The sequence below is a fragment of the Phodopus roborovskii genome, unplaced genomic scaffold (genome assembly GCF_943737965.1).
Source record: "Phodopus roborovskii unplaced genomic scaffold, PHOROB, whole genome shotgun sequence".
NCBI lineage: Eukaryota > Metazoa > Chordata > Mammalia > Rodentia > Cricetidae > Phodopus > Phodopus roborovskii.
This window is the reverse complement of record NW_026126651.1, coordinates 9,666,477-9,954,834: the sequence shown is the minus strand read 5'-3', so window position 1 is coordinate 9,954,834 and position 288,358 is coordinate 9,666,477. Positions and strand designations below refer to the sequence as shown.

At 42.6% G+C, this 288,358-nt stretch overlaps 1 protein-coding gene across 2 annotated transcripts; it reads right to left on the bottom strand.

The window, feature by feature from the left end:
- Positions 1 to 45,426: 45,426 nt before the first annotated feature.
- Gabrb3 (gamma-aminobutyric acid type A receptor subunit beta3) lies at positions 45,427 to 261,644 on the bottom strand. Of its 2 annotated transcripts, none has more exons than XM_051174324.1 (9): positions 261,494 to 261,644; positions 260,568 to 260,659; positions 260,298 to 260,365; positions 97,318 to 97,538; positions 79,352 to 79,434; positions 76,013 to 76,150; positions 58,647 to 58,799; positions 54,802 to 55,046; positions 45,427 to 46,078 (listed from the first exon to the last, which is right to left on the bottom strand). In XM_051174324.1, the coding sequence occupies exons 1-9, from the start codon at positions 261,571 to 261,573 to the stop codon at positions 45,737 to 45,739; spliced, it is 1,422 nt and encodes a 473-aa protein (XP_051030281.1). In that variant the 5' UTR covers positions 261,574 to 261,644; the 3' UTR covers positions 45,427 to 45,736. The 2 variants fall into 2 exon arrangements, with proteins under 2 accessions (XP_051030281.1, XP_051030280.1); XM_051174323.1 differs by lacking the exon at positions 261,494 to 261,644 and adding an exon at positions 260,778 to 260,975.
- Positions 261,645 to 288,358: the final 26,714 nt, after the last annotated feature.

Genomic DNA, 288,358 nt, shown 5'->3' with positions numbered 1-288,358 from the left:
CTAAACCTCTGAACTGTAAGCCAGCCCCAGCTGAATGTTTTCCTTTATAAGGATTGCAGTGGGAGTGGTGTCTCTTCACAGTGGAAATCCTAATGAAGACAACTACAACACTGAACTTGACCTGTAGAAAACGTCTCCAAACAGAGTTTTTAAATCAAATAGAATGTGTTCAGTTCACTATACATTACATGCATGCATGCCCGTGATATATATCCTGATGTGCAAGTCATAAGGCTTTGGGTTTATGAGAGGTCATCTACTTTAGCACAAAATAAACATAATTGCTAAATTCCTACTTCTCCTTGTTTAATATGCTAATAAAATAAATCCATCTGCATTGCAGAATTTCATGATTTACATGGGAATGTATCAAAAAGAGTGATGTGTCTTCTCTTTTAGGGCCTTGCTTTTGCCTTTGTAAAATACAGCATTAATATATATATATATTAATGCTGTATGTTCGAGAGATGAGAAAGACACACATCCTTTCACTTCCTGCCAACTCAGAAGTGAAACTTAGAGAGAAGGGAAGGACAGTTACTAAAAATCTCCGAAACATGGACAAGAGCTAAATGTGTCGAAGAACCCAGGAATGGGAAATCCCATGGCTCATGGTGAGCCTGACCATCACTCCTTGTGCTGGAGTTCCTAGCATAAACTCAGCAGAGCCCCAGATGTAGAAGTGTACATGGTAGAGTGAACACATAAGATACAAGAAAAATCCAGTTTGGGACAGAGTGGAAATGAAGGGATGTTTAAGGAATCACAGTATTTCCCTTCTTGTTCTCTGTTCCCTCAGCCATCCAGTGTAGGCAGTAGCTACTTGTCAGAACTGAGGTGCTACTGTAGGTTCCCCAAAGCCAGATATGCTTGCAATTAATCTGGCCCTTCACAGAAATGGGGAATGAACTCTGGTGTCAGAGATCTGCTCTCATCAGGGCCCTGGGCAATGCCATAGTGATGAGTTATAACCAGTTAAAAGAAACCCTGAAAGTCGGGCAGGATCTTGGTCAGGCAGATGATGGTGGTTTTGGAGGAGGTATTTCTGGTTGGCTCCAAGTTCTATCATTTAGGCTGCTGCCTCCCTAAGGTTGTGGAACTGAGGGCTGTCAACACTTTCCATGGTACTAGAGCTAGAGATGAGATGGTGTTTGAAAATAGAATTTAAACAGTGTATTTTCTTATTTTGGATATGTACTTGATGTTGCGCTATACAAATTTAACTTTTAGGAATGTTTAAGTAAGAGCTGAAACGATGGCTCAGTGATTAAGAGCACACATTTTTGCACAAGACCCAGAATTGGTTCCACATAGTAGCTCACAGCTGTCTATAACCCACTTGCAGACAGGATATCTGAGCCTCTCTTCTGTCCTCAGGTCCCAGGCACACACATCACTCATACACACACACTCTCTCTCTCTCTCTCTCTCTCTCTCTCTCTCTCTCTCTCTCTCTCTCTCTCTCACACACACACACACACACACACACAAAATCCTCCTATACAAAAAGTAAACATAAATTAATCTTTAAAAGGCAATGTTTAGGTAAAATAAAAGTACTGTTTTTGCCTCTCTTCAAACATTTAGAAACCCTTTGAAGCTAGTCACATTGCCCATCACTGACTTTTTTATGATAGTCATTTTTCTCAGGTTTTTTTCCATCATCACTTTTTTGTATCTCCACTATCACTGTTGAGTCATTTATCTCAGTCTTAACCAAATTCTAGAGATATTTTATTACAGAACATTCTTTGGAGGCACATTTATAGTTTATCCTTTCTCTGTAAAAATCTCCTTCAACTGATCATGAATCTTCACTTTATCATACAGGAGATTAACCTGGATTTGTAAATGAAAATATGTATTCTTCTAGTGCTTCATAACCATTATATAGATCTATGAGATAGTTTTATATTGTTTCAGATCCATGATAGAAACAGATGCATCTATGACATAGTCATATTAATAATTCAGATCTATGATGTAAGAAGATAGATTTGTGAACTAGTCATATATTCCCTCATATTTCCTGTTTTCAGATGAAGTTTTACAATGTTTGGCTAAAAAAAGAAAAGCAGCAAGTTTTACAGATGGAGGAAAATGTGGCTTCAAAGATTACAGCTTTAAAACAGAAGGGAAGAAAAGTGGGTGTGGGAGGGTGCCAGAGAGAAAGGTGGTCATCAAACAACCAGGCAAGGGTAGCCATTACCAGAGGCCCCATAGACTGCCCAGTTCTCCTAACTAACATCCACATTCAGGGAATCTGGGTCAGTTGTATGCTGGTTTCCCAGATATCAGACTGTAGTCCATGAGCTCACAAGTCAGGAGTTTCTATGGTCCTGACCCCTTTGCTCATCACTCCTCCCTCTCTGAAACTGGATTCCAGGAGTTCAGCTGTGGATGTCTGCTTCTGCTTCCATCAGCTACTGGATGAAGGCTCTAGGATGGCATAATGTAGTCATCTGTCTCAATATCAGGGAATTAAGGCAGCCTCTCCACTATTGCTTAGATTGTTAGTTGGGTTCATCCTTGTAGATCTCTGGACATTTTACTAGTGCCAGATTTCTCTTAAAACCTATAAGGGTTCCCTCTGTTATGGTATCTTTTTTCTTGCTCTCCTCTATTCTTTCTCTGACTCAATAGTCTTGCTGCCTCATGCCCTCCTATCCTCTCTACTTCCTCCTAGCTCTCTCCCCCCTCCCTCATGCTTCCAAATTGCTTGGGAGATCTTGTCCCTTTCCCCTTCTCCAAGGGACCATGTATGTCTCTCTTAGGGTCCTCCTTGTATCCTAGCTTTTCTGGAGTTGTAATCTTTGCTCTATGTCTAAAATCCATTATCCATTCTTCAATCGAGGGGCATTAGGTTGCTTCCAGGTACTTGCTATTACAAATTATGCTGCTATGAACTTAGTTGCCCAGTGAGGAACCGCCATATTGATTTCCAAAGTGGCTGTACGAGTTTGCCCTCCCACCAGCAGTGGAGGAGTGTGCCCCTTTCTCCACATCCTCTCCAGCATAAACTGTCATAGGTGTTTTTTATTTTAGCCATTCTGACAGAAGATGGTATATTAGAGTGGTTTTGATTTGCATTTCCAGGATGGCTAAGTATGTTCACCATTTTCTTAAATGTCTTTCAGCCATTTTAGTTCCTCTATTGAGAATTCTCTATTTAGTTCTTTATCCCACCTTTTAATTGGATTATTTGGTGTTTTGGTAACTAGCTTCTTTAGCTCATCTTATATTTTGAAAATCAGCCCTCTGTCAGATGTGGGGTTGGTGAATATCTTTTCCCATTGTGTGGGCAGCTGTTTTTGTCTTGTTGACTGTGTACTTTGCCTTACAGAAGCTTTTCAGTTTCTGGAGGTCCCATTTATTATTTATTGATCTCAGTGTCTGTGCTACTGGTGTTATGGTAAGGAAGTGGTCTCCTGTACCAATTCACTCAAGGGTACCTCCCACTTTCTCTTCTAAGAGGTTCAGTGTGGCTGGATTTATGTTGGGGTTTTTGATTCATTTGGACTTAAGCTTTGTGCATGGTGATAGATATGGATCTATCTGCAGTCTTCTATAAGTCAGCATCCAGTTATTCCAGCACCATTTGTTGTAGATGCTTTCTTTTTCCATTGCATAATTTTAGCTGCTTTGTCAAAAATCAGGTATTCATAGGTGTGTGGGTTAATATCAGGGTTTTCAGTTCAATTCCATTGGTTTTCCTGTCTATTTTTGCACCAACACCAAGCTGTTTTCAGGACTATAGCTCTATAATAGAGTTTGAGGTCAGTGATAGTGATGCCTCTGGAAGTTTCTTTATTGTACAGGGTTGTTTAGGCTATCCTGGATCTTTTGTCCTTCCATATAAAGTTGAGTGTTATTCTTTCAAGGTCTGTGAAGAATCATTCAGGTATTTTTATGGGGATTGCACTGAATCTGTAGATTGCTTTTGGCAAGATTGCCATTTTTACTGTGTTGATCCTACCTATCCAAGAGCATGGGAGATCTTTTCATTTTCTGGTATCTTCTTTATTTTCTTTCTTTAATAAAGACTCAAAGTTCTTATTATATAGGTATTTTACTTGTTTGGTTAGCATTACCCCAAGATGATGATGTTTCTCTGATTTCTTTCTTAGCCTCTTTATTGTCTGTATATAGCAGGGCTACTGATTTTTTAAAGTTAATCTTTTATTCTGCCACTTTGCTGAAGGTGTTTATCAGCTGTAGGAGTTCCCTGGTAGAGTTTTTTCAGGTGTCTTATGTAAACTGTTATATGCAAATAGTGACAGTTTGGCTTCTTCCTTTCTAATTTGTATCCCCCTGATCTCCCTTTGTTTTATTATTGCTCCAACTAGAACTTGAAGTACAATATTGAAGAGATATGAAGAGAGTAGACAGTCTTTTCTTATTCCTGATTTTAGAGGAATCACATTAAGTTTCTCTCCATTTAATTTGATGTTGGGTGTTGGTTTACTGTATATTGCTTTTATTATGTTTAGGTATGTTCCTGTTATCCCTGATCATGGAAGGGTGTTGGATTTTTTTTTTTTTTTTTTTTTTGTCAAAGGCTTTTTCAGCATCTAGTGTTTTTTTCTTTTTCGGTTTGTTTATGGTGGATTACATTGTTGGCTTTTTGTATATTGCCTGATCCTTGCATCCTTGGGATGAAGCCTATTTGGCCATGGTGGATGATTTCTCTGATGTATTCTTGCATTTGATTTGCCAGTAGTTTATTGAATGTTCATGTGGGATATTGGATAAGCAGAAGGGTCATTGCCAAACTCTTTTTACGAGGATACAATTACCTTAGTACCCAAGCCACATAAAGACACAGCTAAGAAAATGAACATATAACATCTTGAAGTAAAGTATAATTTGCATATCTGGATACATTTCCAGTCAAGGATCGAAGAGTAACTGATCTCAGACATTGATTTTTCTCTTTAGACTTTTATTCATTTACTTTTGAAAGAAAGCTGGTAACTTCCTTTCAGAATATTTCTATCCATGTCACTCATTGCCATTGGGCCAACACCCATGTTGGGACCCCTCACAATGCCATTCTAATCCTTGACTTGCCATGAATATGATGTTTCTGCGTAAAGGCCAGTCTTTTCAACCAGGCAGCTTCCCTGAGGCCTGCACATCCCCAACCTCAAGAGATGCTATGTAGTCTGGTCCAGAATGCCAGGCTTGTGCTAAACTACTTTGTTAATCTATGCTTTGTTTGTTTGAATCCCTGTCTCTTCCTGAGGTTACAATTTTATCTTCCATCACTTCAATTAATTATTAATAAAATCCAATACATGCTTAAACTACGAATTAAATGAATGAACTGAGCAGTGAAAAATCTACTTATAAATCAGTCAATTGGTTGCCAGGCAACAAATAAATAAAAAAATATATGATTGGGTAAATGATTTGTGCTTGTAACGCAGAGCTTGGGGTGACCTCCAGTTCTCACTTCTCATCCTTTGCACTGACTGGAAATGGGTAAGTTATAATTCCTCCTGCCACCGCAGTGGTGGGGGAAGTTGACAACTACAGGCATGATGGATATTTTCCTGAAAATGCACATCAGTCAGCACTACTTCGCTATAAAGGCATGCCAACACGGGCTCTCTGTGAAAGATTAGGTTCCCTGAGCTCAGTTTTGGAAGCTAAAGGAACAAACGGCTTAACTCAGGTTCATGCAAGGGAAACACAATGGCTACATCAATCATGGTGTATGTGGGGAACAATGGCGACAATGGGTGAGGGGTAAATGACTGCTGTACCTCACTCCAGAACACATGGGTGAGAGGACACAGACTTCTTTTATAATAACCATCTCCTAAGAAGGGGTTCAACATCAACTGCCTGCAAAAGTGCTCCCTACACTTCAGAGAATTCTCTGGTAGGCCTTTAAGGTTTCCAACATCCCCTAGTAGTGCTATCCCAGTGAGTGAGCACTTAACACAAAGCCTTGGGGACACAGTTAAACCATGTACAAAGAATATTAATATGTCTTATAGCATGATGGTATAGCCTTAAATAAATAGCAAAAAAAAAAAAAATTCAGTTGAAGTTTCGCAAGAGTTTGTGGTGTAGCCCTGTAAGGGGATTTGGTGGGAGAACTGGATGTTCAAGGCCAGCCTGGACCATTTAATCAAACTTTATCTGAAGTAAAAGTAGAGATGGCGATGGATGTAGCTCAGGGCCACAGCACTTGCCCTGCTAATGTGAAGCTGATGTATCAGTCCTCAGTGTCACAAACAAGTACATGATAAGAATAAGGTGTCATTTGTTTCTAGAATGGATGCAAGCCCGAGCCCTTGAAGACATATCCTTCCTATGCATTGCTTACTGGCGACTTCTCTTCACCTGTTTATCTGCTATAAGGGAGGTTTTCAGGGTGCTCTTGCAAGACAAATGCCTTGAAAGGTCCTAATCAATGGTTTGGTAGGCTTACACTATATGCAGACATTGTAGCTGAGAATAAAAATTAAGGAAGAGTGGTTCAAAAAGAAACTAATGATTTTCCAGCAACAACACAACTTCCTCCTCACATTACATTTTACAAAGAGGCAAAAAAATCTATTTGGAAATTAGGTTTGGAACAGAAAGGTTCAATAGAACTCTTTGGTGCTTAAGTTTCCTAAAGGAGATCTGTTGGCTCATGTACAATGTTACAAAACTGAATGTCACTGACAGATGTGTGTGTGTGTGTGTGTGTGTGTGTGTGTGTGTGTGTGTGTGTGTGTGTGCGTGCGTGTGTGTGTGTCCCATCTGGCATTGATAGGTTATCATGTTTGGTTGTAAGTATCCTTGCCTAGTGAGACCTCTCTGCAGTCATAAGGATATCACTTTTATTAGACTCTTAATTCTACATGTTATTCATGAAGCACATTGTTGTATTTATCCAAACTGGGATCTTTTTCCCTCTTTCATTTTCTTTTCAATGACCCACTGATCATTCAATCGTGTCTTGTTACCTCTTTGTAAAGTCTGTGTTTTGTCTGTAGATTTCTTTGTTGTTGCTCTTTAATTTTATTCCATTACGATAAGATAAAATGAAAGGATGTACTTCAATTGTCTGGAATTTAGTAAGATTTGTTTTATCTCCTAAAATTGTGTTCTCTTTTAGATGTTCCATGGGCTGCTGAGCAGAATCTGTATTGTGTGATGTTTGGTGTAGTATTCTGTAATCCACTTGCTTTGTTGCGTGGTTTAACTGTGATGTTTGCTCCTTGTTTGTCTAATCTGCATGACTTTTCACTTGGTTAGTATGATTTTGCTGTCACAACTATATGTTGAGAGCAGTCTGTGCCTTGCATCTACCTGGTAGTGCTTGTGTTATGAAAGTGTGTGTTCAGTACACACACACAATTGAATTCTAGTATCATCCTGATAGATTATTCCTTCAATCAATTTGAAGTGAGGTTTTCGTTTCTTCTGCCTGATTTTGGTTAGAACTTCATTTTGTTAAAGTGTTACATCACTACATCTGTTTTCTTTCTAGTTGTACTTGCTTAGAATGCCTTTTGTTTCATCTTTTGACCCAAAATTTGTGTTTCTTTTTGTCAGATAAATATTTTTGTTTCCCAAAGTCGGTGAGTCTTATTTCAACCTGATTTGCCAATGTTTGACTTTTGATTAACCCATTAATGTTCAGAGTAACTAGTAGAACTCATCTATTAATTTTTGTGGTCTTGGTACTTTTATAATCTTTATTTGCTTAATCAGTGTTTTAGTATGATTTATTCTTTCTTGTGGCCTCATGGATATGATAAAAATTTCTCACCAGAGTATAGGGTTCCTTAAAATATCTTCTATAGTTCTGGGTTAGTGCAAATTCCTTTAGTTTATGTTTGGTCTGGAAAGCTTTCCTTTCTTCTTCAGTTATTAAAATATGCTAACATAGTTTGGTGATTATTTTTCTTTTAGAGCTTGGAATACAAGGATACTTCTGGTTTTTTTAGAGTTTAGGTTGAGAAATCTTCTGAAATATTTGCCTTTATGTGTTATTTAGTACCTTTCTCTTATAGCTTTTGATGTGCTTTGCTTGGTTTTACTTATGAAATGACATGGAAAGCCTGTTTTCTGGCTTTGTCTTATTAGCCTTCGAAATACCTCCTGCACCTTGATGGCCATTATTCTTTCCCATAGTTTGGGGGGATTTTATGTTATCACCTTGTTAAATATACTTTTTTAACTTTAGCTTGAACTACTTTTCTGTGCTTGTGATTTGCAAATTTTGTCTTTAATAATGTTGCACAGATTTCTTGCATTCAGTTTATACTTTCTTATTAGTCCATCTTTGTCATTGCCGAGATGTTCAAACTCCTCTTCCTTGTTTACAAGCCTGATGCTATTATCTTCCTCTTGATCCATTTTATTTTAACATTCCATTAAACTTTTAGTTGACTTATTTTGGTTTTCATTTCCAAAATTTTAGTTAGACTTTTTCAGAACTTCTACCACTCTACTGAATTCATCTTCCATATTCTTTATGCCATTCATCTGTTTGTACTCTGTTTAATTTTGTCGCCTTTTATTTTTATGAACAGTCTTATCATCATTCTTTTGTATCCTTTGGAATTTCGTGTAATTTGCTCTCATTGGCATCCATTATTGAGAAATTAGGAAGTTTTGGAGACACCATGTTGCCCTGGTTTCTCCTGTTTTTATGTTTTTGCATTGGAGCTTGCCCAACTAGAATTAAGTAGTTGTTTGTATTTTTATTGTCCTTTAACTTTACTCCTTGTGTATGGGTATTTTGTTTGTGTTCATGTCTCTACCCCATGTGTGTTCATGATGCCTGTGGAATTCAGACAAACATATCAGATTTCCAAGGACTAGAATTACAGATGGTTATGAGCCCCCGTATGTACTCAGGGAATCAAACCCTTGCCTTCTTGGAAAGCAGCCAGCATTTTTAAACACTACACAATCTCTCCATTGCTTTGTATTTTTTAAAGATAACCAATATTCATTCAGTGGAAATATTTTCAGTGTTCCAGTGGGACTGGGTTGTCATCTCTTCAGTAGCTAAACCTTCAGACCACCTGCTCATGCAACAGGCTTGATATCCAGCTCTACACTGAGAATAGAATACTAGCTTGAGAAATGACCACAACAGATGGACAAGCCTGTTATAAAAAAAATATAGCAACAGTCAATTAAAAACAACTGCTCCATCAACTCAAATCATTTTGTTAGGGGATAAAGTAATAAGCACCACAGGACGCATTTACCTACTTGTTGCCAAGGCTCAAAGTTGAAAGGAAGCACAAAGTGTTGAACTAACAATTAGCATTAGAACAACAGAGAAACACGGGAGAAGGGAAAATAAAATGGGGGGGGGGAGCAAAAACATGAAGGGAGGAGGTAAGACAGCTTTAACCCAAGGCAAAATGAAGGAAGGTAATTCCAGTACCCATGGGGCTGAAGCAGAGAAACTCCAACAGCCAGCCAACCTATGTATATCCTTTTGGAAAGACAGCAAAAGGTAAAGGAGAGAGAAAGGGAAAACAAACCTGTTCCACTAAATTAAAATTAGATATTCAATAAAGGAAGTAAGTATAAATGAAAAGGAGCAGAAACAAGATGCTGATACACAGGTTGTCTGCAGTCTTCTGCATGGGTGTAAGTGCTGAACATGTCTACACAGTCACACACGTACTCACATGTGCCTTTGCTGAGCCTCTTTGCTCACATGGCTGTGTGTGCAAGGTTTGCCTCTTTGTAGCCGTGTCAAGTCTATGGCTCAGAGAAAATTTCCATCCTTTGGAAAACTGTGCAGTTCTAACTCAAAAAACGTTCTCTGCTAACTTTTAGGAGATTCTTCAAGCTCTCTCCACTCCAGTACAGTCCCATGCAACTTCTCTTCCCAAGAGTGACTCTCCAGAGAATGACCCTTGCCTCCACTGCTGCTTAGCTGACTTAGCTCGAACCTTGTTCTTAAATTATGCCTAATTCTACCCCTTGTTTGTTTGTTTTCCTGTCAGGCATCTAAATATATTCTTCTAATTAATCATGACAAGTGAAATTTAGTAGCAATGGTTGTTTAGTAGCAATAGTAACTGTGGTTGTTAAATTGTGATTCGGGGATTATATAAAATGCATGTTAGCTTTGTTATCAAATGTGGTGAGGTCACACTATAGTGACAAAAGGCTGAAGTAAGCATTACTAAGCTCTAGAATAGAAGATGAATATTTATTGGCTGCAGTATATAAAAATGGCATAGTAGTTACTTCCCAAACCCTTCTGTAACAAAGGGAATATGAGGATTTTCTTCTGACAGCCTATAGAGGAGCAAACATACTCCATGGTATATGCAGACAAACAGCACATTTCTTTCTTTTTTAATTCAACACAATGTCTTTATTGATTCTTTTGGAATTTGACATCATGCACCTTAATACCTCTTAGTCCCCAATATCCTCCCCTCACCTAGCAGAGCTTGCCCCACCCCCCAAAAAATTCAAAAATCAAACCAAACCAAGCAAACAAACCACAAACCAAAACAACAAACCCTCTCCAGTCCTCCATATTTCTCAACTCTGCAACAGTTCTTAATTTGTCCTGGTTGCACTGGGAGGGAGCCATGGTGTGTCTGTCACACAGTGCACCCGTTCATCCGATCAGCTTTACTAGCAAATGTTCATTGAAATGAGTCATTGGTCTGGCTCAAAGCCTCTGGGTCCACAGGTTTTGGCATAGACACCGTAAGGGGACTGACCCACCTGGTACCATTAGAAGCCATTAGGCCAATGGATATCTACCCCCAATCCTGGCCTTAAGGCCTCATCTAGCATCCACATGAGTGGAATTACATCAGATGGGTCAAAGTTGCTTTCTACATTTCTTAGCATGCTCAGTTTAAGACCATAATTTAATAAAGACTATAGGCACATTTAGTATGCATGTTTAACTCAAAGTGATAGGACATATGTTTTAAAGGTTAAAATAGTAGACATGGATATATCTATGTCATTTGCATCTCAATGCTTTAGCTAAAAACAAAGAAAAGGATACTAATGCTGCCTCATTTAGAAGCCAACAGTTTCTACTATGCAACAATTAACTGTTTTGTAAATAATTTGAGAATCCTAAAGCTCCTCCTCTAGAGGGCATATACTTACCAGGTAATGCTTCTTCCCAGTGTTTTCAAGAATATTGATGGAATGACTTTCTGACCAAGCAGCTAAGCAGCAAGTGTTTCATTTTCAGGTCTGTGACTAAGAAAATAAATGTGCCATGCACCATCAAACAACATGATTTTACTCATTCTTTCTGCCTCTAAAAATCATAACGTATTTTGAGAAGTTCAGATATTGCCACCATTCTTTATGGAGGGTATCAGGATGGTACACCTACATCTGCACCCTGGCAGTGTTAAAAGGAAGGACAGAATGTATCTCCATGGGTGTGAGTATTAACTTGCTTTCCCTTCTAGTGTACAAGAACTATTACAGAGAGAAGAGTCAAAGGCGCTCAAGCTGTTGGCTAGTCCCACGCTCCTCAGCTCAACCGGTAGCTGCCATCAATCACTCCGGATAGTCAGCCCACACTAAGTATTGAGTGAGATTTAGAGTTCAATGTGCAGCTGTGAGGAAGGAAGGGGAACTCCCTTCTCTGAAGAAGAGAAGCGCAGTGCTCCATTACAGCAGCAGAGAAGGCAACTAACACAAGGTGTTGTGGGGAGGGTACACAGTAATGCTCGCACCAAGGGATGTTTTCTCACAGGCATGAAGACAACAGCCAGGGTGTTGGGGCTTAGAAACAATGCTCTATATTGAAAGTCTTGAAGGAACCTTGAGAAGCCCAAATTCTCTAGGTTTTCTCACTTCCTGTCTGTCTCCTCTCATTCTTCCTCAAAGCAAACCATGTAAACTGAAACTGTCTTCCTCAAGGTGAGTCATAGAAACAAGATTTTTTTTTCTTTTTCAAAATCCAGATATGAGTTGAAAATACTATTCTAGCTTGCCATGCCTTTCTATGAAAAAGTTGTCAATAAAGTATTCTCTAGCATACCTTGTTATGCTCATTGTAAAACCCTTTCCCCAGAAAGAACCTGCCTAGAAGGATCTGAACACAAGGGCCTTACTTGTTCCTGTTTTCTCCATTTGCATTAGCTCATGACTGTTTGTTTCTGGTCATGTTTCTGTAGACTTGTCCCTACTTTGTCTACCTTAGACATAAAAAGAGATAGTTCCTGTGAGTCATTCACCCATATAGCTATTGGTCAGAATGCTAGAATAAGAGATAAAGAGTTGGCTAACAGGCAAAGGAAGGTCAGTTTGGGAACAGGAATCCATAAAGGGGTTCAGTAACTCTAAGTCCATCTTTGGAGCATGGACATGAGCTTTAAACATAAAGATAGAGAGTTGTGGCAGAGGACAAGAGGCATGCATTATCTGTCAGACCTGGTCGAGTTGTGACATGGTTCATCATTATCATTTTATTATAGTTCTAGAGGATGGTTTAAAGAAGTTCTTATTTCCCAGAGGACAAAGGACTTCCCACGGGATTATTGCTTCATAAAGTCTCAGTTATTCCTTAGTCAAAAGCATATGTGTTGCTTTTCTCCTTGCTGCAGCTGCAGCCTAGTCAAGAAGCCTAGTCAAGTTGCCAGTCATGGGGAAAGACATGATGACAGGTGATAGTGGGTGTGTGCAGTGGAACTCCTCAGCACAGAAGCAGGGAGTGGACATGAGAGTGAGGCTGGACTATAAGTAAGACCTTAAGGCCCATTCCTGATGACCTACTTCTTCTGATGATGCTCTACCTCTTAAAGTTTCCACAGCTTTCCCATAACATCTCTACCAGCTGGGGCCAAGTGTCCAAACACATGAACCTACAGGGCACAATTTACAGGCAAACCATAGCACAGGCTTATACCAACAGCAAGATGTGTGCCATCCTCTGGGGAGTGTCTGAAAATATTTTGAAAGCTGATGGTAAGGTGCCCAAGTTACTCTGTGCCTTCAGCCTTGAAGATGTCAGGCATCCCCACTTTTTTTTTTTAGATACTCTGTGCATGACTGTGTGGAGGTAAGAAGTCTGGCACAATAAAAAGAGATTAAGTATAAAACGAAAACAGAGAAAGCTTTTGGTTATATCGGCGGCTTACTTGAACAGAAGAGTTGGCGTTTTTTAGAAGAAGTGTCTCTTAAAGGTGTTCTTCCATCTTCCCTCCTCTATGGTAGAGCTGGAAAGAGGAATGTGACATTTACAGCCATAACAGCCACCATAAAAGATGAGACTGAGAGCCACACATAGGACAGAGTAGAGTTAGTATACCTGAAGGTGACCTATGTCCCCTTGTGCTTCTTCAAAGGAAAAAAGATGCAATGCGATAACCCATTATCTGATGCTTCATTTTCTACAGCTTCAGCCACTGGTGACCAGCTGACATTGGAAAATATTAAGTAAGATGTTTCCAAAATAAGAAGACGTTCCTGAGTTTTAAGTTGGATGCTGTTCTGAATGCTTTACAGCACAGTGTCTGGGAGGAAGGCAGGAAGGGATCTCAGTGACTTTTATCATACTGCCACTAATTATTTTTGTCAATAAATCCAATGCAATTATCTATTCACGTATTTAAGAAAAAAGTCCTAGTGTAGCCAAGATTCAACACTGAACAACAGCTAATGTCTTGGAACCATTCCCTTAAGAGACAACACAGAGCTATGGTAGAATTTCACATCTTATCAACCAGCTATTCTGGCCTTTCCCTCCATCCATTCTTAAATGTAATACGGACAAAAGAATTTTATAAAAAACTATTCCTTCTTTTGAGGTTATATGCGATTATAGTTCAATATAAGGCAAAATTCAAAGTTCTGTCCTTGGAGGCATTTGATCATGGAATCACACAGGTATGAAAGCATTTGTAGGGAGTGAAATGGGCCTGGGGCCTGGCAGAGGTATACTCATTCAGCCACAGCAGGTGAAAATGGAAGTCATTTCGAAAAAAACAAACAGACAAACAAACAAATACAAATATTTTTCTAATGGTGGGCATTACCACTGTAGCTCAGTTTAAAGATGTAAAACTAATTCTTCAAAATATTGTAGAGTGAAGGATAGTTTAGTTGGAGTCTGAGGGACAGAGAAGGTGAAATGTAGTCTATTTTATTGTGGAAAATCTACGTGCAGTCAGTCAGTCAGGGCTAGAACATTTGGCTAATTTTGTAATTTTGCTTTTAAATTTTCACGTGATATATTTTGACCCCATTCTTTCTTCTTCCCCCACCTACTTCCCACAAACTCCATGTTATTTTGAGAGAGAGAGAGAGAGAGAGAGAGAGAATGGTGAGGGAGAGAGGGAGAGAATAGAGAGCCTGGTCTACAGAGCAAATTCTAGGACAGGCACCAAAGCTGCACAGAGAAGGGGAAAAAAAATAACGGAAGGAAAAGGGGAGTGAAAAGAGAGAGATTGAGGGAAGAGATGGAAGAAAGTAGTAGGTAGGTAGAGGGGCTAAGAGAGAGGCAGGCTTTGCTTTCCTATAGTCTGTCTTATCCAGCACTGCCTAGAAAGAGCCTATAGGGAAGAAAGTGCATGCTTTAGCCAGAAAGAGGATCTACATCTCCTCCTTGTAGTGGATGCCTGGCTTGAACTAGCCATCTCCTGTGACTAGATTGGTGCATAGCCCAATTGTCATCAGAGAGGATTTATCCAGCAACTGATAGAAACAGATGCAGACCCACAGTCAAACATTAGGCAGAGTTCAGGGAACCCTGCAGAAGAAGGGGGAAAAGGATTGTAGATTAGGAAGCAAGGACAACACAAGACAACTTATAGAAACCACTAACCTGGACTCATTGGGGCCCACAGACATGAACTGATAGCCAGGGAGTCTGCATGGGACTGACCTAGGGCACTCTGAATATGTGTGGCACTTGTGAAGGTTGGTCCTCTTGTGGGAGTCCGAACAGTGTGAACAGAGGCCATATCTGACTCTTACTGGCTATTGGGAACCTACTTCTCATACTGGGTCACCTTGCCCAGGCTTGATTCATGGGGATGTCTTACTGCAAGGTGATATCCCTTGCTTTGTTGATATTCATGGGAAGCCTGCCCTTTTCTGAATAGAAACGGAGGAGGAGTGGATGGGAGGGCCAGGAAGAAGGGTCTGGGAGAAGAAACTGCAGCTGGCAGGTAAAATAAATAAATTTATTTATTTTTAAATGAGAAAAAAGGGAAACAAGAAAATACAGAAACCAAAACACTCTTTTTTTTAATTTTTTGTTTATTTATTTTTTATTTTACATGTCGATCCCAGTTCTCCCTCCCTCCCTCCCTTTTACTCTCTCTGCCCCCTCACATGCACCCTGAACACCCTCCCCTCCCATCCCCCCACCCCAATTCCACATGTAGGGCAATGCCATCCAGGTGGGGTCATGTAGATCTGACAGGTCATTTGAAGTAGGGACTAGGGCTTCTCTCCTATCTCATGTGGTTTTTTTGTTTGTTTGTTTGTTTATATGGTGGATCACATTGATAGCTTTTCGTATGTTGATCCATCCCTACCTCCCTGGGATAAAACCTCCCAACCAAATAAAGCCCATGGCCAGATACCCAAATGATCCACATCCATGCAACAAAGACATCTGTTCAACTATGTTCATAGCAGCATTATTTGTAATAGCTAGCAACCTAGATGCCCCTCAACTGAATAATGGATAAAGAAGATGTGGTACATTTACACAATGGAATACTACTCTGCGGTGGGGGGGGGGCAATGGAATCTTGAAATTCACAGGCAAATGGATGGAACTTGAAGAAACCATCCTGAGTGAGGCAACCCTCAGTAGCAACATGGTATGTACTAACTCATATATGGATTTTAAACCTAGAGCAAAGGATCACCAGCCTATAATTCACACTGCCAGAGGAACTAGGGTTAAGAGATTTATACAAGGTCCTTCACTGAAGGGAAAAGGAATAAGATCTCCTGGGCATATTGGGAGTTGGGGGGGGCAGTGAGTGGAGAGGGAACTAGGAGAACGAGGAGGGGAGGAGAGGAAAGTACTTGGGACTAGGAAGATTGAGTCAAGGGACGAAGAGACAAGAGCAAAAACAAAATAAACAAATAAACAAAAAGATACTACAATAGAGAGAGCCATTATAGGTTTGAAGAGAAAACTGACTCTAGAAAAATGTTCAGAGACCTAAAGGATGACCCCAACTAACAATCTGAGCAACAGTGGAGAGGCTACCTTAAATGCCCTTCCCTGATAATGAGATTGATAACTAACTTATCCACTATCATAGAGCTCTCATCTAGTAGCTATTGGAAACAGAAGCAGAGACCCACAGCTAAATGCTGAGCCAAACTCCTGGAATCCAAGTGCAGAGAGGGAGAAGTGATAAGAAAAGGGGTCAAGACCAGGCTGCAGAAACCCACAGAGACAGATGACCAGAACAAGAGGGAGCTCATGGACACCCAGACTGATAGATGGGAAACCAAAATTGTACTGACTCAGACCCCCTGAACATGGGCCTCAGTTAGAAGTCCTGGGTGGTCTAAGGGACCTCAGACAGTGGAACCAGGATGTATCCCTGGAGCACAAAAGGACTTTGGGGCACATTCCCCATGGAGGGATACTGCCTTAGCCTAGATACAGGAGGGAGGGCCTAGACCCTACTCCAGATGACTTGACAGATTTTGGGGACCCCTCCAGGAAGGCATCACCCTCCCTATGGGGTGGGAGTGGGGGATGGAATGGGAGGGGAGATCAGGATCAGGGGGCATGGAAGGGAGAGAGAAGGAACTGGAATGAATATATAAAATAAGAAAAAATTACACACATACATAACACACACACACACACACACACACACACATATATAAAATACACACACAGAGAGTTGTTGTGGTCGGTTACATTGTCTCTTCACAGCAATAGAAACCTTAACTGAGACGGTATCTCATTTTTATCTTGCTGTCATAGACCACCATGACCAAAGCCATTTGGGAAGGAAGTGCTTCATTTCATTTTACAACTCTCGGGTCACACTCTGTTTCTGAGGTAAGTAGAAGCAGAAACTCAAGGCAGAATCTGAAAGCAGGAACTGAAGCCAAGGCCATCGAGGAATGGTGCTTACTCACTTTCTTCTAGCTTGCTCCTTTTTCCTTCTTATTCATCCCAGGTGTGGCACTTCTCACATTGGGCTGGTTACTCCTACATCAACAATTAAACAAGACAACATCTCACAGAATTGCTTACAGGACATTTCTATGGAGACATTCAGTTAAGATTTTCTTTTTCTTAGATGACTAAAGCCTGTGTCAAGTGGAAAATAAATAATCATTCAGGGCAGATTTCTCTATGTCACCAACCCCCTATTTCCAGTACTGCTGCACTAATCCTAACTCCCATAAGGTTGGCTTCTTTTTGGCAAACTTATAGTCTAGCAGGAACTGTAAGTGATGGAGTGCTAAATGCTGTGGTTATCTCATTCTTCGGTAGTTGCATGGGGATTTGAAGTATGCATAATACATGCATTCATGAGTCTCCATTATCTTGCAAGATTTTAACATATATAGCATCTTCTCATGAACTAAGCCTAAGATCCTAAAAATTATTAGGGAGTCTCAGGGTTGTATGGTTCATGTCTGATGCCAGCAGAGGCCAGAAGAGGGCATTAGGTCCCCTATAACAGTTACAGATGATTATGAGCTAGCATATGGCTGCTGGAAACCAAATTGTGGTCCTGTGGAAGTGCAGCCAGTGCTCTTAACTGTTGAGCTGTGTCTCCAGCCCTAAGTCAGCTACTTTAATAGGATGATCTCCTTCATTTACAGGAAATGCCCTTGGACAGTTATCACTCTAGTCTCTTAACAGTTCTGGAAGGCAGTTCTAGCACTATGCTGACAACTAGAACAATGCAGCAGTGTCCCAGTGAGCTCTGTCTAATTGGAAAATATCATGAGTATACACTTCAGTCACCTAGGCAACAGAACACCACGGTTCATCAACTGTGTACTGTAGTACTCAAGGCTGTCCAGCAGCACAAGAGAAGTAATACTACATAAACTATATATGGCTAGTTAGTCAAAGATCAAAACCAACAAAATCTGAAATATGACCTCTACTTAGTACATGCCTCTTGTGGTGTGGAGAAGTGAGAAGTTTGTAAGATTAATCCTCCTAAGCTGGGTGCTCTGCAGTAGAAGTTTTAAAAAGCATAGAAAAAAGAAAGCAGGCATCTTTCCTAGTGTTAGTGAAGGCACAGTGAAACCACAGAATTGGGCCATTTGATGGGCAAAAAGAAAGGGTTATTTGTGGAAATTCAAAACTCTCATGTCTATCTCTTCAGGTGGCAGAGAGAATAGAAAATGGGCAATATTAAAAAGACAGATTGCAGAGGAAGGCAGCCTGTAAACTGGAATAGCCTGAGAGCTAGCATGGGGGCTTTGATATATGTTGTAGGTATGTATTAATAGGAAACTAGATGCCTCAGTGCCAGAGGTAGTCAGCTGGAGGGGCAAATATGGGAGGTAGTGGCTCTTCTTGACAAACAGAAACCCACTTTAATATTTTTTTCTGAGGAATTCTCATTTTAGCCTTTGTCTGCCCACCAGCAATTCTTCTGTTTACCCCCATCAGAGTCCAGCCTGCACTGAGCTTACCTAGATTGTCATTTATAACATTGTCAGTGGTGCTACGGTTCTTGGGGGCCAACTCCTACCAGGTGCAAAGTTTGAAAAGAACATTGTTATCATTGTTATTGGACTCAGGGTTCATAACCTGCCATGTCCTCAATAAGCCAATTAGAAAAGACAAATTAAAAAGCATAAGACAAAAATAAATAAATAAATAAATAAATAAATAAATAAATAAAGCATAAACCAGGGGAATTTGTTCAATGTAGCCACACTGGGAAAACGGACAATGAGGTGCAGTGAATCCTCCCTCTGCATCCTCCTCTCCTGAAGTGGAATGAATGTGCAAATGAAGGGTCCAGGATATGCACATCTAAGGAGTTCAGTCAAGGTGTGGTCCCACCCACCACTGATCCATCATTAACTGGACTCCAGTCACATCTTTCAAGGTGGCCTAATGAGTTGTTAGGACTGTGTGAAATATCTTTCCATGAGTTCCTCTTCTGACTAGCATCTTTTCCTTCTCACAGGATGAGATCCCTGAGGACATTTGCATTTCTTTGTAGACCACTGTTTCAGTGACCTGATAGGCAGATTGAGAGTCACCAGTGTCTCTTAAGAATGTCTTTGTTTCTGCTAGGCTGGTTACAACACCACTGGCTGGTTAAATGTATCACAGCATTTCTCTGGGATTAGTAAATAAATGGGTGGTTACAGAAACCTCCTCCAGTAATGTCCTGGGTAGAAGCTCTTTATTTTAAGCTTGTGTATAGTTTTGTAGTACCATGATCTTTTATGATGACAACATTATATCAGTTCATGTCCATTTTATGTTGACCAGCTACTTCTGAGCATGGGACCTTTCCTGGAATACAGTTGATATACCTAGTAGCACTCCACTGGAGAAAATTAACTTGTCTTTTCCTAGCAGGTATCAATTACTTATAGCTTCTTGGTTAGGGGTGGGACTTAGTGTCAACTTGTCCTTCTCTGTATTAGGGATTTTGTCTCTCTTAAATGAGTGCAGGTCTTGTGTGTGTTGTTGCAGCTTCTGTGAATTCAAATGTGCATCAATGTTATTGTGTCTAGAGGACGCTGTTTTATTGGAGCATTCCACAACCCCTAGCCTATAATCTTTCCACCTCCTCCTCTGCACAGATCCCTGAGCTTTGATACGAGGGGTTTGATAAATACATCCTATTAAGGACTGATGGCTCCAAGGTTTATCACTCTGCATATTTTCTAGTTGTGTATTTCTGTGTTAATTACCACCTAGTGATGTAAGAAACATCTCTGATGAGAAATGAGCAAAGCTCATAGCGACACATCCTTAGGAGTCATTTTATTGCTATGTTTCTTTAGAAGAAAAAGAGATCTGTGACCCATCTAGCCTCAAGTTCTTGGCCTCCCTAGGAGTATCAGGCATGGATTCCATCTCATGGAATAGGCCTCAAATCTAGCTTATAAAATAACTAGTTACTCCCAAGACCTTGTACCACTATTGCATAAATTCCCATCTTGTGACACCTCACGCCACAGCATCTCACTCTACAGAAAGAGTCATGCTTCATTAAAATATGTTTCTATACTTTATTTCACAGGGTGGATAATTTCATCAAGATCCTTGAAAAGAGTCATTTCCTTACTCTACACAAGAGGATTTGAGTTCCCATTATTTTTTTTGAATAATTACAGTTTTCATTTAAACCACTGGGAAAGAATTAGTAACTGAGTTAACATAGCATTAATTCATGTAATGCAACTAAATGATTGAAACTTTTGAAATACCACATAAGGTAAGATTAAAAATAAGGAGAAAAAAAACTCAAACTGTTATTTAAAAATTTATTCTTTTATTCCCAGTGAATCCATCAAGAGATGTTAGATAAGAGCTTCCTAACAGAATCATTCTTTAAAGAGAAAGGCAAAGGTGTCTTAAAGATTTATTTGATATAAAACCTGAATCTAGCCAATGCATGTAACTTGATGAGTTTAGACATATACACATACTCAAGGTACCATCACCATAATCATAGAAATAAGCATAAACTTCATAACATTTCCTTGTCCTCAATGTATTCTTTAAAAATATAAGCATTTTAAAATAAACATACACTGTCAATACAAAGAGGAGGTGGCTTCCCACGTTAATGATGAAACATGAAAAGCTTTTTTTTTTTTTTTTTTTTTTTTTTTTTGTGCAACAAAAGGGATGAGTCATTGGGCAAAGAAAGGATTTTAAGATTCTGGAGTCATGAATACAGGAAGAACACTGCAGTCAATAAAGAGGGGACAGGACTACACAAAAGTATGGAGAAATGGAAGGATGCTGTAGAGAAATGTAAGGAACAGCCCTTCTTCAAATTGGGTACCTGAGTAGGAGCAAAGCTCAATCTAGCAACTGTTTGGCATCACAGTTGACTCTGCAGCACCAAAAAAAAATTTGAATTAAAAGTATTATGAAAGTTCCATTACCAATAATTCTCTCAGAGCACCCGGAAGTAATCATGAATGGGTGTTAAATGTTTGTTTTTCTCAGCACTTGGTCATCAAACCAAGCACACGGTTGATAGGAGATGACATTGTTAACTGTGGTTCTTATTCGTTAACTGTTTTGCTATATATTTTGCTATGATAAGATGTAGAGTCAGGAGAACATTCCTCCACTGCTGTTGGGAGTGCAAACTTGTACGGCCATTTTGGAAATCAGTATGGCAGTTGCTAAGAAAACTGGAAATCAACCCTTCAAGACCCAGTGATACCACAAAGGACACTCAATAATACCATGAGGACAGTCATACATGAGGAGCATTATGTATAATAGCCAGAACCTGGAAACAACCTATATGCTCTTCAACTGAAGAATGGATAAATAAAATGTGGTACATTTACACAATGGAGTGTTACTCAGCTGTAGAAAATGATGACCTCATGAAATTTGCAGGCAAATGGATGGAAGTAGAAAAAAAAAAAAAAAAAAAAAACACGGATGCCAGCCCAGACTACTATACCCAGCAAAGCTTTCAATCACTATAGATGGAGAAAACAAGATATTCCATGACAAAACCAGATTTAAACAATACATATCCACTAATCCAGCACCTGCAGAAAGTACTGGAAGGAAAACTCCAACCCAAGAAAGTTAATAACACTCACAAAAACAAAACAGAGGCAATAGATAATTCCGCTTTACTGAAAGCCAAAAGATAAGAAGGGGGGAGATCCACACAGAATACCACTACCAACAACAAATCCAAAGCAAACAAGAATTAACAATCAATGGTCATTAATATCCCTCAATATCAGTGGTCTTAACTCACCGATAAAAAGACACGGGCTAACAGAATGGATACGAAGACAGAATCCATCTTTCTGCTCCGTACAAGAAACACACCTCAACTTCAAAGACAGATGTTACCTCAGGGTAAAGGGTTAGGAAAAGATTTTCCAATCAAATGGACCCAAGAAACAAGCTGGTATAGCAATCCTAATATCTAACAAATTGGACTTCAAACTAGAATTAATCAAAAGAAATGAAGACTGTCATTTCATATTCATCACAGTAAAAAAATCCATGAAGATGAAGTCTCAATTCTGAACATCTGTGCCCCAAATACAAAGGCATCCACATTCGTAAAAGAAATATTATTAAGAATCAAATCACACATAAAACCTCACACACTTATAGTGGGAGACTTCAACACCCCATTCTCACCACTAGACAGGACCACCAGTCAGAACAGTCAGCTAAGGAATGCAGAGAGTGGAAGAAATGATCTTCCCTAGGGAAGAAGAGCACACCACTAAGTTATCCAGTACCAAAAGGTCAGGCCTGAAAAGGAACACAAGTAACATTATACAGACCAAGCAGGTTGTACTTGTGTGTGGGGGGCATGAATTTGAAAGGAGCAAAGAAAAGTATAAGGATGGTTTTGAAGAGAGTAAAGGGAAGGGGGTATGGGGGGAGAGATACATAATTATAACTTCAAAAAGCCAAAGAAGTAAATGAACAAGTAGGAACAACAAAAAGTAACCATCTCATGCCAGCACTACATAGCAGAGCAGAGCTGTACGGGGCCACGGAGACATTATAGTGAAACTTGCTGCTGTTCTGGGACAGACTAAAGAATGGCAAACACAAGCAGGTTGGCCCACCACATTCTCTCAGAGCCTCAGGAACAGAAAGTCCAACAGAAAGTAACCAGCTCCTCAGTACCATGGACAGGGCTACAATTTGCCCTCTGGAGTAATCGGACAAGAAAGTATGGCAGGAAGTGGTGCTTGGTCACAGAAATCCTTGTCTCTGGATGACACATTTAATTAGTAGTTTAAATCTTAACAACCCCATTCCCATACATTATAATCTATGGTAAATGGTTTGTTTGTTTGCTTTAAAAAATCCAAGAGGTTGAACCCATGTTCCCCAACTGACTTATAATACATCCTATTTTATTTAATTGTTCATTTTTATTCCATTGTCTTGGTTTTTAATTTTAACTGTTCTTAGTATTTAAATTTTCACCACAATTGTTCAGTTGTGCTTTAATTTGTACCCCACTGAAAAATGCTTTTATATTCTTTATCTAAACCTTATACACAATATTTTTCACTGCTTTTTATACCTCTATCTTATATTATTGTTTTCCATATCATTTGATTTCCACTTCCATATTCCTGACACACTTTCATACTTCAATAGTTAAACCTTTATCCTGAGGAAAAAAATTGAACTATGTGTTTCCCATTTGGTGTTCTCGTGCTCTGGACTTTGTACCTGCTAAAGTGCAGGTTACACATTCTGCTGCTGTCAATCCATTATCCCTGTAGTCAGCCTTTCCTCAGAACATAAACCCAAGCAAAGACTACTCACCGACAAGAACAATGGGAAAGACTACAAGCAGGAGCAAGCACACATCCTAACAGATATACAAAATACAATAAACAAAAGCAATAGCCATGAGGCAGCATTCCACAGTGACACCCTCACCTACCCCAGCTTCTCAATATTAAAAAGAAAGTGCATGGAAAGGAGGCTCAAGCAGATAAGAGCCATGTACTAGGCTTGCAAAAGACCTATATATGGCTCCCAGCACCCAAATTGGGCAGCTCACAGCTGCTTATAATAACAGATCCGCGGGATCTAATGTCCTCTTCTACTTCAGATCTCTACGGGCATGGTGGCCTCATTAGGATTACTAAGGCTGTAATGGAACACCATGAGTGCAAGCAGCTTGAGAAGGAAAGAGTCAATTTCACAAATACACACTTCCAAGTAGTAGTCTATCCCCGAGGGAAGTCAGGGCAGGAACCTGGAGGCAGAAGCTGATATAGATGCCATTGAAGGGTACTGCTTGCTGGCTTGCTCCTCATTGCTTTCTTAGCCTGCTTTCTTATAACAGCCAGGACCATCAGCCCAAGGGTGGTACCACCCATAATGGGATAGGCCCTCTCACATCAAACACTAATTAAGAAAATGCCTCATAGGCTTGGCTACAGCCTGATTATATGGAGGCATTTTCTCAATTGAGGTTCCCTCTTCTGATGACTGTAGCTTGTGTCACGTTGACATAAAACTAGCCAGTATACACCTCCACTCATGTTCACATACCTCCACACAGAGACACATCATTTAAAATAATGGGATTGTTTCACTACCTCTAGAATGACTTCAGAAGTTACACTCACCCCAATTTGTTGAATAAGTTAGAGGATGGAGAATTCTTTGTTGTGTAGCATGTTATGAGAAGGCTGGAAAGTATTTTTTTTTTAATCTGAATTCTCTGTAAGACTGTTTGAAGGTATATGCTTATATTACATTAATGGAAGTTGAAACAAAAACACAAGAGTTCCAATGCCTTGTAGAAATGGCTGGTTAATACCTGGTGAAGCCAGAGGCGGGCTAGAAGAGATGGAGAGACAGCTCTCCCCAGCAGTGGTTCAGCTGGAGCCCACATGAAGGGTGCCTTTGTATTTTGACACCAAATCCAGGACACAATTAATGACTTGCTACTTACAAGAGGTAACATTTATAACCCCAGGATGATCATCACTAATCTTTCAAGCTTTCATCTTTCTTATAGGTACATTAATTTTCACCGAGCTTCATAATTACAAATCACATACAATCATTGCAAGCGTTCTGAACAAGACATTGGGAGGGTGCTGTCTTCAATAATAACTTGTGTTTCTCAGTCAAAATGGGTTGAGCTCATGCTATTTTCACAAACTACCTGACAATTTCAATGTCTTTAACATACAAATACAAAATACACATTTTTATCCCCAATGCTACACCAAGAAAGCAATAAAATGGGATGTCCCAAAAGAGGGTTTACTACCCTGATACAAAGTTTTATCTTTTGCTTTATGAGAGGATCAATGTAGGCACTGTTGCATAAAACAAAACAAAAACCTTTACCTTCTTTTCTTGCCATATACTAAGGAACATTTAACAGGTGATAATGGTGATGATGAACCTGCCATCAATGAACACAGCTGTAACTACAACAATCTATTAGTCCTCACTATGCCCCAGATTCTGGGATAGACACCTTAAATACATTTAATCACGACAACATGAGCTGAATGCCAGGAAGTCAAACTAGATGAAAGAACAGAGAAGCAAGTCCCTCAAATTCCTTACCTTCCCATCTCCGTGGTGAAAAATGAAGTCCTTACTAAGGTTTGTGATGTAGCATTTCCACAGGCTCAGAGTTTTGGTTGTGCCCACCATCATCATCCACTTGCTTATTGTTCTCTAATGTTTTATTTTAATATTTTGAGTAGCCAAAGAACAGTGATGAGGTAATCCTCAGAGCCAGAATGATTTAAATATAAAACAGATATCACGTTGATGTTAAAATAAAATCACCGCCATTTCAGCCTATGTCATGTTTATAGAAGGGCCCGATGAACTTACATAGTGATTATAAAGAACAATATGTTTGTATTAAAAATAAGAAGCACTAGTCAGATATACTAACACAAACCTGTGATCTCAGTAACAGAGAAGCTGAAGCAGGAAAACTGCCATGAGTTCAAGGCCACCGTGTGCTAGGCAGTGAATTATGAGGCCAACTGGTGCTGTATACAAGACTCCCAGTCAACCAAAAAAAAAAAAAAAAACTCTATTGGGGAAATTTTTAAAGAAGAAAACATCATCATTTTACATAATATATAAAAACAAAACCTAAAACCTGACCCAATTTAAACTGGTGTATGGAGTCTGTCCCTTTGCTCTGCCCTCTGCTTTGGCATACCAACAGAAGTGGGCTCTTGGGAAACAGGCCTGCCATTTCCCCCAGCAAGTGGGGCCAGGAACAGGCTTGAACCATTTCCAGGCCTGGTGCTAAGCACCAGAAGTGCTATGTCTTCTTCTGTCTCACCAACTACGGCGTTTCTCATCTTTACAGGTATATTTAGGATTAGTCACTCCTCAAATTGCTATGGTGAAGGTTTTAAATGTTGAGTGCCTGGGTAGGTGGGCACAGAACTGTTAGGGATAAAACAACTGATGCGAGGTCTCACCGATACCTAACCCTGTAGACACATTTAGTTTTCATCAGAGAATTTCGACTCTAGAAAGTCAGGCATTTGATGCCCAGTTTAAAAAAAAAAAAAGAGTCCCTGGTTGCTATTCGATTTTTCATTTTCTTTAATTCACTTTCCTCAGCAAATAACCCAGTGGAAGGAAGGCTATGATGCCTCCACTGTTACCTACTAAGCCATATTATTTTCCACCACACATACTTTTTACTGTACACACAACATCCTCTGCAATAAGGAAGCATCTCTAGGTTTTCTCGAACGAAACAGAGGCAAACGCAAAGGCCACATTAACCCAATGCAGAAGAGATCCATCTTGTCATTTCACCTACACAGATAGATTCACTACTTCACGCTGTCATCTTACTGACACTAGTGTGTCCCAGTGTGGCATCTCAGTGGATGTTGATAGCTGTCATATGAAAGAAATGAGGCTCACTGACTGACAAATAAGCTAGGGAAACAAAGCAACACAAAGTAATGAGCACCCTCTGGTGCATCCTCCGGTCCATGCTCAAGTCTCAGTGTTTGCAGCAGATCCTGCCCATAGCTGCTAAGAGCCCATGTTTCTGCTGACAGTGTCACTAGACCTTTGACCCATACTGTCTCTGTCTTTTCTCAGCAGTGTTCAGGACTAAGACAGTAAGAGGCTGAGACAATTATTCTATGAGGGAAATTATCTTACATGCACAGAAGGGGATGAACAGAGTTTAAAGATAAAGCTATCTGACAAGAAATGCAAGACATTGATTGAGTTTACAATGAGGAAGGCACCTCATGGGAGATGTAGAAAACAGCCTTAGCTTTTACTTGCAGTTCTGACCTGGTGTGGCAAATAATTTGGACTGTATATCCTATTCCTGGTCTTTTGTGGTATCATCTTTTAGATCTTCTCAACCACACCCCACCCAGCTTATGTAACATCCAAAGTCCTGTGCCAAAGGCAGGAAACCGATAAAGTCACAGCTTTGTATGATTATGAGTTGATGGGAGATGTCATTCTATAAATATATTTCTCATATTTGTTAATGAGTAAAGAATAAAGCACTGTTGGCCAATAGAAAAATAAGATAGGAGGAGCTAGGAGAGAAGGGGGATTCCAGAAGAGGTAGGTGGAGATTCAACATGTAGAACCAAGAGAGCAGAACTCTGGACCCTCTCTCCTGTAAGATAAGACCACATGGAAACTTAGATTAATAGAAATAGGTTAATATTTAAGACAGAGCTAGACAATAAGAAATGCTAGTAACAGGCCAACAGCTTTATATCTAATATATGTCTCTGTGTGTTATTTGGGATTGGTGCGGCTGTGGGACCAGGCTGGCAGGAAAACTACTCATAACAACTAGTCCTAGTTATTCCCAGGGTCAGAGTACAGCATAAGTTTTTACTCTAGATAGCTGTGTCACTCACTGAGAAACCTTGACCTCTCTTGTTAAACCTTCCTATGTCTATGTGTAATTCAGCACACGCACAGGACTGAGATCCCACAGATGTCACAAACTGGAAATCTCTTGGGACATGTCCTGACTTAGCAACATGCCTGTCCATGTCTAGAAACTCTCAAGGTCATTCACATGCTGAAAGAGGATGCTGCCATTATCTCCAAGAATTTATTCAAGCTGCAGTGAAGGGGGTCACTGAAGATATATACACCAGGTCATCCTGGGTAAGATCCTGTTTGAAAGCTCATCTGAGAGTATGTACAAAAGTATGTACAAAGTGTTCTGGGTGTGTGATAAACTCCAACTAATTCCACATGGTTGAAAAGGAAAGTAAGCTGCTGTCAGTTGATCATAAAATCCTTTTGTTATCAGTAGCCACGCATTCCTTTTTCATCATTATTCTTAGGATGGAGAGACATTAATTATCACAAATCTGACTGCTGGGCTGGAGGTGGAAGGTTGGTTGTGTATCCTTCTGTCTCTGGGAATCCTATGATTGTGTCCGGGAAAGCTAGAGCAAAAGAAAATGAGCTAACAGTGGGAATCGATCTAGATGTTCTATATTACAATATACCTTCTACAAGATTTGAGTACTATTGAGCAGTATAGATGTAGACAAAGAACAAAGAACCCAAGCTGAGTGGTGGCTGCACACACCTTTAATCCCATTACTCAGAAGGCAGAGGCAGGTGGATCTCTTCAAGTTTGAAGTCAGCCTGGTGAACAAAGTGAGTTACAGGACAGACAGGACTGTTACACAGAGAAACCTTGTCCTCTGTTGATGGGCATGGAGTTTGAAGAGAACTTGTCCAGTAGCCCTGATGCCATCTTCCTTTGAGAGGCCATATCTGTGCACACTTACATACACCGACCAGGAAAATCAAGCACAATATGGGGAAGCTGTGGGAGAAACAAAAACAAACAATAAAATCCCAACCACCCACAGATCTATCATTAACAGACCTGAAAGCTGTAAGCCTTTTCGGAGTTACAAAGTAATCTAGTACCACCCCCCCCACCCCTAGGAAATGTTATTTGAGCCAAGGAAGCCCACAGGAGCTACCAGGCTTAAATGTGGGATGGCTTAGGTCTCTCTTGATCAAGAACACCTGGGACCTGACCTTAGCGTTCCTAGTCATCTGATGGAGGTTTTGGTGGGAAGGAGGCACAGACGATTCTGATTCCCAAGACCGAGATAGCTGATGCCAAGCCAAAGAAAAGAGTGGAAACCTATGGTTTTAAATGATTGGATCTTAAACACAAACTTGGTTACCAAAGCAGTCAATACAAAGCAGGGTGTGCTTCCTAGGAAGCTGCTAAAAATAAAGATAGGAGGAAATTCTGGGCAAAGATACAGACTGTGCATGGTGGAGAGAGAGAGCACTGACTGGAACGTGGAGGAAGGAATGGTGCATTGTACAGGTTCCTGCAGGAAGGAGGACTTTGTTTGCAATTCCTGATTTCCAGCCAAAGGTTATAAGATATTTCAATCAGAAAATACAAGCATGGAGAGGAAATAAGCAGGGCTGTAACAAACAGGACAAGGAACTAAAGAAAATTGTTTATAGAATTGGCAAAAGAGAAGAAGATTAAAACCCAACAAATACTGTCACAAAAAAGTGGGGGCTGGAGAAATGGCTCAGCCATTAAGAACACTCGCTGCTCTCCCAAAGAAGCAGGGTTCGCTTCCCAGCACCCACATGACAGCTAACAACAGACTGTACCTCCAGCTTTAGGACATCCAATGCCCTCTCGGCGCCTATGAGCACTGTATGGAAATGGTATGCAGATATCCGTGCACACAAATCACTCATCTGCATTAAATATATGTTAAGAGATGGTAGTTATGAAAGCTCTTAAATGATCTGGAGTTGGAACATTTAATGATTCAGATAAAAATCTTACATCTTACTGGGAAGCCGCACAATAGGTTGCAGTTGACAGAACTGCACATGTGTCCTTATGGGAACAGAGGGACGCAAGGGAAGAGTATGAAAAGCCTGAGGGATTATAAGAGACCTGTCCTCTCAGTTAGCTTCCTGTTTCTGTGGCAAACATCAGGACCAAAAGCATCTAGGGATGGAAATCTTTATTTCACTTTCACGGATGACAGTGCATAATTAACTCAAGGCAAAACCAAAACCAAACTAGAGGCAAGAATTGAAGCAGAGACCACAGAGGAGGGCTGCTTATGGGCTCACCCTGGTCCATTGCCTGCCAGCCTGTCTTATACAGGCCAGGAGCACTGCCCTGCTGTGGCCTCACCCACAGGGGTGGACCCTCTCATACTAAACATTAGTCAAGAAAATGCCCACAGATCTATCTGTTCATGAGGGCACTTCCTCAAAGTTCCCTTTTCCTAGGTGACTCTAGTTTGTGTCAAGTTGACAAAAACTCTGCCCACTCGCTCTACCTGCTCTGCCTGCTTTGTCTGCTTGGATTGTTCCAGGTCTCTTATTCTGTGTGAGAGTCTATGAAGGGAGCCATTAGAACCTAATATGGACAGAATCTGCAAACTCTCTACCTATTCTGTACTGGCTTGTTTATTTCTCCTTCTGCAGTCTTCTCTAGGTTTAACTGGGTTCTTCATATAGTTCTATTTTATATTGGTTATGCTGGTTAAAAAAATATCACCAGAGGCTGGTGACACACACTGTGAATCCAGCTTTAAGCTGCATATAGGACTTAATGTGCAGCACTAAACCTCAGAGACATGCTCCAGTATCCTCGAACCCTACCCTCCACAGTGCATTTTTCAGCATTCCCATTATTATTATTATTATTTAGAAACAATAATTTTACATATCAATCCCTCCTGTCCCCTCTCCCTCCCATCCTTCCATGACACCTACCAATTCTCCAACCCACCCCTACCCACTCCCCAAAGATGGTGAGTCTTTTCATGGTTGGTCTGTCACATCATTTGGAGGAGGGCCTAAGCCCTCCTCCATGGGTGGTGGTCATCAAGGTCTGTCACATCATTTGGAGGAGAGCCTAAGCCCTCCTCCATGTATCTGGGCTGTGGGTTCCCAAAGTCCTACAGAATCAGCTGACCTGACCTAATGAAAGCATACGGACCCCAGACTTAAAGCCGGGGAACCAGCATTGAGCTAAACCAAACCCTCTGAATGTGGGTACCAGTTAGGAGGCCTGGGCAGTCTATGGGACTTCTAACAGTGGAACCAGTATTTATCCCTAGTGCACAAATGGACTTCTGAAGTACATTCTTAAAGCATTTATTTAAGCAGCTCTCTGTTCCAGAGACAGGAAAATGAAAGGCATCATCTCATCACCACTACTCCATCTATGATGTGATTTCTTTGTTTAGACAGATCAAAATTGCTACTCAAATGATTTTTTCATCCATTTGGAAGAATTTTAACACTTATCTCAGGGAAAACTGACAGTAGAAGATTCAATTTGTATCTGATTTTTTTTTTTAAAAAGAAGAGTTGCCATTTTGCCTTCTGTATTAAAAATTTGTCCTTTTCATTCCCTTATTTTCAAATATTTCCTTCTTTCCATTTTCTTGCTTGACTTCTGACAAAATACCCACCATAATTGTTATCCTTCTTCAGCAAAGTAACTCCACTGACCCAGGCCCACCCCACCCACTCCTCTCTTCTACTCCAACTCCCTTTCTCCATCCCACCTGGGCTCATCATCCCACCCCCATCCAACTACCACACCTCATTCCCACTCCTTCCGGGTTTATTTTCTGCACGTTTAATGTGGTAATATTCTTTGTGTTGGTTCCATAAATTACAATTGTCCTTGTCCTCTGGATTTCCTGATTCAGCTTCTGCTATCACATTGGGAAGCTTTTCACTGACTACTGCAAGCATCCACTTACTTCTCTTTAGGGATTCCAGTTTTATGCGTTTAGCATCTCTTGAAGTTGGTTTCACTGATGTTGCTTCTGGAGATTTCCTTTTCTGCTCTCTCACAGACCCTGATTGGGGATAGGGGGCATTCTCTTGCTCTTCTACTATTGTTTTGATGTTCTGAACTAGTCTATTGTTTCCCTAATACATCCGCACTTAACTGTTGTCTGTATTTTGTCTAGTCTCTCACAGTTGGCTGATTTCTACAAACATCTGCCTTTCCACACTTCTCACACCGTCTTTGAGACATGGGTCAAATTGCATAGGAGGGTGCAACTTGTCTCTACTCTTCTGTCTTCTATTTCTTGCACTGGTTTTGCACTCATTATTAGTCCTCATCTTTGTTTAAATTCTTTATCTATTCCCTCTTAGTGTCTACTTTTAACATTAAAATCTTTATTATATAATTGTAATTATTTAGTCTTTATTTGACAACTCAAAGTTCTAGTCTTGCCTATTGATTTCTATTTTGTGACTATATTTTTGATTACCCTCTCCTTAAATTGTGGCTTTTTAAATGCTCACCATAATTGGGTAGCTAGGTTTTATAGTTTTAGCAAACAAGCTTATGAAGTTGACTAGGAGTTGTTTTGTGTTTAATAGTGACAGGGTCTATTGGCCTCCCCCCCCCTCTAAGAACATTTTCTTAGGAAGACTCCGTGCCTTGCAGATCTCAGCTTTAATTAATTGTTACCAGACAGAATAACTTGATATAGTAATAGGTTGTGAATTAGAAAAGGAATTCTATAAACTGTGGTCAAATTACAGACTTCAGCGGTGAAACAGGAAGACTGAATGGAGCTAGAGCAAGGTCATTTTTCCCCTCCTACAATAAACCCTTGGATAGGAGACTCTGCTGTGAAGTTCAGTTGAACCTCAAGGCCATCCTTATGATCTCATTGTTAATTATTTTATTTTCTGATACGGAGGAGATGAGAAGGAGAAGAAGGTTACTGAACTAGTTCAGATGTAGCTCAGGTTGGATGCCCAAAAGAACAAGAGCCTATCTATTAGTTGTCAAGTTCTTCTGGCAAACTGCTCAAGTTGATGTCTAGGAAGTACTGAAGTATTTGAATTTTAACTTAAAATGTGGGAAGCTCAGGTTTATTTGGGCAGGACATGGTACTTTTACTTAGTTGTAAATGTAACTTAACAATCTATGAGAGGCTGAAGATGAAGTAGAGTTCCAATCTCTGTCCTTCAACAATCTATATTAATCTAATGATCATTTGCTTGTCATTTTTTTGTTTTATTTTTTATTTTTTTGCTGTCATGCTGGGGTCTCTGGGATGCATGCCCAGCCCCCACATCATGTTATACTATAACATAGTATCACAACTTTCTGTTCATAGAGGGAAGTCACTGAGCTTTTATTATAACTATTCGATACCAGAAAAAAGAACACCAATGAGGATAGAATTTCAACAATCCCCTTCCCATCCTTTTATGAAATTTAAATTTCTAATTAGCCTAGAGAATTTTTAAATGGGTGGGGAACTAAATGAATCAACTTCTAATGTTACTCAATTAAATCACTTCTAATTCAAAAAGTTAGAATATTTAATGAAGAAAACTGGATGTTTGTTCCTATGACCTTTCAGGATATTTGGGTATCCAGCATTTTAGATCAGGTAATCATGCTAATTGAAACCAAATAATATTTTCAAATGTCAAAACTCTCATCTACATTGTCAGTATTATAGTCACATAAGATTAAAGAAAGACTGTGTGCCAGCCACATCTCTGGCATGAAGCTATCTTTGGACAAAGTTGAAGAGCAAAGGCTTTGTCCTCTAGGGTGTGCTACAAACTCATGGTTGATCAACATATGTAGACAGGATGTTGGCCAACCTACATAGCTACTACTAACTTACCTGCTCAGACATGAAGAGTGTTAAGGTACAGCCAGAATTCCTTAAAAAAATATTGAAAGGCTTGTTAAGCCCTTCCCTAAGACACCCTGTTTAGTAGGTTCATTTGAGACCCCAGAGTTTGCATTAACAGGCTCCTGTTATGAAGTGAATAAAACACTGATTGTCCAGTAGCCAGGCGGGAAGTCTAGGCAGGGCTATCAGATGAGGAGATTCTGGGGAGAGGAAGGCAGAGAGAAGTCGCCTGGAGCAGGGGACGCCGCATAGCTACTGGGAAGATAGGATATGGCATGTAGAATTACATACATTAATAATTATGGGTTAATAGTTAAGAGAGCGCTAGCTAGTAAGAAGCCTGAGACATTGGCCAAAGAGTTTATAATAAATATAAGTCTTTGTGTGTTTATTTGGAGCTGAAGAGTGGAGGGATCAGGAGGAACAGAAAACTCTGTCAATACCTACTTGCAAAAGGATAATCCCACCTTCTGTAAGGAAGCCCAGTAGACTCACTGGTGCCCTGGAGCAAACTTTGGTACAATTGTGCATTCTTTTTTCCTCGGGACCTCAGGAAGAGGGGCATTGTTTACATTTTCCTTCGGGAAGGAGTTTTAGCAACACAGGTGCGTTATATGCAGCCGTATTGTACATGGCCCCGAATCAACCAAGACCTACAGGGCAAGGGAAAGTACACACATGCACCTTGACTCTGGGTGGCTTCTCAGATCAATGGCTGCTGCATAATCATGATGATGAAGGGTGCAAACTGAGTGACGTCTTAAGCATTCAAATAGTGTTTACTATGTTTACTCTCAGAACATGAATTTTCAGTAGCTTCCATTTAGATACTGGATATGAGGCCATAGACTCCCTCCCGAATGGAACACATAAGAACACAGACTGGAGGAAGTCCTTGTGTGTGCACACTGCTTTTAGGATGCTGCCATCTGTGCACCCATAATTGCCAGGCTTCTGATTACATAGGAGCAAATAAATAATTAGGGCATCAATCACCTTTTACTCGTGAGCAGCATCTAATATACTCCAGGTCTGTATTTTCCCAAGGTCTGCAACTCCTCTGCATGTTCGGCAAAGTGGCTGGCTACAGGTTTACTTGACAAGTGAAGCTAATAGTGCTCCTCTCCTGTAAATGCTCTAAGAATTTCAGAGAACAAAGAAGAAGGGCCCAGCAGAGCAGCTGCTTTGCAGAAGAGTATCAGATGATTATTTTCAAAATTGCTACTTGATCTTTTTTGTAAGCAATTCAAGAACTACATCTGAGCTGAGAGGTGCCTCCTTTACTATACAGGAGGTAATCACATCGGAAGCAGTGATTTAAGCCCAAACCAGGGCTCCTATTTGGCCTATAATATAATGAAGAAATGGAAGGCAATCCCAAAGCTTCCAGAAAAGCAGCCTCCATATGCACTCTTCTTACAAGGAATGGGAACCACCAGCACAAACGAGTATCCCGAGCAGCACACAGGGAGTCACTTTCTACATACTAGCTTCTTGCCTTCTGAAGCTGGGGCACAGATTAGTTGGTTCCAATCTCCCCTGTGGAGGAAAGGGCTGCTACATAATCTAGGACATCAATTTTTATTTAGTGTGGTGGGAGTCCTGCAAATGGACATTTGGCCCAGCTCTCCCTGAGAAAATCAGTGGTCAAAGCTTTGGGAAGGCATCCAGTTTGTTCTTTTCACAATATAGAACAGGAACAGACTCAAATACCCAACTGAAAGCATCATTGACGGTAACTGGGGATCACCAGCTGCAACAAGCCACTCTCTAGCTGTTTACACCTGCTCTCCATCTGGGCTTCAGGCCGTAAGTTTCCAGGATATATCCTCGTTGTTCCAGCCATCCCTGTATGCAGAAGAGCTTCCCAACAGTACCCCACCACCTCAGAAACTCATTGCCTCACAAAGGAGGCTCTCCCAAGCCAAATCCTCACCATTTGCTTGTGCTTAGGGACCATAGAGTTATGGGTAGAGAAGGCAACTGGTAAAGGGTGAGTGGTAACCACAGCACAATGTCATGGACCATTTCCAGATATTTCCTTTAAGTTCTTGTATTGTGCTTCTGGAGAAAACTCCATGCAAGACAGAGAGCGAAGCATGAGGGTCTGGTGCAGCTCTTTGAAACATGGATGTAGTGAAATTGCCATACAATAGATCCTCAGATCCAACAAACCAGGCAAAGAAACCCTCCTGGGTCATCAGGGCCAAGATCAGAAGGCCTCCTCCCATCCCAGAGAATGATTCATTAAGTGTGTCACAAGTATGGCTAAGGGAGCTTATTTCCAGCTGTAAGTCAAGGTTTCTGTAGCAACAGCCACTGTTCTTTTGTTCTTAAACCATTTCCCCTCTCCAGTGCTCTCTTCTTCCAATGTCCCTCATTATTCTCAGGTGTAACTGGGATGTTCCCATGCATACCTTCGTTTGGGAACCTTGGAGACTGCTGCTGGCTTCCACGCCAACTACAGTCTTGTAAGTAGAGCTGCAGTCAAGAATGTTGCTTTGCTCTCATAGTCATGTTTCCCTAAGACTCATGCCAAGACTGTGACCTCTCTGGGTGACAGGGATGAGGTTGGGGTTGCAAGGTGACTACGCAACAAGAGTAGTAGGCACATAGTGGCCTTGCAGTCTATCATTTCTCCACACACAAGTCAGCTTCTCCGGGAGCCAGGTAAGATAGTGATGTGGTTCAGGAGCCAGCCTCTTCCTCACTCAGGTTCTTCCAGAATGGAGCAGTCAAAGAGGCAGAAGCCAGCTTGAGCTAAAAACCATCCTGTCTATCTCACCTGAGAATCTCTGTAGTTAAAAGGCTCAGCTCCCATAGCCTAAGACAAAGCCAACCGACCTTCCTCCCCCTCAAAACTAGAAGGCATTTTATGAATTTAGATATAAATATGTGTGTGTTTTGTTTTGTTAATTTTTCTATTCATTTTACATACCAATCACAGTTCCCCCTCCCTCTCTTTGTTCTGTTCTCCCACCTCCCATCTACTCCTGTAAAAGCCTAAAAATAATGTTGGATTTTATCAGTTATGTAATCTCTGTCACACCATTGGCTTTGCCATGATACCATGAAATCAGCTGTAGAAATTATGTATCTGGGTATGACTCTGTTAACTTGAATGTCAAAGGCTGGACCTAGTAATTTAGCTCAGTGTTTATAATTTGGCAAAAACCCAAATACATAACCGAGACTGTCTTAGTTAGGATTTCTATTGCTGTGAAAACCATGGCCAAAACAACACATGAAGGAAAGAAGGTTTTTTTTTTGGGGGGGGGGGGGAGCTTTATGGTTGTAGTCTATCATGAAACAAAGTCGGGGCAGAAACTCAAGCAGAACAGAAACCTGGAGGCAGGAGTTGATGCAGAGGCCATTGGATAGTGCTGCTTGCTCAGTATGGCTTGGTCAGCTTGCTTTCTTATAGCACCCAGGACCGACAGCCCAGGAGTAGGATGTCCTAAAGGGAGCTGGCTTTCCTACACTAATTATCAGTTATCAATAGAGAAATTCCCCAAAAGATTTGCCCATAGGCCAATTTGACAGTTGCAATATGTCAATTGAGGTTCTATCTTCCAAAAGGCTTTAGACTCAGTCAAGTTGACGTAAAACAGCCGGCATAAAAAATAGTTCAGAATAAGCACTGTGCCTCATAGGATGGCTTTCCATTTTGTCCAAAAGCATATCCATAATGCTCCCAAACACACATAAATATTTTAGTATTTGACTCTCCTCAAATAAGTAAGTATATTAGAAAGATTGTAAAACTTGACATGAACTTAATTACTGACTTCAATCAGAAAGTTAAAGAAGTTGATGGTACTCCACTGACATACAATGTGAGTCAGAGAAAACTTATTCATGACATGTAAACAGCAGAGGTTATAGTTAGAAAGAAAACTGTTATCATCTGAGCATGATTAAAACTTTAAAAACTGACCACACAGGGTATCGGAGACTATGCGGAAGAACTGGGATTATTAAATACAAGTGTAACTGCACAATGGCAAAAACACTTTGGGGATCATTTGATAGTTTCACAAAGTTGAACACACACTACTATAATATCTACTCTCAGGTGTTTACTTGAGAACTATGAAAGCATAACTTTGTGCAAAGGCTGGTAGGCATATGGTTATGGTTGCTTCATAGATAAGATTCAAAAACAGAAAAATGAAAACTGTGAAGAGATGAATAAATATGATATAGACATAGATATATGCAGTGGAATTCTGTCTAACAATAAAATGCAGGGACTACTGATATAAATATCAGAATGAATTTCATATTGTTCTGAGAAGATGCCTATTTTTTATTCCATTTATGCAAGAATTTAGAGAAGTCACACAAATATGTTGTCTACCAGTAATTGAAAGTACATCAGCTATTGCTTAGATAATGGGGTGGGGAATGAATATGTCCACAATTTAGATGCTGCTGATGTTTCACATTTCAAGTTTCATTCAAGTCCATACTTTAAATACTTGCAATTTTTCATATTATTTATAATTCTAAAATGATACTCAGGAAATTAAATAGAAGCACTAACAGGTAAAGTAAATCTCTCAGCACACATTGCTGGTGGACAACCTCTGCCCCATCTAAAACGATAACAAAATCCTAGAACAATCTGTGAGTTCAAGGTCAGCCTGGTCTACAGAGCTAGTTCCAGGACAGGCAACTCTACACAAAGAGACCCTGTCTCGAAAAAATAAAACAAAACAAGCATCAAAAAACAAAACAAAATTAAAAACAAAACAAAACCAAAGCAAGTAACAATAAAACCGTAGAACAAACGAGAAGCATTTTACATCTGGAGCTGCTATCCTCTGAACAGGGTTTGCTGCTGCCCTGCCCAAGTTCCTATTGAGCTAGTTCCTCGGTGTGGATGGGCAGGAGCTGTTGGGAGTGGTTTCAGGTGTGGAGGGGCAGGAGTTGTTGGGACCCATTTTCCTTGTGGGAGTGGATTGTTTTTTGTTCCCAGGAGTGCAATAAAGCACTTCAGAGTCTGCCATCTTTGTCCTTTCTCCAGTGCCCATTTGCTCTTCCATTTTTTTTTTTTTTTTGCCATGAATTGATGAATCATATACTTCTCCCTGGGTGACACCACTGACTTTTACAAGCCTCCACCCATGAATCAAAATAAATCCCTAGGTAGTGAAGTACATCAAAAATCAAAATCAGTTACAGAAAATCAAGGGAAACAAGAATCAAACTTGTTATAATAAAAATCTGACTAGCAGTATTATAATCGAGAAGACAGATGGTGGTGGTGGCACACGTCTTTAATCCCAGCACTCCAGAGGCAGAGACAGGTGGATCTCTGAGTTTGAGGCCAGCCTGGTCTACTGAGCGAGTTCCACGACAGCCTCTAAAGCTACAGAGAAACCCTATCTTGAAAGACAAAACAAACAAAAAAGAGAAAACGAAATTTAAAAAAGGAAAGTTTCTTTAAAATAATACAAGAAAAATGTTCAGAGCAAGAGACACAGAGCTTTGAGAGTTTCCTAGTATCCAACATGGCAATTAAAGATTTACACTAAATACCGTCCCCATGAAACACTGGAAAGATGGTCTTTGGACTAGAAACAGTAGTATCAGGGATGGAATCAGGAATAAGATCACCTGATTAGAACAGAAGAAAGATTGAGACAAGAAATGACCAACATTAAGGATGTTTGAAAAGGGCACACAGATAGCTATTTTATAAGCATCCTGGTTTCTATGTTCTATATTCATATAGAAGAGTTTAGTCAAAGTTAACTACACACAAAGGAAAACCTCAAAGAAGCTATGGACTGCCAATCAAAAGCTCAGGGCTAGGTATGGGACACCTCCTCTCTATTTCTTGGTCAAGAGTGTCCTTTACCACTGTTCTTACTTGCCCACCAAAATTTAATGCTAAGTCCCTGTTTCTAGAGACACCACACACTTCGGTCACAGGACATGGAGAAATGTACTTGGCAATCACCAGGAAACTTCCTCTGTGGTAGCCAGCATTCATAGTGGGTTCCTGGAGGGAAAACTGAGCCCCATAAACACCAATAATGACTGGAGTGCATGGAGAGATACATCCATGAGCGCAGCGATGACATAAACGTTATGGAGTAACCACATTTTTTTTTATTAAATATTTTATTCAATATTCACACACAGAGAGAAGTTTGTGCACTGGATGATGGTTAGTGCAGAAACTCACTGGTTGAAGTTAGAACAACAAGTGTTAGTGGGAAGGTATCCCCTCTCCAAGGATCGGGGACCATTGAGAAAGAGAGGGTGGGTAGGTCACAGCAGCCAGAGGTTTTTGGAGGACCAGAATGATATGGGGTCTTCTGGACATGACAAATCTCTGCCCTCTGAAGTTCAGCAGCTCTGGTTCCTCAGAGCCTGTGTAAGGCAAAACTGGTCAGCATTCTAGCATGGATAGGGAGGAGCTCCTGTCTGAGGAGCTATTAACAGGTGATAGATTCTTGGAGAAGGAGAGGGAATTTTCTTTGATGATGAACATCTGCTAAGCAGATCAGTCTGAAGTAGGTGGCCACACACTCAAGAGTACCTGGGCAGCACAAGTTGTGTCTTTTTGTGAGTATCATTACTTAGCCAGAAAAAAGTGGTGCAGCAAAATAGGTTTGGAACTGGGTTGTATCAAATGACATCAACGAGACACAATAGAACAAATGTGTGTTCTCTCTAGAGCAGAAGAGAGACTCGTGATTGTCAGAGGCTAGGCGGAGTGGGGGGAATCTGGTGGGAAAAGGCTAGCCAAGCAGCCTAAGCTCGGGCACACAGCAGCACAGCAGGGGAATATGGTTCACAACAGCCTACCACACACTTTAGAAAACACCACAAGAAAGGAGCAGGGAAGCCCTAAGTAAAGAGGGAAAAATGAGGTTAATGCACTTTATACACATGGTAACACTCCATTGTATAAATTATCACATTTTAATTTGTAAGCAAAATGATGACAAATTAATTAAATATAGGAGGCAAAAGGTGAACACCTAAACCCAGTGCAACAAGAGGAAGGGATTTAACTTATTAGAGGTATTTTCTAATCACCCCGTGGTCAGGGCCATTAATCTCTTTCAAGAAGCACAGGGCCACTAGGCACACTCTGCTCTCCCATGTCAGTGTGCTGCGTATTTCGTTCTTTATCATGATTTTGTTTCTTAAAAACACGGGAGACTGCGTTTTCAGCATGTGTATTCCTTATGTTGCTGCTTGCTGCTTCTGAGTTGAACCTGCTCATCTAAAACCAAGAGGCATGGAGTGAGTCTCTCCAACACCAGAAACATCCCAGTCAATAACGGTTGCTGTTTTTTGTCCTCCTGGTACAAGCTTTTAAAACCTTAAAACCATGGAGGATTTAAAGAGCCAGTCCCCTGGGACGTGTATCCCCACTACAAGGAGCAGTGAGGAGCCCCGTGCTTTACAAAGTAAGGAATTCCAAGCAAGAATTATGAAGCAGCCACACGTGAATGGAGGCTGTCAGCAGTGGGTCGGTGAGTGAACAGTCTGGTTCAAGGCTCCCCAGGCACCTTTGCACCCTCTGGTAACCAAAACAGGTACTTCTGAGAAACAGTGATTGGTCTTTCAAACTCGTCGCCAGGACTGCCTCAATGACATAGGTAAGAAATGTTCCCACAGAGATGTTCTCACCACAGATAACAACATAGTTTAAGGCATGTCCAAGTCATGACTCTGGAGAAGACCTGAAATAAAACACTTGTTTACATATCTGGACAAGGGATGATAAAGGTCTTGTATCATTCCTGACGACATTCCAAGTTGCTATGCATGGATGCATACCATGCTCTGTCTCTAGCTAAGAGCATCATGAACACCTCAGGGGCCCCAGGAAGGAGACAGGACTCTCACTAACCTCTGTCTGCATGGCAGTGTCCATAATCTGAATTCATTCATTCATTCATTCACTCACTCGTTTGTTCATTCTATGATACTATCACACTTTCATGTTAGAAAAGCAAGGGAAAATGCCTTAAGGTGCTGAAAAATTCAAAGGGTGGCTATTCACAGGTGGGCACCTTGTTCCCCAGTTTTTGACATGAAAATGTGTGCTTCTTAAAACACTAATTTGAAGACTGGTTACTCTTTGTGTACAAATTTTAAGCTAAATTATGATTTTTTTTTTTTAAAGAAACAGTTCAACTGTTCTCTTAGGCAGTCAGTTTGGGGCTTTAAATTCCTTTTATTTTCACATAACCCAAGTGGACATGTGCAATTGAACAAGTTTGGATTAAAATAACCACACCATTCAACAACAGAGAGTTAAGGAAGAGGAAAACACAATCAGTCCTCACATTTGTCAGTTAGTCCTTTTTTAATAAATTGGAATTCATTCAACAAGTTTCGTATTGTATCTGTCACTCAATTTTGCTGTTTTTTTTTTTCACGTCAAATAATACCAAAAAAATTACATCAATGTGCTTAAGCAAAACCGGGTTTAAGTTTATCTTTACAATGAAATGAAATCGACGTGGATATCAATCAGGACAGCAACCGCCTATTCCTACTAGAACAATCCTGTACTTACCTTGAACACATCTACTGACTTGGGAAGTAGAAAAATGAGTCATGAATGACATGTTTGTGGGCCATCCCTAGGAGAGGTATGGTGCATGAGCCATTCTGGGAGGTCACTGTTACAAGGAGAGGGAGGGTAGTCATTCAAGAAAACATGGCACCTTTCAATGCAGTAGAAGAGGTAATCAGTCCAAGGCACACTCACCAGTGTCCTGGGAAATTCACTCCACCAGGGTAGTTCTTTGCCCCAAGAGTCAATGGTGTTCTGACATGAAAGCCAACAGTCTTTCCAAGAGTAACAAAATATCTTACCAGAGGATCAGTTGGCTTAGAGAAAATGGCCAGAAGTACGAACTCATTTTAGGTGGAGGGTTAAAATGTGGATTATAGTAGGTTTATGCTTTTAAGTAAGGAATTTCAAAATCGGACACATCTTTTCAGAATGTGTTCACCCGGGGCAAACACCTACAGCTTCAATGTGCCTGTCTTCTCTCAGATCATCTCATTGGTGATAGTGTCAACTCCGTGTTTCAAAGGAAGAGAATGTTTTTGGTGAGAACAACTGAAGATGTCCCCACATTGTCATCAAAACACACAATACTGCTGATGGACATGTCACTTAAAGCCTAATGGGGGTATTATGACATACTTTCTAGTTCATCTGAGATTCAGGGGCAGAGAGTGGGTTATGACATTGACATCACAACCCCTCGACAGTCCTAGGGTCGGTAAGCAGGAGTGACTTTTGTTTTAAAGATGATTCCACTCTGCTCGGTCTCTCTCTGTTGGGATTGATGGAGGAGGGCTCTTGAGTTGTCACAGACATATCTGAAAATGACTAATGAAGGGCTGTCACCAAGGCGTCAACACCGTGAGCCCACTGCGAAGCATTTCAGTTTAGATAGACAGTACTACTGAGAATTGATGGTTTATTGAGTTGATGAGAAATTAACGTTTCTATTCTTAAGAGTTCTGGGCATGGGTAACAGCCACCTCCTACCAGAGGTCCTGCTGGAACCACTCCATGCACTCACTCACTGGCTCAAACGGCTACTATAAGGTGATGAGAGGTTACTTTCCTAGAACAGAGATCAGATCCCACTCTTCTGCTAGAACAGCTAGAGTTCTCATCTCAACACACTCACAGCTTTAAAAAACAGAAAAGCCATAAAATAATTTCTTAGGAGAAAAGGACTTTTCTTCTGAAATGGAGTAAAGCAAAGATGTTCCCAAGGATTTTCAAACTGATTTTTTTTATAGAATGCATGTATGTATTTGCATATGTGTGTGTGTGTGTGTGTGTGTGTGTCTGCATGTAATTACAAATACTACTTAGAGTCTAGCTACTATGGTAACTTCATCGCAGTGCGTATAAAGTTGTGGGTCCCAGTCTTGGTGCCAAATGCATATAAAAAGCTCAAAAGCTATTATGACTATACCATGCAAATTTATATCCGGAGACTCCCAGGGGATCGCACTGCTCCTCTTTCGAGCCCCGTGGAGTCTCTGCCTCTGATATGTGGGTATCTCAACTATGCTTCAAAAAAGTTTGGAGTCATTTTTCTCCCAGAAAAAAAAGTCACAGTTCTTAGTATGATAAGTTATCAGTCCCTGACTCCTTCTGCCACATGGCTTGCAGTTGGGGACGGTCCCTCTTCTACACGTGGCACGCACACTTTGAATGACAGCACACACAGAGGGATACCTGAAGTATTGAAAGGGATAGGTCTTTGCAAACGTTGGTTTTTCTTTAGCATGTTACAATGATAAGGCCACTTAACAGGAATTTGTGTTTTGGAACTGTTTAACTTTTTGTCTCCTCCCACTGTTACCCATGAAAAACAAACTGTCCAGAGGAAAGCCAAAGGCCAAAATTCACAAGTTCATCTCCAGATAGAAAATGAAGCCAAAGAGCAGTCGTCGGAAGACCACTCGGTAGAGAAGAATGGAGGAGGCATAGGGAATAAAAGTCAGTAACTAACTGTCCCTAACGCGAGATTTTTTGGATTAAGTTCGTGTCTAATATTGGGGGTTTGAACAGTCAGATTTTCACGTAGTAAAGATTGCTATGGCCACCAAAGCAGAAAAAAAAAAAAAAAAAATAAAATCAAGGAGTGTCAAGTCCATGATGGCAGTGCACACCACACACACCCATTCTGGGAGGGTGGTGGTGTTGCCTGCGTGGTAAACAATGGTGCCAGACTGGAGGGTGACACACATGTGTGGGGCTCGGGGTTTATTAATTTAGCAGTCCCTTACTGCATGTTCTGCTTTTTGACCTGTCTTCCAAATGCTTCGCTGTGACACCTGTCCACACAACTGCAGTCGGTTTATGGATGCCTGTGATAGAAATAGTTTACAAAAAATATATCATCTTTGTTTTGTCTTTAGAAAGAGCTCATCTAAATAGTTAAGTTTAAGGTTGCGTCTATGAAACCGGTGCACCTTGTCTTATTTCTACGAGCTTTAAAAAGTCCAAATACTGATGAGGCTGTGTGGATCAGAAGGAACCAAAAGAGACTGTGTTTGTGTCGGGTTGCCCTCCTTGCCTCAGGAACGGTCACGGGTTGTTGCATGATCGCGGTGTGTAACTGGTTGTGTTCCTGCAGGATCCTGGTCAGTCTAGGAGGAGTTGGGTGTGCTTATGAGATATGTCAGTACAGAAATAAAGGCTGTGAGGGTGTTTCCTAAGTTTCCAAAAGTGAACAGTAGAAACATTGTAGATTCAATCTTAATTTCTAGATAACAGAAAGTAGTTACATCACAGAATGAAAAATATGACGTCGCATGCTGCCATGATAGCAAGCAGAAGAAACAAAAATCTTGGTAATATACATATGTATGCATATTATGCAAATATATTTATATTAACATACAATGTTATAAGAATGGTAACATAACTGCGAGGGGGAAAAAAATCACTCTAGATGGTTTTTACCTTAGAGTAACAAAGAACCTGAGACGTCTATGCTTCCAGTTAAATGGCGGACCTAGAAATCTGGACACGATGTAGAGCACATTTTCCGTAATTGAATCTCATTATTAGAATGTGCCACTGTGTTCCCACAAGACAGTTAAACTGGACCCACTTAATGTTAACAGAAACCCCCACCTGTATGGGGGGCGGTGGAGTACTTACAATGGGACACGGTTTACTCCCAGTGAGTTGTCAAGAGATGAACAGTTAGACATGAGCATGGGAGCTACCTACCAGGAAGAATCAGGTAAGGGTGCTGCCAGAGAGTCACCTCATGTGCTAACTCACTACAGAGAAGCGTGTCTGATGAAACCAGCCCATCACATAGAAGCCAACAAGCCTTGGCTGCAAACCGAAAGAGAGGAGATGAGGTGTACAACTACCACTGCGGGAGTTCCCAAAGATTAACTAAGAATTCCGTTCCGGTTTTTAAGAGAAAATATCTAACTTATGATAATAAATGACACACTTTGGGATGACTGTGTTTCACGCCCTCATTCTTGAGGCATAATATTTAGATACTTGTCCCTTTCAATTAAAAAAAAGAAAGAAAGAAAGAAAGCTATGACTTTCTTTAATATGCATCCTGTGTTAAATTGTCCATAGTTGCAAAATGTATGGTATGTATGCGTATTTGTTTTACATACACAGATGCTCACACCTGCGTATATAAACATATACGCATACATCCTCATATACCCATGTCTTTTATATATATGTTGAGAAAGTTCACATATATATACAATTGTGTGTGTGTGTGTGTGTGTGTGTGTGTGTGTGTGTGTACTGGTATAAAAACTTGACAGGCAGGGTAATATTTCACTCAGTGTTAAATGAAGTAGTCTTTGAAAAGTCAAGTACAGCCACTCAGTTAACATAGTACAGCCAGTAAACTAAATTGAAAAGAGAAAATGTGAATGGAAACACGATCCGGGACCATCTGTCTATGGCATTCACATCGGTTAGATCAGGGATTTTGATTTTGAGCTGTGAAGACCTCCTCCGTAGGTGGGTCTTCTTGTGCGGGATGCTTCTATCTCCCATGTACCGCCCATGCCCTTCCCTGGGCATGCTCTGTTTCCTATACTGGATTCCTGAGTTGTCAAAGGATATTGCTGAATTCCTGGTGTCACCAACGCTGCCTGCCACATCATTCATTTCATTGTGAACCTCCAGCGACGTTAATAGGATATTCCCATGAGCATCCACCTAATCGGGGAAAAAAAAAAAGAGTACACTCTCAGAAGCCGGCATGCCCATTAATTTACTCTTTATATGCAAGCCTAGGGTAGAGTGATGTTACAGAATCGCGCAACATAGCTTAAGAGAATGTGCTGTGCGCATCTGTCAACATCCTTGCTCGTTTTATAAGAAAATACCAGTTTATAGGAAAATAATACCATTTTGGAAGTTTAACTGCAGCTTAAAGACTGCATTTATTTCCTCTATTTGAAAGTCCTTACGGGGGGGTGGGGTGGGTATTAAAGATGAGAAAGGCAGCTTTACCCAACTGATATTATAGGCGAGAATCCTTACCGAAGAGAAGAAAACTGGCATGCGCAAAACCCCTTCCAGGCTTGACCTCTGTGCAAGTAACTGTTGATAGCTGCGCACTGAGTGGGAATGGTGGCACCCTCCCTCCGTTTCATGTCAGCCTGTGCCATCAAGTCTAGATTCGGCAATGCCAGAACAACTGTTATCACTCAACCTCTCTTCCCAGTCATTGACTCATCACACAACACGGCCACGGACGGAGGTGAGCACAGCACAGGAAATGCTCAGCTAGAGGGCCTCACGCACGTAGCTTTCAATGGAGTGCACTGTTGGGATTACTCCATTTTCTTAGGGTGCTCTGCCAATACCCTCTCACTGAGCATAACTTGACAACGTCTTAGGAATGGCAAGGGTCCTCGGGACATTTGGTACTAGCTGTGGCTTCGAGTAGACATAGGGGTGTTCTTAGGACGTTAGCTTGCTCTCTTTTGAGTGCCGGCATTGGACCCAGGTACAACATCTGTTAAGTTTGCTCTCTCTTTCCCTCAGCACGTGCCAGCCTGCCAGCCCCTTCTCTGATTACTGAAATCTCCAGATTACTGAGGAGGAGCACAGAGACAGTCCTGGAGACTGCTGGGGTCGATACAGGTGTGGGTCTCTGCCTAATTGTGGCCCTGGCAGAAGGCTTCTCCTGCAAGGATCACAATTCTTAAGTAGCAAATCTCTTTCCACAGCGATATCTAACTTTAAAATAATAAAGTTTTATTCTTTGCTAAATTCAACTTTAGACATTCCGTGACAGTGCCAGGGGGTCCATGTGTTGTTTTGTTTTTGCTTTGAGGTTACCATGGGGAACCCGTGGCTGGGAGTTCCTGGTGGAGTTCCTTCGGAGATCAGACTGGAGCTGTCATGGCCTGCTTCCCTGAGCATGCTACATCCTCCAGTCTCTGACCTTCATTTTCCCTAGGGAGCTGTGTCCTTTTCTCCTTTCTTTGTCCCTAACTAGCCTACCTTTTCTTTTAGTACTGGTGGATTTCGCTGCGGCCCACTGGTGGTTCTATAGAATGATTTATTGTGTCTTTACATTATTTATGGGAACTTGTGTCTTCCCAGCTTATAGAAGGCATCCCTTACTCTCAGTGAAGATGTTAAGCTAAATGAGAAGACAGTAAGTTGGGCAGCGAGTACTCCTGACTCCTACCCAGGAAGAGGTGGAGGGCCATGGCAAGGGCTGAGTAGGTTAAAGAGCTCAGAGTCACAGTAACCAAATGCAGAGTGGCCCAGGATCATGAAGGGCTGCAATAGCAGAGGCCACTTAGGCTCTTGCCACTGAGCTGATCACACCCCTGTTTGAGAATACCTCTCAAGGTAACTTAACTGTGCCCTAGCTCGATCATTTCCCATTTGCCAGAGCTTATGAGCAGGATACAAGGGGACTTTGTAGTTGAAGTTAAGGGCACAGCCCTCCAGATAGTTAGTCTTAAATTACTGGATGGACACACTATCGTTACATATTCTTTCCTAAGCACAGTAAAGAACTTTTCTAGCTAGAAGCAGAAAGACAAGTCTGAAGACCAACACTCAGCCTAGGGAGGACTCAACTGGCCTTTGGCGGGGGGGGGGGGGGGGGGCTGGAGGAACAGGTTCATTATGAGGGAATATAGGACAGCCCACAGGAGCAGAGACTGACCCCAGGTGACAGCAAGCAGTCCCATAACACAGTTATTCAGCCCCTGTTGATTGTGGGCTCTTATCTCAGCCACTTTGGTTTTAGCTTGTGAGGGATGCCCCACCTGAGCCCAACACTCCTGGTACTTTTGACCTAAAAGAGGTCTGATAAAATAATAATAATAATAATAATAATAATAATAATAATAATAATAATGAGTGCTGGTTAAATTTATGGCAATCTGCCATAGCAACCCTCAGTAATGCTGTAGGATGAGGGGAAATATGAGATGTGCATTTGACCACCATGTGAAATAACACAGAAGAAAAGAAAGAGAAATAAGGCCAAAGTATGGAACACCTCACAAGCAAAGATCCAAATTAATCCTTCTGTGTAAGGTAAACTAGCTGACTTAACTCAATTTCTCAAGATAATGGATCCACCCATGCTCTGCCTGTTGGTGGGTGGAGATCTTGTTGCCGTTTCTCTGCCATTATCATCTTTCCACTCTCTAATTAATCATAATAATAGAGAACACTTGGTGGTGAATGGGAAGGTAAACAAGAGCCTGGGCCAGTGAGGTTCTCTGTACGTCAAGCTAAGAAATTCCAACCCTGTGCTTTTAAAATACAGTGCAAAAAAGTAATGCTTAAACAGAAAGAAGAAAAATATTTCTGAAGCAGAGTACACACAGGTAGCTTCCAGAATACTGAGAGGCGACAAGTGAGTCTATAGCACAGGTTTCTATGACCAGTATCAGCCGGAAAAGAAATGCTAACAAGTGAACTTCCCCTTTCCTGCTCCTGGACAAATCCTGGAGTCTCCTTTTGGCCTCTGAGTGGCCAGTGTGCTTGTAGCAGCAGCAGCAGAAACAGCAGCAGCAGCAGCAGCAGCAGCAGCAGCCGCTTGGTTGTGTACCTTGGCAGTTCTGATTGGTGTTGGATTTGCTGTCTGTTTTTCAAAGCAGAGTCTCAGTCTAGCCTAGGCTAACCAAGAACTTGCTCCAGAGAACAGGGTGCCCTCACACTCATGGTAGCCCTCTTACCTTACCTAGTCTCCTACGTGCTTGAATTGCAGGTATGGGTTACTAAATTGCCTTTTTTTCTTTTCCCATAATTTTTTTTTTATCGATGTCTTGAGAGAGGGGGTCATTATTGGGTTAGGGAGAAAGCTGGTATCAGGAAAACTTCCAGGAATCCACAAAGATGACCCCAACTAAGACTCCTAGCAATAGCTGAGAGGGGGCCTAAACTGGCCTTCTCCTGTAACCGGATTGGTGACTACCTTAATTGTCATCACGGAGCCTTCACCCAGGCCTTGATGGAAGCAGACGCAGAGATCCACAGCCAAGCACTGGGACAAGCTCTGGAAATCCATCTGAAGAGATAGTGGTGGGATTATACATGAGCAAGGGGTGGGAATTCAAGATCCTGACACGGAAACTCAGGACATGAGCTCGTGGGAGCTAACAGACTGGATGGACAGCTAGGGAGTCGGCATGGAACCGCCCTAGGTCCTCTGCACCCGGGTGACATTTGTTTCTGATGCATGACCTGGCTCTTTTCTTGGAAGTTTTGATGGAGAATGAGGAAAGAGAGTAGCACCATCCAGACTTGATGACTCTAGGATGCACTGAGAGTTAATGGTGCTTATATCTTAGTTTTACAGAACTGGGGAAGTTGGGATCGGGTAGGACTTTGAATTGCCTCTCAGGGTGTTGTTTTCTTTTTCCCAGTCTCCCCTGAAATGTCAGCTAATAAAGTCTTTTCAATGAGAGCCGGGGAGACTGTTCCAACATTTTTTTCTTTTTCAGACTGAGTCATTAGTGGTTCCAGCAAGAAGCCACAGCTGAAGCCACAGATGGATTATGGAATGGCTAAAACGGAAGGGGACAGTGAAGGGCTGGGTCCCTCACTCCCACTGGCAGTATGACCTAGCAAAGATCAGCTGTGGGAGAAACCTGGCCGTATGCACTCACTCCACCTAAGCAGGGCCTCTTGAATTACCTGTGATGGGGCAGGGAGAAGCCCCCGAAGAGAGGGCTGAGCTAGTCTTTGCACACAGGATAGTTAAAAGCAAGTGCCCAGGTCAATGCCTGTCTTACTAGTGTTGCCTCTCTCTGGCATAGCCCAGAGTGCTTATGGCATAAAGAAAGGATTTGAGTGAGCCAGTGAAGGAAGAATGCTCCCAAGGCATGCTGACTTACAGGAGGGCTGAGAAGACACTCGCCCAGGTAGATCCTGCCATGTAGTTACTTCATGACTCCATTTGACTGCAGTGAAGGTGGCCATTGCTCTACCCAGAGCCTGACTTTAAGTCAGTAAGATAGTACCCACATTCACCAAGTGCTTATACTAATTCTTTTCCTATGTTCCACATTTTAAAAGATCTATGTGCATGATAAGCTGAACTCTTTAAAAACTATTTTGTTTCTGAAGTTGTGACAGAGAACATCCCAATGACCGAGGCACTGATTTCTTAAAGCACCAGTGTAGAACTTACTCTTTCCCATAGTAACAGGTCATTCATTACATTATTTAGCATTTCAGAAAGCTTAACAACTTCCCTGCAAGGTAGAAAAGAACTCAGAAAACATTAACAGCTATAGAAAAATATCCCTTATTCCCATGCTATTTTAAAAGAGGAAAATAAAGATAAAGGGCTCGTGAGCCACCCCGGTGCCTCACTGGAGACCTACACAAGGGGTCTGCATTATTTGGGGCCATTCATGAAAAATGTAAATACACACCTGCCTCCCACCAGGGTCGTGCATGGGCCAGGCTATGAACGATGAAGATGAAGGCAGGGATTCCTCCTGTCAAGCAGCCTACTAGCTGGGAACTTCCAACAATCGACCAATACATTTTACAAAAGACTTTTAAACACATTTCTAGTTATCAAGAGATATTATGGAAAAGTTCACTTTTTTTTTTTTAAATGGGAATCTAAGGGCTCCAGATGAACACTTGTGTGGTGGGGTGGTACAGCCTGGTAGGGGAGAAGATTCAAGTGATCTACCATTTCCCATGTGCAGAGAATGTGCCGGAAGCTGAGAGAACAGCAACGTCAACAGTGGCTTGGGACAGAGAGTGACTGAAGCAAGGTGCTAACACTGCCAGGGAAGAAATGAGAATGGTTCTGTGGAGAGGGACATCTGACCCGAGACTTGAAGAAGGGAAGACGCCAATCAAGAGGAGAGCTAACAGAATAAAGGAAAAGCAGAGGTGGCAACTCAGAAACCATACAGGGAGACTAAAGATAGAGGACGTCAGGCAGATGTTCTGGCGATAGAGGCAGAGCTGTGTGCCTGTGGCCACGCGTGTGTGTTTGGGAAGTGATCTAATGAGAAGTGATCATCTGTTTCTGTCGACTTCGATGAAGGAAGCCTAGTATGGGGGGGACCATGCTACCTTAGGAACTTTTTTAGTAGTTGGCAAATTAAAGAATAAAACTTGACCAATTGGCTTCTCTGAATGTTGAGAACGAGTCTGTGGCTATCTTGGAATTCTCCTGAGACAGGACTCAAGAATCCATCTAATTGTATGTGATTCTGCTTCAGAGAGGTTGAAGCCCTGCAATGAAACCACTATCACAAATAAAATTGCTGGATTTTTTTTTTGTCTGAAATGCTGAAAGGGTATTAAAAATTTAAAGATGTCAATTTTTAAATCAGTATTCCTAAAAGAGAAGGTGACCACTTCCTCTTCTCCCTATCGTCTAGAATGCAGGTCTCAAAATAGAAATAAATGCCTGTGGGAAGTCCAAGGCTGACGTTCCTTTTTCAGAATGTCAGGTGGCTTGCAGTGTTTAAATTGTCTCGTGAAGTCTTGTTATTTTGAAGGGTCCAGCTTACAGTGACTATAATTAGAGCCAATGATGTCAATGCAGGTTTTTCTTCCGCTCTGAACCTGGACAGGTGCAGCTCTCCAAAATTAAAAGCATCTCATGCAGAAAATATCACAGGAGAGCTTTTCTTTTCCAGACTATGTCACTAGACTGACATTCAGTCAATCTTTACTTAACTTCCAGATTCCAGTGAAGTAAAAATTTCTAGTTTTAAAAGAACAAGATTTGCCATTTGAGGGCGGCACAAGATCTTCCTTCTTAGTGAAGGTAAGATTGAGTCTATGAATCTGATTTCTTGACAAGAATTATAGCTCTGCCTAACACACAGGGGGCATAGGTTCAACTGATGGCAACCCCCCCACCCGACACAGGGGTGTTTTGTGTCATGACATTAAAACAGTGCTGACTGGTCAACTCCCCAGATGTCACAAGCTGTGCAGATGTAATGTGTACGTTATATCCGAAGACTTGCTCTAGGATGCAGAGACAAGTCTGGAACAACCAGGCAGTATGCAAAAGCTTATACTGCCTCAAGTGGAGAAACTAAAGGAATACAGAACCATTTGGAACATTTACAATACGGTGGCACCACTAAGTACATGAAACACCTACTATGGGTTTTACAGCAAGGCCAATAATAGCCCTTTAGCAATTGTTGGCAGCAATGGCCTGCAATGCTTCCAGGGTACTCTGCCCATGACCTAGCTATGGGGAAGGCTGTTTGATCTATGGGAAAGACAGGAAGAAGCAGGCTCCCTGCCATAAATGACAACTGCAACTGGCCACACTAGTAAGCCAGAGCCGAGTGTCACCACAGAAACTAAAAGGGGGCTATTTGGATGGACGGTCACACTGCTCCCCCTCATGCCGAGCCTTGTCCATCTTCTATGAAACCAGTGGCTCTTATATTTCACATATTCACCCTACATCCCTTTATCCAAACTTTTGGGAGAGTCTACTTCTTAAACTCTTAAGTGAGGGAGGAATGATTTTCAATGCTTAACTGGGAAAGCATCAAACAGATGTCTAAAATGAGAACACCTGATGTTTATATACTTACTGGCTTCCAAATCTAAGGATGGAATGCGAATCATGTATTTTGAAAACTATGATATATAGAGGCCTCATTGAAACTGCTCAGAGAAGAGAAACATGCTTTAGGGAAAAACTGAAAATGGACCCATGAGTCAATTTAGGATTTCCTCTGCCTATAATTGATAGTCTTTCTCTGTTCGGATAATTTTATTTGTGAATGTTACAGGATTGAGTCTTTTCTCTAAATTTTGTACTTCACACTCAGAAAGATGTTTTTGAACAATGATGGTTTGACAGTTTTAAACAACAGTCTCATTGGAGAAAAAGAAAGAAAGCTTCGATTGCTAAATACAGAAGGAAATGGGAAAGGACACCGCTCCTGTATGAATTTGTACATGTGCTTGGCCACAGAGACAACATGGTGTGATTAATTCTTGTTTCCTTGGAAACACCAAGGCCAAGACATATTGTGTATTCATAGTACAGCGTGATCTCCATAGAAACGTAACAGTCTGGAACAGAGTAGATTTTCAAGTAAGATGTTGAAGATAATTTTGTCTGTGGAAAACCTAGTTCTATTCAGAGACCAACTTCATTTATGCTTTACAGATGGGAAGGGGCCACTGTCACTCACTGTCAGGACTCCACCCATTCATGCATATTTGCCACCCCATGCAGGTAGCATTAGGGATCCATGGTGATACAAGTGACTGGGAAAATGAAAGGAACCCTCCAACGACTTGAAAAATACATAGATTTCAAAAGATGGATTAAACAGCACAACGAAAAGAAAGGAACGAAGGAGTAAGTGGTCTTTGACTTGGTAGAGATATATTCTTGAGGATGCGAGGAGATGTGAGATGTAAGAAGGGGACATTCATAAAAACCGAAGCTGTAACATTTCATTAGAATCTCACTTTAATAACAATGCTTCTGTGAGTGCATGCATCCAATGCCGAGTCCCTTTGTGATTGGCTGGTGAGCATTCCTGAACTGGGCTATGGGTCTCGGGTGGAGTGTGAAGCTGCGCTACCTCTGAACCAGAGCTAGCAGCTCTGCCGACCTCCTGAGCCTGTGTTGCCTGGGCCTCCATGCTTGATGTTCTCCTCATGTGACTATGAGTGACAGGAAGGATGGGCCAGTGAGGTGACTGCTTATTGCACTGCCCACCATGGGGGCAGGTTGAGTGAGTGACCTGGTAATCTTACAACCAAAGGAATTTGGAGCTCTTTTGGAAAATGACTTTCTCTGTGTCTGTCATGATGGGAGATGTCATTCTGTAAATATGTTTCTCATATTGGTTAATGAATAAAGCACTATTGGCCAATAGGAAAGGAAGATAGGAGGGACTAGGAGACAAGGAGGAGAGAGGAAGTAGGAAGGAGGAGTCAGCATGGAGAGACTGGAGAGAGCAGAACCCCAGCCCCTCTCTCCAGTAAGATGAGATCACGTGGAAACACTTAGATTAATAGAAATGGGTTAATAATTAAGACAGAGCTAGCCAATAAGTAACTAGTAACTTGCCAACAGAATTATATCAAATACAGAGTCTCAGTGTATTATTTGGGGCTGGTGCGGTAGTGGGTCCAGGCCGGCAGGAAAAACCTACTCATAAGAATGTCACACAAGAAGAGCCCCACATTCCAGAGTATTGAGAGAGCACTCCTGAGTCTAATCTGTTCCTTTTAAAGGAAGGGTAGGAAGGGAGGTTGGGCTGCTCCAGCACCTGATCCAATGCTGGTGGTTAGGTAGGAACCTTGGAGGTTTAACCTAGGGATGTTCCACCAGCATGGTAGGCATTGCTGCCTGCTCAGCTAGCTGCAGGTGAACTGGAAAGGTTAGGTACTGGCAGGGCTGGTGTGCCCAGGCCAGGCCATGGAGAGCCTACCCGGTTGCTTTCGCTCTTTGAACGGTCATTCTTGGCTTTCGCCGTCTTCTCTGCAAGCTTCTTCTGCCTTTGGGGACCTCTCCCGAAGAAAATGTAGTTGACGAAGGCATACTCCAGAAGGGCCAGGAACACAAAGACGAAGCAACCCATCAGGTACATGTCGATGGCTTTGACATAGGGGATTTTGGGCAGAGTCTCCCGAAGGTGAGTGTTGATCGTTGTCATGGTGAGCACGGTGGTGATCCCTAGGAAACAAACACAGTATTGGTACTCCCTCCTGGATTCCAGCCCTCCCACTGCAATGCCTTCTAACACCCTGGGCTGACGGTCGGTCACCAAAACAAGCTGTGTGTCTTGTTGGCAACACACCACACTTTGGATCAGCAAGCAGGCGTCTCCACTTGGGAAGCAAACCTGGGGAGGCCTCACCTAGCCACTCCTCAAACACAGTGACAGGTGTCTGGAGAGAGTCGAAGGCAAGATGTCCCTGCCATCCCAAAAGAATGCTTGCTCTCCCTTGAGTTTTTAGGACAAACACAGATAGCCCCAGAATGTAACAAAAGAACTGAGTGCCTGGTTATAATACATCAGGAAAAGGACGGTGGATCATGGCCACAGGGACCTGGCCACCAGGGAAGTTAAAGTGGCTACCTTTCTTATTCCAGGGCTTTCTGGAAACAGAGTCTGAGGAGTTTTTACTGAATAGGGGGAAATCCGGTTGAGTGAGTGAGGCTCAAAGAGGGAGCACTGATAGAGCAAAGCCCAGTGGGAAGATTCACTCTGAAACTATTTCCCTTAAGTGGAAATGAGTGTCCACAAGCTGGGTGCGGAAGATTAGCTCAGAGGGAGGTGTGAGGATTCTGCTCCTGTTGGAGTCTCTGGTTTCAACACTGAGAAAATCCCTCTGTAAGCACTCTCCTGAGTTCTTTACAGAGTTCTGTGCAGAGGATTTGTGTCTGAGTCCAGCAGTTGGTTGTAGTCCTTAAGACAAAATAAGCAGCATGTTTTGTAACTGTCCCAACCACAGTAGAAGACACGGTACCTTCTATACAGAGATGACAAATTAAGTGAGCTGAGGCCACAGTCATCACATGACATGCTGAGCAGACTAGGTCTTGTTGAAGACAGGGAAGTTGCTTCGAGTGGGTCACTAATCTCTGAGCAAGAACAAGCTTCAAACCTGCCTTGGGACCCATTATGTTGCAAAAGGAAGATAGATGCTTGAAGGCCCAACTTCAGGGCAGCCTTTTCCAATATTGCACCAACATCCCTGAGTGTGGGTTGAACTCTCGCTCTCCATTCTCAAGTAAGGATCTACTCCCCTGAGAAGATGCTCAAATGGGAGAGACTGACAGACACACAAACACATCCGCACACATGCACGCACACCCCCACACACATCAGTGGAGTGACTGAAGCAAAGAGGCAGCACGGGCAGGCATTGTGGATTTTCTGAGGTAGAGCCAGGACTGTAGGGAAGGGCTTCTGTTTATTTTATTGGTTGGCAGCCCCCTGGACACACATCTGCTTCCAGAAGCATGTATGTTCATCCTGTATTTCCCGGAGCTGGCCTGGGGCTCTAGAGCTCAGTGTTCCATAGTGGAAAAGCAGCAGAGAAACAAGGTAAGGCTTCTTTAGCACCCTCCCCTGACCCTGACCCTAAGAGACTGCTAACAACACAGAACCCCAAAGAACCAAGACACTATTTTTAATACATAATTGCAAACCCCAGTTGCTTGTGAGATGTTTAGAAATCTCAGATGCCAGAATATTTTAAGACTCCCTTTAACATTACATTCATGTGCACCTGGGGACTTTTAAAAATTTGAATGTGGCAATGGGATAATTACAGTTTACAAATAAATGTGAAAACACCACTCGAGAGCTACAAAATTAGATAGACTTTCTCGCCATTCTTCAAGAAATTTGCCATGTGTCACCACTACTGTGTGTCCCACTCCGAGAGGCAATCGCCAGCATCTACTACCCACGCAGCAATGAGGAGAAGGTGTCCCCTTGGTGGCCTATAATGGGGATCAGCATCATATGGGCTGTGCATATGAGCGGGAAAGATGACGGCAATTCAGGAAGTCAAATGGTACGGCAAAGTATTATAATAACTATCCTTTGAAAAATAAACAGGATCCCCTCCTCAAACCTCATAATCACCTCTGAGGGTAGTGTTGCCAACAACCTGCTAGGTTCTAACTTGGACAGCCGCCACTGGCCCTAGGATCACAGTTGTCTTTGGTCTTCTGTTTGAGTCCTGGTACCTGCCTCTTGAGCCTCCAATGCTGTTGTTACTTCACAGCCCCTCCAGAGGCAGAGCCTGTGGAGTACCACCCTAGTGCATTCCCTAAGACAGGGTCATCATGGTATCAGGAAAACATGGAGCAAGCTCCTTCACCATGAGAAAGTTGGATTGCTCTCATCCATTTCTGATGGACCTCATGTTTCCCATTATGGTGACATTTGACAAGTAAGCAGGTCTGCAGTGTGTAGTAGCAGGCAGAGCTCAGAGGGTCGCATCTGCTGTGTGTTTCATCCCTTGCAACACCAGTTCATTACACCTCTTTGGTTCTTTCTAATGCCTGCAACAACTGCTCAGCAGCAGGGGAATGGGCCCCTTTTCCCGGCTTTGAGCGGGGGTCCCAGGAATTTTTCATTTGTTTATATTTCCTCATAAAGAGAAAGCCTCCACCTGTATAAACTAACAACTGCAACCTTTGGATATGTCCCTACAAATTCAGTCTTAATTGTGCAGATGCAAAACACAAACAAACAACCCTTTCCCGTAAGTTAGCAATTCTAATTTAGACGTCCTAGACCTCAGGTACTCGAGTCTTTCCAGAGTGTTACTTCATACATGGGACAACTTCAGCAACTCTGCTATGAAAAAAGTCTATCCCAGAAGACACTGATGCAAGTTACATAGCTGTTCACAAGCACAAGCATTCACACATGCACACTGTCTTGGAAAACAAAATGGCAAAAGCTGGCAAAGAAGGCTGAGAAGGCGAGAGGGAGAGCCGGAACCCAGACTACACCTTTGTGTTAGGTGCTTTGCCAGCCAGCAAAGGTCATGCTAGTTCTTTCCCTGCAACATTTGAAAGCTCCGTTGTTAGACCTATCTCCATAAACTCTGTTGAACCCAGAGAAAGACTGGCCTTGAGCAGGGCTCATCACCTCATCCACTGATGTGTTTATGGGATAACTTTGTCCATGAAGTTTCATAATTGGTTGAGCAGAGACTAGTGCTCCTGAAAATATAAGCTTTCCTTTAAAAGGCAAATCCTGAAAATAAAGTCAGAACATATAAGACGTATTGTGTATTAATTAATAATCCCATTATTAAATAACGAATGGGCAGCAAACTTCACTGGGGTTCTTGGGAATTACTCACAATTAGTTGCTTATTTTAATGCTCATTATATCGTGTAATTTCAATTATGTGCTATAGTATTTGATGATTTTTTCCCCATGACTTGAAAGAGAAGAAAGCTCAAATTTATCAAATGTTTCTGTCTGTAGAATCATCTTGACCAGGCAGTATTAATCCTTACTTTAAAATGAAGTGTCAAAAACAGTTATATGATGCAAATATCCCCAAAAATTGTTTTTTCCTTTCATGGGCATGGAAATTCACATTTGGGTCTTATAATTAAATTAACACATCAAGGGACTCATGCGTAAAATTACTGTCTCAAGATAAAAAGTGACTATGTGGGTGAAGCTGGTGTCATGATGTGCAGAAATTGTAGTTGCACCCTGGCCTTTAAATTCCCTTAATACCATAATGATGCGATCACTTCACACTTTAGATAGGACTTAATAGAAGCACATACCAAGAGCAACTCGAGCAGCAGATGCATCATAATTGATCCAGAAGGACACCCACGAGAGGATTGTGATCAGTATTGAGGGCATATACGTCTGAAGAATGAAGTAACCAATGTTTCTCTTCAACCGAAAACTCAATGAAAGTCGAGGGTAGGCACCTACAGTAAACACACAAGGACACAGTGAAGAGCCACGACAGGCAGTCTGCTCCCACCTCCAAAGGTCGAGAGTATGCACCTGGAGACTCCATGAACTGGGAAGCCACCCACTACCATGCAGTTTGGAATGATATTTATAGAGGGTGTTCACAAGATAATGAATAATGAGGACATTGTTCTCAGGCCAAATGCTCAGCTGAGAGCTGCTTCCGAGGAGGCTTTATGATCGGAGGACAGAATAACAGCACACATGTTCTGTTCAGTTTTTTGCTGATGACTTTTTATCCTTGGAAGAGAAAGAAACTTTGGCACAAGACTTTAGTAGGCAAAACTGTTGTAACAAGATGTGTTGTCTACCCAGCCAGAGCATTGGGGCCACGGGCTCTGGATTACAGGATGGAGGAGAGTCCAATAACACATGGAGCTGGCGGGTGGGAAGCAAATGCAGTCCCAGAGAGAGAGGGCTATAATGCACACTAGGATGACCTGCAGGCCACAGCAACAGCAGGAAAGAGAACCTTAGCGAAGCACTTTCTAGCATGCAATTCCAGTAATCATCTGGGGATTTGTATCCTGGGCTCTAATCACTACTGCCACCCCGGGTGCAACAGCAGAGCCTTGGGACGCCACATTAGTATGGCATTTGTTCACCCTGTTTTGTAGCTTTTCTCAGAATAAGGCAAGTATATAACCTACACTTTCTCCACCAGTTGTTAACTGTTACAATTGTTGCAGCTCCCTGGCAAGAGTGAAAGTCCAAAGGGACTTTCTAACCATCTACTTCTTGACCCCTCCTCTGCCAAAGTCTCTTCCCAAAATAGTCTAACCAGAGCTTCTCAGACTTTCTCACATCACCTCTTCTCATCTGAGAAATGGTAGTCTGCTTTCAAGTATACAGGTATATAACCATTGTTTGCTTATCACAAGCCACTAAGAAATCCAGTTTAGAGGATATCTTTGATGTGTGTAGTTTTACCATTTATTGAAGGGGGAAACATGTTGGCACACCAGGGAGTTGAAGACACCTGTTTATTGTTACATAAAGGACTGAATTCTGGATGGATATTGATGTGGCAAGGCAAAGAGAATATTGGGGAAGGGTGAGGGAGGGTTCAGAGTTAAGCAATGTCTTCTCTTCAGTGTTCCAAATGACACGTCATATACATACATATAAAATATCAGAAGCATATTTAGGGCCATCTCAGAAAGTTAGGAATTCCATCCTAAGCTCAAGCAAACTCAAATGATTTTTATGAAACTCAAACAGCGATTTAAAAAAAAAAACCCAACATTCAAACATTCCAAAGCAATACCATCCAAAGATGTATCAGTTTGACACACCTGAGGAATAATGCTACAAAAACCTTTTGTTTTGCATAATTAAGCCATTACGCTTTGAAAACACTAGGACACTGACTATGGGTAATCAAAACACTGACGTTCCTAACATGCATAGTCGTGAATCTGAGCCAAAGTGGTCTAGGCAGCATTCAGTTGGCATTGTGTGGTTTGACAGGCATGCACAGTGCAAAGTCACATGTGTGCAGAACTAAGGCCACAGTGAATCTCTGCAATGCAATACGGCTGAGCACTGCAGACAAAACAAAACAAAAATGACGACAATAACAAATCCACCACAGATCCATTGCACAGCCAATATTGGCCACTGAGAACTTTTTTACTGTTGAAAGTCTCAGTTTTAAAGGCTGTGGCTTATAACCTAAGCTTCAGGGAACCTTGACTTGCCTATTACTGTTACTTCAAGGCCGGCAGGTTCCTACTTCCCACACCCTCCCTGTAAATGCCTTGCTTCATGCTCCTATATGATTGTCCCCGCATGCATGTCTCCTACAGCAGGATCACTCACTCACATGCTTACTGTTGTATGTGAAGAGAAGTCCCGACCTTTTAGGTCCTGACTGCCTACATTAGTGTCACCCACACTTCCAGCCTGAATTATATAAAAAGAAAACAAACCGTTTCCTAGACTCGGCTTTTAAGGACTAGCTGCATGACACTCCCTCTGTTGTTTCTGGTGTGTCTGTGTAGTTTGCTTTGAAAGACCTGATCAAATGCACATATCACATTGTCAACATTGCATCAACATTGTCACAGACGACACAAAAATATGTGTAAACACAATTCAAATTCTTCCCAATGTCTCACCAAATACATATACATGAACACTGGTTTATAAATAGAAGTTCCCGAATGTTACTGAGTTAGGTGATTTCCACTTCTGCAAAAGCTACAAACAGTATTTTTTTTAATTTAAATTTTTAAATTTAATTTGGTATTTTACATGTAAATCCCTGTTCCCTCTGCTTCCCTCCCTCCGTTTTACCCTCTCTGTCCCTTCACATGCACCATGACCACCATTCCCTCCCATCCCCCCATCCCAATTCCACATGTAGGGCAAAGCCATCCAGGTGGGGTCATGTAGATCTGTCAAGTCATTTGAAGTAGGGACTATGACTTCTCTCCTGTCTCTAGGTTAAGGCAGTATCCCTCCATGGGGGATGTGTTCTCAAGGTCCCTTTGTGCACCAGGGATACATCCTGGCTCCACTGTCTGAGGTCTCTTAGACTGCTCAGTCCTTCTGGCTGAGACCCATATTCAGGGGGGGGCTGAGTCAGTCCCATGCTGGATTCCCAGCTATCAGTCTGGGGGCCCGTTAGCTCCTCCTTGTTCATGTCAGCTGTCTCTATGTGTTTCTGCAACCTGGTCTTGTCCTCTCCATCTGCATCTGGATTCTAGTTCGACTCAGTGTTTAGTTATGGATATTTGCTTCTGTTTCCAACAGGTACTAGATGAGGGCTACATGATGGTGGATAAGGTAGTTGTTGATCTCACTATCCAGGAAGGGCATTTATGGTAGCCTTTCCACGGTTGCTCAAATTGTTAGTTGGCAGCAGTCTTGTAGGTCTCTAGACCTTTCTTTAGGTTCAATTTTCTCTTCAAACCAATAATGGCTGCTTCTTTTATATTATCTCTCTCCGTGTGTGTGTGTGTGTGTGTGTGTGTGTGTGTGTGTGTGTGTCTTCTGTCTTCTATTCCTAACTGGGCTCAATCTTCCTAGTCGCATGTGTTTTCCTCTCCTCCCCTTCTCTTTCTCCTACTTCTCTCTCCATTCACTGCCCCCCCACTTCCCCTGTGCTCTGGGGGACTTGTCCCTTCCCCCTTCTGTGAGGGACTTTATATGAATTTCTTAGAATACACCTTGTATCCTAGTTCCCCTGATGGTGTGAATTATAGGCTGGCGATCCTTTGCTCTAGGTCTAAAATCCATATATGAGCGAGTACCATAGCATGTTCCTCTTTTTGTGACTGGGTTACCTCATTCAGGATGGTTTCTTCAAGTGCCACCCACTTGCCTGCGAATTTCAAGGTTCCATTATATTTTTTTTTCCTGCAGAGTAGTATTCCACTGTGTAGATGTGCCTCATCTTCTTTATTCATTCTTCAGTTGAGGGGCATCTAGGTTGCTTCAAGGTTCTTGCTATTACAAATAATGCTGCTATTTTTAAGGATGACTTCAGGCAGAGCTATTGGGTTAGATTCTTTCACAGTACCTGGCTAGTGCATGGTTTTTTTTTTTTTTTGTTTTGTTTTGTTTTGTTTTTGTTTTTTTGATTTTTTTGTTTTGTTTTTTTTTTTGTTATTTTTTTGTTTTTGTTTTTGTTTTTTTTTGTTTTGTTTTGTTTTTTTGGTTTTGTTTTTTGACAGTTAATAGCTTACTTTGTAATGTGGGCCCACCATGCATTGTCCCCATCAGCACGTATCTCTAGTTTCCACCTCCCCCAGCAGCAAGCATGACACTGCTGGTGCTTCTTGACTTTTAACAATCCCATAAGGTAAAACCTGCAATTTCAGTCACTCTCTAGGCAAGAGATCTACTACTGAGCTACATCCCTGACCTTTATTTCTTTAGTTGAATATTCCCGATGTGTTTATTTGTTCTCTGTATTTAATCCCCCTGTCTCATAATTGCCTTCAGTTTTTCCTGTTTTGCCTTTTCATTTTATCCCTGTCCATAGAAGCCTTCACTTGGATGGTAGGTAAGCATTTCTCCAGGTCCGTGTTTTAAAAATTCTAAGGGGTTTGAATAAGGACATAGAGACATTTACCTTTTTGTGTGTTTCTATTCATTTAATTATTTTTTCTCTTTTGACTGTCATGGGATGGATACAGGTTCTCAGATCTTCTGGGAAACACTTAAAGCTGAGTTCTAGTTCCAGCCCCATCTCCAAAAATGCTTTTGTACATGGAGTCCATGTCTCTGAAGGTTACTAAGGCTGGCTTTGAACTTATGATCCGCCTCCCTCAGCCTCCCAAGAAACTAGGATTACAAGAATGCCACCACACTGGATTCCTTATAATTTCTAAACCTTGTTATAGTCTTAGTTCATAACGTCCTCACCAACTGACTAACCTATTCTGAGGAGTGGCACTCATTTCAGAGTTTGGCAAGGTGAAATTCTATGCTGAATTTGACTGAAACTTTTATGAAACAGAGTCGGCACAGATGTACGGTCCACTCTGTAATTGGGGAGTGCATGCCATGCCATTGAGGACTCCCTTGGAGGCCTGTAATCTGCAGGCCCAGACCCTTGTCCCACACACATATTTTAGAAACACAAGAGGACAGTAACACCATCCTATACTAAAAACTCTCCTGGCTTGTCAAACAGATTAAAATACTTGGGAATGAAAGTTTCTTCATGTTCCCACAACTAACTTGCTTTAATTTTTACCATGCCTCTGCACAAGCGTGCTAGTATCCAGTCAAGTATATTTTCATTGCCGCAACATTTGCCCATTACTTCTTGACTGCAGATTCAAAACCACCGTCTTTAGAAAATGCCTTCCTCTAGCCAAGAGGACATTCTTGATCCAATCCCATTTGCATGAACCCTTACAGTGTGCTCCCTCCAAATGTCAGTGGTCACCTTTTTGAATGTTGTCCTTGTTAAAATCTAATTACTGATATTCACTGAAGTGAGGCATTTGTTTGCATTCTCCGAGATGCGTGTGAAGAATGCAGTGACAATGCTGAATAAAAGCCCTGCTTCACAAACCACACACCAAATGCACCCACATACCAGTGTGTGGAAATAGCAGCATTTACTTTATTCCCCAGACTCCGCAACTGAGTTTAATATACAAAGCATTCAGTATCTCCACTGCATTACTTAGTTTGGAATCACATAGCAGCGTCAAGATCTCAGAAGTAATGACAACACTGACTCTCGGTTTGTGATTTGATGTCAGTATTAGACCGTGCTAGTTAAAATTTCCTTTCCTTCTTTCTCTACCGCATGCGAAGTAATCTTTGTTTCAGTCACTATGGCTTACGTTACGCCACAGGAAAAACATTCGCCAAACCCAGTGACTTACAACAAAAGAACTTTTTCTCTCTAGCTACATATTCACGCCTTTCTTTCTATCCGCAAACTGGGATGGTGTAATTGAGGTGCCACTTATACTTACCAACTGTTTCGCTGCCCATGCCTCATTGCCAACCTTTATGTCATCAGGGTGAGAATGCTTAATCCTCTTCCAGGAAAGAGCAACAAATATTTTTAAAATGCAATTAAATTTAACACACATCTCATGTTTCCATTTCCCCAGTCAGATTTCTTGTTTCTCGAGTATAACTTTAGAAAAACTATTCCAATACAATCTGAAACCAACACACAGAAAGCGAAGAGCCACTGAAATTGTGTGGGGAAGTTTGTCCTCAGGCAGCATGGGAGATATAGACAGAATGACAGAACCAAATTCTACAAGATCACCAGAAGCTTCTATGAAGACAACATCCATTAGTCCAGTTTCAGAAATATGTGCAATTCTGAAAATTTGCCAAGCCAAAGAGTTTAGAGTTAAGAAAATATACTACTTTTATAATATAATCTGTCTAACAAATACATTCTGTTTTGAAAGAGTGAAACACCTTTTCTACATTTAGCACACGCAAGTGAGCAGAGCCCATCAAAAGCATGAAGAAAGAACAATCAGCAAGAATGCCTGACCCAACCCTGGAGAGTCCCACAAAGGCAGCCTGGACAAGTACAAGCTACCCAGAGCAAGACTGAGGAACATGCTATGTCATTCATGCACATACATGAGATTTAGTGGTTTGGGCTTCCCTTCCCACACTACGAAATCAAATACTCATAGATAAATAAATGCATTTAGGATAAGGGGAAAAAATATTTATTAGGTAAAGAGTCCTCACAAAGCCAGAGTGCCCAGGAATAAGAGTCCTGAATGCCAGTAAAATCATCAGAGATGAGAGTTCTTTTCTTAAGTAAGATCTTATGCCAATTCATAAGCATCTTACCAAGTGTGCAGCATGCAAGTCCTCATGTATCTTTGGCAGACAATACCCTGGTATTGGCAAGGTTAAACATCATGATATGTGCTATGGGAATTTTGGCGTGTGTGTGTGTGTGTGTGTGTGTGTGTGTGTGTGTGTGTGTGTGTGTATAGATGTATAGATATGTAGATATTTAGATTAACACATAGATAGATAGATAGATAGATAGATAGATAGATAGATAGATGGGAAATTTCCCAAGGAATCACCAACAGCTAATAAAATTGAAAAGCAGTGGGTACCCATCGAGACAGCACTAGAAGCTTCAAAACGACAGTAGAAATGCAGAGCCCTGGTCTGATGCCGGTGTGCCAGTGCAGATATAGGCAGATCCCCAGTAGATGCTGAGTCTACAGGCAGAGGTGCAGTCCCTGAGCAGTTTACTGTTCCAAGTCAGGGCTTGCTTGGCAAAAGTTTCCAGCAAAGATGCTGATCTCAACCCTTTCTCCCTAGATGCATTGAGAGCTATGCCAAAACCAGGCTCTGGACCTCCAATCCTCCTAAATTTACATCACTCTCTAGGCATCAATACTTTTGAAAAATCTCATTAAAAAATGTGCACATAGGCTGTCAAGCTAGCGTTGTAGACCAATAACAGCCCTTCCAGTGTATTTGTAAAGTAACAAGATTTCTGGGGATGATGCAGAGTAGATCTAGGCACATGTGCCTTTTCCTTTTCCAGGCAGCTTCTGAAGGACTCTCCTCACTGTCTTCTTGAAGAAGTACCAGGCAATTCTTGGGTCCTTTATCATGTGACCTTATTCACTCATAATTTACCTGTTACTTTGCAAGAGAGACCCAAATTAAAAATAGTGCACTTTAGGTGCAAGGCAAGTGCCTGAAACCCTAGCATTTAATAGGAGTTTCGAGGCTAACCTAAGCTACACAGTGATACACACACACACACACACACACACACACACACACACACGGATAATGTAATGTGACACTAATTTTCTTCTCTCATCAATCTCTTCTCACTTCAATCTATGCTGAAAAAAATCTAGGGACAAGAGGAAAGGAAACATTTGAAATAGGAGAGAGAGAAAAGAAAAATAGAATTCAAGCTGAGTGCCCTTTCACCTTCCACACTAAAAGTATACTTTTGGTTCACGCAATGCTGCCCCAGAAAACAGGTGCTCAGATGACCAGCTTCATAGTTCATTTGGATTATTCCTGTTTGTGAGGCTGTCCAATCCCACAGACCCTCGATTGCTTTGTGTATAAAATCAGGACAATTATACAACTAACAATAGAAGAAAATGTGATGAAATGCAATTCATTAAATTGAAAAACTCTCATGTTGAAACTGATTATAATCAAGAAAGTTAAATACAGAATACAGAAGTAAATTTTTTCAAGGCATATATCTGATATAAAAAATGTATCTAGAGCATTTAAAGAATGCTCACTTCTCCTCATAAATAGCCCAGGTAAAATAACCAAATTAAGAGATTGGGAAAGGCTTAGAATAGGTATTTCTCTAAAGAAAATAGATGCATGGACACCTGTCATGAGAAGAGATTTTCAGCCAGATTTCTCACTAGAAAGATTCAAGTCAAACGAACAATAGGACACTGATTCCTATTAGGATGATTCCAATCACAACAACAGAGTAGCTAGGGAGTGGTGTGAAACTAGACTCTATATGGGTGGTTCGTGTCAATATAAAATGGCTACATCACTTTAGTCAACAGTCTGAAAGTTCCGCAGAAGGTTAGAACATCACATGAGCTAGTAATTCCACTTTTAAATACAAATATTCACTTCTTTAGAGAATACAAAACATGCATATGCATTATCAAATTAAAGTCACAAAGCAAAGCATGGTATACCTCCTTACAATTTATTGGTCAGAGAGGCCTCACGGGTCATCAGAACAAAACATTGTCCTTTGTTACCCACCATAACTATACGGTAAGAACTATGGCTGGAGGCAGTAAGCACTTTGGATACAGGACACAGAGAAATCAATTTATAGCCCCCTACAATATATCTTCCCTGATGGTTAGTGTTTCTAGTGTCAGAAGGAACTAGGGCGGTTGAAAAATACACTCATGATCTCAGCCAACACTGAACTCTGCAGCTTACCAGGAAGGGTCCACCCACTGGTGTAATTGCAGCACAACTATTATTGGGCAAATAACTGCTTTCTGATTTCATTATGTTATACCCATAGACATGGTCTATTCTCAGCCTTTGTCAAAGAAACTTCTCTTTACGATGGGCAGCAATCAATACAGAGATGCATTACTGGTCTAAGTGCTGACATAAGAGACAGAGGGTTCAGCCCTAAATGGGACATCTGCATTAATCCCACCACCACCAAAGCTCAGGAGTCATCAAAGAAGAGGAGGGAGAAAGATTGCAAGGCCTAGAGAGCGGGAGGGGTGCTGTAAATGTTGTATTTTGGACATGACATTCATGGCTATTGTATTAATAAACCCACAGAAGCTGTGGTACCACAAAAGACCTACACAAGACCATAGCAGTTGAAATCCCATTATAGATGGGGTGGGTCATCTCTATGTTACATCCCTTTACTAAGGAGCTATTGAACAGAATCATTCATGTTCAAGGATGTGACCACTGATAAGTTTCCCATGTTCCAGTGGATGGCTTCATGCCTGGCAGCATCAACTGGACTTAGTGGGGAATGAAAAAGTACAAAATAAAAAAACAACATTGAGTTAAGAGAGAGACATGCTGGAGGAAGTATGCGGAGCACTTAAGGGGGGAAAGGGGCAATGTTGTCAAATTTCATCATGTATATGTAAGAAATATTCAAATCAGGAAATCATTTAAAAATAAATAAAAATATTAGGTTACAGAAAATAAGCATGCATGAATAAAGAGGAAAACATGCCCACAGCAAAACACATGTACACAAATGCTCACAGGAAACTCATTCCAAATAGCCCCCAAATGGAAACCCAAATGTCCACTAATTGTTGAGAGGGTAAGAAGTGCCAAGTCCATGCACACAATAGAAGATTATTCAGCATGAATATCTCAATAAATCAATTTTAAAAAAGGAAAAGTATCTACTATCTGTATACTACCAGGAATTACACAGCATAACTGATATCAAGTAATGGTTGTATTAATTTGCCAATAAATGCACATTTTCTTTATCCTTTTTTTTTTTAAATCGAACTATTTTCACCATTGAGCATCTTTAAACATGTTTGCTAGATTCTTAAAGGTAACCCCCAAAGATGCAGGCAGATAGATATTTTTATAAGGATGTAGGGTAAAGAATTTTTGAAACCTGTCTTCTGTGATGGGACATAGGTCAGGAGCTATAAAAGGTGAGTGATTTCACAGCAGCACACTGCAACTCAAGCAGTTGTTCCGCAGAGGCTGTATGTATGCTCAGAGCCTGCTGTTTAGGACTCAGGAACTGGGTGTGGGGTCCTGCCATGTGTCTTGTAAGGGACAGGTCCCCTGGTGCTAACAAACACCTAAGACCAGCTGTTTGCAAGTTCCTTTTGTAAAGCGGAGCCATGTTTGCATAGGCCCTTCAAACATCTGTTCTCTTTAGCATTGGTCCCAATATCGAATACTATGTAAATCATATTTCTGTCCAATTTTATGAGACAGGTTCTCCGTATATTGTCCAGACCGGCCTTAAACTCTTGCTCTTGTTCTCCCAAATGTGGGTATTGTAACATCTACTGATTTTAAGTATGATAATAATAATAATAATAATAATAATAACAACAACAACAACAACAATCACCTGACAGTGAGATCATAAATAAATGAAAAGCAAGAATAACCAAGCTAGAAACAAACAATAAACGAGATCAAAGAGTGGGAAGGATGTTGCCAACTTAAAGCGGTTAATGCAATGAGCACTGCGACTTTCAAAGATGAATAAACACACTAATGTACAGACCAAAGTCCGAGCAGACCAACATGCACGCACAATTGCTAAGCAGGGTGTGGCAATACAGACAACTTTTAACACACTGTTGCAATTTATCTTGAAAAGACAGGTAATTCATGGCAGCCTACAGAAGGTGAATGGATCTTTAACCAACCTCACATCTGACAGAGGGTTGATCTCCAAAATATATAAAGAACTCCAAGAAACTAGACATTAAAAGACCAAATGAGCCAATTTTAAAAAGGGTGTACAGACCTAAACAGAGAATCCACAACAGAAGAATCTAAAATGGCCAGAAACATTTAAAGATGTGTCCATCATCCTTAGCCATCAGGGAAATGCAAACGCACACGAGACTCTGAGATTCCATCTCACCCCTGTCAGAATGGCGAAGATCAAAATCACAAATGCCAGCTCATGCTGGAGAGAATGTGGAGAAAGGGGGAACACACTCCATTATTGGTGGTTGTGCAAACTTGTACAGCCGCTTTGGAAACCAATATGGTGTTTTCTCAGAAAACTTGATAACAAACTACCTCAGGACCCAGGAGTACCACTCTTGGCCATATACCCAAAAGATGTTCAATAGTACCGCAAGGACACTTGTTCAGCTATGTTCATAGCTGCTTGATTTGTAATATGCAGAACCTAGATGCCTCTCAACTGATGAACGGATAAGGAAAATGTGGTACATTTACACAGTGGAATATTACTCAGCTCTCAGAAAACAATGACATCAGGACATTTGAAGGCAAATGGATCGAACTAGAAGAAAAAAACGCCATCCTGAGTGAGGCAAGCCATACCCAGAAGGACAAACATTGTTATGTACTCACTCATAAGAGGCTATTAATTGTAAAGTAAGGGATAACCCTGCTACAATCCACAGACCTAGAGAGGCTAGGTAACAAGGAGGGTAAAAGAGGTGACACATGATCTCCCTAGAAAGGGGAAATAGAGGAAAGATCCTTGGTGGACTATGGGCAGGTAGGGATGGGAATGAGGGGTTGGGTTTGGGACAGGAGGAAGGGAACAGTTCTGAGAGAGAAGACTTGCGAGGGAGGCTTTATGGGGCAAGGGAAGCTTCCACTAGTCTAAGATGATGACCCCAGATAAGACTCCTGACACGGGTGGATATGTAAGCCTGAACTGGCCATGCGCAGTGATCAGAGAGCCTGCATCCAGTGACTAATGGAGGGAGATTCAAAAACCCATGACCAAACATTGGGCTGCACTCAGGGACCTCCTGCAGCAAAGAAGGAGAAGGAGTTGTAGGAACCAGGGGGTCAGGGACATTGCAAGAAAAACTCACAGAAATGGCTAGCCTGGCTCATGGGAACTGACAGAGTCTGAACCAACAACCAGGAGCCTGCATGGGACTGTCCTAGGCCCTCTGCATATATGAGACAGTTGTGTAGACTGTGCGATCCCCAGGCAATGGGAGCAGCGGTTTGGTGTTTTGGCTGGTGCTTGGGAACCTATTCCTCATGCTGGTTTGCTTTACCCAGCCTGAACACAGGGGGAGCTGCTAGGTCTTAATGTAGCTTGATATGCCATGCTTTGCTGGTGCTCAGGAAAGGCCTGTGCCTTTCTGAACCAAGGGTGGACTGAGGGGGGAGGGGGAGGGGAAGTGGGGGAAGGGAGTGTAAGGAGAGGAGGGAGGGGTTGCTGAGATCAGGCTGTGAATACAATTTTAAAAAGGCAGACAACTCACACAAAATCTCCCATTGACAGCTCATCAAAGATGCTCACCAAGTAGGCGCCACATTCAACCGCATTATCAGCTAGACGAATGGAAAAGGCAAGACACAACTTACAACCAGTAGGTGATGCCTATGTCAAATGAGTGAGGCAGGGACTTCGGGGCTGGCTGCTCTGTGTGTGGCGGGGGTGGGGTGGGCCTTGGAAGGATGTCAATCAGGGACCTTCAGGCTGGCTAGTGTGTATCTTGATAACATATGACATATGATAATCTGCCATGCAGGTTGACTAGAGTGTGTGTACCTTGGTACAGCCATTTTGGAAAGCAGTTTGGCACTTCAAGTTAAGTTTGAGCGTTTCCAACTCTTCTCGCAGGCAGGTACTTGTCACTCACCTGCGCACATTTACAAGAGTGTAGTAAAGAAAATGAGAGAACTAATGTGGAGGTGAATGGAGTCTGCAGTGTGCAGCTGAGGTGGTAAACAGTCCAGGCTCTATTACCCGTTTAGACAATGCTCAGAACCAGAGTACACTGGCTACAGAGTGATAGGACAGTGGCAATCTTCAAGGACAGAAGATTTCTAGTCAAAGGAGGACGTGGGGGCAGTTACTTCGGTGTTCACGTCATGCAGAGTTGCTTGGATTCACCCTGTATTCACAATATATTTTATATGTGTGTTCACACAGAAAAGAACGATGAATGTTAAAACCACAAGCATCTCTTTATGGAAGTTCCTCTTATCAAATCTTTCCTCCGGGTGTTGTCTTAGCTGCTTAAGTTGGGCCCATTTGAGTATCTGCCAACTAGAGTTTGACAATCCGCTAAAAAGTCTCACCCCTCCATACACTTTCTGTTGTCTTTCCTTTTCTCCATCCTTGGGAATGGATTCCAGGGGCCTTGCGCAACCAAACAACTCTTCTACCACTGAGCTGTACCCTTTCTACATTATTGTTAATGTTTTGATGAACTGGAACCAATTTGGTTTGACATTTAAAAAATTAAACACTCATTAAAAATTGTTGGCATATCCAAAATATTTCAGTAACACTTAAGCTTACTACATTTAAGTAAACAGAAACTAGGTAGAATAGAGGAGACAGTTAATTATTGTCACTCCTGTGGAGATCAATGGTCTTATCTGTGTTTACCCTGAAGTTATAATATTTGCCTTATTAAATATTTTTTTTTTCATGAGGGAAGTGCTCTGAGTCACTTGTTAAGTGAGACTGTTTAAAAGTTAAGTTCAGGAAATGAAGTACTGATAACATGGCCAGAGTTTGTTTAGAAGCCCAAAATACCATTTCAGGTCTTGACTAGAAGAATCGCAAAACTTTAGACATGTTTGGCTTGTCCTTATTTCCTGCAATTAATTACATCATAAAATTCACAAGTCTCATGGTGGTGAATTGAAGTCTACTGGCTACATGGACATGCTCATTTTTTTTTTTCTTCAGTAGCTGCTGGAGGCAGTCTGAAACCTAGCTAAGGACCAGGTGTAGATGTGAAATAATAATAATCCACTCCTCTTTCACCTTGTCTCTCACTGGGTCTTTTTTTCCATCCCATTTTTTTTTAAGAAAGAATAGCAATGTGGGTTTCCAGCTTTGAATTAACATTGCCGCTTGTAAGCTTGTAATCCCTGAGGAATCACCTGCGTAATATGTTCCTAAGCACTTCCATAAAAATTAGAATTCACGATGAGGAGGATTTCCTGAAGAAGTGAGTTGCTTAATCAAGTGCTTAATGAGTATAATCACCTTCTCCTGGTGGAATTTGCAGAGGGAACCACATTTGGAGTTTGATTAAATTGTTGAAATCCTGATACATGGTTAAGAACAAACGCGTTTACTCAAAAGACTGGAACATCTGATAAAGTTAACACTGGACAGATGACAAGGAATGATACCAGATGTCACCCAAAGCTTTCCAAAGGGAAAAGAATAAACTAGAGAAGAAGCCCACGGAAGATGAGCAGAGGCCTTGGCAGGGGGACTACTCACTGCGGAGTGTGAACGGACTGCATTAGCACAGGACAGCCAAAAGAAAACATGTCAAATGGAGGCTGGAATCTGAGCAAAAGTAAAGTATGAGGGCAGTAAAGAATGGATGTTAGGAGGCAAGGGAACTAAATTCAGTAGCTAAGAGAAAAGTTTAGTGCGCTAAACTGAAGAGGTCATCATGAGTCAGGGAGTGCTGCCAGGGAAAAAGTTTCAGAGTTGGTCAAAGATTTAAGGAACAACAGCTGAGCAGAGGAGGGCTCAGTGGTAGGTTGTTCATTTTTTCCTTGTCTTAGATGACATTCCATGGTCCTGGGTTAGGGTGTGGGGGCCTCCAACCCCATGTTATCTCCTAAAATCCTGCATAGTAGCCCAGTTCATCTAGAACACATGGTCTTTGGTACAAGATTGGCTGCCTAGGAGTCAGATGCAGACGGCACACAATGGTCCAGTAGATACTGGTTGTCCCAACTTCATACTTTGTACAAGAACTCTGTTAGTAAAACGAATCACCTGTTTCTGTAAGCACTCACATAACATAACATAGACACTTGGGAACTGACCACTTAAGAGTTTAGAAAAACAAGTGACGGAGAAGTATCAAAGGTACATCATGGTGGGTGTGTGCAAAAACCCTTGAGCATCACCGTAGCTGTACCTTTGACACTCCTACATCAATTCGCCCATCTCCTCACCCCTTCATTTTCCTAATTTACTTGTTTGTTTACTTTGCAGTGCTAGCAGGTTGAACACGGGACCCTTGGACATACTTGGTAGTATACTACAATCAACATTACTGGCTTGTAACTTTCTTCTACTGTAACATAAACTAACACATTTCTAAAGTAAGGGCTCTCGGGACATTACTGGCATAAAACTGACACAAAAATGTTACTGTGCTGAGGAGTGAGCACTGGGTAGTCTGACTCCCTTTCCCACGTCTATAAAAACACCTTTCAGAACACTGGGATCATGCTTGGAACTGACATTGTTCTGTTTGCCTGTTTGTTGTTTTGGCACAAATGAACCCAGCTGTTCCTCTGTAACTCTACAGCGCCTCTAAAGCATGGCTACCTCATTACAAGAAGTGCAATGCTCTGTTCCCATTCAGGGATGAGGAGGCTTTATGTGGATTGTTTTCTTTGACACAGGGTATTTCAGTCCTTGAGTATAGAGTTTTCTGTTATCTCTTCAATGTAAAATAATAATTTAATTATCTCTTCTGCAGAAATTCTTCGTTTTATTATGTGTTGCCAACCAGTGTATTCTCTCCATTTAACTGCTGTGCATAACTCAAGCTACTTCTCAAGTGGACAGAGACCTTGCTCTCTCCTAATCCTTGTTAGACAGCTTGTCTCCAGGTGATAAAGTCCTTTCCAAGAAGATTACCTATTGGAATTGCATTAATTCATAACACCAGCGAATGGGGAAAAATGAGGATCGCATGCAGCTTTTAAAATACCTTTAAGACAATGAGGGTTATGCTATATCTCCATGTATGTTTCGGTCAGTATAATTTACAAGTGCAAGTTCTTTAGGAGCGAGAGGTTTTAGAACTGATGCCAAGCCCCGTGCAGTACTGGAAGAATATAGAACTCTAATCATGCCAGAAGGAAGACATTGCTGCATTGTGATGGCCTCACATGTCAAGACATGTCAAGGTATAGCTTGGAGCCTGAGACGCCCATACTTAGACTTCCTTTCCTCCACAAATCAAACCGCGGGTGTTTAAAACAACAATGCCAACCAACGCTAAGCTGGGCTAAGGGCTGTCCAGTCCACTCCCTTCCACAGGCTTCTGAGGAAACTGTAAGACAGTCTCATATAAGCATGGTCTTGTCACAAAGGAAACTTCGTAGACAAAGGCAGGAATGGTAGGATCTCTCTGCTGTGGGAATACTATCGGGTACCAGCGTACTCTGAGCCGGTCTCTTGCACATAAGGCTTGGGACACAGGGCAGCATCATCGCAATTGTCTTGATTGTGTACACAATTCCTGAATGTTAAGTCAGAGCTGCTGGTCTTTTCACGCTCCACCCAAAAGTGAGCTCTTCGGTGTGTCTCCACAGATCTGCAGACCCTGTCTAAGCAGCACTGAATGCAGACAGACCTGACTTAAGAATTCAAGCTTCTGACTCCCCTAACACACTGAATCACAGAAACCAAAACGCAGAGCCGTTGTGCAGGTACTCAATGACTAATGCTCCCATCTCAGGGGGGAAGCAGCTCGGGCAGGACTGGTGTGCTGTGAATTGGATCGGTCCCTCCTGGGGACACACAATCTTGCTGTCAATGGAAGAATAAGCTGTGAGTAGAGATGGAAGGGGACTGAGAAGTTGTACAGCAACTATATAACCCAGCCAGGATAGCTGTGTCAGTAGGGACAGGGCAGAGGGAAGGTGAGGTGAACCAGACTCAGTTAGCAGAGGAGACACAGCAGGTGCCTGTGGGTCAGGATCAGTCACCTCCAGGCACTAGGCAGACAGCAAAAGGCCAGCTTCTTTAAGGCCATCACAGCCTGACACTGAATCACAGCTGTTGTCTTCTGTTCAAATGTATGAACAGTTCTGCTCTCCCTTAGCATTTTCAACTCTGTTTGTGGACATGGCTATTCTTTACAGTTTGCAAACTACTATCATATATCATCTCAATTATCATGCAGAGCATGCACCAAGAACAAAAGTGACTGAGATACCGCCAAAGCCATAAAGTGCATGCGACAGCAACTTAATCAAACCTCAGCAAGCACAGACATCTTCTCCGGCTATGTGTAGTTGGAGAAAAACAGCAGTGAATCTTCTCAGGCCATGGTAATCTTAACCAGACAGTGTTCGGAGAATCACGTATAGAGTCTGGAAGGCAGTAGGGACCTCTGTTGCCCTGAATCACCAAATCTAAACTAAGCCCAGGAAGAGGAGAAGGGGGCTAGATCCTGGGAGAACATCTGTTAACCCTGTCCTTTTCTTTATCTCCAACCAAGGCCTCTTCTCTTATTTTACTTATGACATCAACCAGGGACTGGCTACTTACTCATGCACTGTCTTATCTTCCACAGCATATCCTGCACATCATCTCATTCTCTGGTGGTCATTTTCCCTTACCACACATACCAATCCGTTCTATACACAAGTTTAAGGAGTTCGTGTCATGATTGGTTCCTGACAGTACATGCAAGCCAGCCAACATACACTTCACCAAGGCAGCCCGTATCCTAAAGGGACTGAGAGTGGGCACAGGAGTCACCTGTGGCGAAGACAACATTCCTGGAGACCAGACGGTGCTCCACAATGGAGAACTGTGGGAGCTCGATCCTTTCCACGCCAGTGACAGCCTTGTCCCCGCCACGCCAGTAAAATTCAATGTCATCCGTGGTGTAGCCATCTACCAGAAGAGAGAAGCAGGGACATGGTGGATAGGAGATACTGTCACTTTATAATAATGAATAGCCCAAGAAATTACCTTTGTTAAAAGGAAATAATGGCTCCGTTAGATTTTTAAAAATTATGTAATGTGCACATCTGTGAGAAACACGAATAAATTAGCCTTCGGGCATTTGTATGCTACCTCAGCAGTCTGATTTGTTCCAGGGTGGTCCTGAAAGACAGAGAATTTGGCTTGGGGGCGATGAGAGCTTGAAGTAGAGTTCTATGTGGCAAGCATGAGAGTACAGACACTTGGGTAAAACCCAGTCGAGGTTTTAAACATACATTTACAGTAAGGAATAAAGTGGTGGGGGAAGGCAGTGGTCGAGGAGTCTAGGATAGGTGCAGAGATGGCGGACCAACTTTCCCAAATCGAAGCCTAGTGACAAGAGCTTAAGGTGCCCTCCACTTCAGGAATGCTCTTTGCTGGGAGACTTTTGTCTGAGCTACACTGACACAGGTATGCTCATCATAAAGAAGTTGATGACAGTAAGGGTTGTATCTCTTACCCAACTCTGGGAACATTTCTCACATTCACCTGAAAGGCAGGTAGTACTCCTCAAGAATGAGTGAGTCAATGAGAAACAAAGCGTGGTCTTAGCTAACCTCCCAGGAGATCACAGCAAATTATAGGTTTATTGATTCCCATCTCTCTCTGTGTATTCTTTATTTGTATCTTTTATTCCTCCCTCTCTTTCTTCACCTCCCTCCTCCTCTCTCCTTCCTTCGCTATCCCCTCTACCCTCCCCTTTCTCTCTTTTCCACCTTCCGTTACCTCCTCTCTTCCCTTCCTTCCTGTTTTCCCCTTGAGTCAGGTCTCACTGCCCAATGTCCTACACCATCTGCTTAGAGCTGGGAGTACAGACTATCACATCCATTCGGGTGTTTCAATTAGACCAATAAAACACAAACCTGATGAAAAATGTTGCAATGTAACACGATTTGGAGTTTGAACATATATAGAACAAACCTATCGGATGTTTTCGTGGCTCAGTTCCTCAGTATTGACTGCTCCCGTGGTGGTCTTCACAGCCCTAAAGCACTTTGTTACCCCTCCGTGTCTGTGTAGACCACCGTGTGGCACCTCCTACCTAGTACCTTCCTTCTGGCTTTCAGCTCTGATAATGCCTTCTCTAATAAAATACTCACCCCGTCATACCACTCCTATACCTCAAGTTCTTAGTTGTTTTCTATGCATTGGGCAATACAAGCCCAAACTTCTCACAAGGACCCCAAGAACGTACAAGACCCCACTCCCCCACACCAGTGTGATGCTCCTCCTTCTCCCATTACCAGTTGGTATACAGGCCTCTTACAGCTAAGAGCAGCTCCTGTGACCAGGGCAGCTTGGCTTTCTGTAGAAGCCTATCTCAGGAGTTCAAATAACTCATCCTTCTCCACATCACACTGAGTTACTGAACACACCTGCAGAAGCTGTCTGTGAGACAGATCCTACCTTCAGAGCAACCCCACAATCACACATAATCCTTTGTTCTTCAAAACACATATTGCTCGTCCTGCCTGTGTTCTCTGGATCTTATGGTTCAGGCAGTTTGCCTGTGTCTTCTATGTGTACCTGTACTTCCAACAGTGCCTGCACAGGGTTGGAGTGCAGCTCTACGGTAGAGTGCTTGTTCCACATGTGTGAAGCCCTGATTTTAATCCCAGAACCAGAAAACAAAACCAAAGCCAAGCGTCAGTGCTGGCGGAGAATCGAAGCCTGCAAAGTATGTGGGGGTAAATTAATAGATTGATGAACTTGTACTCACCTGGAAAACAAAGCCACCTTTCCCCTACTCCACTCACAGTACAGAAAGGCTGGCACAAAGGGATCCCATGCTTGCTTATCCTCAGGTACTTCAAGCCCTCCCTTACCCATGGAACCTCTTTTCCCCACCACCCACTGAAGTCAGGCCACACACCCAGATGTTACACTATATGTCCAGGGAGTCCCCACCCACTGAAGCTGCTTCCTAAATAAAAGCTCATATTCACTTCCTAAAATTTACCCAGTCTCAGCAGAGACTGTAGCCTCTAGTCACACAGAAGCTATCTGACCTCCTAGGGTAATCCTAAGAACTACAGGGAATTGCCATCTTTCCTCGGAGCCTCCTAAGCTCTTTGTCCAATGTCCCCCAGATGCTTCCATTGTGCATCTTTGGATGTGATTCTATATCCTAATCCCTGGAAGAGCAGCTGTCAGCAAGCATGGACCCTAGTGCAGTATGGAAGTGAAGGGAACAGTATGGGGCCAGCTGCAGCCTCCCAATCTGCACTTCCTTGACCAGCTAAAGCATCACATACCCTCCTCAACCACAAATACTTCCAGGGACACCACAAAGGCAATTTCACTTAGGCACCCAAACCTCAGTAGAACACAAGTCGAGACTAATAACAAACCAATCTGTGAGAGACTCAGTACTAATCCTCGCTGAGACTAGTAAACCAATGTGTGATGGGTCAGGATCAATAGGTGGTTCCATTCAGGTAGCAGGAGGCACATTTTGTTAGATATTAGCAACACAGCCTCAACTCTCCCATAGAGGCAAACAGCACTGAATTATCAATAAGGCATCCGAACACTCCTCAAATTGAAGAAAATTGCCAAGATGCAGAAATGGCCAGCTTGGAAGACTGTGATTCTGGTGGGAAATGAGTTTCACTCTGACTGCCCAGGGTCCCAGCAGTCCAGCCACTCAAGCGTGATGAAGCAGATTGTAGGAAAATTGCATCTCAGTGTTTGCTCTCTTCCTGCTGAACGGATTGAGATGGGGAACATTTGTTTTCTTCTATTTCAGCACAGAAAACAGACTACTTAATCAGATTAGAATGAAGAGCGCTTTTATACTGAGTTACCCCCCCCACACACACACTCCTGTCTTTCAATCTTTGTGTGTGTGTGTGTGTGTGTGTGTTTCTGTCTTTCTCTCTTTGTGTTCCACATTAAAATTGTTAAGAGTCCGTCTTCTAATTGTTTTCTCTTGTGTGCTGGCCTTGTGTGTAGTAGGCAAACATTCTACCACTGAGGCACCCTATCCCCAGACTAACTTTAAGGTCCTTAAAAGTATATGAATGCTTTAGTATAGATGCTAACTTGCAACAACGAGAGAGACTTAAAACTCAAAGGGCAAGAAAAAGGAAGGCATATTTTGATACACACAGCTTTCGATTTCCAGGGTGCAGTTTTGTTCATCCAGTGGGTATCTTCTGAGGTCCATCATGCATGCCGCTGTGGTGGTGATCCTGAAACACATAGTGAGGGGTGCCTTTAGAGGTGTGCTGAGGAACAGAGAGGGGGAAAATGCTTCTAGACAGACACAAGTCACATCCATATAAGCCACCCTTCCCAAGGTCCACCCCAGCAAAGCTGACCTCAAAGTGCATTGAGAATTTTGGATGACTAAGGAACTCACCAAACGCACTACTTAAATAAGCTTTATTTAGATACAATGCTATGTTTAATTCGCCTTCCCTCAACTGTTCTAAATTGACAGTTAAAATGTATGAGTATTAATGGTGTGTGGAGCAGTATTTAGAAGTGTGCATACATGACAAAATGAAAGTGAGTAGTGAACTACATCTATAACCCAAAACTAAATACTGTTTTTTCTAAGCCATGCAATATTTCAGCCAACGTTGCATCCTATTCATTACAACAGTGTGTATAACTGAGAGTATTACTTTTTACTAATTATTTTCTTACTCATCTCTCCCAAACAACCTGAAGGCGCAAACACACATATGCACATGTGTCTACATTGTTAGAGACATTGTGCTTAGCAGTTTCCTGGTTCTTAGTTGCGTTACTTGAGGTGTGAAGACCCACCCTGTGAGTGGGATGAACTATTTCATAGGCTGGACCCTGGACCGAGTGAAAGGAGAGAGAGAGAGCCAATCAGGCACTGGCACTTAGACTACAGATGCAATGTGACTCTGACCTCCCCTCTCCAATGGGCTTGAACCCAGAAATGTGAGCTAAGAGAAGCCCCTCCCCCTTGAGTTGTTTTTGTCTATGTATTTTACCGCAACAGGAGATGGTGAACAGGAGATGGTGAAGCTCTCTGCAGTATTTTTTTTTTTTTTTTTTTTTTTTTTTTACTTTTCGACTGAGACACAAAATTGACTGGAATCATCCTGGCTTCGGGCCATACTTCTGATAGAAAAGCAGGGGAACGTGGACAAATGATGGGAAAGATGATGGCTGGTGTCCTGGGCAGTGAGATGCTAAATCCATCCCACTCAGCTGACAATCTGCTTCCCCTGCTTTCCATCTCTCTCTGTGTGTATAAATAATGATATACATATAATGATATTGAAGATACACAATATCAAGGCTGTGTACCTATAATCTACTTCTTTTCCTCCCTTTGTTTTCCTCCTTCGTTCCTTCATTAGCTTCCTTTCTTTCTTCCTTACTAATGCTCTTTGAATAGTTTTTGTATTAGGACATCGCCATCTGTAGCTGTGTTTAGGTCTGTGCCACATACATAAACATTCACCATCTCACCAACTTCTTAGCAATGTCTATTACTTTTATTTATTATTATCATTCCCATTGGCAGACGAGCAAGGATATGAAGGCACAAGTTGCTCAGCACATCCCCACAGTCCTAGAAGGCAGAGAGATCCCAGACACAGGCAGCCTGTACTGTGCACCCTAGTGAATCTTTGTGCCTCTTTACCTTTGTATTAATTTCTTAAACCCCCCAACCCCCAAATACTGAAGAAGACCGGCATGAGAGTTAATTGTGATATTCCTTGCTGAAAAGATGGTGATCTTGTCAACCTTCTCAAATAGAACCAGAATCTGGTCCACTAGTCTCTCCTCACTTTGCCCCAGGTTAATGAGTTCAAAGCCTTATGCACCATGTGCAAAAGGGCACATCCACTAGACTATTGGCGGGATGGGGGCCAGGTCTACTTTGGTTTGAGTCTATTAAGTCAGAGCTTTGCCTGTCTGTCCCACAGCCATCTTTTGGAGCCAGAACAGTACCTCCCATGGCAAGTGACCCACAAAAACTCACAGAATAAATGACTTTGGAGATTAAGGGACCAACGTAGGTTGGGATTGTTGGCAGAGAAAGCTATCCTGGATCTTCTGGGTTTTGAGGTGATGGACATGAGTCAGCAGGGAATACCTGCCCACTCTTGGGAAATCAAGCACTCTTGGGAAGAGCCCTGGGCCCCTTGAATTGCTGTGGGTTCAGTTTTCAAGAGTGGCTCGCTGTTCAAGAGTCTCAGGTGTGCCCTGTTTCCAAGATCAAGTAACTGCTGGGAATTATTTGTTGAAGAAGGAAACCCTGCAGAGTCCATTGTATTGCCCACCACGAGCTTGACAGCTTCAGCTCAATGAAGACCACAGTGTAACACACCTTTGGATCTGATTTCAACCTCGTCACAGCAACAGAACCAGCAACATATCTGCACAAGTGTTCCAGAACTCGGACAAGGATCTCTGTAGCCTGTCTGTAGCCAAGGCAGCACCACATGCCAGCTGTTGATCTCCAGGTAACCACTACTTCCAATCCTTTTCAGCTGCCTATGTCATTTCTCACTGATCTACATTCCGGACTATCTCAAAGCCAGCTGATTTAGGTAATAGAGGCAACTGTCATTTTTGGAGGTTTAGGAGTTCAGGAGCTTAGATTGAGCACCTATCCACACATTCTTCTTAAGCAAAACCTTACGGAGAAATGTAGAGGTCAGAGAGCCTAAGCCAATGATTCAGTTATCCAACATTTTGTTGTGTTTTATAAAGTATATAGGGAAATAAATTTACAGGGATGTCTAAAGCTTTTTTCTATGGAGATTCCTTGAGGATGTCACTGGGAAAATCACCATGGCAAACTGAGTCTGTTGTAGCTCTGGCCCCACACCCTAGATGAGCCTCACTAGAGAGGCAGTCTCTGTCATCTCTCAACTATAGATCAAGCCTGTAACTTCCTTTGTCTGGTGGGTAGTAGATGGGACAGGTTGGTAGTCACAAGAGTAACTGATTTTGTTTGCCCCTTCCTCTTACATGAGAAAGCTATGCCAGGTGAACCCACTGGTCCAGGAGAATTGACACAGGGACAGGAATGAGGTGCACTAACTTTTCAGAGTCCAACCCAGTGGGCTAGCTGGTGACCACTCATACTCAGCCTGTGGGGGAGCTAGCCAAGGCCAGCAAACATACTTGTTAATTCCCCAGAAAACTGAGCGCTGCACACCACTTCCCATGTGCATTAAAGTTTCTAGTTACCTGTTATGCTGCAGTGATGCAGCAGTTGGTAACTGCTCCTTAGTGGAGTATTTTTCTAAAACATAGGCATCTGTTTCTGTAACGAAGCAACAGAGACAGTGCCTTTATCCACCTCTGCAGGAGGAGACAGGCTAACTTCTCTCCTATGCATTTGGAAATGATCTGAGGGCAGAGCTACACAAAGGACCAAACCAGCATTGTGCTGAAAGGCACAATGAAGAGCATAGTGTCCCTCAACTCCCTGCCAGGAAAGTAGCTACCCAGGACCCAAGACCAAGGAATTCTTGGGGGAGGGGTGAATACGCCAGGCTCAGCCCTCTAGAGAAATGGCAGAAAAGTTTGAAAGGATGTGAAAGGCACTTAGTGTTGCTCCTACTATCTTGATCTGATTAGGACACCTGGGGGTAAGTATAAAAGAACACTATCCTCACTGTTTTGCTCTAACTATAGTGCTTGAGGGCTGCTTGTCTGTTTTCTGTGTCCTTTGATGCCCAAATTTCCTTGAACATTGCAGTTACCCAACATCTCTGTTTCGTTTTTTCCTCTTGCTTGAGCCTTTAGTGCCATAACCAAAATTCAGTGCCATGTCTAATATCATGCACACATTTTATTCCTATTTTATTCTGAGATTTGTATAGTTTTAACTTTTAAAATTTGTATCCATTGAGTTGACTTCTGTGGTTCTAGAGTCACCCCTTCGCATATGTTTTCCAGTATTTCCCAGCGTCATTTCTTAGGAAGACTTCCTACTCTCCCATGAAAAACCGTTGGGATCCTTGTCAAAATTCATTTCATGGAGTTGGAGAAAGGGCTCAGCAGTTAAGAGTACTTGTTCTTGCAGTAAACCTAGTGTTCAATTTCCAGCACCTACATGGTAGCTCAAGGCTGTCGTTAACTCTAATACCAGAGTATCCAACATCCTCTTTTAGCCCCCTTATGCAGGTTATGCAAATGGGATATGGAGAAACATGCAGTAAAAAATGCCCCCCATAACATAATAAAAAATAAATTTAAAATAGTTCCACATATGTCAAGATTTATTTCTGAAATAGAAAGCATTCTATTTCACTGGACACTGTGTGTCCTTATGGCAATTGGTTTGTTTTGATTATCATAGTTCTGTGGCAAATTTTAAAATCAGACTCTGTAAGACTTCCATCCTGCTTCTTTTTAAAGGCTGTAAGCACTTGAGGTCCCATGGGGAATTATACTAGGACTTTCTATTCCTGTAAATATAATGCTATTGAATTTTGATAGGGCTCATGCTGAATGTGGAGATGGCTGGGGCAGTATTGTTATCTAACAATACATATTTCTATCCAATGTACAACATGTATTTTTCAGTTACATCTTCTTCAAACTCTTAAAAACATTTCATAGTTTTTAGTGTCCAGGTCTTTCCGTCTATAACTAAAAATGTCTCTGTATTGTGACAGCATGTCTGTAATCCCAGTGGTCAGGAATGTGGGGCAGAAAGACTGAAACTCTGAGGTCATTCTAGGCCACCTAGAGAAAACATGTTAAAGAGCAAACATGAAGGTTGTGGTGGACCACGCCTGGAGGATAACGAAGGAGAGGTAGAGGCAGAAGGATCACACAAGAGTTGAGAGTAGCCTGGGATATAGCTTTGGAGCTGGAGAGATGGTTCACCAGTTCAAAGTGCATACTGCCTTTACAGAGGACCAGAGTTTCCCAGCACTCCATCCATCTTCAGGGCATCCAACACCTCCGAGCTTTGCAGGTAACTGAATTCATTTGCCCGCATACCCCCTCACCACCACCTCTCTCTCTCTCTCTCTCCCTCTCTCTCTCTCTCTCTCTCTGTCTCTCTCTCTCTCTCTCTCTCACACACACACACACACACACACCTTTATACTCAATTAAACAAAATGTTTAAACTTCATTTAAAAAACAAACACTAAGTTTTTGTCTTGTGATGATCTGAATGGATCTGTTTTTTTTTTTTTTTTAACCTCTCCCTTTTTTCTCATCTCTTCTAAATTTAAGTAACATTTTTTTCTTCATTTATTTTACATACCAGTTTCCCCTCCCTCCTGTCTTTCCATCCCCTCCTCTTTCCCATTCACCCAACTCCACATCTACTCCTCCTCCATCTCCGTTCAGAAAGGGCAGGGCCTCTCATGGGCTTGCCCAAAGCAAAGCACATCAAGTTGAGGCAGAACCTAGTTCCTCCCCTTACTTTGAGGTGGGGCCTGGTAATCCAGCATGGGAACAGAGTACCAAAAGCCAGCTAAATCCCAATGAGAGGTCCAGTTCTGTGTTAGACTTACTAAGAGCTACGTGCAGAGGGCCTTGGTTGGCTCCATGCAGGCTCCCTGACTTGTTTCAACATCCATGAACTCCTGTGAGCTCAGGTCAGCTGGTTCTTCGTGGGTTCAGCCATCTGGCTTGAGGGAAGGAAGGATGGGATCTTACCTCCCTTTTAAGACCATTTGTGATTACACAGTAATACTGCTGGCTTCTACCTGATCATTTTGTTCTCCACAATTTTGCTGAATTTGTGCTTTTGCTGTAATAGACTGGAGTAATTGTACAATCCTTTGACTTTTACACATGGCCATTTTGTCTTTGAACGAGTAAGTTTATGCCATTCTTTCATACTTTAGTAACAGCGACATGAGTGTCTTATTCTCGACTTTAGGGAAAATTTTCAGTCTTTCACTGTTAAGATCTTATGTGTTTCGTACACAATAAAGTCACCTAATCAAGTTTATTCCTTGTGCATGGCAAGTTTTTTCTTTTCTTTTTTTTTTAGTCATGAAAAATGTGTTACATTTTGTCAGGTTTGGTCTGCTTGAATTGAAATGATCATGTGTGTTGTTTTCTTCATTTTATTTGTGCAGTGTATTACACTGATTTTTCATGTGAAATTATGTTGCTGGTTTTGGTTGGTTAATACGTTGTTGGTTTTTGCATGAGTATTCATAAGGGATGCTATCTGCCAACTTCCCCTGCAGCCCTTTGCGCTGGCTTTGATACAGCCATTCCGCTGGCCTCAGAACAATTGAGAAGGGAGGAAGTGTCCTCCTCCTCTTCTGTATTTTGAGAATACTTTAATTAACTAGTGTTCATTTCACTTTTTCAGTGTTTGGTAGAATGGACCAGTGAAGCCATCCGGTATGGACCTTTCACTTTGAGAAATTAGTATTTCCTATTCTTTGCACGATATCATTTTGGTAGGTTTTATGTTTCTAAAAAAATGTTTTCATTTAATCCAATTTTTATAATTTTATAGCACATGAACTTGTTATGTTCCTCTTGCTTGTAAATAATTGTTAGGGGAGCCCCATCTTTAAAAACACCCGACTTGAGTTATTTGAGTCTTTTGTCTTTTTCCTTGTCAACCTAGATAAAAGTTTACCAGCACGTTGGCCTTTACAAAACCTCAGTTTTGGTTCTACTCCATTACAAAAAGGTGGATCGATGATCTTACTTATCTTGTAAGACACTGAAAAACACATCCACCATTAGTGGAAACACACTTTTATTCATGAACAGCCCCCCCCCACCCCCCATGAGCATTTAAGCTCACACTTGGCTTCCTGTCTGACATGACCCAAGTGTGCCACCATATTTTTTGCAAAGCTCAAACAGGGAAACCTGCAATGATAGCACAGAGACTTTCACCTCGCTGCCTTCTGTCCTAACACAAACGTTTTCATAAATCACGCGGCAAGAAATCCCAACTCTCTAGGCCCCCAGGGGGGCAGGGGGACTGAAAATCTGAAGCAGCCTAGTAAATGACTAAAGAAAAATCTCAGTGTGATTCTGGGGCCATGAGGAGGGCGCCCTCGGGAAAGGCTTCAGACACTTCTGTGTAGTATTGCTGCTCTTCTATTCTAATACACTTCACTCTATCGCCTTGCCCTTCCAGCTGTAGACCTTGGCGGCCACCTCCGGCTATTTCGGCCCCTGAAGGTCACTGATGTGATAAGATTCACCCGTTCAGCATGTGGTCTATCTGGATAAATTACTCTCAGAACTCAGCATGGAGAACTGGCATGGTTGATACTTCTCCTTCCCTGTTTGTGACACTTTGCTTCGTCACTCTGGGTTTTCATTAATATGTCCATGGTCCTTATGTCTTCCTGGTGGCTCTTCAATCAATGTCTAGTGCTTGGCCTCGTGCCACGGTTTTTGACTTAGAGTTGGTTTGCTCTTAGACCAACACCATGACCTCACGTCTTGTCTTCTTTGGCTACCGTTTGTATGAAACACAGATGCTCACCCTTTCACTTCTGTTGTAGATCTTGACTCTGATCTTTATTGAGATGTCTGTGTAGGTCTGTGCATGCAGATTACTTTTTGTGGAGAATGTATAATTAGATCCTGAATTATTCCTAGACACTCTTTAGCTTTTGGTTGGTTCAACCCATTTACAGTTGAAGCAATTAGTAATGAGAGAAGCTAGCCCAGACCTTGCTATCACATGGGCAAGCTTTGTGATTTTCCCACCTCAGCCTTCAAAGTCGGCATCATTTAAGTCTTCTAGGGAATAGAAGTTCAAAACTGGAGTTACAAATCATTTAGTAACACTGGTTTTCGTTCGTCATTTCTGGACAGGTTCATATGCCTTAGCATTAATGTCCAGTATCCTTTCCCTTAAACTTGAACACTCACTTGAACACTCCATTTAAATCAGATCCATTAAACCTTCTCAGGATTTATTTGTCTGGGAGAATCTTAATTCCTTCTGTGTTTTCACACATACATTATATGCAGACAGCTTTTCTTTCCTAGCATATATAATTATTATCCAGTTGGTTTTTGACATCAGTGTTTCTGGTGACAAATGGGCATGCAATCTTTTTAAAAATCCTGTATCTAGGATGGGTCCTTTTCTCTTGATGCTGTCAAGATTGTCTCTGTATTTCAATTTTGAAATTTTGTTCATAATGCATCTCATAGATCTCTCTGCTTTTATCCCTACCTGAGTTCACTGAGATGTCTGGATTTGTACATTTATATCAACTATCAAATTGGTGATGCTTCCAGCCATCTTCTCTTCAAAAGTTTCTCCCTTTCTCCCTCTCTCTTTCTCTGTCTCTCTTGAAAACACACACACACACACACACACACACACACACACACACACACACACACACCCCTCCTAGGATTCCTATAAATTTTGATTTAATATTGTTCTCTCACAAATTTATTGGATTCTGTTGACTCTTCTTCTTTATTCCTATTTCCTGTCCCTTAGACTCAACAACTTTAACAGTCACAGTTTCGAGTCTATGTAGTCTTTCTTTTCTGTGTTCAAATCTACGGCTGAACCCTGTTAGTAAATTACACACTTTAATTACTATTCCAATAGTACTCAGAATTTCTGTGTGATTTCTTTTGATAATTTCTATTTCTTGGTGGATTTTGTGCATTTCACTCACATATATTCATCGATTTCCTCAGCTCTTTGTTTGCCTTTCCTCTTATCTGGGTTGTTAAGATAGGTGGTTTAAAGTTTCATCTAACAGATTGATGTCTAAGTAGCTGTCGATTCATTTTTGTTCCTTTGAGGTAAACCTATTTTTCTCCTGCTTTGTAGGCCTTATGCTGGAATTTGATTATAGTATGAAAATCAGATCATTTCTTGTCACCTTCTCTCTGTCTTTGCAGACAGTCTAGGAAATGGAGCATGCTGCAGCCATGCCCTTAGGCTTGCTTTGTACCAAGACAACAGTCCTAAACAAAACGGAGGATTTCTCGGGGCTTTCAGGAGCATGCACCTTCCATATAAATGATTATCAATTTTAAATTCTCTTATCTATAGGAATACTTTATTTTTCTACTTTTCTCATTTTTCCAGCTCTTACTTTGTGCTTTTCCTGGTTTACTTCATGTCCTCAGTAAGGACATCTGAGCATCACTGTCAATTTTTGGCTTCTACAAGCAGGGCCAATCTCTTTCCTTGGCTACATTCTGAATCATACAGAACAGAGTGCTCCACGCTTCAGTCCTGCAAGTATTTCACAAACAGTTTGGTATATAACTTGATAACTTATCTCCTTCCTCTGATTTTAGGGAAGAACTAGGAAACAGGATGCCATGCTGTCAGCATTTGAGAACCAGCATGTAAACACTACCCAAATCTTCCTGCTGAATATGTTTTTTCTCAGTTATGTATTTGGGCTGTGGCTATGTACCATGGGTTTCTGTTTCTGATACGGAACTAAGTTGCCTCAGAGAGCTTCTATTGGTCTCCATGTTTCTACAGGGAACAAGATCCTGGAGGAGTTTAGTCTCTATTCTCCCACTGCCAATCCCTAACAGAATAATCTGTGGAGATAGGAGGGTGTTCATGAAAACAGAGCGGAGATTATCAAAGCTTAGACTCTAAAATAAAGCAGTCATTTCCTCTGTAGCCTAGGCTGTCCTGTAAGTTACAGAAGCAGCACTGTTCCTGCCTCCTGAGTCCTGGAACTGTAGGAGTGGAATTGCAGCTTCAAAAATTGAAATAAGTATTGGGACACTTCAAAAAATAACCAAGGTTGTAATAAGGCAATATTGTCTTCATGGTAATAATTGATTAGAAAATTCAAACTAAAACATTTTCCTAAAGACACATGAATTTCAAGACAGACAAGAATACATGAAGAGACCATAAACACGGTAGAGAAATGCAAATGGTATGTGGTTTGTAAAAAGAGGATATTCTGAGTAACTCTACAGCAGCCATTTGAAAAACAAGATAAAACAGGCAAAAGGTTGAACCTACATTATGCCCAGTGTGGAATGAGTATTGAGGCTGTTCCTAAACCTTGAAGGAAAATGATTTCATCATTTTAATGTGTTGGAACAGATTCCTTAGGGCAGAGATGTTCACAAGATTTTCTGATAGGCATTTAGGATGGAATTAAATATAATTTTGGCACACACATACACACACACACACCATCTCATGTTTCAAGATATATATATAACTATATGTATAGTTATATAACTATATATATAACTATAGAGTTATAGCAATAGGAACAGAATGACAGTGACCTAAAACAGACTCACTGAACAATGGAATAGAACCATATAAGCCCACATTCCTAAAGCTACACGATTTTTGATAAAGAGACCACAAATACACATGTGTGAGTGTGTGGGGGGAAACAGCCTCCTCAAAGAATATGGTACATGTCAAAGTGAATAACTACCCCATAGAAGAATAAAACTGAATACTTATTTAATCTTTCAACCTTCACAAAACTCAACTCCAAATGGTCTTAACCAAAGAGCTGACAACCTGAGTCTGACAGAGAACAAAGTAGGAAATGTAACCAGACTCCTTGGCACAGGAAGAAACTTTCTAAACAGGACCTTGATAGTGCAGGCATCAAAACCATACTTAGAAAATGGGACCTCATAAAAACAAAAAGTGTCTGTGCAGCAAATGACACCATCATCCAAGCAAATCATCAGCTTACAGAATGGTGAAAAAAAGACAATTTACGAGCTATACATGCCATAGAGACTAGTATCTAAAGTGTGTGTGTGTGTGTGTGTGTGTGTGTGTGTGTGTGTGTGTGTATGTATGTATATATATATATATATATATATATATATATATATATATATATATAAACTCTAGAATCTAAACATCAAAAAACAAACAAAACTAAAACATCCTGACTAACTAAAATGGGGCATGGAACTGAACATAGAGCTCTCAAAAAGATGAAATGTAAATGGCTGAAAAATATTATGGGAAAATGTTCACCATCCTCATGCATCAGGAACATCCAAATAAAAGATTCTGGAGATTTTATCTTACCCCAAACGGAATGTCTAAGATCAAATATATCAGCAAATGCTGTCATGTGGGGAAAAGGGAACATTTTCTCACCGATGGTGAGAGTGTAACTTGGTGTGGACACAACGGAGATAAATGGTTTCTCAAAATGAGAGGAAAAGATCTGCTACATGATCCAGCTGTACCACTCTTGGACATGTTCCCAAAGGACTCCATCCCCTGCTGTAGAAATACCTGCTCATCTATGTCCATCCCTATTCTCGTAATACCCAAGAAATGAAAGCAGCCTTGGAGTCCATCAGCTGATGAATGGATAATGAAAATGGGATGTATTGTCACTGCTGGATGCTATCTGGTTGCTAAGAAAAACAAAATTATCAAATTCTCAGGAAATAGATAGAGCTGGGAAGCATTAGTCTGCATGAGGTAAGTTAGGGCCAGAAAAACTAACATCCCATGTTTTCTCCTATCTATGGATGCTAGATTTGATTTGTCACATATGTGTATTTCTTTTTGAATACCCATAAATGCCGAGGAAACCAATAAGGGGCCATAGGGAGTGACTTCAAAGGAGATGAAACACAGCGATCTAATGCAGCAAAAGGGATGGCGTAACAAGAAGGCTTAAATTAGGCTTTGAGTGGGAGATAGAGTAAAGGAGAGAATGTGGGGAAGGATAAATAACATCAAAGACCTTTTGAAAAAATAGGAATCTACAATTGTAGGAGCTTCCTAACATACACACATGAACACGCACTCTCTCTCTCTCTCTCTCTCTCTCTCATACACACACACACACACACACACACACACACACACACACACTCATATGACTTAAACTGGTGTTACATTATAACAGAGCAACAATGTACTTACTGGAAACCACAGATCCACAGACTAACAAAGAGCCTAGTGTCTGGAATGAGCTTCCTCCTTCGCAGGTGGAAGTGTTCCCTTAGGCCACAACTTCACAGGTTATCCAGCGCTATTGGTTACCCTCCTGAACGTGTTCTCATTTTTTAACCCACCAAATATATGGAGTCATAGAACATGGAGAAATCAAGCTGGTACTCACCTGGAAGCTTCCATCTCCATTGGCTAGCTTTCATAGTGCTGAAAGATGCTATGCATACCACCAGAGCATAAAAGTAATCATGGATCTTTCCCAGTTGTAAACACTGCAAGCTACAATAATGACATCTCTGCCAAATATACCCACTGCTATAGTAATGGCAAGAACATCATGGGATAAAGCAATTATATTGTGAATTTAAGGCCAACTCCACAAGAAGAAACTTGTGCCTGGTATAATTATCAGAGTAAGAACCTGGGATCAAACAGGTCATAGGCCCTCATTTTTATTCTCCTAAATAGGCATAGTATTAATCTGACTCTTAGTGACATATTCTTCCTGTAGATTAAGGTACCACTCAATCCTCATTAGAGATGCTGTTATAGATTGTTATAGATGAAGTCGCCTCTCAAGCCTCATTAGAGAAGCTTCTTTCTTTCTTTTTTTTTTTTTTTTTTTTTTTTGTAATAGGTGGAGATTAACACAGAGATCAAGGTCCAGAAAATAAAAGGTGGCTAGATTTTCAGCCCTGAATGGGACACTTATATCATAACCCTCCTCCAAAATCTCAGGAATCACTGTGGAATAGGAAATGGAAAAATTGTAAACTACAGAGGACATGGGTAACTGCAATCAAACAGTGATTTCTGGATGCCAGACAAAACTTCATCATTGAGAGGAGAGGTGGCAATGAAGTCTCAACCTGCCTGAGGCGTTGTTGGCAATTTTTAGCTGCCGGGAGAGAGACCATCAGTTTTCTTTAAGAGTGTAGCCCGTTAGGTTGAAGGCCACACTACTAGGAATTTATGGGTAGCACAAATTGGACTTGACTGTTTTTTTTAAAGACACAAAAGTTGGGTGGGTATAGGAAAAGGAGATACACTTGGAAGAAGTTTCAGGAATAAATAAATATGATCAAAACACATTGTACAAAATCTCAAAGAACTAATTAAAAAGAGAGAGAAAAGTCTGCCCCAAATATTTCCACATGAAAGATATATTTGCATGTGAATATTTAAAATAATATTGACCTTCTTATGAATAAGTAACCCTATATCATATGATCTATTACAGGGCATGCAGAAAGAGAAATCTTCTTGATTAATAAAACCAAAACACAAAAGATATCGGACGACATCAAAACGCACTCTAGCATATTTAATAGACTGTTTGCAACACACAGCACACACACACATGTGCAGACTCCACACTACTAACTCTCTAATGTGTAATTCCTTAGGAAATTTCAATAAATTGGTTCATATATTTTTTGGAAATTTCTACACATCATGAGTTTTAACAGATGTCAGATTATTAAAAGCCAGAAAACTTAGGAGAAAGCACTTTTAAGGATTGTTTACACTCATTTCAAGGAGACATTTCTCCAAATAAGGCAAATACATGGCCAACAAATATGAATTATCAGAATCACTGATCATAAGTTCACAGCACAGTAAAACACCATTACACACATATAAAGGTGTCTACCATGGAAATCAGGAACAAGTATTAGCCAGGACAGGAAGAAAAGACTACCCTGTTCTCTGTTGGTGGGAATGTAAATTAGCATAGCCATTAGAAAGTGGTATAAAGGGGTTTTTTTTTTCAATCACTAAAAAAAGAAAACAAAAAATGACCTAGCAATTCCAAATTTTTGCCCCAAAGATTTTAAGTCAGTTTGTCAAAGATATATCTATACTCCCATGCTGAGTGCAACATTGCTTACAATTATAAAATTATGGGATCAACCAAACCACCCACCAATACACTAGCAGAAAAGAAAGTGTGGTATAAACAGTGCTACACTATCTAGTTAATAACAATATAGGTTCTGTCCTCTGTGAGAACATGGATGTAAATGGAAAATATTAAACTACACCAAATATGCCAGGCACAGAAAAACAGACTGTTGTGATGTGTATGTAATATCTAATCCAATCAAACACATAAGTAGATAGAGGATGGGGGATTGACTCAGACTGGAGAAAAAGGAAGAAGGCGATAACAGTAAAATGATACAAAAGCTCAGAAACGAAGAGTATTTTTAAGATCTACTGCACAGCATGGGAGAATAAGAGTGTACTGTATATTTCAAAACTGCTGGCTGTAAATTCTTAAAAGGAAATTTCAAGTTTACTCACCACCAAAGAGGTTAAATATTTAAGGAGTGCCCAAAGGAAACTTTAAAAGGTGCATGCGCCTCATCCAGAGATCCACTAGCATCATAGGAAGCTGGCCCAGTACCACAGGCTTAGTCTACCATTGTGGTCAGTTGTACCCAAGTCAGTGACCACTAAGGATCTCACGCATGCAGAGCTTGAGTTGGAGGCTCTAGAACAGTTGGAAGACACAGTTCTCAGAGCCACTGACCTTTCACTATCAGTAGAGCATTATTGTACTTGAGAAGTTGTGGACCTGTATATCAGGAGAATGAAAGATCAATGCTTTCCCAGAACAAGGCTGAACTGAGGCACTAATATATGTCTCCTCTGATATTTAGCCAAAGAGCTTCATCTTTTCCTGAAAATGCAGAGGCCCCCTTGATTCTGGAGCATCATGGCTATGTGTAATAGAAGAGACACCCAGAGTCTCCAAGTAGTGGTTGACCAACGGTATTGGCAACAGCTGGGGTGAAGAAAGAGCTCAGTGTCCAACAATGGGGAATTCAGCTGCACGTTTCAGGTGCACTCATTTCAGTTTACATCTGCAACCAGGAGGAACATGCCCTCTTCTGGGAGGGATTTCCACAGCAGCACATCGTGAGGACAGGGACAGCAAGCCAGAAGTCTGGGGAGTTTGGCTGGTGACTGTCTCCTCCATTCCCACACACAGTACAGACATCACTGATGTAGAGGGTCAGTTCCAGCTTTCTGATGTTTCCATGTGAAAGCAAAAGGTATTGAGGAGAAAACTGACTTTGGATTTTGAATTTTGCTCTTTTCCCAGGAGCCTTGTTACGGTGCTAGCTATCAGCAGAATCCACAGCTCCTAGTTAACCTCAAGCCAAGGAACATTTGATCTTATTTACCAAAAGATGCAGTGTATAATCCAGGCTTGAGATATTGGTATAGCTCTGGCTTGCTATGTTCCTACTATGATTCAGTAAGTGTAAGAATAAAACAATGAAGGGCAGAGGACAGGGTGAAGACTGACACCAACAAGAGCATCTGTGTCTTATTTTTATAGAGAAACACTATGTGCATTTTTATATGAAAGACTGGAAAATACGCCATAGACTGGCACAGGATGAATGCACATATATGTGAACGTTAAACAGTAATCAGCATCTTTAATTATTGATGTGCTTTTTTTTCAAAAGCACAAGTTAAACTCTATGAAGATATACTGTTTTAAACATCAAGGTAGAAATGCGTAGGCTAGCGAACTTCTAAGAAGCCAGAAGCCAACAGTGAAGACACTGTATATACATGGAATATTCGGATCTGTCTGCACTTATGGCGATTTGTGTAGGCCCACAGAAATCTGAAGAAGCATTACAGAAATTCTCAATAAAGAATGAGAAGCATGAGGCAACCACACCTGGAGGGGGGAGGGGAGGCTGCATGGGAATCAGCTTCCTGATTGCAGGTGACTGATGGAGAGTTAACCAATGTGATTAATTTTATATTGTTGTGCCAAGGCTATTACGAAAGGTCCCATTGACTTATTATTACAGTAGTGCTTAATTTGTAGGTACAATTACAGAAAATATTAAGTTATTTTTTTAGTTGTTTTTCTTTCTGTTTTCACTCTTACCTTTTTTTTGGGGGGGGGGAGTATGGAATTTAACACCTTGGAATGAAATGTGTAGACTTATTACAGCACTTGCACTCATGTTACATGACTTTACTGGCCAAAGTGAAGGTCCTTTGATTTTAACAAAGGCAAACTGATATAGTCCACTTCTGCCACAAAAATAAAGACTGCAGGGCCAGCAGGAGAACTCATGTGGAATGACCCTAACTAGCCAGCAAGCCTGAAACCTGAGTTCAATTCTGGTAACCCACATGGTGCAAGAAGAGAAAAAATTCCTTAAGGTAGTCTTCTACCCTCTATGAATGAATGTATATCCAAAATATATACATACAAAATAAAAAAGAGTCCACAAGAATAATATGTTTTAAATGAAGAATAAAAAAAATTAAAAGGAAGAGAACCCAAAGTGTGTTTTGTTTTTTAAAAAAAGTCAAAATGTCAGAGATTTTCATTGTTATTTGCTCCCAGCTTCCCTCCATTAAAGACATACATCCACATGGACACACAGATATGAACACAGGTACCTACACTCCTGTACACAAACATGGATGAAGGTATGGCATGAACACATGTCTCTACTATGGTGAGGTAAGTGGAGAGCTTTCCATGTCCATTTCTTGGTAGTTACTCTTCTAGTGAGATCAGCATACTATGAGAACCTCTTATGACAAAACCAAGGGTCTCATTGTGGAACAAAAATATAAAATACTAAACCCGGCCACAGAAACATCAGGGTAGACTTTGGTGAATTATCACCACATTTTATTGACATGTGCCATTATTCCCTTATATTTAGAAAGGTCTGATTTGTCAGAAATTCCAGTTTGCTACACACTGTGGTTGGTTGAAAAAGGCATTCAACATTTTCTATTTAAGGCTAAGGTAAACAATCTCCTCTACTCAATCTAGAGACTCTACAAGTCACAGGATGTAGATTTCAACATATTTGGTTTGGGTTTTACTTTCAGCTATTGGAGTCTTCTGAAAAGGGTTTGGACTCCCAATGACCTGAGATAGGTCTTTCTCCAAGAGATCCACATATTCGCCATTCAAAACTGTGAAACACTCCTAGAAGGCCTCAAGGCTACTTCTAGTCCATGGCATCAAGGAAGTTAGACTGGCACATACGCACGTCCATACCAAACAAGAACGGCACAGAACCAATATCATTGTAAAGTCCATGCAGACATGGAGGACTTCAGTAGGGAGAACAAGACCAGGCTGCAAAAACCCAGAGACAGCTGACCTGAACATGGAGGAGCTAATTTGCCCCCAGACTGATAGCTGGGAATCCAGCATGGGACCAACTCAGATCCCCTGAACATGAGTCTCAGCTAGAAGGCCTGGGCAGTCTAAGGGACCTCAGACAGGTGCACGAAAGGACTTTGGGAGCACATTCCCCATGGAGGGATGCTCCCTTAGCCTAGAGGCAGGAGGGAGGGCCTAGTGCCTACTCCAAATGACTTGACAGATTTTGTTGACCCCTCCTGGAAGGCATCACCCTCCCCGTGGAGTGGGGGGTATGTATGGGATGGGAGGGTGGCTGCAGGGGGAATGGGAGGGAGAGGGAACTGAGATTGGTATGTAAAATAAGAAAAATAAATAATAAAAAAGAATATCATTCAGCAAATTGTTAAGATACGATTATAAAACAACAGAATGGAGCATCATAGGAAGATCAGGTCATTCCCAGTCAAGGGAAATGCTGAGCCTCCTCTGTGTAGCTCAAGAGATGGCATGGTTTTCAGGTGAATGACTACATCTTAAGCTCTGGAGAGATCTCTACCTCATGTGTAAGGGTCTCACTTGTCTCCATAAATACCAGTGGCACTGCTTCAGCAGAGTGCCGCTGAGACTATACCTTAAATCTGTACAGTAGACACCTTCTAAGTAGTGCAGCTAGTTTTGGGGAAAAAAAAAACCTATTTAAGCCTCTTGAATGTCAGGGCAATATTAATTACAGGTCTTTATGCTTTATGATATGGGAGTCTGTGTTCTCAGATATGGCAACCCAATTCTATACAAACTACACAAGAAGGCTACTTTGCAATTGCAGTGTGACTATTTATAGTAACAGTAATGCCCCAAATCGAGAGTGATGAGATTTTTCCTCCCTGTAAAGCTCAGAGTGTTTCATGGATATTTACCAATTAACTTAAGGGCATGTTCTCACTTACTATAATCATCTTAAGTGAGAAACTCAATGCCAGTGTACCACATAGCTTCAAAACTGGCCCCGCGGAGCAGACAGACCTGAGCCCCTACAGCAGCCCCGCGGAGCAGACAGACCTGAGCCCATACAGCACTGTCCCATCTGGGTGGAGGCGGATCATTCGGTTTTTCACTGTCACTCCATGCACAAATGACTTTTTGTCATTTAAGAAATATGTGTCGGGCACCCAGAGCTGGTCAGCCACTCGATTGTCAAGCGTGAGGTTGAGAGGTATCCCAGAATAGGCGAGCCTTTTATCTCTCCAATATTGTTGGAAATACATAGTTAAGGTATAATCCTGGGAGGAAGAGAAAGAAAAGAAAGAAAATTAGTCTGCGCTCAACACAGGTGTAACTCCTGCATGCAATGACAAATCCAGGCTGAATCCCATGTCCTGTAATGGGCAAAAACCGTGGACACCTCCCTGGGAATGCAAGTACTGAGTTTAATAAGCACAATATAAGGAGAGATGTGTGACATACATAGGAAATTTTTGCTTTACTTAGTGAAGGGCACTAGACAGGTTGTATTTTGAGGCAACCCTACAGAAACAAAAGATAAGCCATTATTGCAAAATCAGATGGCTGACAGGGAACTTAGTTGGCTCCCTCAGTACACATTTCCCCACAGCGTTTTAACCAAACAGCATGGAAGAACTCTATCTATAAAACTATCTCTTCTGCCCTTGCAAAGGCTATAAATATACAGGCCTCCCACAAACATCCACTGGAGATAAAGTGGCCTGTGGGAGGGCTCTGTGCCCTGACTTTCACGTGTTCTTTCCCTCTCAGCTCTCCATTACTATAATGCATTAACTAGGTCATAAACTCACCTGCAGATAACATGATTACATGGGGAGCACAGATGCCTGAGCCACAATGGGACATTCGAGGAAACCACCACAGTATCTCGGGCAACCAACAAAATCAGCAAATGCCCGCTCAGGGAACTATAAAGTACTTTTTGTTTTTGTTGTGGTTATTGGCAAAACAGTTAATTCAGTTGGGGGGGGCGTGAAGGCACCCCAAATGCCCAACAGAAAAAGTAGGATATGTGAATTGCATAAAGGCGCATAGATGTAGACATCAGAAAATGTAGTGATAGTCATGGGACATTCTGGACCCTGTTGTTGAAGGAATGAGCTGGAAACTTGAAGGCGTGATGATAGGTTCCACAGCAGCAAAGTCCAAATTCCAGTTGGTCAGGTCTGTAACCATGCTCATTTTGTAGGCAGTAAAAGGTGAGGGGCAAGCCAGCTTAAGAACACAGGCTAATATGAGCCACTACCTTACCTGGCAATTCCCCGTGCTGTATAGTTTGTCTCATTTAAACTCATAAGTGATACTTAAAAGTGCTTAAAAATGGCAAAACACGGATATCAACCTGTCCTCTCCAGATGTTCCCAGCAAGAGCTTTCAAGAAAGCTCATGTGTACTGACCAACTCTAGACAAAATATAAATTATGGAATGAAAATACAGCTCAGGGTCAGAATGCATGCCTAGAATGAATGTGTGATGTGTGAGGCTCCTGCATAACCAATGGCCTTAAAAAAAAAAAAAAAGAGGAAAGAAGGCAAAACCATGTATGCTAGAGTCTTAGGTTTTTATCTGAATTTTAATGAAGAGGGAGGACCTGAGAAGTAGGAATTTCTTAAAAGAACACCCAGGTGGCTGAGGAGCAGAGGCTGGAATGAGAGCATTATAAAGTGAATACCAACATATTTTCATGTGACAGGGTGACAACCAAGTACTTTAAACCAAGTGTCTTAGTGTTTGTATGCTTTGACATCTGGGGTCCTACTGACCCTCCAGGATCACCCAGTTATTACACAGAGTGGACATCTTCCAGGGCTAGCAGGAGGATTAGCACACCTTTTATATCCAAGCCAATGGATCCAGAGTCCAACCCTAGCACTTCCTTTATGATGCTTGTACACAGCAGCTAACAATTCACAATAGCTTAGTGGCCTACATCTAGGCGCTAAATGACTGGGAAGAGCCTCTATAGTTAAGAGCCTTGCAACTACCTAAGTTAAACAATTCTGGGATGTTTACCATTACCTTTTCTCTTAATGGGAACAACATTAAAGGCCTCTACTTAGAGGGGACCTTCTCTTTCTGCCTCTCGACTCATACTGGGATGTTCTTATGTGGGCCCCATGGTGTGGTGTGTCCCTCCTTTTATTACTCTTTCCCTGACAGCCATCTCCTAATACGTTGGATTTCCCACGCCTGAGCATCTTGTGATGGGAAACATTGCCAACTTGACAGGATCTACATCACCTAGGAAACAAAGCTCTGGGTATTATGTAAGGGAGTTTCTAGATTGGATTGGCTGAAGTGGAACAACCTGCTCTAAATATGGCTAGCACACTCTGGATGAATAGGTGAGCTCCGGGGTCTATAAGAGATCTTGTCTCAAAGAATAAAGTGGAGGAGAAAAATAGAGGGAGACATCTGATGCTGCCCTCTGGCCCCTAGCACATGTATGCACCTGCATACACACATGTATACACACATATATCTATCACATATGCATATACTATATATATGTATATGTATATATCGTACACACACACATATATATATATATATATGTATATATATATAATTTAGGAAATTGCCAAGCAGGTCTTCAAGGAGAACTCTGAAAGTCATGGGTATTGCTGTAAAGGAGAAGTGTCAGAGAGCAATAATAGCCATACAAAGAAGGCAGAGTGGCCCCCAGGTGAAGTCTGGGATGGTGCAGCTCAGAGAACATCACCCAAAGTGTGGGTCTTTGTGGTGGAAGGACTTTGAATGACAAGGCATTGAGAGGTCTTGAAGCCAGTCTCAGCACCAAAGCCTTCCTGACCTACTCTTGCCACCCCCAAATTTTCCCTCTGCAGTGAGTCTTAAACACTAGGGTTCCTCTTGGCTAAGGTGGTTCATAGGAACAAGAACACTTTCCTCCCAGAGTCAGCCCAACTAGAGTGTTTTTTCTAACCCTTTGCTCCCTTGGTACTTTTCCGTCTGACCATAAAGAGAGTAGTAGGTCACTGTGCTGGTTGGGTTTTGTCAACTTGAAGCAAGACTAGACATATCTGGGAAGAGGGGCCTTTCAATGAGAAAATACCTCTGTATGATTGGCCTACAGGTGAGTCTGTAGGCCACTTTCTTGATTGGTGATTAATGTGGGAAGGCCCATCCTGCTGTGGGTGATGCGGTCCCTGGACATGTGGTCCTGGGGGTATAAGAAAGCAGGCTGAGAAAGCCATGGGAAACAAGCCAGAAAGCAGCATTCCTCAGCTTCCCTTCCTACTTCTAGGTTCCTGCTTTGAATTCCTGCCTGGAATTCCTTCCATGAAATTCTAGGCTGAAATAAATCTTTTCCCCTCCAAGTTGCTTTGATTATGGTGTCCGGTCACTAGAATAGAAAGCCTAACTAAGGCAGTTGTAGACTCTCATTCCAGAGGGCTTGTGCCCCACTAGGGAGGGAGAAGTCCTACCACAGGGAAGACAACATGAATCAGAATAGATTGGGCTTGTGAGGCATTTTCTTTTGGAGTTATTCCATTACAGCATACCCTTCTTGTCCAATCATGCATCTATATAGCTGTTCCTTACTTTTTTTTTTTTTTTTAACACTTGTATTGCTCATTGAATCTTGTCTTGAATTCTTAATTCTGAGGGCTTCTGTGCCACCTAAAGCTATGATTAAATAATTTTTAGAAGTTAATAAATAAATATGGATAGCATCTTTCCATGAGTATGTGTGATTCTAAGCCAAATAAAAATAAAAAAAAATTGAGATGAGCAGAGTTATTTAAATACTCTTGCCACCAAGCTATGGCTGTCATTAGGTACTAGGTGCTCAAATTGTGAACCAAAATGAACCTTTTCTTCCTCAAGAGGATTTTATCGGGTATTTTGATATGAGAAAAAAAATACTTTTTCATCATAGAAAAATAGTATGTTTTTGTTAAGTGGCCCACACTCTAGTGGTCATACTCACCTTCATTAGTCTACAGAAAGGACAAATTGAACTCATGGGGTTATTTTTAAAAAGGCACAGATTTGCAAAGACACTGGAGGAGATAAGAATATGAACAAATCAAAATACATTGTTTGCAGGTATGAAATGCTCAGCAAACTAATACAAATATTATGTTTCAACACAAAAAAGAAGTTGGGCTCTTATGAACCTGATCAGGTGGTTTGTAAATCTTTGGATCTGGTCTGTGGGAAGAATGCGGGAACTTGGAACACTGAGCTAGAAAACCCTTAGAAAACTATAAACAGAAGTGAGTGACCCATTCTGATGGGGATTCTGAGAGAGTAGAGGATGAGCTCAAGAGGATTCACAGGGGAATACAGACTCTACTAAGAACTGGGCCAGGGGCCATTTAGGTTATACTCTGGCAAAGAATATGAATGTTCTCAGCCATTGTGTCAAGCTCGAGTGAAGTTGAATACAAAGTAATGGATCAATGGCTTGGTGGACTCAGCATTCAGGCTGAGTCATCCACTGCTCACTATTCTTTTTCAGGTGCGCAATGAACGATAGCAACTAGTGAAACAAAATGATAAGAAAGGTGTGCCCTCTGGCAGGGAGGACTTTGAAGTTTCAGACAAGAAGAACGAGGAGAAAACAGTTGCTGTTAAGGAGATGAGCCCCACCATGGACCAGCTAGCTGCCTTCTCTGCACTGGGACAGCTGGAAAGGTACTCTTGAGGACAGAACTCCACACATTGAAGAATATCTCATGTGAAAGTCAAAATTCATCAAAAGGGGAGAGTCTAAACTGAGAAAGCTCCTGAAGGCTTCCCTGTTCAAAAATAGCCACCTATGGAAGTGTGCCCCTGTGTCAGTATAAAGGGCCAAAAGAGGCAAATAAACTGTGGGCCAAGCAGGCCAGGTTACATCTCAAGACAAGACCAGCCCTGGCAGGTAGTCCATGTGGTATTATTTATACATACACAAGAAATGGAAGAATGAAAGCCAGACACGGCGGTGCTCATCTAATTCTAGCACTTGAGATGCAGAGGCAGGTAGACATTTGAGAATTTGGGGCTAGTCTGGTTTCTATGGGGGGGGGTTCATGGTCAGTGAAGCAGCAGGACTACATAATGAGACCCTACCTAAAACCCAAAACAAAACAAAAGCAGGGATGGAGGCTTAAACCAAGTTTCTAGAAGACTATCGAAGTCAAATCCATAGAAGCAGGGCGTCGGGGTCAATTGCTTGAGCTGTAAAGGAAAAGCACATGTTGTTTCAGTGGAAAGTATAGGGTGGGATGTTGGCTGAGGGTTGTTGGATGCAAGCAGTAGAGCTGACCTAAGGAAGAGGTTATATATGTTACAGGATTGCAGAGCTGGAGGGTGAGGCTACTCAAGTCCTTTGGACCTCAGATGGTTCCATTAGGAGCTCCAGATGCCAAACACTGAGCTGAAGGATTTCATATTTGCTCTTCTTGGTTTGGGTACTGCTTAGGTCTGATAATTCTTTGCTATGTCCTCATTTCTCTGTTTTGCAAAGAGAACATTTATTCTGTGCCATTGTCTGATTTTATGTTATAAAGACTTAGTGTTAAGAAAGTGCCTGAGTCCCAGAAAGAGACTCTGCAATATACTTTTTATTTATTTATTTTGACTTCATTTTGCATTCAAGCCAAAGTTCTCCCTCCAACCCTTCCTCCTGTCACCCATTACCTCCCCCTGGTCTATCTCCCAATCCATTCCTCCCAAAGGGTAAGGGCTCCCATGTGGAGTCAACAAAGCCTGGCCCATTAAGAGAAGACCAAGCCCTTTCCCCTACATTAAAACTGAGCATTGCATTTCATTAAAGGGAATGGACTCATACCCCAACTATCATCATAGAGCCTTCTTCTAGTAATTGATGGAACCAGGTGAAGAGATCCACAACTAAGTACCAAGGTGAGCTCCGGGAATCCAGTCAAAGAGAGGGATGAGAGAGTAAATGAGCAAGGGAGGTAAGATCATGAAGGGGAAATGTAGAGACAGCTGAACCAAGCTCGTGGGAACGTACACACATACACTTTTGAAACGTGTCAGGAATCTTAAAGACTATAGGGACTTTTCAAGTTAGATGAAATGCATTTTGACTATAAGATGGTTTTGACAAGGGGTGGAAAACTGGGACTTGAAAATGATCTAGAGCTTCAGCTTGACATGGCGTAGAGTTGTGATGGTTAATAAGGTCAACTTGACAGGATCTGTATTACCTAAGAGACAAACATCTGGGTATGGCTGTGGTAGAGTTTCTATGTCAGGTTAAAAGGAAAGGCACACCCTGTATGTGTGTGTCACTACTCTCTAGGTCGGGTCTTAGAACTAACAAAAGGAAGAAAGGGAGTCAAGTACAAGAATTCATCTCTCCCTTTGTTTTAGCAGTGGACACAATGTGACCTTTACTTCAAGATTCTCTGCCACAATAGAGCATATCCTCAAACAGTGAGCCAAAGTACACCCTCCCTTCTGTACATTTCTTTGTCAGGCATTTTGTTGTGGCCACAAGAAAACTAACTAATGCGCACTTCACTTACACTCTTAAGTGCAGCGTGTGAGTGAAGGAGGTAAGTTACACAACCAAAATCTCAACAGGCAAAGGAGCAGAGGTCGTGCCACAAGACACCTGCTCTTTGGAAACAGGAGGACCAGGTGTAGAATGCTGGCTTGGCAAGCTCTGAAATGTCAGACACTGTGCTGATCCAGAATTGCTGGATAATGGACCTCCACACTGTCTGCATGAACTTTCGCGAAAGAGAAAATGTGTAATAAATCCAAACACGAGCCGTTGTGTTAGCACAGCAACATGGAAATGGATAGCATTATCAACTCAGGGTCTCTTCTCTGCATAAAACTCTCCAAGCTTACAGAGCAGACAAGTTTCACATGATTCTTTCTTTAACTGCCACCTGCTCCTCTGTGCCTGAGTCATGAAGTCTAGCACTCCCCACAGAGCCCCCTTCAGACAGGCTTCACACGGTTTGCCATGAGGAAAGAGAAAAAGCCTCATTTTGCAGGAGCCAGCTGTCATTCACAGTCTGAAGGCTCAGGATCAGGTTTTATTTCGGGTGGTGTTGCTCTCTACACCCTTAGCAGCACCTCCCAGTTTGGCCTTTGGTGTCTGCTAAAGCAATCTGAATTGGGAGGATGAGCTTAGGGAGCCAGAAGAAAAGCCTACTTAAATTTGAAAATCACTGAATTTGCTCAGCCTTGTAATGGAGTAACAAATCCATCAATGGGTACACTACTCAATAGCTCCTTTCTCCTTGCAGACATTGGAAGAAGAAGGGAAAAGAAAGTGAACAACACGGAGTAGAGGATGAAATGACCCAAGACACCCTCCATTAGTTTGTGCCATTGGGAAGCAGCAAAAAGTGAATTACTTTGCAGAGAAGTGATGCTGTTAGCTGCCCATGATGGAGCCCAGAGATTAGTGACCAAGCATCCCAGTGCACATTCACCCTCTCTTGTATTTAAATACAACACAAGTGCTGTCATTATTTCTACTATCTTGTCTCAGTATAGACACTGATTTAGTGTCTAGATTGAGAACTGATTTAGTCTAGCCGCACTATGTTCCCTTCCACCAGCTCACCCTGAAATATTGAGAACTGTTTTTGGAGTTAGAGATGTCTCCTCTGCAACATATGGGCCTGATGGGTAGGGAGCTAGAAATGTCTGCACATAAAAGGGGAGTGAAGTTGGTAGCAGCTGTTTGCAAAGGTCATGGAGAGTGGAGAGCCATGTCCTGAGGCGTTCTTTGCAGGAAATAAACACTAAGACAGCTGATGGGGGATGTCCTTCTATATGCTGTGAATATATGTTTCTGTTATTGAAGGATGAATAAAGCTGTTTTGGCCAGTGGACAGGCAGGATTTAGCCATGTGGGATGGAGAGGGGTAGTAGGCAGAGTCAGGTAGATGCCATGTAGCTGCTGAGAAAGCAAGAAGCTCAGACACCACTGGTAAGCCAAAACCATGTAGCGATACACAGACTAATAAAAATGGGTAAATAATTAAGAAAGAGAGCTAGCCAATAAGAAACCAGAGCCATAGACCAAATAGTTTATAATTAGTGTAAGCCTCTGTGTGCTTATTTGGAACTAAGCAGCTGCAGGACTGGGTAGGACAGAAACTTCCATCTTCAAGTAGTGCCCCACGTTGTCCACGAAATATTGCTTGATAAACAAAAAACCCAGAGACAGATCTTCATGCTGAAGATCCGAAAAGCAAGGCAGGATAGCCACACCTCTACCTCTTACCTTTACCTCAGGATAAACAGGCTGATCCTGTCTCTATAAGCTTTCACTAAACCTTAGACTTCTACCTCTTCTCAGTGTGGCTGGAGAATCTATGCCTTCCTCCTCAGTGTGGCTGTACAATAAATGTCTATCTATCCTTCTTGTGGCCTGATACTGAGACCTTGATCCTGTCTTATATACCTCCTTATGCTGGATTAAAGGCATGTGATCCCAGGTGCTAAGGTCATCATGTGAGCTAGTTTTCTTTAGGACTGGATCAATCTTGTATAGATATGGGTGGCCTTGGACTAACAGAGATCTGTCTACCTCTTAATCCTGAGTCCTAGGATTAAAGGTGTGTACCACCATCTCTTAGCTCCTGGCTGCTGGGATTAAAGGTGTGTATCACTACTGCCTGATCTCTGTAGCTTGATGATGACTTTGCTTTGTGAATCCTCAGGCAAGCTTTAATAAATCATAAATAATATATCACTACAGGCATCCCTTGTTCCACTACAATACAACTGTTTAAAAGTGTGTTACTTCCAAGGGTTTCAGACAAACAGCCCATTTTTCCCAGGTGGAGTCATGAGCCAGACACAGAAGAAGCTATGGATAGAATGGAGAATCCATCATACGAATTTCAAGTCAGTCTGCAGCAACCAACAAAGACTATAAGGCTCCAAGAACCAAACAGAAATATTGGCTGTGCAGGATTAGGAAACAGTGCTGTAGACTTCAATAAAACAAGATGTGGCTGGATTTCTGGAGTGTGGCAGGGCTAGAGGATAACCTTGGATTGTGATACAAGGTCTCTCATTGGTCTAGGGCTCATCAATTCAACTAGATTAGAGAGCTAATAAGCCTCAGAAATCCTCTGTCTTCTGAGCACGGAGATTTCAAAATTGATACCACACTCACCTTCAGATTGGTTTAGAGGCTCACACTCAGGTCCTTGTGCTTTCTTAGTGCTTGACCAAATGCACTATCTCTTCGGTCATATATGTTTTATTTTATGTAAAGTTAGACTCAGCTGACACCTAGTATATGAAGTTAGGAGTGGCTGAGGAGGATGGAATCTTTCAGTGAATTGCCAGGCAAGCCCATCCCCAAAAGGAAGACACACAGGGAGACTTGCAGGTAGCTAAGAAGGACTCAGAGGGTTAACATTACACACCAAATAAAAGAAATATCCAATCTCATATTACCAACCTAATATGTAATACATAATGTAGCTCCATTACTAGGGTTGACACTGCTCTCTTATCAGACTCTCAGATTTACAGAAAGACCTATTTATTGAAAAAAAAATATTTATTAAGCGACTACCAAGTAATAATTAATGTTGAGGGTGGGTGATGAGCTAGGTGAAATAGGGCCCTAATGGGCTGGCTATCACCAGACTCAGGAAATCTGATTTTTATGTATCTATAATTCAAGAGAAATTTGTGTAAGGTGTGCTACACTGAACATGAGGGGACACGAAAGAAGCAACTTCCAGAGAGACAACCAAGGGCAAATTCCTGGAAAGGGACTTCTGTGAAAGTTGTATGACATAAGCTTTGAAGAAGAGGTAATGGGTCAGGTCATCTTCCCATGGCTACTGACATCACTGCCGCATTCTCGAAGCCTGCTGTGAGAATGCCAGGTACAGGAAGGGGTTTAACACCTACCCTTCTCCATGGATGGTCATTAAAAGCAGTCTGCAGATGAAGCCCAGGTACAGGAAGGGGTTTAACACCTACCCTTCTCCATGGATGGCCACTACAAGCAATCTTCAGATGAAGGAGCTCATAAAACAGTGTTTCTCATCCTATGGATCATGACCCCTTTTGGGAATTGCTTATCAGACATTGTGCATGACATTTAAATTACTATCCATAACAGTAGCAAAAATTGTAGATATGAAGTAGCAAAAAGTTTCATGGTTGGGGTCACCACAACATGAAGAACTACATTAAAGAGTTGTACCATTAGGAAGGTTGAGAACCGATGCCCCTAGAGGGAAGGAATTTTGCTGCCTGCAAAAGAAGACTCCAAAGGTGGAAGTAAATGTTCTGCTGATGTGTCTAGTGGTAGTGATATATTAAAGTCTCTATTCCTTGTTAATTCACAGAGGCCCATGTCCCTGTCTCTCAAGGATTTTTTTTTTTTCTGGTGACTGGCCTGCATGAGGATATGGCCAGTTTTTCAGGTACTCAACACACTGATCTCTCTCTCTCTCTGAGATACCAAGAGCATCTGAAAAAGAAGAGAAAAAAAAAAAAGGAACCATGACTTTGATTCATTTTCCACTTTGGCCCTTCCTGGAACACCTGCTAGAGCAGATAAGAATAGGGTAAGAAACCACAGGGGCCAAGAAGGAACAGAGTGTAGGAGGGTATGGGTACTGATTAAAGTGAGGGAAATGTTTGGTTCAGGCATCAGGCTCAGGAAACGGGATCAGGAGAGGCATGGGGCTCTGGAAGGAAAAGATCAGAGGAGTTGGGAATGAGGACCAGCACCGTCCATTTTTCATATGGCAGGCCCAGGGATGGCCAGCCTAGTTATATTAGCACACTGGAGAGAGACAGGCTATCTTCCTGGCACAAGTTCTCAGCAATAGTAGGCTGGGGGGTGTCAGTACATCTAAACCCGGTATTGGCAGCAGGAAGTGAAGGTCAGAGTTCACTAAGTAGTTTCAGTTGCAGGGATGGTCAGAGCTTGGCTGTGTGTCTAGAAAATCAAGCGCTCTCCATTTGGGGTATGGTGTAGTGTCGATACAAATGGAAGAGGGTCGCTCCTATATAGCCTCCATCCTGCAGCCCTGGTTTGCATTTTAGATTCACATCCCTTGTGGCTGTAATGGAATGGGACTTGGTTTTAGACTGTGGTTTGTGTCAGTCAAGCATGTGTAGAATATTCTTTCTCTGACCTGATTGACATCAAGAACTGTGCGGGAATCTCACCAACTCATACTCATCTACTCTTGCCCCTTGGCTTCTGGTGAGGCTGCAGATTCAATTTAACAGTGTGACTGGCACCACAAAGTCAGAAGGCTACTGTACAGAAAATTTGTTTCCTGGCACATGGCACCAGACAACTTTCTCCTCATCCATCCTAACACTTCAGCCCCAAATCCTCTCTAGGAAGACTGCTGGGGGGGGGGTGTGTGGGGGAAAGTAACTGTCCTGGGATTCCTGGATGGGCTCCATCAGAGAGAGTAATTCATCTTAGAACCTAAGAGTTGAGCATGATCCTCAACCAAGACTGAAGCATAACAGAAAGAGGAAAAATTAAGAAGAGACAAGAGGAGGGAGAAGAGGAGGAGGAGGAGGAGGAAGAAGAGACCTTCATCACAGTCTGATTGAGGATCCCATGAGCTAAGTCAAGAATACCAGCACAATTAACATCAACAAAGATAGTTGCCTATATGCAGACAATGCTCTTTTCATATAAAGTTGTTTTGAGCAAGAATGCTAAAAATAATGAATCATGAATAAGGACTAAGTGGATATCACCTTCCAGTATGACATTTCTCCTTCCCAGATGAAAACCTGTAATTTTCAAGGAGTCTGACCAGAAAGAATAACTTCTTACAAACCTTAAGACCAATGGTTTTGGCTTATCTGATTGCAATCTTGCCAAAGGCAACAAGGGTACCATCCTATAATCTCAATTATTGGAAGAGGAAAGGAGAAGAGGAAAAGAAAAATATTTCTTAACAACTCTTCAAGATACAATTGGAGCACCACTAAAGTTGTATATATGGCTAAAAGAACTATCATGGGTCTCTTGATAAGTGCCCAGGTTTGTGTCTGTTTGCATACATTTCTTTCTTATAGCTGCCACAGTTAAATCTAGGTTAAACTACCCTCATACTAAACTTCAACTCTACTTCATACTAGTGCAGCCTCCAATCCTTTTCAGTGTTAAAGTTAAGAAATCCACCTCCACTTGAGTAAAGACTTTGTAAAGAACTTTTCAAGAAGCATAAAACTCTTGTCTCCCACCCGCACCCTGCCATTGCCAGCAAGACCACCACTGCTGAGCCCCTCTGAGCTTCAGTACCATCAGACTTATGGATGTCAGAGAATTCTCCATATTAAGAAAACATCCTGTATATCTTGTTTGTATCATCACAGTTTCCTGCAGCCACTATTTCCCTGGAGTTTAGACTGGATGCTACATTTGGGCAGTAATGAGGAAAGTCGACATGTATCTTCATCTAACATTCCCCATGACACTGAGGATTAGCATTCTTGGGCATACTGGTGGATGTAAGAGAGCTTTGCTAAATTTATTTAACTTGAAAAAAAAAAAAGGCAACTTATCCAATCTTCACATATCTTAAATCGATACCTCTCTGTAATACAAAGCTTCATGAAGATCACAGGACAAGCATAAATAAAGGTTTAGGAACTGAATTTACAACAAGGAAGCTTTCATGAAGAGAATCTTATACACAAAACCTTTTGAAGAAGGCTCAGTTCTTTTAGGAATTGCTGGGCACCTTGATAATCTGATGAATGAATGATATCTGTCTTCTCCTCCCTCCCTCTCATGCCTTCTTCCTTTGTGTTACTCCTTTACACTTCCCCCCTGTCTTCTTCCTTTTCCCCTCCCTCTCGTCCATTTTGTCCTTCTATTCACTTTCTTTCAGCTCTCCTTTCTCTTATCCCCCCACTCCTCTTCTTACCCCCTCCTCCTTCCTCTGTATTCCCCCATCCCTTATTTCAGTCAACATGAAACGCTAAAACAGAGATGATGGGCACTTTCACTTGCTTAACATTGCCTTCATGGACCAGTATCAATATTAGAAAGATAACTTCCACAGATTTGTAAGTCATTAAAAAAAAATTGTGTGGTTTGTTTTTTCTTTCCCATTCAAATATGTATGTATATGTGTATGTATGTATACTGAAGCAGTTGTCTGGACTCACTACAAGTAGTGATAATTCATGTTCAGAAAACACCAGAAGTATATTGATCCCTGTATGAGATACCAAGCATAGTAGGGTCCCTGTTTTGCAGCCAGATGGTTGCTTTGCAGTGCATGAAGCAGGGCTAGGACTGGTAGGCATTCACCTGGGGGGAAGAAAGGCAGATACCACTTCCCTCCCCTATCCTGAGAAGAAGGCCAGATGATTGAGCATGGAAAGCTGAGTTCCTCGAAGTGCGTCACTCACTAACCAAGTACATGTATGGAAGTTACTGTCCTTTGACAATCTCCTGAGAATATGTAAGTAGAAGCTACACTGGCAACAAAATAACACAACCCTGCCCAGCTATTTAAACAACAGTTTCCTCTTGCTGGTCCTCAATCTCTTGGCATTTGCCTCCTTAAAATGACAAGGATGCATATTTGGAAGTAGAAATATTGCTCATTATTGTGTAGTTAAGTAATTGACTAGAATCCTTAACACAGGAAATGGAGAAAACATTTACTATCTCTGAAAAAAGAATGCAATCTCCAAACCAAATTTAAACTTGTGCCTGCAACTGTGACATCTACATTTGCATCTGGTTCAGCAAGTTTATGCTACCAGACCTTACAATTAAGGTGCTTCCAGGTCACAGAAGATTCCTTTGCCTGGTACAGAAGTTATTTCCATCCCTATAAGGGGCCGCCACCCATCTTCTGTAGGCATTCTGGCCATCCACACATATTGTTCCTCTCCCATGGATAAACATGGTCCCACCTAAGATCAGAGAAGTCCTCCCTCCCTTTCTTTCTTCCTTCCTTTCCTTCTTTCTCTGCCTTATATCTCTCTACAACTGCCTTTTAATAATAAGAGTCTGTTTCTCAGAATCTGCATTGATGGGAGATGTCATTCTGTAAATATGTTTTGTCCTTGAGAAGGCTTAGTTAGGGTGTCTAGAACACACTGAGTCTAATGTAGACCACAGTCATATGATGTATGAAACAAACAAAAAATACAGCACAGCCAGTGTGCAATATTCTACATGGCAACAGACCTTCCTATACCATAAAAACACAGCATAAATGAACTATTAGGATGTGCTAGTAAAATAGAAGCCACTGTATAATGTCTTCTATTTTCAAATGAGTTCATTTGAACAGTAGTCATTAAAGTTGTATTACATAGAGTTGCAGACCTACAGAGATAGATAACCTATGACATATATGAATGTGTGTTTTATCATAGGTTTATCATACAGCAATTACTTTAATATGCTTTCCTAATGAAATGCAATGACTCTTAAATTATTTTACCCATCCAAAGGTACACAAGAACTGGCTGTGGAAAATGGTCATAATGCTTAGGCAGTTGCTTTTAAACTTACATAACCTAAGTCACTTTCTTCTTCAGTAATGGGGCAAAGTTGTTGCAGCTCAAGAGTGAGGAGTGACTTCTCTCTGTTAAGACCACACAGCTCTTACGAAGCTCTGTGACCTACACCTCTGCTTATCTGACTGAGCATAACACCCGTAGACTCTGGTCATGCAGTTGAGTGGCACATTTTTAAACAGTGAAGGGTGTGACTTAGGCTTTGTGAGTTATAAAGTTTACAACTTTACATTTACTTAACCAAGCATTGTTTAAAATTATGTATCTCTGAGCTACAGGAAAGCAGACAACATGCACTGATGCTTATAAAGAAGTGGAAGAAAATCAGTTCACAGACTTACAAATCTAGCAGAATCTAGGATCTCTGACATGGTCTCTCCATCCCTTTCCTATTTAATGGGCACATCTTCCTCACTAACATCTATGTCTTCCTTTTATTCTTAATGTTTGAGGTTCTTGGATTCTTCCATCTCTAATGTCATCTAGCCCCTCTCTCTATGAAACATTGATCCGTCTCTTTCTCTGCCCAGTTCCTGAAGGATTGTTTATAAATTGATTGCTTTGAAGCCCAGTTGAATTTCAAAATTCCTATTTTAGATCTCCACACAAATTTAAACTCCATAATCAACTCAACATGTGTCAGACACTTCTAGTTCTACCTCCAGGACAGGTTTCTAAATTCACACAGTAGCTTTCCGAACTTACAGGAGTTCAAAACCCAATCCCCAGGGATGCAAAACTCACCCACCCATCACTTTTTGTAGCAAGCCATTTGAAATTCTGCCCCCTCTAGATTAGAGATCTACCCTGGGTCTGTAACGGCTAAAACGAATGTTAGAGTAAAAACAATGAGGTTTAGAATGCTGTGGGGATAAGTAAGAGGACTTGTGGTTGAGTGTGAGATGGTGAAACGGAATAGGTAATAGGAAAGACAAGCTCTAGTAAAAACAAAATACCCGACTGGGAATGTTCTTCTGTGTATGTGTTTGTCTTATTGGTTGATGAATAAAACGATGATTGGCCAGGCAGGATGATAGATAGGACTGAGAGACAAGGAAGAATTCTGGGAAGTGTAGGCAGAGAGGAGTCATGTGATCCCAGGAAGTAAGGTAGCTGGGCAGAAACTGCCACTAGCTAACCATAGAGGTCTGGAGGTCTGTACAGACAGGCAGGAAGTAACATAGTTGGGCAGAATCGGTATATAAACAGGGACAAACAGGAAATCATTTTCTTCTCTGCAGATATCCTAAGCCGGCCATCATCTTGTAGCAGGCAAAGGAGTGGTTGCAGGTTTGGTAAGCAAAGACCACGTGGAAGCACATGGATTAGAAGTTATGGGTTAATAATTAAGACAGAGCTAGCCAATAAGAAACACTAGTCACTCTGGCCAATAGTTGTATAACTAATGTGTCTGTATGTTTATTTGGGGGGCTCAAGAGCTGAGGGATCTGCTTGGCCAGAAATCTTATGATATAAATACCAGTTTGGCAGGCTCATATCATCTTCCATAAACCTTCCCACCAGGAACATGAATGTTCTAGTACACTTCTCAGCTTTGGGGGGTAGTTGTACTTTTATTCAAAGCCTTTTATCTAAAGCCTCTAATTGTAACAGAGTGAATTGTGAGTAAGAATGGCTTCTAAGAAGAATCCTTCCATTCTAAGAAAGTGACCATCTCTAATATCTCCAGGAGATGGACAAGAGGAAGAGAAATGGGAGACAAAGACTCTAAGTTCAGATACTAGAGACAGCCTTGAGGTCAATGTTCAGAACAGAGCACCCTCCACCCTGGGTGCTGTTCCTTGATTTTGATTACTTCCTTGTTTAAATATTCAGTTCATTCTGGGTCTATTTGGGTCTGGTGTGAATTTGCACAGGAGGCAAAAATACTTCCACAATTGAGATGGGATGGAATGAGAGAGAAAGCATCTCTCTTCCTTGATAAAAGACCCACTACTAGTTACCCTGACACTGCTAGAGATCAAGCCTAAGCTTGCCTTTTTTGCCCTCCCTACGCTAGCAGACTACTAAATGGAACTTTCTCTTGCTCTTCCCCATACTCCCTTTCCCAGTAGAGCAGTCTGAGCAATTTATTGAGAACCTATCACATCATTTATTCTTGAGTTCAAAACTGCACAGTGGTCCAACTAGGCTCTGGCATACCTGATTGCTAAATCTCTGATGCCATACCTTGATGTTGTAAACTTCGCTGATTCTAGCAGCGACTCCTCAACAAGCCATACAAACCTACTCACTCAGAGTCTTTGCATTTTTTCCCCTTCTGGCTGACTTCCTTAGTCCAGTGTTTGCTCAGATCTCCTTTTCAAACAGCTTTCCCAAGTATGCAGGATTCACCCCCTGCACCTACCCATCTGTTTTCTGTTTTCCTTTCTCCCTAGCTACTGCTTCAGCTGCATGTAGGCAGGAAGGCCCATTTCTCTGGTTCACAGACATATACTCAGCACATTGGACAGTGCCCAGCACAGATGGGGAATTGCATAAAGATCTGCTGAGCAAGTGAGAAGAAATTCCTTGTAACTTAGGTATCCCATGTGTCCCTTCAGAAGTCCCTCTATGCTTTCACTCAAACATTCATACTGGTTGGCAGCTTTGGATCACTTCCAGTGACAATTTTTCTCTTGGCTAAAGTCAAACCTCAGATTCACATGAGTGCTGGCATGGGATATAAATTCTCAGGGCAGATGTCTTCTTGGCCACCTGCTGCCTGGAAAAGACAGAAGCATTTCCTTGTTAACACTGTTAGCAGTGGTGGAACCAATGTTTTACAACACCCCTTTCTGCATAGCCATTGTGTACAGTTTTGTGAAGACCCAACTCTTCATGGTGGAGTCCCTGGTTCTCACGTCTCCTGTAGGTGCCTGGGAACCTACACCCACAGAGGCAAATGCCATTCCAGGTGCACCTTGGAATGTGTCCATACCCTACGTTCTGTTCAAATTTGCATCCTTTCTCATGGCTCCTTGGATGATTCCTGATACACTTAACTGGTGCAAATCTTAATTAATTTAACGTTTCCAAAGGGTTTTTGTTTGTTTGTTTTGTTTTTTCAGAGGATCTGTACTCAGTCACACACAGGAGACATGGAATTTTTTCATATCTCAGCAGCCCACCTAGGGGTCGCTTCTGTCTCCAGCCTGATGCTGCTGAAATGATATGCAGTAATGATATGCATTTGTCCTCAACTGAATCAGCTCTGCCAGAGACAGCAGAGATAAAAACAGATCCTTCTTGATTCTCCCGCTCAGCTCTACAGAGTCATTGTTTTTGCCTCTGGGCTCCACTAGCAGTTGGAAGGTGTGGGGGCTGGAGACATTCCCATGTCTGCCTCCTCCCATCTCTACCTGGCATGTGTCTCCCTCTACTCCTGCGTTCTCTCAGCCATGGCAAACTCAAGAAATCCCAAGATGTTTATCAAAACTCACAGCAGTGACTCTTATTTCGAAGTGGAAACCAGAGAGCTTTTTAATTCTACCCTTCCTTCCCTTCCCCATCTTGTCGAGGACAGCTCTATTTCTGAGTAGTCTTAGCACCTCCACCTTCTCTTTCCTAACACATGACGTCCATTCTAGCGGCACTGGGTCAGAAGCACATTCCCACCTCATACCGTTCATCCATATTTTGTTTTAAACCTTTAGCCCCATCAAAATCAGGGAACTCTATTTCCTAAAACCAACACTCCATATTCAGAAAGCATGCAATTGTGTGCTGAAGTGCAGACATATGGACACTTCCTACCAAGCTCAGTCATGGTTTGAGGACAGTCTGTTCTGGTGAGTGAGGCAACCCCCACCACTTCCGGTACTCCACTGGTTGTGAACACTTGCTGCAAATTGCTTCAGGTGGGTCACAACCAAAGCATTAACTCCGGCTTTGCCCTTAGACATGGGACATGGCTCCAGCATCACAAGTCCTCAGCTTCCTGCAGCTGACTGAAAAGCCACCCAGATGAGGCACCTGCCTCATCCTAGTGGTCAAAGCTATAAGCAGCCATGATCAACAACCCAACATGTGCTGGCAGCTTTAGAACAATCAGCTGTTGCAGGAAAATTAAGACATTTTGTATGGGATAGAGTATTCAGATGGTGGTGTTTTCTTCTATTCACAAAGAAAATCATTGTGCTCGGGATACTCAGGAGTCTCTGTGTTCAGTTTTCCTTAAGCTCATGAGTGACAGTTTGGCTTATTTTAATTCCTCTAATACTTACGCCCGGTGAATGTAAACAGATGTTTTGAGTTACTTACTCTGGTTCAGTACTGATGCTGGTACACATCACACCTGCTGATGGAAGGTTAACCACGCAGGAAGAAAAGGCCAGCAAGAGTCATGAATGGAGGGCCCTGACTGGAGAAATGCCCATATTTTGGGCTGGGTGACGGTAAACAAACAAGAACTATTTAAAACTCATAAGAAAGAGCACTGTTTTTGTACAGCTTGGGCACGTCTCAGTTGGGAGTCAGGCAACCATTAAATGTAAATATAATATCTGATGTTATCCATAGTGTGGCGAGTCCAAGGGAGTTCTGACATACAGCTGTGGCCCAGCCAAGCTGACTCAAGGCCACTAAAAGCAGCTTGCTTGTAGCACCCAGATGGTGATTTAAAGTAGCAAAGGGTTTCTATTCACAAGGTGCTTGTTACAGCACCAACAATCGAGTTAATTGTATATTTTCTTGATTTTGTGAGTAATGGTGGATATTAAAACACAGGTTTTCCATATGCGAGCTGCCTCAAGAAGCATAGTAGCTCGACTATTTTTAGTGTGAGAACAATTAATTCCAAGTGTCCTTTGTGTTCCTCTTGCCTTTGTAGAGACCCCCACAATGAGGATTCAGCTACTGTGGGATGGCTGCACAGCTGATAGGTACATTTCCTTCCTTCTCGTGAATTTGAGTTGTGCAAGCTGTATCAGACTATAGGATAAGCAAACATGACAATTAATTAGATGTTGTGTTGATCAGAATTATAATTTACCAGTGATATGTCTTTGTCAAGCCCCTCTCCTCAGAACTCAGGGAGCTGTGTAGAAAATAATGCAGGAAGACCATAAGAGGCAGAGTGGATGGATTATTCCAAGGAGACAGTGTCTTTCTGGCACATCAGGACTGATGGGCATACAAACTCATAGAAACTATGGCAGCATGCACAGGGTGTGCACAGTTTAAAGCCAGATGGTGTCCCAGTAACAAGAATGGGAAGTATACGCAGTCCCCCCCTTAACTTGATTGAAAAGTAAGCCAGTGTTCTCCATGAGAGTCTCACTAGGTATATAAACCACACTTAAGGGTGCCCAGCAATAGACAGATAGCACAAAATGAACACAATGGCCTTTTCCTAGACTCTCTGCCTCACGTTGCTTTGTTTAGGCATTTATTTGTCTCACTAGACTTTTGCTTGTGTTATAGTTCCTGATTTTGTATTTTTATGAATTTTGCCTGTGTGTGTTTCTTTTGTTTTTATTTTATTTTTTAAATTCCTATTTGGATCTCTGCTTGTTTGCTTTCTGAACGAGAGAGAAAAAGAAAAGGTATGTGAAAAATTGGTGGGTAGAGAGGTGGGAAGAGTCTGGTGGGATTTGGAGGAGCGGATACCTTGACCATAATGTAGTGTATGAGTGTGTGCACGTGTGTGCATGTGTGTGCGTGCAATCTCACTGGCTATATAATTTAAAGCTGAGAATTAACTGAGTTGTGATCCACTTGCTTTACGATCACTTTTGTCATGTAAAATGCCTAAGTGTGGTGATTTCATGAAGCAGCAAATAGTTTTTCTGTTTCCTACTATGCTGTCACTCCAAGTCTCCATCCTAAGAAAGCCAGGGGAGACAGGCTGAGCTCAACAATGTTGAATGGCAGGCATCTGCAAACATCTAGAGACTCTGTTCCAGGCTTCGAGTTCCTTACTAAGTGCACCTTCAGTTACAAGTGCTTGCAAAGATCTGATTGTGCCTTTCAGTGCATGGCAACAGCCTAGAGAGACATATAGAACTTAATTACGGCATGCTGGGCTTGACAAAGCTGGAGCAACTGGGTGCCTTGTTCCAGTGACCCTGTGTCTTTGTTTCATTTTTTAAGGATGTTGTTCTTCTGGGACTTGTCAGATCAAAGAGAGAATGTTTACGTGTGTGTGAGAACACAGGGGATAGAACTGACTGCTATAGTTGAGGTCCAAGCCGAGGACACTGAAATATAGGGTCAGCATTGTTGTGAATATGAATTCCTGGGAAAATTAAGGCTTGAAGAATTGTAGTTTGCTCTATAGCCGTTCGTGACTCCAGCTGATAAACTTGATGGGAAAGTCACTGTTGCCTCTGGTCAACATCATCAGCACCGCCAGGTGTGGCTAACACTAGACTACCAGGTATGCCATTTGGTTTCCTATCTGTCTGTAAATCAGGACAGCTAAGCGTAGAACACATACGCATCTGGAGAGTGTCCTGCGATAATTAAGTGGCATCGAGGATAAAGGACAGAAGAAATAAGTACAGAAATACATATGCGTGTACACACACACAAACACACATTCCTTGGTATCTAGGGAGATGGATCTAGGGTACACAGCTTCTGCAGATAGCAAAATCTGTGACCAAGTCTCTTCCATTAAGTTAAACTCATGAATAGACTGTGCCCATCCTCCATGTTATAGATTCGTATTTGGATTACTTATAATCTCCAATGCAATGTAAGTGTTTTGCAGAATGGTTATAGTATAATGTGTAAATAGTAACAATCAAGAAGAAGGTTTCACACATACCATACAGCTGCAGTGCATCCCAAATATATTCAGTCCATGGTCAGTTGCATTCATGAATGTAATACAGTGACTGTATGTATAAGCGTGTTATATGCACATTAGACCATGTGGTATACACACACACACACACACACACACACACACACACACACTTCCAGTGATTATCACACAGTGACAGATAGAAAAGGCACTTGCAGCTACAGTCCTCACACTGAAAAAGTCTGATGTTCTACACCTATATGCACATACATACACTACACACACACATAGGTATGCTTATACACACCAGCATCCTGGCAATGACAGATTAATGCATTGGTACAGGTTTTTAAGTATTACGTGTAATTTTCAAGAAATATTAGCAGTTAGTCAATAGACAGGTATTTATTTAAAAGATCCATTTATTCGTGACTGGCCTCATTCAGCTCATTTGTTTGCCATTCATTTTACAAATATTGGATCTGTAGAAGAATTCACTATAGTCCTCAGGTATTTGGAATTTTGTATAGTACACCCTTTGAACCCACGACCCAGCTTTTCTGGAGTGGATTTATTTATTTATTTATTTGTTTGTTTGTTTGTTTTTGCACCCATACACAGGAGATGCCTCCACTTTCATGCAGCTGACTTGTTCATTGCTCAGTCTATCTTGTTAGGGAAATACCTAGTCCTTGTGGACCCAGCCTTGAAATACTGTAGAACATATTACAAATGGACTGGGAGCATAAGAATGTAATATAGCTCTCTGCATGCCCTCGATGTCCAGAAATTCCCAGGTGCTTCTGAGACTGTGAAAGGTAAAGTCCTACCCCAATGATTGTCCTACATCTGCAGATGGTCTTTCACAGAACATATCACTGCCAGAGCTCATCTCTTCTGCTTCCTATGCAGCTACACTTACTTCCTGGCCACTACGTTACCTCAGGCTCTGGCTGGTCCACACTAATTTCAAGCTGGTGGTTTTTTCTATTGCACCTAATAGAAGCCTGAGTGTCTCTGGGCTTTTATATTCTTCTTCAGGATGGGCCATGCTTAGGCATTCACAAACCACCCTTACCTTGCCAACTGCCTTGTCTTACTACAAACAGCCCTTGAATGTCATCCCCAATATCAAGCCTCTTCTGGATTATCTGTTATGAACTTGGTTCCCAAACAAACTAACAGGGCTACTATGAAAAGAAACTCGCCTGACCCATAAGATCTTGCTCCATGCAGCCATTCTGGCATAGAGGAGTCTCAGTTTTCACCTTGAAGCAGAGGAGTCAGAGTACTCTGCAGTGCTCGAGACAGAACTGCAAATGATGCAGGATGACAGAGGGCAGCCAGCAATGAGCATGTCCACGAGGCAAGCCTGAGTCCTCCGGGACAGCAGCCAATTACTATAGCACATGCTGTAGTAGCCCTCACGGGCATCAGCCAAAGCCCCGTCTTGGGGGAAAGAACAAAAAAGGTTTGGGGGGATTTTTTTTACCATGGATTCTTCCACTTCCTTTATAGTATACAGGGGAACAAGAATGATGTGACAGAAGCTTAATACCCCAAACAATATGATCTTCGTTACTGATGAAGGCTTCCTGGAGATGACTTACCCAAGGTAAGTGGTGCCTTTAGATAGGGCGAAGTTTAGAAGAGGCCTGCATGCTGGAGATAGAGCCTTGAAAAGAAGCAGGTGATGCTTCTACGGGCAAAGACTATGGAAAGTTGCCGGAAAGCAAGAAGCGTTAGGGAGGCCTTGAGCAGCCTTTTCCTCGTGGTTACTGCATGCAATCGATGTTGCCAGCACTCCTGTTTTGGACTTTCTCAAGCTTCCGGCCACTGAGGCTGTGACGTCACAAGTACCTCTGGTTTCAGTTTCCCCGGCAGGCTCATGTAAGCATGCTGCCACAGACCAAGAGAAGGCGGGTGGCAGCAGCCAGAGGCGAACATGCCCGGGAGAAATGCTAGGCTCTTCATGGGACCTACATGTGGAATTAAACCACTGCTAGGCTCTATTCCAGGTGAGTGGAGCCACACTACACTTGGCATACTGTCCCTGATCTGTTGCACTTACGTTAGTGGTTTTGAAATGTATCTGCATCGTAACACGAGTCACTGTCTCATTCCTTTTGAGGTCAAAATTTATGACTTTGGTGCCCGGTGTGGGTGTGGTGGCATACATAATCCTTATACCCAGAAGCTGAGGGAAGAGGACCACGAGTTTGGAGTCTGACTGGACTGCATAACAAGATGCTGCCTGGAAAATGAAAGCAAGTCGGGGAGGAGACTACTACTGTTTATTCCACAGCATGGAGAAAGCAGCTTGTGAGAAAGACATGGTTTTCCCCCATTGTTCCTGTACCTGTCTATGAATAGATGTACCTTTCCCTCACAGTGTCCCTAGGAGCAGAATCGTTGGTCAGATGGGAAGTACTGCAAACCCCCACATTATTTCCAAAGAAGCTGTAGACATTACATTCGCTATACAACATATGAGATATGCACCCACACATGGCCAGCCAGCATTCAGTTTTGGGTTTTTTTTTTTTTTTTTCTTGGTTTGTTTGTTTTTTATTTTAGTGTGTGCCTAGTTGTTCTGTTTTTGTTGGGGACATCCTAGTGGCAATGAAACAATGTCTCACTGTCATTTCGAATTTCCATATCTAATGATGCTGTTTTGCTTAGCTATTCATAGCATTTCTATGGAGAAAAGTCTATTCAGAGCCATTGACCGTATTTCTTATAGTCTGCTTTTGTGCTTATTATTAGATTGTATGTGCTAGTTTGTATGTGGAGTCTACATGCAATTCACTTGTCAATTATGTGCACTGCAAATATTCTCTCCCTGCTCATAAACTGTATGTCAGACAGTTTGAAGTTGTACATTTCGATGACATCGAAATAATCATTTCCTTTTCTCACTTGGGCTTTGAACTCATCTAAGAATGTGTGCTTGGCCCAAGATAGGGATATTTAGTTCTGGGTGGCTGGGGGTGGGGGTGGGGGCAGTGTTTTTTTCTCTTTTTTCTTTTTCTTTTTCTTTTTTTTCTGTTTCATGGGTTTTAGCTTTGGTACTTAGTCTGTAGTACATTTTGAGTGTTTCTTGTATTCTGATCCTATTTCCATAAATTTTCTACTCAAAGTAGGAGAAAGCTATTCATCCATTTGTAATAAGAAGTGCATGCACAAAAGATAAGCGTTCTGCATTTCAGTTTGAGTAGACAGTCCTAGATACAGCCTGCAGTGCAAACTAGCAAAGATGAAAGGATAGCCCACTATGGCAGAAACTGTAGGCTCCAAGGAAAGGCAGGGGCTGGGACTGTGTGGACGGAACCAATTGTGCAGCCTCTGCCAGAAGCCAAGTGGTTACGCCTTTACTAGCCAAAGGCTTACTCAAAACATAGACTCCTTCTAGGCCATTCTCGTCAGATAGTGGGCACAGCAGAGAGGAGAAAAAAAAAAAAAAAAAAAAAAAACATGCTGGATTCTATTTTCGACTGCAGTAAAATACAGACAGTATTTGTCAACCCATAACCATCCTTCACTTCACAAGTCAGTGGCAATAAGCAACTTGACTTTACTGCTCACCCATGACCATCATCCACCACAGAACTCTCACCTTATCCAGCCTCCAAGCCCCCAAAGGTCAACAATACACCTCTCTCTGTGACCTCAGACTATTCCAGTAGCGGTCTGCCTGGCTTAGTTCACTTGGTATATATCCAGGCTGCAGAATGTGTCAAAATAGCCTTCCCTTCGTAGGTCTGAATAACAGCACAGCACAAGAGTGTTCTGTTTGGGAGAGGCATTTGAGGAGCCTGGGCATCGAGGCAGCGAGAAGTAGTTACGGTGAAGTTGGGAGAAAACAATAGGAAGTATAAAATTAAACAGGTAGACGTCTTGAAGCCAATGGAATAACCAAGGAGAGCGCGTGGAAAACACCTCCCCATCTGTAAGAAGGGCACACACGGTGGTGACTCATCCGTAAAAAAGCTGAGAAGAAGCAGAGGGCATCGGCAGAATCTCCAGGCAGCGAGGCTCTCAGAAGGCAGTGTGTGGGTGAGAATGTAAAATGGAGAGCAGCCCGAAGCTTGGTGTGTGCAATAGGTCATGGGGACCTTGTAAGATGAGCATCTACAGCATTACCACCTGCAGATGCCCAATGGCACGGCGCAAACTGAAGAAGGGCCGAGAATCGTGGAAATCAGGGCTGTCCTCACTTGTGGTTAGCTGGAGCTGCAAAGGGGGAGGTGCAGAGAGTGGAAAACCCAAAACCAAAACGACAGAGTGGGGAAGGTGACGATGAAGGGAAGGCGCAGAGGCTCTGTGTGTCAGGCAGGTGTTGGCGACTACCGTTTCTGTCTCCAAATCTCGCTAGTGGAACAAGAAGTTGAGCAGTCTGGTAATATGAAAAGCATTGTTGCAGCTTGAATACAGGAGTCCTTCCCATCCCTACCCTCAGAAATGGGATTAGGAGAAAGGCTATCGGGAACAGGCCAGCTAATTTTTATCTTCTGTCTGTCTCTGATGTCCTGTGAGAACACAGCAACCCCTTCCCTCTCTCCGCCCTCCACTACATAAAGGTGCAATGTCCATGTCATCTTGCTTACTTGTATATTTTGTCTTATATTTAAAATATAGTCTCACTACTCTATGAAGCCCAGGTTGCCCTGGAAATCATTGTTAGGCCAGCTGGACTCAGGCTTTCAGTGATTCTCCTGCCTCAGCCTCCCAAGGAGTTCTGGGAATAGAGGTGTGAACCACACAGAAACTGTACTGTGTTGGCTTTGCACATACCTCACAAACTGTAAGGCATGCCTGTTATTTATAAGCTACCCAGTCAGCTGTAATATGCTATGGCACTAGGACTGAACTATGCAGACATGAACTGAAGTGGGTGACAGACGTTTGGCTCTAGAATGGCAGCTACAGGGAAAGTTAACCAATGAAAGATGGTAACATTTGCCGAGTTCACAGGAGAAATCTAGCAGCTGGTGAAAATATGCCAACGTATGAAAGCATAACTTCTTCTCAGGTCGGGTCAGGACCTCTTAGTTTTCATGCTTAATAATATTTTGTGATTTCTGAACATTATACAAAGGAGATTTTTATTATTAAGACAAATAGTTCAATTCTATGTTTAGAAACAAAACTGGGCAAAAACCCAAAGCAAAATGCTGAGTAGTGTTCAGAATCCAACAGAGACTAGACTAGTAGTGTTGTGTAGCCAGCCAGCAAGCCTAGGTGGCTGTTTCCACCAGGCCTCGGAACTCAACAAGAAGCTGGTGACCAACAGGACTCAAACTGCCCCATCCATGCCCAGCCCACCCCTGAGTACCCCATGCTTGTGATTATCACCAAAGGGTCACATTGTCAGCATATCATGAGCCCCAGAAACAGAGTCAGGAGAATGAATATGCTTGCAATGGCATAGCATTTGAAAAGGAAACATGACTTTAATGGCAGCCAGATGCACCTATCCCTGCCTGAACAGTGAGGGTCTCTGAGACCAGGGAAACTAGAATGGATAAAAAAAAGATATTTAGAGGGGAATTGGCCCTGAAAGCCGTGTCATACCTCACAACCCAGCGGGGTCAAAGGAGAGAGGGAAGTGAGCCAGAGAAGCCCCTGTGTAGAGCATGAAACCTCTGCCTCCATCTCAAGCCCCAAGCATATATTCATGCTTTACTTTCTTCAGATACTGTTCTTCTTACCTGACTTGCTAAGATCACCCACTGTTTATTATGGCCAAATATTTTTTATCGACTTAAGACATATTTGAATTCTCAATAGGTTTCACATCATTTATTCATGAGTCAGAATTAACACTCGCTGACCTCATACTGATGGGTGATACATTTCAGCCTTGAGTGTTCTGTATCAGATTTATGCATGGCTATTGACCTCCTCTCCATGGGAACGGGAGCCATTTGCCTGGGTGTGAGCTGGGACAGAAGCCCTGTGTTGCATTGTCACATTTGCAGTTGCCACCATGCCTGTGGATGGATGTTAGGAAACAATGATCCACCCAGCGCATCAAGCAACGGAAACAGGTCCACTTTGTTTCTTTTTCAAGTAGAAAGGAGGTTTTACGCTCACTTCTCAATGGGGCAGGAATATTGGAACCACCACTACTGCCCCTATATTCTCTTACACCATTCCCCTGTGTGTTATTTCTACTTCTCTGCATTTCCCTTCCTTAAAAGTCTCTTCTCCATTCTTGCCCTGAATAATATTTAAGGTGACAGCTTAGCGTTTAATGTATAATCCTAAAGAACTTTTGGCCCATGTCCTAGAAATGATAGTTTTGTTCTTCCTCAACATCACGCCAGAAGTGCAGGCTCTGCAGTTACACATCGTGCAGTGTGCAGACAGAGAGATGCTTGACTTGGATTTCCCTGGCTACAGAACACCTTTGAGCCATTCTCCACTGATCAAACAATGAGGAAAGTGATCTTTGGAGTTTGTGTTATTGTCCATAATCACACCTCCCCTCCACACACACACACACACACACACACACACACACACACACACACACACACACACACACTTGCAAGTAAGTCCCTTGTCATATGACTATTGATTTCTGCAAGGGAGCCTCACCTGGTAGGCGTTTAGATTATTGATTGGTTGGTTGGTTGGTTGGTTGATTTTAGAGTGAGTCTCACTGTGTAGTTAAGGCTGGCTTCAAACTTGCAATTTTCTCAGCCTCAACAGTGTAGGGGATTACAGGTGTGCCCTGTCATGCCCAGCTGCTCATCTGCCAATTGCTGTCAGGGTTGGCCTTTGCCATGTCATGATGTAGGCAAAGATCTACAGTGTGCACAGATGGCTGGGTTCATTCCTCAGATTCATCTTTACGTGCCCTGTCAAGAGCATGAACCCAGAGGACCAAAGACACATGGTACAAATTTGCTCTTCATTTTCAGCTGGGAGCCAATCCACGGAAATTCATCCCAATAAGTCAGCCATCAGCCCACCTGCTGACAGGTGAAGTTGGCTATGCAGCAGGATTGTGATAGTAGCTGACCTATCTCCTGTGTGAAGTCTTGAATTAAGACTGTGTCAGAGTTCCTTCATTTAGAAACTCAGTGAAGCCACCCAAGAGAAAAAATTATGAGTAAGGACATTATATCTCTCCCTTCTATGGAATGGTCAGCTCCCCAGGCTGTAGTCCTATTGGCAGCAACAAAACCATGCAGAATTAACAACACGTCCTAGCACATAGGACATATTTCATATTCCTGACCTCCTCATGGCTCATGTTTGAAATATCGGGCAGATATCCCAGACAACCCTTCAGACTGCTCACATCTCTGAAAAAAAAGTAATAACCTCATCATAATATATAACCATTTGCTATTACTAAGTTGTAACTGAAGATCTGGTTGACAGGGTGGTACTACTGGGAGGTGGGGTCTGGTTCAGGGTCATCAGAGCACCAAGGACATGAAGTACTCTACACCATCCTTCCATGCTCAAGACATAAGGGTTGACTAAGGTGCATGTCTGCCTCACACATCCTTCTTCATTGGGCTCCCATGTGACATACGGCCGCTCGCTTCTACACATGTTTCCACAAGGAGTCTACCTCTCATTCCTCCAAAGTGATGGGGTTGACTGAACTTTACCCTGATTCTAGAGCTGAACTGACCCATTCCAGGTATTTGATGTGAGTGATAAAAAGGCACTTATCTACCAATAAAACTGTCACCGTTAAGGGGAGGGGTGGGTATCACTCAAAAACTTAGTGGTTTAGGAAGGCTCCAAATGAGATGCTATGGCTAAGATGAACACTGATGGTGACTCTCCCGATTGATGTTTAACAGAACAAACAACAACAATCATTTATGTCATACCCGAGCCATTTGCTGGCTCAACTGTTAATTCTAATAAAAACGAGACAGACAATAAAAGGACCCATAATAAGCAAAAAGCTATGTGATCTTTAAGTCACACAGCCTGCCTCAGCCAGCTGCTGGATAGACCAAATTTGTGCTTCCAACTGTAGCACAGAGCCACAAAATGGCACGGGTATGCAAACTGGAAAGGTGTCTTGAAGTTTGGGGATGTGTCCTGTTTCACTGAACACACAATGGCATTGGCAGCTGCGTGCTCAGTTTTCAAAGTCTGTTTTAGGTTCTTCGGAAGGGGATTCAAGTCCACTGGCTAAACCAGGACAACCTTGGAAGGATATTCAATTTCACAGATAATACATAACTAAGGAGGTTAATTGATGTTTTATTCTGCCATTACCCGATGATCCTCAAAGAGCTAACCTAGGGGTTAGCTACTCTATTGGCTGCTACTCTATTTGTCATAGCCGTGATGGAGTAAGCCCCAGGGTAGAAGAGAGGTTCTTCTGTGGGCAGCTGCTCTCATAATAATCTCAATTCCACAATTGGATAGGAATGTTCCTCTCGTCCATTATTTCCCTTGTCTGGAGTGGATACAAATTCCCTTCATCATCCTAAGTAAGTCAGCAAACAAGCTCCAGGGCAGAGTGCACCAGCGTGCAAGATGCTGAGGATGGCCCAATTAGGTGGCCCAACCTTAATTAATTTGAGCATGTCTAGCTTCCTCTAGGTCAGTGTGTCTCCCAGCTGATCTTGTAGTCATACAGGGAGAAAGTATACATCCGCATATGCGCACAGTCCCACAGCCCCCACACACCCACAGCCCCACACACCCACAACCCCATACACCCACACACCCACACACCCACACACCCACACACCCACCCTCCCCCACACACAGACATACACACACACCCACACACACACACACACACAGCCCCACACACTCACAGTCCCACACACCCACACACCTACAGCCCCACACCCACACACCCACAGTCCCACATACCCACAGTCCCACACACCTCCACACACATAGTCCCACACACCCACAGCCCCCAAACACCCACAGTCCCCCACACACCCCCACAGTCCCACATACCCACACACCCACAGACCCACACACACAGCCCCACACACCCACAGTCACACACACCCACACACACATAGTCCCACACACCCACAGCCCCCAAACACCCACAGCCCCCCACACATCCCCACACACCACAGTCCCACACACCCCCACACACACACACCCACACACACACACACCCACAGTCCCACACCCACACACCCACAGCCCCCAAACACCCACAGTCCCCCACACACCCCCACACCCCACAGTCCCACATGCCCACACACCCACAGACCCACACACCCACACACACAGCCCCACACACCCACAGTCACACACACCCACACACCTACAGCCCCCCCCCACACACATAGCCCCACACACCCACAGTCACACACATACCCACACCCCCACACCCACCCTCCCCCACACCCAGACATACACACACACACACAGCCCCACACACCTACAGTCCCACACACCCGCACACCCACACACACACAGCCCCACACACCCACACCCCCCATACACACAGCCCCACACACCCACACCCCCCATACACACAGCCCCACACACCCCACACACACAGCCCCACACACCCACACCCCCCCCCCGCACAGCCCCACACACCCACACCCCCCCACACAGCCCCACACACCCACAGCCCCAGAGAGCACAACCATAGGGCTTGGAGGAATTTTCTCCAAAAAGTACTAGTGCCTATTACAGTGGAAGGCCAGTTCAGGTACCCTTTCCACTAATGCTTAGGGTCTTAGCTGGGGGTCATCTTTGTGGATTCCCAGGAATTTCCTTAGTGCAACTGGCTGAGAAGTCAGGGAGGAGAATGATGAGTCTGCAAACAGAGAGGAGGAGTGCACACCTGCAGCTCGCAGAGGGAAAAGCAAGAAACTTGAGCTGCAAAACCCTGACAGTCCTAACCTGACGGGGCCATTATATCTGCAGTACAGACGTGATGGTATACAAAGAGAACAGGAAAAACAAACAAACAAATACAAACAAAAACAAAAAAATAAAAATAAACAAGAAACAAACAAAACAAAAACACAGAAAGCAGCAGCTGAGCAGCCATAACTGTGAACACGATTGGTCACTTCCCATGCGATGTGCCTCGGGTTTTTCTGCAGAAACCCTGAGCTCTATCTTCTAGGCCACAGCCAGGCAGCTGTGGCATCTCACCCCTCCAACACATTTTGCTAGTGATATGTGGATTGTGCTAGTACGTCTTCTTTGGGCTCTTGACCTCATTCTTGACTCCATGCTGGTGGCCCCTAAAGTCCCCTGTTCTGCCTCCTCCTATCTGATTACTCAATAGCCTACTCTTCAGGCTAGCAGTTCTGTATGAACAGATAACCTGCAATGAGTTCACGTATCAGAACTCAGCCTTCTGTTAACAGCAGGCTTCAACAAAGCACATTGGATGCCAGAGCTGCACTCTAAACATAGCTAACATAGCTAAGGCTCTCCCTGAGCCAGCCTCTGGATTTCATTAATCCAGTGAAATCTTCTCTATTAAGCAAAGCCCTGGGAAAGATCATTAATCAGCTCTTGTTCAGATAGCTACTGACTCTCTGGAGTTCCCATACCTTCCTTTATCCCTATCAGTTCCTTCCTCTCTATCACTCTAAAGTATATTCTATATGCTTGCTATTTCGATCAGCCAACTCTGACTTCTTAATTCCTGTATACGGTATCTTTTCCTGATTTTGTGTTTTTTTTAATTGTTGTTTTTTTAATTTTCAGTTTACCTATAGAGGATGATTAATTTTGACTGTCAGCTGGCCACCACTGGTCTGTGGGCATGGCTTTGGCAGGATGTCTTGGCTGTTCATCGACCTGATCCACCGTGGGTGGCGCTATTCCTTAGGCCTTAACTTGCATCAGTGTGGAGAAAGCTGAGTGAGCATGAGCAACAAGCAGGCAGTATGGGTGGATTTGTCCCTCTCTGCTCTTCACTGTGAACATGAAATGACTTTGAGTTTCTGCCTTGACTCTGTCAGTATGAACTGTAAAACTGGATAAATCTTTCTACCCGCCCCCCCCCCAGGTTCTTAAGCTAGAACACTACTAAGTAACTATACCTGAAGTGCATTTCTTTTGTAAAATATATTATTTGATCTCTCTCCCCCTCCCCCTCCCATTTCAGCCACTTTCTTTTTCAAAGCAAACATAAAACTTTTTACTTAACAAGAATATCGGGTAAAAAAGCGAGGCAGGCACTGCATTAAAAGAAAAGAACTAACTAGAAGCAATTTAGTCTTCAGTGCTTTACTGTGACCTAACTTGATATGCAGGCAGAGCTCTGTTGCTGTGGTGTCTACTTGACAATGCAATAGATAGATAGAGTTTTCTACCATTTTCCAAATGCTGCTTCCTATTCACAGTGCATTAAGTTTACAAAAATCCCCAGAAACATTTCATTTTATTTAATGAAAAGGGTCATCTACTGAAAAGGTTGTAGCTCAGAATCATGAAATAAAGCCAGCCTAGAGGCCATTAAAGCAAGCCTCCTTCACTCGTCTTCAGATATCAAATGGGTTTAGGTCAACATTTTCTGGGTTAGCTGGCATGCCAGCATTTGTGGAAATACTGCCCGGGTGGCAGCTCTCCTTGTGAGGCATGGTAGAAGATGGAAAGGACTTGGTGGGGGCGTTAAGAGAGGCTACAATAGGCTCCCTTTCCACGTCCAGACAAGGCAACAATTTTATTGACAACCATTTTACAACCATGTCTGCCTTCTAACTGGCTGATGGAGAAACCTTGGTGATAAAAGAATTAATGATATCTTGAGACTTTACTTTGGCGATCACTATTTGTTTTCTGAGTCAAGTATATCCCTCCCTCCTTACTTGCCTGTAAATTGACCTTTTAAAAGGAATTGTATACCAATTAATTTATACTATCTAAGTATATAACACTGAAAAGTTTGGAAATCATTACTGTAGATATAGTAATATAGAAATGCAACTTATCCACACCGCATCAGCGTGCGGTCCTCCAGGGAGCCATACTTTCACTTGGGAGCCTTTGTCCTCTCAGTTTAAAGACAGGGTTTACCATACACACATTGAACGTGATACCAAGAGTTACAATTTTTGCTTCAACCATCTAGCATGGTTTAAGATAGAAGTAACAAACAATGCAGTTGGTTCTATTTTCTCGGTTTTGATGAATTGTAATGTTCTCTATCTTCTGTGCCTTGAGATTATTTTACCATCTCCTCTTTGTTTGGAGAGTTTCTTTTAATTGTACAGGAAAGATGGGGTTGGCTGGCGGCAGGTTCTTAGTCTTTCTCTTCGGGAGAGAGCACATCTTCATTTCCGAAGGGTGTTTTCACTGGGTATAGACCTCCCAGGGTACGGGTACCACTTTCTGTACTCGCACGTTGACTGTCCCACTTTCCACTGGCTAGCACTGTTTCCTACAAAAATTTACTGTTTCCAGAGTTAATATTCTCCTGTACACAACATGTCATACATCTGTGGTAATTTTCAAGGTGTATGGTTTATTTTTTAGATTACAGAAGGTTAATTGTGATGTGGCTTAGCATAGGTTTTCTTAACTTTTGTGCTTTTTTATGATTTGTATCTTTGAATAAATTTAGGGAGTTTTTTCCCATTACATCTCCAAATATTTTTCTGTTTCCTATCTTTTTCTAGAACTCTCCCATCATATAAATGGCAGAGCTTCTGTTACTGCGCCCCCTTCCCCCAGGACACTAAGATCCAACTCCTTCTTTTCTGTCTCTTTCATGCTCTGATTGGCCAACTTTGGTAAATTTTGCTCCAGTTCACTGACAAGACTTACTATTAATATTGAACCTATCCAGCAGGAACTTGAAACATCAGTTCTACACTTTTCAGCTCTGGAATTTCCTGTTTTTTTTTTTTTAAATGCTTCTTTGATTTAATTTATTTTCTGATTTGCTCCAGCATGTCATGGTTGTGAACTTGAACTCTTTACACGGCTGCTTTGGCATCCTTGCCAGACAGAATACCCTCCGGCATGTCTGAGAATCATGTCTGCTGACTTTGATTATTCAAATCATGACGTTCTGGCTCATGGGGTGGCTAGAGATTTTTCTATTAAATACTTCATAATTGAAGCATTTACTTACGAGACTGCAGGTCAGATTTACTTGTCTTTCCTAGCAAACAGCCTCCACGCTGTGGCATAATTGAATAGGTGGGGTTGAAGCAGGTTTGAATGTTAGGGTTCCCACTGAATCTCACACAACCCAACTAAGTTATTTTGCATTCCAGATGTTGAAGAAAGGTGGAAGTTCAGGGGCCTCTTAACCCCAGTGAAGAATTCTTGGGGGAAAAGGAGTCTGAATGTTCTTGTGAAATGAGATGTTACATGAAGCTCTTACTAGTCTCCCTGAAGCTGGAGAGAAAGCATTGCTGTCTAGATCCTCTTTGTTCTGCGGTAATAGAAAACCACAGACCACGTCACCTTTAAAGGAAAAAATTTTTTCTTGATGCTCTGAAAGTTTAGAAATCCAATGCAAAGTTACTGGCACCAGGCAAAGACCTTCCAGCTGTTTCCTTCCAGGATCAGAGGATAAGAATAGAACTTAAGGATGAAAGAGATCAGGACAGCAAACTTGGTTTGATAACAAACCTGCCCTCGCAGGAACTAAGCCAGTCCAGCAAAAGTACCCTAACCCAGCTATGAGGTTTCATGACCTTAATCACATCTGCAAGGTTTAGCCTTTCAATACTGTTCCACTGGGAACTGGGCGTCCTACACCTGGACTTGGGAGGCACACTCAAGTCACGGCAACTCTTCACGCTGACTCCATGAAAGAAGCTGAAGGTGAAACCCCAGCCCAAGTAAGCCTACTGACCAGGCATGCGGAAGAGGAGAAACAGAGTGGTGTGGTCAGCCTGCTTGCCTGAGGTTGTGTTCAAACTCACCATTAATCCATCATAAAATAGCCAGCCTCCCCCTCCTGCTCCCTGTGAGATCTCTCTCTCTCTCTCCCTCTCTCTCTCTCTCTCTCTCTGTGTGTGTGTGTGTGTGTGTGTGTGTGTATGTGTGTGTGTGGTGTGGGTGTGTGTGTGGAGGGATTTGTAGTTGGAAAGGCTAGAAGGCAGAGGATTGCTGCCTGTTGGCCAGAACCAGAAGTTACATGGAATTAATGGCTTTAAGCACATGAGTACTAATTCTCTTTGTGTTAACCCAAAGTCAATTGATTTGGCTGCTTTTCTTTATCATAGCTCACATGCTTAGCTAGCTTTTACTAGTATAGCTAGGAAATCTCAAGTACATGCCAGCCATCATGAGTTTTACCTTTGCCCAGTGCTGACTGTTTTGTTTTCTTATAAACATTCCGTACTTTCTGCAGTGCTGTACAATTATGTACAAACAGCATGATCTTTTGGAATTTGTTTCAAGCTGTCAGTTAAAATTTAAAAAAAAAAAAAAAAAAAAAACTAGGGGACTGGGGACATAGTTTAGGCTTAAAGTGATCTCCTAGCATGCATAAAGCCTGGAATCACTACAATAAAGTTAAAAAAAAAAAAAAATAGCAATATCCCAGAGTCTCAGAAAGCTGAAATGGGAGGATCACATGAGTTCACAGGTTTGGGGACAGCCTAGAAAACAGAGTGAGACCCCATCACAAAGGTAAGATGAGCCTTTAATCCAGCACTCTGGAGGCAGAGGCAAGGCAGATCTCTGTGAGCTCAAGGCCAGCCAGGTCTACAGAGCAAGTTCCAGGACAGCCAGGGCTGTTCCACAAAGAAACCATGTCTCAAAGAAACAAACTCACAACCATAAAACAAAACAAAATAAAATGTAACAAAAAAGATAAGATTTAACTAAATCAAAGTTTAAACTTACAACAATGTATAAACCAAGGACTGTGGTGAACGGCTTCCTCTCTTCCCAATGTCAAGGTTTCCTGTTTCCTGTTCTGCTGGAGCGAAGAGGTGGGGCCAGCTATGTAAGCTGCTGAGCCCTTGGGTCTGTTTTTTTTACAAAGTCACTCAGTCACGTTTCTTGTATTCATACACCAAGTAAGTTCTGTTTCAGCCTTGAGAGGGATCTTTGGCAGACCTCTGGAGTCTGTAAACAGCTTTCTTCTCATTCTGTCCTGATGTCCTGAGCCATCCAGCTGTCTGTCTCCAGATTCCCATCCCTGCCATCTCTACCTGGGTAGCCTAACAAGGGCTGCCGGGTCCCGGTGCACCCACCCTGAAGATGCTCTCAAGGGAGTAAGGAGGGCACCCTGGCACAGGTCTGACCTTTGCTTCTCACCTATTAAAATCACAGATCATGGTGGTTTGTTGATACCACAATCTCCAACACTATATAATTTATGTACTGAGGGAGGGTGAATAGGATAGGCATGATGGCTAGTTCAAGTGAAGAAACAGATGTCATCCTTGCCTTCCCAGAATTCACATCTACTGCCAGCATCACAATAGGTTAACTATGCTTTCCTAACTTCAGCTGGTTCCTCATTTAAACATTTCTATCTGCTTGGTTTTTCATTAGCAGTCTGTGAGGTTGACTGGCAAATTGCCTCACAAGTGATGGACACACTCAATTTGTGTCGTGACTGTACCTTGAGTTCCTTCCCAGCTGTGGCTGTAATCAGTGCTGTGATTGTGCCAAAAGTAGTGGAAGTGTGTGGGCAAGGTGCAACTGCTTCTCTGTAATCACGTCTTGATAGTCCCAAGTTTCTCAGGACAGGACCCATGCCTTAACTTCCCCTTAGCTTAATCGTGTATGACCCTTTAAGAGCACAGTCATCATACAGTACTGTGATTTGCCCCCAGCACCTGGGCAGTAAGCACACCGGGTGACATCAGCATCATGGATTTGGGGATGCTCCCTGGTCAGGGCTTCTACTTCCTGTGGTGGGATTCCAGGGTGTGTAAGAGGTACCCATACCACCGTACAGCTCAACTGATGCTTAGGGCCCCAGCAAAGAAACACTTGGGGGAGAAAAGATAAATGATGAAAAAAATACATTACAAAATTAATATCAATAGTGTAATTTTAAAAGAAAGTAGTAGTTCCCCTCCCTTGGTATCAAAGAGAGAAAGAAGGAAAGAAAAAGAGAGAGGGGAGAAGGGAGGGAGGAAAGAAGAAGATGAGGATACTTGGCTCACAAAACACATAATAATTGAAAGGACTTGTATGCAAATTCAGATGGACAAGGGGTATCACAGAAAGGAAAGTGTGAGGAGAGAAGCTATTGTAAAAATAAATAAGTAAATAAATAAAATAAATTGGCACACGGTTGCACTGTAAAATTATTACGACTACCTAGCTAATTAATATATCACCACACATGGGTACCTTTGCACGTGTAAGGTATGACCACTTACTTTCCACTCTTATCAAATTTATTTATAACATGTTATTATTTCCTGTTTTCATTAGAACTACAAAATGTATTCATCTTAACCAAAAGTTTGCATCTTTTAACCAACACTAACCTCACCCACTTACCCCTGGTAATACTCTCTGTATGAATTCACTCATAATTACAGAAATTAAATCAGGTGTTCTGCCACTTAAAACACAGGTAGGAAGACTAATCCAGTGTCTATGATACAGACATGATTTCTACCGGTCCTTCAGAACAGAAACAGGGCCATGCCCACTTAACCAGAGCAGGGTTTTTCACAGCATGACCTACATCAAGCAAGTCCCAAAGAGAACCTTAAGATTCTCTTCAGGGACAATACTTGAGAGCTCTGGTCGAATACTTTTAATCACATAACACAGCATGCTGTGGATTATTAAAAGGATATTTAATAATGAAAATACCAAGTTCAAAAAGTTTCTTGCTATCTGGACATGCCAGCACATACTTTTTTTTAAATTTACATTGTTTTTTCATTTTGCATACCAACCCAAGTTCCACCTACTTCCCCTTCTTCTGCCCCCCTCCTTCCCATCCCCCATTCACTCCTCAGAGGGGGTAAGGCCTCTCTTGGGGAGTCAACAAAGTCTGCCATTGCAAGTTGAGGCAGGACCAAGATCCTCCCTCCCCCCTGTATCAAGGATGAACAAGGCATCCTATCATAGAAAACAAAAGTCCTCCCGAAAACCAGTTCATGCACCTGGGATAAGTCATGGTCCTCCTGCCAGCCCCACTCCCCAACAGATCAAGCCACATTACTGTCACCCACATCCGGAGGGCCTAGTTCATCCCATGCAGGCTCCCCAGCTGTCAGCCCAGGCTCAGTGAGCTCCCACTAGCTCAGGTCAGCTGTCTCTGTGGGTTTCTCCAATATGATCTTGACCCCCATTGATCATATGATTCCCCCTCTCTTCAACTGCACTCCAGGGGTTCAACCCGGTGCTTGGCTGTGGTTTCCATAGGTTACTGGATGTAGGTTTTATAAGGACAATAAGGAATGCAGATAGGGAAAGCAGAATGCTGCAACCTAGAGGAAGAAGCCACCACACTAGTGGCTCTGTCACCAAATGGCTCCTCTGCAGAGGACACACAAATGTATTTGAGGCAGACTGGGAGAACTCTGGAAGGGAGGGAGGGGTACATGCTAAAGGGTGACTTATGCAAAGAAGTAAACCTGCTGGAGAAGAGGCATGGGGGGGGGGGGAAGCTTTCAACAGTGCATCTGTGGTCAGCTGCAGAGAGCAGTGTTTGACAGACAGATTAAACCTGGGGAGAAAAAAAAAAATACAGGGACAGAAAATACATTGTGATCCAAAATGAGTTTAATGCAAGGGAACTGAAAATGAGTAGGAGGGAGGAAGAAAACGTAGCTGGGCCATGCCCTCCCTTGTGAGTCCTCCCCCAGGCCTTCTCTCTCCACACCCCTTTCCTCCTCTTCCTCCCTGCCTTCTCCCTCCATTCCCTCATTCACTCCCCTCTTCCTCCGTGCCTTCTCTCTCCACGTTTCTCTGTTCACGCTTCTCTTTCTTGATGCCATCTCTGTTCTGCTTACAGACACGCTTACGTTCTTCCCTCAGCGTTGTCTTTACATGGGTCACTGGTGTAGCCACCCACTCATCTGAATACCCCTATAGCCACTACATGAAGTTACTGTAAGACTCTTGTGACTCGCTTTGGCCATTCACTAGTCCAGGCAAGTGTCCATGTCCTTCCTGCCTAGACATCAAGAAGTGGTGTGTAACTTACAGTGTTCTCTTGTTTGGTCAGCATGTCCAAATCATACATGTTCAGAAGAATGTCATTCCTGTATTTGTGGGAGGGGATCTATTTTCATGAAGCATATATGAGTATTTAGATAAGAAATCATTAGGAGCAGTTTTAATGTAAACAATACCATAGTTTTAAGTGTCAACTTGACAGAATCTAGAATCACTAAAGAGATGAGACTCTGGACATGCACCTGGAAGATTATCTAGAATATTTTAATTGATGTTGGAAGACTGATTTAATTATAGATAGACCATTACTTAAGAAAGGTCTCCTGAAATATGTAACAGTGAGATGAGAAAGTAAAAGACAGAGTAGGGGGGAGGCAAATACAGACAGACACAGAGGTAGGCAAGCAGACAGACAGACACATAGAGAGAGAGAGAGAGGCATATACAGACAGATACAGAGGCACACACAAGCGCGCGCGCACACACACATGCACAGAGAGAGAGAGAGAGATTCATATACAGTAGGACACAGAGAGGCACACAGACAGATGACAGACACACACACATAGAGAGAGACATATACAGACAGATACACAGACAGACAGAGAGAGAGAGACGCATATACAGACAGACACAGAGAGGCAGACAGACAGATGACAGACACAGAGAGAAAGAGAGAGAAACATACAGACAGATACACAGACAGACACAGAGAGAGCGGCATATACAGACAGACACAGAGGCACACAGACAGATGACAGACACATAGAGAGAGAGAGAGAGAGAGAGAGAGAGAGAGAAGGAGGGGGTAGAGGGAGGAGGAGGGGGAAGGGGAGGGGGAGACGAAGAGGAGGGAGAGGGGAGAGGGAGGGGGAAGGGGAGAGGGAGGGGAGAGGGAGGGGAGAAGGAGGGGAGAGGGAGGGGAGAGGGAGGGGAGAGGGTGTACCTAACTCGAGTATGCATGTGTTTATTGCTTCCCTCTTTTGACTGTAGCTGAGTTGTGACCCACTGCTTCCGTCACCTCAGCGTCCCCACCATGATGGACAGTACCTTAGACTGTGACCTAGAATAAGTCATTTCTCCTTCAAGTTGCTTCTTTTGGAGTATTTTATCACAACTACAGGAAAAGAAACGAAGACAGCAGCTGTAGAGAACAAAAAAGTTCTTTCCCCATCAGACATAGCCACGTGTGCATTAATGTGCATAAGCACACATGATGTCTCAGTTTACTTCACACCAGTAGATTATGTGTATGAGTCAATGAAACAAGGAAACCCTAATATTTCCACTTAAAGTCAGGGAACAATAAAAACCCCTAATTTATGAATGTTATTTTCCAAACTCAACATGGTGTTATGAACTCACACTATTTTTTGTAAGTTATAGATACTTATGATGGCCCAACATTGGAAAGGGGAATTTTAGAAATTAATAAAAAAAAAAAAGGTGTTGGTGGGCAACTGGAAAGGGAGATGTATGGGTCAGTTGGTCAATGGTGCAGACCAGAAGCACTACCTCCTACATGCTTTGGAGGCATGTACGGTTAGTTATCAAGTATAAGTACAACAATAGGAATTCTTGTATTACAGTAACAGATGGCTTGGTTTGTTTGATATACCGAACAGACCACCTTAAGGTGTAAAAAGTGAGAAATTCCACAGTAAAGTAATGTGACCCATGGTGGTCAAGGAATCCCTCAATGTTTCCATGGAAACAAAATGAGTGGTTTCAAACGAAGACTACCCTGTTCTTGGGGAGTAACTGCCACTTGAATTCAACAAGATGGCTGAAAGAAAATCCTTTAGGTAAGTATATGAGCTTTTCAAGAGCTGAGAGATAATCTCAATTATTTCCTTTAGAGGTCTAGGAATATAAACTCACTCACTCTTTAGAAAACATTTAATTTTGGAAACTGAATATGAAATTCATCCATCTTAGAAGCTTTCTGAAGACGACTTCATGTGGGGAAATACGTATAATCACTTGTCTGGAAATGCCAAGAAAAGCAAGTTCTTCCTCAAACTTACTTCTTGTGTCTGTAATATGAAGTTAAACAGAGCACTTTGCTAGAACATTACTCTTTGGGTAGTAAAATGTGTACTGTTAATAACCAACAAATATATAGTGGCTTGAACAAACTGTGTGGTGGCCTGCACCTGTCTACATGTGAACACAGAGAGCACATATCACATGTACGCTTTCTCACTTCAAGCCCTCAGCCTTGCCACACGCAGGTAAGCTGTTCATGGTCACCCATAAAATCTCCTCCCGTTCTTGCATACACAAAAAGATGCTACATGCCCCGGATTGTCACCTGGGTCCTGGTAGGATACATGTCCAGGTAACGTCATACACAGATGCCTTCCATCAGCTGACAAGACCCCCAACCAATCACACTGCCAGTGCTGTCATTAAACCCAAAGCCCCACCTGTGCTAGAAAGAGCTCTCCCACTGCACTCTCTGTCCAATCCCATCCAAATGCAAGGCTTGTGTCCAGACAGATGGAATCTCCACAGCCCATCAGGACCTGTTTCAAAGTCCCTCTGAAAATACTCGCTATCCATCCTCTTGAGGACTTGCTGAGTTCCCCAGGTGCCAGGGACAACTAGGACCTTCCTCAGCTCAGATCACACCCAGCTCAGAGCATGATCAATCATGATCCCCCTCCTCCCAGGACCTCCACTTCTTGGGCTATGAGTCCTTTGACTGTGAAACAAAATGGCCATGATCCCTTGGCTTCTAGACCAGAACAGTTCTCTGCTTCTTGGCAAGTGAATATCAGGATCAGTACTAGCAATGGGGTTAGTTACCACGGGGGCAGTACAATTCTGCAAGACAGCAAGAATCTAGGGAAAGGCATTTGCAGACACAGCTATGCCCTCCAGAGAGGAGCCAGTGCTGTATAAGAAAGTAGATAACTAGGAGCCAGTGTGGAATGAGGGAAGGGGACATATCAAGGTGCTCTGAAGCATGGAGGACCAGAGGCAGGATAGTGTCACTGCAGCAGGACAGAGTGGATGTGGATGTGGGTGACACAGAGGCCAGTGAATCTGACAGATGTCCATAAGCCACTTGGACAGTCCTGTGTAAAATCTGCAAATCAAAGAGACCAAAACTGCAGACAGGGAGGCAGATCATCCGCCTCGGAGAAGCTGGCCAAAACAGCGAAGGGGGTGGAAAAGGATAAAGTGATGACGCATAGTGTAGAGGGACCTCGCATGCTTCATTTAGCTGGTGGCTTTCTGAGATGCCCCAGTGGGCAGTCACTATTGCAAGAGCTGCTCAGATAGACAGGGCACGATCCAGACCATCTTCCAGTGTGTCAGACAAATGGAAAGCAAAACAGCTACAGATAGAAGTTGGTTGCTTTAAAGAAAAATGAAGTAGATTGGGAGGATGGAGTGTAATGGTGCAGAAGCATGCTATTTTTGACTCGATGGGCAGGGAAAGTCTTTTTAAAGAGACAAGTCAGGCATAGCCTGGAACAAGGTGTGAATGGGTCCTCTTGCTTGCAGGGCTGGGGAAAAGGATGGGCAAGGCGAGGAGGAGAGCATAGGTATACTCAGTACATCCAGGAGAGAAGGAATTCCACCGAGCAGGCAGATCACAGAAGAGAGTTCAGATTTCCTGCTGAGAGAAATAAGAATGCAAAGTAACCAAGAGCCTGGAGAGGGCTGTGGAGGGTAACTCCTGGGAACAGGGGGCAGCTGAGGAGTAGACATAGCCCAGTGTAGAATTTATGGGAAAACAGCTACTACGCAGCTCCAGAAAATCCCCCGGGATGTGGGACCAGCAGTGTCTTTGCCCATGGTGCAGGCAGGCAGTCTCTTGGGTTGGTGCATTTTGCACAGGGATTTTTCCCACCCTGTGGGAGATGGAGAAAGCAAGTGTGACTGTCTACAGAAAAACTGTGGGTATTGTTAGTATTCAGGGGCAATCTCTTGCTTTAATTTTAGCATTCCCCCAAAAACTCATGTTGAAATTTAATGCCGTTGTGACACTATGAAGAGATGACTGGGCTGGAAGGCCTCAGCTCTCATAATGAAGTAATGCCAGTACAGAAATACATGTTCTATGTGGAATGAGTTCCCAAAGTCTGATCCACTATCAGAGGCCACATAGACTGCCCAGTCCTCCTAACTAACACCCATGTTCAGGGAGTCTGGGTTGGTTCTTTGCTGGTTTCCCAGCTATCAGACTGAGGTCCATGAACCACCCCCCTCCTTCGGGCCTCAACAAGAAATGATCCTCCAGCCTCTGACTCCTAAGTGTAGGACCACAGACGTACAGCACCTGATCCAGCTCAGAACTACACCCAAACATGTGGTCGGACATAATCTCTCCCCAACACTAGCTCCTAAAACAAAAGACTACAGATGAAAACTCTAGAGAACAACAAACATTTTCCATTGCTCCACATGATGAACACTGGTGTTTTCCGTGTGGCTCTTCGTGGAATTAAAAATCAGGGTATCTGAAATGATTTTAATTCTCAGGAGCAGCCCTTACGGTAGGTGGAAGTTTCTGTCCCGCCAGGTCCTACAGTCATTTAGTCCCAAATAAACACACAGAGGTTTATATTAGTTATACACTGTTTGGCCTGTGGCTCAGGCTTCTTATTGGCTAGCTTTCTCTCTTAATTTTAACCATTTCTATTAATCTGTGTGTTTCTAGGTGGTCTTGGCTCACCGGTGACGCCAGGGTCTCTTTCTTTCTCAGCAACTACATAGTGTCTCTCCAGTGACTCACTCTATTCGTTCCTCTTTCCAGAAATTTCCTAGTCTGGTAGCCTGCCTATACTTCCTGCCTAGCTATCTCCTGCCTTTCCATTGGCTGAAACAGCTTTATTCATTTACCAGTAAGAGAAAGATACATTCACAGCATACAGAAGACATGGAGATTTCTGGGAAGAGGAACTTACATCTACAGCATACAAAAGGACATTCTCCCATCACCTTAAACCCATGAAAATTAATTCTACTGACCTTACGTTTCATATCCTCATTTTGCAGGTTTGGAAAACTGAGACCAAAGAACACCTTCCGTGTGGGCCCCAGGTCCGGCTCAAAGCCATGCTGCCTTTACTAAGGCCCCACAATGGCAGAAGGAGCTTCCCCAGCAACCAGTAGCAGCTCACAGGCATCTGTGAGGAAAGCCTTGCAAATCTGTTTATAGCTTCATATCCAGTGAAAGGCTTCAAAATCCCACAGGAGAGTTGGAGGGCTTGCACCGTGCCAGATCCACACATGGGAATCAGATCTGGGGTGAACTGCAACTCATGTTCACACAAGCTCTTCCCTGTTTCCAGCATAGTCCTGCCACCCTCTCTGCTGATGCCCTTTCCAAAGCTGCAGGCACTGAGGATACAAATCTGTGTTTGCCCTCTGTTAGACAAAAAGTTCCATGAATGGAGATGTTGTGTCGAAAAGATATTTTCCAAACATGTAAGTGTATGTATCTGAACAAAAAAGTAAGGCAAGTTCATGTTCCTATGCTTCAGTCATGAAGAAAGAAAAAAGAAGGAAGGAAGTAGGGAGGAAGAGAGGAGGGAGGAGGGATGGAGGGGCGGAAGGAAGTAGGAAGGGAGGGAGGGAGGAAGGGAGGAGGGATGGAGGAGAGGAAGTAAGGAAAGAAGGAAGGAGAGAAGAGAAAGGGAGGGAGGAGAGGGAGAGAGGGGAGGAAAGGAAGGAAAGAATGAAGGAAGAGGAGATAGTGGAGGGGAAGAAAGAAGGAAGGAAGGGAGGGAGGGAGGGAGGAAGGAAGGAAGGGAGAAAGGAAGGGAGGAAAGAATAAAAAAGCCTAGACACAGTGACTCGGGCCTGCATTGCCAGCCGTTAGGAGGCTGAGGTGGGAGGGCTGATGTAAGTTTTAGGTCAACTTGAACTAAGTAGTCAGTTACAGGCCAGCCATTGGCTACCACACATAACCTTTTCTAAAAAGGATGTGTGCATAGCAAGCAAAACCTTGCAGGCCACTTAATTTGGTTAATATTATTTATTTAATGCTATTGCCAGCCTGGACGCTATGAAAGAAAAAAAAAATTTTTTTTTTGAGAACTCCAGTCTTGAGAAGCAAATGGAAACAGTTCCTTTCATATCTGTTTCTGTATCTACATACAACTACTTATTCATGGAACTCAGAGTGCGCAGGGACCTGTGTGGAAATCCCAGTACATCCAAAACTGTAGAAAGCTTTGTGAACTACCTTATGGCTGGTTTTCCACTAACATAAATTCTGTGGCTGGAGACCCCTCATAGACCACAGAGAGACAGAGGGGAAGAGGCTCACAAGGGGAAGTTAATTCTCCATGTGGTTCCTCTGCTTCGTACAAGACAAAATGGAAAAACACCTAGGAAGTTGCCAGAACTGTTCTTTTTGGTGTGGTGGTGCAAATGCATAGATCTATATCTCCCCTCAAAAAATATTAATAAATATGATGGAAGCATAGATAGGTAAGCATCTCCTGGAAACAGTAACATGTGCCTACATAAATACTTATTTAGAGTTTGGAAGCCAAGACCCAAACCTTTGTTATTCCTTAAACAGTTGTTATTAGTGGGTTGATACTGAATAAAACTATGTATATACTATAGCTGGGAAAGTTTTTGGATGTGTCCCTTCAAACTACCTCAGCTGAAACTTAATTCCTGTTTTCAGATACCAAAAAAGTCGAAAAATAATCACACTAAACTTTGAAGAGCTCCAGCTTTTAGGGGTCATAAAAGCACAGGTTCAACAACTGAATCCTGGCAGCCTTCCCAGAAAAGGGAGGGACACTAGAAAAGTAGGCAATTCCTGATTGTCACTAGGTGACACTATGTGCTAAGTCAGGAGTCTGCCAGCAAGAAAACCAGCACCAGATTATGGGCCTCAACAGTGAACCTCCAGAAACATAAGCCCAAATAACCATCTTTCCTGCATAAAGTATCCTGTCTCATCTATGGGGCCTCTGGTAATGGATCAGTATTTATCTCCAATGTACAAATGGAGTATGGGAGCCCATTCCACATAGAGGGATACTCCCTCAGCCTAGACACACGGGGGAGAGCCCTGTTCCAAATGATATTGACAGACTTTGAAAATTCTCCATGGAAGATCTCTCCCTCCCTGGAGAGCAAAAAAAGGGATGGGATGGGGGTTGGTGGGGGGAACAGGGGAAGATGGGAAGGTGCAGGAACTGGGATTGACATGTAAAACAGGCTTGTTTCAAATTTAAATTTAAAACAAAATTATCAAAACAAAAACAATGAAAAAATAAACTATCTTGCCTCATGCATGTTGCTACAATAAAAGAAAGAAATTAATCTGGCATTTAAAGTGTTTGGCGCTTTATTATATTGGTTGTATATTGGATTTATTTGAATGGTTTGCCTACAGGGGTATGGTCCAACTATTCTAACAATGACTATGTACAGATAAAAATTCAAGAACCCAGTAGTTATTCAGTCCATGGAAACTGATGTCTCCACTCATCTTCAGTATAAGCCAGAAACCCAAAGAAGAAGGCTCTAATACCAGTGAGGGCATGGACTTAGCAATGAGAGCAAGGGTAAGCAGACAAAGGTAATGAGCATCATTCCTCCGTGTCCCTTATGTTAGCTCACCACAGAAGGTGTGGGCCAGATTAAAGGTGGACATCTAGATTTAGGGTGGGTCTTCCTACTTCAAATGATTCAGTCAAGGAAAGTCCTTCGATCTATACTCAGCAGCTTGGATTTCAGTTAATTCTAGAAGTGCCAAATTGACAGTCATCACATTGGTTATTAGCCTTTGTCGAAAAGCAGAAAAGTGAGAAGGGATGAATTGCAGTATTTAGATATTTAGCTAGGTTCCCCTCCTCAAAGCTCTTGGAAATGTTAGAAAATGTGTTAGGAAGATATTTAATTAGATCACAACCTATAATGTTGTTAAGTCTGCGCAAATTCAAATAAATATTAAATGTAACAATTCCAGGAAATTTCACCATTGTGAAGCTCACGCCAGATATACTCCTGCTACCTGTAAAAGTTGCATCATCACAGTGCGTTATTATGTCAAAATCACTAACTCTACAGTAGAGAGTACCCTAAAAATGGACTTACTCGTTATTTAACTTTGAAAAATACATTTAAGTGATTGTATTCCCTTTAGACATTAAGAAGGAACTGTTGTTTACTATAGAAAAACCAATGAAACATGTAGCATCTTGAGGTAATTTCTTGTGAATATGGTACTCTAATGAGTTGTTCCAAATTTTTGTATATATTTAATATGAAGGATTATTGAGGGATTTTTTGTCCCGTGTTTGTTACTGTAAAATTGAATTTTGAATATTTTTCCACACTCAAAATAATTTAAAGACCCTATTATATATATAGTCTATTCCATAGATATTCTACAACTCATTTAAACCACCCCCTCGAGAGTAGAAATAATAGAGATGCTGTGGCAGACTTAGGGATACTATGGGAGGCGCTTAGGAAGCAGACATGAACCTGGCAGCAAGGATAGTTGCTCCCTACCTCTGTCTGGCTTCACCACTTAAAATGCAGAAGTTCCAGCTTGTCCATGAAGCCAGCCTTGTCTTCATTTGCATTTGGGGGCATCGGTTGGAAGAAGAACTAATTATAAAAGGGCATTTGGATCATGGGGGATCTGATCTGATGAGCAGATCAATCCACTGGGATTCCTAATTTCATAGGATTATTAACAAGTAGGTGGTCCAGGTTGGAAGAACTGGCCCGTGTGCCTATTTCTATTCTATCCCTGGCCCTTCCTTTCCCCCTCCATCTCTGCTTCCTGACTATAGTGGATTAAGCAGATTTCTCCATCACATAATACTCTGATGCTCTTGAGTCACCTCAGGCCCAAAGGAAGGAGCTGGTTGACTACAAAAACCACTGGGAGTGTGTGACAAAACAAACCCTTGCTGCCCTAGGCTGCTTTTTCCTCAGATATTCTGGACCAGGGGGAAAAAAACCAACTGATATTGGGATTCATCTGTTTGAACCCTGCTTTCTGCCCCTGTGAAATGTGGAAGCTAGTGGTCCATCTCTCACACTCCTTCATCCCCAGCTTGTAAAGTACTTACTTCAGTGCAGGGAGCAAAACTCAGTTCATCCTTTCTTAGCTTCCGAATGAGAGACATTGTCAATTGAAATGAGACTTACAAAAGCCAGATCCCTTCACAAATCTGGGAAGCGTGATTTGTTTGGCACAAAATTAATACTTACCGATGTATTTAAGCATTTATGTATTTGTTTGTTTGGTTGGTTGGTGTGTGTCTATGCCTGCATGCTCACCATCTGGGGCATGTGGGATCCAGGGAACAACTTAGAAGAGATAGCTCTCTCGCTCCACTATGCTGGCCCCAGGGATCACACTTAGGGTATCAGGCTTCACATCAGGTGTCTTAATCCTCAGAAACACCTTCCTTGCCACAAAGTTAAAATTTTGTATTACTTTAATTAACTGTGGCTAATTTTCCTCTGGATATTGTAGATTATAGAATATTTAGAAAGAATTCTTGCTTGGGTTATGATGCCCTGTTGTTCTAAGTCCTGGCAAATGCCCTTGTAAATAAAGATACTCACAGGAAAATAAACATCCACAGTGACCTGTGTCTGGGGGGGACAGAGCACCTTGCCCTGATTTCAGGAAGCAGGAGACACCCAAGGGATTCATTCATGGAGGTGCTCCTCAGCTTCTCACTGTGTACTCAGCAGTTAGCTCTCCTTTTTCCTTAAGTCACACTAGACATGTATGCAGGGACAAAACTTCAAAAACAAAAATCCCATCCCCCCCCCCTTAACAACCTGGCCATGGGTACAAGCAGCTTAATACTTCACAGCTGATGATGTCTTAAAAAGCCTGGACTCTAATCCCTGAACTATGTCAACTAAGCAATCTATACCATAGGATGTAAGAAGTCTGTCCACCTCTACACAATCAGATGTCACATGAATGTCCCAAGCTATGTAATCTCCTCTTCGATTACTTCCTTCCACCACTGGATCTGATGTATGGCTTCACCCTGGGCCAAACCAGTGCTTTCCTCTAGCCTTATCAATACAGTCTCTCTTTGTATGGCCTGAAAACTTCTTTTTCCAATGGTACCCCTGGCCTTGATTGTTCCATTTGGCATGGCATAAGGAATTTGGAATATGGAGTTGGCTGTGGCCAGGGTATGACTATCAAAGCAATGTATGTCTTACTTAGGACTTTATTTGACCAAATCCTCTTCTTCTTGAGTTGTTAGCATCTAAAGAGGGCCCACATCAATCTCATTCACATTCAGAAGATGGCAAGTAGACTTCAAGCTCTATTATAGAGCTATAGTCCTGAAAACAGCTTGGTATTGGCACAAAAATAGACAGGTAGACCAATGGAATCAAATTGAAGACCCTGATATTAACCCACACACCTATGGACATCTGATCTTTGACAAAGCAGCTAAAATCATATAATAGAAAAAAGAAAGCATCTTCAAGAAATAGTGCTGGCATAATTGGATGATAGTGTGTAGAAGACTGAAGACAGATCCATATCTATTGCCATGCACAAAACTTAAGTCCAAATGGACCAAAGACCTCAACATAAATCCAGCTACACTGAACCTCTTACAAGACAAAGTGTGAGGTACCCTTGAATGAATAGGTACAAGAGATTGCTTCCTTAACATAACACCAGTAATATAAATACTGAGATCAACAATTAATAAATGGGACCTCCTTAAATTGAGAAGCTTCTGAAGTCAAAAGAAACAGTAAAAAAAGATAAAATAGCAACCCAAAGAATGGGAAAAAATATTCACCCTCCCTGGGGAATGATTAGGGGATGGGATGGGGGGCAGGGGGTCATAGGAGGATGGGAAGGAAAGGGAATTGTGATCTATAGATATGTAAAAGAAAAAATATTTAATAATAATAATGATGATGGCAGGGAAAACTGACCACCCATGTTATAGTATTCTTGAACTGTAATCTCAACTGTCAATTGAAACCCTAACAGAATTTCAGAATGAAAGGTTAACCCTTTAAGGATCAGTCCTTATGAATAGAGATTGGTAGGCTAAAATCTAGGGATGGTAAAGCAGTTGCCTAGTTTATCTAAGTGTGAATGAAATTTCAGAGAATAGTCACGGGGACCTGAGGATCAGAAGGGAATGTGGCCAAGCATGTATTTTCAGACACTGTTAGGTGGTTTAAATGAATGAGCACATTGAATTCTCATGGCACATAAACAAGTTTGTAAGTGTCATAATTTTCAAGTTCTCTTAAGCCACGTGACTGGTATCTTCATGCTTGAATTGGCACACAGATGTGTGATTGAAAATTCATGCTCCATGTGGCACAAGGGGGCTTCCCATGGGTGTGTCAGGGAGTAACTTAATGACAAGCTTTATTACTCACATCAACTGGTCTCTGGGTGGAAAATTAGCCTTCTCGTCCTAAGCATCCTAGAGTTTCTAACCATCAACCGAAGTGAAGCATTCAATACTAATATTCAAAGGCAAAGGCAGCCATGACTGTTTGGAGCACAGGAAGTCAACCAATTAAACTGTTCCTACAAGCAAGTGAATCCCCATCCCTGGAGTTTATGTACACCTTTTCATTTCATCATGGAGGTACAGAGCCTGTGTCCCTGTTTGCGCAGTACCCACAAGGACAGGGACACACACACACACACACACACACACACACACAATGCACAAACACTCCTGTGTAGACAGATGGACAGATGGACCAGACGAGCTTAGAAGCTTCAAGAAAAAGTGAAGAGTCCACGATATGGATTTCATGTTGTTCGTTGTCCTCTATTCCTTTAAAAGTTCACTTTGGGTTTGAAAGCAAAGCCAACATCTGATTTTAGGACAATGCAGGCAAGTCAGTGGGAAAGTAAAAATCAGCTATATTGTGTTTTCAGCCAAGGTGATCCAAGTGTCACATCTTCAGACCTTCAATTCTTTTAGTTTGGATGGGGAGCATAGAAAGAGTTGAAAATGAGGAAGGAGCGTGTACTTGGTCAGTCCATGAGTGTAACCAAAGGCACCCTCTACAATGGGCAGTGGCTTATAGGGGAGCACTGCGGGGGGGGGGGCGCGTTGGTGCACATAGCAAGCAGTAAGAGGACATTGTAATGATGTAGGTGCCTGCTTGCCTGCTGTGCCAGCCATGGTGGAAGAGCCTTTTTAAATGTGCACTCCAGGGTGCTGAGGCCTCTGAGGGGAAAGCGTGCACTGAATAAGCAAGAGACATTAAGACCCTCCAAATATGGAACTGATGATGACAACAACAACTGTTTCCATAGCAACTGAATGTGTATAATAAAAAGGTTTGCTGTACTGCACTTTAAGCCACCCAATATCAGATGGTCAGGGAGTTGTAAAATCCCAAGTCAATTTCCTCCATCTCCATGAACTTCTACATTGAGTAAACATATCTGAGTAGGAGTTGCCAAATTTAGAACGAAAATCAGCTGTCAATTACCTAAAATGCTTTCACGGCAAAACTTATTCCCCAAGGCTGGCCAAAGTCCAAGCCTGCTTATCATGCAAAGGGCAACCACTGCCCATCAGCCAACATCTGTGGGTCACCAGGGTGTGGCTAGTTGGAGTTCAATGCATTTGGAGAGCCTTAGTTTGTTCAGGTATAAAGTGAGAGAGGAATTCCTTGAGCCATTGCACACATCTGTAGTAGTTGTGGACAAACCAAATACAGCCATGTGTGATGGCACACATTTGTAGTCCCAACACACAAGAAAATGAGGCAGGGGGACCACAATTTCCAAGTATAGCTAACGATGGCAAAACACCTTGCAAGGATGTACGTATCCACACAGATACCAGAGCAGGTCAAACAGAAAAGTAGGACAAAATCTGAGGTGACCACAGCGAGACTCAGGTCCCCAGTCTCCAGCGGGAGTCATAAGATGGTGTGTTCACCTGTCCACACACAAATACACATAAAACACACATGCATACTCACATACAGACATACCCACGCACAAAGCAAAGACACATAAATGTACACAGTCACCCAGGAGAATAGATGGGTGCTCCTAAACAGACAGACAGACAGACACACACACACACACACACACACACACACACACACACACCTGTACTGTCTGAAAGAACAGAACTTCTGAAGAACATAAAAAACACACTGCATTTTCCCATAAACATTTCTCTCTGATTGATTTCCTTATGCTTTTTGATGTTTGATCCTTATTGACAGTTCCACAAAGAAAATGGGCATTTCTGTTACCATAAAAATGTAATCTTGTGAATTCCTTGCTTTCAAAGACAGTTCTAAAGGAGACCTAGCTGATACAAATGGTTAATTCTATGTATGGGATTAAGAACAAAGTGGATACAAATAAGAATGTTTAGTCACAGCCCCATCCACCAATAAAAGCCTTGCATCTCTGTTGCTGTGTTTCCCAGCTGTTACACCTGCACCAGAACACAAATGGCCCTATTTTTAGCTTCATATGCCTTGAGTAAAATCTCAGAACAATTAGGCATAATTACTATGCCTCTTACTGTCTTAGCGTCTCTCTGCAGACAAAGTCACAGAGCCCAGACTTTGAATGCCAGGAGACCCCCAGGCCTGCATCCCACATCAACACCTTTGCTTCTGTGCTCACAAGAGGCAAACACGCTTCATTTCCAATCACAGTAGAAGGGTGTACTGCAGATTGTTGTCATAACAATTTCATCCCCAGCTGTATCCAGAAACCGGATGCATTTGTGTGATGATAGAAAGGCACTGCCAAGCACAGGTGTGAGTCTAGTATCCTGCTGAGTCCACAGTGCAAGCATTCATCGTTTGCTTTAAGGTTATTATTACAAGGCTTGCACAAAATAAAGAACAAGAAAGAGGAAGGAAGGAAGAAGGGAGGAGGGAAAGGGAAAGGGGGAAGGGGGAGGGAGGAAGGTAGGTCTCATGCACCTAAGACCCATTTTCCTGACAGCCTGAGTGACTGAAGTACAATATCAGTACCAAGATAGTGGCACTGAACCGCAGTGCCTTGGTGAGATTTCCCTTACATACAGGCATATACATGTCTGTGTCGTTCTGCACAATCTCCCTTGTGAAAAGACCTGTGTCACCACCACCATTGCAGTCAGGACACTGGACTGTTCTGTAGCTACAGGCATCCTTCACAGACACAGCGGCCAGCCTGCCGAGCCCTGTCTCACAATGATGGATCGATGGGTTCTGCAACTTAGAAACAAACAGCCTGTGGCCTTCAGTCTGGAGCCCCACAAATTGTCAAATCAAAAGGAAAGGACGGACATCTCCAAGTGTAAAATACATCTGACTGTTTCTCCTTTCAGCTCTAAGGGCTTTCACTCCCACAAACTGTGTTTTCTGATCAATGCACATGAGATTCCTCAGCCCTTTTTACTGCCACGCAGGGTCCTGCTCTGCAGTCCTAACCACTGGGTCTGGTAGACTCACAGTCTGCATGCATTTGGAGGGACAACACTTCCATTCTGTGTCTTTGCCCATTATTTTTAAAAAGTTATTTTGTTTGTTTGGGGTTGTTTATGTGTTTGGGGAGCAAAGTCCCCTCTATAGTTCAAGCTGGCCTAGAACTCAAGGCTGGCGTGCCAATCATGGCACTCCTCCTGAGGTTACAGGCAGGAGCAACACCTGCGGCCACCAGCTCACATCCAACCTACTCATGCTTAGTATTTCAAGCTAAGCTTCTCAGCATCCCTTAGGTGTTCTTATCTTACCTTCACATCTATTCTGACAGCCCTTGCCTTTTTTTCTCCTGTTTGGACCCTTATATTTAAAGTAGCTACTAATGATTGGGATAATGCCTGGGAATTCATTTGTTTATTTATTTAATCCCTCCTCTCTCACTCCTTGTCTGTCCTTCCTTCCTTCCTATGGTTATATTTTCCATCACTCCTTTTCCTCGCTTTTTAACAGTACATTTCAATATCTTTAAGAATTGTATTTTGATTTATTGATAATTCTCTTTGTTGTTTCATGGCGCTAGAAACTGAACCTCGGGCTTCCCACATGCTAGGCAAGCACTCTATATTATCAGCCATTTCTCAATTTTTCATTTTTAAGACAGAGAATCCCTCAGTTCCCCACTCTCTAGCTCAGGCTGGTCTGGAATGTGTCGTTCTCTGATACCGTGTAACTGAGGTTCTTGGCCTTCCCCATCAGGTCCAGTGACAATAATGTTTCAGATCATCTTTCCACATGACTTTTCATGCTTGCTAAACTTGTAACACGCATGTGAGTGCCATATCAACAGTCCGGTGTAGTGGCACTTTGGCGTTTTAAGTAAAATATACCACATATAAGGTCTACTATGTTTCCTTTTTTTCCTTCTGTCTTTTGTCATCAGAACTTCCTCTAAATTCACGGAGTACCAAGTCAAACTATGCCATGCAGCTTTGATTTAATATATTTGGTTAAAACCCATGAAAAAACAGGGGGGAAACTGTTCACTTAGCACTTAATACTCAGTCCATCATGATTTCATTTTGTGTAGAAGACTCACCTTAGTCCTGCATGGGTCGATCTCCCAGAGATAAATTATTTTCTCTTAGCTTCAACCTTTGATACTCTTACTTCTACTTCATTCCCAAAGGTATGTTTGCTAGATGTGGAATGCACAGGCTATTTTACTTTTCTTTAGCTTTCAAATAATGTTTTCCAAGCTCCATTTTTCCTCCCCCCCTACACACTTCTACAATTTTTAATGACAATTCACTGGCTTTTAAATATTCCCCCAGAGTGAAGTCACATTTCTGTGCATCGGCTTTGACAAGGGTTTACATCTTGCTATTTCTTTTCAGAAGTTTGATTGCATGGATGCCTTTTTGTTCATTTTATTTGGGATTTATTGTTTCTTCAATGTGGAAGCTTAGACCTGCTGCCAAATCTGAGAAAAATCCTACATCTGGCTGTTTTGTTTTCTTTTCGGTTCTACTCTTTCTCTGTCCCCTGAAATTGAGATGTTAGATACTTTGAGATATCTTTTGTTTCTGTTTGGTCAAGGTATAGCTGACATCCTACTTCGCACCTAGGAGCTTTGAGGGAAGATCACATCTCTGATGAGCCTGCACATCAACCTCCAGGGTCCTGGAAGCACTGTGGTCCATGGCCGGGGGCACAAGTGGATGACCAGTTTCCAGATCAGCTTACAGACACCTTTGGGGTCTGCAGCTGAAGCTGGGCTGGCTGCACTATTGATGGTACATGAGTGGCTCTAATGCACTCTAGTGTGAGCACAGGTGTGGGAGCTGGAGGTCAGCTGGACTGAAGCCTGCATCATCCAGAACATTCCTTGCTTCTTTGCCTGACGTGCGCTCAGGGTCCAGTGCTTCTAGCCCGGCGCTCATTGCTTCTGGGTCGCAGTCTTTGCAGCACACATGTAGAAGACGTAAAAGAGACAAGGTCCAGGGAAGTTGAAGCTGCTGCTCCTCGAGCATCAGAACAAACTGCCTTCCATGCCCACAGGACCCAGGGACCCTCTGATTCCTGACATGATGTCCAAAGTGTTTTGCTCATTAAAAACGGGGCATGAAAGGAGCAGGCTACTTCTTCTGGCAAGAGCTCAGGGCCAGTTGCTGCATTTGTAAATTCACTGACCTCAGCAGCATCTCTTTCAGGAGGAGTTGTTAAAGGCCACAGGATGGAAAACCGCCACCCTATTGAAATTACAAGGGAGCCCTAGTGGAAGTCTTCAAAGGGAGAATGGGTTGTCACAGTACAAGAAAAGCTTGAATGCAAACAGCAACTAAGCACACAGATGAAAACATGAAAGTAAACCTCGGAACAATAGAGACAGTCCTAATAGGAGTTAATAATTGTCATAGCGGAGGTAATAGCAAAGGGATGTTCCCCTCTCCATATAACTTCCATTCTGTGGGTAGTGACAGAGGAAGAAGAGAGTGCAAATGCTCAAAACTACAACCTTGTGGATGCTTTGGGAAGTCCTTTCATCTTCCTGGTCCATGGTCTCTTAATCCTTGCAGGGGAGATGACAAAGCCACTTCAGGCTTCCACAAAAGAGAGGTAAGGCGTTTTTGTTTCCTGAAATGCAGGGGAGCTGCTTTGTATGACAACGCCAGGAAATGCTGTGTAGTGCACTATAAAATGCTAGAGACTCCTTCCAGGAGATGACAGTTATGAAGGTTTGCATCTCACCCTAGTCAGACTGGCTGAAACGAACAAAACAACTGACAACAAACGCTGGAGAAGTTGGAGAAAGGAAGGAGGAAGCTTCATTCAGTGTTGGTAAGAATGCAGACTGGCATAGGCATTCTGGAACTCATATGGAGAACCCTCAAATAACAAGGACAAAACAAAACAAAACAAAAACTACCATATAACCCAATCATACTGCTCCTCGGCATATGTCCAAAGAACTCTACATCCCCCCCCACACACACACCACACACACCACAACCAAATACAGTGCAGAGATCAAGGATCATGGTCTAGATGGCCTAGTCCTAATGGATAGGTACTTCTGCAGTACAGCTGCTTCCAAGTCTGCAGAGGAGGGAGTGGAAGGATTTTAAAGCCATGAGTACCGAGAAGTCTGCTGAGACACTGAGTCTCCTAGAAACAGCTGCCTAAAAAAAAAAACCCTGAACAATGGCAGTATCAATAGACATGGCAACAAGGAAGCAGGAAAATATCTCATTGTCACACCCTTGGCCCAAGAGCTATAGCCAATTAATGACTGCTTTGAGAAGGTGAATTAGCCTCTCCCAGATAGGAGCTCCCTCATTAGTTAACCAATGTCAAGTGGTCAGCTTGGAAAACATATACACAAAAATAAGAAAAACAGACTCGCAGGTTGTGTACTTGTGGTTATATACTTCTGCGGCAATGTGCTTGTGTGTAATAATAATAAAAAACAGGCTGTTCCATTGAGGGGAGTCGGAGGGAGGGGACATGGGAGGGGCTGCAGAAAAGACAGGAAAGGGGGAAGTGATGTCATTATATATTCTAATTAAAAGTATAATTTTAAAACGTCACACATGGTCAATCCTGGGACAAAAAACGGCTTGGGATATGATCCTGTAGCTCGGATAACTCAAAGTTAAGCCTCCTGCCTTAGAAGCAGGTGTGCCACACACACACACACACACACACACACACACACACACACACACACACACACACACGTGTGCACAGAGCTCCTTTCGGCTGAAGCCACTATTGAGAAGCACTGCACTTACGTAAGTACAATAGCATTGAAAAGTGGCCTCGGAGAAGCACTCACGGCTTCCCACGTGGCAAGCTATTTTTAGGTTCCAGCGAACATGAATTGCTCAGTTGAAAGCACTGATCCTCCATTCTGCCCCAGTACCATATTACTCATGGCCAAACCAATTTCCAGGGCCCCAACTGAGAGGGGGCATTTCTATTACAAGGCAGACAGGAAGCAAGCTCCTCTCTGTGGAGAAGTTCCTTGGAGGCTCTATGTTTCCATACACCACAGCGCAGTCAGCAGGGCAAGCTTCTTGCTCACACAGAGAGCAGGAGCTACTTAGGGCTTTGAGGTAGGGGGAAGGTGCAAAGTACAATGACTGTACTGGAAGCCGAGACCACTGGCCTTTCCACCTGAGATGTTGCAGCACAAGCAGGGGAAGACAGGTAGACCCATGTGTGAGCAGGCTTCAAGGTTGCCACTTCTAGCATTAATCTCATGCTCAGGTAAATGGGGGAGCCAGAAAGCACGAAGCAAGGGAAGTGCTCTGGTGTCTCCTTGACATTCTTAAGAAACCGATAAGGCAGGGTTGATTGTGGGACTCAGAGGAGCTGTACACTCAAAGCACAGGGGGATGGGGGGAGGGTTGTGTATAAGAGGAATCCATAGCCTTAGAAAAGGTTTCTCTGGGATAAAGATGTAGCTCAGTGGAAAATGCTTGCCTGGCATAGAGTAGTAAGTAGCCAAAGCTACCATCAAAATAGGGGGCTTTTGTGGGGTCCCTGGCAGTGGGACCAGGGCCTGTTCCTGAGGCAGGAGCTGGCTCTTTGGAACCAATTCCCCATGGTGGGATGCCTTGCCCAGCCCTAATGCAAGGGGGAGGAGCTTAGTCCTGCCCCAACTTGAAAGCCATTCTTTGTAGACTCCCATAGGAGGCCTTACCCTTTCTGAATGGAGCTGGGGGAGGAGTGGTTGGGGGAGGGAACTGCAGGAGAGGAGACAAGGGAAACTGTGGTTGGTATGCAAAATAAATAAATAAGTAGATTAATTTAAAAAACAGGAGGACGAGGGTTCACCGTTCCCATTATAACCTGCTCCACAGAGTGCACGCCTCAGTCCTTCCCGGGATGCAGGAGGGCCGTCCATCTAATTTAAAAATAATAGCAGAGTACTGGCCCATACCGCCCCCCCACTCCTGGTGCACAATTCATGGGCAGAGATACTGTGTGAACAAGTGGCTGAGCCCTGGCCTGGAGGCGCCCTGTGCTGTGATTTGGAGGTGCTCCTTCTCTTCAGCTAGTGTGCCTCCCATTTTATAACGGAGGAAAACAAGCAGAACTTTCACAGCTGTGTTAGAGCAACAACTACAGCCAGCTTCTCCCAAAGCAAACCTTGAGTGGTGCTCTGTGAAGTCACTCAACACTCCGGGACATCCCAAACCAAGGGCTTGACCTTAGAGCATCCTGACTCTAATAGTGTCTGGACAGAAAAGACTCCTGAATAGTTTCGCCAGACCCTTTGTCACTAATCCTGCTGAAAGTGGGGTGTCCAGACACCACAGGGGATTTGTTCAGGTGAGTACAGTAAGGATCCAGGCATTCCGCTGGCAGAGTGCACTCAGGCAGTACCCTGGTCAGCTCTGGGTTCCATGATCGCATTGCATAGTCCGCATGCAAGTGCAAAGAACCCCTTTAAAGGAAAGACCCCTGCCCACTCACACTCTCTTTACGGCTCTCTTTACCTGCAGTCACAGATATAGAAAAGGTGCCATCCATAGCTACCATGTTGGTGCAGTCTTATTCTAGGCTGGGGCCATGACCCTTAACTGTGATGCTCAACCAGCAGCAGCAATGGCCCTCCCCCCCACTCCCTCTGACAGTTTAGATGGAAACTCTAAACTTGAATCCAGACCACTGTGTCCAAACAAGGCTCCAGGGCACTCAGGTGTGCACCACCATTTACTGATAGGCTTATTTAGAGAACCTGGTACAAAGTAAGCCAGGAATGGGCTTGGGATGCCAAGCCTTGACATGTCAGTGACAGAGTGGGAAGCCAGCAGAATACAGAGGCAAGTCATCTGTACCTGGGAGAGCTGCAGAAAAGCAGTAGACCCAGGTACTGCATTTGAAACTCCTGGCTACAAAGAGAAACAGCATAGAAAGCAACACTTGAGAGAGGCAATTCTACACGAAGGAGACATGATAGATACCCTGTCCAACAGCGGTCCTAAACCACAATGTCTAGAATCACCCAGACACCCAAAAGTCTTCCCTGAAACTCACAGGCCATCCATAAAAGGGAAAATATACCTCTCGGACTAAATTCAGACTACTTAATTTGCCAAAATAAATTGGGATTAATATATGCAAGACAGGTCTAATGCCCTACAAAAAAACACAAAAATATCACTGGAGGGTGTAATTGTTAAAGAGCACAACTCATGGCTGCAATGTATATAAATCATAACATGTGCTCATAGTTTTTGGTTTGGTTTGGGCTTTTTAGTTCTACATGAAGTTTATTTGGTTTTTGTTTTGTTTCTTGCTTTGTTTTCTGAAGCGAAACAATGGTCATTGTGACATTCTAGCAATGGTAAGATGTGTTTGGTTGCCACCAATCTCTTGAAGGAAACTGAATTCTGTTTCATGGAGGCATTCAGCTGTGCTGGTGCTAGAGGATTTCAATAAGGAACCCTTTCTAAATCACAGTAACTAAAGACATATCTGAACTCTAGTCTTTGAGGGAAAGCAGTACAGATGGAAAACACAGGATTCAGGTGAGAAAAAGATACATCACAAAATTCATATCTACACAAACCTTCAAAAACATGTCAGTGACCTGAAAAGGCAGATTGCCTGCACTATCTGCAGGAGAGAGAAGTGGCTTGCCATGCCAAGGCTCGTGATCCACCTCCTTGTTGTCACTCTGCTTGAGAAAACTCATACACAGATTTCTCTCCAGGATGGAGTCATCTCTGTGGGCTTCCTCTCTCAATTGTAACAACAGCCCTTGCTAAGAGCATACAAGGCTCAGTTCCTGCTACTCTGTTCCTTCCTACTAATCCTCTTGCCAAGACAGTTCTTTGATTAATCTGCTGAGGAGCTAGTCTGATCCCTCCTATCAATGGGACAGTGAGTTCTGCAAGTCTGTAGAAGGGACAGATTTCCTGTCACGAGTATTTTCTGTGGACATACCAGGAGCCAACTGCTGGGGTCCCCAGAGCAATAGATTTTAAAAGGTAGAGGGAGGACAAGCATACCCTTCACATTGCAAGATACAGCTCTGATGTTTCATTCCTCAAAGAGAACAAAACCCTTGTGGACATTTTCCTCTTCCGACCTGTGCTGATTCCTCTGGCTTTACACCATCCTTTCCTAAATCACCCATCAGGCGGTTCAAGAAATGTTTCAAACCGTCTCAAGATTCTTACTCCTTGACTCCATCCTTTCTCTCTCTGAGTAATCACCTCCTCTGTGACCTCCAACACATGGGGACAGCCAGGGGAGAGACAGAAAGACAGAGTGTGTATGTCACTGTGGTATGTGCCTGAATCTTCAAGTATGTACGTGAATCAGAAACTCACATATTTACCTGAATCCATTGTGTCATGTTTTTCAGAGTTCATATGTGCATTAGTACTCAGATGATGTATATGAATATACTGTGTCATTCAGTTGTGTATGTTTCCCTTAGGTATGTGAATGCATGGTCTTGTCTGTGTTTTAACCCAAGGTATTTCACTGTGTGTGTGTGTGTGTGTGTGTGTGTGTGTGTGTGTGTGTGTGTGTGTGTGTGTCTCCATGTGTGTCTGGGTATGTGTGTATATGTCTGTGTCTTTGTGTGTATGCATGATATGACTCAGGTGTGTTTCTGTATCCACTCTGCTACTGCCTCCTCCTTCATCTGCATAGGAACATAGACCTAGGACACAAGCCAAGATCACATAACTATCAAGGAACAGACCAAGAACACAGGTCTTCCTTTCCAAAGAGCTGTCATGATGGATAATTTAGGCATCGACTGGACTAATAAAGGATTGCCTAGATTGCTGGTGAATTACATGAGGATAACTCCTGGCAAGATGGCATGTGAGCTGGGGGATGGAGGACATCAACTAGTTATTTTTCTTGTTAATTTGACAAAATGCTTGAGAAAAACAACTTAGGGAAGAAAAGGTTTACTTTTGCTCCCGGTTTGAACTTAATCTGTCCGGTCAGGGAAGGTATGGCAGCGGGAGCTGGTCACAGAGCATCCACAGTCAGGAAGCAGAGAGAGATGGATACCGGTGCTCAGCTTACTTTCTCCTTTTTATTCAGCCTGGACCCCCAGCCCACTGAGTGATACTGCCCATATCTATGGTATGTCTCCCACCTCAGCTAACTCCCTCACAGACAGGTACAGGTTTATTTCCGGTAAGTCAGCAATATTAACCACCCCAGGTATTCAGGTGTGTTTCAGAACCCTCCCTCTCCCTCCCCATTCCTTCATTCTCTTCCATTTTTTTTTTCCCAAATTGATACAATCCTTCATAGAGAGAGAGAGAGAGAGGTTCACTGCAATTGGACCTGGGCACATGTTTTGGAACTAAGCCCCTTGCTGAGGGATGAAGCTGTTTTTTTTTTTTTTTTTTTTTTTTTTTTTTTGTTTGGTTGGTTGGTTCTTTTGGTCTTCAATTTATATGTCCTGGTGGTCTTATTTTGTCGTGTGACCCTAGCCTTATTCCACAGACTTGTACATCACATGTAACTGTCTGGCCAGGATTCTTAGATTAACGTTAATTGATTACATCCAACTGAACCCCCAAAGCATGCATAATTAACCTTCACCAACGAAGGAGAGTGAGGGTCTAGAACTTTGTTCGAAGTACCTGGCCGCATGACAGGTACTGTGCTGTGGGGAAAGCATGCTATTGTTACCAGGTGACACCTGGACAGCAGATCGGGAAAGGTTCCCACACTGCAAGTGGAAGTGTCCAAGCTGGGGGAGAGCCTAGCGTGGCACACGTGGTTGTGTTTGAGGATGTGCTCAGCTGGGTCGTCATTGCTCCCAGATGAGCCAGCGAGCGGCGACCCCTTGGCCTCTGGCAAAAATGCCACAGCACAGAGAATAGGTGTGATGTCAGTGCTGCAGGTAAAGAGGGAGGAGAAGCTGGTAGAGTAGCTATAAGAGTGTCAGCACAGACCAAGTCCCCACGCCATGGGCACCGACTCTCACAGCTTGAAGCGGACACCCAGCCCCAGCTACGCCGACGAATATTGTCATATGGAAATTAACATCAGTGTGATACAACTGAGACATGCCTCATATATAAAAACTGGGGACAGCATATTCTGAAATGAGCATTTTCACACTAAAGACACAAGCCATGCCTTGGAAACTGAGTTCTGCCTTTGGTTTTCCTAGGTCACCCTGCTTTCTCTCTTTTAAGCGCCCGACTTTTCTCCCCCAAGGATTTTCGTGCAGATAGGGAGGACCACTGGCCTTGTAGGGCTCAGAAACTTCTTCCTCCCTTCCTAATTCTCACTGCCCCTCCCCCACTTGAATCTCTTTTCCACTAAGATGGAAACCAGCACACTTCCCACTGAATCCAGCTGTGTAATGCAGAATCCACTGCTGTCCTTTTGTGTAATGAGTCATGAAGAAGTTAAGGTCTTCATTTAATCCCAGGGGGCTGACCTCTGCCTCATAGTGACCAGAGAGAAATACAACTGAGAGGCCAAGAATTTAGGAGAGAAGGAGGGAAGGAGATGGAGAGGGAGGTAGGAAGAGAGAGAGAGAGAGAGAGAACTTATGCTGCAAGCACACCATGAAATCAAGTAAGTACTTTGTGTCCTGGCAGAGGGGCGGGGGAGGGGGGAAGGAGGTTTACTCTAAGGACTATGTTATCACAAGTAACTTTTATCAATAAAATTTTCCTGCCTTTCTCATGCCCATTGTTCATAATAGGGGTGACTACCTGCCCCTCATGGTTGCCCTAACTCCCTCCTATTGTATTCCACATTCATCAAGAATCTTTACTAGACAGTTACATGGGAGATATAGGCATGCTGTGGGATAAAGCTAAGATCACATGACAAAGCCAGACCACCACCACCACCACCACCCCAGTGACATGTAAAGAAAGCACAATCAGAACGCTTCATCCCTTAACAAGAGAAATAGGGGCCCCAGTTCCAGAACATGCCCAGATCCAAATCCACATAACTGTCCAGGCCCATTTTGGTTTGTGGTATCTATTACATTTTCTTTCCATTTTATTCCCATGAGACTAATGTTTGTAGAATGAATCTCCATCCAACAGTGGAAGGAAATAAACAGAATTTGTTTAGCTGTTGGGGGATTTTCATCACAGACCCAAATCCACTTTTCAAATCCATCCAAGATAAGTACCATGTGGAGATGATTTAGACAGTAGCTGTCCACACCTGGGGCCAGGAAGGGCAGGAAGACCCTTGAACTAATAATATCATGGACATACTGCACCAACTCCCTAGGAGAACCCCAAAGTGCTGGTGAAGACTTCTATATGGTGGATGCACCTTTCACTGCCATATACAGAGAGCTTCTCACAGCCCAATGGATAGAGTCATTATATGCCCTGGGTGGGGAGGGGCTCAAGGATGAGTCATAGGAAGACCTACTCATTCTTTAGTTCATGAAGCTCAATCAACTTCCCTGCTGGAATCTCAGGGAGACTTTAGTGTGCTCATCAGTTTTACAGTTGACATGTTTTGGATTTACTTTTTGCGACTGAAACCTTAAATGAGCATTTGGATGTAGGTAGGCACTCTCTCCTCTCCCCGTCCCAAAGTCACAGCTCAGTGCAGTTCAAGTAGATCATAAGCTGAATGTCTGTGTTCATTCCCTGCCAAGTCTGCAACAGTCTGGTCTCAGCCAATCCGGATGGAGGAGGAGTTTTCATTTTCACATCCATGATTTGCTGCTGGCTTTCTGATACACAACTGATGACACCCATCAATGTCAATATTGGGGAAGCTTATCAGCCAGGAAAAACGACCCTGCATCACACCCGCTCTTTGTTGATTTGTGGCATTTTCCTTCCTCATGCCCTTCTTTTTCTTGGCAGGTAGGGATGCTGGGGGCTGGAGGCATTTGAGAATCCACAAATGCAAGGAAGGGGGAGGTTTTTCTAACCTTTTCTCTCCCAAATGAAGTTCGGCTCTGTTCTACCACTGCTGGAAGATGGGCTGTGACTTCAGGAAAGAAAATCAGTGAGTACCAGTGACACCACCTGTCTCCTCTTAAGAGGGCACTGAGCAGAGCTATTGGCCCTGGGAGCCATTGAGAATGAACCTTTCCTTTCAAGTCTGCTTTGGTCCTTGCCTCCTCCTTTTTGGTAACTCTAGAACTTGAAGCACCACAATTGCCCACCCCCTTAAGAGTTAAATTACCATGTGAAAAGGTCAGTTTCCTGGTTTTATTAAAATCCCATTAAGGGAAGGCTATTTCCTCTTGGGGGGGGGGAATTCTAAATTATAGTTCTGGCTCTAGGTGAAGACTTGCTATTCTGAACTGTTCCAAAGATTCAACTTTCAACTATACATACCACCATTTTCCCCTTCAAGAGCTGACCCGCATGAGCCTGTCAATCACCCAGCCAGGAGTCTACTCTGTAGGAAAGTTGATTCACCTAGTGAGATGGGAGGAAAAACTATCACCTAAAGAAACAATATATTCATCATTCCTAGAAAGCCTTATCTCGGGATGACAATTATGGAGCTCCTCTCAAGCTCCCACTCTTTTGAGTTCTAACACAAAACACACCACTTCGCCTCTTTTGTTCTTCCATCCCCCCCCCACACACACACACACTGACTAAAAGCCTTAGTATGCTTTCCCTAAGATTCCCTGGCTTTCCTCATTCCTTCTCTGAAGACCTTCTCCCTTTCACTGTGCAGCTGCTTGCAGACCTCCATTGCTGAGCACTCCAGCTTTCTCAGACCCCAAAAGGCACAGTGTTCTGTCCTCTCCTGTGTTCCCTGCCCCAGGCATCTATGAAGATTGGCAGTTTGTGGGCCCTGTTCCTTTTCTCTCAGACTCTAATTAAACTGTCCTCAAGCTTCCTTCCAAGTCCATTCCTAAATAACTTTATTAATGAAAACAAGAACCCAAAGGAGAAGCACAAACTCCTCATTAGCATTCTCCCCCAGAAGTCATTTGCTCTCCCCTAGGTAGAAGGGGAGCCTCAATTGAGAAAATGTCCCCATAAGAATGACCCGTGTGGGAGCCTGCTGGGTGGGCATTTCCTTGATTGAGGATCGACGCGGAATGGCCTAGGTCACTGTGGGTGACTTCACCCCTGGGCTGATGGTCCTGGCTGCTCTAAGCAAGCAGGCTACATACAGAAGCCACGAGGAACAAGCAGCATGCTAGCAGCACTCTCCATGGCTTCTCTATCAGTTCCTGTCTCCAGAGTGATAACTGGAGTATCGGACCTCACTGCCCTGGATGGTGGACAATAAGCCATAATAATGCAAAACAAACCCTTTCCTCCCGAGTTGCTTTTGGTCATGGTGTTACAGCCTAGCAATAGAAACCCTGATTAAGAGTCCTCCCTCCCTCCTTTCCCCCCTCCATTCAGGTATGATATAAGGTCTCAAATCTCACTCCTCCTATAGGTGAGGGGTGCACATAACACTTCTGCACACAAAACCTACTGTGTACATAGAACTATTTTTTTTTAAAACACATCAATAAATTGTTATGCCTTTCCTTCTGGGTTTATGTTAAGCCCCCCCCCCCAAGTCCCAGGCCTAAAATCAAAAGTACAGGACTTGTGACTCTTACACAAGCCAATCAAGTGTTTTCTTAGCACCCCTCTCCACTTAACACACAGACTGGCAATGTTTTCATAATGGAAAGCATTTCTGGGTTTCAAATACAGTACAAGGTGGGATTCGATGTTTATGAAGGTGCAGAAAAGCTACATCATGGTAGCAGCAGTGGGGTAGGAGCTGGTGTCAGCCCACACTGCCACCTGAGGAAGACACTTCTCAGAGGTCTTGGGGGAGGCCAAGAGTCTAGACATGGGCACAGAAAAGAATTTCAGGGTAAGTCACTGAGCAGTGTGATAGTTTATTAAGAGAATGTTTGGCAATGGTGGATCACACCTTTAATCCCAGCTCTCAGGAGGCAGAGGAAGGCGGGTTTCTGTGAGTTCAAGGCCAGATCAGTCTACGGAGGGAGTCCTAGGACAGACACATACACACACACACACACACAGAGAGAGAGAGAGAGAGAGAGAGAGAGAGAGAGAGAGAGAGAGAGAGAGAGAATGTTTAAGATCAATGGGAGCAAAGAAATCACCAAGAACAGAGCAGCTCCAGGAAAGGATAAAACATGCTCAAACATGACTGTGGGCTCAGGAGTCTTCATAGCTTAAGACTTGGGCAGTTTCTCAAGTTAGCTCTGTGAGCATTGCTGAGGAATGTTTTCTTGTTTCTTGCACAGAGTGGTTCCTGGGTCAAAGTGGATGATTGCATGGGATGATGCAAGGCCCTAGGTTACAGGGTGGCAAGGCGAGTGAAGATGTACTCACTATGAAGGAAAGTTAATAATCTTACTCATGAAACTCCTTGAAAATACCTGGAAAGGGAGTAAGACCTTCATATTCAAGATCATATATGTTCAAGCCTTAAGCATGTTTTATTGTCATTTTCACATTCTTATTTAAAATATCTCTACATAAGGGGGCATCACCTCTATGTCAGCTACCATTACAGCAAACAATCCTTCATTGCACTGGAACTCTGGGTTCTCAGCTGCTGAGAGGCTCCATGCAGACTCCAGGGTGAGGGGCTCCTTTCCCTGCACATGCCCCCCTCATTTCTCCCTGCCTTCTCCTCTAGCCACAGTGAGGGAAAAGAATAATAAATGTGGGTTGAGCGAAAAAGAAACATACTGTTTGGTTATCTAACAAGACCATTATAAGCCTTGCAGTCAGGAGAGGGCAGACCCCAGGTTTTCCCACGGCTCACATCCCGTACACAGGAATGTACACAGAAACACACCATAGAATACAGAGCTCTGTCCAAAATCGCAGGTATGTAAATGGCTGTCATAGTGAAATTGACACAGTAAAGCATATGTCTTTCTTACTGTGTTTCATCTTAATAGTAGTTTCACAGTAAATCCTCTCCTAAAAGACATAGATACATTAAGAACCTGCTTATCTATAAAATGTGCTCCCTGGCAGCAAAAATCTAATCAATTATAGAAGAGGGTACATTAGTTTATTGATGAATTTAGCCATTCATTCCTCCTTCCATTGGTTGATATTTCTAACACCTAAAACCAGACACTGGGCATTTTGAGGAGAACAAGACTATTCTGTGGAACTGGATTCGGGGGTGGGGTGGGGGACAGAAACATATATATACATATTCTGTAATGATAGAGACCAAGAGGAACACAAGAAAAATAGCTGTTGAGGCAGGTACTTAAAGGTGTGTTTCTAAGTGGCCCATTGGGGTCCACAGGGTAACTGAGACAGACACGAAACCCTGGCTTCTACCTTTGTGCTCTGTCTGCTGGTCTCTTTGATTTGCCTGAAGGAACTGAGATCTGTCATGGTATCAACCCTGCACTTGCCTTCTATTTCAGGAACAACAGAACCTTGCAAAACAACCTCAGCCACCACTTAAACCTGCAGCAGAGCTGCATCCTGGAGGCTGTGAACTGTACGGATCCCACCAACCTCTGAGGACTTCCTGGAACCACCTTGTAGGACCTGAGTTGAGGCAATGACCAAGTTGACCACACCTAGACAAACAGTACCTAACTATGTGCACTTAACATTTGCCCCATGTCTTCCTCTACCTGGTTAGAGCTCTAGGCCATGACCCTGAAGATGGACTTGGAGTTCCTGAACTCCATTATTTTTTCTTCTTACTTGGGTGGAAACACTGTGTAAATCCCTGTGTTTTCACTATTATTCAACTTCTTACTGGGGATGGTTGATATACCCTAGCTTGCTGATGCGCCTAAGCCCAGATTTCTGGCCAGAAATCCAATTACAATCCTAGTAGGAACAGCAGTGAGGTAGAAAGGCATCCCTAGATAGGTTCTTTAGAGCAGAGATCTGGAGTCATGTGCATGAGCACAGAGCTAAAATGAGGAAATTGGAAGCTATAAACTCTAAAAACTATGGGAAAGGACTTCAACAGAAGCATCAGCCTGGAGACAGACAATGCTTAAAAGACCAAAACTACATTTCTTCTCAGAGTGCTCTCTGAGGGATAAAAGGGCATAGCTGGATGAATACTTTGACTATAAACTGTACCTTACTCACTCTTTAAGTTTACAGAACATATAGCAGATCTCAGTAGCCACAAAAGGTTAGCCTAGTTAACCCAAGTATCTGCCTTGCTTCTCTCTAAGATGGTAGCATCAAGCTGAAGGAGCTGGCAGCCCTTCCTGTGAAATAATTACTTGTTTCAAGTCTCAAGAGTCCCTGGGTCTCTTAATGAGGCACTGAATATTAAATTACACTCGAGAGCGCTGGCTGCAGTTGAGGACGTGAAGTTGATTTCTCATGGTACAGCTATTCCTTTTCCCCAATTTCTGAACAACAACATCAAGTTATAGGTCTTCTGCAGCGTATAAAACAAGGCTTCAATTCTGTGCCCTGCTCTGCTCCAGTGGAGTGGTTTTTCAGAAGCCTGGGTTGCAGCCCCAGAAGTCCTTCTAAGAATAACTAAGCTACACATGCCTCCTGCAACCAAGGAGGAATGGGGTGGGGGCAGGGTTATTGCAAAAGAACAGAATGTAGGGTTAGTGGGATAGAAGAGCCACTAAGGAGGAAAAAAGGAGGGAAATCCTTTGCTGCACTGACCTGGCAGGATTCTAGCTGAGCAGGCCAGAGCCGTCGATCAATACCTTACAGAAGGCATGGAGTGGTAGCTAGGGTTGTCTGGAAGGGCCTGATGAGTTATCTAGGGGATCCATGTTCAGAATGGGAAGCTAGAATCGATCCAATTTAAGGGAAGTCCTGCATGAACTATTTACAGATGTTTAAAACACACACACACACACACCACACACCACACAAGACTTTTCATTTCATGTGGACCAACATCTCTGTTTCTCTGTTTTGTTTTTTTGTTTTTGTTTGTTTGTTTGTTTGTTTGTTTTTTGTGTCTGTCTCCTTTTAGTCTAGCTGAAGACACAGAAATGCATTATTGCCCTAAACCTGCAGCCACCTTGGATTTCAGAAAGCACCTCAAAGGCCAAGTCAGCCTCCAGCTCCCTCATGAGAACACTCATTTCACACTCTGGAGTAGAATCAGACTGATATCCTCAAGAGAGAAGGGTGTGGACCACCTTGCAGAGCTGCATTGTGACAAAGATCAACAGGACCACGCCTCGACCAGGATGGTTGACCAGGCCTCCTGTTTACAGTCACTGCTGCAATTCCTTCTCCACGTAAAGCTCACACCAGTATCCCAAAGATAGAGTTAGTGTCTCTGGGCCCCATTGTCTCTTCATCTGGTATGGCCGCAGCAAACACTGTACTTTACTATTCGTTACTTCTATCTCAACTGGTGTATTGGGGACACACATCCAAGCCTAACTTCTGGATGCTGTAACAAAGGCCCTATGCTGTTGCCTTAAAAACTCCCGTTACAATTAGAGAACACACAGAAGGACACTATAGAAGAGAGTCGGGAGGAGCCTAGTAGGAGCTCAAACAAGAAGGGAATCTTTGTAATAATCTAACAGACATCATTAAGAAAGGGTTCACACAGGGATAAAAATGCCTGCCACCAAGCTGGTGACTTGAGTATGAGCTGAAATCTTGTCTCAAAAGGCAAGCATGTCTCTATGAAGCCATCTACTTGTGTTTAAATAAATGCAGAATACATCTCTCAAAGCATGTAAGCTGTTAAGCCACAAACTCTCTAGACCCTGGCTGGAAATGTGTCATTTAAATAAATTAACCTTTACTTCTCTTCATGACTGCCACTAAACTTAAAATATGGAGCCTAAAAAGCAATGGACCCCCCCAAAAAATTAAAAGTCCCTTAGGAGCCTCATTCTGAAGCAGGGAAAGGCAAAAGCCTAGTGCTACACAAAAGAGGAACTTGTCTACTAGGGGGAGGTTTCAAACAGTGCTGCCAAGGTATCATACAGTTAAATTAGCATATGTGTACTTCCTGGCTTTTGTTCCATCTTATATTATATGGAATCGGATTTCTAGAGACATCGTCAATTTTTACAGATCTCTGCTCCCTCGTGATCCAGGTCCTAGCTATCCAGCATATATGGGCAGCTACTGTATACACACACCACTGTCTGTGTATCTCATTAGACGGCACAAACTCACAGAGAACAACGGGTGGTTGCTGCCTAAAGGAGGCAGACAGAGAACACCCTCGAAGCAAACAGAAGCTATGAAATTAAAGCTGCTCTTTGGGCCCAGTGAAATTTGACAGGGGACAGGAGGAGAAGAGGCAGGCATTTTGAATCCCTTTGAATCCCGCACGTCTGTACCACATGCTGTAGAAAGGAGTTTGCACGCACATGTTATAAATAGTCCGACGAATACACAGTGCTGGTGGTCTGCTCTGAAGTGACCTTTAAAGTTGCTGGGACCCAGTTGGGAAGAAGGTGAGACCGACCCAGCAAACACGGCCCTATACAGAGAGAGATGATGGTGAGGGTAAAACATGGGAGAATAAAAGAAAACAAAGCAGTTGACTTCAGAGACAAGGCTGACTACCTGACTAAAGAATCAGGACTAAATTTGCGTATGATGAACACCTTTGTTTTGGTTTTCTATGAAATATGAAATGGCTCAAAGAGGGCAGATCTTTCAGATTGTCCACCTGTCCCGTCTTCCCAGAACACTCATTGGTGTCTGCAATGACAAGAACTGCCACTTTGTAGGAGACGTGATCCTCTATAAACACATTTCACATGAGTTTGCATAGGCACATGAAACTCTGACTGCCATTTCTCTGTGTGTCGCCTAAAGCCCATACTAGCAATGGCACTTGAACAGCTTAAGCAAGGATAAAAGAAGCCCGTCACATCGGCGTGTGCCCATAATACAAGAACGTAGGGAGCTGAGACAAGAGACTATCCTGATTAGCCATTATGGTCAACTTTGGCAAAAAACTAAAGTCATCTGGAAAGAGGGAACCTCAGTTCTAGGCTCTATACACAGGCCTATTGGCCTATCTGTGGGGCCTCTTCTTGATGGCTAATTGATGTAGGAGGGTCCAGCCCACTGTGAGCAGAACATCCCTAGACAGGTGGACCTGATCCAGGCTATATAAACAATGTGATGATTTGACTAAGAATGACACCCACCCCCCCTCCCCCCCAGCTCAGGAATTTGAACCATTTGTCCCTAGCAGGTAAACTATTGGAGAAAGAATAGGAGCCATGGCCTTGTTTGAGGATGTGTGTCACCGGGGGCACATGTTGAGGTTTCAAAGGACTGATATCATTCTCTGTGTGCCCTCTGCCTCCTGCTTTGATCAGGGATATAAGCTTTCAGCTGTTCCTGGCACTGCACTGTTTTATACAAGCCCAACTAAACACTTTTTATAAGCTGTTTCAGTCATAGAGCAATAGAAGAGTAGCTAATACAAACAGTAAAACAAAACGAACTGAGCAAGCCAGGTTGGCAAGCTAGTTGTCAGCATGCCTCCTTAGTATCTGCTTCAAGCTGCTGCCTTGAGTTCTTGCCTTTGTTTCTTCTGATGATAGAATGTAACCCATGACATAAGTCCTGTCTTCTTCTAGCTAGTCTTGCACAGTGTTTTATCACAGTGACAGACAAGCCAACTAGAACAAGAATGGTAATTTCCACTGTAGTCAGGGCTACATAGCAGTATTCTCAAGCAATCAATCAACACCATCTATTAATCAAAAGAGGTAGACATTCTGTCTCAGTGTTGCAATGTTCAACTCCCTAGGCAAACTTGCCTAAATGACCAGTGTTTAATCATGGAGAAGTTTAGGCCAGTAAACAGGTTTAAAATGAATGAAACTTGTTAAGACCATCTTTCATGACCACTCCGTGTCCTGCCTGATGCACACCTAAGCATGGGTTATATTAAGCAAGTAATGCCAAGATAAAATAAATTATTATGAGCTCCATATAATACTAGAGATTGCATTTAAATAGCTTTTCAGTGAATGCCACTTTTCACCCCTGTCCCCATGTAGACGGATACAATGACTTTGGCTAATTAAATCCAACAAGTCTTAAAAAGAGCGTCCCTCTGGGTGCATAGCAAATCACTCATAGGCAGTGAGCTGCATCCCTAAATGGGATGGCCATGAACAGCACCGCAGCCATTCCTTTCTCAGGGCTGCTTCCTTTGGCTTCCATGGTAATTTATCCCCTGACCTCGGGTGGAATCCAGGGCCCCCAGTCTGCACTGGACTGCTGGAACTGGCTGGCTGATTTCCCATAGAATGGGTTTATCTGAACCCTTTCTAAAAGACAGTGCTCTGGAGAAGGAAAAAGTACCCCCAAAACAAGGGCTAAGGACCTGGAACTCCTCTTAATAGTGTCTCAACAAACCCTGAAAATACCATCGAGGAATTCAGGACTCCTTACTCTCAAATATGAATTTAACTAAAATCTCTCCATTTCTAGAGATTTAGATGAGGGGAGAAATGTCCTACCTTCCAAGCATTCTGAAGCAAAGTGAGCTTAAAATCCCCATAGAACATGAACATGAGCTCCATGGGTTTGAGCTGCGCCTTGGCTCCAGACTCGTATTTACTTTGAAGTTGACTCATTGAGCTGCTTTAATAATTCATAGCGGTGTTCCATTTTTTTTTTTTTTTTTTTTGTAAATCTTCGAGGGCTAGCTAAAATTAAATTCCCATAAGAATTTGTAGATCATAGGAGGGAAATGTTCTAATTTCACCCTGATAACAAAATACACATGAGTGGGGGGGGTCATCCATGAAAGAATCTATGTGGTGGTCAACCAAAGTTTCATTTCCAAATGATTGCATGAGTAGGTGAAGAAGTCAGTTCCCTGTTAGGTACTACAGGAGCATACAGCAAAAACTGGGCAGGGTAAATATCTCAGAAAACTGATTAGCACTCAAAACACTTTCAGACAAATGGCAAAAACGGGGACCAGTCTTCCCAGGCAGAGCTGCAGTCAATGTGGAGGGAAAGGACTCTAGACCTTGGGCCTCACATGTGACCTGAACCAACGCATTGAGGAAGCCAACAGTTCAAGTTCACAAGACATGAGGTGACCACGTAGATTATTGGACTAGTTAAGTGTTTTAGCAGAGAAAAATGAAAACGCAAAGATTTTCATATGAAAATTTCCCTCCTTATCAGCCTCTCACTCACCAGCTGGCTTGGCCACACTGTCTACAGAATGGCTGATTTCTAACCCCATTAAGAGGAGTGCTGGCTGATGTCTGTGCTTCTAAAATACCCTGCGAAGCTCTGGGAATAAAACAGTGAGAATCACACCAGCCTGAGCTGGAGAGTCTAGAGAGTCTAGCACGCTCATTAGAATTACAATGGGATCTGCTGAAGGGCACTGCCCCGTGATGAGCATCTGCTTTCCCTCAGCCCTGCCTGCCCCCTTCTCACACCTCCCAACCTTTGAAGTCAGATCTGAACCCAAGTATAAGTTATTGCGTTTCAGGAACACTTTTGCTGGGCTTTGCTTCAGAAAGAGGCAGTGGAGTTGCTGATAATCACAAACTCTGAAGGAAAGCCTCAAGCAGTGCCAGACACGGAGTGTCAGAGTCCCAGTTCACGGAGGGTCCCTGGCCTCAGGGAAGAGGAGATGGGAGAGCAGGGAAGCATCCTGTGTCATGGCTGAGTCAGCATTCTCTTCCGTACTAGCAGGCCTGACTCCTTCCTGACCCGCAGTGCGAGGCCTCAGTTCCTAAGACATCCTTGAAACACACTGGGAGAAAGCTAGCCCCATGCAAGATCAGGCTGGTTTTACCCTGCGGATCACCCTCCTTGGTCTCTTCCCTTCATCCCTTCTGCACCAGAGTTCATTTCCTCTGTCAACAGGTATTGACTCTAGTCTAGAGGCTGCCGTAAAGGCAGCTCTCAGATAGACCTAGCAGTCAGTCCAACGGGCTTTTCCTGAAAGAAGTATGCTCTCTATAACGCGGTGGCCTTCTTCCCAGCAGGTGCTGGAGCAATAGGAAAAAAGAGTGAAGGACTCTGCCTACAGGCTGAGCTTGGACTTGAACTAAAAGCATCGGTTCTTCCTCAGGTCTCCAGACTGATGATGGATGGCCTTCGCTTCAGACATCACACTTGCTGGTCTCCTCGGTGCTCCCGCTAGCTCCTTGAAAGTGTGCGTGCAGGTGTGTGCATGGACTCTTAGATCTGTTTCTGAGGAGAATGCTGGCATATGCTGCCATAAAATTTCATCACTATGCCCTCTGTAGCTGCAATAGGATCAAATCCTCCCCGCATATACTCCATTTGCCTTACACACTGACATAGTGGGCCTCTCATGTAGACCTAAGACTAGCTAGTTCATTTCCCTTTGCTGAATGAAGTGTCATCCGACACAAAAGATGCTTGATGTGTATATAACAAAACTCCATTCCTGTGCCTGATGACAACAGTGAGTACTCAGTATATAGCATGCAGTCACCTATCTGGGAACTAGCAGGATTCTTATGCCTGTATCTGGAGCCCCACATCCCTACGTGTCCTGTTATCCTCTGCACTGAGCACTGGAAGGATCAGAGCTAAGTATGTGCCCATCTTCCTGCTGTGGCAGCAGCCCACAGGCCTGCCACACTTGTAAGATTAATCTTTCCCTGTGGCTTGCCATTACTTTCTTACTTTGCTTTCCTTTTAGCTTGATTTCAAAAAAAAAATCTTGTTTGCTCATTTCCTGTTTTTAAGTCACCTTAAATCTTTAGGATGTGATGAAAAGTAAACAAAGCAACCACCAGCGAGTCTAAAGCTATTCCGCTTGCCTTGGATTTGCTGTCCATTTGGCTCTGAGCAAGGACTCGGTGAAGTCAGACCAGAACGGAAGGACGGCATGCGTTCTGTCTGCTCAAGGAGAGGAATCAATGCAAATGTCTAAATTCCAATTATTTGCCTCAAAATCAGTTTATTATGATCGTAAATAATATCCAGACTGATATTCTGCTTCTCACCAGGGGAAGACAGTGCAGCATCAGATCCAGGCTGCTGAGTGACTGCAAGTATGACACCCACAATGTCCTGCCTATGCTGAGCTTGTGCGAAGTCGGAACATCTGAAAATCCCAACTCTCACAAAGTTGATTACTGTCCTTATTTGTTTCCGGAGTCTGGGTTATGTAACGTTCCACATTATGAAACAGACATTGTAAGCTTATGTTGGTTCTAATTAGTGTCAGACACCCCCAGGACTTGGAAACATTATTTATGATGACGTAAGCAATCTCTTAAGAAATTATCCTGGCATTTGGAGAAATAACTCAAAATGGCTTCTACCTTGCTTTGTTGTTTTTTTCTGTTTCCTGAACACTTTCCTAGAGTGGGATTTTTCTTAGGTGAACTGTTAATTGAAATACCTTCCCTTTGTCCTTTCAAGGTCCAAACGCTAATACCTGGGCTTCCATTCTTCGCTTCTCCCCTGTTCCTAGGGCAGTAGTGACTCATCTGTAGTATGAGAAAACCAGCTTTCACCTTCACAAAGAACCAAGGAAGTCCATGTCAGTCCTGGGCCCTGTCAGAATGGCCCACCCTTTCCAGCATATGATCAGCCCTTTCCACAGGTGTGTCTCTAAACATCCCTACTAGTTGATAGCAGAAAGAGATCACCAGGGCAACTATGAAGCTGTATGAGACACAGGCACTGCCTCCCTCCCAGTGTGTTAGCATCCTCGGACTGAGGAGAAGAAACCCAAACCCGAGCCAAGCTCACTCCTGCAGGAACCTGAGGCTGGCAGGGAGTGGTGAATTCTGTCTCCTCCCCCCCTATCCTTAGACAGTAGCGTAATTTGGGGCAGGTCACGTTTCTTACCCCTTAATGTTCAAGCCACTGAGACAGATTTTTTTTTATCATGTTGTAAAGGGCATCCTCTGACTGGTGGGGCAGTGTTGCTACTCCATAGGTGGACAGGGTTGGGGAAGGCGGGTCATGAAACTCCTAGAGTTCCAGTCTCTTCCCTCTGTGAGCATGGTGACAGTTCTCCAGATCGGCCCAGCCCATCCTGCAAAAAGACCTGTGAGCGTGGCATGGGATCCTTGGTTGGACACAGACAAAGCCCCCAAGCAGCAACACTCTCCATCTCAGCCTCTGAAGGCATGGGTCCAGCACCAATGCTCTGCCTTCACCCCAATCCTCAGACTCAGGGGTTCCAGGCAGCAAAGCTGGTTTTTGCCACTGGTACCAATTAGGTTCCCAAGACAGCACAGTGAGTGCTACTCAAATGCCACTGCAGCCAGTACAGGAGCCAAGTGCTTCCAGGACAGGGCTTCTAACCATCTGTGGAGAGGAGATGCCCTCTGTCGCAAAATACTAAACAGCAATGATGACAGGTGAACTAGAACACTGCCAAGGTACCAAAGTTGTCTTTAACCTTTAACTCAGGAAGCTCCCACATGTGTGTGTGTGTGGGGGGGGGGTTCAGAGTTCTCCATATCATCTGGTTACTTAGCAGGAACATGCCCATTGCTTGGCTGGGAACAAGGATCCTGCTGAGTGTATTTGAGGGCAGACTGTCTCTTAGCCCAGCTTCTGTAAAACTAGTGAATGCATGGGATCAATTACCAGCTTTCACTTCTAGGAGCAGACCCAATGCTTTAGGAAAAGATGCAAGTAAGAATTCTAGTCCACATAGAAAGAGAAAGGGCCTCCTTTGCTTTTGGACTCTAAGGAGTGAGGGAGAGTACACACTCACCCAGTGGTTAGACTCAACAGAAAAAAAAAAAAAAAATCACAGCTTTCATCATCAAATATCCTACGTTTAAACCAAGATTTAACCATATTAAAATCCTGACATTTATGAGTCCTGGGTCCACTTTCCACAATGGAAAAGGGAACTGGCAGAAAGAATGTATGTGTATGATGGAGAGCCATGAACAGAGGGGTCCTGTCAGGAGGGGTGGAGAGTATGGTGGCACCGGGGTACACTAGAGAGCAAGGCACAAGCCCCTCCCCAGGTGCCCGAATGCCTTGGAGTTACCTTGGGGATGAACTGCAGAGTGGGGAAGCCCAGAGCAGAGCTAGAGTGAGATTTAGGAAACAGACACGGGAAGTTATTAACACTCCAGCGTATGCATTTTTAAGTTAATATAGTCATTTACTAAATGAGTGGCTTCAAGGTTTCACTTTGAAATCCAGCAAATGGAGAGAGACATAATCACATGGAGCTGTGGACGCAGATGAGAGGGAGAGGGTGTGAGGCTTAGAATGGATGGCGCAACGTTTGAGTTCCTTCCATAGCGAGCACACCACTCCCTTCGTCTCAGGGTGTCTGAGAAGCGCCCCCACACACACACACAGCAGACAGGCACAGCAGTCTAGATGAGAATGGGGATGAAGGTAGCAGAGAAATCCTGGGTCTTCATTTCAGCCCCCCTTTGTCAGCGCACTTAGCCTCTCCCGATGCATGACGAAGATCGCCTAGTCCCTCCCCTTCCTGTCCTGACCGCCCAGTCCCTTCCTGCCCTATACCAACCACCAGGGCACTTGGGTGTTGGCTCTCATCAACTCTTCTCTGGAAGGGAGCACTGTCTCCTATCTTGATCTGTCCCCCAGATGCTCTAGGTTTCTATCTAGGGCATACATCACCATCCTATGAAAGAGAACGTTACACGGTGTCATTCCCTACAAAACACACAGGAAGGCATGTTAGGCCTTACTCGGAGCTCTCCAGAAATACGATGTGGACAAGAGGAAGACATAACCGACATAGGAACTGACTCACGGCTGAGGAGCGGTCACGTGAGTAAGATCAGACAGCCAAGAGATCCAACAATATGAGTTCCACTGCAAAGAAGGCGGGAAGGATCTCAAACCTGTGTCCATGAGCCACCAACGCACTACTTCTGAAGCTGGGCGGTGGTGGCGCACACCTTTAATCCCAGCACTCGGAAGGCAGAGGCAGCCTGATCAGGCTGGTCTATAAGAGCTAGTTTCAGGACAGCCTCCAAAGCCTCAGAGAAACCCTGTCTCAAAAAACCAAACATACTACTTCTGGTCAGGATGCTGCACTGAATCTGGAATATTCTCTGCACCATGGTGTCCTAAAGTAGTTCAAAAAGAACAGCAACCACCAGGAAAAAGGCCAGAGCAGGAGCTGTCCATACCCAAGCCTGATACGACAGAGGAGTTTCCAGGACATTTTCTTTCTCGCCTGCTATTAAGAATATTCTAAAACATTAGTGAACTGCAAATCGATAAATAACAGAGAATAAAATCCATTACTGCACAGTGGCTCTCAAAAGCCCTACAACTTCTTTCAGAAGGAAAGAATGGGTGTTGACAACTCAAAAGCCTTGAGAACATCAAACTTGAACTTAAATAACATGTATAAGTTGCGGAGGTTGAGCCTAGGGCCTGGCATGCACTGTATCACCGATCTGCCCCATTCCCCAACAATTGATCAGCTAACATCTCAGGGCTCCAGAAAGTCTACATAAGGAAAAGGATTTTCACCAAGGGGGGGGGGTATAGCATATAGGTGGGCACGCTTCGGGAACACATAAGCCACGCCTCAGGTAGAGCAGAAGTTCAAATACAGTATCAACAGTGAGCTGACACCTGGTGCTTCTGGGTAGGTACCAGGACGACTGTTCCGCAGACCCACTGGGGAACTGATGTGGATCATAAACCCTACTTGGGAAGAGTTGTTTGATCCAGGTTGGCCTGGGGTATTCGTCTATTCCTCCTGAAGGTGGCCGAGTCTGGGAAAGTGCTGAGGTGGATCAACCATCTCCACAGAAGAGGGACAAAGCTGATGGCCACAAAACTGTCCTGCAGCCCCAAGCACCACACAACTCTGCCCACTGAATACAGTGACTTCACTTCACCATGTCATGAGTTCACTCCCGGGCTTGAGTGAATTGTGTTGCGTTACACTGGGGACTGAGTGTGGGAGCCCATCCAGGTATGCAGAGTGCTACCTGCCTGTGTCCCTGTGTCTGTCTTGCTCCTTTGTCTCATCCCTGTGCCACCTCCTTACTCTTCCTCTTGCCAGGCAGTGCCCACCCTGCGCTGAGGGTTCCCATCAGCACTAACACATAGCTTTCTCTCCTCATTTTTTGCTTCCGTAATTTATGTTGTAGGCATGAAGCAGACCCCTGCCACCTTTTTACATATGTGTATGTGCAATTTGGAATTCAGTGAAGATTTAGAAGTTGCCTTACGGAGCCCTGAGCCCTTAGCTGCTTATACAAGCAAATCCCACTTGTGGAAGGAGGAAAAGTCTCAAGCTCAAGTTCACATTGATTCCCCAAACCAGAGCAGGCCAGCACAGCCAGGCACTCTTCTTCAGAAGTTTCCTGGTGTCTCCCAAGTTCACTGGCTACTCCTGCACCCCTTTCTTTCTGTTCTCCCCCCCTTTCCATTTTTCCCAAGTTTTTCTCACAATAATGAAAAGTAATATCACATAAAATATTTGCAAGTGTCACACCATGCTTTTGGTGTTGTTTTTTATTTCATTGATAACAATCTAACTGAGAAGAGTAGATTGTCACTGGCCTTGCATTTTTTCAATCAGATTTGTTCTGTTTCCCTGAGGCTGTCTGGTCCTGTTTAATTACACCTGCTGGCTGAGAATTTTAATGAGCATTTCTGTGATGGCTGGTTCTCACATCATTATAAAATGTGTGTTTAAGAAGAATCCCTACTGCAAACCAAATAAACTTATAGAATAAACACATCACTTTAATGTTTCACAAGCTACAAGTCACTGAATCTCTTTTTTTATCCTATGTGTGTACATATGTGTGTGCACATATGTGTACACAGTGTGTGTGGGCATACTGTGGTCATGTATGAACAGGGGACAACTTCAGATGTCAGTCCTCAGCTTCCATCTCATTTGAGATACTGTCTCTTGTTTGAGGCTGTATCCATCAGGTTAACTTGCTCAAGAGCTTCTGGGGATTCCTCTCTCGGTCTCCCATCTCAATACACAGGAGTGTGGGTCACATTTTCAGGCTTTATGCTACCATGTCTGATCTGGGAATCTGAGCTCAGATCCTCATGCTACCATGGCAACCATTTACCTACTGAGACACTACCCCAGTCCAACTCATTAAATTATAATAAGAATTCTTACATCTTTGGAATGTTATTTCTGCCCAGTGGATGATCCACAGCTCAGGTTCCCCCCCCCATTCCCGCATGCCCTTACCCCCCCCCCCGCCCCTGCCCCCCCACACACACTTAATGAGATGGTTTCTCTGTGTAGCTCTGCAGCCTGTCCTGGAACTTGCTCTGTAGACCAGACTGGCCTGGAACTCACAGTGATCCACCTGCCTCTGCCTCCCAAGTGCTGGAATTAAAGGTGTGTACCCCCATTGCCAGACTTGATGAGATATTTATTACCATTAGCTAAAAAATACAAGAAACTATAATTGGAAATGAACTGTTTTTCCGTATCACATAGTAAAATCCTGAGACTGGTGAACTGGATGGGAAACCCCAACTCTGTGATTATTACAAACTAAAACAAAGCATGACATCGTTTAAAGATGCTGGATATCTAGCGCACCTTTGAGTATTGTGAAGCCTACATATTAGCGAGACTGCTCTGGGGGCAGCTGGAGCAGCAGACTCAGGTGATAACGTGAGCTGGCTGCACATTGTCCCACTAGCACTGGCGCTGGGAAGACACTCTCCCTGCTGGAAGCCTCAGATGTGCACTGGTGTGATTCAGGGTCCTGCAGTGGGGAATCCATGGTGGACTGAGTCTTGTGCCCATGCTAGTTGGCAGTCTTCATCTTCTGCATAGTTGGTCGAAGGTTCTGAGGAGAAGCGGGAGGCTGGAGGCACTCCCTAAAGGAATTAAGTTGGGAAGGCCATATTGTTTGCTACCAATGTCATTTATGTTTATGGGGGTGCAGGCAGATTTCAGTGAATCGTGGTAGCTGCCAAACACTGCATTAGTTCCAAGAGTATGAATCACAACCTCTGTTCACAAAGAACGACTGATAAAAGGGTCGCCATGCCAATGGTGAAGGCTGCTCATACAGAACACTGTTGCAGTCAAAGAATCCGAAGACAGTTTTTACAGACCATTTAAGCGGCAATACTACCCACTTACCCTAGAATATGGCCAAGCTCATGATGAGTGTTTAAACCACAAACCTGACACCAAACCTCATCAGGTTTGTTTTAAAACAGCCTCATTTTTGAAAGGGCAGACTAAAGGCTCGTATTCTCGCATGAATTCGGAAGCATGCGTGACTCTCCACAAGTCCCAGGTTCCTCCACCTCCTTCCCTCCTCTCCCCATGAGTAAAGACCAGGTGGATCAAGGAGTTTCCAGGCTTGGGTCTGTGAAAGAACTCAGCCTTCCCCATCCAGCACAGAACTTTCTGGGTCTCTTCCTCCCTGGCTCCCTGGGCCATCACTGCAGGCTCTCTGAGATGCATCAAGAGCCTCTCTCTCCACACCTCTCCCTTGCAAAGTCTCCACTCTGCACCATTAACCTAACTAGCAGCTCTGATGCCTCATGAAATGGAACATCAGCCTCACTCCATTACTTGTTGCTCCTATTTTTACCAGGGAAGGAGAGTAAACTGAAAGTCTTGTGCAAAAAGAAAAAGAAAATAGTTCCAAAGTCGTTTTACTCTAAGTAAATGGGGGGGGGGAGGTTCTTTTAAAAGAAATCCAAATTGTTTGATTTTTCAGCATTGTCTATGTGTGCAGTTAAATTACTTGTGATTTTATTCCAATTTTTTTACATTTTATTCATTTATTTGGGGGAAGGGGTCAATGCACCATAGCATGTACATTTATCTGAGTCCTGTCATTCACCTGGTGTGATATATATATATATATATATATATATATATATATATATATATATGGTATTTCTATAAAGTGCAGGCTATCTTTAAACACCTGATTCTCCTGCCCAGGACTTTCAGATGCTCAGAAGTTAATTTTTCTTTACATATTATATTTACTTATGTTGTGTTTAGCATGTATGGAGGTCAGAGGACATCTTGTGGCAGTTAGTACTCTCTCTCTCTACCATATGGATCCCAGGAATGGAACTCGGGTCTTCATGGCAAGCTTCTTCACCCACGAAGCTATTTCAACAGCCCATTAATGAGTTCTCAAATATTGGGGAGGTTTGTCCTGAGTCAGGTATGTAAATCAACCTCCAGCCATGGCATACAAACATCAGCATGGACACTGGTATAATGTTTGATCTGGAGACAAACTTCCACAGAAGACAGCAAGGAAAGGTGTAGTATAAGAATAATACAAACCCATTTTCAAATGATCAGGATCACATGAGCAGAGTGTTACCCCACCTGCTTTTCTATACCAGAACCAACAGCCCAGGGCTGGCACCACTAACAATGAGCTAACCAATCAGTGACCAAGAAAATACACCACAGGCTGCCCACAGGCCAACCTGACGGAGGCATTTTCTCAGTCGAGGTTTCCTCTTCCCAGGTGACCCTAGCTTGTGTCAAGCTGACATAAAACTCTAGCCAGCACAGGCTGTAACTCTCTTTACTGCCATTGTAACAAATACATAAGGTGAAAAAATAATCACCGATAGAAAGAAACTACTGCAGATCACAGTTGTGGGTATTTCGGTGCACAACCGGGAGACCCGTCCGCTATGGCTTGTGCTGAGTCAGCGTGCATGGTGGAAGTACATGGTGGAGCGAAATGGAAAAGGCGGGGACAAGAATCCCACGATGGCCCTCAAGGAAGAACCAAATGACTTAAAGATTCAGCAGATATCACTCTTGATGCTTCCACCAGCTCCTCGGCACAAAGCCAGGAAGCAAGACTTTAATATGTGGGTGTTGGTGCACATGTATGACCAAAGAAAGCCAGCCAGGAAGGTACAACCAATGCCTTGGTATAGCGCGTCCATCCTCCAGCATCTTTGTATCCTATCCCCTAGTGACGTTTACTCAACTCCTACCTTGACAGAGGTGTTGTTAGTGTAAGTGTTGTAACATCCTACAGAAACAGCTGATCTGAGCAAGTGGGAGCTCATGGACACCAGTCCGACAGCTGGGCAATCAGCATAGGGCTGAACCAGGCTCCTAGAATGTAGATGTCAGTTAGGAGGACGGGGCAATCTATAGCGCCTCTGGCAGCACAACCCGTATTTATTCCTAGTGCACAAATGGACTTTGAGGGCCCATTCCACATAGAGGGATACATTCTCAGCCCACACACGTGAGAGGGCCTAGGCCCTGCCCCAAATGATGTGACAGACTTTGAAGATGCCCCATAGAAGACCTCCCCTTCCCTGGGGAGTGGATGGGGGTGGGATGGGGGCATTGGTGGGGATTATGGGAGGATGGAAGAGAGAGGGATTGTTTCTCATTTACATAAATATATATATATATATACATATATAAGTAAATAAAAATAAAAAAGTAAGTGTTACAATACACGGCAGCAATACATGGTTATACACATTCTTCTGAGAGAAACAAAGAGCAATGGAAAAGGCAAAGGAGAGGAAGAAAGACGGGACTATACAAAGGAATCAAGAATGAACTCCCTGGCTGAGTCCCCACCCCCCAAACAGCCTGTGTTCCTATCAGGCATCACTGCCATTCACACAGAAGGGGGGACCACACCCAGCAGCAGTCCCCCTAGCCAGAACAGAGAGCAGAAGTAAATGAACTTGACCCACGCCTAAGGAAACTGGCAGGTGCGTGTTCAGGAAGGGCCACGAGGAAAAGGGAAGTCACTCTCTGTTCTTCCCTGGAGCTTTTATTGCTACACTTCATCAGAGTAAGTCATTCCAAAGTTCTCAACCGGTCAATGCAAGAAACAAGCAGACAAAGGCCTGGTTAATGAGTCAATAGTCTATCTTCATAACTCTCATTCTTACTTATATATCACGATCCACCAGTGAGGTCTCTGGGCACAACTGCCAGTGTTAGCATCTTGTCTGTTCTCTGGAGTCACAAACCCAAGGCTATGCTTTAATTGGGCATGATTAGAACACTATATTGGTTTCTTTTCTTACTGATGTGACAAAAAATAACTAACAATAACAGAAACTTAAGGAGGAAAGTATTTATTTTGGCAGAAGGAGCATAAGGTGGCGGCTGCCATGCTGTGTCCAAAACCAGGGAACAAAGAGAGATGAATTTGATGCTTATTCAGGCCCAGAACCCAAGTCTGCACAATGGTGATGCCCTCATTTAGGATGGCTCTTCTGTTTTGATTAGACCTGCCTAGAATCATTCTCGCAGACACATTCATGTGTGTTTTCATCGCTGTTATAAAGTCTGTCAAGCCAGCAATCAAGATTAACCAACAGAATGGACACTGGTGCACTGAGCACCCTATATACCTCACAAGAGTCTTCTATGCCTTCTGGAACAAGAAAGATCTCTGGAGGCAACAATTCTCCGGATACAGATACCTTGCTATACCTCACTCTAGTCTGGATGAGACAGTAACCACCTGAAATTTATTTCAACAATAAACAGACACGAGAAGCCAAAAGGATTACAAAATTAACGGAGCTAAGTTACCTTCTCTTGGTGCAGCAAAGCCATTCAGGGCACACAAGCACCAGTGTTTGAGAATGGCAAGGTTCGGGGGCTGGAGAAATGGCTCAGCAGTTAAAAGCACTGAATGCTCTTCCAGGGAACCTAGGTTCAATTTTGAAAACCCACATGGATGCTCACAACTGTCTGTAACTCTAGTTTCAGGGGACACAATGCCTTGCAAACTTATTTTTCTTATAATGCAATGGGTTTTCTTGTGTCATTTTTAAACTCCTGTGGGTTGCTGTGAAAGTATAGATCCAACTGCTTCTGTCTCTCCAAGACTGCAGTCTACTCAGAACAGGATTTGGCTTTATCTTGGCAGCAAGAGATGACATTAACTTGTGTTCTCTTCACAGTTGTCAACCAAGTCACCTTTTTTTCTACTAGGGAAGTGGTAGGACTGTGATTTTCCCTACATGGCTCACCGCTCATTGGTTCTCTGGTGTGGCTACTGGGACACCTACTTCAGTCATGAGCTTTATTTGTGATGAGGAAAACAATATACTCAAATGAGGGTTAAAAAAAAAAAAAGATCTTGAAGTCTTTTCTATATCATTTGTGTTACTGTAATGACACTGTGTGTAAAGGCAGCTAGATTAAGGTGCTTTAAGTCACACTGTGTGTCATCCGGGGGAGAACTCTCATTCCAGTCTGCCTATGACAAAGATTTCCAATTCTTTGTAAAGCTCATTTTAAAAAAGTTCTGTGTATGTGCATCTAGTGAGTGGTGTGTATGTGTGTTTGTGTGTGTGTTGTGTTCGTATGTGTCTCTGTGTGTATGTGTGTGTGTGTTTGTGTGTCTGTGTGTGTGTGTGTGTGTGTGTTTGTGTGTATACATTTATGCAAGTGCCTAAGTAGGGTAAAGGGCTTAGAATCTCTTAGTACTAGTGTGACCGGAAGTTGTGTGGTGCTCAGTGTAGTGTGGATGCTGGAAAACAAACTGGGGTTCTCTCCAAGAGCAGTGTGTCCCCGTAACCACTGAGCCATCTCTCTAGCCCCTATTTAGTTTTATCTATTAAAATATGATATTTTTATTGAAAAAAACCTCTCTATGTATCAAAATATTTAAAAGCTAATTTTTATGAGCCGTCTATAACAGTAGGTTCTAACTCTGTGGTATAATACCTGCCTGGCAAATGTCGCAACCTGGATTTCAGTCCTAGCACCAAAACAAACAAACAAACAAATCATAACTCACACACTGAAGAGAGAGAGAATCAAATTAACACTCTGCATCTGTGGGATAATTCTCAGGTTAAACCAATTTCAGAGTGAAAATATTTAAGAAAAATGTTCTTGCTGAAAAACCATGCCAATGAGCTCAACACAGACACAAATGTCTGTGAGCCTTTACCGCTGTGCTGAACATGTACACACCATTTTATTGTTGGCAATATTCCCTAAAGTCTAAATAAAACCATATGATAAAGATTTGCATGTCACTTAGGATTTAGGCAAATGCTTGATCATTATATATAAGGGACCTTAGTACCCACGGATTTGGGCATCTTTGGGAGGACTAAATCTTTACAGATCAACTTGTACATGCAGAAAGGAGCAGCCACAAAGACCAGGGCTATACAGGAAGGTATTATGCCTTATGCCCCAGGTGTTGCATAGTTAATATCACCATGGTTCCCCTGGCCAAAGTGAGTCCTTACAGAGAAAGCCCCTCTTGGATTCCTCTCACGACACCGTTAGAATGCAAGCAGCAATATCTACAATCCCAAATGTGCTCGAAACACACCAACCACTGCATCCCTTCAGCTGCATCTGCTCAGACCAACATGGCCTCATACCGGTAGCACAGCCTCCAAATGTTTCCAGAAACACAAAATAAGAACAAGAAAGACAGAAAGTAGACGAAAGGGACTCTGTCCTGTGAGAACATGCTAACGTGGCCTGAGATGTGTTCTCCAGGAGCAAGCTCCTGCTGTCCAAGAGCTCCTTTCTTTACTCCCAGAGGAAGACTTCAAACGTGCCTCCATACCAACATGGGACGAGCTCAAAGCCCGGTGTACAGAAGAGGCTTTTTCTCTGGATCATGAGATAGTAAAGCAAGGGCGATTTCTCAGGTTTGGTTTAGTGTCTCTTTAGTGCTTAAGAAAACTCCTAAGAAAATAGCATGCCATTTCTACTTGAGAAACTACGAACTACACACAACCAGGAAGAAAGGGCAACGGCATCATGGAGCTGAAACTATTTCCCCATTAGGTGGAAATGTTACAGCAGTTGAGGTCTCACTGGGTACTCAACTCCTAGAACTCTGAAGTTACAGACAACCCATCCTGCCATTCCTCTTCCCCATTCAGCTCTTCCCACATATACAGCCAATAAAGTCTGCCTTCTCTGCCTGCCCTGTATCCTTGATTCCCTCCTGTCAGTGTGCATTTTCTTTTTCTATTCTATTTTATGCGTCCTGTAGACTAGACATTTGTGTTAAACATTTCATATCCATTGTCCATATAAACTTCACAAGCTTCTATATCCATTAATAGTGATGCTGTCTATGCAATTAATAAATTGAGGCTTCAAACACGGTAGTAACAAGATTCATAGTTTCTGATAGTCTCTGTAATCCTATACTCTGGCATGGGAGTGTATCTCCTCCTGGCAGGGGAATACTCTGTGTCTGGTATAACCCCACATACACAGAATGGTCATGTGATGCTGCACACCCCACACTATTGCCTTTAACCCCGCTTAAAAATCCCCCGAATTCACAAGACTGCTAACCTTGGCACCAATCCAGGCATGCTGCTTCTCATTTCGAGGAACTGTCAGAGTTAGCCCATTCCCCGCACTGAAGATGGATCCTGTAGAAGATTGTGGGAGTGCTCAAGGCTCCATCAAAATATGAATACACAATGGAAGCAGGGAGACTTCCATGTCCAAGAGGTCCCAAGAAAAGCATGCACAGGGTAAGTCTTAGCCAGAGCTCACTGGACTATTCAACACTGTTGGACTGTATCCCAGAAAATATACAGTATACAAAAACTCATGGAAACATTAACTTGGGCAATAAAATCAAATCTGGGGACTAGAGAAAAGAGAGTCAGGGATGATAGTGCACACATGTAAGCCCAGGATTCGGGATGCCAAGTGAAGAGAATCTTGTACGTGGGGCCAGCTTGTGAGACTAGAACTTGGGGCCAGCTTGTGAGACCATGTTTCAGATGTGGGAGGAGACAGGGAGATGGGAATTAAACCACGCTATACATAGATAGCCACATGTGTTGCTAAGAATGCTGGTAGCATAAAAGGCTCCCAGGAAGAGTCTACCTACTACTGGTCATGTTTCCCACAGATTTTTAGCAAGCCAAATGCAAATAAAGTATAGCTCTAACATCCCAGTTTATTTTTAAGCACAAAGATTAGGAAGCCAGTGCAGGAGAATACATTATCCAGATTAAGTAACGACCTGTTTCCAGACTGCGCTTTTCCTTACTGTGGAAAATAACGTGGTTTTAAACCTTTGAACGCCTTGGAAATGAACGTGACTTGCTCTTCGAGTGACACAACTTGGCTTCTACTTTGGGATGAGCAGCACAGCCACACTGCAAAGTCTGCTCTCAAAGGCCAGACGGCCTCTTGCCTGGTGACTACTAGGGTGTCTCTCTCCCCCCAATGGGTGAATTTCCCACACACTCAGTGCTCAGGCAAGAAGGTCCTTTAGGGGCTCACAGAAACCGAAGCTACAGTCACAGAACCTGCATGGGCCTACACTACATCCTCTGCACATCTATTATGGATGTGTCACTCACTGGCTGTTCTTGGAGGACTCCTAACAGTGGGAGCGGGGTGGGGGAGTGGGGGGGTGGTCATCTCTGATTCTTTGCCTGCTCTCGGAACCTTTTGACTCCTACTTGGTAGCCTCCTCTAGCCTTGACATGAGGGTTTGTGCCTTTCTTATTGTGTCTTGTTATGCCATGTTCAGTTGATAACCCTGGGAAGCCTGCTGTTTTTCTGAAGGGAGTTGAAGGAGCGCTGGATCTGGAGCACAGGGGAGATGGGGGTCTAGGAGGAGTAGACGGAGGAGAAACGGCAGTCAGGATGTATTATATGACAGAGAGATAACTTTGTTAGAAAGGTTCTCTGGTGGCCCAACTGGACCGTGTTCCACCTCATTCCGCCTTCCTTCGCCAGCCCAGAGCTAGAGGGAATGTACAGTCTTCCCTTGGCTACAAGAAATGGAAATAGCTCTCCTCATCACCAATTCATTTTTCTAAGTCCCTTACCTGTGACTCAAACAAGCCCTGTCTGGAGAAAACCTCAGCGATGGGAATCAAACCCAAGGTCGTGAACATACAGGACAAGCACTATATAGACGAGTCACACCCGCAACCTTGGTTTGTTTTGTTGTGTTTTATTAGCACGTTATCATCATGCTACCTCCATGCCTGTACTTCCTGAGTGTTTTGATTATAGGCACCTGTGACTATGGCGCGAGCCCAATGTTGATCTTGAATACATGTTCCTCAGCGACTGTATTAGTTCTGGCTCTTGTCCTGTTGACAAAACACCTAACAAAAGCAATTGAGGGGGGGGGGGAGTCTATTTGGGTTTACGGTTTGAGAGTCCCATCACGGTGGGGTGGACATGGTAGTGAGGGTGGAGCAGCTGCTCACATTGTCTCCTGTCAGGAAGCAGTGAGTGTGATACAAACTGCTGCATCCCTTCTATTCAGGCCAGACCTCAGCCCTTTGAATGCCGCTGCTTGCCTTAAGTGTAGGACTCTCCTCTTCGGTTAAACCTTTCCAGAAACAAGCTCGCAATCACACTTAGAGGCGTGTTTTCATGTTGATTATAGATTCCCATCAAGTAATAATCAATATTGTTACCAGGCGGTTGTGTCCGGATCGACACATCTCTTTCATAGCTGTCCGCACATGTTTGAGGTTTTCTGTTAAACTGCAGGTCTAAGATGTACTTTAAAAATCACCTGTCGGGGCAGGTCAGCTCACCTCCCTTACCAAAGCACAGTGGATGAAGGTTCCTAGGTTCCTAAGCCAGCTGCCATGAGCCATGCCCACCAGAGCGAAACAGCCCTGTGCACAGTGCAGAAAGCCTGCAGAAGAAGCTGCCAAAGAAATGTCAACTAATTATGCCTTGGGAAGAAAAGGGAACAGATGGATTGACATGACTAATGCCATTACTCTATGCTCCTCCAGAAATAAAACGTTGACCTATAGATTTTACTGAGGTAAGTCGCTGGATAATACCGTGGCTTGTTTCTTGCTTAAAGATGGGTTTTGTCTTTATTACATATTCTTCCATTTCTATTGTGGACTTTCTGTGACTGCTGGTGGATTGCACTGGGATTCAATTGATTGTTGTGGGCCCACGCTCAGGGAATCACAACTACAATGCATCGATGGAATGCTGCTCTCTGAATATATAAGCAGCTCAGTGTCACGAGACCCGCACCAGAGGAAGGAAAACACCCTAAACATCCACAAGGACAGAAATAGAAAACAAAACAGAAGAAAAACACAGCCAAGAAAGAAATGATGAAATAGAAAGAAGCTGGGAGATGTTAAGATAGGATCCATGGAGAGAGAAAGTATTCACGAGGCCAGTCCCTACTCTCCGCTCACATCTTGGAGCATCACCGAGTTCATGTTAACAGAAGCCTGTTCGTTCCCCCCACACTCAGCTGCCACAGATTTTATTGATGAAAAGCTGGTTTTGAGCACCAAGAAAGGGAAGGCAGATGTGGAAATGCTGATTTCAAAGCTAAGGGTAAGAATTCGTGCCCACCTCCCCTTTCCATGCTGGGATTTGGCCAATGTGCTCTTGGAGGAGCAGTCACAGCCACTATGAGTCAATGTGTGCAATTGCCATGCTGTAGCCAGAAAATACTGCCACACTGTGACCACTGGCCACCTCTGGCACTTGTAATCTTCCCACTTCTTCTTTCTAGATCACCCCTATTCCTTAGGAAGAGTGGTGTGACACAGATGTAGCACTAAGGGCTGAGCACTATGCGGTATCTTATACTCTTAACACTGATTTGATTGATTGTAGTTCTATGTCAAGCAGCAACTAATACAAAAAGAGGTTTTCTCAGAGGAGGGTTGACAGATACAATCTGTGGAGATAAAGGTAAGTCATTAAGGGTGGAGGTTTATAAGTGGCTTCTAAATTCTATTCCATTGATCAGTACATCTTTTTTATGCTAATCCATGCTGGGATTTTTATTATTACATATTTATAGTATAACTCGAAATCCAGGACCTCAACTACCTCCAGCAGGGTTTTAACTATTGAGGACTGTTGCTTGCCTTAAGCGCTTTGTGATCCCATACGAAGCTAAAACTTTGTTTTTCAAATTCTGTGAAGACGTGTGCTGGAATTTTTAATGAGAATTGGATTGAATCTGTGGATTTATATTGGTAGGGTAGTTCACAAAATTTATGCTACTGATCCATGAGCATGGGAGATCTTTCTATCTTCTTACTTATGTCTCCCTCATTTTCTTTCTCCGATGCCTTGGAATTTCCATCATACATGTCTTTCACTTCCTTAGTATATTTTATTCAAACATATTTTAAGGCTATTGTGAATGTTATTGTTTCTCAGCTTTCATTCTCTGTTTATTTTCGTTTGTATATGGGAGACTAATGATTTTGTGTTTTAATTTTATAGCCTAATGCTTTTATGTGTTTATCAGATGTAGGAAGTTTTGGTTTTTGTTTTTAGTTTTTTCAAGCAGGGTTTCTCTGCGTAGCCCTGGCAGTCCTGGAACTCACTCTGTATCAGGGTTGCCTTGAACTCAGAGATCTACCTACCTCTTCCTCTCAAGGGCTGGTATTAAAGACATGCACCACCACCAGAGGCTTCAGATGTAGGAGTTTTCTTTTTATTTAATAATACTTCTTAATTATATATTAAACAACTTTATCTTACACGCTAGCTAACCCCAGTTACCTCTCCATTCTGTCCTCCTGCTCCTCACCCCAGCCCCCATCCACTCCTCAGAGAGGGCGAGAAGTTTTCTGATGGAGATTTCAGGGTCTCTTTCCTTAACACCTTCCTTTCCTATTCATATTCCCATTACCTCTTTCTCTTGTCTCATTGTTCTAGCTAAGATTTAAAGAACTACACTGAACAGGAGTGGACAGCCTCATCTTGCTTCTGATATCCGCAGAGATGCTTCCAATTTACTATGACACCGACAGTGGGCTTGTATGTTGCCTTTATTATGTTTACTATGTCCCGTATGCTCCTAAATTTCCCAAGGCTTTTATCACGAAGAGATGTTGGATTTTCTCAACGGCTTTTTCCCTACATCTAATGAGATGATCATGTGGCTTCTGTTCTTGAGTCTATGTGTATGGTAGATTACAGTTATTGGTATTATGTTGAACCTCCCTGCATATTTGGGATGAAGCTGGGTAGATTGAAGTGGATGATATTTGTTGTGTGTTCCTGAATTTGGATTGTGAGCATTCAATTGAGAAAACATTCATGTATGCGCATAAGGAGATTGGTCTGTGATTTTATTTTATTGTTCATCATTATCTGGTTTGGGTGTCAGAGTGATTGATACTGGCTTCATAAACTGAATTCGAGGAGTTCCTTCCTATTTTACTGAATAATTTCAGGACTTTCAGAGTTGATTCTTCTTGGAAGGTGTGGTAAATCTCTAGGCTAAATTCACCTAGCTGTGCTTTTTTTTTTTTTTTTTTAAAGTTGGGTGTTACGAGTAGGTTTATTTCCCCACCACCGGTCCCACAGCCGCACCAGCCCCAAATAACACACAGAGACGCTGTATTAGGTATAATTCTGTTGGCCTGTTACTTGTTTCATATCAGCTAGCTCTGTCTTAATTATTAACCCATTTTTATTAATCTAATTACTTTCATGTGGTCTTATCTTACCAGAGAGAGAGGCCGCCGGCCTTCTCTCTCCGTGTCTTCCATCTTGACTCCTCCTTACTCCTTCTTCAAATCCTCCTTGTCTCCTAGTCCCGCCTATCTTGCTTTTCTATTGGCCAACAGTGCTTTGTTCATTAACCAGTATGAGAAACATATTTACAAAATGACATCTCCCATTAGTTGGGAGATTTTTAATAACTTTTTTCTCATTGGGTGCTTTAGGTCTGACCAAGCATTTACTTACTTTGTCTTGATTTAACTTTGTTGGGACATTCACACTTGGAAACCTATTCATTTATCTTAGCTTTTCCAGTTTAGTGAAATATATATATATATATATATTTTTTTTAATTTTTGTTTTTCTTATTTTACATATCGATCCCAGTTCCCTCCCTCCCTACCTCCCATGACCCCTGACCACCCTCCCATCCAATTCCTCCCACTCCACAGGGAGGGTGGTGCCTTCCAGGAGGGGTCAACAAAATCTGTGAAGTCATTTGCAGTAAGAACTACGCCCTCCCTCCTGCCTCTAGGCTAAGGGAGTATCCCTCCATGGGGAATGTGCTCCCAAAGTCCTTTTGTGCACCAGGGATACATTCTGGTTCCACTGTCAGAGGTCTCTTAGACTGCCCAGGACTTCTAGCTGAGACCCACGTTCAGGGAGTCTGAGTCGGTCCAATGATGATTTCTGCTAACTTATCTACCATCATAGAGCCCTCATCTAGTAGCTGATGGAAACAGAAGCAGACACCCACAGCTAAAACTAAGATGAACTGGAATCCAAATGCAGAGAAGCAGGAAAAGACCAGGCTACAGAAACCCACAGAGACAGCTGACCTGAACAAGGAGGAGCTCATGGATCCCCAGACTGAAATATACATTTTATAGTATATCCTTGCTATTCTCAATTTCTTTAGTTTCTGTAGAAATATCTCCCTTTTACTCTCTTATATTATTAATTTGGGCATTTGGGAGGGGTTGTTGTTGTTGCTTTTTTTTTTTTCTCCCTCTCTTTTGGTGAATTTGACTGCAGATTTTTTTTCAATCTTGTTAATCTCTTCAAGAACTGACGATTTATTGATTATTTGTATTATTTTTTCCATTTTTATCATTTCAGCCCTGATTTTGATAATCTATTCCAGCATACTGTTGCGGGGAGGGGAGGAGCATTGTTCTCCTAAGGCATTTAAGTATAATCATTACATTAGTGTAGGCACTTATTGTATAAACTTCCCTTGTAGGACTGCCTTTACTGTGTCTCAGATTTTTCCATGTTGTACTTTCATTTTCATCTTATTATAGAAAAATTTTGAGTCCTTTCTCAATTTCCTCCTTGACCTGATTGTCATGATTCTTGACTTGATTTGCATTCATCAGTGCAGTGTTTAGTTTCCATGAGTTTTTGTGATTTATGTAGTTTCTATTGTTATCAATATCCTGCTTAATTCCTTTCTGATAGGATGCAGGATGCTATTTTCGTTTCCCTGTTTCTATCGAGACTTGCTTTATGATCAATTTTAGAAAAAGTTCCATGGGCTACTGAGAATGCATATTCTTTAGTATTGGGATGGAATGTTCTAGAGATGTATAGTAAGTCTATTTGATTTATGATGTCATTATCACCAATGTTTCTGCTGACTTGTAGTTGGTACAATTATGCCTTTACTGTGGTTACTCTGTATTTTTAAATGTGTTAATATTTACTTTTAGTACACCTACATTTAGTGCTTATCTGGTTAAAGCTCAAATACTCTAATAGCCAATTTTTACTTACTATTTTTGGTTTGAAGAATATAATAAAACATTAGAATAGCTGTGTCTGCTTATTTCTTAGTTCTATTTGCTCAAGAATACATTTTCCATCCTTTCCCCCTGAGGTAGTCTCCACATCTGATGGCAGTTGTATTTCTTGGCGGTAGCAAAATATATCCTGTTTTCTAATCCAATCTATTAACCCATTGTCTCTTTATTGGGTAATTGAGACTATTACTTTTAAGAGTTATTGCTTAATATTGTACGTTAATGCCCATTAGTTTCTTAAACCTCTGTTTGTTTCTGTCTATTTGTTCCCTGTGCCCTCTTGGGTGTATTTATCCTTCTCTTCAGATCTAAGTATTATTTTGGGTATCCTTTATATAAGTGGGTTAGTGGCTATACACTTTTGAATATTTTTCCTTTACTTTTGAGATTATAATACAATTCTATTATTTCTCCCTTCCATTTCCTCCCTTCAAATCCTCTCATATACCCCCTTTTCTCTTTCAAAAATCACAGCTTCTTTGTTCATTGTGTTTACATGCATATATGTATGTAGATATGTAGTTTTAAATATAATATGCTTTGTCTATATACTGTAAATTGTAATATACATTTTCATGGTTGACAATTTGGTATAAGAAGGTCAATTGGTGTGCTCTTCTCTGGGTACAACTATTTTTCCTGCTACCAGCATCCCTTAGTTGCCTGTAGTTCTTTGTGTGGAGTTGAGGCCTCATGAGTTTCTGCCAGTCCTCTTTAGCATGTCTATTAGTGTTGTCCTTGTTAAATTCATGTTTAGACAGGCATGTTGGTTACACTTTATGAATATAGCTCCAGATATTACTAGGAGACACAGGCTCACAGCAAACTCCCTGATTCTCTGTATCTTACAATATTTCCACCTCCTCTTCCACAACATTTCCTGAGCCTTAGCTATGGGAGCTGTATTGTCAATACATTTACTGGGATTGGATTCCAAAATTCTGAATTTTGATTGTGCTCTTCTATAATGGTCTCTATCTGTTGCAAAGAGAAGTTTCTTTACTGAGAGCCAAGGACTACAGTTATCTGTGGGTGTCGCGGAGAATATTTAGAATGTAGTTAGAGATAATGCTTGTTTATTAAGGTGATGGCTATAGATTCTCCAGAATAAATGATTTCCTCACCCTGGGAAATTGTTTAGGTTTCTATTACCAGCCATATTTTCTCTCTTGTTGAGTGTTTCTTAAGTCCATTGAGAGAGTTGTCAGTTACTGCCAAGGTATGTTTGTCCTTATTGGGTTATTGCACCACATTGTCATTGCTGTGGCTCACAGCAGTGATAGCTGGGTAGGAGTGGTGGCTGCTTCCTCCCTTTGGAAGCTTGTATGACACCCTCTACTACTATGAAAATTAGTCCTCACAAAGGAGAAATTCATGCCGATTCTATCTCGGGAGCCTCTTGGTCCTGTTCCTGTAGTGCGTAGTGTTTTCAGCAGCGATGACTCAAACGAATTTTCAAAACACAATACAAAACAAAGTTAGAAAAACAAAAGATTTTACACACACACACACACACACACACAAAGATGTTAACCAAAGCAAAGCAGAAAATGTCTCACTTTCACTCAGTACTAGCGAATATCAACCCAAAGAGTTCTGCCAGGTTCTGCCAGGAAGAAAGTCCTCCTGTAGCACAGGAAGAAGTCTCCATAAAGAACAAAGGTGATGTCATTTTCTTCCCCATAAGTTCTATATTTATAGATAGCTGCATGGAAAAGAAAAGAAAATATTCTTACAAAAAACAAGCCAGGTGCATCTCCGTATGGCTGGAAGTAACACAGAGAAAAAGATATAGTGACATGAGGATTATCTACATTCATTAAATCTTCATATGAAAGTTTTTGCACAGAAATGTAAGAGTATAGGAAGTTTTCCTCAGAAATTCATACTTAGTTGTCTTATGAACACCAAGAAATACTCATTTATACCAGAGTATGAAGAAACTTCTTGTTGGTTTCGGTTTGGGTCTGAGTTTGTTTTGGGGGTTATTTTGTTTTGCTTTTGTTTGTTGATTTTGTTTGTTTTGGTTTTTTGTACTGCCTTTTTATGTTATGACATGGTATTCCTTGTTAATGAGTTCATCCTTAACCAATGTTCAGTCAACACTGAATGTGTACAAAGAAACATACTGACACAATTAGGAAGACAAAAGCTAGCTCCTCTTTTTCTTGTAACATCTGCACTAATGTTTTCAAAGTAATGTAACTCAAAATAACTAGAAAACAAGAACAAGTGCATAGATAAACAAAAATAACTATCACCCACAATTGACTCCACAAGAAAAATGAATGAGGTGGGTGCTCCCCAACATTCTCTGGGAAAGAGAGAATGTTACGCTAATGCTATGCCATGTATCAATTCATTCAAATGTGCATTCATTCATTCAAATAATAGAGACTGTAGATGGGGAAAACAGATCTCTTTTGAATGAATAGATGCACATTTGAATAAATAAATGCATGGCATAGCATTAACATGCAGGTAACCACAGCTGCTGAATTCATGGGTACAGCAGCTACATCATGTCCAGAAAATAGTTTTTCACCACCTTCTGTATCATCCTCCATCATTTAATTTCTTTTTCCATTCCGGTGCTATTCCCTAAACCTAGAGCTAGGAGTGATGTAAATATCCCTTTTAGGACTTAGCACTCTACATTCCCTTATTCTATGCAGTGTGATAGGTTAGAAGTCTGCCTTAACTACTCCCATTGAAAACAAAAGATTCTCTGACCAGGGCTGAGAGCAGCACTCATCTCTGAGTATAAATACTTATCCTTAAAAGGCAGTTTGATCACTCCAGTTCCCATCCCCACCTACACCAAGTCCACCCATAAAATCTATTTTAAGTCCCCTTCCCAGAGTGGTCCATATGCCCCCTTTGAGCCTCCCTTGTTAACTTGGCCTTTCTGGGTCTGTGAACCACAGCATGATTATCCTTTACTTCATTGCTCATATGCACTTATGAGTGAGCACACACCAAATTTGTCTTTCTGGGTATAGGTTACCTGACTCAGGATGGTTTTTTCTAGTTCCATCGGTTTACCTGGAAATTTCACTTAGCCGTTGCTTTTATCAGCTGAGCCATACTCCATTGTGTAAATGTACCACATTTTCTCTATTTGTTCTTCTGTTGAGGGACATCTAGGTTGTTTCTAGTTTCTAGTTTTGTACAAAGCAGCAAACGAACATGGTTGAGCAAAATGAAGCATCCTTTGGGCCTAGGACCAAGAGTGGTATACTCTATTCTTGAGATAGATTGAGTCCCAATTTCCTGAGGAATATCAATATTGGTTTCAATAGTGGCTGTACAAGTTTACACTACCACCAGGAATTGAGGAGTGTTCCCCTTGCTCCATATCTTCATCAGCATGAGCTGTTTTGGATTTTGTGCTTTTGATCTTAGTCATTCTGACAGTTGTGAGATGGTATCTCAGAATCATTTTGATTTTCATTCCCTTATGACTAAGGATATTGAGTAATTCCTTAAACATCTTTCAGTCATTTGAGAGTCTTATGTTGAGAATTCTCTGTTTAGAAATGTACCCCTATTTTAATTGAAGAATTTGGTTTCTGATATCTAGTTTCTTGAGCTCTTTATATATTTTAGATATTAACCTTCTGTGACATGTGGGATTGATTAAAAAAAATTCTTTCTCAATTCTATAGGTTGCCATTTTGTTCTTTTTGACAGTATTCTTTGCCTTATAAAAGCCACTCAATTTCATGAGGTCCCATGTATTGATTTTTATGTTAGTGCCTGTGTTATTGTGTTATTGGTGTTCTGTTTTTTGAAGTTGTCTCCTGTGTCAATGAGTTCAAGGCTATTCCCCACTTTCTCTTATATAAGGCTTAGTGAATCTGGTTTTATGTTGAATTCGTTGATCCACTTGGACATGAGTTTTGTTCAGGGCGATATATAATAATTTGTATTCTTCTACATGTAGATATCCAGTTGGGCCAGCACCATTTATAAGATGCTTTTTTTCCCCATTGTGTCATTCTAGATTCTTTATCAAAAAATCAGAAGAGTACTGGGAGAGATGACTGGAATTGGGGGGGGGGGCAATGTAGAAACTTAGCGCAGTAGAAACTCCCTATAATCTACAAGAGTGATCCAAGCTAAGTCTCCTAGTAATGGAGGATATGGAGCCTAACTGGTCATCTTCTATAGCCAGGCAAGGCTCCTAGCAGTGGTACTGGACCATCAACCTAGCCACAAAACCTTCTACCTACAGTTGGTTCTGCCTGCAAGATGTGCTGTGGTAATGGTGGGGCAGAACTTGAGGGAGTGGTCAACTAATGAGTGGTCCAACTTGAAGCTCAGGCTTGACATTGCCTGATGTCCAGGAACCAGAGGCAGAACAGCCCAGAGACCAAAACAGAACCAAACCGGACTGGCAAAACAAAAGTCAATTAATTCCTAAAGACATTATATCATAGATCACTGTCTCACCCATTTGTCATCAGAGGCGTGTCATCCAGAAATGGATGGGATCAGATGCAGAGACCCATAGTCAAACACAGAAGAAGGGGAGGATTGTAGGAGCCAGAGTAGTCAAGAATACCATGAAATAAGGCCAACAGGATCATCTAAGCAGGGCTCATAAGGGCTCACAGAGACCAAAGGGACAAACGCAGACTCTATGGGTCTGAGTTAGGTCCTCTGCACAGGCTTATGGTCGTATAGCTTGGTGTTCTCCTGGGACTCCCAAAAATGGGAGTGGTGAGTGTAAATTTGGATGGCATGTCCATCAATTTTTCTGTACCAGAAATACTTCAAATAACTGGTAAGAGAATGGGATTATTGTGGCTCACATTTTAAGAGGTTCCAGTCCACGAACAATTGCCTTCACTGCTTTTGTGCCTGTGGAAGGGCAGGGCACATTATGACCTCAACACACCCACAGTGGGGCAAAGCTACTCACCACATGCCAATGAACAATAGAAGCAAGGACGAGGAGGGGATTCCACAATTCTTGATATGGTTTTGCAACCTGAAGAGTTCCTATCAGGCCCTACTATTAATCACACCTTCCTAGAGACCAAGCCCAATACCAGTACCTTTAATGATAATTTTATGGCTGTAGAGCAGCCTCCTACCCATCCTCCTTTACACTAAATGAGTCATGGGGAGTGGAGGTTGGAGTAAAAGCTTAGAAGGGAATGAGGATGCATATTTGAGAAGCAGTGCTCAAGCTACAATTCTGAGATAATGAACATGCCAAATGTTAGAAATACAAAGAAAGACACAAATGCAGTTTCTACCTTAGAGGCACACACAACAGTTCCAAAAGGAGGAGAAAAAAAATGCACAATTATGCACATATGATAGTTTAACAGACATAGGTCCCCTGTGTAGTATTCTGTCTGTCTCTGTCTCTCTCTCTCTCTCTCTCTCTCTCTCTCTCTCTCTCTCTCTCTCTCTCTCTGGCTCCCCAGAGAACAGAGCATTACAAACCATAGGGAGGTTCCTAGTTAGAAAGACAGATGTGACCCTACTGCTTTCTGAATGTCTGTGCCTTAGTTCTTTTTCTATTATTATGAAAATACCTAAGACCATGTGCTTAATAAACAATAGTGGTGTATTTAGTTCAGAGATTGCCAACAACTGGTGACAAGGGTATGCTTTGCTTGTTTGTGCTTTCTGCATCATAACTTGACAAAGGGTATCAGATGCCAAGACAAAACAAACATGTGGATGGCACAGGTGGCCATGCCCTGTTTTTATATTGACACAAAGGATTTGAACTCAGCTCCTCTTCCCTTCATTGCAAGCGCTCTTACTTATTGATCCATTTCTTCTTCGCTAACGTCACAAAGGGGTCCTAAACTCACAACCGCATCTTACCTAATTATATCAGCAGCTCTACCTTCAAGTCCTCTAATATTTGACTTTGAAGACCTTGTTTCCAGTGTATGTAGTCCCAGAGGACACAGCCATACCACAACCAGAAGCCACAAGTTAGGACTGGCAGAAAAGGTATTTTCAGCATGGACACTTTACTGCAAAATTAGAGACAGTAAAAACAATCGCAATGCCCAGACATTGGGTAACAACCGTGGGATTTCCCGGGATGAAATCACAGGATAAAATAATTGCTTAATATGCACAGTGCCCTGGCTTCACTATCCAGTCCCCAGAAAAGAATTGAAAGCTAGGACAGATTTTAGAAGTATCTAGGATAGAGTCACTCTACCTAATTGCAGCCTGGACTGGAAAGAAAGCAACTGACAGAGGAAGAAATGAGTTTCCATCTGGCATGATGGTCTGGAGAGTGCATAGAGTAATGATGGGAACTGGTGCTGTTGAGGTGTGGGGGCACAGCCACACAGAGTGTCTACAGATACAGTGTGGGCTTGTTGCCATGAACCAGGAAGTCAACTGCAACAAGAATTTCCATTTTGCACAGTGTGAAAACTACCCCTTAGGTTTATACGTAGGTCGCTCAGGGAAAATTTGGTCAGAAAAAGTTTCAATAGTGAGTTAGTTGCACTGCATCAAAGGAAGGGGAGAAAATAATGTGCCAGGAAATGACAGAATCTACCACTCCATTGGAATTCAAAAAAAAAAAAAAAAAAATTCTTAGATTGCTGGTTTTTGTAGAGATATTCCATGAGAAAGAAGCTGGTCATGTTTTTCTAGAGTTCTAATGCATAGGAAGAGGGTGCCAGATTGTTTCACACAATGGCTGCCTTCTAGAAGCATGAGCGGAGTTCTAGCGTCGAAGGCAGGGAGGAGATGGGTAGCAATGGTGGAGTGGTGGCATGGATTCCAGCGATAGGTGATGAATCCCAGGCCCTGGGCCAGCATGGAAGCAAGGAAACCATTTACAGAGAATGGACAAAGTGTGGCTCCTCTGCTGTGTGAGACTGTCTTCTAAGTCACACCGCTGCCACCTTCGGGAGTTCAGCTGGGCCTCGCACAGTGGTCATAGCTGGATTCGGTGACTGTTGATGTGAGAGTACCAGGGGGTATGGGCCTGAGTATGCAGCCACTCCTCTCAACCAGTTGTCTGCAATTCTGCCCTAATTGCATGTGGGCTCAGGGTTACAGAGAAGAGCTAGAGTATTTAAATGGGAAAGGTCTAGGGAAAGGAGACCCCATCTCTACAGCCATGGGGAATTACCATCAACATCGGGTGTGGACCTTCCAGCTTGGCTCCTTTGGGATCACCCATGCTCCTGCCCATACCCCATCATCCGTTGCTCTGTAAGTCAAAATACTAAATTCATTGGTTCCACAAAGTGAGGCTTGTTGGAATCATACCTCAGTTTGTCACAGGGACCAGAGACATGGTTTATGTCTCCCTTGGGAAAGAATTTTAGGAACATTTGGAGGTACCAGCATGGAATAAGTCAGACAACTGAAGCAAAGTTGTACAGAAGGAAGGTTACAAACAGAATTTTTGGCATACCAGAGGTAGTTTCAAGGCCATGAGAGGGCAGAATATAGTGGGATATGTAATTAAGGTGAGACCACCTGGGCAGAAGATTTCTGTGGAAGAAATCACAGGATGGTATTCTTTTTTTTTTTTTTTTTAAGTCCTATAAAGTGGCATGCCTGCTCGATGAGTAGGGTCAACCCAAATTATATGGAGATGCTTTGAAAACAGCTGAAAATCAGAGAAGACATTCATTTCAAGCCTTGGAAGTAGTGAGTGTATCAGGGTCAGGCGGACTAATAGACAGTTGTAAAGGCAGCCTGGTCACTGCTGTGAATAATAAGAGATCTAGCTGAGGACAAGGTAGCAGCCTGGAGGGAGACTGCAGGTGTAAGGGAGGAACTACAATAAAGAGTCATGCAGCCAACATCCTCTGTGTTGACCTCCAGTCTAGCATTAAAATTATATAACAGAGAGAGCTTGATAGATGTTACTGCTTCTCACAGCTGGGGGCCAAAATTAAAAACCTCAAACCAGTTCAGTATTAAAGAGCCCTTCCTGGAACCCCAAGCCTACAATCTATGGGGGGGGGGACTTAGGTATCAAGGCGCAAAAAGAGAGAAAAGAGAGGTAACAGGGTACCCCCTTCAGTCTGAGTTTTGATATATAGAGAAAGGAAAAATTCATAATGTATCATGTAAACATTGTTGAGGGGACTTAACAATAGTCTGATTATCACAACCTCTCATACCAGATCATTGTTAAGTCCCCTTACCAATGGTATGGTATGGTATGGGAGACCACGATAATCAGAATATCCAGTGCTAGAGTTATGGTAAAGTACCCAATGGACTAGCTCATATGAGCCATTGCAAATGCTTGGCCATCACCAGAGAAGGTCTGGATGCTGATAAAGAATAGGGACAGGTACTATTGCTGAAATAGGTATGAGGGACGAGGCTGATAGGAAAATGTTCACCTGAGATTTAAGGAAGAAATGGATCCAGCTGGGACTTGAAAGAGGCATGGAGTTTTAACAGCTTTGTTGAGCCCTTTGGTGGAGCAAGATCTGCATGAAGCAGGAGGCTTTGGAGGATATGAGTGACTTAGACCAGCATTGGAAGAGGGTCCATGCGGTGGGACAGCACTATAGAGCAGAGGAAGAGGTCTCTCTGGGTTACCTGAGGCCAAGTATGACAAGATTTGTATTGAGCCTAAGTCACTAAGGAAAAAAAAAAAAAGAAGACAGAAATCCCAATCCTGTGCCATAGGGATCCTGGAAGGTTTTTAAGCTGAAGAAACGGTTCACAGAAAGCCTCCATGATAAAACCACACAACTATAGAAGAGCAATCCAGTACCAGGGATGGACAATTAGCTCACTCAGCATGGCGCATTTCTCTCCTGCAAGAGGGTGGGGATGATTTTGTAAACTAAAAGCGCTCCAGCAGCAAGTTTCCTGGATGGTCTTGCAACAGTTGAGTCACGGTGTCAATCCAGGGATTCTTGGATACAGGGAGTCAGCAAACACAGGTGCAGGAGTGGAGCCTCATTCTTCCTTGGTCTTGGTAGGTAGGGCCTGTAGTGAGATAGTCCTTCTGTGGCACTGACCACGCCCATTGGGGGGTGGAGCGATGGGCGGAAGTGACCTGTGGAAGGAAGTGGGGGAGGGAAGAGCTAGGAAAAGCTCTCTTGCTGGCGTGACTGGACAGGAGAGGATCGTGTTGAATTTCCTGGTGTTCATCTGTCTAGGTTGTAAGTTATTTCTCCCTGAATAAACATCTATTCGGCCTATTTGTTTATCCTGATCCTTATTTACCGTGATAAGGGCCAAACAGCTTGAGACAGCCCTACCAAGTTCATCAGATGTGAAGAAGTCCAGAGACGTTCCATAGAAGAGATCCCAGGTACGATGGGAGTGGAATGGCTCAGAGAGGAGGACTGAGGATTGTGGAGAACTAATTACGTTATTGTCTCCTGTCCAGGCCACTGCATCCAAAATTTGTCTACTGAAGAAAGAACAGATACAAATGGACTGGCACTTCTGTATGTTTTAGACCTTGCTTATGCTTGAATTTAGTATCTAAGTTTCAAACTTCTGTCATTCCTAACTCTTGAAGTACTTTCAGACTACTTACACAGGTTATCTTTATAACCCCACAATTCATAATGGAATGGTATTTCTTCTTGAAGAAAGTTTTAGATGTGTGTGTGTGTGTGTGTGTGTGTGTGTGTGTGTGTGTGTGATAAGGCTAACCTCTGAATATTTTGCAATTTGGACTTGCATTTGGAGGAACCAGATTAGGATATTAGTTCACAATGGGTACAAGGCCAGGTGCAGCCTTGCAGTTCTGAGGAGTTTTATGGCTAGGTTAGGCGCAGATGCTACACCCTGCACCCCAGATGATGGAGGAAAGTCTGCAATACCCTGGTCTATAAATGTTAAGGAGTAAGCAGGGATATCTTCTGCGAGGAGAAACAGATGTTTCCAGAAGCCATAAGGTTGTTGATTCAAAAGTCCCACTGCCGAGGGTGGTTTATCTCATTAGGAGTTGTTGGCCAATGAGGCTGTGGAGGCTCCTAAAGATAGAGGCTGCCGTTAGTGCTACTGGCTGCATTCCAGATCTAGATGGAAAGACCATATCATGTACTATGGTTGCAGGACTTGAACTGGACTTTGCAGAATAGGGCTAAGATTAATCCAGAAATGTTCCTTCCCTGTAGGCTAGTAGTGCCAGGAAATGCTAAAAAGAAGGCTAAAGAGAATTGAGCCCCAAGGTCCTACTAAGGTGTGGGCCCTGCATACATCCCGATGATGTATGAAGTGCTAGCTGAGATGTCCTAGCTTTCTGTGGGCAGTTATAGATAGAACCAATACTTCTTATTTTTATTAAAGAGAAATATTTTGTACAACATATTCTGATCATGGTTTCCCATCCCTAAACAACTCCGAGACCCTCCCTAGCTCCCTTCATAACTCCACATCCTCTCTCTCACTCTCTCTCTTTAGAAAAAGCAATAAAAATAAGAAACACACACATAAATATGCATACACACAAATAAAAATACAGACTCAGAAGCCATAATATAAGCAAAATGCCAGCAAGACAGAAAATGCTCGAACAAATCAATATGAGACAAAAAGTCTGCAAAAATACTGTTGAGTTCATTTTGTGTTGGCCATCCAGTGCTGGGCATGGGGCCTATCTCTAAGTATGGTTGATATACCCAGTGAGAATCCATTGGAGAGAAATAATTTTTCCTTTGCAAGTAGATGTCTTGCTTCTTGGTTAGGGGTGGGTACATTTGTCCACTTTGCCCTCCCAGCAATGGTATCATATCTGGCTTGAAACTGTGTGAGCCCTGTGCATGCTGCCAAAGTCTCTGGGAATCCATATACGCATGTGTCCTGGTTCCTTAGAGCCCTCCATTTTCTCTGGCTTTTATACTTTTTCCACATCCTCTTCAGCATAGTTTCCTGAGCCCTGAAGGGACGGGTTTGATGAAGACATCCTATTTGAGACTGAGAGTACCAAAATCTCTCTGTTGTCCAATATGGGTCTCTGTGTTGGTTTCTCCATCGACTACAAGAGGAAGTTTCTCTGGCTGAGTGGGCATGGAGGGATGCCATTAGAAGTATTTTTATTGTTATATTCCTTTAGAAAAAGAAGAGTATTTGGTTTCCCCCCACTTCCCAGGCACGTGGCCTATCCAGTCTTCTATTGGGCTGAGGGCCACCCTACCTGGGGGAAATTCATAGCTAGGACACGGATCTTAGACAATAACCTGTGAACACTCATAGACTCCAGCAGAGAAGCACCTCTATTGCCTGTTCAATGACAGATCAGCTAAGAGGCCTCGTCACACTTGTGTTTACAATCATGAGTTGTTATTGCAGTAATTGTTCTTGGTGTATTTTTCTGTTTCCCGTTTTGTTGTCCTTTTCTTCATGTGTGTTTTGCAGGAAGAGGAATACCCACACGCTCACCACTGCAGCTATGTTCCAGAGACAGGGGTGCTAAGCAGAAGGCATGAGGGTTCAGTACGCCACTGGAGTTGCAGGAATTAAGCTCAGACATATGTCATGCCTCCAGTGCTCAGGGACTCAGACGAAGGGGTTCAAGGAAGCATTATACAGGGCTATCCACAGAGCCACACTGCTACCACCTTCAAGTGTCCAGCTAAGGCTTTTCCCAAAAGATCATCACAGCTAAGGTCATCATAGCTGACTCTTGATCATATATATCAGTGTGGCTGCTATAATAAGGTCACCCATCTTCCTGCCCTTAACCCTATATCTGCTGTTTTGTAAGTAAGCCTAAAAAATGTATCGGTTTGTCAGAATGAGCTTTGGTGGAATTGTAACTTAATTTCTCATAGGAAGTATAGGTGGGAATAAATGCTGTTTATGTCTTCTCCTGGGAAGTAATTTTAGCAACAACACAAAAGCGAGGAGTAATTTTTGACAGAGGACACTCTTGCAAGAACGTCTTTAAAGAGAAGACAGTTCATGGAGAGGAAGAGATCATCCTGTGGGCACTGTCATATTAATAGACTATGCTGTTAGTGTGCCAATTCTGACTCTACCAACCTGAGACCTTAGGCTCCCCTATATCTCATCTCCTTTGTCTAGGAGTGAGGATGGTAGTACCCTATCCTTGGCAAGTTGTTAGGATGGAGAAGGTGGTACGTCAGCTTTCTACCATCATGAGAAAACACCTGAGACAACCAACCTCAAAGAAAGGAATGAAAAGGGGAAAAGCAGAAGACCGTTGGGCAAAACCTAACTTTTCACTATGCCCCACCCGCCTCATGATTCCACTGCCTCCACAATGGCAACAGCCAGTACCCACGCTTGGAGCACCCAGGCCCCTGGGGCAATATTGAAATCCAAACTCTAGCACCGGTTAAACAGATACCACATATCTACTATTAGTATGCACTAGCTGTTTCAATCATTATTGTCACACGTTTTGAGATTTTCTTTTTTGTTCCTAAATAAAACTAAAACCCTGCTGATGCTCTTTCCTACTAAAAGATGGAATCATTTGGATTTTCCGCCTCAGTAAAATAAGCTGCAGTTTGTTTATGCACATAACAACTATCAGTTCTAAGAATAAAGTTTGATAACTTTTAGTTATTAAACTAAAAGGCCCTTCAAGCAAATTTTTAGTGTTTCCGCTTTGTAGACTTAGGCAAGTTTTGATCTATCATATCTTGATAAAGACTTACTGTCTCTGTATTAAGGGAAGCACATGCTACCTCATCTCTTATGTCTAGCTTTTTTCTCCTTAGCAAAGTGTCGGAAGAGCCATCAACGATTTTGCACATGCATTCCCTTCATTGTCAAATAGCATTATACGGCATGAGTAGGTTCCATTGGCCTATTCCTCCATCTGTTAACAGACATATGGGTTGTTTCCACTTTAGGACTGGTGAATAATGCCGGCAATATTTGCAGAGGGAAGATATTTGCAAGTGGAATTGCTGGATCAGAAGGCAAATCTAAGTTTAAGTTATTAAGAAGTTGTCAATCTAAATTCCAAAGTGTCCACCACTTTACATTGCCACTAGCAGTAAAGGGAGGGTCTGGATTTTCCATAGGATGTCAACACATGTCATTGACAAACTTTCAGGAAACCATTGATTTACTATGTTGCCCAGTTTTCAACTAGGCTATGGAATTAAGAGCTGTAAATGTCTTTAATCTGGTCATACATTTTAATTGAAACATAATTACAGCACTTCTCCCGTCAGCCCCTTCCAGTTACCCTCCTTGGGAAATCCCTCCCATACCCTTATGATAGTCTCTTTTTTCTGTGATTATATTTGCTACACATGTAGTTGTATGTTCATGGAAATATACATAAATGGAACTCTGGGTCTGTTTTTCCTTGTTTGTTTGTGTGTATATATGGTTTCAAGGATAACCACTCTGCATTGGGCAACCAATAAGAGGGCTCATCCCTGGGAGGCTAAATCTTCTTCCTTTAGTCTAGAGTTACCTATAGTCCTTCCATATTAGCATGGTCACTGACATTGCTACTGTTCCAGGCTTGTTTCCCAGCCATTTCTTTGAGGCTGTTTCACATCAGACTTCCTGGCATTCTGGCTCTTAGCAATCTTTCTGTTCCCTTTTCCTCAATTTTCCCTAGCCTTGGGTTAAGTTGTGGTTCTCTGAGATGTGTGTGTGTGTTTAAAAGTTTCTTCTTTCAGTTGAATGTTCTCTCTCTTTTTCTGTAATTTTAAAAGCATTTTCATACAACATCTTTATATCACATTCTTTTCTCCCCCCCCCCCAGTTCCTCTCAGTAACTCCCTCTTCCCTACCCATCTAATTTCACGGTCTTTCTCTTTCTTATAGGGAAAATCCATTTGCTCCAGTGGAGTGTCGCTGGGTATATCAGTCACACTCCAGGGTAGACTTCATGCACAGGAGTAATTGACTAACACAAAGTAAATTCCATGTTTTTTGTTTTTGTTTTGTCTTGTTTTATGCACTTTCTGTTTCATTTCTGCATTGCATTTTTTTACCTTATTTTTTTGCTTGTTTATTTTGATTTTTGTCCTTGAATTTTGTGCAGTCTTTTTGAAAGAAATAATATGGAGTTGTTGCTAAAGAGGTAGGAAGGGTCTGGGAGGAGTTAAGAGAGGGGAAAAATGGTCAAAATACATTGCTAGAAAACAAACTTTAATAAGACTATAAATCCGAAATTTTTGATGTTAATAAAATAAACAACAAAGCGTGTGCATGCATGCACACTCACACCCATGCACACACCATGTAGTCCCTTTTGTGTTTGCCTCCTGTTCTCCAGGACGAGGTCTGCCTTTCTGAATGGATGTGTTAGATTTCTATCACCATGACAAAGTATCTGAGATAATCAACTTAAAGGAGGAAAGATTACTTTGGCCACAGTTCCATATCCATCTGGCTCACCACCAGACAGGCATGGTCAAGCAAAAGTGCACACATGCCTCATGCAGCTGGGAAACAAGGGGCAGCGAGGAGGGGCTGGGGACTGCGCCCATTTTACAATGCCCACAGGGAATGTCCTTCCACCCACACAGCCCCATTTCCACGGTTTCCCTCCTGCCCAGCAGAACCACAGCCCATTATTTAGCACGCGTCTGTGGAATTATTTAAGATTCAAACCATCACAGTGGAGTATTTTTTTCTCTTCTTCCATCCCTCAGTTAACCTGGGAGACTCCTTTTATCACTCATTTTACTCATATCTCATGAGCTCTTGATTGTGGTGCATTGACACCTCATAATCTCAGTATTTTGTCAATTCACACACACACACAAATTATTTAAAAAAAAAAAAAACCCACATTAACATCGAGCCAGTTTCTATGCCAAGTGGATTCCACCATAAATCCTCCAGGATCAACTTTATTAGTCTGGGTTAACGAAAACAGGTAATGACTTGCATCCCTGTTTTCTTGAAGATGTTCCTGAGAGTATCTTGAATATGGATGGCCAAGAGCTCCATTTTTATGAAGATGGTCACTGACCTTGAGATGGGATTTGAACATGTATTTCCTAGTGGTGCCCGCTTTCTCTGCAGATACCCCATGTAAGGATGTGCTTCTCTGCCTGCTCCCTGACACCTGGACACTGGGGTGGATCACAGATCCTACAGCTTCACGACAGATGCAGCGGGCCATTTTCCATTCGCTTCACGGTCCTCATAAGAAAAGAATTCTGCCATGTTCTGTGACAGCAGTTTTGACAGGCTCTAGCCTGGCCTTGCCAACATTAACTCCCACATCCAGTGCCTATCACCAATCCACATTGTTCTGGGCCTTAGAAGGCAAAGCCCTCGAAACAGCAGAACTGCCACTGTGAGTGGCTGTTGGGTGTGGGGAGAAAAGAAATTGTTTCCTTTGTCATGGCAACAGGAAGCGACATAAGCCACCTGCCTCGGTGAATCATATTCAGATGGGGGAGAGGACAGAAAGTAATAAACAAAAAATCATGTAATCTTGACACTCTTAAACAGTAGGAAATTGCAGCAAAGTAAGAGGTAACTGAATAGAGAATTTGAATGTTGACGAAAGTCCTAATGCAGAATAGAAGCAGAGCATGCTGGGAAGAAACACAGACCTGTGCATGTGTGATGTATCAGGAAACCCACCAGCATGGAGTACAGGATTCAGGGAAGGCTGACACTGGATGAGGTCGAGGACTTGAACACGGAGTTGGCAAAGGGTGGAGTGATGAAGTTTGTGAAAAAGAAGGAAAAAATATATTTGCAGTGTTCAAGTGAGGAGCAGGGAAAGGGAAGAGTAACATCCTGTCTAGTTATTTGGGTCCAGAGGGAGACAATGAAGCTGTTGGTAGGCATGGCATTGACAGAAATGATGAGAGAAGTCAGAAGCCGTGCAGATAGAGCTGGCAGCCTCTCCAGGATCCTGACCAGGACTACAGAGAAAATTGAGCTAGGAGCCAATGGAGTGTTATTGTAGACACTGTACTTTTACAGTGTTCCAATCTCCTGGTGTTCATTTGGTACAAATCTATTACTCAGAAATGACAGTAGCCAGTCCTCTGTGTGAGCACTGTCAACCGTGTGCAGGTGATATCAGAGATGAGAAGCTGAAGGGAAGCAGAGAGTGGGCACCGTGCCCAAGCACTGACCTTGGGGAGGCAGGGCAGAGACTCTGTGGTTTTATAGACCATGGCAGATTGCTTATCAGGAGAGAGCAGACACATGAGCTGGAGCAATGCTGAGGCAGGGGTATGGGGAGTGGTTCCAGGTAAGATGGAGAGAAAGCTGGCAGCGGCAATATGGGGTTCAGAGCCACCACACCCTATCAACCAAGACACAGGGAGTAGAGACGACCATTGCCAGAGCAAAGATAGGAAATGACCAGAGGGTAGCCCAGGGGAAGGCATGCTGAAACCTCTGTGGTTGCTTCGTGTGAAGCTGGACAACACTGCCAGCCTGAATGCAGTGTTACCAAGGGGTGTGGCAAGAGATATGATCCAAGAGTGATGATGGAGGAATGGTCTGGAAGGCGAGGAAAGAGGCACCAATGACGAAGGAGGGTTCAGAAAGATGATCCCTATCAGGGTTAATGAGAGGAGTTCTTGGCCAACTCAGGGACACGGCTGGAGTGGCTGGTGCTTGTCAGAGTGTGTGGTTCTAGGGAAGATGATAACACCACTTCCACCCCACCTGCGAAATGGACAGGGAGAGGGGGATGCTATCCTGTGTGCACTTAAGATCTCTTCACAGCAGAGATGCTGCAAAGGCAGCAGAGTCCTAAACCCATGAGGAGGCACAGGAGTCTGGCTCCAAGATGCCTGATGCAGGTATGCTAGAAGTCAGCTTCCCTTTGAAGGGCTGAGACGGCGGACGCAGGGACAGTGGCCCAGACGGAAATTCTAACACATCCAAGCACCAGGGACAAAGGTAATGATCGTGGACTTGTTTTTCTGTTCCAACACCCAGAAAGCTCAGCCAAGGAGGATGTGTGGGGTATCTTCAGCACTTTCCTTAATCACTGCAGCCCTCTGCTTCTCTTCCACAGAGAGCTCTAAAGTAGCGCCGACCTTTAGAGATGTTATGAGGGAGAAGAGGCAAAACACGCAGAGGCATTGGTGTTTGATGACTAAACTGCAATGCCCAATATCTAGCACTACTGTCATGACATGCTTTTGGAATAGTCTTGGCTCACAGAAATTTGGTAAACAGTACTCAGGGTCAAATATGAGACCCACACCTTGTGTTTTCAGAAGAGCAAAGAAAAAATACCCATTACCTGCCTCAAGATGATAAAATACATTTTGAAAAGGGAGCCTGAGAAAAACACACTTAGCCACATGGCACCCTCATAGAAAAGCCAAGTGCATATTATGTGCAAAGAACATGAAGAGGTCATGAGTGGGCAAAGGGAGGATGGGAAGGCCACTGGGGACCCAGGTAAGCTGGAGAAAGAATGTCATTGCTCTCCCAGACCAGCAAGCTTTCAGAGTCTTCCATTAAGAGAGCTCAGGAGGCATAAACAGGGGAAGGCAGGAGCTGGCTTTTAAGAAGCCAGAAAGGTCTAGAGAAGGCATCAAAGGGTTGTTGTTTGCCACTGTTTCTGAGGCAAAGTCAACTATGAATCTGGAAGGTTCTCAGAAGCATCTCTAAGGTCTGCACATGGGACACAACGATAGAATGTTTACCAGGAAATGTTTCTTCTTGCAGCTGTATCAACATTATCCTCTTACAAATACTGATCTCATGGAATCTTCTCTTGACACAAGAATAGAAATAGCAGTGAACTATAGCTATCAGTATACACAGTGTTGGTGGGGTCAGTCCTATGGTGATGGGATAACCTCATGGAAAGTTAATTATTCAAGTGTGCTCATGTTGAGAGACCGTTGCTACCATATGTGGAAATGGTCCCTTTGCTGATAAACTATTAAATTGTCCTCTGCCTACCATTGGATATTCCTTATGCAACTTCAGCATTCTGCAGATTGCTTTGAAAGTGATAGTCTGGCTACATTTTCCAGACAGAAAACCCAAATGCACTGGGAACAGGCCGTGGTAAGAACACAAGACAGAGTGGAGGCAATTCTTCAGTTGAATGGCAAGCTGAGCCTATAGGAATTCCCATACCTCCTAATCAAATACGTGTAGCCTAGGTTACACATTCATAGATCAATATCCTCACTCATGGGAAGGAAACAGGAAATACTCATCTTCACAATGCTAAGACTATGATTGATTTTTCTCCTCAGAGGGTGCAAACTGGAAAACAGCTTTCAGCAACTGAATGCAATCTGCTTATCTTCTTCGGCCAAGTTTTGTGTGTATAGAGGCTATGCTAACCTGGAAGGGGCAATCTACCCTAAGGGGTAATGAAAGGGTGTCTTATCAAAGCAGGTTCAGTAAGAATGTGCAAGTTGCTGATGAGGATGCATTCAAGATCACCATCATTGAGAGAACCAAAGGCTTCAGCGTCATCCAGCCCTTCCTATTGTACTTCAGCAAGACCATACCCAAGTCACTCAGTCCTTCCCCTCTGTTCCACCATTAAGAACTGGTCATGGCCATGTAGCACACTCCAACAGTTCAGTACAGTAGTGGCTTTGCAGACAGCACACATGACAGAGTTACAGCAGTGTATTCTCAAGAGGATGGAATCATCTAACAGCATGCTTCTCATAACTTATCCCATCAGTAAAGGTAAATGGCACACCATCATAACTTAGCCTCTTAACTGCCTTGGAAAACAAATGCCTAGAGAACTTGCACAATGCTAGGTGTTTCCAAACGAATAAGATCAAATCCCGCCTCTGCTGTTCCAGCCTTGAAACCTACCAGCAGGTGACCTTCTGTCACAGCTCTCTACATATCGACTTGCAAATAAATCTCGTCTCCCCTAGGGACCCTCCATAGTTACCCACCTCTGCCTTCGACTCCTCAAAGCACTCATGAGGACACCAGGCAAACTACAAGAATCTTTTGGTTCTGACGCCTTCACTTCTGAGATTCTTTTCTGTTTCTTTTTTTTTTTCAAGACAGGGTTTGTCTGTGTAGTACTGTCTGTCCTACAGCTCTCTCTGTAGATCAGGCTACCCTTGATCTCAAAGAGCTGCCTGCCTCTGCCTTCAGAGAGAATGCACAACCACAACTCAGCTATTCTGAGCTTCTAATCCTGAAGGACCTCAAAGGGTGTTGTGTTATGGAGCTCACTGCATAATCCGGGCACTTTAGCCAACTCACTTGTTACCCTATCGGGCACGGTGTAGATTCCAGAAGATCCTGTCATGGCTGGGTTTCTGTTTATATAACAGAGCACAGTAGAACAGGCAGATGATCAAATAGAAAAAAAGTTTATTCAGCTCATGGTTTTATATCTGGAAATTCAAAATCATGGCACTTGGATTTGCTCAGTGACAACTTGGGCCTTCATGACTTGTCAAAATGTAAGGGAGGGTACCACATGGCAAGTCAGGCCTGTCAACTCTGATACCTCATTCTCATGTTGTTCTGAACCCTTACCCTCATTCCATCATTATTCGCAATTGCCTCCAATTGGAAGTATTCTCATTACTTCCAAATGCCAGAAACATATAGCTGGAGCTTAAGCATCCAACACATGACCACAGATGTCATCCCAAACTCTCCACTAATCCTTGTCTGAATCATTTTTTACTTAGTATGGCCCATTCAGATCTGGAACTCTGTTTTTACTTTTTTAATATTCTCTTCAGATCTGTTAATTGGTCAGGAGATCTCTCTCTCTATATCTCTCTCTCTCTCTCTCACACACACACACACACACACACACACACACACACACACACACACACTGAAGATCTATCTTTCTCTCCCTGAATGTATATCAGGCTTCAGCCTTCTGTTTTGGTGCATACTGTTCTTTCCCTGGTCACGATCTCTCCTGCTGTCCTGTTAGGTAGAGCCCTCTTCCCAGTAGGGTGGGTATCACTCTTCCTAGGTGGTATTCCATTAAGTCAGCAGGCATCTGTAAGATTCCACAGGCATATCCAAGCATTTTAAAGGCAGAGATTTCTCAGGGGCTCTAAGTGAGATTGCCCGTCAGCCATTTTGAATGCTGAGTCCTCAATCATGCAAACCTATGCATTTCTCCCAACCATACTGGAAAATAAAAACAAGATCCTGAAACTGTCTCATCCTAATGACCTATGACAATATGGTGTTAAATGAATTTTTCTGGAAGTTCTTAGTCCTGTGCATATATATCAAAACAAAACAAAAACAAGACTGCATTCCTCTGAGAACTACTCCCAGTGAAAAGCAAGAATGAACAAAGGACAAGTCAGGACAGCTTCATAGTACGCATGTATTCATTTTAAAAAGCATGCTGACATTGCAAAATATGTCCATTGTTTTTTGTACTCACTTGTGCACTGGTCCACTGATACACTTTCTTCTCTGACAGGAGTCTTTGAATATTTGTAACTGCCTTAAATTTCAGAACACTATTCACCTTCTGCCATCCTCTATGAGGTAGGTAGCCGGCAGGATCTTCCAAAAATGCCAACTTAATCCCCTTATTCCCAAAGCTGTGAACCTCAGGGCTTCCACACAACCAAAATTTGACACCCTGGCCCAGCTTGCAAGCTTGATGTGAATAGGTATGACCCACATCACCAATCTGCCTCCCTCCATGCACCCACACATGCTGCCTGGCATTTGGGGGGTATTCACTTTGTCTCCTTCTGTGGCACTGACCACACCCATTGGGGGGTGGAGCCAGGGGCGGAAGTGACCTGGGGAACTAAGTCGGAGGAGGCACAGGAGAGCAGTCTCTTGCCAGCTGCACAGGGACAGGAGGACATCCAGAGGAATTCTTGGAAGCAGGAACCTGTTGGTGTTCACCTGTCTTATGTTGTAAGTTATTTCTCCCTAAATAAACATCTGTTCATCTGTTCGGCCTAATTGTTTATCCTGATCCTTATTAAGCCGCTTTACTGGCAGTCAGCTCCCAGCCACACAGCAGCCCACCAATGAGAGAAGTAATTTTCTCTGCCTGAGAATCCTGTTCCTTCCTCATCACTAGGCCCTTCCTCCAGCTTCCTGTCAGGTGACTGCCCCTTTTCACATCCACCTGTGAACACCATACTCAACAATGAAGAGGCATGTGGGAACCAGAATTGCTTTCATCCATTTCTGCAGGGTTCACTCAGCACAAGGTATATGAAATGACACCGAGCCTGTTTGCTGCATGGATGAAGGGCCAACTACAAAGCAAAGACCATTCTAGAGAGCCACTCAAGCACTGACCGGACTGCTACACTAGCTTGACCCCCTCCTTCAGATGGATTAAGCTTGGCTTCCATTTCACATTTCAAACTGGATGTGAAACCATTGTAAGAAAAGTGCAGGGCACAATGATAAGATTCAAACTATCTCTAATAACCAAACGGTACACTTTACCACGATCCATTATGCAACATCCATGTGTAAGAGCTAAGTTTCAAACATTCAGCTTCGAATTGTGATAGTCACATTCAAATGCAGTGTTTTAAAACATGTCAGGTGTTGGTCTTTTGGTGTAGCATATTGTCCCAAATTAACAACTGTTTCTGACATGAAATAAATCAGGTTGTCTCAACTGCCTTCAGGATGGCTAGCCCTTGTGATGACATCCACAAACCAGATCAAAGTACCATAGACAGGGGGGAAAGAAATGGTTAAATACAACCATGGACCCAACAGTTGAATATCATAATCAGATTGGCTATTCCCAAGCCAGCATCCATATTACATGCTTTCTATGTCAATTGGCACTGGTCAGTGTTTGCCTCCTGGCTCAGAGATCATCACACTTCAACCACTGCATAACTTAGAAACTCAATGTGACTGAGATTTGATCACAAGAAGAAGCCACCCCTGTCTGTTTATAGTACCATGACACCAAGACATAGTTTCAAATGTTATCACTTTTCTTGTCTGAGATATTTTCCATCAAAAGACAGTAGATTTTTCTTTAGACGGCAAACATTTTTCCCCCATTAAGAATGCTGAGAATTCCTCCATTCGTGGACAGTGTTGCTTCTTCTGAAGCCTTACTCATAATAGTGAGCTACATACACAGTCCCTGAAGATGTCCAGTTACTTCGGATGGAAGCAAAACTCCTAAAGATGGAAAATGAAATAGTACTTGGTGGCAGGCCAAAGGAATAATGATAAAATGCAAATACAACATAGAAACGTCAAGTTCAGTGGAACATGACATTTTTCAGTTCTGAAGAGTCTCTTTACCCAAAAGAACTCAAAGGTTTTCAACTTCATAGTAGACTAAATTATAAACACTCCATGATAAATGGAAACCAGACTGCGCTGAAGAAGACAGGGCCTGGGATTTGCACGTGTCATAAATGCCAGCTGGCATCGCCAAGGTCTGATGCTCTCTCCTTCGGATCCTTCGGACACTGGCAGGCTCCAGGTGACACCCATGTTGTTAGATGGTGAGATCAGAGAACAGAGGGGCAGAGCCGTTGTCCTCTTCACTAAGATCTGAGCCTCTGTTGCAGGAATGACTTGGAAATCCTTAGCCTGAAGGACTGCAGAGACAGAGTAGAAGTAACTTTCCTAGGAGAAATCTACAGCTCTACAGGAACTCATTCATTTGTAGGGCACCTACCACTCTGCACCAGAAGAAAGGGATCGTCTGAACCCACATAAAAGAATAGCCCTACCCTTGTTACGCGCTTTCCTGGACACCTTCATGCAAAGGCCTCTCTCACCTTCCTCTCTGTTTCAGAGAAAATGGTCTACAAGCCTGAATCCTGGGACACCCAGGACTCAGCTCAAAACTTTATAATTTCTCTAAGCATTTCCTCGGAATACACCAGATATCCATGCTACTAAACTATATTTTTTTCTCACTTCTCTGTCTTTTATTACATGGGGCTGCTTCAGCTAAAACCTACAAAGCAGAGAGGATACTGGCTTTCCTCTCTGGCTTTCCTGACATGAAGAAGAACCTATGCTATAATAATAATAATAATAATAATAATAATAATAATAATAATAAAAGAATGGAAACATAGCCTACCCCAAATGCCCAACACTCCCTGTTGAGCATCATTAACCATGACACGAGGCTCCGAGAAGAGCCAGCTCAGATACTAGGAAAGCAAACAGATCCCAGCTGCCCTGCTGTGTCTCCATAGACTTCATAGAAACAACGAAGGAAGACAGGTTTCTTGGGACTTGTTCCGATAATGCTACTAGATGTCATCACATGGTTATTTTTCTAACTGTTGCTCTGCACCTACTCAATTTTCCGTCTATTCAATATCATTTGGAAAAGAATTTGCACTGTTTACGTTGGGCTGTATTCTAATTTTTAATGCATGAGCCAGTCTAAATGTCTTAAGCATCTTAAGCTTCTGTGATTTCACTCAGTTCCTCTATCTTTGGTCAGATGCTTTGTTCTATTTCCTAGAACATTCAGCATGACACTGGAGACTTCTTGAAAACTTGTAAACAAGTAGGCTGGGTCTCATTCAGCCTGGCTGGTTGTTGACCTGAGCTATGGGGCTCCTCACTTAAAAGGTTTGCATCCAACAGAATGGAAGCCTAAGGCTGTGTCATGGAGTTCTCCGGGTCACTGGACTGTATTTACATCAAGGAGAAGTAACAAAATGGAACAGCATTGATCCAGGGCAACTTAAAATACAGTCAGGAGGTCACTGTTGAAAGTCACTGGCATATCAGTTAAATCCTCAGGGTGGGCTGCAAAAAAATGACTAACCTCTGCTGATTAACACCAAGGAAATTCTTCCCCAACTATTATCAGCCTGAGAACATACCCCAGCTCCTTTTTTTCCAGCACCAATATGATTCCTAGCATGATGCAGCTATCAACCTCCTTAGGGTTTAAAGGGATAAATGGCATTACTGATCTCACAGCACATTTTTTAAGATCACTGAATCTCTGTTTTCCAGGATTACAAACTTAATTAACTCAAGTAAATGTAATTTTCTCTTTGTTCCTAGCTAGCTTCCTTTTATAAGTTTTAAGAATGTAGAGGGCACAGAAAGACCTTTATACGGACACCGAGGCTCTCTGGCTGGTTAGTCCTTTGGGCCAGTTAGTGTGTTGATGAAACAGACCACAGGTGGAAAACAAGCCAAGCAATGGCATGTAGAAATCGAAAGTGACTGAACTCTTCCTTGGTTTTTACTATGATTTGGGTTGAAGCGGGATCCTGCATTAGTTTGCATCAGCAATGTCTAGTGTGAGTCACCTGAGGGTCTCCACTGTGGCAGCATCAGCAGCTCTACAGGACTCTGGTCAACACTTGATTCTAGACGGGGAACAAAGGCCTGAGAGAAGGCAATTCACTACTTTAACTAGATAGAGGCCTACAAGTTTGGGTTTTATGGCACCTGTGAAATGCCTTGTACTTCTTCAAATGGGACTCTCTTCCATCCCCACGTGCCCAAGTAGCCTTACCACCCTACTGATTCCCTCTGCACTACAATAGTTGCTGCTGTCTTAGGAGTGCACTGCTTTGTCATAGGGACCTGTAACCTTCACATTATGCTAGACTGCACCATTCACCCCTTGAGTGTGAATTCAGTCATTTCAGTTTCATAATCTAAATGTCCACCTGCAGACATTTGGAGAGATTTTAACAATGCTACTCAACAAGACTTATGACCTCCCCTTGAAAAGACTCATAGTTCTCCAGCATCAGTACACAGACAGAGCTTAACACTCCTAGACAAGAAGTAGAGGATACTAATGAGGACACATATCTGACCCTTGAGAAGACTTCAACTTCTTTTCATGATGAGCAAAGACACCGATAAAAGCCTGACAGGGAAGTCTTGGGGTTTGCACACATAGCAGAAAATACATGGGAAATCCTCAAATTACAGGTGAAATTCATCAAATGGATTTCAACACTTGCTTCTTACAAGCTTACAAAGGAACAAAAAAAATGTGTGTACTCTGAGCATGTTTCTACATAATAAGCAGACCTGTGATAAAGTGATACAAGCCTTTTGGATGTTATCATCTGCCTGTTGAAGACACTCTTTCTCATTCTACATGATGCTAAGTATGGGCTGACTAGATTAACCAATGCCTAGGAAAGTTTAGGCATTTATCTACTATAGTTTTGCAATGAATGACTTCCTAGGGTTGAATTCAAACAATTATCTTCATGCACATATGAATGTCTGTGCGGATAGATGCTGAATTGAACTTACAGATGAAAAGCAATGTGCATATGTGAACCAGTTCCCAGCCTAACAAGAACTGGCCCTGCTCCCATGAAACCTCCCAGACATTCCAGTTCATTGACCAAAGCATTCTGAACTGTCAGCTTGTAAAGTGTAAGGCTTTGCTGGGAGATGGTGCAGACCCCAGGAGCATGACATGCACACTGCTAAACAGAAGGAGGAGATCATTGCCTACTTTTACATCTCTCTGCATTCCTAGTCCCAGTGTTCCCAGGGCTCTGTAAAGGAACTGAGAAAATGGCTGAGAGAATACATATGTATGTATGTATGTATGTATGTATGTATGTATGTATGTATGTATATCTGAGTCCTCTAAATTTCTTTTCAGTAAACACATCAGAACAAAAATAACACCATGTTAAAATCCCACTACAGCATCACGGGCAAGCTCTTTAACAATCTACACAATCTACAGGACACTCTTCCCTTCCCCTGCCCCTAATCCCCCTCAACTCAGTGACCACACACACACACACACACACACACACACACACACACACACACGCACGCACGCACGCACGCACGCACGCATGCACGCACGCACACATTTCTTCATCTGCCACAATCCGATTACAAGTCATGCTACTCTTGCAGGTATTAGTCAACCAGTCAGACTTCCCAAGTCCACATCCCTCTGCTTCCACAAAGCTCTTCACTCACACTCTCCTCCTGCCCAGGAGCCTACTGCCCACCTTTTTAAATGCTACATGTTCTGAAAGCCTGCTCTTCCCAATGTAAAGGTACTCTAACACACGAAACAAATGGCTCTTCCTTTACCCCACTACAGCCTGTGATGTAATCACAGTCACTTGGCACACACCCAGCCTTGAGTGATCTGGAGATGCACCCTTTTGGAGAACAGGCCCATTCCCTACCATTTCTTGTCCTCATGGTACCTGTTACCATGCCTAGGATGAGGACTCAACAGACATCTGGCAAGTAAACAGAAGTCAGTCTGGATTTCTGTGGGTTGTGAGTGGTTTCAAACAACTGAACTGGGACTAATTATAATTATAACTTCAGCTATTTTTGATGCTTAAAACACACACACACACACACACACACACACACACACTATTCAAACAAGCTTATGAGTCCAAAACAGCAAGATAAATTTCACCTCAAATATTAGCATTTTACTTGACTAAATAAAATCATCCAAACCAGAAAATCCCCATTAGTACCACAGTATTAATAATTTACAGACCATATTCCAACTTAATGAACATGCCACATCTGTGCCTTCCTGAGCTAGCAACACACACTGGATTCAGTAATGTTCCAGAATCTCATCTGTTCCCATGGTCTTTCTGGGTCTTTCACGTCCTGACAAAATTAGCAGCTCAGGAATCATACCTTGTGAGGTATCTGTAATATGTGTCAAGAAATAAAAAAACTTCCTATGTTTTCAACAATTTTTGTAACGTTGCGCTTATAACAATTTCACTATTAGCCATTGTTGTTAATAGCTAACTGTGCATATGTTACAGTCAAACTTTAACATAGGTATATAGTGATAAGAAAATAAAACAAAACATATACTTGCCAGCATCTGCAGATTTCAGGCATCCACTAGGTCTCTCAAGCCACTAGAAAAACCTACAGATGAGGGGCAACCATTGCATGGCCACATCCATCTGGAGAACACTGAGCACACCTGCCTCTAGCTGGTCTGTAGACCAATAGGCCTTGATGTCCTTCCGTATAACCTGCCTCATGCCCCTGTCCAGTCATCGTTTCCTCATTCCCCTTCTAGGTCCCTTGGACTTGAGGAGGGCAAGGAGCATTGTAGTATAGTTTCTGAGCTACCTAATACTTGCTAAAACCAGATCTCTAGCCATGCTCTACAATGGCACAAGGGTAATAGCTGGAGTCTTTGGAAGCCTGGAGCCTTTGACTGCAATTGCAATAGAAGCCATCGGCTAACCAGAATCCTAAAGCTTCCCATGAGGAGCCATGCTTTGTACTTCCTCACACTCTCAATTTTTTCTCCCTGCTGGATCCAAAGTGGATCTGTTCTAGCTTTACTTTCTCACAGAAAAGTTTACTCTGGCTATTTGGTTATCTGTTTGACATTGTAGGAGCTCTTACCCCGAGTGTCCCATGCTGGGCAAAAGCTCTACCACTGAGTTGCACTCCAAACCTAGCAGTTTCTGGCATCTGTGCTGTAAGTTTCTTTCTTCTTGCACACTGCCTACTTTCCCCCTTAGCCTTCCCAGGTGCATAGCCAATCCCACCTCAGCAGTTAGGCCTCCCCGAGACATCTTGGTCCTCCAATCCCACCAGCTCCACAGAATGTTGAACCTTCGTTTGCATGGGTGTTTTTGTTATCAGCTCCAGCCAGGCAGGACTGTAGATGCCAGAACAGGGTTCCATCTCTACACGGTGGTGTTCTTAACCACACCATTACGTCTGAAGTTTCTGTCTCCCATGCTCATCACTGTCTGAAGCACTAAATGTAAAATTCCAGAAATAAACGGTTTATAATTTTCCAATTGTTCACTATTCAGAGAACACTGACATCTCATTCTGTTCTGCTCCTCATCCCTGCCTGAGACTTGAATATTCCCTGCCTCCAGTGCACACATACTGTGCTCCCATGCTAGAATCTCCAGCTGATGGGGGATAATGCTCTTGTTCACCATAAAGGTTTCTCACTCATATTGGTTTAATAAAATACTGATTGGCCAGTAGCCAGGCAGGATGTCTTGGTGGGGCTACCAGACTGGGGAATTCTGGGAAGAGGAAAGGCGGAGATGCATTTGCCAGCCAGATGCAGAGGAAGCAAGATGAGATCCCCTTACTGAGAAGAGGTACCAAGCCACATAGCTAAACATAGATAAGAATTATGGGCTAGTTTAAGTTCTAAGAGCTAGATAGTAATAAGACTGAGCAAGAGGCCAAACAGTTTGTGATTAATATAAGCCTCCGTGTGTTTATTTGGCACTGAACAGATGCAAGATGGGGCAGAATGGAAGCTTCCACCTCAGTTATACACGGGTTATCAAGGCGTATGTTAGTAAACGTCTGTGTTGTGATAAAACACCGTGACCAAAAGGAAATTGTAGAAGAAACTTTTATTTTGGCTCATGATTTAAGAAGGGGAGTCCATAATGGCGGGTAACCATGGCAGCAGATACAGAACTCAAGAGAAATCACATGCACATTGGAAGAGGAATAAGGCTACAAACACTCAAAGATCACAGCCAGTGATGTACTTCCTCCAGCAAGAATCCTCATCCTAAAAGTCCCATGACCTTCACAACCAGCACCATCAACGGCAGACCACAGATGAGTCTGTGTGGACATTTTCATGTCCAACCTCCGGAAAGTATTTCAGGACTGATTTTAAAATTGCTTTTTTTTTAAAAAATTTCTTCTTAACAATGGTCCCAGAGCATTAAACTAGTGAAGTTGTCGATTGGAATACACCAAAAGGGAAATCATGAAGTGATTTCTTTAAGGGAGAAGGTGAAAGTTTATCATATATATATATGGGGAACATTGTATGTAAACCGGGGATCAATAATGTTCTTGGCTTCGGGCATCCACTAGGAGGCTTGGAAAGTAGTTTTCTCCTCAGATATGAGTGTACACTGGTGGCTTTTCTCATCTTGGTGACCAGACATACAGCAAAGCTACATAAAGAAGAATGTATTCTTGCTGATAGCCCGGGGGACAAAGTCTATCATGAAGGGAAGGCATAGCCAAAGAACCAGCTTCTGTGGATGTCATTAGGGGTGTGGAACTGATTGCTCATATCTCAGTGGAGAAGGAAGCTGAGGAAGCTCTGGCTGGAAGTGGAATGACCTATTACTCTCCCCTCTAGCCCTACATCTATCATCTTGTCCCCGTGTCCAAAGGTTTCCCACAACCTGCTACAAGAGTGCCAACAGCTTGGAACCAAGTGTTCACATATAAGCTTATCAATCTTCGGACAATAACATTCCTTCCCTGACCCCCACAGACTCATGGCCATCAAGTTATGCAAACACATCTAGTTCAACTTCCAAAGTTTTAATAGTTCAAAGTCGGTTCCGTAAGTCCAATTCAATGTCTTTTTTTTTTTTTTTTTTGAGATTATATACAATCTATGACTGTGAATCCCTACAAAATAAATAAAATAAAATGTCACATAATTCCAATATGCAAAGGCACAGACAGATTCCCATTCTAAAAAGAAAGAGTAGGTGCCATATCCATTCAAGAAAAATATGATCAAAGAAAGACTGAAACATATTGAGGCAAACATCACACCCTTCAGTTCCATACCCAGTACCGAAGGCTCAGAGTGGCGTCATCTGGTCTACAATGGGATACAGTAGTCCTAACCTTACAGTTCTGCTGCCTGTGGCAGATATGGCCTCTCAGTTGGCCCATTCAGCACCCGCAACTTTCTTTAGCAGATATTCCACATCCCTGCCATCTTCATCATGCAATGCTGAGGCCTCCACTACAATACACACTGCACCATCATAGCTTCATGCACACACTCCTCAGAAGATCTGTGCTAAGAATCCAACCCTGTCAGACAGGGTCTGGCCGCAGCTTCTTTCTACAACTTTGTTGCATGCCTCCAAGACTCTTCGTGAGCATTTCATATGGCCACAAAACCAGCATCCTGTGAATGACAACATCATATTCTACTGCCAACTCCAGATGTAGTCCTACCCCCTTTACCCCAGTTTTGACAGCGTCGAGCAAGAACCTGCATGAATGATCATGTTAGAACGCTTCCCTGGCTGGTTCCGATGAAACAGGGTGTTCTAGCACCTTCGGTGGAGGAGATCTTGCCCCCAAAGCACCACTCCTATTGTCTCAGTGCAAAGTGTCAGACTCTCCTTTAGAGAAGTTAAACTTTTTAGCAACAGTAACCTCCTTATCCACCCTCTCCTTGTCTAAAGTCTCTCACAACCCTTTCCTTATCAGACCCCATTTTCCACATCTTCTTACTCCATTTTCTGTTCTTTCTTACTGCAAATCTAGCTAAAAGCTGCAGGCAATAACCAAATCCACGGACTTACTCACACTTTTAGGAAATGAGCAGAATGTAGTCAGCTCTTTTACCAGAATTGACATGACTGGCTTCTAATCAAACTCCTAACACAGACCTTGTTACCCTAAGAAACCACGTGAGTACTCTTTACTGCCTTTACTTGTCATTTTTATCTTGGGTTGTGTGTGTGTGTGTGTGTGTGTGTGTGTGTGTGTGCACATGCGTGCGTGCGTGCATGCATGCGTGTGTGTGTGTGTGTGTGTGTGTGTGTGTGTAAGGTTTATGTGTGTGTATGTATGTGTGTGGGTCTTCATTTGTGTTTACATGGATGCCTGTGCCTGTCACAGCATACAAATAGAGATAAGGGATAAGTCTTTGTCTTCTGCCTTACAAGAGGCACTGTCTCTTTGTGGTTCTGAGTTACATACTCCAAGCTAGCTAGCCTGCAAGCTTCTTGGGATTTTTGTCTCTGTAAGGATTCAGGCATTATGCTGCCCTGCTCCTGTCACCTGGCAGAATGTACTCAGGCAGTACTCTGGTCAGCTCAGGGTTCCCTGAGTACTAGCCTGCAGGCAGGTGTGAAGGACCCCTTTAAAATCAGACCCCTGCCCACTTTGTTTTTCTCTCTCTTTTCTCTCTTTCTCTTTTGCCTTCCAGCTCTACTCCCTCTCCTCTTCTGTTCCTGGTGCCTCTATGCCTCTTCCCTTCCCCCTCACTCCCCTTTCTAAATAAACTCCTCATTCAAGCTCTGTCTGCCCAGCGTGTTATTCCCTCTGCCTAGGTCATCTCACCTGCTATTGAACGTGCTATGCTCTCCCATGTGGTCCCTTACCTTGGGACTCCACTCACTCGGGACCACTCACCCCCTTTCTCCAGTTTCATTCCTATAATTGTAGCAAAAGGACAGCAGTCTCTACCTTCTAGAGGAGGTACCTTCAGTAGAGGAGGACTATGACAGCAAACGTGTGCTACTGCATTTAGCTTTGCATGATTTCCAGGCACTTAAACTCAGACTCTCATGGCAAGAGCTTTAACCACCAAACCATTTCCTTAGACCACTGCATTTCTGTCAGCATTTTTTTTGGTTCCAAAGTATTCCCACAAGACTCATTCATTAAGCTATACTTATAGCATCCTATGGTTTATCCAGCCCGCAATCCAAATTCTTCCACATCCTCTTATAAGTCATTTCCAAAGACCTATCAGCACCATGGTCTTATTTACAATGGCAGTGGCCTCAATCCTGGTTCTCTGTATTAGCAACTGTTCTTGTCATTTACCCAAATACGTGAGAGAAGCAACAGGTCAGGTGGTAGCTACAATACATCACTATGAGAGACGTGCAACAGTGGGATGAACTCCATCCGTGCTGGCAGCAGGACGAAGTTACCTGATTGCATTTCAATAAACTTGGAGGCAAAGAGAACTCAAGTCAAAAGATGAGACCTAGGCCCATCAAGCTCCACCCCGCTGTCCTTGAATCTCTTAGTTATGCTGTATGGCCAAAGGGTTCAGCAAAATTTCAAAGCACTGGGAGCTGTGGACCAAGCATTCAAACGTGTTAACCCATGGGCAACAGTTCATATTCAAACTATGCCAAGCAGCGACTACTACTCTGGAAGGCAGAACAGAGTGCGCTTGATGACTGGCGGCTGTTATGGCATGAAGCAGATTACTTAGCACGGCTGTACTTCAATTTCTTTATCAATAAAGCAGTGTTGATAACAAAAATACTTTCATAAACAGCAAGTAGCATCGTGCATTTGTAGTATATAATCAAAGCTGACAAATTCCTTTCTCTAAGCAATTATGAATAAATTTCAAACTCAAGTCAGCCCTCTGGGGCTCATCATTTTCTGTGCTACTCCATAGTTCCTTATATTCATCAGCATCATGAGACCAACACACCGTCTCTACACCTTCTAATAAAACCAACTTAAAGCTTATACTTTAAAAATAGTATTGATTAATCAGTGTTTTTAAAATGAGGCCATTGTAGAACATATGCAGCATATTAAATAATAAAAGAAACAAACAGTATAGTAGATGTAACATGAAGCAAACACACATACGCACAAAAGCCACTTAATACACCTTTTCAGAACCCTCCTCCCACTACCAAGACAAATATTTTCCTTTATATCCATCTACGCTGGGATGGTATCCCTGTCGGTGTCTTGAATTAATTAACACATTTACAACTTCACTGACACCTTGACCTTCACTTTAGAGTTTACACAGAGAGGCTGGGCCTCACTAGGGATGTATCAGGAAGCTAGCAGACACAAACACACAGGTATAAACCAAGGCTGGCTACCAATATCGGGCCCCCTTGGCATCTCCCAGGAAATTCATCAAAAACAGAAAAACAGCCCAAAAGAGAGCAGGTTTCTCCCTTCATGTTTCTGTTCTAAAATTCTGCATTTTTATTTCTACGCTTAACATCTTACACCATGGTACTAACTGCAAAGCGTTCGATCAAAACTCAGCAAATGCGGAAGCAAGTCTCCAAAGAAGTCTAGACAGGAAAAGTCTACAGTGCTCACTACTTACTATTGTTTTAGATTTACCTCCTCAGCAAATGTGGATAAATGATGAATTGGTGATACTCATGTGTTGGTTATGCTGATATCCTGGTGAAAAGGCCAGCATTACATTTTTAATAGATCATCAAATGAGACAACTCAGTTCTGCGAGATCCATCAATGTAACATAGAATGTCGTGAGGAGAGACGCAGAAAAGCCCTTGCTTGGTTCCTATCCCATCGTCCATTGCCACTAACAGTAAGAATAATGTTCCTTTCCCCCCTCATCAGCAGCGTTTAGAATGTGTCTGTCTGGTCTCTTAGTTCTTTTCTTTGATTCTTTGTTTTCCTGTGCTGAGGATGGAACTTGGTCCTTGTGCACCTAGATAAGCACTCTGTCGCTGAGCTACATGCCTAGCCTCAACTACTCTCGCTGAAAAGTGATACCCTGTTTGATGCAAGTTTGTGCCACAATATCTCCAGGAATCTACTGGTTGCTGAGCTATGCCTTATATATGGAATGTTGTCATATAGGAGTTATAACTTATTTATGTCTTACATATGTCTATGTCGTATATATGGGAAAAACAACCCACTTAAGGTGTAAAATACAGATTTATTTTTTAAAGTATTTTCCTCATGTCCAGTAAAAATAAGTGGGACTCCAGGCCACCCCAGAAATTCAGTAAAAAGCCAATTCTCTTCTCTATCATGGAACCTAAATCTCTCTTAACCAGAGAGATACCCCTCTCCTCTACTCTACCCACTTCTATTTCACACTTTTAGCCTGTAAAGATTATTTTATCCACACAAATTTCATTTCTATTATGATTGACGTGGAAGTGCCCTTTGTCCAGATGGGCAGAGCAATGACTGGATGAATGGGCAAAGACACTCCCCTACACATGTCACACTTCACATCTATGAATGTTTCTCTTTACAATCTAACTTCCAACATAATTATTAATTAACCTATACTTCTGTTACCTCTGAGGTACTGAATAGAAATATACATGAAAAACCTACAGTGAACATTATACTCAGTGTTGGTAGACTGAAACCTTTCCATCTAAATCAGGAACAAAACTAGGATATACAGTCCTGGGACAAAGAGAGGGGAAATGAAAGGCCTGAAATCTGAATGAAAGATGCATTGTTGCTTGCAAATAGCATGATCTTTTGTGTTAAAACCCCTCAAGATCACACATGCAGGGTTGAGACTACTGGGCAAATAAATGAAGTACAGACAATAACAAACAGAACAGGAAATCACAAAGATGATTCCATTTACAACAACATCGATAAAATAAATGCTTCGGAATTAACCAAGGAAGAAAAAGACGCATAGAATACACACTATAGTCTATGGCTATACCACCCCACACCCCATTCCGTCTGATCTCAAAACCTAAGTAGGGTCAAGTCTGCCTGGTTAAAGCTTGGATGAGAAAAATACCCACTACAAAATAAACCAGATGCGGCATCTTTGTTTCTTTTCTTGTTGCTGTGACAGAACATCCTGACCAAAGCAACTCAAGAGAGAAAAGTTGGCTTTTCATCCACATCCCAGATTACATTGCATCACTGACAGGAAATCATCAGGAGCACGAAGCAGCTGATCACATTACAGTGAAAGAGAGAAAAGAATGCTTGCACGTGAGCATTCAGCTCGCCGTCTTCACTATTACATAGTCCAGGAAGCCCTGCCTAAGGAATATTGCCACCCACAGTGGACAGGCCCTTCTACCTCAGTTAGTGTAACTGAAATAATTACCCACAGCCATGCTCAGAGGTCCACGTCCTGGTTGAATTACACTAATCATTACAGTGGGAAAATGACTTTTTCAGAAGGTTGTCAAAATGACTAAATGGAGAAAAAGGCGGTGTCTTCAACACACGCTGCTGGTGAAACTAACTATGTGCCTGTAGTAGAATAAAGTTGTGCCCTAACCAAAACCATATACAAAAATTGGTGCAAAATGGTTTGAATACTTGAATGTTGGAGACATTTAGAAAAAGCAAAAACTAAAGTAAAGAGGCATTTGTGCTCACGACAGCTCAAATGCTGAAACAACCCAAGTGGGTGGATGGGAAAACAAAACAAAACAGGGTTCACACACACAAGGTAGCATTTAACTATCCTTAATTAAAACAGAAGAAAATTCCGAGACACCCTATAATACGGGGAAAGTTGGAGGCCTTTTGCTGATACAATAAGTCAGTCGCAGAGACAGAGGTTGTGTCATTCCATCTGTCTTAAAGTGCCCGGAGTAGCCCAAATCACAAGCGTGTGTCCAGAGCAGCGGCTGCTGTGAGCTGAGGGGCAAGAGTGGGAAGGCGTGCTTGGCTGGCCACGTTTGTGTTTCATACGGTAAAAAAAAGAGGTATAGAAAACAGTGCTAGTAACGGTGAGCTCCATACTGACAGGTGGCTAGGATAACTAATTTCACACAACTAACCGAATAGCATAATGAATCACGTTTTAAATAAGCTGCTTACACGAAGCACAATTACATCAGTTCATTTATCCACATTAAATAAAAAGATGACCCATAAGTTATAAAATTGTAAGCCACAGCTTATTCTCTGTTTTAACCTCGGTTAAAGGGAATTTCCTCTGCCCAACCATTCGCAGGGAAGGAAATAATAGAACATGGCAGAAATGGCTGTCTTGAGAACCACTCTTTGAGAAATCGTTCGCTGCACATTTGTATCCGGGGCTTCTCCTTGGGAGTTCAGTTGAAAACGCAAGGTCACTTCCATGGGTACCTCCTCTGCAGAGACTACACAGGGCATGGGTCAGGAATTATAGGTCTGCGGGTCAGCCGCACAGGGCGGTTTGTGACCTAAACATCTGTCATGAATCCCCAGCCATTTCGGAGACGGAGGCAGGTATGTGTCCCTAGGGAACATGACTTCGTGTAGCCACTGTCCTTGGTCTTGGGCAGCCTACACAGCCTCAGCTGAAGGTGATTAGAAAATGGTTCCACATCCTCACCTCTCACTGTAGTCCAAATGGGGATGAGCAGACAGCAAGTTCTCAATGGATGCTGATTGAACAAACGGGTGACAAAATGACGACTGCTTTGTAAAGGGAGGGAAATGGAACTGAAGAATTTGATCAGCCAAGCAATCTATGACAGTGACCAGATCTATTGGGAAAAAGCAGATCTCCCTAGGAGGACAGATGGAGAAATATGGCTTTTCCCTGTGGATTAACCTTGGGGATTTTTCTCTCCAATTCTATTGTCAGCCCCGGGCCTCCAAGGAGAACACACATCTGTAAAGTGCTGCCTCACTCATACAGCAAGAGGATACCTGTATGTCTGCCTCCACAAGGCAGCTGGAGCCTGGTATTCTGCATCCTCGAGACTCGTATTCAGGACATTTGGTTGCAAGAGTCTTTGTGTATGTGAGTGCGTGCGTGCGTGCGAGCATGTGTGTGTGTATGTGGTCTTCAGGGTGCTTCAGAAGAATAACACTACCCCACCCAGCGCAGGGATCATTAGACCACAGGTGGGAAGATCCCCACAAAACAGTGAACATGGAAAATGAGAGTATTGCAAAACAGGACAATGATGAAGCTGGGTGTAATTGTTTCTTTGCCACGCAAATGAAAATATCCCCATCAAGAAACATAAGAACTTTGCAAGTCGATAGCAGAATATTCTTCTGGCCAGTTCTCATGCACCTACTACAGTATGTGTTCTTCATAAATGGGTATAGGACAAGGAGGGGGGAAAGGAGAAAAACGAAAGAAACTGGGAAATAGGAAATGAGTTCACAAAATAAAACATATTTTCTTCCAAACTATCCTGATGAAATATCTGTATTTTAATGTATTGCAGGTTCAGTAAATGTGTTATATGTTATTATTATTATAGTGAGGGCTCATTTTATTCAGACATGTGCACGTAGTTTCATATCCTCCTTCTTCACTTAACATTATATGGGCATTCTCCCATCACAAAATGGTTTTAATGTAGGCATTAACTTTTATTGCTATGTAATAGTACATCCTTTCAATTTGCATTACACATTGACCACTGGATTCTACTATTTGCTGCTAAAATGAGGAGTCTGAGCCCAAGAAGTTGTCTCTGTGGTGGACCACAGGAAAGAAATCACTGGAGACAGGTTAACAACTCAGTAAAGGGCCCTGCTTGGGTTAACAAATTAACTAGATATACCTGACAGCCTCATCCTGGACTTCTTGTCTTCAGAGATAATCACAATTGCCTTCCAGGCTGAAACTCATTTAAAAGATCCAACAAGCTGTACTAAACACTGGCAAGAAATGAGAGTAAGCCAGGGTGGCTGTTTTGTTGTTGTTTTGTATTTTTACCACTGAGCTTATAAATGGGAAGGACCGAATCTCAGATAATGTGGCTGCCTGTTGCCATAACCCATGCTTCATCTTTATTGCATGACTCTGGCTTCATGGAATCCCCTCCCAAAGTGAGATTCTGCAGCAACAATTGGGAAGAGTTGAATGGCATCTCTGGGTAGACTGATACATTGGTCACTATGCATGGCTCCTCCTGACTCCCCAAGTCCGTGAAAGTTTGCAGCTTGTCACATAATATAGGAAGGAGGAGTTAACACTCAACACAGCAAACCTAAGGAAGAGGAATAAAGAGCCTAGGGGGACATATGTGATGTTTTCTTCTAATGGCGTGAGTTATTGTAAACTCTTTTAGATGGTACCTTGTGAGGTTACTCAGGCTGGACTCAGACCCCTACGATAAATCAATTTTCCACCTTAGTAGCTAGAATCGGAGTAGCTGAAGCTACTAACTGATCTGGTTCTATCTAGTTTGCTTTAAAATCTCTAGAAGGTAATCATCAAATATGGGTGCTGAAATTTAGCCTTAAGGCAATGACGAGATGATTCAATCTCTGTCTTTCTCTCTTTTGAACACACACACACACACACACACACACACACACCTCATCCTCATCAGTGTTTGGTGTTGCTGCTTCATGTGGAATAGTTCCCCAAGAACCAGAAGGAAGGCAGGACCTCACCTGGACCAGAAGGTCCTGTTCCACAGGCATGTTGTTATCCCTGCCATTCTGTGTTACACTGGGTCAGGAAGCATCCACAGAAACCAAGCAGGCTTCTCTGAAGCAACAGCAGCACCTGACACACAAGTACCACTTCATTGGCCCTGCCTGTGTCCGTTTGTGCTCGAAGTGACAGACAGAAAGACTGTTTTCCATGGCCAGGACAATGTCACCTTTGTTGCCCAAAATCACTTACTTGCCAATGTATTCAGTTGCCCCAGGACTGATGCTGGGAAATGGAGATGTGTTTGAAGCAAGTATGTTTTCATTGATGTTTCTTGCATGGATTTAATATGTCAGTTTACTCATTTTATATCCCAGAAGGTGGCCAGGGTACAAGGAGCAGCTGAAGTAGCTGGCAGCTTTGTCTCACTGACCAAGTACTTCTAAATACTAAATACTTGGTGTTCTAAGGCTATAAATACAGAAAAGAGCTACAAACAAATGTCCACCAGACAACCTCTTAACAGAGACTTGGCAATCTACTGCCTCTGTGCCTACACAGGCAACTCATTTGTGTCTCCCGAGAACTGACTCCCCTCCTCGTAATCTACTCGACAGCAAAGCCATCCTCCTGCAAATCAATCTGAGCCTTCTCACACAGCACTCGGGTCCCATCAACGACTCATGCCCTTACCTTGTCCATCTAAGTTCCAAGCCAAGGAGCTAACGCTGAGCTTGGTATGAAGTAAACATGGATATGGGGTTAAATTTGTGCTGGCTGAACCAGGGAGAGGGGATGCTGAAAATGGAAAGACAGGACCGGAGGCATTCTCCAAACAACAATGGGACTGTTCGGTGGGGACCTGTGTCTCTGGCAGCGAAACAGAATGAAATAAGGCGTTCAAAGTGTCCCCCTTGCATCTAATGCACACAATAGCCAGAGTATGGGCTCCTTTTGCGAGCCCATCTCCTGCTTCTCCTTTGTTACGCCAGTGTTCCAGAAAGACGCAGTGCTGCCCTGTGACCACCAACAGCCCTCCCTTGCCTGTGTTGTTCCTGCTTTTCCCTCCTCACAGGATGACTCCTAACATGTTGGTGAAAGGCATTCACTCTACCAGACAGGAGGTTTGCATGTAACAATGACAGTTAATAGTGGTCCCACTCTATCCAGACAGCCTGACTTCACCTCCTCTTCCCCAGCCCAGCACTAAGATTCCCGAGTCTCGTTGTACAAATGATAAGCTATCAGGACTCTTTTTAAGTTCCCCATGGCACATGGGTGTATTCTTCTAACTATTGGAAGGACAGAGATAACAGTATAGCCCACAGCCAAAGCAAAGAACAGATCTCAATTCCAAACAAAATACTAGGCGATTCAGTTTCTTCACCCATGAAATGAGATAACAACAGTGCTCCCCACACAGAGCTGAGGAAACAGTGTGCAGATCCCTGTGTGTGCACGTGCCCATAGACGTCATAAATGAGTACCCGACACAGAGCAAGCTGCATATAGATTTTGTTTTGATACCTGATGACTTTAACTTTCATTTGTGGTAGCACAAGACCAGAGCTGGAGCGGAACAGCTGAGTTTCCCTGTCTTGAATAAAGAGAAGGTGAAATAAGCATGTCAACATTGTATCCAGCCTAAGTGATTGTACCAAGCGCAGAGAAGCCAAGATGTACAGGGGCTGCTGCTCCTGCATTTCTATTCCTGACAAAGCAGAGTAATTCTTCTGAGTGGTGGAGGTAATACACATGCAAGATTTCCTGTCATGCCTGGTGGTGGCGGCACACGCCTTTAATCCCAGCACTCATGGATCAGAGAAAGACCAATCTCTGTGAGTTCAAGGACAGCCTGGTCTACAGAGTGAGTTCCAAAACAGACTTAAAGCAACAGAGAAATCCTGTCTTGGAAAACAAACAAACAAACAACACAAGTAAACAAACAAAAATAGACTTCCTGAAACTCCCTGAAAGACTCAAACGTGTAGTGAAAATTTCTTGAGAGTGTCCCACCTGGCCATGTCCAGTTCCACGCACACTTTACCAAGCTCCATTCATCCTCTGCAAAAGGTGTTTGCTAATGCTTGTAGACTGTCTGCACAATGCCCATTTTTCGAAAACTGCCCATGAGCACTTAAGCTGCTTCTTCACTGTGGGGCATCTGGGTACTTAGCAGTTTCTCACTGTTCTACACAGTGACACGGTTATCATCTTGGCAACAACTGCACAAAGATTTTTAGAGTAAAATTCACAGAACGCAATTTCTGGCCTAAAAAGACATAGCTTTTCAATGTTCTATATATTGTGCAGAATCAGCCCCTTACAGGTGCCCGCCTGCAGACGCTTTTCACAAGCATGATTTCCTACACAGTGTTGGCAACACTGGGTCCAAAGTGCATGCCCTTCTGGTTTTACTTGTGTCTCTATAAGCAACAAGAAGCCAGAGACTGCTGCTCTGTAGTGTGTCTGCTATGTCCAGCGGTCTTTTTGCCCTCACTTTTTTTTTTAAATCTTGCTCTTTTCTTTGTATTGGTGTTTTGTTAAAATAAGAAGGGTATGGAAAGATGGAGGTGGTGCTGGCCTGTCACCCAAGCATGTGGGAGGCTGAGGCCATCTCTTCACAGTGAGCTCCAGGACAGTCTGGTACATAGCGGAAGAGAAGGACAGGGCCGGTGTTTCTATTCCAGAAATAACGCACACTCAAGCTGGATTGAATCCGCCTGCATTATCTTCAGCTCCTTTAAAAGTGCTCAGGCCTTTGCCTCGTTTGATGTTTTATGCAGGAAATGGAAAACTGAAACCCTAATGTTTTCAGACAAAAACCTAGATGATTCTTGTGCCTCGGATTTTAAAGCATCATCTCTGCTAATTGACAGCACCCCACAGTGAGTATATTTGTAGCTGGACTCCCCTCTCTGCACTGCCCTTGCTATGGGTTCTCTGCTTGCAGTCCACACTGTCTTTTTTACACTACCTCATAGGGTGGTATGTATTCAAAACTAAGGTTTTCTCCCCACGTTTAATTTTTATCCTTAGCCACTGATTCTTCCATGGGAGCTGTATTAATTTATCCAGTTCCTATCACAATGTAGTCTTCCATGACTGGACTTGTTTAAAAACCACGGGTTGTTAAACAAAAACTCCTGTGTTCAGTATGTGAAGCATCCCTACGAGTTACGGGTTTGTGGCTTGGAACTAGCAGAGATCCTCAAAACAATACAGGCTTCTGGAACTGCTCTTCGTTTCCGACCAGAAACTGCAGGGTAAGACCCAACTGCAGAAGACAATGTGCATGTCGATTATAGGACACGGAGAAATCAAGCCAGAATTTGCCTTGGAACTTTCTCCTTCCTGGATAAAATTCAAGTGCAGGAAGGTGCTATCTATGTAGGCTACGAGGAGACGGGATCAACGTGCTTAGCCAGTGTTGATCTCTGCAGGTTGTGATACTGACCTGGTAGGTAATAGGAGCACGAATGTTATGTGGATAGCCAATGATTTTTTTTTTTTTTTTTTGGAAGTTCATGCCTGGTACTGTAAACCTCTCAAAACCTCATAACTAGAGAGAGGTGATAGGCCCTAGAAAGGGATTCTTTATTGTTATTTGATTTTTTTTCTTTTTTTCTCAACAGACATGTTGTCAAACTATCTTTTAAATATGTATGTTTATACTCATAGATAAATGTGCTTCTCTCAACTATTTTGATAAGCTTCTTTTTGCAGTTAGAGCAGAGATTTATAACTGGTCAAAATGCTGAGAATAAGTAGCTGTCGCATGTTCAGTCCTAAACAGGACATCCATATCACCCCCTTGACCACCAAACATAAAAGAAACAGGAAAAGATATGGGGAAAAAAAGAACTTATGAGCAAGGAGGTCAAAGAGGAATTCTACAAAATGTGGTCTTCTGGATATAACAGGGTCACCGGACTCATTAACTCAGCAGTTATAGTAACATGCACGAGACCTATAGAATTCTAGGCCAATCCATGGTTGCAGCACGCATGAGAAAGAACTCCTGGAGACCCACATCTATCTAGCCAATGTATTAATAGAAATTAATAGCTGCTGCAGGGAGAGCTACCATTGCTCTTCAAGGTCTTCAAGGATGTAGCCACTGATAAAAATCCCATGATCCAGAAAACATAACCACACACACACACACACACACACACACACATACACACACACATACATACATACATACACACACACACACACACACACAGCACATACAAGCAACCCTAATGAAATTCAGTGGGTTCTTCTTCTTTTTTTTTTAATGCACAAAATTAGAAAAGAGATATACTGGGAAGGAAGGTTCCAGAATAAGGAAGGGGGGTAAGTTGGGAGAATGCAGAATGAACATGATCACAATGCATTATGAGATTGCCAGAGAATAAATACAAAATTATTTTTAAATTAAGCTAGGCCTCCAGTTAGGACTACATATGTCAACTGGAGGTGGTGCTCGTCAGGCAACAATAAGCCTTCCCACCCCATCAGCACACTGTCATAAGTGTTCTGCTCACAAGCCTCTTCATTCTAGAATAGGAAGATCTCAGGTCAGGATTAAAACCGGTTCCAGGAAAACCATGTGGCTTCGAGCACTGAGCTCCAAACCTTTGCCATTCACATTGAGAAAAGCACATTTGCCGGATACTGGTGTGTACTGTTGCAAACGCTTTCCAGTTCAGAATGAGGAAGAATGCAACTAGCTGTCCCATATAGAGTTAATACATTCACGGCCATCCAGGCCAGAGCAATGAAGACCTGAAATCTGGAGGAAAACGAACACATTATTAGTTTCTCTGTTTTGCTACTGAGCAAAATTCAGACAGGTCGACTCCTTGGAGAGAAATAAAGGCCAACTTCCTAGCACTGAAGTACTTCTATTTCTCATCTTGCAGTTCAGGCATGTTGATGAATATTTACCATGTACCATTTTGATTTCTATCCAACAAGAAACTGAGTCAAAGTTATGATCAGGTTGATCCCCAGGGATGAACATATGTATGCAAACATCAACAGCAACCCCATACGCTTGAGGCAGTCACCAAGCATATTTCAGGAATCTTGGAAACGAACCTCCTTTGCAGTCTCTTCTGTCAGTAAAACATGAAGTGAATTCAGAGTCAGGAAAGCTGAGCTGTAGCGTAATGGGGCATGCTACTCACTGGAACACAAAATCCTAGGTCCCAAATTACCCTACCGCTGTCCTCAGGCTCAATGCAACCTTAAAAGAATCATTTTACACAGTGTTGAGCCCTCTGAATGGGGGAATATAAAAAGGGCAGTCTACCCGACGCTATTATCAGACTCATCATGAATCCAGCCTAGGAGAAGCTGACTAGCTGTGGTCAACACCAAACGGGAGCACAGAGATTCTCAAACATTTCGCTGGGAAGGCTGGAACCTGGCTTTTTGGCGATAGATGAATTTTGACATGATTCACATGTTACAGATCCAAATCCTTCATGAAGAGCACGATTGCAGATATTTTCTCTAAGTAGAGAGCTCGCCCCTCCGCCGTCTTCATGGAGTCTTATAGTTCGCGCTCTTGTCTCCCAGTTTTCACTGTATGACCTGGGCTTCGGATGCAACTGCTAGGAGCTCTCCTTGGCTCAAGCTGCCAAGCTGCTCTCACTCCCCACCCACTTTGTGCCAAGTTGCGTGGGAGTCATGGACTTTGATTGACATGCCTTTGCTTCACTACCGATTTGTTTTCAATCTGTTGTTAAAAACTGGTTGGACTCTACCACAACCCTGAGCCTAGACCGACAGTGCCAGCCTTTTCTCTCTCTTTCTTCCATCTCCCAGTTATGTCAGAGATACTGAAGTTGCCTTGTTGTTCTTCCTCCTAAATGTCAACAAAATCTTCCCTGACTTTCTAGCCCATGGCTCCACCCCCCAATGGGCGTGGTCAGTGCCACAGAAGGACTATCTCACTACAGTGGAGAGGAATCCCAGGATGGAGTTGGGGTTGGGAGTGAGGGGTGGATATAATCAAGACGCACTGATAACCTGTATGCAATTTTCAAGTTAATAAAGGTAATGTTTTAGTTAAATAAAAATTTTAAAAAATTATGGTTGAATTCTTGGGCAGACTTATCTTTTAATTCACTTTTCAGTTCCACTGGCTGTATATCTGCCTCTCGGTTCATATTGCCCTGCCACAGTTCCTCAGGCTCCACAGTCCTCTGAAGCAGTGTGTGGATGCCATGCCAAGTTTTCTTCTTTGGGGATATTACTGTTGCTGTACTTTCATGAGTACCTTTCCAAGACCACATGAGGCCACACATACAACAAATAAATAAAAGCCTTTGCTGGGATTTTACAGGGTAATCATAAACCCGTTAAGCCAATTGGAAGAAGTTTGATGTTTACTGTTGGGGGTTTTCCAACTCAAAAACAAAAGTTTCCCACTTAAAGAGCTTGCTATACACATTCTGTGCGTTTTTACTAAGCATATGTAAGTATTTCATTTTGTAGGAGTGGTCGAATGTTGTGTATTTTTACTCTTATGGCCACAGGTTCCTTATTAGTATATGGACACGATTTTTCTATGTTGTTATAGGATATTGTAATGCTGCTGAATTCACCTATCGGCTCCAGGAGGTTTCTGTCAAGTCCTCGGGATTTTTCTGTAGAAGCCATCCCGGGGCAGAGAAGGGTTGTTTTCTTTCTTTCTCCTCCCTGCCTGCCTTCTTCCTCTCATTGTTTCCTGCAGGGGCTGGAAAAAAGAAGGTGTAATGATAACTCTTACATTTTCACACTCGAGGGGAAAGAGAACCCTGGAAGCAAATTCATGGGAAACTCAAGAAGCTGACTGAGATTTTCTTTCTTTTTTTCACAAATTGCTATACTGTACTTTTCAAATGTATTTTTATGTTTATTACTTCTTTTTAGCTTATTGACACGTGTATATTGTCATTCACTGATTACTAGAAAAGATCATATTGGATCAGAGTGCATAATTCATCAATAACTTGATGGATATTTAATTTAGGACTTTTGTGCCAACCTTAAGAAAGCATAGGACCGACCCAGACTCCCTGAATGTGGGTGTTAGTTAGGAGGACTGGGCAGTCTACGGGGCCTCTGGTAGTGGATCAGTATCCCTAGTATACAAGTGGACTTTGGAAGCCCATCCCACATAGAGGAATACTCCCTCAGCCTAGATACATGGAGGAGGGCCTGGGCCCTGCCCCAAATGATATGAAAGTCTTTGAAGACTCCCCATGGAAGGCCCCACTCTCCCTGTGGAGCAGAAAGGGGATGGAGGGCTAATGAGGGTGATAGGGGAAGACTGGGGGGTGAGGGAACTGGGGTTGACATGTAAAACAAGCTTGTTTCAATTTTAAATAAAAAAGAAGAATGTGTGTTCTTCATTTCCCCATGCATACTTTTCATGGCCTGAACACTGGCCTTGTATAATGACTTGGGAACGGTTCTCTCCTCTTCTATTTTCTAGAGGAGATTGCATGTAATCAGTGTTAATTCTGTAAATGAACTTTAGAATTCTCAATGAAATTGTCTGGGTCCAGAGATTCCTTTTGTGGGTACTTCTAATTACAAGTTCACTTTCTTTAGTCATTATTGAACCACTCACATTATCAGTTTCATTTTGGAATTTTAGTCATTTACTGTCCCCCCCCCCTTATGGTGTGTGTGTGTGTGTGTGTGTGTGTGTGTGTGTGTGTGTGTGTTGGAATTCACTTCCTGTGAGTCATCTGTGTCATCTTCTTTTTTGAGACAGAGACTCTCACTGGTTTGAATCTGATCTGGTGATCTAGCCCATAAGCCCCAGGGCTCTCAGATTAAACTATGCTTTTTGTCGTCACCTTTTAAATATATATATATTACCATTCTGGGCATAGAGGCTTTGGTCTCAAATGTCCAACACTAAGCTTTATTTCAAAGATCTCCCATTTCTCTGTTTGAAATGGTGTCTCAGGTGGCCCAGCCTGGCCTACAACTTCATATGTACTGAAGGATGACCTTGAACCTCTGAGTCTCCTGCCCTTGCTTCCAGAGCTACCACAGTCTCCTGCCTGTGGAGATCTGAGGCACGAGTCGCCTAGCTACTGCAACTGTACACTGTTGGAGTGGGAGCCCAGGGACCCATACGTGCCGGACGGACAAACACTCCACCAACCAAGTTACTAATTGATGGTTGTTAAGTACTCAGCTCTATTGTACCTGAAGATGATGCTGAGTGCCAATACATGTGAAGCTGTTCACACCACTCTGATTGCCGCTCACATGCAGAGCATGCAGGTCACTTCCAGAGCTTCTGAACGCCAGTGCTGTGTTGGCCTGTGTCTTTCCTTTCAATTCTTCCCCGAGGCCACATAAACGATTTGTCCTTTCCTAAGCCAGATCTTTATTTGGTCAGCATTCTCTGACTGGGTTGTTGCTTATAGTCTCTTTCAACCCATCCTTGCTTTGGTTGCTTGTTTGGTTTTTGTACCTGGGATGGCACTCAAAGCCTCAGACACGGTAGTGGAGCGCTCTGCCCTTCAGTTCCATTTACTCCTGCTAGTACCTATACTTCCATCCGCTTTGTTGGCCTTGACTTTGTTCCTCCTCTTCCCAAGAGGAAGGCGTAGGCTTGAAAGCCTTCCTTTTTTAAAAGTCCAAGCACTTAGTGTTGTCACTGTCCCATTCAAATGGGTCCCCAGCCATGGTGGTGCATTCATTCCCATGCAATGCTCCAGATCCATCAACCCCCTTGAAATTTCCACGGTGTGCCTGAGGATCATTGCAAAAAAATGTGTTTCTTATTGTCTGGGGATTTTCCTGCTGTCCTTCTCCTTGGTTTCTAGTTTGATTCCACGATGAGTGGGAAACAAGAACTGTGTGCTGTGAGTCTCCAAAACATGTTGAGGCTTTGTTTTACAACACAGAATATGACTTCTCTCGAGCAATCAGTCCTCCACACACACAGGAGTGTGTATTCTGCTGCTGGAGGCTAACTGCTCCAGAATGTTCATCAGTTTCCATGGACAGATTCATCTTATTGGAGAACTGGTTCTGGTTTATTCTTCTCCATCAGAATACATGCCAGAACACTGTCTGGGACACAGGGAAGCTGCCTTCATTCACACTCCAGTTCTGAAATCCACTCACCATATTACATCTGGGTTCTTTTAACCAACGTAATAAGAAGCAGAGAGAAATAACATCCCAGCCAGAATCAAACGTCTGTTTAGAAATATTTTCTTCAATATTTTACTTATATTGCATGTGTATGAGTGCATGCCTGTTGTCTTTGGAAGTGAGGAAAGGAAGTCAGATTCCTTGGACATGACCCTCCCTGTGGGCGGTAGGAAGCGAACTCAGGTCCTCTGTGTGACTAGCAACTTCTCCCCAATGACACTTTATGCTATAGAGCCCACATAAAGTTGAGAGCTCCTAAGACAAGAAGGGGAGAGGAGGCAGGGAAATCCCTGGGAGCCCAAGGATAAGCCAGCTAGCTTAGCATAAGCAGTGGCAAACAACTGATAAGCCCTGTCCCAAACGAAGTAAGGACCCACATACCATGTTGTCCTCTAACTTCAACACATGGACAGTGACACATAAGGACCACATACATGCATTGTGATTTTAGATGACCTTTATTTGTGTTAAGCAATAAACCTGGCAAGTGTGCTGGTATCATTGGGCCTTACTCAGTTAAATCGATGACAAGCAAGACAGGGCAGCAATTCAGCACTAGTTATACAGGATACCTTAACACCAACAACTGAAGAAACAGAAGCCATGAATTTGAGACAGAGCAAGTGTATGTACACATGGGAGGGGCTGTGTGGACGAAAGGAAACTAGGGAAAGGCCAAAATTATATTTTCAGTTCCCAGATTTTTTTTTCAATTTTTTTTAAAGAAAATATGCTTGCATTAAATGTAAATAAGCCACTTTTATGGTGAGGACAAGCTTGTTTATAGTCTAATGGGCCTATTAAACTAAAGAAACAATTTTAAAGTGTGCTTTAACAAAGCAATTTTTTTTCATGAAAGTAGCTTCATGAACTGCTCATCTCGTAAACATTACTGAACTGTCAGAAGTGTGAGAAACTTGGGCCTACATGCAACACAGGCCCCTGAAAAAGGAGCTCCCTGGAACTCTGCCCCAGGGAGTAAATTGGAATAATATACTGCACTGTTGTTAACAACTCATTAGAAGTTAGAAACTTTAGGAACCAGTTGCTTTTTGCGATGTTCATCTATCTCCAAATGTCATTAGGGTATAATTATATTTTTCTTGAAGACATTTTTAAAAACATCACATTTGGCACATTTTCAAACCCTGCTACTACCAGGGAAGGAAGGAAGGAAGGAAGGAAGGAAGGAAGGAAGGAAGGAAGGAAGGAAGAATAATTAGGGAGCAATGAAATCTCTCTAGGTCTTCAAGCTCTTGTCTTAATTTGTTTTATTTGTGACAGGGTACTGATATGTGGTCCAGGTTGGCCTTCAGCTCTTGTTCCTCTTGCAGATGAGGGCCAACACAGCCAGCTTTGGTCAGGTTCTGAATAACCACCCTTGATTATGAAATACTCAAGAAGCACACCCCAGCAGTTGAAACTGACAGATTCAGTGCTGTCAAGAGCGAGCCAGAATCCACCCCTCTGTAGACTCCACCTGAAGAAGCTGGGGAAGAGCTGTTTCCTGCGTACAATAAAGCTCTCCAGAATTCATCGGAGCCCTCTTTTTAACAAGGCACATTTTACAATTCTCTTTAATGAAATATTAAACACAAAATAACCCTTTGAACATCAACTGAAAAAAAAATTCAGTGGCGAGATCAAAGCAAGGAGATAAACAGCAATGTGTGACACCAACTGTGGACTCAGAGGTCCCAAGACTCTGGGCTCAGAGTACTGAAAAGGGGCTAAGAGTGGGGTGGCAGCCGCGACACTCCCTCCCCTGAAGCTGCGCTCTCTAGACAGGGTCCCTGAAAACTGGATTCTATCCAACCATCTCCTCTTCCTCATGGGTAGGGGAATGTGCGGCTCCTAACTTTGCTCAGACACCAATCTTTTCGAAGCACCTTGGGGAAAAGCCTATACTAAATCTAAGGGACTTTTCTTGCGAACCTTGGCCACTGTGTGGTAGGATCGCACCAGCTGCTGAATTTGGGTCGGGCACACTCTCGCTCCCCTCTCACAGCCAAGGCAACTTCTTTTCAGGCTGATTTAGGGTTGGTTGGTGCCCTGTGGTGATTTGAATGAGAATGGTCCCACAGGCTTACAGGTTTGAAACCTTGGTCCCTAGCCCACAGCCTTGTTTTGGGGAGGTTTGCCAATAGGGTTGGCCCAGTCTAGGCCCGGTCTCCTTTTCTCCCTGCATGTTGTTTGTAGATCAGTGCAAGCTCCCAGCTGCTGCTCCAGTGCCTGCCTGCCTGCCTGCTTGCCTGCCTGCCTGCCTGCCTGCTTGCCTGCCTGCCTGCCAGTCTGCTGTCATATTCCCTGCCATGGCCACCTACTGAAACTGCAAGCTAGCCTCCAACTAAATGCTTTCTTTGATAAGTTGCCTCGGTCATGGTATCTCTTCACAAGAATACACAATCAAGACAGCTGTTTCGTTTAAATTTGAGCACTTGGATCCCTTCGGGAAGCATACAAGGCCTAGTTGCATCCCTAATTCCCAGGTACCCTTCACAATTGTTAGTTGGTGTCTGGCAAGGAGGGGAGGATAAATACTAAATGTAGGCATTTTAGTGAGGCGGTAGTCCTGGTCCCTCCCAACAAGTAAGCTATTCCATTCCTTGCTCTTGTTGTTTTGGTTTTTATTTCTGTCGTTTAAGACAAGGTCTTAACTGTCCAGAAACTTACCATGTGGCCTGGGCTGGCCCTGAGCTCAGAGATTTGCCCGCCTCTGCCTCCCAAATATTGGGTTTGAAGCCACCATGCCTGACAGAGCTATACTTTTTACAGCTCAATATGCTTACCAGGCAGAGCAGCAGTACCTCCTGCTGAGTTCATTCTGACGATGCCTTCACCTAGATGATGATAGTGTTAGTTAAAGGAGCCGAGGTCCACAGCTACCTTCTAACCAGCTCACACTACAGCCGTTCACCTGTCACCTTTTGCTCGCTCTCGACCATGAGCTTTTTAATATGTACAATTTTAACTGGCAAATAAAAGTTGTATATAAAGCAATTCCTCGGTTTCTATTGGGTCTAAGACATTCCTCAAAAAAATGATTCACACATGCTCAGTTCCCTTCTATAAGACAGTGTGATTACTCTACACAACCTGTTCACACCCTCCTGAGTACTTTAAGCCACTTCTAAATTGTGTAATCAATGTAAATGACAAGGAATTATTACGGTGCACTTTTGTAACGCTGCCTTATTGATTTCTTTTATTTCAATCCACATTTGTTTGAATTCATGGATGTGGAACTCATGTGTAAGATCAACTATATTTGTGAGGTATAACATGCTGTTTAGATACACAAACTCTGTGAGATAATTAAATCACACTAGTAAGCACACCTGTTACCTCCTTATCATCTTTGTATAAAAAAAAAATATCTTTTAAATTAGCCTGCCCACCGTTCCGAACCATGCTTGGTCCCTAGTTGGCAGAATTGTTTGGGATATTTCCAGAACACTCATCCTCTGTAACTGAAGTGTTGCCCCTTGCTCTAATTGATATCTGATGATGTGGTGAGTCTGGATGCTGGCTTGGACAGTGGGTCTTTTTTGGTTTGGTCTGGCCATCTTCTCAATCAAACTTGCCAAACTTCTACTTAAAGTGTCTCTTGTTCTTCCTTGCTCTAGAATTTTCTCTGAAAGAACCGGGATCTTGTATTAACCAAAAATGAGGAGTTCCATGCCCCACGAGAACCTCCAGCCTTCCTGCTCTGCCGTCTGCTATAAGCATCAGGGGCTGGTCCGATGTCTACTGCCCAAGCCATGGGTATCCTTCCCCAGACTAAGCTGGTCCTTATCGCAGCTTCCTGGCCCTGGTGAGTATGACTGCAGTCACTCAGTTCTACTGGGTCTCATGCAGTCAGGCTGCTAGTGAGTTACCATCTTGAAGACAGCAGGAAGAATAAAGTAGTAGAGCCAGAGCCCAGGGGACTACAGATGCTTGCACTGGAGGACTCCAAACTAGGAAGATGGGAAAGACGGACAGTGTTTCAATATTATTATTAAAATTAGTAGTCAAGCCTGCCTGCATGATATATTGGTGAAAAGAAGAAAGACGCGCAATTTCACTTCCTCGGGACTAAATGACAAGTAAGGCCCAGTTTGTGCAGGCTAGGCAGCAACAAGGGTCCAGATCAGGCCACATGTTGATACTTGCTCAGACAAAGCACCCAGAAATCTGTGGTCAAGGAAGGATGCCTATAAAAAGAATGTGATAACAGTATGTTAACAAAGGTCTTGGTATACCTCTTTTGTAAAGATATTTTTGTTGCCCCCAAGTGTCATGCTGGAAAGCAGACAATGAGTATGTGTAGAAGAAAGGTCAAAACCACAGATAGAGGGATGAACTCCTTATGGGGATAAGCAAGAGGAGAATCTTTGAGAAATATCTGCAGCTAGGCAAGGAAGGCGGGCAGAGGAGTAAGCTGCTGATGCTCTTAATGTTTTGGGGGAACGAAATTTGCATTCAACTATCAGGAAGAAGCAGCAAAGGAGGGTTTGGGTTTAAACACAAAGGGTGTTCTGGCTGCTGAAGACACTGACGATGAAGTAATGAACGTCTTTCCTAGGGATGCTTGTAGCAAGAAACACTTTTCTCTAGCATGTAGATTTGTTATGACACTCCAAGTACTCTTTCTCTGAAGGCTGCTCTAGTCAAAGCTGTACACCTTTCTTCTGTACTTCTTTCTTTCTTCCTTCCTTCCTTCCTTCCCATTTCATTTTTTAGACAGGGTGTCATTCTGTGACCTAAGCTGGTCTTAAACTCATGATCCCCCTGCTTCAGCTACAAAGAGCCGGATTATAGGCATGTACCTCTATGCCCAACTATCAAACTAAAATGTTTGGCAGAACAGAAGGAACATTAAGTATGGGAAGCAGGAAAAGCATTCAGAATACTAAAACAAGGGGCCTTCTAGGAAAAAAAAGAGAGCCTTTGGTCAAATGTGGGACCTTGATGCCCATAACCCCCCACATGCAGACACACAAAAGGGGAATGGGTAAGGCACTCTTATTCCTGAGCAAGGTAAAGGACCATTGTAGGTTGGAGGAAAAACGGTTAAGTCCAACTCCATCCAAATTCCCTTTCCAATTAAATGCTAATAGCCACTAAGCATTTTTTTTTTCTCTGCATCAGTAGACCAAACTTTGGATCATATTAAAGGATGTCTGACTTTTTATTTTCGCATTAACTACACAGAATTGTATCTCTCAAAATGTTACTTGTGTGTGCAAAGTACACACATGGGTCATTGGGCAACTCCTCCGGCTGACTGTGGCTGACTTCAAGTCACATCACTGCGCTCCTGACAGAGCACAGCACCGATGCCCACCAGGTAACTCCCAGGTAGAGCATGTGCCAAGAGACTTCTCTGCTACCACCATGACTCAGCCCTTAGTTTCCCTACATCTTCTTACCAGCCCAAAGGCTCAAAGCGCAGCTCTGGTTTCTGGATTTAAGTTGAGATGCCAAGTGTCCTGGTGAAACCTGCCGTCCCAACGAAAATGGTCAGTTGTGTCTTCAGAGCCCCACAGCATGATTTCTGAGAAAATCGCTATTTCCTTATGCAAAATTCATTTGGGGAAACAGACGTCGATAATGATTCACTAACAGTGGCAGGTTTAAACTTGGGCACTCTATTGCTTACGTCTCTCATAATACCAAACATAAATTCAGATCAACGTCATTTAGCTATAAGACTAAGTTTCATGTACTTTATTACTGCCAGTGAGATGGGTTGGAATTCAAATGATGGTAAAATTAAGAATACTTTGAGGATTGGAGTTAGTTTGGGCTTTAAATGCTGTGTCTTTTGCAGAATATTATTCTCTTTCCATTTTCAAACAGAAATTTATTCTGTAATTATGGGATATTCTTAGGCAGTCTAACAGAAGCCCCAATGGGGAGCTCTTGTCTTAAAAAAGCTTTTTGGTTACATATATAAAAAAGATTTAAAAATTAATTTTATTCAGTAATTCTATGGATTAAAATTCATTTGAAGGAAATGATTCACAATATAATAATTCACACAAAAAGGATATTCACCCAACCTATATATCCAACAGTAGGAGACTACTCAAGACAGTATTTTATACATGAGCCTGTGAGATGGCTCAGTGGGTTGAGGTAATTGCTGCCAAGCCTAGTGGCCTGAGTTCTATACCTGGGACTCACACAGTCAAAGGAGAAACCAACTCCCACTAGTAATCCTCTGACCCCCCCCCACCATGTGCATACCCACCCCCTCACAAAAACAACCACACCAATAAGTAAGTAAATGTAATTTAAAATTAAATAAATAAGTAAAATATATTACTTGGATATGCAAGACATTGGTATATAGCTCTTAACCTATGCAAAAAATACCTAGTAGTCTCAAATTATCTATAGCATTGAACGCATGAGTGATGATAATCTGTATGTATGTATGTGTGTGTATATATATATATACACACACATATATATGTATACATTATATGTTTATCAGTGATATGCGTCTGTTACATATACACAAAAAAATTAAAGCATGCAATTATACTTTTCTATTATTCTTTTTTTCCCCCCTTTGGGAGAGAGACAAAGCTCTTTTAGTTTTGGAAAATAATGAAAATGATTTTGTAGAAGTAGTGCAGGCATAGTAAGTATTCAAACTCCTACTGGGTAGGCATTTTCGTCTGCAATGAAAAGTTCCTATGCTCGACACGGTGTTAAACGGTCTGGAAACCTGGCATGACGTGGAGTGTAGGAGGACCTCGGATGTAGGAGGATCAAGAGTTTGAGGCCTATCTGGGCTACCAAAGCAAGACTCTGTCTCCAAAACAGGAAAAATGGAACACAAAAATACAACAACAAAAAAGTAACATGTAATTCATTGTAATGTTCTATATGGCATTATGTACTAAAAAAAAGCTGTGTGAGTGCTCGAGTCTGCAAAGTTCCACCCCAGATAAGAGAGAAGTCCTGCCTGCCCTTTGATCTACCCAGTCTCCTGTTTCCCTCCAACTAACATGTGCCAGGCATGTCACCAAGCCATGCAGCACATGCTCCTTTGGGGCCGTCACTGTCTTGGAGATCATGTACCTGAAGTAGTTGCCCATAGGACAACAGCACCATGGCAACAGCATCCTCCTGGTTTCATTTTCGTCAAGGATAAAATCCAGGAAGAACAGAAATAAAAGGAATTTAATTATTTTGTGTAATACAAACTAATCCATTCCCTGCAACCACGGGGTTTACATCTATGGATTCCACCGAACATAGACAAGAAACTGCTCAGGAAAAGCAAAAATCTCACCTGAAACAAAATACAGAGATTCTCCTTCCTGTCAGTATCCCCTGAACAATACAGAGTAGCAATCATGTAGCGACACCTGCAATGTGTTACTTTCTATAAGAAATATAGACATGCTATCCCTCACTCCGAGGACTTGGAGTTCCAGACCACACACTTCAAATAAATACAGCACACTGGGCATTACCAAAGTATATGGCTAGACATGCACATGCCACATGCATATAATACGGTGTTCTGTATGAAGGATTTGAGGCACAACCCTAGATTCCAGAAGCTGCAGGGTTCCTTGAAGTGATCCCTCATGGATACTAAAAGACAAGTGTAATTCTATTTTCTAATTAAGTCTGGCAAGGTATCCTAATATTCTAAGTAATGAATCAAACAAAATTCCTGTCACAATAATTTTGCTATCTTTTTTTTTCAATGTTCATTTCATCTGTAACTCAAATCATTTCTATGCCCATCCAGTCTTCTGGAAGTAAATGCTATATCCTCTGTCCTCATGTTTGTAGGTAAATACCAGGGTCTCCAAATGTCAGTTAGGGGCCATGAGGTATTGTAAAGGTTTTTAGGTCATGATGGCATTCCCCATGGTTGAAATTAACACAGCCCCAACACACACCTTTCTTTTAGACAGGTTCTAACTAGACAGTCCAGGCTGGCTTAGAACTCATGATGCTCCTGCCTCAGCCTTAAGAGTGTTAAGATAACACATGCACCCTTGCTATATCGTTTGGAGTAAGTGCCATCTGAAGACATGCCCCAGGGGCTCTGGTCCCTCTGCACGTGAGGAACCCATGAGTCTCTATCTGTGAACTAGGAACACCTCACCAGGCACTGAATCTGTCATATTTCCCAGCTACATATCTGCGGGAATAAATATGTGTTTTCTAAAAGCTGCTTAGTCTGTGGCCTTATCTATTTTCCCCAAGATGCTTTGCAGAAATGCTATTAGTAATGGCTGACTACACATCTCACCCAGGCCAGCACTGACATGTCCTTCTACTCTTGACACCTTCAATCACTGTAACCACAACCTGCATCTGTTGTGAATTAATCATGATTGACTCCCCACAGACTCCTTAACTCACCAATGATCTGCTCACGTCTGAGCTCACACGTGAGCGTGCTCTTCATGAGTTTCCTCAATAACAATGTTGGACCTTGAGTTCTTAGCAGTGCTGTGCCTGTAAAGTGATATGGGCTAACTTATACAGGGGCCCTTAACTGGTCATACACTACAAAACATGGTCAATCAAAAGCTGGCTTTATTTGTGTTGATGGCTCGGTTTACTTATGCATGAGTCGAGCCATCTTCTAAATCTCAAGTATTTGGGGATGAAGGAGAAAGACAGTGCGAGGGGACACAGGACAGCAGCACAAATGAACTAATGCCCAGTAATACAAGACACCATCACTAAGCTGCATTACCTACTTTGGAAGTTGCAATGGAAAAAAGTTCACTACTTTGCCTCCTTCCAGCTAGCTCTGGTGGTAACCTACAAACTGAAGGTCCTTTGACATGCCTGGGACTTTTCAAAATCTGTGATTATATTTATACTGTTACAGTCTGAAGCATCAACAATAGTGTCCTTCCCACATATTTAAAAACCAGTCCCTTATACTCCAACTTTCTACCATCTCAAAAGGCTCCCCTGTCAGGATGATGAGATTCTATTACCGTGTTTACTATTTCAGGCTATTGTTGTGTCCATTAGTGGATTTGAATTTTGGTTTTAATGAAAATAGCAGTCCAACAAAAATCTCCATAAAAGCGCTGTGCCCTAGAAACGCTCCCACAATTGTAATAGTTCACACAAGAAACATTTCACTAACATGGGAGACTGGCTGCAAGGCCCTCCACTGGTTAAGTGGCCAGTGTCCTTAGCACTAGAGGGTGGCACATTCCCAGTCTTCTCTCTGTGCAGCATTTCAGAATAGAGTTTGGATTGCAACAAAAGTGGGTGGGATGTACATCAGGAAATAAAGTGTCAGCTAATAGATGCCTGTGTTGCTGTCAGCCTTTGGTTGTGAAATTCTTATGTTCTCTTCTGGGGATACTGGAGAAGAAAAGAACCTTTTTCAGATGTTTTGAAATCAAGAAGTGCAAAAGAAAAAAAAAAAAACATGCTGAGAGAAATCCTCTTAAAGTGCTCAACCTGAAAAAGAAAGAGAAGCTAGCAGGAAAGATAACCATTGCTTATCTCTTAAAAAGAGAAAACTATCATCCAGGCCAGCATTGGAGAAGCCTTGAAGGACATATGCCACTTTGACTGGTCCTTCCCCTTTTATTGCAGTAAGTAATCCAGGCTGTGCTCTGCGCCCGCCCAGGCTTTCAGAGTGTTGCTAATTCTCTATCTGTGCTAACTCTATTCAACTTAGAAGAAGATGTTTGCATCTTTGAATGTCTGAACTTTGCAAGAGCAGACAGAGAATAGGAAAAATTGGCTGGTGGCACACACGTGATCTACCACTCCAGGACAATGCTGTGGTGTCACAGGGAAGCTGCAATACTTCTCAGCAGACACCACAATCCATTATTGGAAGGAATTCCCCCCTTCATATACGATAGGGGGGAAAATAAAAGCCCAACACTTTGAAATATTTAACTTGTTATGATTTTGGTGGAATCAATCACAACTTCCAAACGTGAGCCACACCGTGCATTGATTTACACAATCTGAAATGGGTGGACTCGGAGTTATGTAAGAAACTGCACATCCGTATTCCTCCTTTCACAGAATTAAGTGGCTTACAAAAGCCAACAGTGTTACTTTATCGTTTCGCTATAGTGCAGGGAATCCAACATATTCATCCTTACTCACTACAATTCATGAAGTTGGCTTTTTTTTTTTGTTTGTTTGTTTTACGTGAAATTCTTACGTATTGAGGTCAGGCATCAGCAAAAACTACAACAGGGCAAACCGTAATTGTATCTTTGCAGATGACTCGATATAGAAATTCCATCTTTTAAGTCTAAACTCCCTGCTGTGGACCCAGAGCCTCATCCAGTCTAGCTCTGTCCCCTGCATCTCAACTGTCATCTTTAAAAGCAGTCTCATCATACTGCGCACTTGACAGTGGCCAAGCTTGTGCCCTCTTCTCTTTGGTATATATTTGTGAAGTCCATGCAAAAATTTATGAAATTGCTAAAATGCCACAAAGTATTCAAAAAGGAAACAATAGCTGAACATATGTCAATTCTTAAACCCGAATATGGACAATTTTATACTCTCAAAATTTAGCTTTCTTAGACAAATAACAGAAAGGTGTTTTTGGCTACAGAAGACACATCCACAGCCCACTTGAAGCTTTACAGCAAAGCCAGATCTCTGCTTCCTGGTTGCCAAAGCAACGTGGCTCACAGCCCTGCCTCCAAGCTTTCAGCACCACAAATGGCTAGATCAGAACTAAGGCAAACTAAACCCTTCTCTCCCTAAGCTCCGTCTCAGGTATTTACTCACAGCAACAAAGCAAGGTAATAAAGAGCTGTAAAGGAAGGGTTTGTCCAAGTTTTTACAAACCACTCTCTGTGGTCTAAATACTCTGATAGCTGTTTCCACAAAAGAGATGCTCCTACAAGTTAAACCTTCAACAGACTCTATGGGTTAACTTCTTTGGTGTGTGGGGAAAAAAAAATCATCTATGCAATTAAACTTTCAGTTTATAAGCTAAATTCTCAAGTGTGGACAGTCAGTTTTCAATCATAAAATGAACTTCTATGCAATATAACAGTAACTAAGGCAAACCATAGGAGAAAGATAGTTGCACAGCTAGATGCTGAACAGATAACAGATTGACAGATGCTGGATAGATTGACAACAGATAGGAAGGTACATAGATGCCAGATAGATAGATGGATAGACAGATTGGCAACAGAGAGACAGATAGATGACCGACAGACAGACAGACAATAAATCAATAGATAGATAGATAGATAGATATAGATAGATAGATGAGCATTGTTTTTCCAAAACAAGAACACTGTCTCTGTGTGTATGTGTGTGTGTGTGATTGTTATGTGTATACACATATGTGATATATGTGTAGAGTCAGAGGTTGACATAAAGTGATTTTATCTATTTCTCTTAACTTTAACTTCTGAGACAGAGCCTCTTGTTGAAGAACTCAATTAGCTGGGCTCACTGTCCATCGATCCAGGGATCAATGGGCAGGGATCTTCCTGTCTCCAATCCACCTCCCCCATCCCTACTGCCCTCACAAGCTCTACAGATGTTACAGATGTATACAACCATGTCTGGCTTGGGTGCTACGGGTGCAAACTCAGCCTTGTGCTTGCATAGCCAATACCTCGTTGATGGAGCCATTCCCACAGTCACAAATCTTTTCTTCTTTATTATGATTATATGTGTGTTTGCCTGTGTTTATGTGGTATGGTGTGTACATGTGAGTGTGACTATAAGAGCATGTGTGTGTACAAGCAGATGCCAGATAAATGGCATTTTTGGGTGTCATCTGTTACTGGTCTTGTTGCCCTAAAACATAGCCTTTCAGTGACCTGAAAGCTTGCTGTTTCAACTAGGTTGGCTGCAAGTGAGCTCTCAGGATCCAAGTGCTTTTGCCCCTCGGTACCAGGTTATAGGCAGGGGCAGTGGATTACACGCATGTGTAGCTATGCCCAATTGTTCACTTGCGTGCCAGGAACTCACTGAGGTCCCCTCAGGTGTACCAAGAAAGTGCTCCCACCCAGTGAGCCTACTCCACAAGCTCCTCAATCTGCTTCAAGTCAATATTCTGTGCTTCTAAGTGCCCCAAATCAAAAACCATCATAGTTAAGATGTTTGACTATCTACATTTCTACTTTGATTTACCCACTCACTCACACCAAGATTTGTTAACCCCTAAGCCATACACAAGTCCCTCAAGGGACTTTCTAGCTAAAACAAGCAATACTTCCCTCCTATGGCAGTATTAATGTTTGTGGAACAATCTAGAAATATATCTGTTTTCTGAGCAACTGCCATGAACATGTACACACAGCTTAAAGAACTACCCAAAATTTGTCAACCTGTGGAGTCAGTTTTTTTTTAATTACTCTCTCCCAGAATACTTTAATATTGCTAGAAGGTTTTATCCAGATGGAATCTTATTTTACGCAAAGATAACACAAATTATAATTTTATTATGGAGTCTTAGTTCATGAAAGAACTGAGCCTTGGTAAGTTAAAATGAAAATGAAGAGTTTTCCCCAGTTGGAGGAGGCTAGGAAGTCTATGGTGAAGTCAACTGAAAAGGCTTTCCTGCTGTGTCATTCCACAGAGGGCAGAAGGGGTCAAGATCACCCTTTCATCAGGAAGTCATACCAGCACAGTGGCATTGGTATTGATCACTTCTTAAATGTGATCACATTTCAACACTGTTGCATTGGGTACAAAGCTCCCAAACACCTGCATTTTGGGGATATAGGCAAACATCTCATTGAAAACATATAAATGTCAGGATATCTGGGTATGAAATGCCAACATGTTCAAGGACAGAAGGGAGCTTTTCTATGAGATGCAACATTGGAGTCAGCCTGTCCCCCTGTGCAGTCCCAGTTAAATATCCACAGGGCTCTGTTCTCTCCAGGAAAGAGGCCGAGCCAGCAGTCACAATGAGCCAAATTTTGTTCTCAAAAACAGTCTGTTGGGCTGGGGTTGAAGCTCAGCATACAGTATTTGCCTTCGACATAATTTGGCCTATGTTTTGTTCCCAGCACCTCCAAGACAACAATGATAATGTGTGGTTAGACCAGAGGCTTTTGAGGGCTTTTATTTTTCTATACATTCATGTTTGCTAACATGCAAGCTGTTCCTTTAGTACTCTCAAGAAGATACAGAGGCTTAAAATAAACAACCAAGCCCTCATCACCAAAGTCTGTTACTGTGAAACAAAATCGTGTTTTGTTTGTAGTTTTAAATTTTCCCATGAAGACAAATACTTAGTTTTCATGTCCAGAAGCTATCACCCATAACCATCACCTACACCAAACGAATTCCTTTAATGTAAAAATCTTCAGAAAATGCATAGACCCTGACTCACAGCAGGAAAAATATTTACTTTTGTATTTACAGCAAGAATGACAGTGGAGCGCAGTGTGTGTGTGTGTGTGTGTGTGTGTGTGTGTGTGTGTGTGTGTGTAATTCACATTTGACAACAATGTAGAGAATATTTGTTAATTTAAATATATGTCAATCCTCCCAACATCACACTTTTAAATTTTACTTTTTTGAGTAAAACGTAGATGTGGGTAAAATAAAGTATGTGGTGATTGAATCTATATCCTCTTTCAAAATGAATAAAGAAGCACAAATTAGGGCTTTTAAGGGGGGAGGTTTTGTTTTGTTTTGTTTTGTTTTGTTTTTCCACATCTAATTTTATTCTTATTCTTCAGAATGTGAGAATCACTCACACTGACATTTTGATTGTTTTAAATGTGGTTGTGTTTGATGCAGAGATACAAGAGCTAGCACTTAGTGATGGATTCTACACCATGATGCAATCTACAAACCCACAAATAAGGCAAATCCACATCCCAGCCCCAGAGGACACAGCTGGACTCTGGTTTGAGCTGACAGCATAGTAAATCAAAAAGAGATAGGACCTATCTTCGTCCTTCCTTCCAAACTTTGCAGTTAGATAATTTTCTTAATGGCTTACATAAATGGTCCTAAAGTACACTGCCATAAAAAATTCAGCAAACAACTGAAAACTATCACATTTCTGGATAGCACTGTTGGGGGGTGTGGGGGAGGGAGTGTGGCCCAAGGAGTATCTATAAAAGGCACAATCTCAACTCCTCGCCTGCATGGAAAAGCTCATGTGCTTTCCAAGCAGGGACAAAACTTCTGTGTCAAAACACAGTAATTGGAACAGAATTACCCACACCAACCCTGACACAGGCTGAATTTTATGGAGTGGGTGCAAGCTTTTACTCTTCTGCTTTGAAATCAGCATAAAAGCTCCCCGGTGACAGAGGTAGCAGCTACAGAAGATTTTTATTTGCAGCTTATAGTATTATAGTGAGTAAAATTATACGCATTCCAAATTACATCTCCTGAAGTAAAAAAAAAAAAAAATTTACATGCATATTTGTCTGTAAGATTCCTCACATAATCCCAAGTTTCAAGCTATAAAAAACATCTTCTTGGAAATGTTCATACCTATTCATGCACTATATACATTCATCTGTTTGCTTTCATTCATATCATTTTTTTCCCAGCAGATATATAATGGGCACCTCTCAAGTATAGGCAACAGGCAAGCACTACTCACAGGCACATCACGGCCTCACAGAGCGTGGTCTAATGGACAAAGAGAAACAGCCAATAAGGTTCAACACTGTGATGTCGGAAAGAAAAAAACTATGGTTCCTTAGACAAATAGAAAGGAAGAACCTAGCCAAGGGTGACACTTGTACTGACCCCTGCGCAGAGCATGGGCGTCGCTCTCTAGTAAGATGAGCTGGGAAAACCATGGACGAAGGAGGACCTGGCCCCAGGCTAGCTACACAAGACATGTGTGCCGCTGTATCCTGAGCACCTGTACCTTTAAAACGTCATCAGGCTGAGTGCCATGTTTGAAGATCAATATGATATAACACTTGAAGAATGCAAAACAAAAAGATAAAAGAATAAAAAATAAACCTGCACTTCTATACTTCAAAATATTCCAACTGTCCCGTGTGCTTCATTTACTCCCCAAAATACAGTGATCAGCGCACATTATAAAACACAGATCTGTGTGAAAAAAAGAAGATAGGCCTGTTACCTATGCTGTGGCAGATACCAGACTGTGGTAAGTCAGGTACCAGTTCCGAATCTCCTGACATGTGAAATCACAAAGTATGCAATCTGACCTAAGCCTTTCTTTCTCAGAGTCATGTATACTCATGCCCTGAAACCTGTGTTCCTTTACTGTCTGCATGCATATAATTGAAGAAAGTATCCTCTCTCTTAATGTCTATGAAAGCGACATTCTTCATTTGAACAATCATAAGACAAGGAGAGTAAACAGCAGGAGTCACTTTTCCAACTGCTTCTGTTTCCAGTCATCGATGGAAACACAGGAGGAGGGTTTGCTTTTGGAGGCTGGAGACAGAAGCTGGTCATGAGTGTGGACAAACTGTATTTCTGTGAATTTCCTGCGAGACGTAATTGTTCTTTAAACATGCATTGATCGAAGCTAAATATTTACGTGCAAGGTACCATGAGCTCCCTGAGCAGGCTCACGAAGGAAGCCATTCACAACAGGAAAATGAGGATAAGATCCATTAAAAAAAAAAAAAAAAAAAAAAAAGATCTAACAACACAAGCTTTACAACCTCCCTGGGGGGAAAGACAAAAAGCATTTGCCTAGGGCTCCCTATACCATTCATTCTAATATTAAACACAAGCCTCTCTTCATAAAGTGTGTTATGTAAGGGGCTGCTGCTGTAATCTATTTCCTAAGTTCATTTATGCTTTCTTATAAGTGCCTGGCATTGATGTTCGTTCATGACTTAGGCATGAAACATACCGGCAGTGAAATGTAATGGCCTCAACGAACACCCATACTTTCATACGCAGCAACCCGGAATCAAACACGGCCACACTCTGTGGACCTTCCTGATAGGGCCTTCCTGGTGAGCAGTTTTACAACCCCCAACTGGGTCAGCACAACACTTTCCCTGGCTGAGTCATCCCCCCAGATGTACTCTGCCCTGAATGCACACTCACACTCTCTACCTTTGAACTGCTAGAAACAATCCTTACACATCCCTGAATGTGGCTCAGGCCCGTAGAGGAGGACGAGAGACAGACACATTTCTGATATGGACTGCACGGCGTCTTGACTAAGGTTTTCATTGCAGAGCCCTCCGTGATAGAGCTGGCATCCATCTGTGCACTTGAGGCACGAGGTCAGTGAGTCTAGTGGACCAGAGTTCAGATGTGGACATGACACCACAGCTGCTAGGCCTAGGTTATTTCTACGTTAGCCTCCTGCTTGCAAACCAGCAGAGTGCAAGTTTGCCCTAAGCGCTCAGTCAGCGATCATCAACAGCAAAGCGTCTCTGAAGTCAGAGAGGGACTATCAAACGATTTCCCCAAACCCTTGATCCCAGAGTATGCTAATCAGAAGATCTCTGTTCTTTCTTTTCTCATCTGGGAAAAAAAATGTCAAGAAAAATGAATTAATAGTATAGGTAATGTGTAAATGTGTGATTGAGTATATGCATGTGTGAAGATAACGTGTGAACATCTGTATATGGACATACGTGAATATGTAAACAGTGTGTGTGAATACTAGTATATGCTCCTGTGTCGATTTTGTCTAAGTATCCCGAGCTAATCCATTGTACCTCTGGAGATTCTCTACCCTATGTTGCTTTGTACCTGAATAAGAATGTGTCTATTTAGTAATGAGGCTCCAAAAGGCTCAAACTTTGTTCCTCTACAGTATGCTGTTTTTAACACCTAGACATATACAAGTGGGTTTATGAGGAGAGAATGCAACACAAGAGAGCTAGAATCTTGAGAACAGTAGCCTTGCCTGCTAGTTTTTGTTTTGTTTTGTCAGCTTGACAAAAGCTTGGGTCAACAGGGAAGGACAGATCTTCATCGAGAACATTTCTCCCTGGGACTACGATGTATGTTCTTAATCAATGGTTGTTAAGGGAGGATACAGCTCACTATGGGGGTGGGGAGCTGCCCCTGGGTTGGCGGTTCCAGTTCTATAAAATGAAGGCTGAGTAAGTGGTCATGGAGAGATGCATCGGCTCCTGCCTCCAGGTTCCTGGCCTGGACATGTGTGAATGTGGGAACATTGTGTGTGAACGTTCTGACCTCACTTTCCCCGGGAATAGAACGTGACCTAAGAGCTGTAAGATGGAATAAGCCTTTTCCTCGCCCCCAGCTAAGACTGCCTAATAGCAATGAGGAAAAAAGGCACTGGGAGGGTGGTTCGTATGTGCATGGAACCGGACGGAAGAAAAGTGATCCTGCAGCTCCATTTGCTTTAGGATTGAGTTCATTTTGGTGGAATAAGGAAGGGTGCGTTAATGGTTGAAATAGTATTAGAACTGCTAGAATTCTGACCTTACCTTATGTCCCCAGTGTTTTACATTGAGAAAGTAAGATGTGCAGCTTATGCTATGAACTAACAAATCAATACCCATTTTAGTATATAAAGGTCTCATCTAAAATACTCCAACTATGTGTTTTATTTTTCAGCAGCTCCTTGCATTTCCTGTATTTACTCATCTGTCCACCTATCTTTTCGCCATGATTCTTACACAAGGACCACTATTTAAACAATGAAATCACGACACAAACATAATCTTAGGCAGAAAATATTCTCACACATATAAATCTCTCAGAAATCAACACACTAAATCTCAATAACTTTATATCACCATGTATAATTTTCAGGATATTTAAAATTTTAAAGCAGATGGTTAAGAGAAACAAGACAAGTCAAGAAAATGATGCTGACTGATCACTACCAGGCAAGCCAAATAAAAAGAGCCATTACAAAAAAGCTGGAAGCCAAAAAAAAAAAACCAAAATAAATAAAATAAAATTCTGTGTATTAAAGCACCCGAATCTATTCCTAATTACTTGCACAAAACACCAGAAAAGAGTGATCAGATAACACATCCATACACTAATGTGTATATTTGTTTATCTGACACCAGAGGCTCCTTGGGAGCATCATCTACACGTCTACCAGCAGGTACAAACAGGCAGCGATGGCCTTCAAAACTCGCAAACAAGTGTATTTTCCATTCTCCCACATCTCCTAGGATGTGTGAGCTTTTTTACTGAATTCAATGCGTGTCCTTAGAACTATGTCCCTGAGGCTGCCGAGGCAGCCCACTGTCACAGTGCTTGCCTAGGAGGCACACAGCCCTAAGTCTCATTCCCAGCACTGTGAACCGATGTTTGTGTGGGTATATGTGTGTGTGCATACGTGTGACTATGTGTACGTGTATTTGTGTGCATATACACGCGTGCATGTCTGTGTTTATATGCATATGTGTACACACATGTGTGTATGCATGCATGTATGTGGGTAGAAACTTCAGGAACATTTACAACAAACACATGGCTTTTTAATGATCATTTATCCACCACCCTTGTGCCTTACCACATTGCTCTCTCTGAATTTTAATTATCAAGATATTCTCTTTAAAGCACATCTCAACTCCTGTCCATTTGCAAATTCCCACAAATTACACTGTGAAATTTCTGGCATCGTGCAGAAAGGCCTAGGTAATTTGTGTGCCTTCTGCCTTGAGTTTCTCGCGTCTCTGGTTATTTGCGCAACTCTGATCCCGCTCTTGCGGCCACTTTCACCTTAGCCATTTTCTTCCCCTAACCAATTCTCTACTGCTGATACCAGTCCAAATCCACGCCCACGTCCAGCTTAATTCTACATTGTTTTGTGAAACTTTCCACCTCAAAAGCATCTCTCTCTCCTTACTTTCCCCTTCTCTCTCTGCCCCTTCTCTTCACTCTGCATGCCAGCCATCTGCTCTAGCGGGGCTTACCATGTCCCACACTTCGTGAGACCCGCTGCAATTCCCAAAGGTTAAACCTAGACTACTTATTGTTTGGCCGTTATTTCTTCATTCCCGATTGGTTTTGCGCAGTGATCAAGCAAGCTCTTAATTGAATGCGTGACTTCGAAAACAAATGATTGTTGTGGTATCTCAAGCCTATGTTTTCTGCTGTTTCCTGCAAGGGTTACCCCTAAAATAAAAACCATTACTACATATGATGTTCTTTTTTCATGACAGGTCACATGTCATAACTCTCATGTATATGTGTGTTCTACAGTACAGTGTTGACTAATCTGCTTCTGTGAGGAAGAAGACACTTCACACAGCTGTCAATCATATCTACCCAGGGGCCTTTGCTCTCCAATGTAACTAAGCCCTAATTTACGTTCAAAATAAACTTGTAGCTCCAGAGCCAGAAGAAGTACTCCCATAAGATTGCAAAATGAGGAGGCATGAAAGAATGTACTATGGCTATTCTGTGTACAGTTATTCTAATACACTTTAAAACTGTTCCATGTTGTGGCCTATACTTTCAATTTACCTGTCACTAAGTCTAGAAAAAAACTAGGATACCCCCACTCATAGACCATGAACTAAGACAAATAAACAACATTGTTAAGCGCATCAACTATTAGCTTAATACCACAACAGCTGGATAACAAAGTCATAAACTATGCACTGATCCACACTACCACCCTCCCCTCCTTCCTCTGTTCATTTTAATGCTGTGTAGGGTTCTTAAAGCACCGTTCAACACATTTTGCTTTCATTTGACATCCAGTGCAATGACATCTGACGTAGTGACACACTAAACACTCACCACAACTAGTTTTCTCAAGATCTGAAATTCCCAACTGAAAATTTTTAGGCAGTGAGTGGATCTTGAATATATTAACTTGTTACCCTAAGACCATAAAACATAGCTTTTGAACAAAAGTATATTATAAAGTTAGAAATAAGTGCATAATGCACTAAAGCCATGTTCCTTCTGTATTTCTATGCTTCATGTTGTACTACCCGAATACAAAGGTGTCCTGAGTGCTATACTTTGGAGGAAAGGGACAGAAAAAAAAAAAAAAAAAAAGAAAAAACAAATGAAAAAAAAAACCATTGTTACTTTGTTACTTCTCTTTCTTTTTTATGGCACTGGAGACCAGTACTGTTAATCTAAGTATGGACTTGGCAAATGTTGGGTAGGTGTGCACTATGCTACTGACTTAGAAGTCCCTCATGTCATTATTTTTTTAAAAATTTTTAATTATAAAAATAAATTTGGTATAATGTGTTTCCTATACACCCCTAAATAGCATATATTTAAATGTATATCTTATCCACGAGTACACGAAATTGCTCTCATTTATTTACTTGTAGGTATTCAGTCTCTACAATTTGCTGAAAAGTTTCTCACAATACCGTCCACAAAACACCTGTTTTGAAATGATTTGAAGCACTATTCTTCAGCGTGAATACCCCAAGGTTCGACTCTAGCCAAGACCTGTCAGAACTCACTGGAGTGAGGCACTAGAGAGTATGAATTGAAAGCAAGTTTGTTCATGTGATCCCAACGTTCACCACGTTGATAAGGAAAGCATAGCCACTCACATTCTCAGCATTGTATGTGCAGGAAAAAAGTTGCCAATCGATAGCTTCCAAAAAAATATATTGTTTACAAACACCCATTCCTAGGATTTCTACAGTGACACTAAACAGAAAATCAACCAACACGTTTCATAAATTCACGGCATCACTTAGCTTCTGACTTCTTGGCGCATTAATGTGGGGTGGGGGCACTGTCTCCGCACCTGGGGATACTGACCTCCTATTTCCACGGGTCAGAATATTGGATCTTGTCGGCACAGGCATAAACCCTGACACTGGAATGCCAAACCTTCCAGAGTCCTGGCAAGGAGGCCTCCTCAAAGAGCGCAGGGCAGGGCTCCGTCAGCACCTAGGACAGCGCCCGGTGGAGGAAACCGGGCCTCAAAACAGCGGCTGAGACCCGGGAAACCCACCCTAGAAGCCTCAGGACACAAACTACAGTCGTTTGTTCTTCTCTCCCTCGGTCAGCAGCTCTTTCCAAATGACCACGAAGGAAACCCTAAGTACCTTTCACCTAGGAATGTAAGCCGCCCCCACACCCAATCTCCCTTCACAGCCCTCAGCGCCTGTTGCTAAGGGAGGGGAAAAGGCGCTCAGGAAGCCTCGCGACCAAGTGACAGCCCTCCTGAGAGGCTGTATGCATCAGGCGGCGCTGAGGACCGGGACTCTGAGCCAGCCTAGGACCCCGCGACAGGCCCGGCGCCCACGAGCGTGCAGGGAGCGGGGCGAGCAAGAGCCTGGCGCCAGGGCGCGCGGCTTCCCCTGCGGACCAGGAAGCTCAGGCCGGCTCAGGCCTCCAGCCCAGCACGGGAGACGTGTACGGGCCCAGGCGGCCAGGGAGGGCCGGGGACGGCTTGGGGAAGCAGCAGGCACTCACCATGTTGACTTCAGAAACCATGTCGATGCTGGCGATGTCGATGTTCATCCCCACGCAGACTGGGGGACCTGCGGGAAGCGCAGCACACCGTGATCAGGCAGGCTCCAGCAGGGGGTTACGGGTGGCTCTGAGGATGGGGGGGGGACTCGCAAAGGACCACCCCCACCCCACCGGTGCAGCTCCGCGGAGGCCGCCCCCGCCTCCCTCTCCACCCAGACCGCCAGCACAGAGGATCGCGCTTCCCGCAGCGGCCGCGCGCACCCCACTTACCCCCGAAGTCGGGTCTCAGACGAATGTCGTAGCCTTTCAACAGCTTGTCGACTGTCTCCTTCACAAAGGACATGTTCCCGGGGTCGTTTACGCTGAAAAAGGGTCACAGGGCACAGAGAAGAGGGTCAACAAACGGTGGTTCGCCCGGCGCGCACACAGCGCGCCAGCCCGCGCCCGGCCCGCTGCCCGTCAACCCACCAGCGACCCTACCTCTGGGCGCAGCAAACCACCGCCACCAGCACCGGGGCCGAGAAGATGCCGAAAAGCCTTCCTCCCGCAAAGCCCCACATCCCTTCGCCGCGCCCCGGCACGGGGGAGGGGGCGCCCCGCCGCCGTCGCGACCCGCAGCCGGGGCTGCTGCTGCTGCTGCCACCGCCGCCGCCGCGCTGGCCCAGAGCGGAGGAGGCGGAGGGGGAGGGGGAGGGGGAGGAGGAGAGCAGGGGGGAGGAGCGGACCGGGAGGGAGGAGCCCTGGCGCGGCAGCGCTGGGCGGGCGGAGGCGGGGGCGGAGCCGGCCAAGAACAGCACCCGCCCCCTATGTGTCCGCGGTCGCGGCGGGGCTCCGGACACCCTCTCCAGCTGCGGTGTAGCGGCTGCTGGGCTCGAGACTCGCGGGGAGGAGCTGGCATGCGACCGCAGATCCGCTCTGGTCAATGCAGGCGAGGGCCACGGCTACGTGGCGCCTGGCGAGGCGGGGGATGGGCCACAGAGTCAGCTACCCTGAGCTCCCTACAGCCTAGAGGAGGGATGGGACCCTGAGATGCAACCGGAGGGCAGCCGAGGCGTGGGAAATGCTCAGCATCCCCAGCTCTATCCCACCCTCCACCTCCAACCCCGCCCTGCTCTGCCGGAGACCCACGGAGCTCTGCGCGCTCGCTGCCTGGTCAAGAGCCATACTGCAGAGCTGTGAGGAAGCCCCATCCTCACCTGCTGGGCTCAGATCCTCGGATCCCCAGGGTCCAGGAAAGCCAGATTGACAGCAGCAGGGCCTGGAGCCCGGGGCACATGGCGTTGCTCCTCTAGCCTAACCTGAGTGAGATCTGCTCCACTCCACCGTCACTGAGCTAGGAACCAACGGCGACGTGGGGATCCCCGCCTCCCTCCGCCCCTACTCCCACCCCCCACCCCCGGGCTTTCCCGCCTGACCCATCTTCCAGCCCCTTGCATGGCGGCCCGATTATCTATTTATCAAATATGACTATGTAAAAAAGGTGCCTTTCCCTGTATCTCCTGCACAACCATGTGAGGCTGATTTTTTTTTTCTGCACACATAAATGCATTCGTAATTAACTATAAAGAGAATTCTTGTCGATAAACTGCAATCCAAGCCAGACTTAAGAGACCCTGGCCTCTCATTCCAATGACGTAAATAACGTGTCTTTTCAGGCACACACCAGAAACATCCACACGTATGTTAAGGTAAAGATCATTGTTTTGCATGTGACTGGCCAGCATCCTTTGGCGGTCATTACAAAACTGTTCGAATATTGATGAAAAACAAGAGCCGGTACACACCTCGATTGTGTCACCAGTGTACACCCGCTGGTGCCCATTCCACCTGAACATCACTGTAATACACTGACTGCTGCCTGCCCCACCCTACAGTACACCCAGGGGGTGGCTACTCACCTGTGGGCACAGGTTGCCTGTTTTTCCATAGTGAATGATAATCTGCAATAGAGTTTCCCTGTACCTGGGCTTCTAACATGGAGGAAGAAGATGTTCACACCATCCTACTATAGTCAAACAAGGAGACCCAAGATCAAGTATGTTTCTGGTTTCTGTACACTGGTTCGGATGTCCAGGCTGTGATGAGTGCTTAATAATATAAGTACTTCCCAGTATTGACTCATTTTTTTTTCTTTTTTCTTTTTCTTTCTTTCTTTTTCCTATCTTTGCTTTTCTAGTCCCAAGAATTATGTCGGTAAATATCTAAATCTAGACTTTCATTCTCAAGCTGGCAATGTTTCTGTGCATTAATTTTAAATATTGTTGCTTTTCTGAAATTCAGCAGTTTTATTTTTAGAACTGTGGATGTGACTGCATTACCTGGAAGGTTCGGAGATAAATATAGCTCCCTAATTATTTTCTGGAAAAGTCTATTCACAAGTGCTTTGTATTCTGTGCCGTGTTCCTGTGCACTAGAATTATCTGCAAAGTGGCACCTTCATTATGACACACGTTTATGATTAGCCAGTGTCTCCTGTTTGCATGCACTAACTTTAGTGATGCATCCTGCTGGGAATTGTTGCTATGAAAAATAAATGAGGGATCGAGAGAAGCTGTGAATATAAGCTAACAGTGTATCAGGACTGTCTTGCTTCTTCCTGGTCTATTGTCCTATGATTGGCAGAGAAGCAGTGCTAGTCAGTCCCACCTTAGATCTCTGCTTCTGCCGCTCTCTAGAGTCCTCTGCCTTATTAATCACAAGCTGTTACTCCCACGCTTACTTCTGTGACAGTTCTGACCAACCTTATATGGGAGCAATCCCTCAGTTTCCCTTAATTACATATCTTGTCCATTTCCTCGACTGATGAGGAGAGAGGATAAAATGTGCCCTGCTCCAAATGGCCCTATTCACTTGCTGAAATCCCAGCAAGTCAGAGGTCGTCAGATGGACCTTTGGCCAACAGAAAGAAGGTGGTGGTGTATACACACACTTCAAGAAGCCTGGCTCAACCTCTCAAAGCTGATCCTATGAGCCAGACCTCTCAGCTCCCCGGGCTCAGCCATGGCCTGTTTGCTGGCAAATCTTCCTGTTCTCCCTTTCCAAGTCACAATGTCTTTTTTTTTTTTCTTTCACTCCTATTTTAATTGCTGCTGCACACCTTAGTATAGAAATGTCACTTAAATTTTGCCTCAGGTACGTTTTCTGGGGAATCCAGGCTAAGCCTGGAACCACCTGGTAAGTCATTAAAAATACCACTTAAAATACAATCACCTAAAAATAGGAAAGAAAAAAATGTAAAAGAATACACTCATGTAACCACTAAAATCCAGTTGCATGACACAATAATGCCCAAAGGTATGGGCATTAATTAGTAGGTATGCCCAAAGTCTGAATGAACACTAAGCTCTACACACCATGTCCTTCAACTCTTGCTGGAGTTACACCTTGATTAACTGGTGAACATGTGTTGGTCAATTCAGGAGGAAGAGCAGTCTTATTTAGCACAGTAGAGCCTATATGCCAAGAGGATCGGTCATTTTCCTAAGTAGCATATTATAGGAAACAAAACGGGAAGCATCAGACCACATGCAAAGGACTGTGGGAAGCTTGAAAGAGCACATACAGGAAGTTAGGAAACCAAATTAATTCCACCTCTGCTATATTAACAAATCACTTCCTTGCTTCATAGCTCATTTTTTTTTCTTGTTTCTGAGCTGGGACAACAGTGTGTGTGTGTGTGTGTGTGTGTGTGTGTGTGTGTGTGTGTATGTGTGTGAACTGTTTTTATTATTATGTACAAATTGTACAAAACAAAGTTTGACTTTGGCATCATATTGCTTTCACTTACTTTCGACAGAAAGGCAAAAGGACTTTATTAAGCAGTTCATGGGTGGGTAAATGTTCATGACATAAGACATAGGAGGCAAGCCAGGCAGTGGTGGCACACGCCTTTAATCCCTGCACTCGGGAGGCAGGTGGATCTCTGTGAGCCAGTCCGGTCCATAGTGAGTTCCACAACAGGCTCCAAAGATACACAGAGAAACCCTGTTTCAAAAGAGAGAGGAAAAGGGGAAGGAAGGAAGGAAGGAAGGAAGGAAGGAAGGAAGGAAGGAAGGAAGGGGAAGATGACATTCTGATCCCAGCTAGGCAGTTTTAAACAGGCTAGGATTCCTTGTTACCTACGCCTCAGGTGGAGTGATGAGATTTTCTAGATTTGCTCGGAGTACAAGTTTTGTGGGGAAGCCAGTGTGTCCCTGTTTGAAGACACATTCGTGACATGAGCATGACCGTGTCAAGGACCCCAATGTCTCATGCCTCAGACTCACGGGAATGGCAAGACCTTCCCTTGGTCTCAGTGCAGACGTTAACACTGGGTGCAGGAAACATCAACCACAACTTCTTCCCCCTGGGTTACCAAAGCCAGAAACTGGTCCCTGTAGAGAGAGCTCCTGTCTACCCAGATTAGCGAACCCAGGACCTACCGCTCATCAGGCTGCATCTGATAAACTCTCGCTGAGTTTCTAGGCAGCTTGCGCTTCTCCGTGAGAGTGCGCATCATCTCACGCAATCCCAGCTAACCTGTACGTGCCTCACTCTTGTGTCTTCATCCCTTGCCACACAGTCAGATCATTCTTACAACCGTGTAGATCGCGGCAAATTTTTCATCGCTTTTTTCTTACTGATTCTGCGGACTTGATTAGCATCCGCTGCAATATCCCTACAGCAGTTCCACTAACCTGGAGCTTGTCTCTCTCAGTTTCCTTAATGATTTTTCTGTAGTGTTTATGGTATTCCAGGGCCAGGTACTTTGTTATGCTTACCCAGTTCATTCACTCCTGCAGTGAACTCCAACTGCTTTCTCTGTTAGGCGGTTTGTTCTTGTTTAATCCAAGGCCTTGATGCATATCATGAAAGTATATGTTTGAGATCTGTCTATTTAATGTAAGCAGTCATAGTGAGAGATAGATATTCCTCTAAGAACTGCTGCCTTTGTTGTATCCTAAAGGTGATGACATTTTCATTCCATCCTATTCTTCTGCTTGCCTCCAGTTTTGTCGATGACACTGGTCATTCCAGAGTGTGTTATTCAATATTTGTATAGTTCTCTCTCTCTCTCTCTCTCTCTCTCTCTCTCTCTCTCTCTCTCTCTCTCTCTCTCTTTCTCTCTCTCTCTCTGCATTTCTTGTGCTGTAAAGCTTCACTTTTATTCTACTATGATCTGATAAGGATACAAGGAACTGTTGTAATCATTTCATATTTGGTGAGATTTGCTTTATTTTTCCTGAAATGTCACCTATTTTAGAGAAAGTTCCATGGGTTGCCAAGAGGATGAGTATTTCTTGCCTGCTAGACAGAGTAACCGGTTAAATTCGTTTAATCTATGATGCAGAATTATTCTGAACTTTATTGATTTTTGTCTGTGTAACCAATTTATTGATAAAGAGTAAAGTTTAATACTTCAGTTAACAATAGCCTACTATGTTTGTAACAGGCCCTTTGCATTCATTTATGTTCATTATTATTTGTTTATATAACATGGAGAGGCTCCAAGATTCAATGCGTATGCATTTCAATTGTTAATCTTCTTGGATTCTTCCCTTTGTTAAAATGTGGTGACTTTCTTTACTACTTCTGATTGCTTTTATTTCAAATGACTTTGTCAGATTGCAACTGTCCTACCAGCTTACTTGGGCATCTATTTGCTCTGTAAATCCTCTTCTGTCTTTTCATTTTTAGCTTGCATCTTACCGATTGAGGTGATTTCTTAGGGGAAAAATATAGTTGGATATCATCCTTTAAATGTAATCGTCTGGCCTGTGACTTTAAATTGTGGCGTGAAGGCCATTTAAATTTGGGGTTACTGAGGGCTTTGATGATTCCTGCAATTTTCTCACTGATTGGGTTATTATTTGGTACTCTATCTTCTCCACCCATATGAAGGTTTTGCTGGTTTATTGTGTTAGGCATGATGAATTCTGTCTTCATTTTCTTTTATTCATCATTACTCCCAAGAAATTCATTCTTTGCTGCTTCCCGTGGTTGACTTTCTTTGCATGATTCCCTTAAATGTCTTGTAAGATGCTGCCTTAATGGTTATGTGTTGCTTTAGTTTGCTCTTGAAGTATCCTATGTCTCTGTCAAACCTGAAAGATAACTTTACTGAATGTACTGGATGTAAAATTTTGCTTGCATGTCATCTATTTTCAGGCCTTAAGGCACATGTTTTTATTTTTAATTTTGTATTGTGTATGTATCTGTTGTGTGAATATGTAAGAGTGTGCAAGTGGCCATGGAGGCCAAAGTAGTCAGATCCCTTGGAGCTAGAGTTTGGGTGATTGTCAGTTGCACTATATGGTCCCGAGAATCGAACTCTGGCCCTCTGTAAGAGCGGCGAGTGTGTGCTCTTAGCCACTAAAAATGGTGTCTAGCACTTGTTTTCCTGGGGGCCTAATAGGATTTCTAAACATTTCATTGTATGACTTTGTAACTGTGGGGAGGGGTTAGCGCATGTGCATGTGAGTACAGTCTCCTGGGGAGGCCAAAGGCATCGAATCTCCTGGGATCTGGATGTGGGAAGTTATGATCTACCTGATATGAGTGCTCGGGACCAGATTCAGGTTCTCTTCAAGGGCAGTGTGTGCTCTTAGCCTCTCGGCCATCTTTCCAGCCCCAAGCTTTCTGAGTTTAATAAGTGGGGTAGGATTTTGCTTATAATATTGCTTACTTATTGCGTGTGATATATTTTTGTGTCATCTTGACTGTGACCTATCACGGGATGCTTCTTCTCTGAGCATGACCATTTAGAATTCTAAATCTTCCTTAGCTTGTTCTGGATGTCCTGTCTACTTATTTCCCTAAATTTGGAGCATATTCTGACATAATTTTGTCGAACACTATGATCTTCAGTGTTTATTCTCAGCTGTCTGTTCTATCCCGTAGCTTTTCACTGTGTAGCCTAGGGTGACCACGAACTTGATATTCTGCTACCTCAGCCATCCGAGGAGCTGAGATCACAACCATACTCCACCACACCATGGTTACCCTCACAAATTCTTATGCCCTGTCTCTTGATCTCATCCTAGTGTTCTTGGAAGTTGTAATCATGCTCATCTTTTCTTTATTGATATTAGAATGTAGTGTGTGTTTTTTATTTTGTCCTGTGTCACAGGATCACTTTCTTTTGCTTGGTCTAGTGAATGGTGGTGTGTGCCCCCCCCCTTTTGTATTTGAATTTAATTTCTAATTTGTTTTCTTTTTCGAACATAAACTCCCTTGCTGACTTTCTGGTCCATTTTCTTATCTGTGTCACTTGCTTGTCCAATCTTTGAAGATGCTGACTACCGTTCCACATGAAAATTTTGAATTGTTCATCTGCACATCTCAAAAGTCTTGAAACCAGTCATTGAGGAGTTACACACAGTTGAGGGAGTTTTGTTTCCTGCTTTTTGTGTGTGTGTGTGTTCTTCAGGCTTTTCTCTTGCTACCCGAGGAACTGTTGGCTTTACATCTCCTCCGTTTTCATTCGAGGATCTTCCTAACGAGCAGCCTACTCTTAGGAGCTCAGCCTCTACTACTGCTTACTGACCCAGCTACTCTTTGGTGAGGATCCTTCCTTCCTTCAACCTCTAGCCCCGAAGCTAGAGCTGTAAGGCTTGTCCCTCTTGGGCACTAAACTTTCTGTTTCTTCGGCTCTCAGCCATTTCATCATTCATTCTGTAAGTGACCACCGTCCTTCCTCTCTATCCTACTTTGGTAAGTTGTCTTCTCCTTCACTGCATCACATGGGGGTCTTTACCTACACACGCGGTATGTACATGGACCCTAGGTTAAGCAAGGACACCTGGTCCTGTTAGCCTACGCTTTACTGATATGATAATCTGAACTAACATCAATAAAGTCTGACTTTATCTTTCTTTTTAATTTTTAATTTGTCACACCTACCGTATTTTTGTGATAGAATCAGAAAATGTAATCAAAGTATTTCAGTTTTTTTTATTTATTTGTTGGCATCAACATATAAACAATTGTGAATGTCTCATGAGAATTTAGAGTCTAATTTTTTCAATGTTTTTATACTATCAAAGTTAGTATAATTTGAAAAACAATTTTGATTATATGATTCAAATGTTTTTAAGATGAATTCGTTTGTTGTGCTTTCTTAAGACTTTTTTCCCTAAGACATTTCTTTGGGAAATTTCTTTGAAGCTTTTTAATCTATAATGTATTACCATCTTCTTTTCCTTTTATCCTGAGTCTTACTACATCTTTCCTGTTAGACAATACTTCTCCTTTACATGTGAGGTGAATCCTCAGCAGAGGTATTGTTGACCAAAGCATTGGTGTTATTATCTGGCCTCTTTCCTAGCATTTTGGCCAGGAAAGCAGCCTCTGTTGCTACTCCTCCCCCTACACACACACACACACACACACACACACACACACACACACACACACACGTTTGCACCAAGTAATAATAGTGCCTTGTTTCTGACTTTTATAGGACTCAGCTAAAAATACATGGGATAAAAAGTGTATTTATGAATTATGGGCTTCATGTCATTTTCTGGAAAATGTGTAGTGTCTTCTGTAGTGTCACTTGCTTGCATGGATAATACCTGTTCCTTTTATCTTCAGTTAAAAGTAGGAAACAGGAAGTTCCACAGCTCCCGGTGGCTTCTGCCAAAGCTGGGTAGTCATGTTGTGATCAGACATGACTCCAGGTTAGCCCAAGTGTACAAAGTAGCTCCGGCAAAAGCTGCTGAACCCAGATGCAGAACAGTTGTGAAGCTAGGCAAAGCCAGCTTGGGGAGTTTGAGGAGTTTCTCATATTGTGGAGCTTAGAATGCAATTGTAAACTCAGGATGGGAACTCAACTCCAGATGTGACCCATGGATCCCCAAAAGGAAATGTAGATATCAACTGGTACTTAACAGGAAGCTTCATTCCTAGCTTTCATAGTTTCTAAACACACTTCCAGGTAAGAAAGATCATGGAGTCTTCACTAGCTGTAACATTGGGAGCTAAAATAATGACTAGCTTGGCAAGATATGCTCATTGGTACAGCAGTGGCACAATGCCAGGAGAATAACACACTGCTTTCTGGTTGGATTTGAAGTCTTTTCCATCAGATGAAACCCATTCCCGGTATGGCTAACTGAACCAAAAACCCACAGAACCCATAGCTGGCTAGGGCAAAGATCCTAGGGGAGAGCCCATTTATCGATATTCTGCTGAATGAATACAGTAACAAACTGCACCCAAGTTCTCTCATCTCCGTATCCATAAATCAATGAATCTCCTGACTCATATCAGAAAAGCTTCTTTTTACAGTAGACAGTGATTAAAACAGAAACCCACAAGTGGTCAGTGTGTAGAGAGTAAGAAACATCGAAGTTCATGTACATCATAGTCATACTCCACTCTGCCAAAGCTTAGATACATATCAACATGGAAGAGAGGGAAAACTGATTTTAAGAGCCAGAGGGCATGGGTATCTGCAGTGACATAGTGTTTGCTGGAATGGCAGCACCACTGCCCACAGGACCTTATGGCACCTAGGACTCCATACAGAAGACCTACACAAGGGCAAGCCAGACAAAATCCCAGCATGGATACACCACGTGATCCACCTTTACCTGAGGAGTTGCTGGCACCTGATGGCTTCTTGGACAGGGACAATCATTTTCTCTAGGGATGGGCTCTCTCAGAGGCAACCCAAGGTCAGGTAGGTGGCCCACTCATGTTCTGGGATTTCAATGTAGATACAATTACTTAAAAACAATAAAGGAAGAAGGCATGAAATTGGAATGGAATGGTGATAGAGGGGATAGAAGAGAAATTACAGTGGAGGGAAAGGGGATGGATTTATTGAATTTTATTATATGAATAATAAAATATTAAATAAAGAATGGAAAAATCATACATTTGCTCCACCTTAAATAATACATTTACTCCTTACCCTTAGTCTTTCTGGACAATATTTTTAAAACATTTCTGTCATTTAAGCTATTAAAGGAAGACAATAAAGGGGAAAGATAAATGCCTGTATTTAATCTTCCATGTTTAACTCTTCATTCTATTAATACATTTGCTAATATTAGATCACTTACAATTCCAGAAATAAACCATAACTGTCCATACTATATCACTCTGTTTTAATTTATGTGAATCTGTCAATATAACATTCATTATCACTTCTTTCACAGAGCATAATTATGAAGTTAGAAGGGCATTTAACAGTTTCACTGAGATGTCTTTCTGAATTTTCACCCTTTTCTTCTCAAGAGATTTCTCACTTACTTTCTTTTTTGGCTAGACTTTCTAAGCAGAAAACTCATTGATTTGTATTAATTTGGAAATGGTGTTGATTTTGTTTTTACCACAGAATGTAATTTTGTAAGCAGACTTTTCAGCCAGCTAATAGTTTGATGTTCGACCCTCATCTTTGCTTTTAGGAAGCTGATGTGACTGTTGTTGTTCTTTTACTGTGTCTTTCCTTGAATTTATTTAGCCTTGTCTTACTTAGAATTTTCTCAAATTCATGGAAATCTGCTTCATTCCCACAAATGCTTTTATGATCTATCTCTCAAGTATCTTTCCAGGTGTCCTCAAGCAATTTAATCAACTATCCACTCCGAAGAAGCTCTGTGCACGCTGCAGGCAGGATGTCAGGAGGCAACACCCATGGGAAAATGGTGTGCTTTCTCCTCACTGAGTAGTACTAGGGATAGATCTTTCAAGAGCAGGGTACTCAATAGTAAGGCACATCCAGACCAACAGATGGGAAAATGATAACACTGAATCATGAGGTATGAAAAGTCAAGGTAAGCTGAGTCTTCATGGTATCTCCTCAACTACGAAACTCACACATACTGAAAATGATAAAGTAGCAGAGGAAGATTTCAAAGATTGTCTTGTAAAAACAGAATCAGTTACCTGAAAAAAAAATACAACAAAGTAGATGAATCCAACCCAGGATCAGGAGCAGAATGCCAACAACATAGAAAAGTCAGGGAAGTAGATGAGAAAATAAATAAGATCTCTGAAATAGCAACATGTGAGAGAAATTCAGGAAGGCAATACAGATTTTAAAGAGAAGAAAAGAAATGTTAGAAGTGAAAAGCTTAATCAACTACTTAAGAAAATTGGAAGTGTCACCAATAGTCTTGACTAAACAGAAGAAAAAAAACACAGAGATGAAGGACAATATGCCAGTCAAACATCAAGCGGTAGAAAATGAATATACATAACTATAAAGAACTCTTGGATATGATCAAGAAACCGAAACTAAGACTCTACGTAAGAAAACGCAAAGAGAATCCATTCAATGAAATGATAGCAGAAATTTCCTAAACCTAGAGAAATAAATTAGCATTACAATGAAAGAGGTACTTTGAATCCCAAATATAGATGAAGAATCTCAGTTAGCCATTATAGCTAAGAAAAAACAAAAACAAAAATAAAACAGAGGAAACCATACTACAAGCTGTATGACAATGTGGCTCATCAGATGGAAACATTTGCTTTCGATTCTGAAGCCTGAGTTTAATCTCTAGACCCCTCACAGTAGAAAGAGGACTGAGAACTGACTCTTGTAAATTGAGCTCTGCCCTCCAAGAACTTACCCACCCATATACAGGTACACATTGAAAAAGAAAGTTATTAAAAGCTATAAAAAAAATTCCAAATTACCTACAAAGGCAGAAGAACAGAATAACATATCTCTTGCTAGTAACCATAAAAGCAAAGGGGAAGAAAAAGAAGGAGGAGGAGAAGAAGAGAATGTATTTCAAACCCTAAAAATAAATAGCTCCCAATGAGGGTTCATAAACCCATTTTTTAGTTGTTATAAAGAAAATGATACTTCAAGGAAGCATAAAGTAAGGCAATTGATGACTACCAAGTCAGTACTTCCCATATTTAAAGAAATAATGTACACAAAGCAGGGAGAAATCAGTCTTAACCAGATGAGATCAGGAATAAATTAATTTTAGGAAAGGACTACATGAATAAAGGAGAACTAGAAAGGCATCTATTGTATTCCACATAGTAGACCTGATATTAATACATGAGAAACAGAAGAAAACAATCACTCACCCTGAAAAACAACTCCAAATTACAAGAATGAAAACAAATTAATAACAATATTAAATGTAAATGGCCTCAACTTATCAATAAAGAGATGAAGACCAAGTGACTGTATTATAAACAAACTGTGTGCTGTCTCTGAGAAACACACCTTACTGTTAAAGTCACCACAGATTGCGAGTCAAAGAATAAAAAATAGTCTACCAAGCCAACAGAAGTTGGCATTTTCAACCTAATATCCGAGAAAGTTGATGACTTCAATTAAAATGAGAAGAGATAAATAAGGATACCATACATTAATCAAGGGAATGATTCATCAAGAAGATGTAAAATTGTAAATATGCATGTTGCCATTTTCGGGTCTACTATGTGGAATACAATAGATGCCTTTCTAGTTCTCCTGTGTTTCGTAAAACAAAAGCAAATGGACATAAAAGAATAAATAGGTCCTGGTGCAATTACAATAGATGATTTCAGAATCTCCTCTTATCTCTATATAGATCAATGAAACTGAAAAACCAAAGAACTTTCAGAGCTAAACTATAATGTAGACTAAATGTCCTTGATAGATGCTGAATATTCCTTCCATTAGATATAAAATACATGTTTTCTCAGCCGACAAATCTTGGGGCCCATTGTTATTGACTCTATTCCATCTTGACTTAAAAACAGAGAGTTCAAAACTATTCCTCCTTCTCAAGGCTAAATAAACAACATACTGTTTGGTTGGCCTAAGGTGTGGCTACTACTGGATGTATTGACCCTCAAGACCAAATTAGAAGATGTTTGACTTAGAGCATTGTTACTAGATGTTTTGAGTATTAAGGGGGTATTTAAGCTTGTTTGTTCATTGTATCATGATAAGGAGGTCTTTTGCCCTCCACTTTTGCTTAGGGTACATGAGAAGTATGAGTAATAAACTTGGGTATCTGAGGTATTCACCAAGTGCCCTCCAAACTCTATCTTTTGTCTCTTGCCTCTTTTCTTTTTCCCACTACTCACTCCCATTTTCAGGCATGTTCTAACATGTCGTCTGGTCCAGACACCTGTAGAATCTTTTATAAAAATAGAACACTTCCTAGACCATAAATACATTCTTAGCAAATACAAAAGAATTAAGTTAATTTACTGCTTTTTTTTTTTTTTATCAGATCAAACATTAAGAAAACTGCAAATCAATAGCAAGAAAACTACAAAAACTGAACAATACACTCTGGAAGAAACATTGGATTGCTGTATTTGTTATTATTCCGTTGCTGTGAAGAGACACCATGATCAATGCAAGCCATAAAAGAAAGTGTTTAATTAAGGGCTTTCTTATAGTTTCAGAGGGTAAGTCTATGACCATCATGGCCAGTAGCATCAAAACAGATAGGGAAGCATGATGCTGGAGTGGAGTAGTAACTGAGAGCTCACAATTGATCCCCAAGGCCCAGGGAGGAGGGGTGGGGAGGAGAGAGAATTGGCCTGGCCTTGGCTCTTGGAAACTCAAAGGCACCCTAAATGACACACCTCCTCCAACAAGACCATACTTCTTAATCCTTCCTAAACAGTTCCACCAGCTGGGGGCCAAGTATTCAAATACATGAGCCTATGTGAGGGCCATTAGTGGTGAGGGATGCAAATTGTTAGAATCAAATGAAAATAAAAGAACCAAGTATCAAAACCATCAGGATCCACTTTAAAGGAGTAAGTTTGCATGTGTGAGAGTTTACATTTAAAAAATCACAGTGATCTATCTCACCAAATTCTTAATGACAAACCTCATGGTCTCGGGAAAAAAGGAACAACTCAAACACTAAAGAAATAATGAAGATTGGATCCAAGATTAATGACATGGAGATGTTTAATACAGAAAATCAATCAAACAAAGTATTGAGTGAAAAACATCTAAACAAACTAACCAAATCGATCCATATCTATCGCCATGCACAAGACTTAAGTCCATTGGATCACAGACCTCAACATAAATCCAGTCACACTGAACTTCTTAGAAGAGAAAGTGGGAGGAATCCTTGTACGAATTGGTACAGGAGACAGCTTCCTGAACATAACACCAGTAGCACAGACACTGAGTTTGATGATTAATAAATGGGACATCCTGAATCTGAGAAGCTTCTGTAAGGTAAAGGACACAGTCAACAAGACAAAATGAAAGCCCATGGAATAGGAAAAGATCTTCAGCAACCCCACATCTGACAGAGGGCTTATTTCCAAAATATACAAAGAACTCAAGAAGCTAGTTACCAAAGTACCAAATAATCCAATTAAAAAGTGGGGTACAGAACTGAATAGAGAATTCTCAATAGAGAAATCTAAAAGGGCTGAAAGACACTTAAGAAAGTGCTCAATATCCTTAGCCATCAGGGAAATGCAAATCAAAACAACTCTGAGATGCCATCTTACTCCTATCAGAATGACTAAAATCAGAAACACCAATGACAGACTATGCTGGAGAGGATGTGGAGAAAGAGACACACTCCTCCACTGCTGGTGGGAGTGCAAACTTGTACAGCCATTTTGGAAATCAGTATGGCGGTTCCTCAGGAAATTGGAAATCAGTCTATCACAAGATCCAGCAATTCCACTCTTGGGCATATACCCAAAAGATTCACATTCATACAACAAGAACGTCTGTTCAACTATGTTCATAGCAGCATTATTAGTAATAGTCAGAACCTGGAAGCAACCTAGGGAAATGTCCAGAGATCTACAAGGATGAACCCAACTAATAATCTAAGCAATACCTTTAATGCCTTTCTACAATAATGAGATTGACTACAACATTTTATGCCATCATAGAGCCTTCATCTCGTAGCTGATGGAAACAGAAGCAGATATCCACAGCTAAACACTAGCCAAACTCCTGAAATCCAGTTGCAGATAGGTAGGAGTAATGAGCAAAGGGGTCAAGACCAGGTTGAAGAAACCCAGAGAATCAGCTGACCTGAAGAAGGGGGGAGCTCATGCACCCTAGTATGATAGCTGGGAAACCTGCATAGGATTGAGCAGACCCCCTGAACATGGTATTAGTTAAGAGGACTGGGCAGTCTATGGGGCCTCTAGTAATGGATCAGTATTTATCCCTAGTATACAAATGGACTTTGGGAGCCCATTCCACATAGATGGATACTTTCTCAGCCTAGAAACATGAGGGAGGGCCTAGACCCTTTCCCAAATGTTATGACAGATTTTGAAGACTCCCCATGGAAGAACTCACCCTCCCTGGGGAGCAGAAAGGGGATGAGCTGGAGTTTGGTGGGGGTGATAGGAGAAGATGGGAGGGTGAGGGGACTGAGATTACAATAAAATTCATAAAAACATTAGGAAAACTTTGAAAACGTATGTATCAAAACTACTGGAAAATACAGGTGAAATGGAGAAATTCCTACACACATATGACCTACCAAAACTTAATCAGGAAGATATAAACTAACATATCTTAATCATCAAGATTGTAATTATAATTTTAAAAACTCTTCAATAAAGAAGAGCCCAGAACCATATTCATCAACTGCCTAATTTTAGCAAACCCGTAAAAAACCTAATGTCAGTGTTCCTCACACTGCCTCATGAGACAGAAAGGAAGAAATGGCGGTACACTAATCCCTTAAATCCAGCGTTACCCTGGGAAGCACACAGCAACCAAAAAGAAACCATAAACCAGCTTCCTTGATGCAAAAATTTTCAATACCGTTCTAGCAAAGGGAATTCAGGAACACTAAGAAAACCATATTCCATCACCAAATTGTTTTCATTCCAGGAGTGCAAGTTTTGGAGCAACATATGCAAAACAACAAATGTAATGCAACACCTCCACATTCTTAAGGATGGAAGTTACAGTGATTCCCTCTGCTCATATGGAATGGCCATTGATGAAGGTCAACTGTCCCTCAGGACCCAATTGCTAAGTAAACTAGGGACAGAGGGAACATCACGGAAGAAAAAAATCTATAGCTAGCGTTATACCAAAATGGGGGAGTTTGACACTATTCCTCTAGAATATGAAATGAGAAAAACATACTCATACTCTCTAGTCATCCAGTTAGTTCCCAAAATCTTAGCTAGACCAATAATATAAGAAAACAAAAGGAAATGCCCACAAATATGAAAGAAAGAAATGAAATAACCTTCTTTTGCAGGTGACATGATTTTTTTTAAAAGACCCTGAAGACTTTACCAGAACAATCAATATAACAATTGCTATGCATAACAACTATTGTTTATGTATAGAGATAGTTATTTATAGTAATTTCTATAACAAACAATTGTTATTTATGGTGAATCCTTTCTGCAAAGTTGTAGGGCACAAAGTCAACATGGAAGAGTAAGTAGCAATGTGTATTAGGGACTCTTTCTAGGAGATTTGTACACTGATCAGAAGTACTGGATCAGGGAACTGAGAGAAATCAAAACCACTATCTTGCATCAGAGAAGTGAATGGCCCTGGGAAATGTTTTAACCAATAACAAGGAAACCATTTCACCTAAAGCAAGACTTCAAAAACCTAGAATTCTTGTTATAGCACTGGATTCACATATTAAAAATAAAGGTTTTATAAGTATGAAATAGTTGATATTTTAAGATTTAATGCTATGTAGTAATAAAACCCAAAATCACAGTCATTGGGTCCAGGAATGAAACAAAGAAATCTTTAATTTTTTTCTGGCATTTATTCAAAGACTCTTTAAGTATTTGGCAGTCTTAATATTTATACATTTAATAACTGCTAACCATCTTTTCAGTATGGGGGATGCCTTCACTAGAGAAAAGAGCATGCATGACTTCTGAGTCAGCAGAGATGGTAAAGAGTGGCCGAGTCCCTGTTGCCAAATGCATGAAGCAATGAGATAAGAAGAATGTAGTCATGACACTAGCTAGAGCTCTGAGGTACAGCCAGAAGACAATTTGAGCTAAGACAAGTAAATAGCAGATAATTAGATAAAACAATCCATTTAAATGCTAATGCTTATCAAGGTATATTGCATACATGTTGACTGAATGATCTTGTGAATTATACATTAACATACCTCGGTTCGCAGGGCTTCACACTTAAGGCAGGAATGATGTTCTCCTTTTATCTTACAACATGGTGTGAGTGTGACCATTTACCGTGATTCCAAATCTCATACACGATAACTGCTAAGTACCCTTTCTCTCCATGTTAGTAAAAAGCAAAACTGACCTTAAGTTTAAAAACGTATTATTTCCTTTGAGGTGGTGCTGTGCCTGACTCCCATGGACAGTCTGGGTGTGGCTTGCTTTTATTTGTTCTTGCCTCTATGAGTATTTAGTCTGAGCTACCATGCCTAAAGTATGTAGTAGAGAACATATAGTCAACCTTGTGGTTCTCAATTCTCTTTCAGGATATTACCTTGGATACAAGGTCTTGCACTAATTATTTCGTAGTTTTATAGCTATAAAACTGTCATGGATTTATTTCATCTTCTCTTTGTACAGACTTGGGAGTGATTTTCTAGGTTTAATCTCCAGGACAACAACTCTGTCTTCATATATTTAGATTCTGAATTTTAATGTAACCACAGAATTTCTCAGTTTAGTAGGCTGCATTTCCTTTTTGGAATATCCCCCCCCCCCCCGATCATTTAATGTGTTGAATGCTGGCTTTTTTCAATATTATGTACATCTTAAAGTACTCATAATTTTCTTATTTGTGTGTGTGTGTGTGCGTGCGCGCGCGTGCGCGCGTGCATATGAGCACACATTCAGAAGCCAGATGTCAATGTTGATTGCCTTTATAGCTCTTTATCTTACTTCTGAGGTCTCTCGCTGAACCTAGAGTTTGCTGTCCAAACTAGACTGGTTAGCCAGTGAGTACCCTGGATATACCTCCCTCCTTCTAGCAGTGCTGCTATCATATGTGTCCACCATAGTCCCTTGAAGAAACTCAGGCCCTCTTGCTTGTATAGCAAGCACTTTGTCTATGAGCCGTATCACCAGCCCCTGGAAACATTTTTATAGTGAATGACCTCATTTACCAAGACCCAAACTGTGCAATTACCACTCCATAAAACAGTTACTACTTTATCAGACATCTGTCTACTCCTGAATCCTCATTTTAACTTTTTGTTTCTTCGCGTGCTACAACTCAAGTTGCAGTTTGCTTCCAGCTAAGATGGTGTAACAAGAACCTGATTCCCTTGTTTGAAATAATGAGAAAAGACTGTTATGTTTGGTGATGTGCAAAGCAATAGTTTCCACAGTATTTGTATTCTCTGGTTCAGTCTTGAATGCAAGGACAGTTCTTCAACCTTAGTGTGTAGCTCTGAGGCAGACCACCTGATTATCAAACTTGAGGCCCCAGGTTCCCTATCAGTGCAGAGTGGATAGTGCACTTCTGCTCGGGTTGACAAGGATGTCCATCATTATGCTATTTATTTGGTTCTTTGGTTTTTCCTCCCTCTTCTCTTTCTTCTTTACTCTTCCCTGGTCTGGCTTCATCTTCCAGTGAGTTGAGTAAAGGATTTTTGGCAAAGGAGCAGCTTTTAGCAAGTCATTAAGAGTTAAGTGTCTATGAAGTTCATTGATAGTGCCTCTATAGATTGTTTCAGTACAGAAAGGGCATGTGGTTACAGCAGCTACTTAGAACTGATTTTGTTAAAAGTAAACCTGGAAAAACAAAACCACATTTGTTTTGCTGATCAATTCATGCTTCTCCTGAGCTCATGAGGAAACCAAGACAGGATAATGCCAGGGGCTACTGCTTTCATTTATTTTACATATATTTGAACAGTGCTTCAGGAAAAAGTTTTTTCAATGAATGGTAAAAGATGTGTTTGTCTGTGGGTATGTATAGGAAAAGTATTTAGAATACAGTTAGAAATTCCATTGTGTCCTAGGGTTTCTATTGTTGTGAAGAGACACCTTGACCACGGCAATGCTTATAAAGGAAAACACTTAACTGGGGGTGGTTTATAGTTTTAGAGATTTTGTCCATTAATATCATGACAAAAGGCATGGCAGCATGTAGGTAGACACGGTGCTGGAGAAAGAGCTTAGAGCTTTACATCTTGACCCACAGCCAATAGAAAGTGAACTGTCACACTGGGTATGCCTAGAGCATACATGAGACCTCAAAACCTACCTCCACAGTGACACACTTCCTCCAACAAGGCTACACCTACTCCAAATAGTGTCACTTCCTATGGACCAGTCAGTCAAACACATGAGTCTATGGGAGCCGGCCATACATATTCAAATCACCATACATTGGTTTAGGAAAATGGCAGAAGCAGGTTCTCCTCTAAGATTAGGACCTCTCCATCCATGGACACCTGTGCCAGAAATGAGTCCCCTCCTATTGAGTTGGCCTTAAGATTAACCAGACAGCTGTTGGTTAGCCCAAGATAAATATGCAACTATTGCACCCTTGAAAACATCTTGCCATGTTAGTCATTGCCGTGGCTTACAGGCTCTACAGTTGGGTAAGGGTATTGATTACTTTTCTCCTTTGGCAGCTTGCATAACACCTTCTGAAACTATAAGACCTAGCATCAAGAAACAGACTTCTGAGTTGGCACTGGCTTTATTACTCTAAACTCTTATGTTTGAAATGTGTGATGTCTTTAGCAACAGGGTGTTATTTTTAATTTCTGGAAGGCAATCAAGAAAAAAAATGACAATAACCTATATCGACTTGGGGGTCTCTAGGATACACCCAATCAACAGGTTGGAGGAATTCCTTCCTTGCTTGGTACAAGGTTTTTGTTGTTAAATGGTCTATGCTATTGGCACTTCATGTGCCAAATATATTATTGTTTGTAAGTATATAATGTGTATTTTAATAAATATCACAACATGGTATGTTTCACTATGGCCTTTTCAAATATCCTTGGTGTCATTTATGCCTTCTCCCTCCATCTCCTTCTGTGTTACTACCCCCCTTTACCCAGCTAAGGCCCGCGTGCTTTGTCCCCTTTACCCCTTCGTAGCAATTGTGTTCATCTATGCTCCTCTCTGAAGTTCCCTTTCCCTCACTCTCCCACGATAGACTTTTTCCACTTTTCTGTCTTCTGTGGTCCCTTGAGGTTTTTTACTCAAGACTAAGGATTTGGAGCTTGGGTCCACACATAAGAGGGAACGTGCAGCATTGTTTTTCTGGCTCAGCTTTCCTCGGTTTCATTTACTACCTGAATATTTCGCTTTTCTTGGTGGTTGAGAAGAATTCCATTGTGCATATGCTCCACGTTTTCATTATCCACTCATCAGTCCATAGACACATAGGCTGCCTCCTCTCCCTAGGGACTGTGAGTAGAGCAGCAATGAGCATGAGCAAACAAGCACCTGTCCTGGAGGACACTGAGCCCTTTGGGCATGCGCCAAAGAGTGCTACAGTTGAATCATATGCTAGGTCTACTTCTACCTTTCTGAGAAGTCTCCACACAAATTTCTATAGTCGTTGCACCAGTTTGCAATACCACCAATGGTGAATAAGGGTTCCCCTTTCCCAGCATTCCCTCCAACACTTGTTGCCAGCTGACTTCTTGATCTTAGCCATTTGGCCTAAAATGAAACGAAAATCTCAAAGTAGTCTTAATTTGTCTCCCTTTAACGGCTAAGAACAATGAACACTTTAAGATACTGTTAGCTGGTTTTATTTCCTCTTGCGAGAACCCAAAGTCCAAATTTTGTTTTTTGTTTTGTATTGTGTTTTAGTTCTTTGTGTATTATGGAAATTAATCCTCTATTGGATGTATAGCTGGCAAAGCTTCTCTCCCACTCTGTGGGCAGCCCCATCCATCAGCTGAATAATCGCTTAGCTGTTCAGAAGCATTTTAATCCTGTGAGGTCTCATTTGTCAATCGATGGTCTTTATTTCAGAATGAATGGAATCCTATGCAGAAAGCCCTTTCTTATACCTATCTTGTATGTAGGCCTGTGTTTTCTCTTAGAAGTTTTAGCATTCCATGTTTCCCACTGTAGTATTTAAACAATTTGGAGGTTATTACTTGTGCAGGGTGATAGATTATGGATCCAATTTCATCCCTCCAAATGTGAACATTCAATCTTCCCATACAACCTGTCCTCATTTTGTGTGTGCCTATCTGCTTAACTGTGGGCCAGGCACCTATTTAAGTCTGCATTAATGAAGCTGTTTCAATATGTGAACATCCAGTTTTCCTAGCTCTTCTGGATCAGGACCACAATATGTGAAGAGTCTCTCTTCCTTAACCCCGTGCAATGTACAGGAGGAAATTACTGAGCCAGGAAAATGGTTGAGTCAGTGAACTACTTGTTTTGCAAGCATGAGGAATTATGTTTGATCCCCAGAAACCAAGTTAAATAAAACAAAGCATAAAAGTCGAAGCTGAAAAATGTTACTTGCAATCCCAGAGCTGAGAAGTAGACATAGATAGATTCCTGGGGTGTCCTGGGCAGCCAGCCTAGCAGTTCCAGACCAATGAGAGACCTGTCTAAAAAATAGTGTGTGACATTCCTGAATGACACACTCAAGATAATCCTATGGCACACACACACACACTCGGCATCCATTAAAACTAGAGGAATAAATGAACCATTTATTTTTCCCAATTTCAAACTTTGTCTCTCACCTATCTGTCTACAAACTGACAATCTTAATGCTTAATCAATCTCAAATGTACAAAGAAGAGAAACTGAAGTGACTTAATCCCAACCTGTATAATGTCCTCTTCCAGTACTACAAAATGTTCCTCAATATCTCTAGCCAGTGTCCTAAGACTGCTGCCACTTGGGAATCTCGGGACAGCAGAGCCTTGCAGACAGATACCCCCAAGCAGGGACAATCGTCTCCAGGGACTTGAATGATCTCAAGTGATCAGGCTTTCTTAACTGGAGAACAGAACACACAAAGGAACCAGAACTGAAATACAATAATCCGACCAGGACTGCTTCAGAATTCACAGCTCTCAACTGTGCCAACTCCTTCTGTGTTTAAACCTCAGGCTGATGACAGCCTACAGACTTTGCATCTACCCAAGAAGCCCTGTTGATTTACCCCTCCTACCTACCTTTTCGTTCTTATTTCCATTTGCCTTCTTTGGGGTGAGTGGTCAGATCAGACATGTTGGAACTCTAGGGTCTGTCCCTAGAGTTATAATCTTTCACAATTGCTGTTGTTTCTCAAAGCTGGTTTTTCCTTTCTCCTTTTCTTCTTTTTAATTTTTATTTTTAACTCCTTATTGCGAGGCAGGCGGACTTCTGTTCTTCCTAGGCTCCAGTCAAGTACTTTCTTTGGAGAATAATCTTTGTACAAAGCAAGTCCCGGGTCCCAGGCTGTAGGCATGTATCCTCATAGTCCATTTCCCCCTGTTCCTACTTAAACCACAGGGGAATCTTCAGACCTCCCCGCTGAGAACCATGTGGCACTTCCAGAGGGGAAACCCAGAAACACGTGGGCCATCTTCCAAGACTGAGTGCCTTGGGATTCTCTCCCCCTCAAGCTAGTCCTCCAGCGGTTCTCTCAAATCTGATGGAAGCATTCCAAGAGTTTATAACTCTGATGCCAGACCCCCCCCCAAAAAAAAAACTGTGAAGAAAGAGATGCCTTTCACTCCAAGTCTCTGTTGGCATCTCCTGTACCCGAGAGTCAAGAGTACCATCAAAACTAACACAGTCAAGGTCCTCTGCAGGTGCAGTACTCCCTTCTCTAAGTGACATCTCCATAACCGGCACCCCTGTACTTGCTTAGGGACTAAAAGGTACTTGTTTGACCTTCCACTTGACCCACTTCCTGTGCCTCTCTCCTCTCTAACCCTCAGCATCCTACCTCGCCAACAACCTTACATTTCTGTGATGGAAGAAATAAAATTCCTGATGTAAGGAAAGTAAGTAAACCCATTTGTGTTTTCACTTGAATTTCGAAACGTGTAATCATTGCCTTTTACTCCCTGAGCAATGTAGATTTAAAGGCTAGAAATCACTAAGTGACCATGAAGGCACTTGGTCACTGTGACGGTTTGAAGGAAATGACCACCCCCCAAAGTGAGTGGCACTATTAGGAGGTGTGGATTTTGTTGGAGCAGGTGTGACCTTGTCAGAGGAAGTGTGTCACTGTGGGAGGCCAGCTTCCAGGTCTCCTATGCTCAAGCTATGCTCAGTGTGACACACAGTCGCTCCCTGCTGCCTGGGCATCAAGATGTAGAACTCACAGCTCCTTCTCCAGCACTGTGTCTGCCTGCATGCTGCCCTGTTTCTCGTTACGATGATTATGGACTAAACCTGTGAAACCAAGTTGGCCCCAATTAAATGTTTTCCTTTATAAGAGTTGCTGTGGCCATGGTGTCTCTCCACAGCACTAGAAACCCTGACTAAGGCAGCCACTTCATCCACTTAAATCTACAGCATGTAGCATTTTCACCTGTCTCTGTAATAACACAATTCTGCTGCCTTCTGACTCGGCCTCAATCTGTTTTCTGCAGTGAACCTTCACCAGGTTGGAGGTTCCTGACCTGAAGATTCAGGTGGCAGAGGTAGACTGTGACACCCCTGTTGCCCCTGGCAGGTCTGGCACCCTACAGCATCAGCGCCACCAAGCAGGCCTCCACATGTTGTGAACCTCAACACCTCTACACTTCTTAGAAGTGTAGCCTTCCCCACCCCCTCAAAAAAGCTGCTAATGTTAGAACATTCAGACTTTTGTTGGTAGACAGAGCAGCAATTCCTTTCCAGTTCCTGTATACTTCATCGCCGAAATCAAAAGCACGACATTGTTTAATTAAAACCAATCTGTAAATTGGCTATACACTCTTAAAATAACTCCCATACATCTTATATCTTAGTATAAACTCAGGTTGAGCTTATAATTAAAATTTTAATGTAAGGGCTGGAGGGGAAAAAAACCAGCGCGTGAAATGCTTGCCATTCAAGTATGAGTTGGATCCCCGTTACCTAAAACACGTTAAGTACAGTGCTATATAGCCTAGTTTATACTCTGCTTCTGGAAACTGGAGACAGGGAGACCCCTTGAGCTTGCCTCCTAGCCAGTCTGCCTAGCCTATCTGGTTCCAGACCAGCAACCATGAAAAGCAATAAATAAGCGAAACAAGACAGACAGTTCCTGAGGAGTGACATCCAAGATCCACATCTGGCCCTCTCTAAGCATGTTCATACATGTGCTTGGTTTCCCCACTCAGCCCTAACATATTTATCCACATGAACACACACAGTCACATACTGACTCTGCAAAGTGTGTGTGTGTGTGTTTATACTACTATGTGGCTCATACACATATGGAGGCCAAAAGTTAACATTGAACGTCTTCTTTAGCCATTCCCTGCTCTATTTATTGAAGCAGGGTCCCTTGGAGAGTCGAGCCCTCACAGTTGAGCAAGCCAGCTGGCCCTGAGGAAAGACTGCCTGTCTCAGCAAAGATGCCTGCCTGGCTGGCTTGTACATGGTCGTCAGATTCAAACTCTGGCTCTTAACCATCCAATAAGCCACCTATGTCTCAGTCGCCAATGGACTCAAAGAGAGCTACTATTATATTTTTCAGGTATAATAACAAAAAAAGAGTTCCTAAAAGTACTCTACGTCAACCTGATTATTTAGTATTACTACAGCACTTTTAGTTTTGCAGCCCAGTGAGTTAAGCATGGTCCAACTTTAAAGAACATATTGTTTGCTACAATTGAAAGGCAGCAAACAGTACACAATATTTACTAAAACTAAATATTAACAAGGCATATATTACCCCTTCTTACATAATCTTGCCATTATTTAATCATTTTTAAATTATAGGTATAATAACTTTATTGTAGCAACGTAAGCGTGTAACTACCCTCATTTTCACATAAACTGGTACTTTTATTAATAACAATCACTTTTTTGCAATGTATGCTTTCATACAAACTTTTTATTTGACATTTATTTTTAGACAGGGTCTCATGTGACCCATACTGTCTTCATACTTAGTATGTGGTGGAAGATGAATTTGAATTCTATATCTTCCTGGCACTAGGGTTATAGGCCTGCATTACTATGTCTGATAAAAACTGTTCTTAACAAAGTGGGATTATTATGAGCACTGGTAATATAGGATTTCATAGCTTGACTATCAAATTGTCTATTATACCATCTAAGCAATATAATATTACTTATTTCAAAAAATAACACACTTCAAAATCATCATTGATACTTAAATAGCAATTTATATTTAATCTACTTTGATAACCACTTGTGATGGGCTATATAATTAATTTATTTTTCCTACAACAACCACACCAAGACGTTTGTTTTTGTTGTTGTTGTTTGTGTGCTGAGACGAAGCTCCCTGTGTGACTCTGGCTGGCCTCAAACTTGCAGTCGCCAAGTGCTGGTGTAGCGGACAGGTACCACCGTGGCGTCATCAGTTGTAAAACCCTCGTTTTGTCTGTGTGCTTGTTTCCTTAGGATAAAGCTCTAACACTGGACTGGGACTTCACAAACAAACTGCATGCCTCCTTCTGAGGTTTCCAGAAAAAAAAAAAAAAAAAAAAAGCTTCAGAAAGGAATTGACACTATCTTTAATTCAAGTGGCGAAGTATGTGCTCATGCTGGCACAATGAAGGCAAGACTTTTCAATGAAGACATATTCCAATAGGATTCAACTGCAGTTTTGTTTTATTTTAGTCTTACTTTGTTGAGGCAGAGTCTCATTGTAAGTCCAATGCCGGCTTTAAATGTCTGATTTCCTGCCTCTACTGCCTATGTCCTGAAACTGTAGGCAGGCACCACCGCACCCTACCAATCATCCTCTTAATACGGTTTTCATCGCTATGTTCCCAATACTTATTCATTTATTATTACATATTTACTTGGCAACATTCACACGTCCCTCATATTTGACTTTTATTTCATGTTATTTGCTATTTGTTTGCTGATTCTTCCGCGACACATTTGTATTTCTTTTTATTGACTTGTAAGAACCCCCTTTTTTTAAATTAAAGACAAGTAAATATTTGTCCTAAGAATTTTAAATTATTTATGGGACTCAGCATTATCGTTTATCACGTGGGTCTCGCATCCCTCATGGGCACTTCAGTCATCTTTATCCACACAGCATCTCACCCCACTGCATGAAGGGCTTACAGGGGCTGTGTTGGCTACACACTGAGGATACCCAAGTGTCAGGAGGCAAGCGGTGCTGGGGAAGCACGGAGCGGCCAGGCTGCCTCTCTTCCTTTGAAACTGAGAATCTTAAATGTTTATATCCTTGTCCCTGTGATGCTGCTTGTCAGAGGAAGTCAATTATAATCATCTGGACTTTCTTTCATACTGTGAATTTTGTCTAACCTAACGTGTGTGTGTGTGTGTGTGTGTGTGTGTGTGTGTAATCCTTTATATGACCATTATATGGGTTCTTTGTTGTTAAGAGTATGTTTTCCCTGCAGGCCTGGACCCATAGCTGTGCCAGCCCCAAATAACACACAGAGACTCTGTATTAGAGATAAAGCTATAGGCCACTTAGTAGTTTCTTATTGGCTAGCTCTGTCTTAAATATTAACCCATTAATCTAAGTACTTCCACGTGGTCTTACCTTACCGGAGAGAGGGACCAGCCTTCTGCTCTGTCCAGTCTCTACATACTGACTCCTCCTTACTACTTCCTCGAATCTTCCTTGTCTCCTAGTCCCGCCTATCTTGCCTTCCTATTGGCCAACATATTTACAGAATGACATCTCCCATCAGTCTGTTTATTATTTTAGTTATTTTTTAATATTTGAATATTTGTGGCCCTATTTCTAAGATCAATAATTGTCTAACCATGAAGAAATACCTTAGAAATGTTTTATGGTCTAATTCCTGATTTATTTCTCTGGCGACATTAATAAGATGACAACCTGTAAATAACAAAAATCAACAACAATGGAAGATGAATTTAGCAAATTCACAAAATTGTTGATAGTCATTATTATAATTGGCTCAGAATAAATAAGGACATATTTGAATAGCACACGTAGCCATGCGTGCAGTATAAATGGGAGTTTTGCATTCATACAAGTCATAGACACTGAAGATATTGTGCAGAAGGAAACATTTACACAACTTTGAAGTGCAGAAAGCAGCTTTGCAGTGACTGGTACACACAGGACACTAACCACAAAGGATGCCAAAATAACTCTTCATCACTCAGACAAATGCAAAATGTATCCAGAAAGAAAGAAGGAAAACAGAAAAGCTGCTCCTCAAAAGGCCCTTATCTATACAAAAGATCTGCTTTGAATCACCTTATTAAACAATAACAAATGATGAAATTTGGAAAATATCCAAGTGAGTACATTAGGAACACACATACGCAAAAAATTTAAATTAATGTGAAAGGAATAAAGGAAAAAAGGAAGATGTGTGAAAATATTACCCAATTTATTTATTTTTGCATACATATATATGTATATATGTACATATATATATATGTTCACACGTCCTAGTGCACAAATGTACACATTTACTTTTGTATGTCTATGTATGTTTTGCATATGCTAGAACAAACATGCATACATGTATTGCTGTTCAGGTCCCGTTTATTTTTGTGTATATATGTATGTTTGTGCATGTGCTAATACACTCATGCTTGCATGTGGAGGTCACAGGATAGCCATGGCATTATCCTTCCGGTTCTGTTCATTTTTTAAAAATTTTTATTTATTTTTTATTTATTTGTTTTAGACAAGGCCTCCATTAGAGCTCACCAAATACACTAGACTGAGTAAACGGAGGTGGAGCTTTTCTTTTCTCCTGACATCCCTGTCTCAAATAAACACACAAATAGCTCAGGCTTATTAATAATTAGCTCTTACAACTCAAATTAACCCATTTTTATTAATCTATATTTTGCCACATAGCTAGTGGCATTACCTGTCCTCTTTCATCTTACTTCCCTGGCAGTTGACTGCATATCTCTCTCTCTCTCTCTCTCTCTCTCTCTCTCTCTCTCTCTCTCTCTCTCTCTCTCTCTCTCTGGCTATGTCCCTCTTCCTCTCCATATTTTCAATTTTGCTTTCCTGCCTAGACATCTTCTGCCTTGCTATAGGCCAAATCAGCTTTACTATCCACCAT

Excerpts from the sequence above, each read along its gene's own strand:
- Gabrb3 (XM_051174324.1), bottom strand. The coding sequence starts at position 261,573 with ATGTGCCCCGGGCTCCAGGCCCTGCTGCTGTCAATCTGGCTTTCCTGG. Across the intron at positions 260,660-261,493 it reads CGAGGATCTGAGCCCAGCAG|CGTAAACGACCCCGGGAACA; the intron begins GTGAGGATGGGG and ends ACCCTTTTTCAG. Across the intron at positions 55,047-58,646 it reads TGCTGCTCGAGTTGCTCTTG|GGATCACCACCGTGCTCACC; the intron begins GTATGTGCTTCT and ends TTTGTTTCCTAG.